We start from the raw sequence: 288,358 nt of genomic DNA on the forward strand, positions 1-288,358 counted from the left end.
TGGGGCTCCTCAGGGCCCATTGGGCCCCAATTCTGCACTGGGGTCCTGCCCACCTGGCTTCCTGCACCTACTCCCACCGGCTTCTTTTCACCCCAGGCCGTGCTCTGGAGCCTTCAAAGGCTCTGTGTCTCTGCTCACGCTGTTCCTTCAACTTGGCCACCACGTTCTTCTTGCTTTCTCTGCCTGTTGATTCCTAGCATCCTTCTGGGTTTGGGTCAGTGTTATTTTTTCAGAAAGATTTCCCAGACCTTCCTTGCCAAAGTCAGAAATGACTGACCATAGCCTGCTACTCAGATTAGGACTTTCCAGAAGGAAAGCAGCATATCTGATGAGTCTCTGCCCACAAGTCAAGAACAATGCCTTCCAACCAGGAGACTCTATAAATATTTGTTCCCTGATTGAATTATTATTTATGACAAATGTGTACAAAATGAGTTCCAGCTGGTTTGTGATGAGCAGCCCTGAGGAGCAAGGAGCTGCACTGTGATTCTCTTTCTCTTGCACTGAAAATGGACCTGCTGCCCCCACTTCATCCCTGGCCCCCTTTCCTTCCTGACCTGTGAGCGCATCCTCACTTTTTGCCATGGCGCCACCCAGAGGCTGACATCTGCTCACACAGACACACGTGGCAGGAAGGAATGCAGTGATTCACCTACAGGAAAAAGCTTTATTCTCTCTGGTTGCTGTCGTCATTGCATAGTAAGCCAAGTTTCTTCGAATTCTTTTTCTTTTATTCTTAAAGGTCATCTAAACCTCTAGGTTTAAATTCAGGCCTCTTCCTTCATCTTTATCCACTTGCCTTGGGAAAGAAAATAGTCATAAGACTAGAGCTACCCCCAACAGCTGCTCTTCCAGCCTCCGCCTAGAGACTGGAATGCTCTTAGTTAGAATCTTGTGGTAAAATTTGGATAAAGACACAACTATAATAAGGTGTTGACACAAATATCATGATAATCAGTAAGACAGGTTCCTCATCCGTCTCCTCTTTGTGCCTGTCTTCCCACACCCTTAGGTAACAATTTACTTCACAGAATGGCAGAAGTTGCTGAAAAGATGCTATTTTAAATATATATATATATATATATATATTCATATATATATATATATATATGAATATATATATATATATATATATATATGAAAAAAGTAGATAAAGAAAAAGAAAAGCTCACTACTTCCCAAAGTCGGTTGTTGGAAAACCTCAGGAGCACATCATGTCAGGCACTCAGGCTATGATGGGCAGAGATATGCCCAAGTTATTTCAGGTTGTGAGTTGGGGGTTGTTGCCATTGGGCTGGGGAGGTCCAGGGCCCAGGACAGGCCGGGATTGGAGCTACAGATGGGACCATCTCAAGCCAGCATTTGCACATCTGTGTGAAGGAGTGACTGAGGTACTACCCAGTGGGGAGTTTGCCCGGGTGTGCCTGCACAGTGTTTGGAAGCACTCAGCCCAGTCCCCGGCTGGATGCAGCTGGCCATGGAGGTGATTCGATTGTTTCCAGTATGCCTGAGGCCTCTCTGCTAATTTTACATAAATTTTTTACTACTTAGCTTCTCCCTCTGCTGGGTTCTGCCTTTCACAGCTGGGCTTATGCAGAACCAGGGGTGGCATGGCTTCTTCTCATCCTTGGAGCTTCCCTTCCTTTTCTTACCGTCCTTATCATCTGGGAATTTCACAGAGAAATTCCTGAGAGGAGGGATTTCATTAGCAAGACTACTTTTCAAGGCACTGATTACATGGGGAACCATCCCGTCAGTGGGTTGACTATTCTAGCTTAGATGCTGTTACTCCAGTAAGGACCACAGAGCAAGGAGCAGGGAAGTTTCTCCTGGGGATGGTGGTGGTGGTGGTGGTTGGGTAAGGTGTGGAGGCATTGGACAGGCTTTCTAAGTCTTGGCCTCACAAAGCATTGTGACTTAAGCAAACCAAAGAAATTTAAATACAATCAACTAAATAAACAAATTGGGTGAGTACTTTCCAAGTTAGCACCCCATTTTTAAATTAATACCTTGTACACTCAGGGTAATAGAACTAAACTTCTATTCTGGCACAAGTTCCCAGCAAAAGTGATGACCAGAGAGGGAAGTACAAACTAAAAAAAAGAAAGACAACAAGGAATTTTTAATCAGATCATTAGTGCTTGTGAAGAAATAAACAGTTCATAAAAATGACTTGAGTAGGGACTTTGATTTTTATAATGCTGAACTCCAAGAACCTAGCAAAGTCTCTAAAATCTGTCACTCAATAAAATATTTAAATGAATTTTTCATGTAAGTAATTCGTGAGTAAGGGATAGCATAAACAAACTGATGTACCCCTGACCTTTTGCAATTTACTGTTAGAAGTCAAAATCTGTCACATGTTAAAATACTAAGCCATTTTAAATGGATGCTGGTGTGGGCTTTTTAATCTTATTTACATGGGGAAATGGAAAGAAAGAAAATGACATATATTACTAACAGAGAAAGCCCCAAGATTTAGAAATACCCAGTAAGTGCATTTTTAGTCTATGGATCTTTGAGGACTAATTCCAAATAATTTTACAGTTTCCACTTCACCTGGCAACTAAAAGAGATCTCTCTTTTCACTTAATAAACTTTAAATGAACTTTTCCTGTATTAATCATGGAGTAGGATGCACCTATGTGTTCTCTAGATCCACAGGGTTTCGAAGAGGACCCTTGTCCTTAGGTGAATTTTTAAAATATCTTATTTCATGCATGGTTCATACAACTACAAACCCAATTGAAGATGGAGTGAATGCGGATCTGGACAACAAAAGGCCCAGAGGGGCTGGATGAACTCTTAGTGGGCACATTTGGTAGCTTGGCTCTTCAGACCTGAGTTCTCCAGATCCTCCATTTAAAACAAGATGGCCTTGTTCAAGTGACTTAATTCTCCAAGACTCATTTATAAAATGAGGGTGCCAACAATGTCAGCCTCATAGGGCCGGTGGGATGACAAAATGAGATCACTCATGTGTAGTCACAACAGAGTGCCAGGCACACGCAGGCTCTCAAGTAAACGTTGGCTACTCTTATTCATTATCACCATGGAAGGACTCATTACTGAAACGGATGCTTTGGAGAAAGAAACTCTATCTCTATGAATAAAAAGTGAGTTAAACTTCAACACAGCTTTGGAAGAGACCAAGAGAGGGAGAAGCTGAGACCAAGGAGAGAGATACACCTGGAGAGGTCAGAGGTCTTCTGCCAGCATCTCAATCCCTTAGTGACATCTGCACTTTCAACAGATGTTAAGCCCATGTTCACGCCTATACTCACAATCTTTGAAGACCTTGTCCCGCCAAATGAACTAGTCACTCACAAAATCTAATTAAAAGGCAACTGATGTATTTGCGGCTTTTCATATTGTATTAGAACACTGATCAGTACACAAGCTAAATTGTTGACTACAGTTTGCATTAAAGTTTCTCCCATTTGGGGGGCATGGGACTAATTATTGTAATCATCCTCTGTTGATACGCATGCCTGGCCTTTTGTGTCATGCAAATGTGTTATCCAGATAACATGAGGAAGTATCCAGGAAATCACTGACAGACGAAAGAATAGCGATTGTGACCATGTTTTATTTTGTGCATAAAAGACCCTCAATTTTTGATACCATTCCGTGTTTTGGCCCTGATATCTGCTGTGCTGTTTTTCTCCTAGGAAGGTTCCAAAATGGTTGTTCCTGAACGTGTTCAATGAATAAGAGCTTTGGCCAGATAAAGAGTGCAGCCAGCAGTGGGCAGTTTTTCCATCTTTCCAACAGACATCCCACTGTAAAAATATATGTTTGTTTTCATTTCCTTCATAGAGAGTCTTTTTCTTGTCTTAAGGAGCTAGTTTAGTCTGGTTATTTTTTTATTTATTATTTTTTTTTTTTGTATTTTTCTGAAGCTAGAAACGGGGAGAGACAGTCAGACAGACTCCCGCATGCGCCCGACCGGGATCCACCCGGCACGCCCACCAGGGGCGACGCTCTGCCCACCAGGGGGCGATGCTCTGCCCCCCCCCCCCGGGGCGTCGCTCTGCTGCGACCAGAGCCACTCTAGCGCCTGGGGCAGAGGCCAAGGAGCCATCCCCAGCGCCCGGGCCATCTTTGCTCCAATGGAGCCTTGGCTGCGGGAGGGGAAGAGAGAGACAGAGAGGAAGGGGGGGTGGAGAAGCAAATGGGCGCTTCTCCTATGTGCCCTGGCCGGGAATTGAACCCGGGTCCCCCGCACGCCAGGCCAACGCTCTACCGCTGAGCCAACCTGCCAGGCCCTTAGTCTGTTTTTTTGTGTGTGTGTGGACACATTTCATAATAAAAACTATCATTCATTTTACTGCGTGAAGTTCTGCACTGGCATTTTCTGAGATATTCCCTGGACTGAAAACATTATTTCATGCCCATTTTACAGATAATAAAACTGTGGATTAGTAAACACACAGAGAGAACAGGAAAATACCAAGATTTTAATGTAGTCTACATCTTTAGTCTCATCATTTCTCTTCCTCCTTGTAAAGCCAGTGGCCAGGGCCACCATCACAGCAGCCTGGCCCATGCAGGTTCGCATTGGATTCGGACAGTTGGTAAAGAAACAATGGAGCCAAAAACTGGTGGGCCATCATCTTTCATCCTAGCTTGCACCCAGTGGGCAAGTAAAAACACACACTGGGCTCCAAAACCCACTCACATTCAGTGCTCACAAAGCTACTGACTTATCCGAGTTTCCTAGAATCAAATGTTTCTAGCTCACCAGACTTATTCACCTCTGTTCCCCATCTCCTTCCTTCTCCCAGATACAAATTCTGCACAAACTGGCCTCTGACTCAACACTCCACCATCTTGGCTGCTTCTCCTGGCCTCTTCCACGTGGCCTTTCTCTGCTCTCCCCTCTAATATTAATCTCAGGAACCGAGAGAGCAAGCTCCTGTTCTGCCCCCATTTTATACTGTAGATTCATAACCTTTAATTCAATATACAAAATAGGGAAGTTTCTAATACAAAGTCATTTATCTGAGGCATAATTGGATTGTACCACTCCACAGCAAAAAGGGTGGGAAAGGCTTAGTCCTAAAACCAAGCCCCAGGCTACAAGGATCCTGCCTGCCCACAGCCCGCCCCAACACACATTAATATCACCTGGGCGATGGCTTCCACGTGGGCAGCGCCATCTTTAACAAAGTGAGCATAATATATATATTTTATCTTCCCAACACTCCTCCTCCTCCTCCTTCTTATTCTTTCTTCATTTTTTCCCCATAACTCTGTCTAAAATTTGAAAGAGATTTTTCCAGGATTGAGAAGAGAAAAGGGCACATCGTCTCCCTATCTGGCCTGGGTTTAATTGGCTTGTGTTTGATGTTGAAACCTCTGACTTGTGTTTAGAAACCTAAAAGTCATAGGAGGCAAACCACCACACTCAGTGACCAGGGATGCTTCTAGGTTCGCTTTCGATGAGGAGGGTAAAGGGACTGCTTTGGTTTCCTAAGGCTCCTGCCCTATATTCTGAAGATATCTTTCCACAATTTGAGGACAGAGGCTCTTGTTTTGCTTTAGTCAAAAGCAATGCCCAGAGTAGAGCAGGATGGCCTATTCTACACTTACCAGTAGGTCCTTGAAAAGCCAGTTCAGAACTTAGAAAAGCAAGAATTTAGCAAAGTGACAGTGGCTTTGAAAAATAAATGTATCATCCCAAGACAACTTATATCTCCCAGGATGTGGTTTGTGTTTACAATTCATCACCAGTCAGATGTAATTTTAAAAATAATTTTATAATAAAAATATTTAGCATCAGCCCTGGCCAGTTGGCTCAACGGTAGAGCGTCGGCCTGGCGTGCAGGAGTCCCAGGTTCGATTCCCGGCCAGGGCACACTGGAGAAGCGCCCATCTGCTTCTCCACCCCTCCCCCTCTCCTTCCTCTCTGTCTCTCTCTTCCCCTCCCGCAGCCGAGGCTCCATTGGAGCAAAGATGGCCCGGGCGCTGGGGATGGCTCTGTGGCCTCTGCCTCAGGCGCTAGAATGGCTCTGGATGCAACAGAACCATGCCCCAGAGGGGCAGAACATCGCCCCCTGGTGGGCGTGCCAGGTGGATCCCGGTCGGGTGCATGCAGGAGTCTGTCTGACTGCCTCCCCGTTTCCAGCTTCGGAAAAATGAAAAAAAAAAAAATTAGCATCTCATGTTTCTTTTTTTTCATTTATTTAAAAAATTTTTTATTAAGTAAAAGGCAGAGAGGCAGAGACAGACTCCCACATGTGCTCTGACTGGGATCCACCCGGCAGGCCCCTACCAGGTGATGCTTTGCCCAGCTGGGCCGCAGGTCAGTTGCTCGGCAATCAAGATATTTTTAGCACTTGTGGTTGGTCAAGGCCATGGAGCCATCCTCAGCACCTGGAGCCAACTTTGCTCAAATCATTTGAGCCATGGCTGTGGGAGAAGAAGAGAGAGAGAGAGAGAGAGAGAGAGAGAGAGAGAGAGAGAGAGAGAGAGAAGGGGGGAGATGGAGAAGCAGATGGTCACTTTTCCTCTGTGCCTTGACCAGGAATTGAACCTGGGACTTCCACATGCCGGGCCGACACTCTACCACTGAGCCAACTAGCCAGGGCCTCAAGTTTCTTTTCTTTTCTTTTCTTTTTTTGTATTTTTCCGAAGCTGGAAACGGGGAGGCAGTCAGACAGACTCCTGCATGTACCTGACCAGGATCCACCGTCATGCCCACCAGGGGGCAATGCTCCGCCCATCTGGGGCATCTCTCTGTTTGCGACCAGAGCCATTCTAGCGCCTGAGGCAGAGGCCATGGAGCCATCCTCAGTGCCTGGGCCAATTTTGCTCCAATGGAGCCTCGGCTGCGGGAGGGGAAGAGAGAGACAGAGAGGAAGGGAGGAGGAGGGGTGGAGAAGCAGATGGGCGCTTCTCCTATGTGCCCTGGCCAAGAATCGAACCCGGGACTCCTGCACGCCAGGCCAACGCTCTACCACTGAGCCAACTGGCCAGGGCCGGCCTCAAGTTTCTTAATAAGTCAAAACCACACACTTTTGATCTGTTGTTACACAGTAAGCTGCTTTCTTTTTAAAAAAAATGTTCATTTATTGATTTTTAGAGAGAGAGGAAGGGATGGAGAGAGGGAGACAGAGTTCAATTTGTTGTTCTACTTATTTATGCATTCATTGGTTGATTTCTTGTATGTACCCTGAAAGGTGAACCTGCAACCTTGGTGTATGGGGACGATATTCTAACCAACTGAACTACTTGGCCATTGCCAGGTTACTTTCTTCCTGGTACAATGTAAGTTTCATAGCACTTACATCATTCGGCACAAGTATAATGCTTTCCTCCCTTGAGAATTTCCATATAGAATCTTGAGGATTTCCTAAGAGTTCATAAGCTAGAAAAGATCCTTTCCCCTCCTAAATAGTCAATCCCTGCTAGTGTGCAGAGAAATAGTCCCACGTAGCGTTCTAACTGTGAAGTGTTTTCATCCTGGTTTGATTTGACATGTCATACTGCCTGAGCTATATATATTTCCATTGGCCGGGTTCAGTCCCTCCTGTTGGACTGGCCAGAACTTTTGGCAGCTCTCTGTCATCTGTCATGAGTGGCATGGGTAAGGTCAGACCCTCAGCATCCCTGACTACAGGATCCCAACCCCATCCGGGCAGGTGACCCTTATAATCAAGTTTTATGCAGCCATGAGTCCACATGATGGAGAAGCCAACTGAGCTAAACATCATCATTTACGTCTTTGTTCATCCTTTTATAAATAGGAGAGACTGCAATTCAAGAAATAATATGTTTCAGATTTGTTTTATAGTGTGATAATCAGAAACAGTGAGGGGAAATCTTTTAGAGGTCAACTCTTAAAATTTAGCTGTGTGGTCATTCTTGTAATCACAATCCAAGTTTTGTTGCTATAATCAGTCTTTAAAGAGCTAGCTCATGAAGGTGTTCTCAGAATCCTTCATTGTAACCCTTAGGGTGTTCCTTTGCTCTGCCCTTCAGTAAGATCTTTGCTAACAGGTATTATTCGGCTGATGCACTCTTGGAAGCAAAGTTTCTGCCAATACAAATGAGCCAAGATGGCAAGGGCTCAGGTAATGGGTAAGGAAAACACCATTAGTCTCACTCAGCCTTAAATCAGCAGTTGTGATTTAAGTTTTAGCAAAATAATAATAAGGGGTGGGGTGAGGAGGAGGAGAAAAAGGAGGAAGAACGCCTCCCAGCATGGGTTAGGGAAAAGGAGGCAGGAAATGGGCTTCTAGTTCTAATTCTGCTCCTATCACCATGACCTTGGGTAAGTCACTTAACTTCTCTGAGCCTTAGTATTTTCATCTGTGAAAAAGGAAAGGTTTTGGATTACGTGAACGTAACATTCGTAGTTCTAAAACTTCATGATTTAAACTTCTAAATAGTACCACTGGTTAAAGAAAATGTCTGTGTATTTCTCAAGTGCTTCCCTGTATAATATCCTAAAAAGATTTTTTCCCTATATGGTACAAAAGTTTTATAAACTCCCATTGCCTCAGCTGAAATGACTCCTTCTTTTTTTTTTTTTTAACTTGACTGAGTTTGAGTTGACACATGGTCTGGGTGTTTATAGACACAATCTGCATTTTCTTAATTAAATCCCATTCCTGACTGTCAGGTTGCTGGAACCTCATCTTTGTTCAGAACCTGGGTCCCTGCTTCCTAGAGCAGATGATCCTTTGGATGATATCACCTTTAGAACGAACAGCTAAGGAGGGGCCAGAGCAATCATTTTCAAACATCTTAGAGAAATAAACTTTCATTTACCCCTGAAAATCTTCCAGTCTTGAAAATAACAGTTTAAACTGGCTGCTGCTAACCTGAGGAACAAATTAGGGAAGAGAGCCCAACTTGGACCACAGCCAATGGGTTCCCTACTTGGTCTGAGATCCGAAAGCAACATAATCCTTTAACTTAATAGTGTGGTATTTCCTTATCCATCTCCTGTCCACCCATCTTTTGTTGCAAATAATTCAACATCTCATTTGCTCTAATTTTCTTTCTTTATATCTTTGTATTTGAGCTTTTTTCCCCCTCCATTCATGTTCCTTACTAATTAGAAGTTCTTTCAAAGAAAGTTCTCTTTGACATTTGCTCTCCCAGTTATTTTGCTTTCCTGTTTTTTTTTAAAAAAAATAGAGAAGTTTTAGATTCAGATAAGAGTTAAACTTTTCTCAAAAAAGAAAAATCCTAAATGTATTGACATACAAAACAGACTATTATAAGATAATATTTTTTGTTATGAAAAGAATGGTTTTTGGAACAAATAACAACACGACTATTCAGTATTAAGTGGAAACACCTTATAGTATAAATGCAAAACTCTTCCAAATCCTTTTTTGGGGAAAAAATCATGACAGTCTTAAATTAGCAAATGAAAACATAGCGTCCAGTGATATTGTTTCCTAAATATGCCTGAAATCTGTCATAATCTGTTTTCCTGGAACAATCAAGAAGTGGTTTCAAGCCCCACATCACTATCATTTTCCAGACAAAGGTTATCTGTGCATTATATTCAATATAGAATTTTCAAATTTTGAAACATTTTATTATTACAGTAATGGCTATTGCTGTTTCTAACAGACGCCCTGTCAGAAGGTTTAAAAAATGTATGCCTCGGTTCATGCAAAAAAACACAAAGGTCAAAACTTTTAAAATGTCACTTCTTCTGCAGTTTTGCATAGAAAATACATTGGATCAGTGGGAGGGCTCCCTGCCCATAGAAACAGGCTGCAAGGGAAGAATGTAACCCCGCTGCTGAATTTCCACTTTCGCTGCAGCTGCGGGCTGAGCAGAAAGGCACTGTGGGAGCCTATTGTTACCCCAGCTGGGTAATAGTTTTCTTATTTTACAGTCAGCAACCAAGGGGGGTTGGGGTGTCTCCGTAAAGTGCCTGAAAAAAAATATATAACTCCTACGAATAGATCACTTTCTCCCTCCTCGGTGAGAAACAGGAATCTATAAATTGTGTACTTCATTTGGCCCCACGGGTGTAATTAAATAGCACAAACAAAAGCAACGCCCAAAAGAATGGGACTTTCATATTCACATATTTCCCTAACCAACCGGGGCTTTAGGGAAACGCGGTGGCTGGGTGCCACGGTTGTTTTCTCCTTCTCCCATCAGCCAATTATTCTCTCCTTTTCACTGTATTTCAAAGTCGCCTGCCTGCCATAGAGTGGAAGGACGAAGGCGTAAAAGTAAAATGTTAATTTCAAGTGTTTTCAGCATGGCAGAATTGTAGGCATCCAGGTTGCATCCAGCTTCCAAATCCCACTGCTGTTTACTACACAGATTGCTAAATTTGTATAAACGATGATTTGGTTGTGGAGTAAATCTTCATGGTTGAAGTTTGGGCAGTGCCTCAACTTCAGGCTTGTTTTGTTTTGTTTTGTTTTTTAACTGCGAATTGCCCATTGCATTTTTGTTGCCATGGGAACTCAGTTTTTTAAAGGTGAAAAGTCACCGACCTCTTACCATTTTCACTGCAGGAATTAATATTCTGGCAACTTGGAAGGAAAGAGCATCTTGCATGCAGGTGAGGCAGTTTCTAGTGGTGGCCCCACAGTGAACTATCGAATGCCTAGCCCTGAAGTCACAAGGGGAGCACGCTTACACATCTCATAAAGCCGATGACCTTCAAATTGTATGTTTCAAAAGCAATGATACTGTTTTGTGCAGAGACTAAAATGAAACTACGATGGGCCAAAACTTCTCTGATTTTCCTCAGAGCAACCAAAAGTGTCAGCTTTCTTGTTTATTAGGAAGTTGCCATAACTGGTTTTGAAATGTTCATTCTGATTACTTAGATCTCTGAGAATCCATAAAATAATTTCTTAAAACTAGAAACAAATAGTGAACAGCCCTAGAGCGTGCTGGTAAATTATAGCCAGCCTTGTTCCTGCCTGGACATTCAGAAGGCTGAGGAGAAACTTGATGGATTTTTGTTTTGAAATTACTAAATAAATGAAAGCTTGTCTTTATTCTTTTCATTGATCTGAGGAAAATTTAAGTTTTAGGGACTGATCTCGGAAAGGAAGAGAAAGCCTCCTCTTTATGTCGCTGAGTGTAGAAACAGCTTGGAGCACAGAGTGACAAGAGGGTACGTAGTAAGTGCTCAATAAACACTTTTCCAATGTGCTGCACTGGCTGCACAGGGAAGTTTTTGCACGGTGTTCATTTTGGCAAGGCTGACAAATGAATCAACAAAGATGTGTATGTCACAATGCATGTGTTGTTCATTCCTAGGGGTTATTTTTATGATCGTGTGATGGTTTCAGTCTAAGAAAAGGATCTGAACATGTGAGCTCTTGCATATGAGCAAACAGCAGTAACATAAGGCAAAGATAAGAACGAGTGAGATTTTAGTGTTCTATTTGCCGTGTGTGTGGGTAAGAACAAACTGCCAGAAATCACCAGGTAAGCTACAGGCGTTAAAAGGCTTGGGGCATGTTAGAAGCTGATGGGTCCTTTTAGCAGGAGTTATCTCCAGGATGGGCAGTTTTCACCAGAGATGGGAGACATAAGGATGCAGAGACATGTGAAAACACAGTGCCTGCAATTCTCCTCACCTCCCGGGTATGACAGTGTGGATTAAGCCTAACATACTTCTCCATTAATCTTTGACCTGAATTTGCACACTCTGTTTGGGAACCTTTCTTTAAGAATGGTGTGAAAAACAAGCTCAGACAAAAAGAGCGAGGCAACCTGCTACAAGCTGGCATCTAGAGCCAGGAGAGCAGGCTGAGTTTGGGCCTCACTGGCCCAACACTGAGGGCAGAGCAAGGGACCTTGTCTTCGGCCTGGGGGAGCTGAGGGGCACGGAGGTCCTTTTGTCTGCAGAGTGCCAAGTCTGCAAGTGGCAGCTTTTTCGTATGTGTAGAAAGAGCACATACTACATTGTTTTGCGATTTTCAGTTTTCTCTTCTGTCTTAACTAAGAAGCTATGAGCTTCTCCACGGCAAGAATGAGCTCATTAGATTCCTACTTGTTGAATTCCTTCTAGCCCAGTTCAGAAATGTGTATTGAATGAATGAATAAAAGAAAGAAATCACAACACATTGCTACCTTTTGGGAACAAATGAAAGACTGAAGGAAAGGAACCCCAAGAGAACCTTTTACTATGCTTCCCCACCCCTCTTCGCTCCCCCATTCACCTCCCCACCCTGCCTCATTCCCCCCCATCCTATCCCATCCCACTCCACCTTATTCACTGTCTCGCAAGTACCAGTGTAAGAAACAAGATCTAGATAAAACAAGTCTCTGTGCTGAAGAGAAAATAAAAAGAACTGTGATGCAAGGAAATAAATGATTTTGAAGAAAATTAATGTCCTTTCTATTTTGTCTCTTTATATGTGTTTCACTAAAGTCAGTTTCTACTCTTCAATGATCCCATTGGGACAGTGACCTCTTTTACTTAAAATGCTTTTGTTGAGATCCTGGCATTTATTCTTAATATATTAACACCCTCAAAAATGGCTTTTGGCAAACAGAGAAACTCCTCTTGGCATCTTAGGGAAACAAAGCATTCAGGTGGGCTGGATCAACTGCATCAGACATGACTGTGCTTCAGTTTTCTCAGTGAAGCTGGGATGTTAATATCTACTATCCCTAGACCACCAAGTTATGAGGATGATAAATGGATAAGGCTAGTGAGTGCTTTGAGAAGATTCAAGTAGAGAGCTGAGTGGACTTTCAAAACAAAGTGAGTGTTCATCTTCCACCTGTGGCCAAATTTAAGAAAGAAGTAAGAGAAGAAATACTGGGTAACAATGAAATCTGCCACCTTTATGGTTAATTCCAAGTTAATAATAAAGATTGAAAATTTGTAATAAAGGAGTAGATCATGTTGTTTTAAGGGGGAAAAGCATGCTTCAAGAGAAAACCTAAAAATATCCTTGCACTAAAATTGCTAAACTATTATAGTCTAGCATTAACTATGCTAAGTAAAATGAGGAGGTAGAAAGAGGGAACAGAGAGGAGATTACAACTGTTTTATATTAATGGTTTTGTATGAAGGGAAGAGTCAGAAAATAAATCACTTCGGTTCTGGTTTTTATCTAATAGTTAAAAAATGTGGAAAACTACTAGAAACAATAGACCAGTACAGTAAAATCGCAGGATAAAAGTCCACTGCATTCTTATATGCCAATGATGAAACATTAGAAAATGAACTCAAAATAACAATTCCTTTTACAAACGCAACAAGAAAGTAAAATACCTAGGAGTAAACTTAACAAAGAATGTGAAGGACCTATATAATGAAAACTACAAACATTTATTAAAAGAAATTGAAAAAGACACAATGAAATGGGAAAAATATTCCATGCTCATGGATTGGAAGAATCAACATAGTTAAAATGGCCATACTACCCAAAGCAATATAAAAATTTAATGCAATCTCCATCAAAATCCCAATGTCATATTTTAAGGAAATAGAACAAAAAGTTACTAGGTTTGTATGGAACCATAAAACCCCCCGAACAACCAAAGCAATCCTGAGGAAAAAGAATGAAGCAGGAGGTTTCACACTACCTGACTTCAAATTATACTATAGGGCCATGATAATCAAAATGTCATGTTATTGGCAGAAAAACAGACACAGAGACCAATGGAATAGAATCGAGAGCCCAAAAATAAAACAAAATATATATGGACAAATCATCTTCGACAAAGGAGCCAAAAACATACAATGGAGAAAAAATGTCTCTTCAATAAATGGTGCTAGAAAAATTGGAAAGCCACATGCAAAAGAATAAAACTTGACTACAGTTTGTCGCTGGCACAAATATTAATTCAAAATGGATCAAAGACCTAAATATAAGATCTGAAACAATAAATTACATAAAAGAAAACATAGGTACTAAGCTCATGGACCTTGGCCATAGAGAATAATTTATGAATTTGACCCTAAAGGCAAGGAAAGTAAAGGCAAAAAAAAAAAAAAAAAAAAAAAATGAATGAGACTATATCAAACTAAATAGCTTATAGCTTCTGCACAGCAAAAGAAACTGACAACAAAACAAATAGGCAGTCATCTAAATGGGAAATAATATTTGCAAACAACATCTTTGATAAGAGGTTAATATCCAAAATATATAAAGCTCAACACCACACAAACAAACAATCCAATTAAAAAACAGAGAGAGGACCTGAACAGACACTTCTCCCAAGAGGACATACAAATGGCCACAGATATGTGAAAAGATGCTCATCTTCACTAGCTATTTTAGAAATGCAAATCAAAACTACAATGAGATACCACCTCATACCTGTTAGATTAGCTATTATCAACAAGACGAGTAATAACAAGTGTTGGAGAGGCTATGGAGAAAAGGAACCCTCATCCACTGCTGGTGGGAATATAAATTAATATAACCATTATGGAAAAAGTATGGTGGCTCCTCAAAAAATTAAGAATAGAATTACCATATGGCCCAGCAATCCCTCTACTGTCTATCTACCCAAAACACTCAAAAACATTGGTATGTAAAGACACATGCACCCCCATGTTCATCATAGCATTATTTAGGGTGACCAAAACACAGAAACAACCAAAATGTCCCTCGATAGGGGATTGGATAAAGAAGTGGTACATATATACAATGAAATACTATTTAGTCATAAGAAATGATAGTGAAATTTATGACAACATGGATGGACCTTGAGAAATAAGTAAATCAGAAAAAGCTAAGCACTGTAGGATTTCACACACAGGTGGTATATAAAATTGAGACTCATGGACACAGATAAAAGTGAAGTGGTTACCAGGGGAAAGGGGATGGGGGGAGGGGGATGGGAGTGGGGGGTGGAAAAAGAGGTGTAAAGAGGAACAAATACAAGGTGACAGAAAATGATTTTACTTTGGGTGATGAATATACAACATAATCAACAGTCCAAATGCTATAGAAATGTTTACATGAAACCTATGTACTCTTATTGAGCAATGTCACCATGTTAAAGTTAATTTTCTAAATAAAATTTAAAATTAAAAGGAAGAAAAATGTGAGTAGATAATCACTAGCTAAACAGAAAGGTACAAAAATAACAAATTAACAGAAGGAAAAATGGGAATGAATGTCAACTAAATCAAACTATCCAAAATGAGAAAAAGAAAAAAAAAACAGTAAAATATAACAAATAATGATTATATAGTAAGACACAAAAATAACATAAATATATCCATTATTACACTAAATGTGAATGAGATAAATTGCTGTATTAAAATCAGAGTCTGTCAAACTGTTTTAAAAAAACCCAAAAAACAAAACAAAACAAAAAAACAAGCCACATGTTGTTTCAAAAATTATCTAATAAAATAGTAAGGAAAAGCTGAATGTAAAAGAACTAGCAAACAGATCTTAGCACATACAAACAGAAAGAAGTGCTGGTATTAATATCAGACAATGGAGAATTTAAGACTAATGGCTCTAAAAGACAAAAGGAGTCATAATGTAATAATAAAATCCACAATTTGTTAAGCTATTAACCTAAATGTGCCAAACAATGTGATAACTATAGATAAACAACAACAAAAATAAATAAAGTAACCTGGCCACAGTTTCCATTGTAATGGAACTAAAACATCCCAAAACAAGTGAACATGATTTGTAAATGTTAATGAGAGCCTTCATAGGCATTCAATGGCCCATAAGTACTTAGAACTTTTAAAAATGCAAATCCCACCTGCATTCCTAATTTAGATCATAGCAATCAATACAATAATCAATCAACCTCAAGAATTATCTTGGGCTTCTTTGGTAACCAAGAAATTCCCTAATATTAAGTGGTGTCCAAAGTAACTAGGCAACCCATTCTCTTAGTGGTCAATTAATTGGCTGACCTGCTCAAGGTTAAAGAGTTGAGTAGTGCTATGTGGAAACCCTCTAGACATACTGTAAGGATGCTTAAAACTTCTAGAATCATTCTGCTTCTGTAGGAGAACTAGAACTATCTCCAACAATATTCTTAAATAAGTACATTTTTCCTTAATAAACATTACTGGGCTTCCTGCATAGACATGTTTATAAGAAGTTTTATGTAAATCAAATCCCATTTTCCAGTTGACTAACCAACCATTTCAAATTTGTTTTATTTCTTTCTTGATTGATTCTCAATTGACAATGGTGCTTACATTTTAGCTTCAAGATTTTCTTCCCTGATTCTTTCTACTGAAGCATTAATGATCATTAAACAAGTGATTAACTGCATTTGGAGACAACTACTTAAAGGAAACCATCAGTGAATCCTTCTGTAAAGTATGCTTTTGTTAAGTGAAGGCTTCTTTGTAATACTAATAGTAACCCCATAATTTATCTGTTTGAAAAGTACAGTGGATCTCTTTTTGTTCTGTAGTATTGTAGCCCTCTGGTAACTATACCTTTGGTGGTGAAAGCTCTGTGAAATTACCCATTTCCAGTCCATGTGGTCCCAACACAGGATCCCATTCTCAACTCCAATGATGGAGGTTACAGCCCAGTTCCAACTAGTGAGAACAACACACTCACCACACCCAGTGACCACCTTTCTCAACCACAACCAAAGAGAGGCAATGAAACATCTGACTGTGACTTCTATAAGAGAGAAACTTGTTTGCAATTGGAGCTGAAACCTATGAAGATGTTGGAAATGGAACGGTTGGTTCCATCTTATTAGCACGTAAAGATTAAGACTGAAGCCAAGTTAGCAGAGGTCAGAGCAAAACCATTCCAAATCCTGAAGATACTGTTTAACTTCAGAAATAATCTTGCCTGAAGCCAGTCCTCCTGAACTTTTTAGCTTAGTTGAGCCAATTAATTTGAGGTTCTATTTAGGAAGACTTAGGAAGGGTTTTCTCTCTCTTGCAACCCCTAACATGCCTTCAGACATGGAAAGTTTGAATTTTTGTGGATTGAATTTTCTAATTTAAAAAAGAGCATTCACTTATCTACCAAAAGTAATTGTTGACATTTCTTTAAACACGTGTTCTAATGTTTATGCACAGAATAGCAGCTCTTAGAAGTGAGGTTTTGGAATTCTTTTCACAGTCTTTCCCAGAACACAGTGATTCCCAGAGGTCTCAAGCCTATGTCTGGGTGTTTTCTTTGCCAAAGCTGAAGAGTTTTGTAGTGGTACAGTTGAGATTTCTAAAAAGTTAACTTTGAGTTTTCATGAGTACTAAATCATGTATCCAGTGATTGAAAGTATTTGAAAGAACCCACATCTGCATTGGAGTTTAGAAGCCAGGGTGTTCTATGAATGTCTGGACACTAAGAACCCTCATTTATAGTGGAGATACCTTAGCCAATTGCTTCATTTTATTTTCCATGATGGTAGCAGCCACTGCTCTCAAGCCACAATATTTAGAAACAGATCATGGTTATAGCCCAGACCAAAGAAATGGATTGATTCTTAGACAGTTTCTGATTCTTAGACAGACAGTGCCTTTGCATTCTGTTTGTTAAAACAAGAATGGCATAAGATCAAAAATGAAATCCTAAAAAGTATAGAATTCTGTTTCCTGTCAGCAGATTTATCATCAGTTAATTCTCCCTTATCTGTTTCTCAACGAAAAATTAAAATTTAGATGCTACAGGATGTCCTAGATCCCTTTAATGAAAGTGACCCTTGATTGTACATATTTGAAAGATGCTCATAAATTTTCTTCCTCTTCACATATTGCCAAATTCCATGAACTGGCACATTCAGCTCTTGATGAGGGCTCTCTTTCTGGCTTATACACAGCAGCCCTCCTGCTGTGTCTTCACAGGTGGTTTCCTTGGTGCATGAGTGTCTGTGTGTGTGTGTGTGTGTGTGTGGGAGGGGGCTCTCTTGTCTCTTCCTCTTCTTATAAGTGTTCTAATTCCATGAGGGGGCCCACTCTCATGATTTTATTTAAATCTGATTATCTCCCAAAGGCCCCAACCTCCTAATATCATCACATTAGTGGTTTGGGGTTTCAATATATCATATATGTTCAATGAGGGAACACAAACATTCAGTCCATTGCAGTTTCTATTGGTATTTTGTCCTAGTCTCCATGCTTCTGCTCAATGTTTCTCTTCGCTACTTGGTCTTTAGAATTTAAGAAGTCAGAAGTGCTGTCTGTCTCCGTCTGTGTTCCTAGCAGATGAAACCTGTACATACTAAGTCCTTATTAAGTGTTTATGAAATCAATAAATGCATCACTGAGTTTAACTCCGTAGAACAATTAGTTCATCACCAAATGTCTAGTCTCCAGAGAAAGAGATTGGAAAGAGGTATCCTGGGACAAAGGGGACATGCAACACACTGTGTTCCTGATTTGGGGATGGAGAGTTCTTGACTACTGACTTTGGAAAGAGCTTTTGGAGCCCGGGCACTTGGGACTTCTGATATGTATCCCCAAGGGTCCAGGATGAGGTGCTCAGAGGAGGAACTTGGGAGTTTGCACAGAGTTGGGCTCGGCTCCAGAGAAAAGCATAAGCAGGCTGTATGTTTCCTTCATTGTTCTAACTCAGCTAAAGAGACCAAAACTGAGTGTAAATGCTTGATCCAGGAGTGTGCATTTGAATGAAACTTCCCCAGATTCCATCTTCCAGGAATCTAAACACTTTGGGTAGGATACAGGAAAATGAGAAACTTTAACAACCCAATTTCTAAAATTCCTGTCATTCTTTGGATTTCATTTTTCCTCTTCGTGATTTTATCACTCAACATGCAACTGCATATATATATTAGCATTTACCTATAGCATTCATTCAACAATTAATTATAGTTATCTCTAGAAGAAGATTTTAGGGAACTTCTAAATTCTGCAATCTACAATTATGAAATTCTTGACATTTTCGATATATTTGTATAGTAGAAAATAATCAATAAGATATTTAAATTATTTTATATTTATTGATTTTAGAGGAAGAGAAAGGAGGAAAGAGACAAGAACATAGATCTGTTGCTGTATGTGGCCCTGAACAGGAATTGAACCGGCAACCTCTGTGCTTTGGACGATGCTCTAACCAACTGAGCTACCCAACCAGGACAGTAAGATATTTAAAATAAAGTCCAAACAAGCTGGGAGGAAGTGGGGCAGGCTTTAGAAAATGGCATATGATCCCACACCCCAGATTGGCCGAGTTCATCAGAGACTGTTTTTTCATCAAGCTTGGTACCCCAGTGCCGCCCAGTCCTGATGTGCTTTGTGTCTAAGAGACTCTGGGAGTATGATGGGAAGGAGGGCTGAAACTGAGGGAAGAAAATCCTGCCAGGTATGTAACACTAGCCTAGACTGGCTCTGGCTGCAAGTTCTGCAAACAACCTTACTCTGCGTCACTCAAAGCAAGACGGTTTCTGCTTGTGTGCTGGCTTCTGAATCATCAGCCTCAGAGAGTAGCCTTTGAAGCCCACCTTCCCATCAACCACATGATGCTGAAAATCTGAGATTGGGTGAAAAGAACACTTTCTGTTATTTTACTCTTGTCTTTAAGACTTACATACCATGTCATGTGTACCAAGTTAATTTGCAGCACTGCATTCTTTTGAACATTATGTCTCTCATTTATACAAGGGTACACTAGATAATAATCTCAGAACCTTGTACCTCAAATTACTAAAGCCCAGTGTGTTAGTTTCCTTTGGCTAGAACAACTGGGTGGCTTAATACACAGAAATGTATTCTTTCAGTTTTAGAGGTGAGAAGTTCGAGATTAAGGTGTCAGCAGAGCAGTGGTCCCCCCAAAAGCACTAAGGGAGGATCCTTCCTGCTTCTCCCAGCTCCTGGTGTTTGCCAGCAATCCTTGGAGGTCCAGCTGCTGCATTTCAACTTCTTCCTTACGTGTCTCTCTTCTTTTCTTATAAAAACACTAGTCATATTGGGCTTAAGTCCCATCCAGCATAACCTCATCTCAATAAATTACATCTGCAGTGACCCTATTTCCAAATAAGGTTGCCTTCTGAGCTACTATGGTTTGGGACTTCAACCTAGCTTTTTGAGAGACACAACTGAACCCAAGAAGTTCAAGGTTTCACTGTTAGTAGTAGTATAACTTACCACTGAAGTCTCATGATGGAGTTTATTTCATTTGTTTTAAATTTTTTTTTTTTTTTTTTTTTGGTATCTTTCTGAAGCTGGAAACGGGGAGAGACAGTCAGACAGACTCCAGCATGCGCCCGACTGGGATCCACCCAGCACGCCCACCAGGGGCGACGCTCTGCCCACCAGGGGGCAATGCTCTGCCCCTCTGGGGCATCGCTCCGCTCCATTGCGACCAGAGCCACTCTAGCGCCTGGGGCAGAGGCCAAGGAGCCATCCCCAGCGCCCGGGCCATCTTTGCTCCAATGGAGCCCTGGCTGCGGGAGGGGGGGGAGGGGGGGTGGAGAAGCAAATGGGCACTTCTCCTATGTGCCCTGGCCAGGAATCGAACTCGAGTCCCCTGCACGCCAGGCCGACGCTCTACCGCTGAGCCAACCAGCCAGGGCCTAAATATTTTTTGTTTTCTAGTCATCTTGACCAAAAAGATCATTCTGAGCATAAAACAATGGGTGGATTATTTCAACTGTTCCACATCTGGCCACCATCTTCTGTAAACGAGGTTATACTACCTCCACTGGCAGTGCACTGGAGGGGAACTGAGATTCCACGGCACCTGGCCCCACCCCACCCTCTCCCTGTTCCTCGGAATATGGATGGAGCCCTTGCCCAGAAGAGAAGAGAACATTTGGAAATTGTGCCAATGAATTTTAGAACCAGGAGCACTTACAGCAAAATGCTGGAGCTGAAGGACTTAACTTTTTGTTCTCTGAGTGCCATCGAGCCGCCTCTCAGAAGACAGGATGGACAAGGCAGTGCTTGTGAGAGGGAGGCAGATACTTGAGTTCTATTTCGAGCTTTCCATTACCTTGATGCCTGACCTTGCAAAAGCGTCTTCTTCTTTTTTTTAAATCTCTGTAGCTGAGTTCTTCGTCCTTAGAGTGCAGGTGGTTGTCATGAATATTTGTTTCCTGCAGGGTTGGTTTTGTAAACCTCTTCTCAGATAAAAAGTACCATGCAGCTGTGAGGTATTGTTCTTATTAATAACCTCATTTTGGCACAAACTCACTGACTTCTCATACTTCATATTAATATTCTACTGCAGAAAATATGCTGCAGTAATAACCTGCATGATTTTCCTCTGTCTTCTCACTTTGAAACTGATCTATGCACAAAATGGTTAAATTGGGTTTTTTTGTTGTTTTTGTTTTGTTTTGTTTTGTTTTGTTTTTATTTTTTTTATTTTAGAAAGGAGAAAGAGAGGGAGAGAGACAGAGAGAGAAAGGAGAGAAAGACTGAGAGAGAGAGAAGGGGGTAGGAGCAGGAAGCATCAACTCCCATATGTGCCTTGACCAGGCTAGCCCAGGGTTTCGAACCGGCGACCTCAGCATTTCCAGGTCGACGCTTTATCCACTGCACCACCACAGGTCAGGCCGGTTAAATTGTTTTAAAGCTGAATTTTTTTCCCTCTTTCCATGTCATGTCTAACTATGGCTCTGTCTTCTATATAGAAGCTCTGATCTGATCTCTCTTGGTCTCTCTGGGCAGTTACTCATTGCCAGTTGTATCAGTCATCTTGGGCAGCTATAACAAAATACCATAGACTGGGTGGCTTAAATAGCAGAATTTTATTTCTTACAGTTCTGGATGCTAAGAAGTCCAAGATCAAGTTTCTGGTCAGTTTTGAGTCCTGGGGAAAGCCTACTTCCTTATTTGTAGATAGCTGTGTCCTCACATAGTGGGAGGAAAAGTGAGGGGATCACGAGAACCCCACCATGTGAGGTTCTCATGACCATGATATCACCATGATATCATTTAACCTTAATTTACTGCCCAAGGGTCCCATCTCCAAATCTCGTCACACTGGGAATTAGAACTTTTACATATGAATTTGGAGCAGCAGGGACACAAGTCAGTCTGTGGTACCAGTGATCATGAACAGGATTAATTTGCGCCAATCTGCTCAAGATTGTGGTTCAATTCAGGTCTTTTAAACTGATCTAGAGACATCAAGATAATTGGTTCATGATGCTACCGTACCAAATTCACCACTTCGGTTGTCTCCCATTCCAGGGACTGGGCCACAGTCAGAGCTGACCCCGAGGCACCTCTGCGTAGGTACAAGTAAAGCGTTCCCAGTCCTTCAGGGCAGGCACGGAGGGAATCCTACCCTGTGTGAAACAAGAAATTGAAATCTTCAGCCTCGTCTAGGTCCAGGCGGTAAGACTCACTGAGTAGCAAAGTTCTGAGCTCTTTGAACAGTACCAGGCACGCTGGCTGGGTCTACGGAAAGCTGTGAGCCTCTGGCTGTGCACTCCTCTCGTTAGAGGGCGTCTCACTCTCCCTCGGCTGCTAAGAAACCCAGATGTGGAGCGAATATTCAGAAGACAGAGAGGACAACACAGAGCTATGTCTGCCCACCAGCACCCTTCTCTCACTTATGGCCTTTGAATAGCATCCTTTCAGGTTTGGGATAAAGTGAAAATAATTTTGAATCAAATCCAAGATCATTTGCAACATCCTTGAGCCTGGTCAGAAGCCTCTGTGTTCTGCGATGAGCACAGAAACTCAGACCTGGTGCCCAGCTGCAATTCCTTCTCACCCCACCGTGGTGCTCCTACTGGAAGCATCCTAGGCGTTCCGGTTAGACACGGTCCTAGCCTCAAATATGGCAACATGGAAACCAGAGTTCCTCAGATACCCAGGGCTGCCACATACTTCCCAGTTTTTTCAGTAAATTGAAAATATAAGAAATGTAGATGCATGCATGCACACTGGAACTCCTCCAAAATATGTATAAAGGAGCAAAATATTCTAAGTGTTAAATGTCTATGGCTGTCAAGTTTTATAGACCTATGTACTCTTATTGATCAATGTCACCTCAATAAATTTAATTTCTAAAAAAATAAAAAAAATTCTATAGACCTCTCTCTATGCTTGTTTTTCCAGGGACTTTTCCCACACATTAAAAGCTGTGGTCAGTCTCTCTAAGCTTTTGTCTTTCAATTGGTGAAGTCTGACAACATTTCGTTTTTAAAGTCAACCCTTTTCTGGGCAAGATTGACCCATCTTTTTGGGCAGGATGACAGAGCTGCCTGGAAAACCACAAAAACCACGCATCTCAGGAAATCTTTTTTGCCTGATGAGTCACTTTGCTAATAGATGTGTTTTTCCATAAAGTGCAATTAATAATTCATCCAGCCTTTGTCAAATGCAACTCTATTGTCTTTGAACAGAATGTGAAATATCCACAAGTGTCTGGTGCCCTCATCTTCCAGATTAGGACAGCAACCAAAATAGAAGGACCCTTCTAAGAAGCTGGCTCTTGATGCCATCCTTTGCGTTGGTGAAAAGGCACAAAACAACCCTAAAAAAGCTGGACACCGAGGGAGAGAGCCAGGAAGCCTGCTTACAAGCTCCCTCTCTATCACCACGCTGACAATGATTGAAAAGTAAATTGCTTTTTAATAAGTGTGGGAGTCTTGGGGGGATGGGGCTAAAGGGTTAATTTAATGCTTGACCCATTAAAACATTTGGCTGCAGTGAGAAGCTTGCAGGCTGATCGGATGATTATTTCTGCAGGAGAAGTGGTTGAAAACTGAGCCTCGCAGGACCAGGTAATCAAGAGAAATCGGCATAGGGGAGGAGACGTGGCCAGGGAATGCCAGAATGGCTACCTGAGATTCTATTACTTGCCGTCTTTCAAGCATAATAATGAGATTATAGTAACCCTAAACTGGCTGAAAACAGAAATCTGGCTGTCTGTCAAGTTCATTGTGTCGAGTTTTACAACAACCCAGGTCTGGTTCCCCTGAACATGCAATGATTACACTGGGAAGAGGCCTTAATGGAATCCTGGTTCACCTTCAGGCTTGCTCAGATTTTGGCTTCTGACCAAGGCCCAATGTTTAGTGCATGAAAAACTTGTTAATGTGTTGTTGTTGTTGTTGTTTTCCCACGGTGTGATTCAAAAACTAATAATAAGGCGATATTGCCACAAGCCTTTGCTTCCCAATATGAGCCAGGGGTTATCTGTCAGTCCTGAAAGGGTGCTCTAGGATCCGTGAGCCCCTGGCTACAGCCACACCTGCACGCTCTGAGTTCCACCCGCCCCCATCACACACCCTGGAATTACCCTGTGTCACATTAACCCCGCCTGCACAGAGAGGGAGTGAGGGGAAATTAGGGCCTGAAATAAAGAGGCAGGAACCTCCCTCATTCTTGAGGAAAATGATTTGTCTTATTGGGACGTTGTCTTGTGTCTGTTCAATTGAAAACCAGTGGGGTCACCGTTTGGATGTCCAGTACACGCAGTTGAAATGCTGGGAGCTGCCCACTCCCTCACAATGACAGCTAGCTAGCATTTCCCGAGCACTGGCTCATTTGAAGGTACTGTCCCAGGCGTTTTGCATATCCCATCCCACTCAGTCCACACCGGCCCTTATGCTGGAGATGCTACCTTCAGTGTCATTTTCTGGATTGAGGCACAAGGGATTAAATGACTTTCCTGAGTTTCTGTAACCAGCAGAGACACCGGGTTTTGACACTGGCCGAGGCTCCCAGCTCCCGGGGCACTGCTTCTGCCGTAGCACTGCAGCTTGACCCTGAAGACTGAGGCTTCCAAGACTGCCTTGGAGATGCCATGTGTTCTTTTAGGCAACACAATAATTTAGAACAGCAAACAGAAACGCTTCGCAAATGGCTAGTCTTGCAAACACCTTGTTTTATAAGAACTGGCCCCATGTGACACATCTATTTTCAGAGGTTGCTTCTGTAATGCTCAGTGCCTGCAAATTTATCCCTTCAGAAACTATTTATTAATTAATATTCATAATGAACATCAGATGACTCCAAAACAGATGAAAGGAAAGGAAAATCTGGATGAACTAAAATTCAGCCTAAGTCCCCAGAAGAGTAGAAGAAATAACATAAGTGCATTAATAGTCTCTTATGTGGAAAAGGGATTTGATGCTTCAGAAAACCAAGCACCAGCATCATTTGTGATGCAGTGGACTGAGACAGGCTTGAGATTCTGCATACTTCTTTTCTAGAATTTTCCCTCGGCCATGGAGTTGCCTAGTAGTTAACTCTGTAGCTTTGCATTTTCTTTCCCATCTGTAAAATGGGAAGAGTAGTGGTCTCCTGTGCTTCAAATGAGACAATTTGGGTGGAAAAGCTCTTGGGAGCCTGAGACCTGACAAACAGGAGCCCCTGTGTCTGTGTTTGCAGTGCCTGGTGACAGCTGGGTGTGTGGGTCACACAGCAGGACTCAGATGCTGCTGGCCACACTGGGAGGGGGTTGACTGATGGAGGCCTGAGAGCCCAGAAGAAAGCGTCTTCACTGATCCCTCTGTATCTGGCTGACTCTACACAGACTGTGTGCAGTCAGTACAGCAGTTAAGAATAGAATAGACACATATAACAGATGACAAGGACAAGTGGTCCAGCAGCTTTACCACAGTATGATTCAGGTACTGTTAGATAAATGTCCCTGTTTCTGACCCAATTTTCTCCACGGTCCATGTTCAGATCTGCTTCACACACCTCTAGTCCCTCATCAGCTGTAATGGCAAGTGTGTGGAGCCTCAGGCATGCCCCTCAGGGAGAACCCCTCAGTCTGCAGGGCTAGGCTTCCTTCCTTTGCCACCAGCAACCTCGAGTGACCAAAGAACTTGTGGTTCTGCTGGGCCAGCCAGGGCTCTGGTCGGTTCTCCTCTCCCTACGTAAGGACGCAGACATGTGAAGAGTGGTCTCAGAACACCAGCCCTGAAGCTGGCAGACTTGTCTGCCCCTTTAGTAATAGCCTATACATGGCCCTGTCATTACTAACAATGACAACAACTGTAGTAGCCTGTTTTCTGTGCTTCTCATGTCTAGTAAGAATTAGAGAACAAAGTGGTTCCTTGGTATCCTACCATAAGAGGCACAAAACAGATTATGTATACACCATCGTAATATCGTAATAGGCCAATGTTAGTGAGATCCCAGACACGAAGCGTGCCTTCACTTTTATCTAATTTGATTCTAAGGGCAAGTCTGAGGTTTGTTGCCCAGGGCTTTTTACTCCCACTGTATGGACTTCTAGTTGCTCAAGGCAAATGTCATCAATTATACTGAACTAAAATACAGGGTTCTTTGCCATCCCGTATGGCCAGGAGAACCCTGAGAAGACCTCTGTCACCGCTGGTGACAGTTCTGTCCTCTCCATAGCTGTCCCCAAACCCAGTCCCCTTGCCAGAACCTCAGGCAGAGGGACTTTCTCAATTCTCCCAGCACCTGAATTGGGATATCCTGCTTGGGGCGGCCATGCCCTGTGGTGGATAAAATGATGATCCGTGAACTGGAAACATCTGCAGGCCAGAAGCAGAAACTGGACGCCAGCAAATACCCATTATGGGAATTAGAAGGCACAACGGGAAATGAGCCAGGAGAACTGGGAGGGGGAGTGATCGCTACTGGATTTGTAGGGAGGGCCTCATTCGGGAAAAGACGGTGGAGAGGATACAGAGAGATGTAGATGGGGAAAGTACGTTCCAGATGGAGGGGAGGAGTGCGGACAGGGCCAGGAGGCTGCAGTTGGCTCAGGATGAGAAGAGAGCTCCATTTGCCTGAAGAACCGAGTAGAACCCTGTGGGAGCAAGCTGAAAGGGAGGTAAGACCTTTGCTGGAAGAGCACTCAGTATCTAAGTGAAGATGTCGGGTTGCATCCAACACCTACGGGTAGCACTGGAGTGCTCCCCGCACTGAACACGGCACCAGAGCGTGCTCAGGGAGGACAGAACAGGAGAGCCTGTGCAGGCGCTCGAGAGGTTGGGAGTCTCAGTTGGCAGTTGCGCAGCTTGACTGTGCTTCTCACTTTCTCTTCTTCTCATCCCTCCGTCCACTTGGACTGACTCAGAGATTTGCAGTCATCCAGTCAGAAGCAGCATCTACCTACAGCTCATGAATCAGATGTGGAACAATGCAGCCCCTTCCCTTCTTGTGGAGGGAGGGCTTGGCCACCCTACTGTGCTTTTCCTTCAGAAGAACTCTGTTCACCCTGGTGTGAAAATGTCTGCTCCTCTGACCAAGTGGTTATTTGTGATATAACAGAATCTGGTGTGTTTAGGAAAGAAAAAAAAAAGTGGAATTCATGAAATTCTGCATAATGAATGTTTTGAAAAAGGGTTTGGGAGACCTAAGATTATGACTCAACTTTTGTACTTGGCATTTCAGTTCTTATAACCCTGTGGCCATATCTTAAAATAAAAATGCCTTTGATACATTGTAGAGTATTTTAATGACACGATGTCCCAATCCAATTGATCATAACATCTATGTCATGGATTGTGGATAAATAAACTATTTATTTATTTGTTTGTTTGTTTGTTTATTTTAAAGAGACAGGAACAGACAGACAGGAAAGAAGAGAGATGAAAAGCATCAATTCTTTCTTGTAGCACCTTAGTTTTTCATTGATTGCTTTCTCATATGTGCCTTGATCGGGGGCTACAGCTGAGCCAGTGACCCTTGCTCAAGCCAGCAATGCTGGCCTGAAGCCAGTGACCATGGGGTCATGTCTATGATCCCACACTCAAGCTGGTGACCCTGCTCTCTAGCTGGCAACCTTGGGGTTTTGGATCTGGGTCCTTAGTGTCCCAGGCCAATGCTCTATCCACTGCGCCACCACCCAGTCAGGTGAAATGAGCTACTGTATTTAAAAACTGGAATAAATCTTAATGTGGTGGATTTGGTGATGATTTTAGGATATTTCCTCTGATTGTTTTCCATTAAAGATTTACATGATAAATATTGGCGGAGGTCCAGATATAACAAAGTAACTTACGTATTCACACATATGTATGTATGTAAATCCAAGTGCCAACATTGTAGGCTTGAAATAATCTTGTAATCTTAAAAAGAATCAGAGTTTCTTCAGAAAAAAAGCTGCTCTGGACTTGGAAAAATACAAGATGAGTCTGGGGTAGTTTGTCATTATCATGTGGAGACAATATAAGGGGTCTTTTAATAATCAAAGGTGGGAAATTTTGAGCATCAAAGTATAATAACTGCAATGGATTGAAGCATACCACATATGTTTAAATCCATGAGATTTTAATGAAACTAAAATAAATAAATAAATATATAATTGGTGCCAGTGGAGGATGCTAATGAATAATTCATTATTTTGAAAACTATTAAACAAAAGGAGGGTATCAAATATTTATCCCACCTTTCCAATATAAACCACACAACCGGGCAACCTGATATAATATGGGGAGATTTTTCACTTTGTAGACGTGTTCCGGCTTATTAATAGGGGGAGGAGAAGTGACAGAATTCTAACTGGACCACGTTCCAACCCTAAATGTGTTAGTATATCTCGACACGGCAGCAGCAGCCACTAACATTACAAAGAAGGAGACAGTCAGACATTACCCCCCCAATGAGATGCAGAACCATGGTGGCAATGGACTTGCCCTCTCTGCCCCATGAAACCAGAATCTGATCCAATGCCCCAGATTGAATTACAATTTATAGGATAAATTGTATGCAAGAAAAAGAAGGAGGAGAAGAAGAAGGAGGAGAAGGAGGAGAGGGAGCAGAAGGAGAGGAAGAAGGAGAAGAAATGTCAGTGAGACCTATCAATTGAAAAAGACTTAAGTAACATTTCAACCAAGCACAATGTAGGATCCTGCTTCAAGCAAAAACTTTTTAACTGAAAAATTATATTTATGACATATTTAATTCAGATGATGACATTCAATGAGACAGTTGGAAAATTTAAACACTAACTAGGTATTTTATCATTTTAAAAAAACTGTTCGTTTTTTAGGTGTGATTATGTAAGTAGTAATGACTTTTTAAGAATGATTTCTTATTTTTTAAAGATCCACACCTAAATATGTACACATGAAAAAATGTGACATTCGGGATTTGCTTGAGGGAGGAGGGAAGCAGGAAGATGGGATGAATAAAGATGGGATGAAGCAGGAAGATGGGAATTCATACAAGATCCGTATGAATTGCCAATTGTTGAAACTGGGCGATGGGTACGTGAGGGTTCATTATATTGTTCTCTCCAGTTTTACGTGCTTGACATAATTCTTAAAATCAAGCATGCATACATATACTTATAGTCTCTAATTCTTAAAAAATAAAATCATTACAATTGCTGAAGAACTAAAGCTTTCCTGCTCCTACTGGCAGAGTTACCATGTGCACTCACGCACACACACATAAACATATATGTAAATATATATTCCTGCTAATGTCCTTGAGTATATGCATTCACAGATAACCATACATCGAGTCTAATTGTTTTCCCTGGGGAATAAGATAATGCACTCCGGAGCCATTGATTAAAAACATGAACTGTAAAATTATGCTGCAAAGTTTAGAAAACTTTCAGAGGTTACATTTTGACATACCAGGAGCTTGCCTTTAACAATGACAGAAAGCCCCACAAAAATACTGCGCTTCGTCTGGTGTGGGTCTTTATCTTATCTTGACAGATTATTGGTGGTTAAATTGTAGTGCTGACTTAAAGGCAGGACTCTTCAAGGAAGTCAGAAATTAAGGCTTCACCAAATGGTAATAAAGCTATTAAAAATGCAAACAGCAAACAGCTACCCTGTACAGGTTAGACAGCTAATCCAAACTAGCAGTTTAAAAAGCAGAGCAATTACACTTTTATTTAAATGCAAGGAATATGAGCAAGAATAGAATGAGGAGCCTTGTTTAAATGCATTCTTTTGAATATTTATTAGAAATAATACATGTAGTTAAGCCACTTATCTGATTTCAGTGAATAAGTAAAATGCAAAAGATCAATTTTCATAATTATACCAAAGAAGTCTGTCTTTCATAAAAATCTCATTAATAACACCATTATTACTGAAAAAAATATCTTGGTATTATTATTGTTATTCTAATTATCAGCAAAATGCTACTGATAATGTTGTCATAAAATTCCCTTTTAGTATCCTATTAAGAGAGAGAGACTAAGTAGTGGTTTAAGTTAAATCTAGACCCTAAGTGGCATTATAAAAATCTTCTTTGTGTATTTGGTTAAGATACATTATGTGTATAATTACATAAATTACTATGAGGTTGGGAAACAGAACTCTATGTGCACATACGTCTGTATATTGCATATTGTCATTAACCATGCACAGATCTACATGTCCACGGGCAGGTCACCTGTGTGCTTCAGAATGACAGGACATTCTTGGAAACCATGCCCTTGGTCATCTTAAAGTGAAATATTCTTGCTTAGTAACCAAGGTTGGCTACTGCTTTTAAGAGTTTATACAGGGAGGGGTAAAACTAGGTTTACAGTTGTTCGGATGGAAAAACAATACAATGATTAATAAATAATAATACAAGAATAAACCCTGTGTTTCGTGTACTCGCAACTGTAAACCTGCTTTCCCTCCACCCTGTATATGTTTATTTATTTGTACTGATAATCATTTACCTGTACTTACTGAAGTTGTTACTTTTCTAAGTGTGATAATCCGCTGCAACTTCTGCCTGGATGTGGAGGAAATGACTTCACTTCCTTGGGTCTCAGTTTCCATCTCAGAAAAAAATGTGCCCAGATGAGGAGGGCCTCAACGATCATTTGATTCCTGGTTGTTTAGCTCAAAGGGGAACAATGGGCTGCCTGCATCTTTGGCAAATATTGCTGCAATGAGACAAAACAGAGAGCATTTTGAGACTTCTCTTTGTGTAATGACCTCTATTAGGAGAAAAAGGATTTGAAGCGAAATTAACTATGCAGTTATTGTTGGGACTTTGTTTCTAGTTCCAATAATAATAATAACAATAAAAATTCGGCAAATTTAAGTATTTTTGTTTAAGTAGTATATTTTTCCTCCAAACCTAGTCAACCCAACAATAGCCCCACAAAGTCACAGAACTGCCTTGTGTTATGGAAGTTAAATTTCCCCTCTTGTGAGATCTACAGACAAGTGAGCAGGACTTCTCTTACTCTGCATTTGAAAATGATACAGATGAATAAACAAACAAAAATAAATAAACACACTTATTTTAATACCTGTTTGTGAGTGTATCTGAATACCACTGAGCTGGTATGAGTAAAAACTTATGAATACTTAAAGCATTTAAATGGTAAGCCTCGTTTACTGAATTAGTGATAAAATAGCTCTTTGAATTGGAAGAAGGAATCATCTTTAATAATGTAAATGAGTGGAAGAAGCCACAATAAAGTAAAAGGTTGATTTTTACTTTCGGGGCACAGCTGAAAACAAAGAAATGTTGGAACATGACAGGACAAGGCCAACGCTGGCGGCCGCCTGCCGTCTATGATTATCCCAGGGAACAAACCCGGGAGGACTGCCCTTCAGGAGGGAGTGCAAACCCGGGAGGACTGCCCTTCAGGAGGGAGTGCTCTCTCAGCCGACGGCTGCAAACTGCTGCTCTCACCGCCTCCAGCTCTCCTCTTTGAAGAAGCTCCCGGTCAAACTACCAGATGGACCCCAGGACATCCTTGGGGCATAAGAAATTTCAGGAGATGAGGCAAAGAATTATTTTAGTTTCAGATGGACTTCCAGACCGTGGAGATCAACCTTCCACCCAGATAGTACCTCCCTCTACAACATCACTGAAAAAAGATCTGGCCTGAACACCCCACGAACAGACTTGCTGCATCCACACCACTGCTGGACAATTGGGGTAGAATGTTCTGTCTTAAACCAAGTGAAATTGCATAACTTATTCCTAGGAATCCTAGCTCAGCCTGTCGGAAATATGAAAACCAACCTTTGTTTCTATTTGAGGGATCTCATGATCTCTGAAGATGGTTATTATAATGCTCTAATCACTGTTTCCTGTGCTAACTGCCCCCAGTTGGATCTCCCATCTTTGATGGGACGTGGTCTCATGCATGCCCCATATTCATCACCTTGCTCTGGCAAAGATTCAGCTCTTCTGAGTTTCTTTCTATTTGATTTTATTCAACAGAGCATCAGTTCTGTTACTATGTATGGAGAGAGAGAGAGAGAGAGAAGAGAGAAACACATTCCCTGGTGACAAGTAGATGCCACAGAATGGGTCCTATGACTGGGGAAGTTCAGGATAGAAAAAAGATTTTACCTGGAGGAGGGTTCAGGGCTAAGGAAAATCTACCTGTGGAAAATTCTTTTTAGCCAAGACCTGGAGGATGGGTAGGTGTGGCCAGGTAAAGGGAAGAGGAGCCTGATGACCCAGAGAGGGGAGAGAGAGCAGAAGGTCCACAGTGGGGACACTCCTTCTTTCTCTGGTCAATGGAAGGCAGACAAAGTTGTCAGCCAAGGCATGACAAGTGACCCAGCCAGGTGACACAGCCAGACTGAAGGTCAGCTCCTAGGGAGCCCATGAAGGTTGTGAGGCAGAAAGGCCATGGAGAGTTATTTCAGAAGCATCTCTCTAACTACAGCATGAAGAATAACCTGGTGTGAGCAAGTTAGAGGCAGAGATTAGTGAGAAGGTTGAGACAGAGGGACAGAGAGATGTTGCCGAGCTTAAGACATATTTAGAATAACTCTCTTAAACTATTTCTTTAAAACTTTAGCTACAGTATGGATTAAATAAGCTTTATTATACTTATATAAGAATCTAGTTTCAATTTTTAACATTATTTCCACAAAGAAGTGTTTTAAGTTCCTAACAACTAACGTATAATTGAACTTGGGGTAGAATCTTTTTGTAACCTGAACATTGCTTGTATTGTCACTCCGGCAATGCTCAGAGACAGGAGTGCACAGTTTCCTGGTGGCCCTTGGCACAAACTGGGTCTTTCCTGGACCCTGTCCAGGAGGAGATCATTTCCTCCACTGGCTGAGAGCCTGTGGGCAGTTCCCAGCGGGGAGTCTCAGGACAGAGTTCAGGAAGGCTGCGCAGGGGCCGTTTGTGAAAAGACCCAAGCTGGTTTCCATGACTCTCTCAGTTTACCAAACAAAAAGAACAGAAAAGCTAATGCCTGGAGATGGTTCAAAATAAAAAGTTTAAAAAGTAAGCCATACAACTAATCCCTCTAGGAAGGTAGGTCTTGGTTAGGCATTGTGGTCATTCTCTCCTGTGGCTTCTGTCTGTATAACTGAGACCACCAACCCCATAGCGAAGAACTAATATTTAATTTAAATTTTTGACCATTCACGGAATGACACTTTTGTCAAACGTAATAAAGACGAATTACTAAAAAAGCGAAATAAAAATAACCGACAAAATGCAAGCCAATATTTTTCAATTATGAGATTCAATAGACATTACAAAAGTTTCTACATTTTTACTCTGCAAGTCTTTGCTTTCTCCTCCCAGATGTCGTCATCAATTTGTGGTCAGAGGCGTGGCCAGACTGCAGTTAGCAGCGGTGTGGGTCCCAATCTGCCCGTGTGACTAACTGGTCCAACAACTGATGAGCGCTCAATGCAGTTGGGGCATTGCTCATTTTTGTTTCCTTTTTGACATGGCTTCCTAAAATGAATGTGTGTCGTTTCAGATCCCAAAACCAAGGCTCTAGTGTCCCCCTGACCCCGCCTTTTTTAGGGAGGATATTGTTATTCATATCAAATAAAAAGTTACCAGAACATTCAAGAAAAAGGGAAAAAATGGTTTTTCTTAAACTGAAGCGTAGTATCCTAAGGTGATGAAATCAGAAACGAAGTATGATGACAATTCTGATCTCCCATCCCTTGGCGGGTAAATGTGAACCCCTGGAGATGAAACTGTGAGTTCATCAGTCATGGACGTGTCATACTGTTGTCACATCACACCAGTAAATTTCAATCTTATGTTTTAAGATTCTGACGAAACAGCCATCGGGCGGCAGGTCCATCCCTGTTTAATTGGGCTTTGTAGTGTCTGTCCCCTCGGTATCTGTCCACAGACACCTACCAAGCCACTCCTGCATCTCAGCAGAATCCTGAGAACAAGTTCATTGACGAAATCATGAACAAATAATAGATTTTGAAAATCAAGAGGTAATCGGGGGTTCCCGTGGAGTCCTTCTGTTGGTGTGCGGAACAGAGCTGAGCGCAGACCTCTCAGCCTGACGTCACCTCCACCTCGCGCTAAGGAAGTTCGGCTGATGTTGAGAGCCGTGGTCTCCTGACTCACAGCCGCACCCTGCTCTTTTCTATATGGCCTTATTTGTTTGTGAAGGTATGTGCATAATCAACTGGATTTTATTTTCAAAGAAAGGACCTCAAAGAAAAAAAGGAACCCTAGTGAATGTCACTAAGGGGGAAGTGCTGCCTTCTTCCTGGCTACTGCGTTGGCCCTGCGTGGACAGGAGAAGCCCCATGCTGTAAACAGTCCAGTGTGGCCATGGTAACAAGCAGTTCCACATTTAACTTTTCAGTAAGTATATAAAGGAGGTAATTACTTTCTTCTTTACATTTGTATAGTTTATAATAGCAGTAATGTGGCCCCCACCTCCCAGGTTGGACAACTCCTGGTGATTAATGACCGGCTGGACATTTTCGTTTGCTTTTTTTTCCTCTTAAGGGCCTTTGAGTTCCCTCCAGGTTTCTAAACTCCTCTGGCCACTCTCTAACTGCCAGGAAATGTCCTTCTCATGGGTCATGCTAGCCCTTCCCACACCCTCTGGGTTTTAAAACAAAAGCAAATCTACTCGCATCTCTCGCTGTGTGGCCTCCCGCTCCTCGGTTAGCAGGAGCTAGCAGCACTGCTTTACTCCCACTCTGTGTGTGCTTATGCAAACAGTTGTGCATTTGAAGAATTGTGCAGGATACTTGTGATCCAGCAAGTAACATACTGGACAACGGATGTGCTTGTACAGACTTCTTCCGTCCAGTGCCCCAGACCAAAGCATTGTAACTGAACACAATTCTCTGTGTTTTACAAATGAAGACAGTGGAGCCTTCTGAGGCTTCATCCATTCTTCCACATGTACAGGCAACTCAGCTTTATTTATAACACAAAAACATTTATCAATCACCGGCAGGCGTGTGTGTACCAAATGATGTAAGATTATAGGTGTCTTTCTCTCCTTAATCAGAAATAGATTGAACCTTTGCTGTGTACAAACTTCTTTGCTAGACTTGGACTGTGCACCTGATATCCTTATAATCTGTTGAAAGAGACAGGTGTAGAGAGTAAGCAATAGCACAACACACATAGACTAAGCATCAGTAAGGCACAGTCATCCTGAGAGTATCGAAATACGCTTGTGTCATTGTCATCTACAACCACAGCATGGGCAGCAAGAAGACAGCACTGCTTACCAGACATCTGACTGCGTAGGATACTTCTGCAAATACTCATTAAACATTTAAATTGCCAGGGGCGTTTGTCTGCTCACAGGGCAAACCTCATGGTGGTTCAAATAAACAACACCTGGAATAGGTATTGAGGACACTAAACAGGTACAAGAAAACATCATAGTTCTCTATTGTGTGTGGTCATAGAGTTCAGTGCAGCTGGTAGTGTAGAAAATAAATTTCTAACCCTGGAATGATATCTATTGTGGCTTTTGAGATAAAAGGCTTCCTCGATGACCAGGCCCTGTGTCTGAGCATGTTTGGTGACCTGTGTTTTGGGTAGGTTTCATGTAGCCATTGTTTAATGTTGGAGGTTCTCAGGTGACTGACTTCTGCCAGTAATTGGTGCTTAGAGAACTGTAACTCGCTCTATATAATTCTTTCTTTGGTTGTAATACTCCTGAGAATCCAATAGAGCTATATACAACCAGAGGTAAGAGCCAAATCATTAGGTTTGTTGCTTTTAGCTTTTAATTTACTTAGTACGTATTATGTACTCTATGTAAGCTTTTTAAATGGCAACCTTTAAAATAGATATCTAAATGAAAAACACCAGCCTACTTGGCACGCTGCTCAGGCAGTGTGTTGATGGCGATCATTCTGAAAGATGTGACTCATAACCTCCATGTGAACACAAGACCAACAGGAAGAGAAAGGCCTGGTCTGAGCAGGACTTGCTGTGTGGTGAGCTGACTGCTTTGGCCCATTAATTCATCAAGTGTCATGACTCAGAAAGAAGAAGAAGAACAAGAAGGAGAAAGCAAAGGAGGAGAGGATGAGGAAGAAGAAGAAGAAGAAGAAGAAGAAGAAGAAGAAGAAGAAGAAGAAGAAGAAGAAAGAGGAGGTGGAGGAGGAGGAGGAGGAGGAGGAGGAGGAGAAGAAGAAGAAGAAGAAGAAGAAGAAGAAGAAGAAGAAGAAGAAGAAGAAGAAGAAGAGGAGGAGGAGGAAGAGGAAGAAGGAGAAGAAGAAGAAGAAGAAGAAGAAGAAGAAGAAGAAGAAGAAGAAGAAGAAGAAGAAGAAGAAGAGGAGGAGGAGGAGGAGGAAGAGGAAGAAGGAGAAGAAGAAGAAGAAGAAGAAGAAGAAGAAGAAGAAGAAGAAGAAGAAGAAGAAGAAGAAGAGGAGGAGGAGGAGGAAGAGGAAGAGGAAGAAGGAGAAGAAGAAGAAGAAGAAGAAGAAGAAGAAGAAGAAGAAGAAGAAGAAGAAGAAGAAGAGGAAGAGGAAGAGGAAGAGGAAGAAGGAGAAGAAGAAGAAGAAGAAGAAGAAGAAGAAGAAGAAGAAGAAGAAGAAGAAGAAGAAGAAGAAGAAGAAGAAGAAGAAGAAGAAAGAGAAAACCACCCTCGCTTTCAAATTTATTCCGAAGCTGATGTTATTCCTTTTGGGGAACTAAAACCGAGCACACTCTTCCCGTAAACCGAGCACTCTTCCCATACGGCCCGTGCTCTGAAGGTGTTGCTCTCCATCTACCCTCAACAACCCTTCCAGCTCTCACTGCTTTGCTTTACCATTTGTTTTCAGTCACGCTCTTTGCTTGAGGTTCAGTGCTGGTGACTCTTAATGTCTCTTTTCCCCTCTCCGCGGTGATGACCACCAAGCACTTCTCCACAAAGCAGCTGCTCCATGTCTGTCTGTCTGTTGTCCAGCCTCTCTAAACATGTGACCACCTTCAAGAGCTGATCTATCACGTAAACAGTAAACACTAAAAACAGTTTACCAAACCCTCATTGTCTCTACTGGTCAAAGGATTGGCTCATCTGCTTCACAGCCAGTCGTGTTTTGCTTTATCAACTGACACACATTTTCAAGCACCTGTCACACATCAGGCGTGGTGCCAGGCATTCGACTCCTGTGGTGAGGGCTCACACGAGAGCTCACACTCCAGTGGGTAGGCCACAGCAAATGACGCCAAAGTGGCCTGACAGAACAGTAAGGCCATGTTACCCACTAGGTGGCTTCTGCAGAGGTGACATTTAAGCAGAGTCCAAGTCATGGGAAGAGCACCCTGGGCCAAGGGGACAGCAAATGAAGAAACCCTGAGGGGAACACAACTCTGCATGCAGAGACCCCATGAGGGAGCCTGGACTAATTGGGGTTGAGGGTGAGATGGGATAGGACCCTGGAGATCATGATCTGGGATTTGATATCCTTATATTCATGAAGGGAAGCCACAAAATGGTTTCAAACAAGAAAGTCTTGTGATCTGACTTATCATCTTAAAGATCTTCTCCCATGGTCTGTGGGGAACAGACCAGAAGAGGAGGGGGAGACCAGCCCCGAGACTGCTGGATAAGCAGGTAAGAGACAATGGCTGTCTGGCCGAGAGTGGTGGAAATAGGTGAGGTGAAGCAGATGGATGTTGATATGTTGGGAACGTGGTGATGAGGGAAAAGGAGGCATCAAGTGTGACTTCCAACCTCAGCAACAAGCCGATGATGATGTATAGGGTGAGTAGCGAGGTTCAAGACAGCTTGGCACTAAGTTGAGTATCTAGGCAGGTTGAGATTACCAACTCTCAAAGAAATAGGCTGAACTGTGCTTACAATAAAAGAATATTGAGCTTTATTTGATTTTGGATGGTTTAAAAGACACCTCATCCCATGGCTGGGTAGCTCAGTTGGTTAGTGCATCATCCTGATATGCTAAGGTTGCGGGTTTGATCCCTGGTCAGGGCACATGCAAGAATCAACCAATGAATGCATAAATGGGTGGAACAAAACAATTGATGTTTCTCTCTTGCTCCCTTCTTCTCTTAAAAAAAAAAAGACTCCTCATGATTTTGCATTGTTTAGGTTCATTATTTTCAACATTTGTATCATTCTCCTGTAGAGATAACACAGGTGGCAGTTAAAATTCAATCTGTTACAGTGACTCATAACCTGGTTTTTACCCCAATATCAACTTAACTGTCAATATAGACTTTGGGAATGCATATTTAGGAAATTATGGTCAGATTGGGGTCATTATAATTTGGGCTAAGAAGCATCACACCCTTGCCACTTCCAAATCCTCTTTCATTTGCATTTTTAAGTTAATTTTTAGAGAGAGGGGGGGGGGAGAGAAAGACATCAATTTATTGTTTTATTTATTTATGCATTCATTGGTTGATTCTTGCATATGTCCTAACCAGGGATTGAACCTGCAACCTTGGTATGTCAGGACAACACTCTGAGTTACTGGGTTAGGGCTTCCTCTTCCTTTCACACTGGGGGATCCTTTTCAGTTAAATGCTTCAGAAATCACTTTTCAATCCTCTCTTGCCATAGTACAAGGTGTCCTTGTAAATTCCTAGCAGCCTAAATTCCAGGAACTTTTTAAATTTAGTTCCCTCTGACAGAGAATAAACCAAGTGAAGGGAATGGCTTTTATCTTAGCCCAAACTGTAGGTGAACAATTTAACTGAAACAGATTATTTTAGTTGATGACATCCAGGAATTTCTGGTGACTTTTTGTATTATTTGTGTGTCATTAGGATCACAGTGATATTTTTTACTCGGTTTCTAAACAGTACTCACCTTTATTGACTCTCTTATTTGCATGTTATCCACCGCAGGTTCTCAACATGATGTTCCTGCCATGCCAACGCCTCTCTGCATGTAATTTTCTGTTGACTCATTGCTGCCATTAACATAACATTACTCTCCAAAGCTTATACCTACAGCTTGACTCCCTGTTCCCTCCCACAGATAAAAGAAGTGAATTTATGACCTTTATATCTATTCAAAGCATTGTTTATTTTGATTTTTGAAGTCTGTTTTTAGAATTGGATAGCATGTTTTGTTATTTAAAAGGAAAAGTTTGAGAATAACTAAACAGAAATAATCTGCATTAAGCAGCTTTGTGGCAGAGCAATGGGGAAAAGGAATGGATTTAGAAAAAGGAAAAGAGGAGAGAGAAAGAATAAAGGAGGGAAGTCAGAAAAGGAAGAGAAGAGAAGCAGAGAAGTAGAAGCTGGCGGAGGAAGGAAGTATAAAGCCTCAGCTTCTGCAAATGCTCAGTTACCTGTTGAGGTGACCAAGAACTAGGATAGGAGAGCACTTCTCTGTCCAGATTCCAGAGGAAGACCCTGGGTTCTGGCTTAGTGTAAACAATTAACTAAAGACCACAGGAGCAATAGAGCACTTACTGTTAAAACAACTGGAGAGAGAATAGAGGGAGTGAAAGTGGACAGCAAAGACTCCAGGTGCTCAAAGGGCTCTGCGCTCTGTCCTATCACCCAAGGCAAGCTGGAGATGAAGAGGTCTCTGCATCCAGGACTCTACTTGGGGTTCAGAGATCAAGGGAGCCCTCTGGTCGGACTGGGCCCTCATCAGGAACCCAGGAATGCTTTCATTGCACCAGTCCTTTGGCAACACACACCACCAACACTCATCATGTTCGAGTTTCCCTAGTGCATTTCAGGGGCCACACCTACCATGAGCACTTGACAATACTTTCCCATAGGCTGGGGGAGACATCGACATGGTCTATTCAGGGGGGCTTACAATGAGAAAACAGGAAAATATATACAGATATGGCACAAGTCTTACTGTATTTCTTCTGAAACAATTCAATAAAAGAAATTAATAAGATGAAGAGAGAGGGGCTAACCAGTGAACAGAGGAGGGCCAATGATTACCCCTGGATTTTTGTAATTTTCTGCCCACGAGATAGAGAGGTGAGAAGAAGCCAAAGACTCCAATTGGGAAAAGGAGGAAATAGAAGGGTGCTGTTGACTGGTGGTTTTCCATCACATTGGATGAGGAGTTGCAGTTCTCTAGTCCAGTGGTCCCCAACCCCCAGGCCACAGATCAGTACTGGTCCATGGGCCATTTGTTACCGGTCCACAGAGAAAGAATAAATAACTTACATTATTTCCGTTTTATTTATATTTAAGTCTGAACAATGTTTTATTTTTAAAAAATGACCAGATTCCCTCTGTTACATCCGTCTAAGACTCACTCTTGACTCTTGTCTCGGTCACATGATACATTTATCCATTTCACCCTAAAGGCCAGTCCGTGAAAATACTTTCTGACATTAAACCGGTCCATGGCCCAAAAAAGGTTGGGGACCACAGCTCTAGTCAGTCAAGCTGCCAGGATGGTACACAGAGCCAGTCGAGGTTGTCCAGGTCTAGGTGCAACCTGGCATCTTAGAGCATCACATGGACCATGTCCTGAATGAACTTTCAGCCTCTGGGACCTGGCATGGAATAACTTCTAGGGCATGCTGCTAAGTGCAAAAACGTGGTACAAAAGAGTACACATAGTATGTTATTCTTTCTATAAGAAATAAGTAAAAATAACACACAAAAACACACACACATATTTTGTGAAGAGAAACCCAGGCTGGATAAACCCAAAACAAACAAAAAAATATGCCTATAGGGATCAGTAGAAATCTAATAGAAAGAAGGAAAATGTGAGTGAGACTTCTCTGAGGACCTTTGTGTATATACACTGCTCACAGAAATGAGGGCATTTTCACCAGTGAAATAAAAGTTGGTTTTGCATCTCATTTGCATAATCGAACAAGTTTTTTTGACTTGTTTACTTTTCTGATGTTCTTGTTTAATAAAAAAAATCAAGACAATTAAAAACTGGAGGCAGACAACACCACGCCTAGACTCAACCAGCTCTACAAACAAAACACTCAAACACACAGACATAATAAGAAGACAGAGAAGTGCAATTTAAATGAAACCACAAGAGAAACATCCAGAAAATAAACTGAGTGATATGGAAATAACCAAACTTCTAGATGCAAAGTTCAAAATAATGATTGTAAGGATGCTTAGGAATCTTAGAACAATAATGGATGGTCATTATGAACACCTAAATAAAGAAATAGCAAGTATAAAAAGGATATTGAAATATTAAAAAAGAATCAGTCATAGATGACAAATACAATATCAGAAATGAAGACCACAATGGAAGAAATTAAAAACAGGATGGATGGAGCTAAGGATCGAATCAGCAAGTAGGAGGACAAGTGGAATGAAGGCATGAAAGCAGAGAAGAAAAAAGAAAAGAGACTCAAAAAGTCTGAGGAAACTCTTAGAGAGCTCTGTGACAACATGAAGAGAAATAACATCCACATCATAGGGGTTCCTGAAGAAGAAGAGAAAGAACAAGGAATAAAGACTTTGTTTAATCATATCATAGCTGAAAACTTCCCTAAATTAATGCAAGAGAAACTCTCACAAGATCAAGAAGCACAGAGAACTCCATTAAAAGAAACCCAAATAAATCTACACCAAGACACATCATAATTAAAATACCAAAGCTAAGTCATAAAGAGAAAATATTAAAAGCTGCTAGAAAAAAAAAGGCTATCACCTACAAAGGAGCCCCCAAAAGGATGACATCAGAATTCTCAACAGAAACACTTGAGTCCAGAAGGGAATGGCAAGAAATATTCAAAGTAATGCAGAACAAGAACCTACAACCAAGACTACTTTATCAAGCAAGGCTATCATTTAAAATTGAAGAAGAAATAAAAAGCATCCCAGACGAAAAAAAAAAAAAACTCAAGGAATTCATTACAACCAAACCAATGCTGCAGGAAATGTTAAGGGGCCTGTTGTAAACAGATCAAAGAGGGAAAAGAATATAGCAAAAGAGGAATACAGCTTTAAAGAATAAAATGGCAATAAACAACTACATATCAATAATAACCTTAAATGTAAATGAATTAAATGATCCAATCAAAAGATAGGGTAGTTGTGTGGATAAAAAAACAAGACCCATACATATGCTGTCTACAAGAGACACACCTTAAAACAAAAGATGCACATAGACTGAAGATAAAAGGATGGAAAAAAATATTTCATGCAAATGGAAATGAAAAAAAAGCTGGGGTAGCAATACTTATATCAGACAAAATGGACTTTAAAACAAAGGCTATAGTAAGAGATAAAGAAGGTCATTACATAATGATAAAGGGAGCAATTCAACAGGAAGATATAACTGTTATAAATATCTATGCACCTAATATAGAAGCACCTAAATATATAAAGCAGACTTTGATGGATTTAAAGGGCGAGATCAACAGCAATAATATAATAGTAGGGGATTTCAATACCCCAGTAACATCACTAAATAGATCCTCAAGAAAGAAAATTAACAAAGAAACAGCAGACTTAAAGGACACACTAGATCAACTCAATTTAATAGATATCTTTAGAACCTTTCACCTTAAAACAGCAGAATATACATTCTTTTCAAGTGCTCATGGTACATTCTCTAGGATAGACCACATGTTATGGCACAAAAGTGGTCTCAACAAATTTAAGAAGATTGAAATCAAATTGAGCACTTTCTCTAATCATAATGGCATGAAACTAGAAATCAACCACAAAAGAAAAACTCAAAAATTCTCAAACACATGGAAACTAAATAGCAGGTTGTTAAATAACAAATGGATTAAGAATGAGATCAAAGAAGAAATAAAAAAAATACCTAGAAATGAATGATAATGAGCATACAACAACTCAAAATTTATGGGACACAGCAAAAGCAGTACTGAGAGGAAAGTTCATAGCACTACAGGCACATTTTAAGAAGCTAGAAAAAGCTCAAATAAACAACTTAACCCTGCATCTAAAAGAACTAGAAAAAGAACAGCAAGTAAAGCCCAAATGTAGTAGAAGGAAGGAAATAATAAAGATCAGAGCAGAAATAAATGACATAGAGGCTAAAGAAACAATACAGAGAATCAATGAAACTAGGAGCTGGTTCTTTGAAAAGGTAAACAAGATCGATAAAGCTTTAACTAGACTCACCAAGAAAAAAAGAGAGAGGACTCAAATAAATAAAATTAGAAATGATAGTGGAGAAATAACAACTGACACAACAGAAATACAAAATATTATAAGAAAATACTATGAAGAACTGTATGCCACAAAACTAGACAACCTAGATGAAATGGACAAATTCCTTGAAACATACAATCTTCCAAAAATCAATCTGGAAGAATCAGAAAACCTAAACAGACCGATTACACCAAATGAGATCAAAACAGTTATCACAAAACTCCCAACAAAGAAATGATGGCTTCACAAGTGAATTCTACAAATATTCAAAGAAGAACTAACTCCTACCCTTCTCAAACTATTTCAAAAAATTCAAGAGGAAGGAAGACTTCCAAGCTCCTTTTATGAGGCGAGCATAATTCTGATTCCAAAACCAGGCAAAGACAACACAAAGAAAGAAAATTACAGGCCAATAACCCTGATGAATATAGATGCTAAAATTCTCAACAAAATATTAGCAAACTGGATCCAGCAATATATGGAAAAAATTATACACCATGATCAAGTGGGATTTTTTCTGGGGAAGCAAGGCTGGTACAATATTCCCAAATCAATCAATGTGATTCATCACATAAACAAAATGAAGGAGAAAAACCACATGATAATTTCAATAGATGCAGAAAAAGCATTTGATAAAATCCAGCACCCATTCATGATCAAAACTCTCAACAAAATGGGAATACATGGAACATACTCCAACATGATAAAAGCCATCTATGACAAACCCACAGCCAACGTCATACTCAATGGGCAAAAATTAAAAGCAATCCCCTTAAGATCAGGAACAAGGCAGGGGTGCTCCCTTTCACCACTCTTATTCAACATAGTCCTAGAAGTCCTTGCCACAGCAATCAGACAAGAAGAAGAAATAAAAGGCATTCAAATTGGAAAAGAAGAAGTAAAACTATCATTATTTGCAGATGATATGATATTGTATATAGAAAACCCTAAAGTCTCACTCAAAAAATGACTGGACCTGATAAATGAATTCAGCAAAGTGGCAGGATGTAAAATTAATACTCAGAAATCAGAGGCATTTTTATACACCAACAATGAACAGTCAGAAAGAGAAATTAAGGAAACAATCCCCTTCACTATTGCAACAAAAAAAATAAAGTACTTAGGAGTAAATTTAACCATGGAGACTAAAGACTTGTACTTGGAAAATTATAAAACATTGATAAAAGAAATCAAGGAAGATACAAACAAGTGAAAGCATATACCGTGCTCAGGGTTAGGAAGAATAAACATCATTAAAATGTCTATATTACCCAAAGCAATTTATAAATTCAATGCAATACCAATTAAAATACCAATGACATACTAAAGATATAGATCACATATTCCAAAAATTTATATGGAACCAGAAAAGAACACGAATAGCCTCAGAAACCTTAAAAAAGAAGAATAAAGTGGGAGGTATCACAAATCTTGATATCAATTTATACTACAAGGCCATTGTACTCAAAACAGCCTGGTACTGGCATAAGAACAGGCACATAGATCAATGGAACAGAACAGAAAACCCAGAAATAAACCCACAGCTCTATGGACAACTGATATTTGATGAAGGAGGTAAGGGCATACAATGGAGTAAAGACAGCCTCTTTAATAAATGGTGTTGGGAAAATTGGACAGGTACCTGCAAAAAAATGAAATTAGACCACCAACTTACACCATTCACAAAAATAAACTCAAAATGGATAAAAGACTTAAATGTAAGCCGTGAAACCATAAGCATCATAGAAGAAAACATAGGCAGTAAGCTCTCCGACATCTCTCGCAGAGATATATTTGCTCATTTATCTCCATGGGCAAGTGAAATAAAAGACAGGATAAATACATGGGACTATATCAAACTAAAAAGCTTTTGCACAGCCAAAGATAACAAGAGCAGAATAAAAAGACAAACTACACAATGGGAGAACAATATTTGACAATATGTCTGATAAGGGGTTAATAACCAAAATTTATAAAGAACTTGTAAATCTCAACACCAGGAAGACAAACAATCCAATCAAAAATGGGCAAAAGAAATGAATAGACACTTCTCCAAAGAGGACATACAGATGGCCAATAGGCATATGAGAAAATGGTCAACATCACCCCCATGTTTATGGCAGCATTGTTCACAACAGTGAAGATCTGGAAACAGCCCAAGTGTCTGTCAATGGACGAGTGGATTAAAAAGCTATGGTACCTATATACTATAGAATACTACTCAGCCATAAGAAATGATGACATTGGATCATTTACAATAACATGAATGGACCTTGATAACATTATATGGAGTGAAATAAGTAAATCAGAAGAAACTAAGAACTATATGAATCCATACATAGATGGGACATAAAAATGAGACTCAGAGACATGGACAAGAATGTGATGGTAATGGGGGATGGGGTGCGGGGTGGGGAGGGGGCGAGGAAGGAGAGAGACGGGTGAGTGGAGGGGAGGGGAGGGGCGCAGAGAAAACCAGATGGAAGGTGATGGGGGACGGTTTGGCTTTGGGTGGGGGGTGGGGATGTGCAACGTGGTTGGATGTCAGGATGACCTGGAGGTGTTTTCTCTGAGCGTGTGTGCCCTGATTTATCAGTGTCACTGCATTGAAATTGATAAAAATAAGATAAAAATAAATAAATATTTGACTCAGCAAAAAAATAAATAATTTAAAAAATGAATGAATGAATGTGAATCATTAAAATAGTTTATTGTAAGAAAGAGAAGAAATTCTTTCTCCCAAAAGAATACTATGAATATAAAATATACCTTTTTCTAACTGTTTAGGTAGTACGGGAAAAAAAATCAAATGTTTCTCTTTTTTATTGCTTCATAATCATTTTGAAATATCTCCTAATTTTTGTGAGCAGCATATTTTGTGGGTTTGTATTGATGTACCAATTCTGAATCTATGTTGCGTATGTTGGAGATAAGAGCACATGAGTAAAAATTTTGAAATCCTTGCCTGGCCTGTGGTGGTGCAGTGAACAGAGCGTCAATCTGGAATGCTGAGGTCACTGGTTAAAAATCCTGGGTTGCCCAGTCAGGGCACATACAGCAAGCAACCAATGAACAACCAAAGTGAAGCAGCTATGCGTTGATACTTCTAGCTCTCCACCCCCTCGCTCTGTAAAATCAATAAGTAAAATCTTAAAAAATATATTTTGAAATTCTGGGGAACCAGGGGTATGGCTGTAAGAAAAGGAGAAACAAGTATAGAATGGGAGAAGGTCAGAAAGAACTCTGCGGAGTTGGGTTTGAATTGGAGGTATCCATATAAACCCACAACTTTAATCCCTAGCTCTTCTCACTATAGGAACCTAGAAGTATTGCATACCACTAAGATCAGCATTTTTAAATTCTTCAATCAAAGGAAGCAAGACTCCTTGAAGACAAGCTGATTTTCAGTCTTGAAAAGGTGAACTTGGAATGGCTTGTGTCAGAAAGCAAGATTAAGCTAAAAATGAATGGGGCTTCTGGTGTTGGCCAACAGAGTGTAAGCCCACTACTGCCTATGGTAGTGGGCTCCCATTGATTAAACTAATATCTCTGAACAAAATGCAAAAAGCAACAAATTGTCTTGATGCCACTGCAAGTAAACAAGAGAAGCAACATTGGGGGTAGAGTGAATGTCAAAACTGGAAGGGCAACCAATATGTCCCTGGTGAGTTTTCCAGTGCAGTATTTTCTTTCCTCTTTGCATCTGCCAGCTTGGACCCAAGAGTATGTTCATCTGGGACCTCCTGGCCCACCAGGAATGTGCATATAGCCTTAAATGAAATTTTATCTTGTTTCCTTGGTTCGAGCACAGTACCCATGGAGAAGATAGCGCAGTCTGTTTTGCTGGAGAAATAGCCACATACATTGGAGCAGGGCTTCTCTTGATTACTTTGGGATCTCCAGAGGCAGAGCCCCATTCTTCTTCCCAGAGATGGCGAGAGTTTGAAGACCTCTTGGCTCCTGTAAGTGCCACTTATGGAGCATACAATCTTAGAACATGTTTCTTTCTCTCCTTCCTTCTCCCATATAATGCTGCTTTCTGAGATAAAAAAATATTAGAGAAAAATATTCTTGATTTCAACACACACACACGCGCGCGCGCGCCTCTGTAGAAAAGAACTTGTATTTTGCAATCTGCACCCCCCAAAAAGCAGTCATTCATTATATTAGTCATTTCTTCCCGCTATTTCCCAAAATAGCTGCAAAATTAGTTTGGTATTTCTTAATTCAAATAACCAAAACCCCGCAGTAATTATACTGTATTTCCATGTACCTTGATAACTTGAGAATGATCACAAAGCAGTTTTGTGGTAGTTTTAAACAACTGTTTTCATGAAATCTAAAAATTACTATAATTAATCTTTGTATTTGGGAATTTCTGGGACATCCCTAAGTAATTGTCTCCAACACCACTTCTCCAAGAACAGAATGATGGCTCAGTTTCTAAACACAAGCTGATCTTGAAGAAGAAGCTAATACTGCTTAACTCCCAGAAAAGTAACATGTCACCTGAGAGTCTCCAGGATCACTGGTCCTGTTTACGTCACATGTATTTATCCTATGAACACCCCACACTGCCCACCACGCAGAGATTTGTAAAGTCAGAATAGTCCATCGCTGGGTCTATGATCTTTATCCAGAGTCTAAGATCACATTTCCTTGGTGCTCTTTGCACCCGAATTTAGAGCTTTCTAGTTCAAGACTTAAAATTGGAGTTGTTATAGCTCTAGGTATCAGATTGTTCAACCACAGGCTAGCTGCTGACAAGTTTATATAAACAGAAAGGCAAAGATCCATGTACTTTGTATTAAAGTCAAAGCGAAGGTCTTCATCTTTCTGAAAGCATTGACAAGTCCTAAGACAACTTGTAATGTTTCCAAGTTTCCCTGGAAGTGCTTCTCATGCTGGTGTCATGCAGCCCGTGTCCGTCTGTGCCTTACAGTCATCTTTATGTTTAAAAGACTGATCCAGGCCTCCGAGAGGATTTGGGCCATCCCATACCATCAGGAGAACCGCTTTATACAGTTACCAGTTACTTACTTATGGCCAGTCCTCAACCAATCATAAAAGAATGTCTTTTTTTTTTCCTTAGAGAATGAAATTAAAAATAATAATAATAAATAAAACTTTTCACGAATCTTGCCAGCCAATCCCTGGAATAACTCCAGACTATTCAAGGGGGAAATCTGGTCCTGCCTGTGTCCAGGTGGAAGCCGAGGCATAGGACAGAGGTGAGTAAGAGGGAGGCCGACCCGTGAGCATCCTGTCGGCTCCCGCCTGCCTGACTGCCGACTGCTCTGTCCCAGAAAGAGCCGGGGCTCTCTCACCATTGCCAAAGAGGGAAGCTGAGGACGGTCTTGTAGATGGTGGTTTTTCCCCTTTCCTGCTTCACTCCTTCCAAGTCCGGGCACATGCCAGTGCTGAAGGGACAAGGCAAACAAGGCAGGGCTCCTGTCCCAAAGAAATAAGGGGGACAGAAAAATAAACCCATGCTTACAGGGTAGTGTTACAAGTTCTAGCTAAGAAAAATTCGCAAAGTGCTTAGAGAGCCTCTAAATAGCTTGAGGCTGGCGGGGAGGGAAGCTGCCCGCAGAAGGGCTCCGTGCTCCAGTGGAAGGGTGCTCAGGTCAGCAGGAGAGGGGACCAAGTTTCAAGGATGTCGGTGAGGGCTTGTTCTCAGCCCTCTGAACATGCTGGCACTGCTCTCCAAAGCCACAGATGGCATTTGGGGTTTTTTGTTTGTTTGTTTTGTATTTTTCTAAAGTTAGAAGCGGGGAGGCAGTCAGACAGACTCCCGCATGCGCCCGACCGGGATCCACCTGGCATGCCCACCAGGGAGTGATGCTCTGCCCATCTGGGACATCGCTCTGTTGCAGTCGGAGCCATTCTAGCACCTGAGGCAGAGGCCTTGGAGCCATCCTCAGCGCTCGGGCCAACTTTGCTCCAATGGAGCGTTGGCTGCAGGAGGGGAAGAGAGAGACAGAGAGAAAGTAGACTGGGAAGGGTGGAGAAGCAAATGGACACTTCTGTGTGCCCTGGCCGGGAATTGAACCCTGGACTTCCACACGCTGGGCCAATGCTCTAATGCTGAGCTAGCCGGCCAGGGCCTGATAGCATTTGGGTTTTAATATCCAAATTGTCCGTTTTGAAATGTGTCTACGTGAATCTATTTAAAGTCCTGTCTCCCTCGCAGTGGTGCCTTTGATATATGAGGCGTTTTGATTTCATTCCTCATCTGTTATTCCTCATATTCAAATTCAAAATGTGTGATTTCACCCAGAGAGTTCTGAGGAGGACCGGAGTGAAACGTGGACAGTCTCTCACCTCCTAGAAGAGCTGTTACCTGAATTGGCACAGCTGGCCTGACTTTTCAGCTCACTCTGGGGCCAGGCCACATGGCTCTGCTGCTGCTGGTCACACAGCTGGTGACTGCATGAAGGAATGAACCTCCTGTCACTTCAGCTGTGTGCCCGCCTACTCCTGGGGTCTGCAGTGGAAGCCCCCGGCTGCTGAGCTCATTAGGGGCCCTGAGGTTGTCCTGGTTTCCTGAGCAATCTCCTGAAGGGGCAGCATCAGGATCCCCCCTGACAGCCCCCTGATTGGGGCTCAATGGCCCAGCAGGGCTCCGGGAGCAGGGCTGAAAACATGCCCAGCCTCTCTGCAGTCTCAGGGGGATCACAGGCTCTAGGACCTGAGTGGCAGGCACCAGAGCTGCCTTAGTTTAGAATAATTCCAAGGTGGGACCCAGCCTCATGAATGCAGCTTTGAATCTAATCTCTCCTGAACTGATTGGCAATTATGTTGCCATGCGAGGTGCAATCAGATCTGAAATCATCTCTGCCCCAACTCTTGCGAGCACCAAGGCCTCTCCTCCGCAGCGGATGCAGCATCCCGCTGCACTGAGGAAGTCAGGGTGTGAACAAGGCTACACACTCAGGCCAGCTCATTGCAAAGGCCCCTGGGCTGGGCACAGGTTTAAGACGACCAGAGGCCTTTGAGCAAGGAGCTGACATAGGAAAGGAGCTAAAGTGTCTCTAGGGACAGGAAATGGCCACACTAAGGCCTGAAGCCAGAGTAGGAAGAAGGCCACTGGGGCCCAAGTGGACTGACCAGAGGAGACTGTTCATTAAAGATGTGACCAGAGGGGAACATAGGCCATGCTGTGGGCTGTGCATACCCAGAGAGGGACAGCCTCTCTTTCCAAGAGCCCAGAGGTCACCCATTCACCACCTGCAATGACCTCTCTCTCTCTCCCTCAGTTCAGTTGCTTTCAGATTCTTGTCAAGGAGAATTCTCAGGGACAAAGGAGCAGGCAAAGCCATTGACATCAACCCTAGCAGTGAGGTGTCCCCACCCACAGACACTCATCCAAGATGTAGCAAACCTTACCTTTCTTTCCTGCTCAAAATCACCGGGTCTTGGTTGCCCAGAAGTCAGGTCTCCATTCATTACCTGCCATACAGGCCCTCTGCTCTCCCTCCCCAGGGCCCTCACCCTCTCTCCACTGCCCAGTCTTCTCCTCTGCCAGCCTCAAGGACGCCCCAGCCCAAGGTCACGACAAACACCCACCTCATTTTGCTCCTCCTGATGAGAGATGTTTTCAATTCAGATTTTCCAAGTGCACTCTGTGTTAAGGCCCTAAGCAACTTCCCCCTCCCTCTCAGAGGCTTGCCCTGAGTGTCCAGACCCAAATTGCTCCTTTTCCCACAGAATTATTAAATTCTTCATTCCTGAAAATGTGTCCCCTTGGCACAAGCAGCTTGCATTTTCTTGATAGCAACTTCCTCTTCCATACCTCTGCACCTTTGTAAATGCTGTTCCCTGATTACTACTCTTTTCCCATCCCCTCTGTCTCCAAGACTGAGATCTGTGGATGCTGGCTGTGATCTCACTGGGCACAGATGCCCACTGCTCTCCTAGTGGTCCCGTGAATAGCCTGCTGCTGCATTGCCAAACTGTGTGCCATTCAAGCATTTCCTCTCTTTCTCCCCCACAAGGCTGAGAATTTCTTGAGAGCATGAATCATAATCAATACTTTGTATCCTGCACTTTGCAAAGTACCAGGAATATAATAGATATTTATCTATTAAATCAAACTCTTACCCTCCCATCTTCTCTATTCTTATCAAAAGGAATATGTTACTGCTGCAGCTTAAGAATCAACCCCGGTGAAGGTATCTGTTAATTTTTGCAGACCTGAAATAAAAGACCCTGCTACAGATCTTCAGAAACAGCCTCTCATGGAATGAGCTTTGAGAGTCCTTCCCTCCCTTTGTTCCTTCTTTCCTCCTTGAGAGAGAAGCACATGAAATACAAGTTTTTAAAAGCCATAAACCCTTGGGCCTACTCAGATCAAGGAGGAAGGAGGTGTGAATGGGAGTTTAGCTCATGAATGAAAAGGATGCTCCTCCACCCCCACCCCTCACAAAATGTGCATTCTCTGGTGCAGCAGGCAAGACAACAGATTTGTTTCCTCCCTGAGCAGACAGGGGCTTCACTAAAGAGCTGATGGGCACCGAGAGAGGCTCGGGGCGCTGTTCCTCCTTCTCAGACATGACCCCGCTGTTGGAGCGCATCAGGGTATACAGTTGGATAGAGCCAGAAAGCCTGTGAAAGGCCAAACCAAACAAAGCGCCAAAGGGACAGCAAGTGCTTCCACCCGAAGTGTACCTGTGGTTTGAACAGGCGTACTGTGAATCAGTCCCTCACGCTCTGCGCTCACATCTTGTTGGTGCAATGCAAGTTTCTGAGACTCGTGTAAGGAGGGATTGACTGCTGACTTCCACTTTCCTAGGGATGCCAGTGGCTCTAGCACCTGCCCTAGGAGGACACAGAAGCAGGAGGGCCCTAGTGGCTAAAACTTCCTAAAAAGACCCTAAGGATCAGAACGCATCTTGGAGTCAGTGTGTGTGTGGGGGGGGGGGCATCAGTTCACCCCTGATAGTCCACAGCTTACTTGAGAGCACAGCGACGTGGCTTTCTACCTTCATTTCACATGAAATTTAGTATTTTAAATTAAAAAAAAGAAATTCTCCATTCCAGACCTCAACCTTTGATTTATTTTGCTTTTCTATTTTTGTTCTGGCAAGCTGGGTTTTTTTTCCCCCCAGAGTATATATCTCTGAGCAGCTGTTGCTCCCTGTCATATTGAACTAATGCAATATTCTTCTGCTAAGTGCTCCCTTTCCAATCGGAATGCAATCAGGAATGTTACGTTTCGGGCTGTTGCATTTTCAGGTTGTTGTGGTACATCGCATGCCTGAGCCAGAACGTCTACATGAGAAATGCAATTCAAACCTGAAGAAAAAGTGGCTGCCCCTCAAAAATATGTTTTAAATCTACTAATTTTTAAATGGGATGGCATCCATCAGTTGCTGAACTAGTCTTGTCTATTTTTGAAATATATTTCCTAGCAGCCATTCTGTTCATGATATCAGATTGTCAACTGATTAGATATTTTTTGCCATAGTAAGTAGCTCACAATGGTAATGGGAAACAGTTCAATGAACTTTGATAAGAGAATGATCACAAGGATCTGACGAATGGAGCGTTTATTTGCTCATTTATGAAGTGGCTATGGAAGCTAGCCAGTGAAAATAAATCGAGTTATGCTACTAACTTCAGTAAATATATAAATGTGTCAAGAGCCTCCTTTTTGGGCCCCTGATATTTTGGTCCTGTTATAAGAAATTCCATTAGTATTAATAGCAGTTTTCAGGAAGAAAGAAACAATCATGAATTTAGATATAAACAGTAAATGATTAAGCAGGAAGGTGTCCTCACAGGCTGATATTCAAGCATTAGTTTGTTGATGTCTATCCATCCTAGAATGTGTTAAACAGTCCAGACGAGGTCCCCTGAATGTGATACTATTTCAGCCATTCTATGAAATGTATCTGGAGGAAAAGCACAAAAACTCCCAACATCAATTGATGGATATATAAACTAAAGTGACTGGCTTAGAATTCTAGAAACTTTAGCAATGTCTGCTTTCCCATACAAGATGTCTAACTTGCAAAAACATTTACAAATTTGCTTACAGTCATATTAAAATCTAGATAAGGTCCCTTATTTACCAGAGGATTTCTTTGCCTTCTTATCTGCTTTTGAGAAACCTTGTAATAAGATTTTTTTTTTCGGTCTATAGTGCTTTTCAATCAGTGTAGCTGACACCAGATCATTTTACCACAAGAGACATATCACACTTGCCCTGTATGAAAGTTGACCTAATTTAGTTAATCTTAGATTATTTATCCAGAATATCTTGTCTGTGAATATTTGAAAGTGTATGACCATATAGCCTTTCAGGAAAAAAAAGAAAAACAGAGAGCTGATGAGTGTCTCTCTAATTTTATAACATGATGAAGCAAATGAAGCCAAGAATAAGTTAACTGGGAACTTTGCTGACGTGTAGAATTTCCATACTGTTAGTCTGGGTGCCACATGCCTGGGTTTCCTCTTCTTTATGCCTTTTTTCCATGGGGGGGGGGGGGTGTCTTTTGCTCCAAGATGATTCTAAAAATGTAGAAGAGTAGAGTTGACAGTAAGTGGCTACATTCTGGCTGTTTTTTTGTTTGTTTGTTTTTTTCATTTTCTCAGTAAGTGCAATGATAGTACACATGAGTTATCAAAAAATAAATAAATAAACAACCTCATCGCATTAGTAAATATGCTATTTTATGAACCCAAAATGGGATTACTTTGGTTTCTAATGGGATATTGATGGTTCTTCAGCAAGATGCATGTTAAATTTTATTTTATTTTTATTAATAGATTTTAGAGAGAGAGGAAGGAAGGGAGAAAGAGGGAGAGAGAAAGAGGGAGAGAGAAAGAGAGAGAGAGATATCAATCTGCCCCTGCAAGTGCATCCTTGCATCTCAAGACAACACTAACCACCAGAGCTATCAGGCCAAAGAAATATATGCTAACTTTTAGTTATTTCCTTGGAAACACTTTAAAAAACAAAAACAAAAACAGGCAGTTTGATTAAAGTATAAAATATTTCTGTTATTCATTCATTCATTCATTTATTTTACTAACTAAACAGAAGCCTTGAATGACAACAGTGATATTTTCTAAGGAGTTAATATAAAAAATAAAACATTTCAATTAGCTTACCCACAAAACCTTGATCATTTCTCTTATTCTACAATATTTTCTTTTTCTTTTAAATTGAATTTAGCCAAAACTTGAACAGTAAATGGATATAATAGTAATGAGTTACAGGGAAGTTCCTTTAATGATAGAAAAAAATAACTTTATCAAAAGTTATGTATGAAATACTTCTAATTTATTGGCAAAATAAACTTTCCTCATAATTTTAGTGAATTTTTTTCATTAATTATATAACCCTCAACATAAATATATTAAAATAGAATGTGTGTATGTCAAATATATATGCATGCAAAATTTCTGTGTAGCAGTTATAGTGAATTTATTAAAAACAATATTCTTAGAGCAATCTCTCCTTGCCATCATCAAAAGATGAAATATAATTTCTAAGTTTTATACTTTTACTGCTAGAAATCTTATTTGTAAAATGTTATTGTATACTACTTTTAAATGTCTTTAAAACATAAAAGATTTACAAATATGTTTTATTGCAATCTCCTAGATCAAGGTACGACTTCATAGATTTCTAAAATTATGAGTCAATCATAGGGGAACTATATGAAAAAAGATCTATTCTTGCTTAGTAGAAAGCATTTTCCTGGGGTGTAAGTGCTTCCTCAAGCTTTTGTTTTGTTTTGTTTAGGGTTGTAGTGGTGGTGGGTGGTGCTGGTAACACCTTAGAGGAGATAAAATAAAGCAGAAATTACCAAAATGCTGGCCTGATATTTGACAATAACAGGAAAGGGGTTGTTTCAGCCCTCTGGAGACATTGTAGAGTGGGCTGTAGGAATTTACATATCACCATTAGCCAACATTTGTAGCAAGGGCCTTCAAAAGTTACTTGGGAGTTCATTTGAGATTGCTGACTGAGATCACAATTCCATAATTAGACAGAATTAAAGTTAAAATGGAAAGAAAATGAATCAAGAAATAAAATACAATGTGTAATGCCACCCTCCCACCACCATCACTACCACCATCCACACTCTTGCAAGAAAAGAAGCTTTGATAATATATATATTGTTACAAAAGCAACTTTAACACTGGGATGGGTCTGCATCCCCCCCCTGCTACACCACAGACTCAGCCTTTCCCACCATTTTTGCATTTCCTCTGCCATTTTTTGAAGGATCAGTGGGATAGTTTAAGGCTGCCCTGCTGAAAGACAAAGCAAGCCACAACTAGGAGCCACGTGGGTCCATTTAAATTTCCAGTAGCTGCATTTTTAAAACATAAAAAGAAGCAAGTGAAATTCATTTTGAGAATGTATTTTATTTTATCCAATACATCAAAAATATAATCATTTCAAACTGAAATCAATATTTTAAATGATCAAACAGATAACGTTATGTGCCTTCTTTCATTTCACACCGCATCTTGAATCCAGTGTGTGTTTTGTGCTCACAGCACTTCCCCATTCAGACTGGCCAGAGTTTAAGTGCTCAGTAGTCATATAGGGCTGGTGGCCACCATACCGGATAACAGAAGTCTACGTGGCAACCAAGGAAATATACTGGGAGAAACGACAAGCCTGAAAGTGTTGGATACAACATGATCACGCAGTTCATTGGCAAGCTCAACAGGAAGCTCTGAGAGCTCAGAAAAAAAGGATTCAGAAATAAACTGCCCTTGTCCTTTATCAACACCACTCTTTTGCTGTATTTGTTGAATTCCTGTCAGGATTTGTGCACAAATCCCTGTGTACGAAACAAGAGTATTCTTCCTAGTCTTTTGATGTCTTCTCCCATGAGGATCAGGTGCCCAGACACAAGCCAGCCCCAGTACTCAGCCAGTTTGTGACTTCAGGACCCCAGTGTGTGTGTGTGTGTGTGTGTGTGTGTGTGTGTGTGTGTGTGTGAATCATGCGTGGAAGTGAACTTGTGTGGCTCTGTGTAGAAGGCATCTGTGTGTGAGAGATTCCGGGAATTTGTGTGAATGTCTGCATAGTGCACGTGTCTGTAAGAGTGCATAAGGATGTGTGTGGCATGTGTGAGGATGAATGTGTGTGAGGAGAGGCACGGGCAAGACCAGGCTCACCAGGGCCCTGGCCCAACCCGCGTGGGCACTCTGGGGCTGCGGCTGAGAGGGAGACGCCCGCCTCGGCCTTTGAAACTTTCCCACAGCCCTCAGCTCCAGCCTCGGGAGGGCCTCCTCGGTGTTTCCGCACGTTTTGAAAACCCACAATGAAGTATTTGCTGGGAGAGTCCTTGGTGATCTAACCCCGGGAAACCTCCGTCTCTCGAGAACCGGTATCCTCCTTGGAGCCTCCGCACAGCCAGCACCTCCAGAAAGCCCACGTCTGTCTTCGGACCCAGCTCCAGCCAGTACTGGCTTTGCCCGCACAGGGGTGGGGGGCGCTGGAGAAGCTTTGCGGCCCAGACCCAGGCTGGAGGGTCGCAGACACGCAGACTTCGAGCAGCAACCGCAGAGTGGGACCTGTCACTCCCCAGAGCCTCGGGGCCCAAATCATACAATTCTCCAGGGCGTGTTCTGGTTCGATTCCTCCAAAGACGCCCGTACTGACGAAGAGCTTTCCCTTGCAGGGCGGTGATATTGGACTCCACCTTCACCCTTGCCCCGAGCCGAACAAGACACTCCCAGTGGGGCCTTTTACCCAGTTATTTACCTGCTCTCCTTGTTGTGTTTATAAAAACATTATCCGGCAGCAGTCCCCTTACAAACCCCACTCCCCCGCGCGATGAGGAACAGGAAGGGGCCTACGGGGCCGCGGGGCTCGCAGGGGGAGAACCGGGCCCTGCGCTGCTTGCAACTTCGACGCTAATTTTTCAGCTCCAGGCTAGGAATGAACTTGGTGGCTTTTTTCGTGTTGACTGCCTTTTCCTGGGAAAAAAAAATTCCAGCCCAGGGACGAGGTAGGGAGAGAATAGAGAACAGGGGAACTTGTAAAGAAGCAGAGGAAGGACACGTTAACACAGATCGGTGGGTCTGGGGGAGAACACGGGCTTGATGGGAGAGGAAAACCGCCTGCTCTGGAGCCCTGGGGCCTCCCGGGAGTCAGGACCGCGCAGCGCCGCCGGGTCTCGGCGGCCCGCGCGCCCAGCGGTTCGGGCGCCCGCAGGTGCGGTCCCGCAGGACCCAACTCCTCCCCCGCCCGCGCTCACCGCCCACCTCGCCCGCAGCGGCCGTGAGCTCCCGCCGCAATCCTCCTGTCTTCTTGTTTCTAGAAAAAACGAGATCACCCTGGAAGGTGTGTGTGGGGGGGGGGGGGGGGGGCGGTGGAGAAGAAGATTCCTCATCTCAGCAATCGGGAGGCCGATGACAGAAACCTCTAAGACACGTGTCACCACGGGCAGTTTAAGTTGGTGAGCTGTTTGCAACCGCGCTGCTGAGGAACGTTGTTGCCTGGTGTAAACTAACTTGGTTGCTTTGGGCGCACAATTGCTCTAACATGTATTGTTTTGAGTTCAGCTTAAACAAAAATTCAAAATCTCTCACTGGCGTTATTATGAAAGCAAAAGGTAGTGTGTTTGTTAAATTCACTCCACTTGTTAGCTGCCCTCAGTGAATTTAAACTTGCAAGCAACACAGAAGAGAAAACGAGAAAACCTCACATTTCAGAGTTGCTTGAGTCAGAGGTCCAAGCTCAGAACCCCAAGGACGGGTTTTTAAGTTTTCAAATCCGCCAGAAAGGAAATTAGGTATCAGCAGCGGTTGTCACTAGCAAAAATCCCGCCCCCTCCCCTTCCCTCCCAACAGAAGGGGATCAGGAGTTTGAAACTTGTCATGAAGAAGAGAAACCTTTGCCCAGAGGCTGCTAATGAATTCGGAGTGTATAGTTTTCAAAATCTGATGTTTTGCAATGATGACATTAGTGTGGCAACCGAGGGTCCGAGGCGACAAGTCTGCGCAGCTGCTCTGCGCTTTGAAATGCCCAAGACAATGGGCGCCAGTGTCCCCGGGCGCTTCGCCTCTCCACTCCATTTGCATAGTCTGTTCTGCCTGATTGACCAGCGGGTCTGTCGCAAGGATCAGCATTGTTCACAGATCACTTCAAGATGGCCGAGATGACAAGATTCAGGTGAGAGATGAAGTGGGATGATTCCAGAATGCCACAACAAAAAGCAGCTCTGGGAAACTCGGCAAGAGCTGGGGCAAAGCTGACTTCGGAGGGTGGATTTACTTGTTTGCTTTTAAAGACCCCATCAAATTGTTGGAGGGGAATACTGAAGACTTAAAGATTTTAACAGGAATTTACAATGCCCTATTTGGGGGGTAATTTGGGGTCCTTCTTTATCTAAAAATCCAGTAATTTTATGGCATTTATTTCGCTGTGTTCTTTCACTCATAGAAGTTTAAGTTATGGTGCCAAAAGGAAACAAATAGCTCCATTCTGTGGGGCCGAGTACAGTCACGAATCGAGACCGAGTTTGCTGTTTTTCAGAAACACTACTTTGCAAAGTTGCGGTGGTGATTCCCTTGGCTGGCGAATCTGAGCTGTGAAGTAAACGGAATCTAATAGTTTGGCTCTAAGTGACCGGCCACACACAGCACCAGGCTTCAGCAGTCAATCGCTTTATACCTCATTGCGCACAACGAAGTCACACGCGCAGAGAACCTCCACCGCACGGATTTCCACTTGACACTCATGTTTTGACTTCAGCTCAGAAAGACAGAATCTTTGCCATACAAGTGCCTTTTCCCCAGAGGCCTCAATTTCATCTGCCATCGTGTTTTACCCCTAAACACAGGAGCACCGTGGGGGATTGTGGCACGGGGACGAGTCTGCACCCCCAAGGTTTTTTCTCTTGGGGATTTCAATCACCGGGAGAGTAAATAGTGCCAATGATTTGCAAAGATGGGTTCCATGAGATAGGGATCTTGGGGGAGGGACCTAAGGCGGGAACAGGAGGGTGGGGTAGGGTTTGAAGCTCGAGGAAATCAGCCACGGGGAGGAAGCACCTTTCCTGTAGAGGAGGGGGGGGGGGAACTGTGGGGGTGTGCGGGGGGGAAGGGAATAGGAGCTTCCTCTCTCTCGGATCAAGAAACGGTCTGAAACTGGCAGGTCCTCAGCAGGCGTACCCGGAGGTGGCGTCACCATGTGCCGAGGGCCTGCTCGGGCCCAGCTAGACCCAGGATGCAACCGGCCCTCCTCCTCCTTCGGGCTCCTTCTTCTTTTCCCTCCGCCTCCTCTTCCCCTCCTCCTTTACCTCTCTCCGCCTTCGGCACCCCCGCACCACCCACCGGAGGAAAGCCAGTCTTGGGAAAGGCGCCCTGCAGCTTCACCGCTGGCACCAAACCCCGGGAACACCGGGTCCCGGGAAATAACCGGGCTGGCCCGAACCCGGCCCCTCAAGCGCGGGAGAAGCGTTTTCATGTCCCCACCCTTGTTCGCTATGAATTGCAGCGACGCTCATCTCGGGAATATAACGATTAATCCAACCGCAGGTTTCCAGATAAGTGATTGTGATGGAGATTGTTGGCGAGAAAATAGACAATTATCCGCTGTTAGCTTTACATAAAGATCGCATTAACTCAAATTAGTTATCAGACAAAAGAGCGTCGGCGTGAGCGCCGGGCCCGCCCGCGCCCTGCCCGCAAGGACCCCCAGGAGCAGCGGGGCTCAGCGCGCGGCTGGCAGGGCCAGAGGCGAGGGGGCGCGCGAGAGCGAGACCCAGGCCCGGCCCCACGCAGAGTCTCGAGTGCTGCGCTCGCCCGGAGGCGGTGCGGGGCTCCCAGGCAGACACCGGGTGCCCAAGGGGACCCCCCCGCCCCGCGCCAGCTCCGCCCCCACCCCGCCTCGCGTCCCTCCTACGCCCACCCCCTCCATCCCGCCGGGCAACCGTCCTTTCCCGCGCGCTCCCCGCAGCGCTGCCCTTCTGTTTTCGCCGCCCTCAGCGCCTGGTTTGCGTTCTTTGAGCCCGATCCCGAGACATCATTCATTTACTGCGAGCGGATCGGCCCTCCTCCCCCGCCACGGAATTAGACGGGCAGCGACAGTCCCCCGCCACGCCCAGCGCACTTCCAGAGGGCAGTCCTGTGACCTGCCGCCCCCGATCTCTGCGTCGGGTCGCCCTCCGTGGGAACTCACTGCCAGAAGGACGGATGGGAAAGGCGGGATGGAAGAGAGAAAAGGCACAGAGAGACACTCCGAGTGGACTGTCCGTGGCCGTGGGACCGGCGTGGACCTGGAGCCCCAGGATGGGGCGGGGTGGGCAGGGTAGTGCAGCCTGAACTTGGGGCGACCAAGTATTGCGCACTGTCCGCGCACCGGGTTGCCTTCCGCACTCTTTTTTCCCCCTGTGTCTCTACTGGTGTTGATACGGCCCATCAGAGCCCCGATTTCACTGACGCTCTCGGTGCAAATGCACAAACCTCCGTCCAGCGCCCCAGCCCGGCCGCAGGGCCGGTCCAGGTCTCCACTCCCACAGGCGCGCCCTGACTCTCCCGCGCGGGCCAGCCGCCCCAGCCCCGCTGAATAGGGCGGATAATGACCCCCGGTTCCCAAGGCAGGCTTTCTGCTGCCTGGTGAGCTTGGATTTGTGTGGTCCAAGCCTTTCCCAGCTTGTCCCATTCTGTCACCGGGATAAGGGGCTCCCTCGGCTCGTTTGCACCTGCGTCGCTTTTGGCTCCTTCAGGAATGCGCTGAAGCTTGTAATCAGCTTTGTGAAGCCATTGAGTGCACGGCTGAGTGAAACTTCCAAAGCTCGAGGAAAACTGGCCCGCTGAATAGGAGCCAGCATGGGGCTGCTCTCCAAGCCTCCGCGCTGCCAAATTCCAGCAGAGCCCCTCACAATCGCTCCGCGCGGGCTCCACCGTTTCCCCACACTGAGAAAAGTGAGAAAAGAAAAGCAAAAATACCAGTCACCGAGGTTAGTCGTTTGTTCCCAGATTAATGGCAAACGGCTCCTTGGCTCCTTCTCACTGCCCCCTCCCCCCCCAAAAAAACTTAGCTCACTAATTTAGAAAATAAGACATAGGGGAGAGGAGGGCTCACTCATTTAGGAAATAAGACATAGGGGAGAGGAGGCCTTTCCATCTCTGGTAGCTGGTTTCCCAGTCCAAGTCGCCAGCAAGACTCTTGCCTGGAGACTTCTTGTCCATCTCTAGGTGTGCACCCTGCCTGCGTGGAGGAGTCAGATGAAACCAAACCTGAAAATATGCCACATCGGCACTAGAGTAGGCCCTCGAAACCTTTCCTAGGAAACACAACAATAAACCAGTCCTATCCATTCTCTAGGTCACCCTCATCCCGTTCAGCAGGCCCCGTGTCCCCAGTTAACAGGTGACTTGGATTTCAGTGGATTTGGAGGAGGAGGATGCAGGGAAAGTAGAACTTCTACAAAAGTATAAGATGGTTTTGGTTTTTTCCTGGACAGATGACTTTAGAACTTGAGGTTCAGGAAGTTTGGAGCCGTGGCTGCCCCCTTATGGCAGGTGTACCTGGCAGGAATTCTAGGAAGATGGATGTTCTCTGAGCTACTACTTGCCTATGCAGAATCTAGGACCCTCAGACAAGCCCCTCCCAGGGCTTCTTACAGGCCCCTTTGTCCCTCTTACCCTATCAAGGTAAATGGAGGGAAGCAGGTTCTAGGCTGGCTTTCTCTTCACATAAAGAAATTCCTGGCGGCCAATAGAGCAGCCAGTTTGCAAAAGGCAAACTCATGCTCGTCAACATTAGACAAGACATACCAGCATCTTGTAATTGTCAGTTTGTCCAGGGCAGGGTTCTTTCTGGATGTGGGTACAGTTCACCATCTCAAGACAGTGCCTGGCCCATGGAAGACATGGAACACAGATTTGTTGAATGAATGGTATCCAATTTTTTTCTCTGAACCTGGAAGCTGGTCTGAAATAGAAAATCCTTTCTCCAGATTGTGCACAGGGCTCTCTTCTGAGAATCCTAATAGACATGACTTGGGGAAGAGAAAGTGACGGCAACATCATGATTGATGCATAAAAACTCTTTACAATCCTTCCTATCACGAATTTGAAGCCTTTCCTCTTCTGAGAGCACCACTACATCATTTTAAAGATTGGATCTGGATTTCCATTCCTTCTAGTAAACATCACTTCAGTTCTGCAGGGTTTTCTCTGGCCCTAGCACATTGCTTTTGTGGGTGCAACATAATGTCTGACTGCGGCTCTGTGCTAAAAGTAGTCTCCTGGTGGATGGAAAGGCTTAATAGGACTCTTTGAACACCTAATTTATTACAAAGCTCTGGGGAGAATAATATTAACAGGCAGAGGAAGGAGAGGAGAGCGCCCCCTGTGGATGCCGTGCAACAACAGTGTTTCATGAAACCAAGAGCGGGCAAAAATCATATTGATAGAAGAAGCTGTAACATCTGAAATGGCCTGTTTGAGTGAGGAAGAGATTGTACTCAAAAAGGTCAAGTGATAAGCCCAGAACCACTCAGGGGCATCATGACTGTTGTCAGTAATAATAATAATTTTTAAAAATGAGTGAATAGTTTATCCTGTTTTAAAACATCTCAAATAGTTCTGTTTAAGAGCAAAGGAGTTTTACTGTTCATACACTTCTGACCCAAAAGTGGCACATTGAGAGAATTTGGTGCTCAAAGAGAAGTTAAATCTCTCTCTGTGCCAGGGTTTTGTGTATTTATTCATAGGTGCTAAAATACTTTAAACATCCCAATATACTACCCAGTTTGATGTTTAAAGTTTAATTTTTTATTATAAAGTTTAATACTGTATGTTGTTTTCAGCAGTGTTTCTCCTTCCAACTACTCTCGGTAACAAGTCAGGAGAATATGCAGTAATTCAGAAATTAGTGAAATTTTCTTCTTGGTGGGGGCATTGGATTAAGAGGCTGGGAGAGTGTGAAACAAATCAACGTGTAATTGTATGATAAGGCTCTCACGAGGAATTTATTGGCCAAGTTGCTATTTCTATTCCTTCCTAATCTCGTTTAGCACATTCATTCTCTGCAATCTGTCTCCATAATCTTCTGTGGCAGAATGGCAGCCAATAGAAGCATGCATGTTTGGAGAGAAGAGAAAATATGCAGAAGCGTGATAAACTGATGCTAATTATCCATATTTAGGACACCGAGTGCAGAAGATCAAGGTTTACAAATAACAAACCAGAGCCAATGATGATGGCTTCCTCGTGTGGAATATGTTGGAGGGGACCAGATAAGGGTTTCACGGCAGGAGAGATTTACTGGTCAAAGGGTTCACCTTCCACTTTTCCACTTTTATATAGCAGTAAATTATTTAGGCTAAATGCACCAGAACATTACTCTTTTATTTGGCTATGTGCCATGACTTGCTCTTTCTTTGTGTCTTTTCAATGCAAATCCGTGTAGTGTAACATCAGTTGATAAGGGACAAATAATTGAAGTAATAGGTAATTCCCTTTAAATCGCACATATGGGATGGTGAAGTAATGCTCCCAAAAAACATGAGATGAGGTAAAGAGTAGAGGGCTGAAAGTGAAGGAATACCAGCCTCAGCTGTTCAATGACTTCTCTGCCAGATAACAAATGAATATACATATTCTATATGTATGTATGCATATGACTCTGTGGATTCCACAAACCACCAAGCTTGTGGTAAGAGGCAGGTGTGCATTTGAACATTAAGCCAATATGTCTGTTTTTCCTGTCTGGAATTCTTGTCATTAAAAAAATTTAAATCTTAAGATATTTTTTTTCTTCTGTCTACTGTCCCCACATCACCTCAAACTGACCTAATATTTAAAATTGGCTTTCAATCCTCTCCAAGACTTCTGGCTATGAGAATAGACATAAAGAGAATTCAGGCTGAGCTATCGTGTGGCATGGTTGAGGGGTCTGTGGCGGAGATTCTTTTGCATTATAACAATTGCCTTGTAGAGTTTCCAGAAAACAAGCATAAAGGTAATTCAGTATTTTGTTGCACATTTGTAAGTTCAACTTGAAATTTAAAATATTAACTAAATCCCATTTAATGGTACTTTTTCTTGTGACTCATCACCAGCTTTGGTATGAATTAGAAAACTGGTCTCCTTGCATCATCCTTTGAGAGGCTTCTCGAGTTTTCATTGGTAACTTTTTCAGTTGGTGATGGACAAGGCAATGGGAACCCTCTGTCAGATACACATTGCAATCTAGTATGAACTACTCATTGTTAGTATTTATTATAAGTACATAGCGTTTTAGAATAAAAAGAGCCATGCTGAAGTTTTAGGATATAACTTATAATTCCTACATAAAGAAGTATTAGGGAAGAACAGGTGATCCTTGGCACAGTTTTCTTCACCCTACAGTGGTCGGCGAACTCATCAGTCAACAGAGCCAAATATCAACAGTACAATGCCTGAAATTTCTTTTGAGAGCCAAATTTTTTAAACTTAAACTATATAGATAGGTACATTGTTATTAACTTAATTAGGTTACTCCTAAACTGGCCAAAGAGCCACATGTGGCTCGCAAGCCGCAGTTTGCCGACCACTGCCCTAGACTATATGGACAAGAAATTATCTACAGGTTACTACCACACACATGGACATTTTCTTTTCAACAAGGCTTAAGATGTCATTATTGTAAAATATATTTTTTATTTTACATGGCACTATAAAAGACAAGAGCCTGCCAATTATAATTGTAAGTTGTCACTAATGATAATGGTGTATTTAGATTCCAAAGATGATAAAACTAAAAATGTGTGTCTTAGAATCAAGGTAACACAATATGCTAGTTGTGTTATTGAATAATGAATCCATACCATTTTCCCAAAAGTGTTTTCAAAATATCCATTACTCCATAGAAAACAACTTTGCTTAAAATGAACAGATGTAAAATATAATCATGCTCATCATGAGTATGTTTCATTCACGACAGACTGCATATATGACTGTGATCCTATAAAATTATAATGCAGCTGAAAATTTCCTATTGCCTAGTGACTTTGTAGCTGTATTAGTCAATGCACACTCACGTTTGTGGTGACGCTGGTGTAAACAAACCTACTGCACTGCCAGTTGTATAAAAGTAACGCACATACAATTACAGTAGTAGACTAGAGCATCTAGGTTTATGTAAGTGCACTCTATGATGTTCATACAATGACAAAATCACCTAACAACTCATCTCTCAGAATGTATCCTCATCATTAAGAATTACAGGACTTGGCCTGACCTGTGGTGGCGCAGTGGGATAAAGCATCGACCTGGAATGCTGAGGTCGCCGGTTCGAAACCCTGGGCTTGCCTGGTCAAGGCACATATGGGAGTTGATGCTTCCTGCTCCTCCCCTTTCTCTCTCTCTCTCTCTCTTTCTCTCTCTCTCCTCTCTGAAAATTGAATAAATAAAATCTTAAAAAAAATAAAGTCATGGTGCACTTAAAAAAGAATTACAGGACTGCAATATATAGTCAACACATACAATACAAGCTCTACACAGATACATAGCTTAAAAACATAGAATTGACACCATTATTCATTCAATTCATTTAAAAATGAAAAAGAAAAAAAGACAAATATTTTTTCATCAGTAATAATCTAGCAATTGAGGGTAAAGATGTAGGTTGCTCACATTTCTAGCAATTAGCTAGTGTAGAGAAAGAACTCCAATTCTTTAATTTATTTGGTACATGCGAATTCCAAAAAAATAAATAAATACTCAACATGTAACACATACATGTTTGGCATCGGCAAAAGTGAAATGAATAATATAGGCTTGTTTAAGTGTGGTTTGGTTTTGATACCCCAGACTGGAGGTTGTTGATTTAGATAATTTGGTTCTCAGAATCAGCTTTTCTTTCTGAAGCACAGAATAATTTTTATCTAAGCAGGTAGTGATGTGATGGCAAACCTTTTTATAAAAACTGCCCACTTTTGCAGTGCTGGTCAACCTGGTCCTTCCTGCCCACTAATGGGTGTTCCAGCTTTCATGGTGGGCCAATCGTGGTGCCTTTTGGGTGCTCTGCTACGCCCACCATGAAAGCTGGAACGCCTACTAGTGGGCGGGAGGGACCAGGTTGACAAGCACTGCAAAAGTGGGCGGTTTTTATATATAAAAAGGTTCACCATCAAGGGAAAGTAGTGCCTAAATTCTTTACCTATATATGCTCTTTTCAATAAACCCCTCTTTCCTAATTGACAGTCATAACCAAACAACAGAAACTAGGCAGCATTATGAAGACATGATTAAATTCAGAGAAAGATCAACAATTATTTTTTTAAATTAAGTGTAAGGACCCAGTTACTACTTTCCAGTTGAAGCTAATTTTTAAATATTAACTTCTTTTTAAGATTAAAGTTAGGTCTAAACTGTGATGGCGCAGTGGATAAAGTGTCAATCTGGTAGGCTGAGGTTGCCGGTTCAAGACCCTGGGCTTGCCTGGTCAAGGCACCTGTGGGAGTTGATGCTTCCTGCTCCTTCCCTCTTTTGTCCCCACTCTAACTCTCTCTCCTCTTTAAAAATCAGTAAATAAATAATTAAAAAATAAGATTAAAGTCAGTGCTTTCTTTGAAAATTAGTTCATGTACTTGGACAGAGGTAGATTTTCACCCCACTAGAATATACCCTGGCAGAACGTGGAAAAGCAAATAGGCAGGACAAGTTACCCAACCAACAGACCTAGATTCTAGACACGGCTGCTGTCATGGCCAGGCCATGCTAAGTTGTGCTGTATGTTACATGTGAGTGCATGTGTGAATGTACGTGTGTGCCCAAACCTACACCCACACTCAAGTGGTGTCCACACTGTAGCAAGTCACAGCAGCCTGGCACTTTTTTCCTGGCAGAGCTAAGTACTGACTGAGCTGGGTTGGGGAGAAAACATGGAAGTATAGAGATGCCAGGGTAAGATGAAAGGAAGGTGGATAGAGTGCAACTCTTACTGTCTTTCTGGAGGCCAACTTTGTCTTTCCACATTGTAGCTGATGACACAATTTCCCTTCTTGGGGCTTTTTCTCTCTATAAAGTGAGTGATTACTTTGGTGTATGGCTCTGTTCTTTGCTCTTGTTTCTTCTCTTCAGATCGCCCGCCCCCCCCCCATACCAATGAACATCAAATATTTATTCAGTGCATGTAAACTTCTTTAAGCATTTCTGTCATAAATACCTAGTTCCCACTGAATCTTCAAATAACGCAGATAGATGTCTTTGTGTGCTCATCTCTCTGAGTCGCACCTCTGGAACACCTTCATGGAGGCATTTCAGCCTCTCTCAAACTGTCTCTGAGCTGGATTTCTTATCAGTGGGCAGTATATATTGAGGTATCTGGAATAAACACAGAACTCCAATTATTGTTTGCCTGTGAACTGGTTAGCAAGATGATTACAAGATACGGTAAATACGCTTGGCATGTTGCAACGTACTTTCAGCTCCAATGACTTCAAATAGCTTCTAAGTAAAACAAATAAACAGAATAATGGTGGGATTTATTTGGAACTATTCATTATGAGCCTACCTCAGACATGACATTTCCAATTATGTCTTAATTTTCTTTTTAGGAGCAGAAAGGGTTTTCATATCTTGACGTATTCATCACCTGGGCCCAAAGCAGTTATCTCTTCTGCTCATTCTAAGGCTCTGAGAGCTGATGGGATGCTCTGGGGTCTTTTGTGGATCCTGCATGGCTTGCCCTGGCTTCTACACATTAAAAATGAAATAAATACCCAGGCTGACTGTCCTTGATTATGATCTATGAGTTGATTTGTTAAATGAGCCCATTGCTTTAAAGGTTATAAATGACAAGATTTTTACCATTACAAGTAATTTATAGCTATTTCCTGTTTGACGTGACAGATCCTCATGAGAAGTCCAAATTTGACTGCTTGACATACATTTATTTTAACATTTCCCCCTTCTCCAAATTCTAGCAGGTATTAACTACTGTTTTCCTAGGTGTCAGTTTGCACCTGTGGGGCTTACCTCATGAGGCTTTAGTGAGGTCCCCTGGCCTCTACTCCAGATGGCTGCCTGCATTTCAGCAGCTAATGTGGGTGATTACTGGCATATTTACTGTAATTTATAAAAATCATAGAAAATGACATTTTTATTAGTCACTGACTCCACCATCACTAACTGCAATGAATGTTATGCATACAAATTCATTTTAAAAAAATGGTTCTTTCGAATCAGGAGCTTTTTCCAGTCTCTAATTCTGTAAAACGATCATGTTTCACTTTTGCTTACCATGAATGGAATTACAAAGGAGCTCAGATCTCAGCTGATTTCTTAAAGCCGGGACTTTTCTCATGGGCATTGGAATAAGTGTCGTGGAAATGCCCTGACAAGGCTGAGAGAAAAGTCTGGAAATATCCAGACCTCGGTTTCTGGGGGCAGGGTTGAGGGCTGTTAAGAGCGTGAGCCCCGGACTCAGGCTGCAGACCACAGAATCACTTCTGGCCCAAAGTGAGGGATGTATACGTGTTTGCTGTCATTCTCACGGAGTGTGTGCCAGTACCTGTACCCCTGTTTAGTGACAGACTCTGGAACTGTCAGCCAGAGCTGCTTTCATGCAGGAGAGAAAAGAGCAGCAGGAAGGAGAAGGAGGGAAGGGAAGGGAGAGGGAAAGAAAAAAACAAGAGGAAGAGAGAAAAGGAAAAATGAAGAGAGAGAGAGAAAGAGAGGTGAGGGGGTGGGCATGTGTTGTGACTTAGGGCCCTAAATCATGGGTATCTCACAGTATAATAAGTATTTTCTTCTTTCTTTCTTTCTTTCTTTCTTTCTTTCTTTCTTTCTTTCTTTCTTTCTTTCTTTCTTTCTTTCTCTCTCTCTCTCTTTCCTTCCTTCCTTCCTTCCTTCCTTCCTTCCTTCCTTCCTTCCTTCCTTCCTTCCTTCCTTCCTTCCTTCTCTCTCTCTCTTTCTTTTTCCCTCCTCCCCTTCTTCTTCTTCTTCTTCTTCTTCTTCTTCTTCTTCTTCTTCATCTTCCTTCTTCTCCTCCTCCTCCTCCTTCTCTTTTTCTTCCTTTTCCTCTTCTTCTTCCTCCTCCTCCTCCTCCTCCTCTTCCTCCTCTTCTTCTCCTTCTTCTTCTTCTTCTTCTTCTTCTTCTTCTTCTTCTTCTTCTTCTTCTTCTTCTTCTCCTCCTCCTCCTCCTCCTCCTCCTCCTCCTCCTCCTCCTCCTCCTCCTCCTCCTCCTCCTTCTTCTTCTTCTTCTTCTTCTTCTTCTTCTTCTTCTTCTTCTTCTTCTTCTTCTTCTTCTCCTTCTAACTATGGCCGTTACCAAAGATCTAATTAACAAGTCATCTGCTTTTAGGGAAAGGACCAACAATGTCTCAATCTTTCAAGAATGTTTCCCTCTTTAGTTCTTTAAACAATTATTCCACCTGACCTGTGGTGGCGCAGTGGATAAAGTGTAGACCTGGGAGGCTGACGTCCCTGGTTCAAAACCCTTGGCATACCTGGTCAAGGCACATATGGGAGTTGATGCTCCCTGTTCCCCCCTTCTCTCTCTGTCTCTCTTCTCTCTAAAATGAATAAATAAAATATTTTTAAAAATTAGTTAAGATAGGTATTGTTTTCCCTATGAAGAAACTGAGGCTCAAAGAAGTAAAGAATTTGCCTTTATTTACACAACTAGTAAGTAGCATCTGACTTCAAACTAGTGCTCTTTTTACACTATAGCTAGTACTATGGGATTTACATGCATATATCTTTCACAATACAACATAAGGTGGAATTTCACCAAGCTCCAGAAAGCACGAGAGAAAGATTAAGTGCTGTGGGAGATGAGGAAATTGGCTACTGCAATGGTTGGGGAGACTCTAGAGCAGGGGTCAGGAAACTTTTTGGCTGAGAGAGCCATGAACGCCACATATTTTAAAATGTAATTCCATGAGAGCCATACCACAACCCATGTACCTTATGCATTATCCAATAAAAATTTGGTGTTGTCCCGGAGTACAGCTGTGATTGGCTCCAGCCACCCGCAACCATGAACATTAGCAGTAGGAAATGAATGGATTGTAATACATGAGAATGTTTTATATTTTTAACGTTATTATTTTTTTTATTAAAGATTTGTCTGCAAGCCAGATGCAGCTATCAAAAGAGCCACATCTGGCTCATGAGCCATAGGTTCCCAACCCCTGCTCTAGAGGGTAGCTCAAATTAACTTCTGTATCTTCTGGAATTGTCTAAGTAGGAGTTCTTAACTGTTTTATGACATCAACCCATTTGACAGTCTGGTGAAGCCCATGAACTCCTTCTCAGGATAATGTTTCTAAATATCTAAAATAAAATGCATAAAAGGAACCAATGTATTATTTGGAAAATTAGCAAACACAGGGAAAGCACCAAGCACATGCATTCTGACTTTCTACAATAATTTTACCCCTGGGTAAGCACATTGTTATGAGGCATATTTTTTTTCTTGTAGAAATAATACTGATGACAGATTATAAGGAATGATAGAATTCAAATAAACTCTTTTGTAACCCCTAATTAACTAATGCAGGTGTCCCCAAACTATGGCCCGCGGGCCACAATGCGGCCCCCTGAGGCCATTTATCCAGCCCCCACTGCACTTCTGGAAGGGGCACCTCTTTCATTAGTGGTCAGTGAGAGGACCACTGTATTTGGCAGCCCTCCAATGGTCTGAGGGACAGTGAACTGGCCCCCTGTGTAAAAAGTTTGGAGACCCCTGATGGGTCTCAACACTGAAAATCAATAACTGCTAACCACTGACAACCAGAATTAATCTCAGCCCCTCTTTTGTCCCCAAATTCTTATGGCATCAACCCTCTAGATCCCACTCTCATTTTATAGGAGACACAGAGGGAAGAGAGCATGGTAAACTACACCACAGGGATGCAATTCACAACCTAGACTACGGGAAACTCGACGGGATTTCCCTGCCCCCAAATTTTAAGAGATAAATTCAAGAAAAGAGAGAGAGAGAGAGAGAGAAGAGAATCTATAAATTAAGAGACTTATAGACATATCAACCAACTGAAAGTGTGAATCAATCTAAATTTTTATTTTTAAGAAAGCTAAAAAATTTATAATACTTACAGATACTTTAAGATTTAAACACTGTTGGGATATTTGATGATATTTAAGAAATTAATAATTTTTAAAGGGTAGGAATGGTATTATGGTTGTATTTCAAGAAAAAATCATCTTATACTTTAGAGGTACATACTGAAATATTTACAGATGAAATCGGTATATAATGTCTAAAGTTTACTACAAGATAATGCAGTATTGAGAAGAATGTGGGGGTATATTGGGTGATGGACATGTGAGACTCTGTGTATCACTGAGTCTACTTTTATGTATGTTCCAAGTTCTCCACGATGTCAAAACTAATATTTAAGATTATCAAGGAAACAACACATTAAAATGTAGATATCAAAGTATTATAAAATATTTTGTGATATAGTAATAATTTCCCTCAATAATGTACTAGGTAACAAGATGTGTAGCAGGTCTAAACTCTGATATGATTTCAAAGTGGTTGGGAAGATAGAAGTTATTTTGAAATATTTGCAAAAACTGTACTGTGATACAAAAATACCAATTATTTCAATTAGTGACAAAGTCCCAGGTAATGCTAACACTTGTGTGGTATGTTGATTTCATTCATAGCTGAAGAAAATCCTAAGTTTCAGCTCACAGTTAATAAAAATAAATATTGTTATGTCCAAGGTCAGTGGACATTCTGAATTCTATACATGGAGTTCTTCCATCCCAGGTTTTCATGGTGGATCCCAGGTTAATAGCCCCTTTTCTAAAGGTATTGGAGAGTTCTGGGTGAATACAGTGTTATTTTATGCTAGATTCATTCATGTTGATATGGGTATTTGAACTGATTATAAAATCATGGTTCTTATCCAATTGAAACATTCATAGATCTATCTTCAGTTCTTTTTTTCCCCTTTGGAGTCCTAGGAACTCTTGCTTCAGAGACAAATTGGGAATTCTAGCATTTCTTCTAAGCTCTCTCTGATTTCAGAAGTGACACAATTAACATACTACATTTATTATATCACTTAGGAACCACTTATAGTGATATAGAATCACAGATTCTTAAAACATTAGAATAGAAAGATACCTTAAAGACAATTTAATGCAATGCCTGCATTTTGCAGGTGGAAATAGTGATGTTCGGACCAATTAACACTCTAGAGCAGAAGTTCCTAAACTTTCTCAGTTCATAGCATCCTTAGTGTCTCAGTAATTTTTTAACAGAACCCTCAACCAAACAACAACAACAAACAAACAAATACCTACTAGTTTTGTTTATTAAGTAGTTATTTAAAACATCCTTATATACTAATAACTTTGTAGCCATTTGGAAAATAATACATGTTGGCCCTGGTCCATTGGCTCACTGGATAGAGTATCAGCCCAGCATGTGGACGTTCAGGGTTTGATTCCCGTCACAACACACATGAGAAGTGACCATCTTCTTCTCTTCCCTTCCCTCACCCTCTTCTCTCTCTCTCTTCTCCTCCCACAGCCAGTGGCTTGATTAGTTCGAGCATGGTTCGAGCATTGGCTCCTAGTGGAGGTTGCCAGTGGATCCCCATCGAAGTGCATGTGAAAGTTTGTCTCACTATCTCCCCTTCTCTCAGTTAAAAAAATGAATAATGCATGTAAATTGAAGGGGGAAAGTATTATTTTAATTACATTCTTAAATAATCATGATTTCTTACTAATGGCATGTGTGCCTGCTATTGGAATCAGATTTGGTTATCACTACTTTCATTTCACATTCTCCATTGATTTTTGTGTGGTACTTGCTTTTTATTTCAGCAACTTCCCCAAACTCAGCTTCACAAAAATAATGATGTTGTTGTAAGAATGTGGCACAATCTAGTGTAAAATTGCAAACTACGTCAGGCTGGTGGTTTATGCAGTGTCCACAATATAACAAATATCACCGTGTCTCCCTTAAAAGTTGAAATATCCTGAGGCACCTCTAGGAGTGTGCCGTGATGTCCCAGGTTACCCTGCAAACAGTTAGGGAACCAAGGTTAGACAAGCAAGTGCCATGGATCCAGAAGAACCAAAGTCTTGTGCTTCCTAGTCCAAACAGAACTTCATGAAATTATGTGACAGATTCCTAGTCTGTTAAATCCTAAAAAATATCTAAGTAATCTAACTTATCTGTATTTTATTCTTTGGGGAAATTTACTTGATTGGTGGAAAGTCCACTATTTAAGTTTTTAAAAAGTTCTGGCAGTTCTTCCAACCGTGTTTGACAGTTAATTTTAATCTGCCCTTGTATGCCTGGCCATAATGGAAAATTAACCTAGATGTTCTACTATTAAGGCACTATAAAAGTGGGTGAAATATATGACATAACTGTTCTTAAATGCTGGACAACAAGCAGTGCAGGATTGTGGTCCCTATGAACAGAAAAAAATGAGGTGGACCCCATGATTGCCCAGCTTTCTGCCTTGAGGCACTCCCCACACCATCAGGCAATGGTGGAGTGTCCAGGCAAAATAAGGCAGTCCTTCTGAGTTGAGGAGTCAGAGATTGGAGAGTAGGACCAAAGAGAGACCTGTAGGGAAGATATAAAAAACACACAGAGATGGAGTTACAGATATCTGCATAAGTATCCCCTTGAGTCTCTGACTGAGTGGTTGGCTCTGCATGCTAAAGGTAAAGTTCTGGGCCCTGGCTGGTTGGCTCAGTGGTAGAGTGTCAGCCTGGCATATGGACATCTTGGGTTTGATTCCCGGTCAGGGCATAGAGGAGAAATGACCATCTGCTTCTCCACCCTTCCCTCTCTTCTTTCACTCTTTATCTCTCTCTTCCCCTCCCACAGCCATGGCTCAGTTGGAGCAAGTTGGCCCCGGGCACTGAGGATGGTTCCATGGCCTTGCCTCAGGTGCTAAAATAGCTTGGTTGCTGAGCAATGGAGCAATGGCCTCAGCTGGGCAGAGCATTGCCCAGTAGGGGGCTTGACAGGTGGATTCTGGCCAGGTCACATGCAGGAGTCTGTCACTCTTCCTCCCCACTTTTTACTTAAGGAAAAAAAAAAAGTCAAGGCTCTGACATGGCAGGCAAAGATCAACTACCAAGGAGAAGTAAAAGTCCTGAATGGAAATCCCAGAACCTACATGGGACTGGGAAACAACCAAGTACCAATGACCCAAGCACTCAATTGATACCTCAGAAGGGGTAAGCCTTAAAAAATAGATCTATTCTAGCCCTAGAGTGAAGATGATTCCAAATGTGTTCCAACAAAGCTTAAAAACAAGGCTCAAAATATCAGGTTGATCTGCAAATATATTAACTGCCTCAGAATTAAACTTGATATTCTTTAAATGAAGACAATAACATTTGGACATATAACAATGTGGCATCCACTGTGCCCAGCATACAATAAAAAAAAAGTCACTGACCATATAAAGATACAGGCAAATGTGAAAAAAATCATTTAAAAGAAACAGACCAATGACAGAAACAATAAACTTGAATACAACCATTATAAATAGGTTGAAATATTTAAATAAAAATATGACCATATTGTACAGACAAATGAGGAGTATCAATAGAGAAGTAAAAATGATTTTAAAAAAAACATGGATATTCTAGAACTAAAACACAATTAAAAGAAAATATTTTTATTCATCTGTAAACTTTCCCATCACAATTTGTCTTACCCATAAATATAAGGCAATATACAAAATGCATTGTCTCCATGCCTAAAATGCATTACACGACTAGTAATACTCTTTTTACTCTAGTAGCTTTCCCGCAAGGAAGCCAAAGAACTTCATGAACATATCCAGTTACTCTCAAAGTCAGTTGAGTACCACTGGACCCAATTTACTTACTCAAGAGGACAATTTAATTGAACTTCCTATGATTATGGAAATGGTCAACATCTGCATTGTTCAGTATGGTAGTCACTGGCCATGTGTAGCTATTTAAATTTATTTTAATTAAAAAATGCGGTTCCTCGGTCATAGTAGCCAAAGTCCAAGTGATCATAGTGCATTTTGAAGGTCTTAAGAGGCTATTTATGGCCTTAAAGTCAATTTTGTTAAAACCTAATTTTTTAATATTAAAAGAATTAATTCAACTTCAACTGCCAAAGGTTAGAATAACTCAGTGACTCCATATGTAGTAGTTTTTGCACTAGAAAAATCCAAGTGGAATTTTTTTTTCTCATTTTATTGGTCACATTGAGAACATAATGTTTCATGGGCAAAACAGAGAGTTAGTAGAAATGAAGATTTCTAAGACACACCCACCCGCAAATTAAGGTGTATCAAATCTGGATATCTATTCCTCAGTGGGGATCCATATATCTAGAAAACATCCCAGGTGATTCTGGCATATGATTACTCAAGAAATGCTAGAGAAAAATACTAGTATCCAAACTAAATATTAACACTTCAGTCAATATAATTTTACAGGCATAATGTAGACATATTTAATATTCTTTTTGTCTCTTCTGTTAGCATCCATCAGCTATGCTCCTCTTAAATGTAGAAGAACATTATTTTTCCATATTTACTTGTTTCTATTGAAAACAAACTACAACTTTGAGATGATTCCAAATGGCAAGTTTCTGTATGCTAGAACCTTGCATACACTAGGTGCTATCTGTTGAGTGGCTGACTCTAGATGATAGGTGTCTATGGATGCCATCTCTGAAAGACCTTGCTCCACAAACACTGATAAATTAATGGTAAGAACAAAGACACTTAATCTCAGCTGACTGCATTCCCCTTTTATATTGGCAGAATGCATTTTACAAGTGAACTAATATTAGCATTCTGGATCATTAGTCCCTTTTTTCCTTATAAGTAATATATGGTAACAGTTGCACTCACTGACTCTATAAAATGTCTTCTCCTTTGGAGATGATTTTATGAAAATCAAGGTTGCAGGCCTTCAAGAAGGAAATCAAAAAGGAGTGTTCAACTTTAGAAACTTTGTTTAATGAACTTCTTCAGCACTAAATAAGAAAACTGACTCTTAATTATGAGAAGGCTAATGCTTTCAGCTAGCGACTTACTCATTAAACTACCGAGTTTCTTGTAAATCAAACTAAAAGTCTCTTTGCAGGAGATTATGCCTAGTGAGTTTGATTTTAGAATAATTTCTCTGATGCTGTCACTGATGATGGTGGTGGGTGTGGTGGTTGTCATGCGTAGTTCCAATTTTGTAAGAACTCAAACAGGTCCTCTTTGCAGGAATACTTCCATTTCCAGGTTCTGACTTAGTTCTCAGGTGCAGTTAGTTCCCTCTTCCGTGTGCTCAGATGTGTGAAGGGCCCTTTCATCTCTATGGAGGGTTCCCTCACTTTCTTTTCCCCACGTCACATAGATAAAGTCTTTTCAAATGGAAAAGGGAAATGGTAGGGTCATAGGTAACTTTAAACCATAATAGCAAATTAAAATCGATCACAACTGGCACTGGGACATTTCATCTTTTGAAATAAGAACCTTACCAATCAGGAACTTTTCAATGAGCATTCATACATATCTGAAACTGTGAATTCAGAGGTAGAGATGAGAAAAAGCTGGAAATCAGTAGATCCAAACCTATCTTCTATGCCTGAAAGTCCAACTTCTAATGTACATCATAGTTAAGTTTTTCCTTAAAAGCTCAGCAAAATGTATTTTATATAATGTATTTTGAATTTTTAGAATTTCACTTTTACCTTTTATTTCTCCTTATATGTGTTCATTTGACTGTGCTCAAAGCCCAGTGTTTTATAAAATAGTGTCACTTAATGTTAAGACAAGAAGGAAGTTGAAGAACTAAAGCTAACTTTACTTTCCTATAAGGAATCAGTGTGAGAAGCAAAGCAAAAAGCATTTTGTGAGACAAAACAGAAAATGTTCAAGACCTGAAGAAAGAGAAAACTCCAATATGATTAGCAATGCAGAACTTTAAAATGGATTATATAAGCCAATGAAGGAAAGCCACTGAGATAGTCTCAGGATTTCTAATAAGGGAGAACCATCACCCATCAGAAACCTTTTTGTATAATGGTAAGAGCAGGGGGCAATTCTGATTATATTTGGTGATTATGGCAAATGCATTTTTTTTCCTTCTGGTAACCCTATTAACATGAGAATTAAATGATAAGAAAGGAGAGGATATAGCAATAGCTTATGAACAACACTAAACTTTTGGAAAAGAAAAATAAAAAGGAGGTGTAAATAGACTTAAGAAGCCTAAAACCAGTGCTTAAACTGTGTGGTGTCCTAAGAAACAAGCTAATAATTCTTACTATAGAACCCTCAAACGGCTCAGAAACTGAAATTCCAGGTTCTTTGAAAGGCTGGTGAAGTAATGGGACTAAAAATGGATTGGTTGGTGTCCATATAGAGAGCTGTTGGGAGAGAAAGTTCCCTCCCTTATACAGACCACCCAGTAGCTATCTGTCCTCCACCATACAGATATATCTGCAGAAAGCTGAAACAAAGGGGCACCAGAATGTGGGACACCAAGCATAGCAGAGAGCAAGGGAGAAGAACTGTACTGAAAATAGAATGAGTAAGTGAAAGTTTACACCTTGAATAGTGAGTCTCTCAGTCCCCTTCTGTTCCAGGTATGCTTGTAGGCAATGGCAAAATTCTTCTCTAGAGAATTGCTGAAAAAATAATCAATAGAAGAAATGAAAGACGCATAAAAAAAACTCTCCAAGAAAAGAGGATCAAAAGAGAGGGTTTAGGTAGAAGACTAGAAAAGAAAAATGAAAATCAGAGAATGAAAGAGATCATATGGCCTCTAATGGTAAGAATTCCAGAAAAAGAGAAAAGAGAAAAATATAGAGAAGAAAAATATGAAGAAATAACTCATGAAATGTTACAGATTTGAAGGAGATGACTTTCAAGATTGAAAGACTACAAACAGATTCCCAGTATAATAAATGAAAAATGACTCATATCAATGCAAATTACTAGTCAATTAAAAATAATAATCAGGAGTAAAAATAGGGGATAAAAGCAAACAAAAGACAAAACTAATTACATAGAAAGACTATAGAACAAGTTATTTTTGTTTGTTTGTTTTTGTTTTTAAGCAAACAAAAATAGATCAAATATAAAGAATCAGCAATTAAAGAGTATGGACTACCTACAGCTAATCTCATATTTATTTAATGGTGAAATATTGAAACTTTTTCCTAAGATCAATAATAGAACAGGAATGTCTGCTGTCACTACATCTCTTTCTTATTGTACTGGAAGCTCTAGCTAGAACAATAAGATGGAAAAAAAAAAGGGAAGAAATAAAAATGTCTTTATTTGCTGATGACAGGACTGTCTTTGTCAAAATCCTACAGAAGTTAACAACAACAATAACAACAACAAAAACTCAAACCTACCAGAACTTATAAAGAAGTTTGCAAGATTACAAGATAAAAGATCAAAATTCAAAAATCAATGTAATTTTATATATTTGCAAAGATCAGAAACCAAAATTCGAAAACCAGCATCACTTACAGTAGCATAACTAAACAATAAATAGTTTGAAATAAATATGACAAAAGATGTACAACAGGGGTCCCCAAACTTTTTACACAGGGGGCCAGTTCACTGTCCCTCAGACCATTGGAGGGCCGGACTATAAAAAAAACTATGAACAAATCCCTATGCACACTGCACATATCTTATTCTAAAGTAAAAAAACAAAATGGGAACAAATACAATATTTAAAATAAAGAACAAGTAAATTTAAATCAACAAACTGACCAGTATTTCAATGGGAACTATGCTCCTCTCACTGACCACCAATGAAAGAGGTGCCTCTTCCAGAAGTGTGGCAGGGGCCGGATAAATGGCCTCAGGGAGCCACATGCAGTCCGCAGGCCATAGTTTGGGGACCTCTGATGTACAAGATCCGTACAATGAAGACCATAAAACATTGCTAAGAGAAATTAAAGGAGATTTAAATAAATGGAGAAATATAGCATGCCAATGAACTAGAGGACTTAATATTGTTAAACTATCAATTAGCCCAAAGATCATCTACATATTCCATTAAATCCTACTTAAAACTGTGGAAGGTATTTTTTTTTTACAAATGTATTCTAAAATTCATATGGATGTGCAAAGGGCATAAATAAGCCAAAACAATTTTGAAATAAGAAATGAAAAAAGTTGGAGAATTTACACCACCTGTTTTCAAGGGTGATTGTAAAAATACATGGTATTGGCATGAAGATAGACCTAATAGAACAATGTAGCAGAATAATGAGTCCAAAAGTAGACCCACACATATATGGTTAATTGATTTTTGACAATGTTGCCAAAACAATCAAATGGGAAAAGAATAATATTTTCAAAATATGATACTAGAACAACTGAGTATCTGTATGCAATATATATTAATACTTGCCTCAAATCACATATAAAAGTTAATTCAAATGCATCATAGACCTAAATGTGAGAGCTAAAACTGGAATTTTAGAGCGCTGTTCAACAGAACTTTCTGTGATGATGGAAATATTCTTTGAACTGTCCAAAATAATACCCATTAGCCACACATAATAATTAAGTGCTTGAAATGTGGGTAGTGTGATTGAGGAACAAATTTTTTTAACATTTAACTCAATGAGATATTACTATACACCCTGTAGTATGGCTAAAATTAAAGGTATTATTGTAGATGTGGAGTAACTGGAACTCTAATACACTGCTGGTGGAAATGTTATATAGTACACACATATTGAAAACAGTTTTGCAATTTCTGAAAAATGTAGACATATACCTACCACATGACACAGCCATTCTACTCCTAGGTATTTACCCAGGAAAAAGAAAGCATGTGTTCATACAAAGACTTGTACACAAGTTTCTAACAACCCAAAACTAGAAACAAATGTTCATCAAGAGGTGAATAAATGAACTGTAGTACATTCATACAGTGGAATACTACACAGCAATAAAAGAAATGACCTGATTGATACATGCTATAATATGGATAAATCTCAAAATAATTATGCTGAAAGAAAGAAGCTAGATAAAAGAGTATATATTGTACATTTTCATTTATATAAAATTCTTAAAAATGTAAATAAAATTATTAACAAAGAACAGATTGGTAGTTACCTATGGGCAGAGAGGGCAGGAGGAAGGGTTTGCAAAGAGGATAAGAAAACTTTTGGGAGTGATGGATATGTTTATTACCAAAACCATGGTGGTGGTTTCATGGGTATATACATTTATCAAATTGTGCACTTTACATATGTATAGTTTATTGCATATCAAGTATCCCTCTGTAAACTGTTAAAAAAGTAATACCACTCAAAAACAACATAAGTTAGAAGACAAAGATCTCAAAGGTAGTTTATTTTTTTTAACTAGAATTCTATACCTAGCTAAACTATAACTCTAGTGTTGTACAGCCTGCTAGAAGATATAGCTTACCAAAACAAGGAAGCAAATCAAGTAAGAGAGGAAATACGAGATTCAGAAAATGGAAGAAATGCATGGAAGAAAGGGAAAATTAAAAGTGATCACAACATATATGTGGAAATCTTCAGAAAAGCCCATCCAGTTTGGAGCACATGGACAGAGGTATTCAGTAGGAATGGCCCCAAGATAATATTGAACTCACAAATTATTGATGTGTTTAATTTTGCAGAAAATAATATTATAGATGTTTAGAATACTGACATAAACTGTGGAAGTATTTGTTATAGGAGAAGAAAAACCTGAGCAAATGAACCACAATTCTCACTAAATAAGACCATTCATATCTTCAGGGAAAACAAAGTTTTGCAAGAAAGTGTATATATTCATAGTTACCATTGGGCCCAGCCATGAACAGTCCTGCTATATTCAGACTAAGGTGTATACTGAATACTGACTTAACAAAGAACAATGATATACTGTACTTTGGGAAAAGGGGGAGTTGGGAATAATGTAAAATAATAAAAATAAATAATGTGGATACTAGCCAAAGGGTTATAATAAGTTGCTAATGGGAAATGGGACTGAGAGATAAGAATGAGTGAAACAAGGTGGATATTTGCTTTATTAACCTTAAATACTGTTTGTCTTTTTTTTTTTTTAAAGAGATGGAAAGAGAGTCAGAGAGAGGGATAGAGAGGGACAGACAGACAGGAACAGAGAGAGAAGAGAAGCATCAATCATTAGTTTTTCGTTGCAACACCTTAGTTGTTCATTGATTGCTTTCTCATATGTGCCTTTACCATGAGGCTACAGCAGACTGAGTGACCCCTTACTCGAGCCAGCGACCTTGGGTTCAAGCTGGCAAGCTTTGATCAAACCAGATGAGCCCGCGCTCAAGCTGGCAACCTCGGGGTCTCGAACCTGGGTCCTCCGCATCCTAGTCCAACGCTCTATCCACTGAGCCACCACCTGGTCAGGCAATACTGTTTGTCTTAAGAAAATATTCAGCAAAACTGTAGAGACAGTAAACAGATCAGTGGTTTCTATGTGGTAGGGAGAGAGAGAGAATAAATAGGTGGAACACAAAGTATTTTAGGGCAATGAAACTACTTTGTATGATACCATAATGGTGGATACATGTCATTATGCATTTGTCCAAACTCGTAGAATGTATAACACCAAGAATGAATAAACCCTGATATAAACTATGGACTCCGGGTGAAAATAATGTGTCAATGCCGGCTCATCAATTGTTACAAATGTTTCACTCTGGAGGGGATGTTAATAGTGAGAGAGTTTGTGGAAGACAGATGGGGGCAATAGGTTTATGGGAAATCCCTGTACTTTCTACTCAGTGGTGCTGTGAACATAAACTTGATCTAAAAATAAAGTCTCTTAAAAATATTCATATGTATTACACTAATTATAAATATTAGAATCTGTCAGTTCTAGAATTTAATCCTGAATTTTATACTTTTTAATGATATGGCCCTTGCTGGATTATTAACTTCTCTGTTTTTTTATCTATAAAAAGGGGAAGACCTGGATGGTTGGCTCAGAGATAGAGTATCAGCCCAGTGTGTGGAAGTCTCAGGTTCGATTGTTGGCCAGGGCACACAGGAGAAGCTCCCACCTGTTTCTCCATCCTTCCCCCTCTCTTTTCTCTCTATCTCTCTCTTCCCCTCCCACAGCCAAGGGTCCATTAGAGCAAAGTTGGTCTGGGCACTGAGGATGGCTCCATGGCCTCCACTTCAGGTGCTAGAATGGCTCCAGTTGCAATGGAGCAATGCCCCAGATGGCCCCCTCATGGGCTTTCTGGGTGGATCCCAGTCGGGCGCATGTAGGAGTCTGTCTCTCTGTCACCCCGCACTTCAGAAAAAAATACAAAAAAAAGAGGGGGGGAGAATAATTATAACTTGGATGTGTAGTGAGGATTAAATGAGATTATACCTATAAACTGTAATAGTGATCAATCTCTTTATATATCTTTTCAAAGAGATAAAGGTGAATTACAAAGATGCACTAAAAATAGCAAAATAAATTGAATTAAAAATAAATGAGAAAAATAAGGCCAAGTTTGGCACCTAGGAGTGTTCAGTTTTCTTTCTCCTATGATCGAAGCAAGACATTCAGGATACATGTCATGAGTCATGTGCTGTGTGCTGCCTTACTCTTGTTACAGTGGGTCTTCTCTGTTTTCCTGCAGCTTCTGCTGTGCTGATATAGAGATGGTTAGTTCAAGGTAGAGTCCAAGCCAGTCTGAACATCCTGAATAATTTTATTAGAAAGTCCTGTTTACAAATTGGCTTAGGGCATAATTGCACATAGAATATTTGAGAGCCCACAAAAACCTAAACTATTAATTTTCTACTAGGGTCCTTAGAATGTACAGTGTTTATTACCAGGCAAGAAAATTTATTAATGTCATAGTAAAAAAAAGCGAGTGGTATGCCTTAAATGATGTTCCCCTAGAAGATGTTGAAGTTTAACCCCATTATGTCATTTTATTTGGAAATAGAGTCTTTGCAGATAATCAAGTTAAGTTGAGGGCAGTGGAGTGGACCCTAATGCAATATGACTGGTGTCCATACAAAAGGGTAAATTTGGAAATAGACACACACAGGGAGAGCACCATGTCAAGATGAAGTCAGAGATCCAGGTGATGCTTCTACAAGCCAAAGAACAGTGATTGCTCACAAACCATCAAAACCTGGGGAAGAGCCTGGAACAGATTCTCCCTGACAACTTCAGAGGGAACCAGCCCTGCCAACACTTTGATCTCAGACTTTGAGGATCCAGAACTGTTAGAGACAATAAATTTCTCTTGTTTTAAGCCATTGAGTCTGTGGCATTTTGCTATGGCAACCCCAGGAAACTACTACAATAAGGGACTATTTAGTATACATAAGCAGGTTGAAAAGTTTCCTTACTTAAAAGAATCCCATAAAAGCAAAGGTGGAGGATGTGATCCTTAACATTTGTTCCCAATCTTTGACCCACGTCCTTCACTTTGCAACAATATATAATATATAGCACCTCTCTGAAACAGGGTGGCCTCCCTGCCAAATTCCTTTTGTCTTTCTAATATTTTGGTCCTCCCAGTGTGACCCATTTCTGATCCCCTCTGCTTTGATTCCACTTCTAGCTTCTGTGTAACCCCTCATTCCTAATCATTTTCTTAATGGTCCATGTATTTCTTGGCCTGAATTGTTCTCTACTTGTTCCTATGTTCTTTCTAGTCATTTTAGTGAAGATATCCAACCAAAATACTTCAGTCATATTTAGTTCAAACACAATTATATATTTATAACAGAGTCCTGGCTTCAATAGGCAAGAGGATATTTAAGAGTATTTTTATACTGAACATCAACATCAAAACCATCTCATGTGATTTCCCTGGAGCTGGGTGAAAACAGGCAACGAAGCCTGAGGTCTTCCACTTGTGTGCTCAAACTGGGGCCCAACAAACTGCTGGTCAAAGTGTAGACAACCTTCCTGCTCCTGCTTCTTCCTTCTCTCATTGTTGTCCTGAATTTTCTTTGGTCTTCCTCAACTTTAGTCAGAATAAAAAAGGAGGAGGTGGAGGAGAAAAATGAATTTTAACATAACAAAAAGCTTTTGAAGAAAGTAGCTTAGAGATACATAATTGAGAGTTATCTCTTTCAAAAGGAGCATGTTCTCTATTTGTATACATTTGATATGCCTATATAATAAAAATAATTATTTGAAAAATAGAAACGTTAATTAAATGTTTTGGTTTTAGAGTAACATTAGTAACTAACACTGACCACTTGCACTATTTGAGCTGCCACCTTCACTATCACTATCACTATCACTATTACATATTATAAACACCGTTGCTGCTATTACCATTGCCACATACATGTTCCTTGTATATTGCCCACAACATCCAGAACTAAAGATATTTGTCACCACATGGTTTACAGAGAGAAAAGAAAACCCTGTCCTTAGAAACAAAGAAAGAATGTACTGAAACAGAGTTATGTATAGTGGAGTTCATGGAATGAAATAGAGAAGTAAAATGTAGAGTGATTCTTAAAGCTGTCTCACTCACAGTCAAGACCAATATAAATAAAGCATCTTTTTAGAAAACTGGTAAAAGTCCTAATGCTGGGAGCATTTATAACCAAAATAGGTAAAAAGCTAATGAATGCATTTTAGAAATTCCTTGGCATATAGGTTTACATGTTACTATTTTACCATCTCTAGTTCTTTCTGAGCTGCATGCATTTATATTTCATTATGTTAGTCTGACTACGATACTAATGTAAAAACTTTCTTCTTATTGAAAAACAAGGCATTTATAGTAGTCTTTCAAAGTGAGAATACTACTTAAAGTATGGTCTCAGTTTTAAAGAATTGTGAAATTTGAATAACAAATTAAATTACCCACTTACTAAAATAAATTGTTTAAAACTCATAAAATAATTAAACCAATACTCTATCATCCAAAATGAATTCATCACCTGTAGTAACTATTTGCAGAAAAATAACATTTTATTTAAAGTCACAGCTTAAATTAAATGATGCCATTGTATTGATATAATATAAGCAAAACCAGATAAATTTAAATCAATTTATAAACTACAAATTCAATATCAATTTTAACTCTATACATTTTACCATACCTTTAGTGTCCCAGTAAATTTTTTACAGTGCTCCAAGTCAAAAGAAATATCTAACATTTCTGTTTAAGTAGCTAAATCTAAACAACTCAATATATATTTATGTCCTAATAAATTAGCAGCAACTCAGAAAAATTATATAAATTAAATTTAAAAAAATAATTCTTTCACTTCATTCCTTGACCAACCCAATTTACTAATGAATGGCTTGTGTGTGCCCAGTATTGAGCCCTGAACAGCTTTTCCAGCCTTGCAGTCAGATGGGACCCCAACACATTTCCTGGTCCACATCACTCTTCCTACAGGAATTAATTTTGACATAGCAACTGCCAAAAACACAGTTTCACAAAGCTATGATGTCAGCAAGAGGGATTTAGCTACAAGTTAATGTTGAGATTTCAAACTACCTTCAGCTTTAGCTCACATGGCATCTGACCAAATGTTCAGCATTGTGTTTCCCTCAAAATTTAAAAATATCTTGTGGCACATATACACCATGGTATACTACTCAGCCATTAGAAATGATGACATCGGATCACTTACAACAAAATGGTGGGATCTTGATAACATTATACGGAGTGAAATAAGTGAATCAGAAAAAAACAAGAACTGCAGGATTCCATACATTGGTGGGACATAAAAACGAGACTAAGAGACATGGACAAGAGTGTGGTGGTTATGGGGGGGGGGGGGAGGGAAGGAGGGAGAGGGGGAGGGGCACAAAGAAACCTAGATAGAAGGTGATGGAGGACAATCTGACTTTGCAACAGAACTGAATGACAAGATAACCTGGACATGTTTTCTTTGAATATATGTACCCTGATTTACTGATGTCACCCCATTAAAATAAAAATTTATTTATAAAAAAATTAAAAATATCTTAAACTATTCCTCTGTGTTCTTTGGGGCCCCTGGGTGCCTCAGCTCACAGTTTGGGAAACTATAAGAATAAGGGACAGAATTGGGACAGGTCATTTTGCACTGTCCTGCCACTCAAAGTAGGTGCCTATTTGCTTTTCTTTGTGAAGTTCTGACACCCATCATTCTAATTATAAGAAATAAATTTCCAATTTTGTACATTTTAAACATACAAGCAAGTTACACAGTCAGATTTATACACAATAAGGAGTATTACAAAGAAGGACAATAAAGTAGACATCTGAAGACAGAGCTGGTTGGGACTAGTTGTTCACCTATTTCTACATCAAAGTCACTGTCTTAAGATTTATCTCCCACAAGTTCCCTCCTAGACTTCTTGACAGTTCCATGATCAAAGTCTTAAGTGATAAATTCCCACCGTGAGGCTCCTCATATACCCACCCCACAGTTATTTTCCCTCTAAGAGGGTGACTGCCTTTTCCCTGCCTTGCCTCCTCTTTTCCATGAGGCTTGAACCAGATGTGTCTTTCCTTTTATGGTCTTAAGAGGAAAACCTTCTCGTGATATGACAGAAACCATGCACACAGCTTGCTTGATAATATACTGCAATATAATACAACACAACACAATACAATGATTGTAACACTTTGATAAACAAATAAACAGGCCTTGCACCGGACTACATGCCAAATTACATAGTAGGTCTCAGGGAATTCAGAGTTGAAAGACAAGCTGCCTGGCCTCAACAGTCACTCAGTCTAGTATTTATGTAATACAAACTTGCGAATTCTTTACTCTTAAAGAACCTCTGTTATCCAAGCGCCAAGCCACAGGAGAAAGGAGTCCTGTGTCCACTCTCAGGACTGGATTTTGCTTTCCGTATTTCCTAAATAACCACAAGGACAAGAGCCACAAAAGCGCTACTGCTCCCCGTGTTCTGTGCTGTGCCAGGCACTGTGCTAAGCCCTTCAGGTGCCTTCTCTTCTTCATACCATTAGTCACTGTAGACCGGAAAGGGAGGGAGGGGCTACTGGGCAGCTGGAAGTGTAGGTGGGTCCTCCTGGGGCGAGACAGGCAGCCCTGTTCTGTACTGGGTCCTTGAGCTTCAGCTTTTTACCAGCAGGTTATGCTCCGGGTATCTGCCCTGCTGTACCGGTAGAATCCAATAGGTAGTTGTTGTCCCTCTACAAGGTGCCTAAAACTGTGCTGATGCTTGAGACTAGACTTAAACAAACAAACAAAAACATCAAGCCAGAGTGAGGTTTGATTGAGTGTGTTAGTCCTCATGTGGTCTCTGCCCGGAAGCACATCTGCTGCCTCAGGATATTATTTTAGCATGGAAAAGTCTTCACCTACATGAAGCTGAGAGTGGGCAAGGTTCTCCACAGGCACTGCAAGAGGAAGCATGAAGGTGGACCTCTTTTTGTTCTTTATTTTTAATCCTAACTTGAAGACTTCATCTTAAATGTTCTCGTAAATATTATATTTTCCTTAAACTTAATTTAACAGAATCGTAACTGCTTCACATTCAGTTAACACTCAAGCTGTTCAAATTAGATTGAACTTGTAGCTTATAGACTGATTTAAAATGACCTATTTTTAATGCAAATGCGTGATTAAATTTGAACTGTGACTTTAAATACAATTTTAGTTTTCTGCAAATAGTTACTACAGGTGATGTATTCATTTTGGATAATAAAGTATGGTTTAATTATTTTAATCCCTTTATGTAATTTCTCTTACTAAGTGCATAATTTGGTTTGCTATCCATATTTTATCGTCAGTATTTTAAAATTTAGAATACATTTCTAGTAGTATTCTCAATTTAAAAGACTAATATAAATGATTTGGGTTTTTTTTTTTTTAATGAACAAGAAAGGTTTTACATTAACATCTTACTCAGATTAACATAATCAGATTTAAATCCATGCAAGTCAGAGAGAATCAGAGATGGTAAAATACCAACATGTTCACTCGTATGCCAACATATTGCTAAAATAGGTTCGTTAGCTTTTTGTGTATTTTGGTTGTAAACGCTCCCAACACCAGGATTTCTACCAACTTTCTAAAAAGATGCTTTATCTATTGGTTTTGACCATGAGTGAGACAGCTTTAAGAATCACCCTACATTTTACTTCTCTATTTTATTCCATTGACTCTACTATAAACAACTACTGTTTTAGTACATTCATTCTTTGTTTCTGAGGACCAGGTTTTATTTTCTCTATGTAAACAATGTGTTGACAAATGTCGATAGTTCTGGATGTTGTCGGCAATATACAAGGAACATGTATGTGGTCATGGTAATAGCAGCAATGGTATTCATAAGATGAGATAATCAAAATGAGAGTTAAAAAAACTCTGCCTTCCCCATTATTCATGGCACCTGATTATCTGGATTGATATTCTTATGCATTAAAATTATGAATGTTTTAGTCAACAAAGACAATATCATTTTAACCAAAACCTTTAGTTAAAGTGCATAGGTTATCAGGTTTCTTGAATGATGCCTTATGTCCTGAAATTAATTAAAAGTCATTGGAATTCATATTGGAATTTTTATAGTATCAGCATAGTTTTGATTCTTTATATAGAACATTTTCTCTCACTATATCCTATTTAAAACTTACCTTCTCACATGCAACTCAAATAGATACTGACTTCTTCCATGATCATACCTTAACCTAGATTTGAATTTACATATAGAATGAATATTGTCTTTATTAAGCTCAGCAGGCAAAGTAATATGCATTATGTGGAATTGTGTGCTTTCTAGCTGCTGATGCATATTGGTTTATTCTGTTTAAAATGGTAGCCCCTTCTATTTGCACAACCCCTTCTTCTCAAAGACATTTAAAATACTTAATACATCAAGGGGGAGGTTGTTTTTTTTTTACAAGATGCTCCCATTTTACAGACTATAATATTGAGAAACTTGATAGCTAATTAATACAGTATTGTGATTATAATTATAATCAAGCTGACTAAACCAATTTATTTCATTTCATATGCACTATTAATGCCCTTCTAACTTTTCCAATGCCATTAAAATAAGTCTCCACTAATAGATGTGAATACTTTGGCCTACATTGCATTCACAAGGACTGTATAGACCTAGTCTATGTAAATACAAATTAGTTTGGTAAAATTGGAAATTGATAAGGCACAACATGGGATTTTGTTTAGTCTCTTTTATTGTTCATTCTTTAAAGCAAAGATGTGTATGTGGCCTATGGTCCTTGTGTTTCACCTTGCCTGCATTTTAGGTGAGGCAAAACACATTTATAGGTAGTCAGAAAAACTACTAGGAAAATGGAAAATAAAATCAATAAATCAGTCAGTTCTTACTATTTACAAGATTCTAATAACCCAACTGAAAAAAATTTTCTTCTCTAATTTATTTTCCCCCCAAAATCATCTAGTAAATAATTAAATGTGAGCATTTTATAAATACTAAGTTTTTTGATTTAGGCTAAGTTGTTCAAATATAAATTAAATGATCTAGACAGAGTCTTATGGTTATTAGGGCTATCTCCTAACATGAGCTTTCCAAGTGTCAGGCAGAACCTGCCGCAGCATCTTCTGAGAACCTGTCTAAGGAGGTACAGATTCTTGAGTCCCACTGGAACCCTGAGTCAGCATATCAGGGGCACTGGGTCTGAGAAGTGGCTTTGTAACAAGCTCTGCTAGTGTCCTATGTACCTTGAAGGTGAGAGACCACTGCCCTCTGAATGAATCTCTGAGTCTAAAACTTTGATAACTCAAGTTAATTTGGCACAGTCATTTGTTGAAAGAAAAAACCCAACCCAGCAGTTATCATATGTACTGTGCTCAAATTCACATTACAGTCTTCATTGATGCATAAAAATATACAGTGTGCGTGTCTCATGAGAAGCTATGCCATAGGGCGTGTTAGAACAGTGCTGGATGTCTCAGCTTCCAGCCTAGCTCTCACTGTCTCTAAGAAGCCCTCCCTGACTCTCCCCAAATTGGGCACGAATGATCAAGTACTATCCGGCATGTACTTCTGCCCCCAAACTGTAACCCTCAATATCACACCTGCCTATGTGACAATCAGTGTCACTCCTTGGGCTGGGAGCCCCATCGGGTTGATCTTTGCATTCTCAGCATCTGGTAACAGTTCACACACTTAACACATGCTCATATAATAAATAACCTGAAGATACAATGTACTCATAATAAATGTTTATTGAACAGATGAACGAATGAATCTGATGATTATCAGGTAACTAGAAAGAGAAATTGTTATTAGTATGGATGAATAGAGATATTGGTATTGGTTTGTATAATTACCATTGTTTCCCACCTACATCAAATTTGGCACTTAATGCCACAATTCTCTTCTTTACCCCTGCCTGAGCTGACACAGTCAAATGGTCATTTACTGAAGGCCTACTATTTGCTAGACACAGCACACACCTTAGATCATTAATCCTGACTATATTCTTATGAAGTTGGTTTTATTTCTGTTTTGCCTATGAAAAAAAGAACTCTGAGTTAAGGATATTTGACAAGGACAGAAACCAATCTGTGACAAGCCATGATTTTATTGCAGTTCTGTCTTAATCCAATTCTTAAATTCTTTCCCATGTTGCTATACTACCACTCAACAAAGATTCAAAACAAAATAAATACTATACCGGCTAACTTTTCATATTGATTCTTTTTTTTCTTTGAGCACAGTTATGTCATTTCTCTGTGAGGAAAAAATGCAAATTGTCAAATTTTTTTCTCAAGGATAAACTTCACTCTTCAATTCAATTTCTAACAAAGAAGAAAGTTCTTGCTTCTCCATGTGTGTGGTTGTTCATGTTAAATTTACTGTTGAAGTTTGGTCTTTTTCCAGTTACTGAAATTTCTCCCTCAGAGCTTGGATTATTTAAAAGCACGAGATTTCTAAATCCTTTTCCAGGCTAAAATATGCTCATCTGGATTTTCACCTATTTTGTTGCTTAGAAATAAAAAGATTAATTGGTCCTTTCTCTGAATTTCTTTGGGTAGATCCTGTCACTGCTACTAGACTGTTTATAGATTTTATATACCTGTAAGGTACTTTGCCCTATAAATTCTGCTGTTCGTCCTGTGAAATCCTGGGTCAGTTCTTTAGATGTCTGAGACTCTTGTTTTCATATCTTATAAGTGTGTAAGACAAACATAGAGTGGTATCGCTGCCACTAGATATCATCTCTACTTAGCATTTCGGGGGTGCTCAGAGAGAAAACAATGTCTGGGTGATAACTCTTGTCAGTTACCCCATTGTCAAACCCAATCTTACATTCCTCCACACTCACAATATTTCCCCATTGGGAACATGCCTGACATTGCAATTTCTCAAAACTGCAGCTCTGCAGTGAATGCCTAATTCCTGAAACTGCAAAATCTAACAAAGCTGATTTTTTCCACTGATTTGACTGGCTGACTATTTCGAGGCTTTGCATGTGATGACCTGCTGTTCTTCACAAACAACATCTTTAATGTACCCACACGGTTGTTCTGAAGTGGCTGGGGCAATTAAATCCTTGGGAGCTGCCTGTGGGCCATTCAGAATTACTCACAATGTCCAGAGTTTCTGCTACAGACCAATTTTCCCCGTAGGTGACATTTATCAACTTACCAAGTAGCAATCTCTTCCTTGCTTTGGAACCCAGAGCCCATTGCACCCTAGTGTCACCGGAGTAGGCTGTGGGTGTGTGTCAGTTCACTTGGACTTAGTTGTTTTGTGTTGCTTTAAAAATTTCTTTCTCTTGTCTCTTCTTGGTGTTTATGTATTTAAACATGAAAAGCCAATTTAGAGGAAAACATGGCAATCCTGTTTTTTTCTTATTATCAAAATAGATTATCATTTTCTATCTTTAGATATATCACTTGTTTGGGTTCTTTTATATCTGTTAATATTCTTGATTGTGTTATTTCAGCACAAATTCCCAACCTGACTGCTAAGGAAGATACTTGTATCTACTTTCCCTCGCCCCTGACACCCCGTCCTTCACAACAAACTCGTTTTCCTTACTTTGGAGATGAGCCCCATGGATTTCACTCCCTGATGAACCACACCATACTTTAAAACCCAACTTAACGTAGAGCTTCAATCTTCCACCTTGATGGAGAATGAGGTCGAGACAGCCTTAATATATGTACTTAACACCCCCCATTCTCTCTCTCTCTCTCTCTCTCTCTCTCTCTCTCTCTCTCTCACACACACACACACACACACACACACACACACACTTTGCAAAAACCTAGTATGGCAACGATTCCTGGAGAGCTGGTAAGAACTCAAAAGGCAGAGCGACCAAGAACCTGGTCTCTCAGTTTTGGTTTCTCGTGGAAATGAGATTGCTCGTACAAGACAGAGAGCTTCAGGGCAGAAAGCCCAGCGGGCGTTCCCCCTAGGCTCCATCGGAGGCGCAGCCAGAAGACGGCCCAGGAAATGGAGGCTGCAAGCGCTCGAGTTAAAAGAACTCTGATGGATGACTCTGCCCGCCTTGCAGAGCTCCGAGCCCGCACCGCTCACTCGCCCCGCCCGCGCGCCCTCGGCGCCGGCCCAGACGGTGCAGGATTCCCGGGCAGCGGGTCTGGCCCGCTCCTCTCCGTCCTCCGCTTGCTCAGCTCCGGGGCGCGGGTCGTCTCCTCTCCCCGAAGCCCTCCCTCTCTGCAGACCGGGGCTGCGGGTCTCCCCTTCTCCCGGGAGCCCCCACCCCGCTTCTCCGCGGGCGCTGCAGCCTGGGCCGCCCTGCCTCCCCTCCCCCCTCTTTCTCCCACTTGTTGCTGCCCGACCCGGAGACGCGCTTGTTCCGCCGGCTGATTGTAAAAGGGTTTGACTTGCAGCTGACCCCGGGTCAGGACTTTCTCTCTACTAATCCTCCCCTCTTTAAACACAAAAACCACTTTGCCCTCTTCCCTCGCATCAGTCATCTTAGTACCCACCCCTCCCAGGGCCTGACACCCGGCTGGCCTCCGGGTCAGGCTGCACCCTAGCGAGCTGGGGGCGGACGCCTCGGCCGCAGGTTCCAAGAAGGCGCCCGGTGACTCCCAAACACGTCCCGCTCCGAACCCTCGGGGACGCAGCCGAGGGGAGGTTGGTGGCCGGTCGCTCCCGGGCACCTACCGACCCTGACCCGAGACTCAGAGGGAGCGTCCCGGGGCTTTCGCCGGGACCGCTAGGGGCCAGGTCTTAAGCCTGGGGCGTGTGTTCCGGGGGGAGGAGACAGGAGGCGGCGAGTGGAGACAAAGGCGAGGCCGGGGCGGCAGAGAATGGGAAGCGTAGACGCTGGAGTCATTGAGGGGAGGAAGGGAGAAGAGAAGAGGAAATAAGGAAGTGAATGGATTACGCGACAGAAAGGGGTGCCAGGAAGGTGGAGAGGAACAGGATTGAGAGGGATGAGACGAGGAAGACTTGGGAGTCGTCCTCTGCTCGGGGCTTCACTGTGAACAGGGCGAGATGAAGGTGACGTGGAGAAGCCGGAGGCCCTCGCTTCTCCTGCGGGGAGAGGACCCAGGACCCGGATCCTGGGCGCAGGGGGCCGCCCTCCACCGAGTCTGTGGGGTTCCCGGAGGAGGGCGAAGCCGGGGCCGAGCGGGCGCGCAGCTGGAGAGGAAGGGCCTGCAGAGCGGAGGGAGGGAGAGAGGGAGGAGGAGGAGCAAGAAATGAACTTAGGAAAGGAGAGGGGGAGGAAGCGCTCTGCGCCCCCCATCGGGCTGGATAACAGAGGCCGGGGACCCGGAGCGGCGGGCGAAGGTGAAGGTGCCTGTTTGCCCGTCCCCCGGCCGGCCTCCCTTTGCGCGCACCCGTCTGGACTCGCTGGGTCCTCGCGTTCCCCGACCCGGGGGTGGGGGGCTCATTATCTTGGGCTCCTCGCCCCAGGGAGCTCGCGTCCCCTTCACCCCTCCCTTTCTGGCCGGGCCTTTCAATCCCGCCAAATAGCCACTCTGGAAAAAGCTGCGCCAAGGCCAAGTCTGCTTTTTCACTTGAAGTTTCGAAGGAATCAAACCTATTATTATATTCTGCTGCGGATCTGTCCGGAGCCTCTGCCCCTCAGGCCAGGCTGCGGACGCGGAGGTGGGAGCGTGGGGGCCGCGGGTGGCGGGTGCAGAAGCCCGTGCCGCCCCAAAACGCGTCTTACAGGGGCCCGCCGCCCGTGCAGGGTTTCTCGAGTTAACCAGAATTTTCCGGAGACAGGAATCTGCATTGCCCAGTCTTTGTTGGGAAAATGAAATGCGTGAATATGCGTGCTATTCTTCTCCCACAAGCATGATTTTAATAGACCTATCAGTCACGCTACCCGACACACATCTGCAGAGCAGTGCGCAGTACCCGCCACTGGTTTTAAAATTCATTTCACCTGGCCACTGGTGTGTTCCACCCGGCCCTGGCGGGGGTAGGTGGTGGTGGTGGTGGTGGTGGTGGGCTTCAAAGTCTTAATACAACAACAAAATGGGCCGAAGAGTTGCCTTTCTGTTTCTTTTCTTTCTTTCAAGGCGAGGTGGGGGCGGGGTGGGGAAGAGACACGGGAAAAATCCTTCAAGCAAATCCTGCTAACCTCAGCTGAGCGAGCCCGGCCGCGCGAACGGCCTGCTCATGAAGAATTCCCGCAGTTGTTCCCGAAGAAAGTACGCAAACTTTGTACAAACTGCTCCCCAACTAGTCCTGTCCGCGCGCTTTCTCCACACAGGTTTCCAACAAAACTGAAATAAACGATAGAAACACCATCCCGTGATTTGGAAAGTAACCGAAGCCATCACATAGTATTTCATTTTTGTGAATACGATGTGGTGTACCTTGGCAAGAATCGAATTCATTGTTTGGTTGTCTAGTGGGATAAATCTACGAGATGACATTGGAGAAACACTGCTGGTGTGATAGAATCTCATCTGGACAAAGGAATCCTAGCAAATCTCTTCTTCCCCTACCTCATATTGTTTTCAAATGGAGTCATTAAAGAATTTGTTTTCCTCCATGTCCTTCTAATTAACAAAAACAAATTCGCTGAATTCCAGAAATTCTCCTTTTAAGATCTTCCTGGGTTTTTTAATAAAGTGAATATTTCAGCTGATGCTGTATGATGAAATGTCAAACTCTAAGTCCACCTTCTGGGAAAACAAGGGACAGCTCTTCCTGGAGTTCCCAGCATACTGCTAAACTTTTTATAGTCTAAAACATTTCAAGTGTGACCCACATTACTAATATGTTTGATGAGCTGAGACTTAGATGCCAATCAATAGCTGAAAATAGATACAAAGTCGGGCATACATTTCTGTGAGCATGACCACATATCTGTCTGCCACTTTGGTAAGTGCAGAGAGAGATGGAGATTGGGGGTTAGCAACAGAACCAGAGTGTTCATTTAACTCTGCATATTTCAGAGTAAATGTGGTCTGGCCCTTAAACAGGCTGGTGAGTTAACAGAGCATTACAGAATTTCCCAAAGCGTCTCTCCCAGAGGGGACTGACTGTGTGTGGCATTTATTCCCAGGCTATCTCTGATGCTGTTCCGTTTAGCAAACCATATCTATCCAAACACTTTTAGGAACGTTTCACAAAGGATCAGATTGCTAAAGCAGGGGGAAAAGGGAGGGGGGGGGGGTTATCTTGTTTGGAAGAAGCAGTCGACATCTTTTTTGAAAAATTTGCAATCACTTTAAGGAATGTGTGGTTTAAGCAAAATTATTAAAATGACTCCAAAAATTACACATGTCAATTGTCAGGTTAGCATTTTATATACTTAAAGCTATTCTCAAATGAGGGCTAAATCTGGTTCTCATTAACCCACCACCATAAAGCCCATTTTTGGACGGATAGTCTAACTCATTCCAAGACAAGAAAAGATGTGGAGAAAATGAAATCAACATATTTTGATCTGGGCTCAAGGTTTCTTTTTTCCAAAAATATAATTTCACTTTTATGTTGTGACTAATTCCAAAACGTATTTGCTACAGCATAACTTTTAAATGCAATATTTAATGCTGTCAGATTTACTTAAAGACAAAGTTTTACAGAAAACTTTAAATTCCAGAAAAAGAACTGCAATGTACCAATAAACACCTAGAAAAAATATTATTAAAAAATGTAAAGCATCAAACAACCTCAGATCTCATCAGGAATAATAAACACCGTATTTTGCATTCATATCCGTTAGCAACTTGCATCCCAGTTCACGCGGGGCTGGGGGGCTGGCCAATTTTGTGTGTGCGTGTAAAAAATCCAACAAAATTCTTTTACTCTTTCCCAAGGAGAAATAAGCCAGAGAGAGGGGCTGAGAAAGGGCAGAGGGCACTCAGTTACAGTACATTTTGGTTCAGAGATTGTGTCTCCTCGAGTCGAATCTAAATAAATTCCACCAGCAAGCTGCCCGGGAATAGGTAACACCCGTGCCCCTGCCGTGGTCTTTTGTCATCCAACCTTGGCCTGGTCCCGCCATTGGGGTCTTCTCCCCTGGCGACAGAAATCCGGGAACCGAGGATGCAAAGCCCACAGCAAGGAGCTGAAAAATCCCGCGGTGTCAGCCCAAGATAAAAACACACCAAAGGGCCAGAGTATAAAACGATATATATATATTTTTTTGGTAATTATTTCCCATTCTGTATCAACACTGTAAACTCTACAAAATAATCTATAGATTTTTAACTTCCTTTCCACTGGATGAAGCTCCATGAAAACCGTACTCTCCCCTGGGGTTCCCCCTCACTTTTAGTCCATGCGACAATTTCTCCTTCGGTCAGATTTACTAATTGTATTTTGAGCTCATAAAACATGCATAAAATTAGCACGTTTCAAATTTATGGGGGGGGGGATGATTTTTTTTTTCTCTTAAATTTATTGACTCAAAACTCGATGCATTTTTAAAGGGGGCTATCTTTTTAGTTTTTAGGAGAAAGGCTTTTTTAGGAAACTATGTACATAATCTGAATACCCCTCCCCATGCCGCAACGCCTAAAATAAATTTGCACAATGCATTTACAAGAAATAATTACAAAACAAAAAAAAATTGGAGAAGCTCAGATACAGAAAAGTTTTACAAAACCCAGAATATAACGCTGCCTTCTGAAAGGGGTGTAGGGGCTTATCTCTTTGTATAAATTAACAAACCAACCCAGAAAAGCGGTAACAACTACAAAAAACTTTTAAGTGTTTGGATCTGCCTTACTACTTCAATAACAAATGAGAACAGCTCCGAGCACTGGGTCCCGGGCAACCAAACGCCACCTGGAAGCGATGCAGGATGAGAGTGAGCGCGCCGGCGGGATAGAAAAGTTGGAGTCAACTCTTGCTTAATTTGGTCTTTGTGTCCCCTAGAGCAAAGAAATGCTTTTGCCTCCGTGTATGATAAATACTGTACAAAAAGTCTCAAGAAAACTGCGAAGTTCAGTCTAAAATGCACGATTGTGTCCGCGCCATGCGGTCCCCAGAAGCTCCCGGAAAGGCGAGTGGGGGATCAGGGGGGATGTGTCACCTAGTGTTCGTAGCCAGTGTTTTCCTTTTTACAAGAACTTAGAAAGGTCTGTACAAAAGCAAGGCCGCGCTAGGCCAGGCCGGGAACCCGAGGCCGGCCGCACGCTTCTCTCTGCGCGTCGCCAGCGCGGGCCGCAATTTCCCCCGCGTCCCTAGATGTGCGTCAGGGGCACTGTGCCGTTGACGCCCGCGCCCGCGCCCTGGTAGTGCTGGGGCAGCGAGTGCAGCCGGCTCTGTGCCGCCGCGGCTGCTGCTGCCGCCGGGTCACCGCCTTCACCCGCCGGCAAGTACATGCTGATCATCTCGCGTAGGTCCCCGGGGCAGGGCGCCCGTGAGTGTGCCGGGGCCGGCGGGCTGCCGCTGGGCTCCGACTTGACCAGAGAGCCGAGCGCGCCCAGGGCGCCCGACGACGCGGCTGCCGCCGCCGCAGCAGCAGCCACGGCCGAGTTCTGGTGCGCGCCGCCCGCAGCAGCGGCTGCCGCCGCCGCAGCGCCGTAGGGGAGGCCGCCGTAACCCGAGGGCGAAGCGCTCATGTAGCCCTGCGAGTTGGAGATGGGGCTGTACTGAAGCGCGCCCATGTCGTAGCGGTGCATAGGCTGCGGGTTGTGCGGATGCGCGTGCGGGTGGTGCGGGTGGGGGTGCGCGGGGTGCGCGTGTGGGTGCGCGCCCCCTGCGCCGGGGTGCTGCCCGTAGGCCAGCTGCGCTTCCTGCATCATGGCCGCGGCCGCGGCCGCCGCCGCAACCGAGCCGGGGTAGGCACCGTTGGCCCAGCCGTTGACGTGCGCGTAGCCGCCTCCCGCCGCGCCACCCGGGCTCTCGAGGCGCTGGCCCACGGCCGCGGCTCCCACGCCCACACCCATGGCCACGGCCGCGGTACTACCGCCTGCTCCGGCCGCCAGCAACCCTCCGGCCAGAGAGTACTTGTCCTTCTTGAGCAGCGTCTTGGTCTTGCGGCGCGGCCGGTACTTGTAATCCGGATGCTCCTTCATGTGCAACGCGCGCAGCCGCTTGGCCTCGTCGATGAATGGCCTTTTCTCGGCCTCGGACATGACCTTCCACTCGGCGCCCAGGCGCTTGCTGATTTCCGAGTTGTGCATCTTAGGGTTCTCCTGGGCCATCTTGCGCCGCTGTCCGCGGGACCACACCATGAAGGCGTTCATGGGCCGCTTGACCCGGTCCTGGTTGGCCTTGGTGCCCCCACCGCCGCCGCCGCCGCCACCGCCGCCCACCCCGGCTGGGCCTGACAAGTTCGTGGGGGCCTGGGCGCCACCAGGCGAATGCAGATCGGTTTCCATCATCATGCTGTACATTGGGGCGGCTCACGGGTTCACCGGCACCGCGCAGAGAGGGACTGGAGCATAGACAGCCGAGGTCAGGGAGATGGAGAGAGGCTCAAACAGAGAGAGCCTTGGGGGTGGGTGTGTAGGGAGAGGTCTTAGAGAGAAGTGGGGAGGTGGAGGCAAAAACAACAAAAAAGAGGCAGAAACACACGCAACTCAGCGCTGGTCCGGCTCACAGCTGGAAAGTTTCTCTTTCTGCCCAAACCACTTGCCAAAGAGGGTGATGACCGGCGTGCCGTCCTCGCTGCCGCCGCAGCTGGGTCGCCCTCGGCAGAGCGGTGCAAACAGGTGTAATCGTGGCCAAGTTGCACCTCCACTTTTCGGAACAAGAGCGATGCGCGGGGCCGGGGCCGGAGCCAGGACTCGCCGCCTCTTCGTCGCGGGTCGCCGCCGTCACGCACTGCCTCCTTTCTGCTCTCGGTCCTCAGTGGCTTCCAACTCCGGGTCTGCAACTTCTAGCAGGGCGGCGCGCTGCGTGCGCTGGGCATGTGCGGGTCCCAGGTGCCTAGTGGGGAGCGAGGCGCCGAGGGGGGAGTGGAGGGGGGGCCGAGGGGGATTACGGTGCAGCTGGGGAGGGGGGCCGGGGGCAGCCGAGGGAGCGCAGGCGCGCAGAGATGGCCGGGAAGCCGGGGCCGCCGAGCCCAGGCTGCCCGCTGCCTGCCCGGGGCCGTGCGCTGGGAGCGGAGGCGCACACGGGGCCGACGGCGCGAGGGGCCCAGCAGCCATACGCCGGGCCCGGGCTGCCATTAAATGAGCGCGCCGCGGCCAATGGGAGCTGGCGGCGGCGGTGATTTGCATGGCGCGCTGGCGAGTGACGTGGGGAGGGAGTAGATACACTGGGCGCGGGCGGCGGAGCGGGGAGGAGGGGAGAAAGGAGGGGTGAGCCAGGGCAGGAAGGAAGGGGGGGGGGGAGGCCTGGGAGGGGGTCACAGCCACGCTGCTTCCTGAGCGCGCGAGGCGGCGGCGGCGGCGGCGGCGGCGACGAATTCCGAGCTTGGAGCTCACCCTCTCCTCTCCGCCCGCGCGCTCCGCAAGATTAACGATTGGATTTAAAAGCAAGACGAAGACGGAATCATTCAGGGAGGGGGGAGGGGTAAGGAATCCAGCCCCTAACCAAGTTTTAAAGGAGCGCATCCAAGACCCAGCAACTCCTCGAGCCCATCCGCCAAGTCTGTGCTAGCTGGGAAAGGGAAAGTTGGGGACCGAGGCAGGAACCTTGCCTTCAGTTCGGCCCCAGGGCTGGACGGAAGGGGTGCGACTCTCGGAGCAGGAAAGACTGCCCCAGGTACACAACTCAAAAGGCCCGCACGTGATCTCTTGCGCGGCTTAGGCAACTCAGTCCCCTAAGCCTGCCCGTGGATGCGTGCTTCATCGTCGCGTGTGCTGAAGTTCTCCAGTGCCCCCTCTCGTGAGCAAGGCCTTCACGGCCCGGGGACCGATAATTCCCGTAATGGGGGAGAATTTGTGTTGAACTTGACTTCATAGTTTATTTTAGCATCAGCCCTGAAGTTGTTGTTTGAGAGAAATCTTTTAAAAAGCCTGGCTGTTATAGTCACACACTCTTCTCAGTTTAGCTTTTCCTTCTACAAAGGAATTTCTGGGAAGGTCAAAAACAAAATCTATGTGGAATCTAGTTACTTAACAGTTGAAAAGTTTAAAATCACACAAGAATGGGATAGGCCACGCTCTTCTGGAGCGCATCTTCCACAAACTATTTGCCTAAGAACTTTGAAAACTGCGTGAATGGAGCGAGGCCCCCTGAAACTGAATCGGAAAAGTGAGGCCTGGGGACCAAGCGACAGATGCTGTTTTCCTGAATTATGCAAGCGAAAGGCCTGGTTCCTGGAGTGATTGAGGTATCTGCCTGAGGTTATAATTCATAAACCTCAAAGTATCATTGATAACACCATTGCTCTCAGGCTACCTTCTGGTAGAAAATCCGTTGAGACCATGCACCTCTCCATTGAGTCAAGGGACGTCTCCGTGAGCACAGGAGAAGGGAGGTGCTTAGGAGATGGCTGATGGGTGAACTGGAGCCTAACCAAAGCCGGTGACTGACATTCTTGTAATAGAAAAAAACATACGATAATGATCATAAGGATAGTAATAAGCATGTTTAAGTATGTTGGCTAGTGAATACGGGAGATCTCTCCCCCACCCCCGATTAAAAAAAAATTATGAGGTTGTGAATTTTCTGACCCTATTGCTTGTCCAAGATACAGCAATAATGCTTTTTTCTCTTTCCTGTCAATTACTATGATTATTACTGTAGTTTTATTTTTTTTTTAATATTGCAAGGTTGCTACAGTATGCAATGCAATAGCAAATTGGTCTCTGCAGATTAAACTGCTTTCATTTCAGGCTATTCAGCATTTAATAGGGAACTTGTTGAATAATATATAATTATATTAGAAAGGAAACGCCATTTCATATTTTTCACTAAATGTCTAGGTTATAAATTTGGTTTTCAACTACCTTCTTATTTCACCAATTGAGTTTGTTAAATCTTTTTATTTGATTCATGGACTTCTTTCAAATATCAGTTACATTGTGAATGAACAACAACAACAAAAAGAACAAGAATATTGTTTAAGAATGCTATAGTCCTGTTTTTCCTTTGATAATTTAGGAGGCGATGGGTGTGCAGTAAGATCGTGTGTGTGTGTGTGTGTGTGTGTGTGTGTGTGTGTTATGGAAAGTCAGCAAGACTGAAATAAAGGAAATGGCTTACAAATTATGAACTATATTACCCACTTAGCAATTGAAAGATTTCTTTCCTCTGCTTTTCAATTTAAATTTTAAACCAAATAGCCTAAGACCCCCTGAAAATACTTTGTATGAACAAGGCTTGGCACATTATTTTCCATATCAATGAAGCAATTTACTTTATATATACCCTGCGCTCCAGTGTGCATTGCAGGAATGCTTTATGTTTTTGGGAACTTGGGTAGCTGACTTTGAAACGTCTAGTTTTCTTTCTACATAGTCTTCAAAATTGTTTCCAAATACGACATTACCCTTGTTTTCCAGAGCACCTAAATAGGAAGTAAATTGTTTAGGCTTTTATGAGATCACGCTAGTGCTTAGCATTTGGGGCACTCTCTATAAGTCCTTTATAGTGAGATGTTCCCTGGGCCCAAGGGGGCAAAGACTGTGGGGACCCAAGTGCGTAAGTATTAAACTGGAGCTGCAGGTGTAACTTGTTGCCAAGTGGTAGATGATTGGCAGTTGCTGCCCGTGCCAATTAGGCAGAGGCAGGGCACTGCATGCCAGACCTCTCAGTGTCTTTCGTCCTGGCACAAAGATGGAAGAGAATCAGATCAACTCCTGCCAGTAATGGCATTTGGGAGCCTCAGTATCTTGCTCTTTCTGACTCCTCTCCCGAGTAGCTCTTTAAAAATAAAGAAAACAGTCCAAAATCACTTTGAAAAACATCTCTTCTCCCTATTCTGTTTCTCCCTTTTATGCCCTACCAGGTTGGCAGGGACCTCCTTCAATCTGAGGACTTTCTCAAAGGCCTGGAGCTGGAGGATTTGGAAATAGACTACACTATTTCCAAGAAAGGCCAGTCTAGAACCCCTAGCAAAGGATTACTTCACTGTTGAGCGACCAAATTTGCTTTGCTCAAAAGACCAAAGGGAAGATCAACTTAGAAATATAGATAAGTAAAGATGTTCTTTTCACTTGTGGGCATGATCCTTAAAGAAAATCTAGATCCAAGCAATCATTAGAGAAAATTATATACATGCATGCATATGTATATATATAATTATACATGTGTATACACAATATTTTATACACACACATACATGTGTAGCCTCAGAATATATGCACACATATACTTGTGTATATACAAAGAATATATGCATACATATATACACACAGAGGATACATAAGTATACATACGTATACATGTAATACAGAATATGTAAATATGTACATATACATGTGTATATACATATATACATATACACACCGGTACATAAAATATATGTATTTGTTTACATACATGTGCACAATACATATGCATACATATGTATGAAATCTATTTAGGAAATATACACAAGCCGTTCACTTTCAAATACATTGAATTCTGGACTTTAAATCTAACACCATTAGCTTAAACTGCCTCCACAGAGTAAAACTTTTGGGTTTTGCTCCCCCTCCCATGTTGTGTTCAGGAGAAACCTGTGAAGTAGAGAGGTCGCTGGACAGAATCCTCTTCCTGTCTCTACCAGTCTTTTAAGTGAAAGCTAGCTTTCAGACACCTAGAGGTGACTTTCTGTACTGGCGGTCAGTCTCAAGCTCCCAGCAAGCACAGATGGACAGGTTAGGAGTTCTGGAGAGACAAAGGTCACCATAGGGAAGCAATGAAACTAAAAACTCTGTCTTCCTCCACCTTGGCCTGTCCAGTTAATACCCTCCGGGGAGAGGTATCCACCTATGTCCTCTCCCCTCCCACAGTTCAGCTCCGGGGATTTCCGAAGCCCCTTGAGGATTCAGCCACTTATCGGCCCGCTGTGGACCACCTCGGGCGCAGCCTTCCCAGTTATGGTGTCTCCCCAAAGGGCTGAAACCCGAGTTCTAGGGAGGCTAATCACGAGGCAGCCGCCAATTCCTTGGCAGGACTGTTGGGAGATAAAAGACTGATCTGAGCGAGGAAGAGGAGAAGGGAAAAATTAATAATAATAATAATAATAATAATAATAAAAAACAAATAAATAAATGGTTAAGAGAGAGAAAAAGAAGACAGTTCAATTGGAAGAGGCTCTCGAGGTCATCTCGGCCAACAGGAGGGCCTCCAACAGGAGGCGCAAACCAAGAAGAGGCCCGGGGACTGCGCGCGTTAGAGGAGACCAGGGCGCCCGGCACTGTGCGCGCTGGGGCGGGGGTGGGGGGTGGGGGGAGTGGACACCGAGGAGAGAGGCGGCAGGGCGGAGGTTGGGTGCCCCGCTCCTCCGTTCCCGGAGCCACGGGAGGTTCGGGTGAGCCCGAAAGGTTGCGGAGCCGCGGCCCCCAGGCCCCGCGCGCGTCTGCCCTGACTCAGCCACCAGGCGGGCCGCGATCGCCGTCTGCTGGCCACCGCGGAGCTACAGGACTGGAGGCTCTCGCCGGCCACGCGGAGCTACAGGACTGGAGGCTCTCGCTCTCCGCGGCAGAGCCCCTCTCCAGCTCCTGCGGCCACACGCCGGGTCGCGGCGGTCCGAGCACGCGTTCGAATGTTTGCGCGCCAGGGCGCGCCGGGGACGGACCTGAAGTTGTGGGAGGTGCTCCTCTCTCCCGGCCCCCTGGCGCGCTTCATTACTCCCTCCCCTACTGAGCCCTAATCCAGCTAACTTGGCCCGGCTGTTCTCAAACAATGACGGAGTCAAAGTAACGCAAAAGTTTGTTTTGTTTTAGAGGAAAAAAAAAAACAGTGATAGAAAAGACGGAAGAGGAAGGAGGACTAGAGAATCGTTGCCAGTATGGAACTTTGAGTGACGTCTTTGCCATTAGGAACAGCAACAGAGCAGAAGGTAGCCTCTCAAGAGTGTACAAATCCACCGTCTCTCTCTCGATTAAAAACGTCCTGTATGAGAGGGCTGTTCCAGGAACGTCTGTGGGAAAAGAAAATAAAGCCCTTCCCCTCGAAAGCGAGCAGGGCTTTCTTTCCAGTGATCAGTGTGGAGTTCGTAAATTCACAGTGAGGAGCAAACAGCCCTATGTGTGCGTGCGTGCGTGTTGTTTTGTGCTTCCTAGCTCTCTGGGTGAAAGCATTTGGAGAATCTCTGGGAGCTTTCGAGTAGGGGCTCACCCTGTGAGCAGTACTCACACATATAATTCAAATTTCACAGCTGACCTGCTCTGAAAACCTCAATCAGCTTCTAATTGAAGGGAAAACAAAATATTGCTTCCCTACAGCCGAGCTAACGATTTAATCATTATATCAGACATTATAGCTTTTAATTAGGCTAATGCTGATACTGTATGGAAAGAGATAATTCAACACAGTTCTTGATGAATTCTGTAATTGGGTTAACGGCGGTGCAGTTGGGGGAGAGACGTCAATATTCAAGCTGCGTCTGTAGCCACCAGGTTTATGAATGAAAGAAACCAGACAAGGGGAGGAAAACGCTGGGGCCCGAGGGGAGCATCGCGCCCTCCGCCCAGGCGGAGCTGCGGTGGCCCCGGAGGGAGGGCGGCTGGGGTGGGAACGACACTGGGCGGTCTGCTGCCCAGGCCTCGCGGCCGGCTCCAGCTCCTCCGGACCCTCCACCCGAAGGGCCTGCTTCTGCGGAAAAATTTCCAAGAAGAATCCCAGCCAAGCTACCTGCCCCTTAAACCTGGGCGCTGGGGTCTCCTCCAGGGGCGTCTCCTCCAGGGTGCCCCACAAGCCCAAACGATGGGGGCAGACGTCTGAGCGGAGCGCAGCGTGAGCGCAGTTTCTGTCCGGTGAGCTTTAAAGACACGAACTCTCTCTAGGCTCCCAACCCGGGCCCGCGTGCCAGCCCGGACGTCCCGGCGCCTCCGCCCCAGCCGAGAGCAGTCCCAGCCGGTCCCTAACTGGGGATGCGGTGGGCGCGCAGAGCGCGAGGCGCCTGTGGCCATCGCAAGTTACCCTCCTTCTTGTGTCCACACCGAGGGACTCAGGCTTTGGAAGGGAAATGGCACGAGCGGGGACTGTGGCTAATTCCCAGTAGCCTTGGCCAAGCCACTGCCCGACGTTGGCACGGCAGACCAAAATTGGCAGGCGAAGAAGGGCCTTCCTCCACCAGTCACTAAAAGTCCTGTGAAGGAGCCTGTAATGAAAACAGTCGTCAGATTCATCTGCAAAAAGTGAATTTGGCAAGGGGGCGTCTGTGGACCCACGCTACGTACTCCTTATCCAGCTCATGGTTTGGCCTGGCGGTTTCCGAGTGCTCTGGGGTCCCTCTCGGCATGGGGCGACCGATAGGTCCCTTCTCGCCGGGGGAACGTGGCGGCACAGAGAAGAAGCAGGATTGGAATAGAGTTCGTCGCCCTCTTCTGCCCCCCAGATTTCTAGAACCCGCAAAAGTTGGGTTTAAGTCAGCGAATCAGTGCAGCTCTGTCACTTGACCATGACAGAGGAGATGATTCGAGAGCCTTAAATTTTGGGTAGAAAATCCCGGGGCTTCCCAGATTTGGATGGGATTTTTAGAAAGCCACCTGAGCCGCGCCCAATTTGGGTTTAACCCAAAATGGTTTCAGTGTAATTTTTATGTATATTTTATACCTTCGCAGTCCACCTCCCCCATTTTTTTTTTTTTTTTTGTTACTCTTTGGCTTAACTACAGAAGTGCAATATTCTCCTTCAAGATAAATATAATGTATTGTGATTCATCCTTGTCTTATTTTGTCAGTAATTACCACAAAATTAAATGGGTCACTGCTAAAGTTTCATTTACCCACACCTCTGTAATTAACAGTTTGAATACACCTTTTTACGTTGTATAAAAGTTGTAATTTTCTAACGCGTGTGGCTTTTTTATTGGTGAAGAATGCTTGTGTTCGACGTGATAATAAGAATACAAAATACCTCAGCTGAGCAGGATGTGTGTTTGGTTTCTGAGATTCTGTAGAGACTGAGCACAGATCAAACTTTCTGGAATGGGGGGAAGCTTCCTAACTATTCACATTAAAATTTGCAGAATATTAAGGTCTGCGAATATAGGGCATCTGATTATGTTCACTTCTAAAGCTAAAATCCTTGGGAGAAACTGAACCAGAACCAGAGCTCGGCAGGCCCATTACCCCAGTGCAGGGAGAAGGTGGGATTTGATAGAGGAGGTTGTGGTGATGTTCATCTCAAAGAAATAATACAAAAAATGTTCCAGATGTAGGCAGTGTCCCAATCAAGTCCAGGTGAGCTGATGACCAGCTAGTGTATGCTGGAAAGAGCTTTGGTTACAAGTAAACACTGCCTTTTCTCATATTCTCTCTCATTAGCCCCCAAATAGAAAAGGCATCACTCACAAGAGGAGACAAGCCATAAGGAATTTCTATATGAAAAGAAATAAAGTGAAATCAGAGATGCTGTTGCTTACAGGCCATCCCTGTTATTGCAAATTAGATTTAGCTACACAAGCTTCAATATAAACATGACACAAGGTTCACAGGAGTGAAAGGACCATCTACTCCAATCTCTCCTTTCATCGAAGCATCTCACATAAATTACATCTTGTCCTTTAATACACTTTTCAATGAGATTAAAACATCACTTTGACACGATTTCAAGCCTTTTCAGTTGCATGTGTTGCTTACTTCAGAAAACAGCAAACAGGGAAGTGGGTCCCTTGAAATCTTCAGGCAATGGGATTGGACCACTGCCCTGTGCTCTAAGCTAAGATAGGACCCCTTGGCTCCATTTTAATGCCATGTATCTTACCTCACAGAGGCAGAAGCCATCTGTCCTGCCAGGGGAAATCAGATCATTCATCAATATTTGGGGTGGCAGTCTTTGGATAGCAAGGATGAGGAAGAACCTGCAGCCCAAGCCAAAGGGTCCCCATGGACCCCCATATACACATTAACCATCTTAGGGGAGCTGGCACAATGAATATGAGAGGTTGAGTGGATCAGAGAAAGTCAAGCTTTAGATAGCCTTTGAAACCTAAATCTTAACTTAGGGGCAGTGAGGAAAATGTGGGTTAACAGTAGAGATTTCCTACAAAACTGTCTCAAGGGAGATTGCCAGCTCTCCAGCTGGCTGCTGGGTGCCCAGCTCTCCTGTTATGGACTGACTACTCCTGTACTGGCACCCAGTGGGGAGAGGCCCTAAGAGGACAAACATTCCCACCAGGCATCAGGGGAAGAGTATTTGGGTCTCAGGGTAGTAACTAACCATTTTCATTAGCCATCTGAAATTGTGTGCGACCTGCAGGACACACAGGTGAATTTGCTCCTGGAGGAGAGGCTGGGTACCAGCCTTCTTTGCAGGTGATTGCACAGGTAGGCCAGCCATCTGGAGCACAGCACCTCGTTGGGGTCCCAGTGGCCTCCTCCTACTTGTGGACAGAGAGACCAGGTGCAGCTAGTCTAGCAGCCCACAGTTCCGGAAGGTTCCTTGGAGGAATAACCCTTCCTTTTGATTCCAATCCTGTGCACCCCCACAAGACCTGCTGCTGAAACCCACCCGGCTCGGCCTTTTGCGCCGTTCTTTTCCGTGCTAATGAGGACCCGAGTACGAGGTCACCTGGAAGCTCTCTGTCATCCTCAGGGCGCACACATAGTTTTCTATGCGCGCGCAGTTCTCAGACCGAGCCACCCAGTCTGGGACGCTGCCGGGTGAAGGAAACCTGGCAGCACCCAGGGGAAGTGCGGTAGGGACGCCATTCCGCTTTGCGTGAATCGTGGCCTTAACTGTTTGCATCCACGGTGGAGCGCGTTGAGGAACGGACACTGGCCCGGGCATTTCTTCTTCTGCCGTGAGTGTCACGGACCTATCAGGCCTGAGCTGGGAAAGAGGCGTGGGGAAACAATATCATGGTTTTGGTTTTGGGGGAGAACAGAGCAGGATCCCTCCCTCCCTCTCTAAGTCCAGCTGAGACAAAAGTCCCCGATCTGGTCAACTGGGCAGACATACTGTGGTGAACAGGCTTCTAGGGGGTCCTCTCCGTCAACCAGGGAGCCAACAGGGCAGGCACCAGCTCCCCCTCGTTTCACAAAGGAGCTTCCAGAATCCCGGTCCCACCGCACTCCTGGAAATCGATGCAGTAAAGCGGGCTTTTAATGGGTTAATTGACTAGCGGCCGCTATCGTATTCAAACACCTGTTTCTTGCCAGGAGGCAGCCAAGCCCGGTCCTATTCCCAGTCGCTGGCTGCCGGCTCCGCCCGGCTCGTCGACTTCAGCACCGGCCACCGCGGAAAATCCATTTCACCTTGGAAACTTTGTGACCTTTCTTCTCCGTAGGCAGATCAAACCCAGGAAATGGGGGGGGGGGGGGGGAGGGGCAGAAGCGGGCGACAGGCTTGAGCGTGTGAGTGGACTCTCGCTGCACGCGCTAAGGAACGAGGCACGCGTGATGTGGTGGGTACCGTATACTAAGCGGGTGCAATTTCGCAGGAGAAGGGAGGACGCACTGGGGACGCCTGGTGGGGGTCATTTCCCCCTTCCCATTCTAGGCCGTTCACTGAGCAGGCAGGGAATTGGGGCACCCGGGACCCCATCCTGCAGCGCCCTGCCCTAGCCAGCAAGATTGAGGCGTTGGCCGCGCGGGTGGGGCTCCTGCCCGGGCGCCGGGTCCAAAGCCACTTGCTGCGTGTCAAAGGCTCGCTGCTCATTGCCCGTGTGTGTGTGTGTGTGTGTGTGTGTGTGTGTGTGTGTGTGTGTGTGTGTGACAGTATTAACACTGTCCAGACCGTCGGTCAGTCAAAGTTAAATGGATTCTTTGCCCAAAACACCTCTCATTAAATGGCACACGCTCAACATGTTAATTTTTAAAACGTAATTTCAACCCGCGGATTTAGTTCTCAGCGCTGCGTAGCGCGCACTGCTGAGCTCAGGCGCCCGCACCGCCCAGGGCAGGGGCGCAGAGAGCGAGCCTGGCCCTCGCGGGGGCGCGCGGCGCGTCGGCCGCTTGAAAACCCAAGCCGCGGCGGACCTGAACCTGTCCCCCAAATCGACTGGCTCGACCTCCCTTCCCCTCCCCCCAAAAGATGACCCTGAGAGAAAGAGTCTCGGTCCCCTGGGCGGCGGCCAATCTCAAAAGCCTAGGAAGAGGGGAGGAGTGAACCTCCAGATAAGAAAATGACAAATAGACCGGGTACGCGAGTACGCCTGCGGCAGTTTCCACAGCTACCCACCTGTTCTCTGTGGAAGACCCAAGCTGCGGGGACAGCCTACCCTCCTTCACAGAAAGTCACCGTCGAGACACCGCGCCCCCTCCCAGAGCCGTTCCGGCCCCCCTCCTCAGCTCCCGTCAAGCTGAAGCCCTTGCGCAAGTTTGAGACACACTTACAGTTAGTTCCTCCTTCGGCTCCAGCGGGTCTCCAGAGCCGGTCCGGCGCGGCTGCGCCCCCCGCGCACTGCCCGCGGGCACCTCCCTAGCCCCGGCTCCTCCGGACTGGGGCACCAGCCCGTTCTATACGCGGAACGCGCCGCTGACCTGGGACCCCAGTTCGGTCGGCTCCCGGCGGCGCCTGCACCGCAGACGCGGGCGCCGGCGCCACGCTCACGCACACTCACACGCGCACCCCCGCTCGCACACTCACTACACACGCACATGCTCCTCTCGCGCGCGCACCCTCCCAGACACACACGCTGTAGGCGAGAGAGACAAGAAAATGAAATTTATTATTGATAGAAAAGACTTTAAAGACAATTTCAAGTTATTGTTTCTCTCTGGAAAAAGGGGGATCCCTCCACATAATGAAACGCCTTTTGTGTGGCGCCGAACAATACCAAACAAGTATTCTAATAAATAGCCACTTTTTTGTTCCTACTCGACAGTGAATAGAATTGAGCAGTTGGTTCTCGAGCAGCTGCGACGCCGTTTTGAGCTGGGAGGTGGAGCCGCGTCTCCCGTGCGCCCGGCGCCGCGCCCCAGCCCCTCACCCCTCGCGCCCCCAACTCGCTCCCCTCTCCCTTCCGGCCGCCCAGCCACCCGCGCACGCCCCGCTTTTCCTGGGCCCTGGTTCCTGGTCGCCCCCAACCCCAGCCCGTCGTGGCCTGGCCTCAGAGATTCGGGCCCAATAGAACGTCTGTGTCCTGAAAATCCCCCAGCTCTCCTCTACCTCCTCCCCGAGTGGGCTCGGACGTCTTTCCCCCCGTTCCCCATAAAATAGTTGTTCCTCCTGTCATCACACAGGCTACCGACATTCGCCTTGAACCGCTCCTCGGGTCCTTTCCCAGCCTCTCGCCGGGAGAACAGCGGCCGCCCACCCTGAGTCCGGAGTCACTCTGGTTCCTCGGGCGTTTCCCGGGGCCGTCGGCAGCCTCCTCCCCGCCCTTCCCCCCACCAAATCCTCGCTCGAGGCTCCTTCCTCCCGGGGGTATAGCTTCAGCTTTGTTCTCCCGCTCGGGGGACACCTTGGCCTAGCTCCCCCCCCCCCCGCTAGCGCTTTAAACAGCGCCCTCTACCCCTCCCCCCGGCTCCCCCCATTCCCGTCCCCTGTGTCTGAGCAGCTAACGGTAGCAGCTGCTGAACGAAACACAGCGTCTAACTAAGGATTACTGTTGTGAACACAAAACTACAGGTAAAAAGTCGCCCCGGCCAGGCAGCCTCAAGTTACCAGCACGCACGGTTGGTGCGGAGTCCAGCAGTGCCTTGCTGCCTCCCCACCTCGGGGCGCCGACCCTCTCTGCGCCCTGACTCCCCCTGCAGGCAAAGTCCCCGGCCACCCCTTGAGAGGACAGTGCCGCCAGCGGGGAAGAAGAGGAGAACATCTTAAGAGAATAGAAAGAGGCTGGAGCGAAGTCTCTGTCTCTCTCTCTCTCTCTCTCTCTTTTCTTACCTTCTTCCCTCTGTCTCCTCTCTCTGTCTGTCTCTCTCTTCAATTGTCAGCACTGGTACTTAACATTAGCACTCTCTGATCCTCTCAGAAAATTCATCAAAAGCAATGCCTTTCTGAAAATGATGACCCCATGTTTTGCCCAAAGGACTTATGTTCTCCTTCCACCAGAAGGAGAGATATTTACCGACCTTTCAAAAATAAAGAAGAGCAAGTACAGTACATTTGAACATCTTAAGTGCTTGTCAGCCCCTTAGTGTTTCAGGGTGTAGGTATGTACTCAGCTATGTATCTTTAACAACCCTATGATCCCACCCCACCCCCATCGCTGGCAGCTGCAGTTTTCAGGAGATTCTTGTCTGTCTGGCTCTAATTGTGGAGACAAAACCCTCACATAACTTTTACTCAATGGACCTTAATCTGGAGAAACTCTATGTCATTTGCAAATTATTTCTCAATCGGACTAAGGATCTAGGAGTGCAGGGAGCGGAGGTAGTGTTTTGGAAATCGCCAGAGAACTCAGATATTAACTAAGATACTCTTCCTAGCAGCTCACTTCCCCCAGAACGCATGTGGTGTAACTGTCCAATGCCAAATAAAACAGGTAGTTGCTTTACTTGTGAATTATTATTTTTTTGAAATGTACTTTTGAGCAACAGTTTTCTCCTGGAGTTTAAGGTAATTTAGTTCTGTCATCTGAGATTGGGGGGTGGAGGTGGGGAACGGTCCTTGACATTTTTTTTTTTAAAAAAAATTGGATTTGTGCAGGAATCTCACGGTGGGAAACAACGGAGCACGTTGGAACTGGACCGATTCCAGCAGACACACTGAACGCTTTTCCCCTTTGTATGGAAAATGGAAACATTTTGGAATCCAGATTTAAAACTTTGACTTACATTTTACATGTGAAGTCACTGAAAGATTGGGTACAACACTGCCTGACGCTTCACAACCTGCAAATATTTGAATGGTTTCTGTACGCGGAGCAGCTGCCAGTCAGCTGGCTTTGACAGGCTGCCACAATTTTGTCACTTAATAGTGGGTGTTAGGCTAAGTGCAAAACACTCTGGCAAACAGATGTCAAACTCGTATCTCGTATCAGTGGGGGTTGCGAGGGGGAGTTCTAACCCACATCTCGGCCTGGCACGCGGGAGCCCCCGTGCACACGGGTGTGCAGGGGCCCAGCCCTGGGAGACAGAAACACGACCTTGGAATTCTGGAGAACCCAGTGTGCGCTTCTCTCCTGCTCACGCAGAGAAGGAGCGGGCGAGTGCGCGGGCCCAGGCCTGGGAGAGACTGTTGTAAGCGCCCCTTCTCCCCAGTGCGCCTTCCTCCCTCCTACCCCCTTCCCTGCCCGGACTGTGGCAGTTTGCAGATGCTCGGGCACAGGGGCGGGCAGAGAGCAGAGCTACCACTTCCTCCTTCTGGTTTCGCTTTGGGCATTGCCCCAGTCTCCCAGGCCTCTGCCCAGCGAATTCGGCCCCGACAGCTAGCCTTTCCCGCGGCCTCAGCAGTGACACTGGTGGTGGCGATCGCTGAAAAGACCCGCGTATTGCAGCGGAGGCGTCAGGTCCCGCCACAGTCAGCCCCGAAGTCGGCAGCCACGCCAGACTGCAGCGAGGCCCAGAGACGCCCGCAGAGCGCGCAGGGCCTCGGCCGCTCTATTCCCACTGCGCTGGTTTGGGGCGTCTGGGTCGGAACCGGCGTTTCCTCTTTGTTGGTACAGGGGAATGAGGCCAAAAGCCGCTTCGAGGAGCTGAGAGCGGAGACTCGCGAAAGAACACCTCCTTTGTTCAGGCGCTCCAGGGGTGGGCCTGGGACCCTCGCTTCTCTACAGCAGGCTCTCCTCCACGGTCCGAATTGCCCCTTTAGTCCAAGGGACCCTAGCTCCTAAAGAAACGCGCCCCCTTTGGGGCAGCTAAACCCTCTGTATTTCTGGTCCCTGAACGCTATGAACACTTGGCATGGTTGTGGGCACGGTGTCTTGTATTGATACATCCTGTTCTCCCCGCAAATCAGAGGTAAGAGTATTCACCTCTACTCACTCAGAGCTTTAGTCCTTCAGGAAATGTCCCCCTCAGATTTCGACCTCTTGGTGACGCCTGACTCTTACACAAAATGCAGATATTGACAGGATCACATCCATAACCTAAGGTTACACGGTAATGCCTGTGTCACAACAGATTATTAATTGTTGTTATATTTTTATAATATAAATTGCATTTGACTTCCTGCTTAACCACATTTTTTTTCTTTCTTTTGTATAACTATCCTGCCAACTCTTTATTTTTAGAACTTACTCGTGAAGCTGGAAGGTCAAAATAGGAAATTTTGATGACACTACAAAATATGATGAAAGGCAATGTGTCAGTGTGAAGATTAAAATAAAATCCTTGGGTCTTTCCCTTGGAAGAAAGCTGTGTCACTCTGCTTTGCATATTTCCTTGTGACAGACATTGAAAAAATGACTAAGAATCTTGAGGCTACTATCTAATTTATAATAAACTGAGATCAAAACACTAATTTTAATTTGCTTTACTATAAAATCAGCCCGAGGCCTGTTCTTATTTTCCATGAATGCATATACATGAATAAGTGCTTGAAATAAGACCTTAAGTTGTTTTTCATATTCTCATTGATGAAATTGAATCAAAACACAATTTAATTCCTCTCCCTCAAACCCTCTTAAAATACACAGAATAGATACTCGACTGAGGTAGAACTTTTAGGATAATCAAAGCTTCTCTGTGTCCATCGATTTAAACTGTATTTTTTTTTTAATTTTTTTTTTTTTTTTTTTTTAATTTTTTTTTTTTTTTTTTTTTTTTTTACAGAGGCAGAGATAGACAGGGACAGACAGACAGGAACGGAGAGAGATGAGAAGCATCAATTATCAGTTTCTCGTTGCGCGTTGCGACTTCTTAGTTGTTCATTGATTGCTTTCTCACATGTGCCTTGACCGTGGGCCTTCAGCAGACCGAGTAAACCCCTGCTGGAGCCAGCGACCTTGGGTCCAAGCTGGTGAGCTCTTTGCTCAAGCCAGATGAGCCTGCGCTCAAGCTGGCGACCTCGGGGTCTCGAACCTGGGTCCTTCCACATCCCAGTCCGACGCTCTATCCACTGCACCACCACCTGGTCAGGCTTAAACTGTATTTTAACAAAAAACTAGATGTGCTAACTTATTAAAATTCGTTTTCACAGGACTATGAGATTAATTCTAAATGTACAAAAATAAAAATGTGAGCATTTTCACTTTTGACTAGAGTTCATTCTTTTCCCATGTAAAAGTATCTGACCTATGTGGGTAAACAATATGGATAGTTTACATTGGAACCACCTGAATGAAGCCTTTTAGAACATTTCAATGTTCAGGCCCCATCCCGCATCAGCTGACTCAAACTCTTAAAAAAACTTAAAGGTTTTCAAAAAGCGCCAAAGTGATTCTGTTTGGAATTTTTGAGTTGAAAATCCCTGCCTTTTTTTTTTTTTTTTAAATATTTTATTTATTGATTTTTAGGGGGGGGGGGAGAGAGAGAGAGAGAGAAGAGGGAGGAGCAGGAAGCATCAACTCCCATATGTGCCTTGACCAGCCAAGCCCAAGGTTTCGAACTGGCAACCTCAGTGTTCCAGGTTGACGCTTTATCCCACTGCGCCACCATAGGTCAGGCGAAAATCCCTGCCTTAAAATAGTATTTCTAAGAAATTATTTGAAAATCCCAAAGAAACCACAGTGTCTTATAATAAATTGTTTTCCAATTTTATGAAAGAATGACAAAGTACAAACATTTACTATAGCCCATGTGAACATGGTTGTTTAATTCCAACACATCCCCATTTATATCCGATGTGCCATGATTGAGACTCTCATAGTAATTAACAGAGTCCTGGTTGGTCCTCTGAAATGCACACGCTTGCTGGGAAGACGGGCGTGGTGGGGGAGGTGCTAGTGGACAGGTGTCACCTCCAGCAGCAGCCCCACTTCAGCACACTGGACATCTGACTTTGAGCTGTAAAGTAGGACTGGGCAAGAAGCAGGTCTTATTAAGATATAAGAGACTTGCATCTTTTAAGAGAAGGGCAAGTTATCTTGCTAAATGCAATAGATGTATAATAGGTATGTGGTGAAAGAACCACATAGCTTCAGTGTTACATTGTGTGGTGCCGCTGATACTCATTAGAAAAGGTTCAACATTAGGGAGGGGACCTGAAGGATGGAGATGATTCAGGTAGAAGGCTAGACAAGGAGGCTTCATTCAGAAGGATGAGAGGTGGGATTCCTGGAGGTGAGACAACTTTCCAAAATTATAGTTAGCAGTGGGTTTTTTTTTTTAATTTTTTAAAATTATTTTTATTTTTATTTTTTGCATTTTTCCGAAGCTGGAAACGGGGAGGCAGTCAGACAGACTCCCGCATGTGCCTGACCAGGATCCACCTGGCATGCCCACCAGGGGGCGATGCTCTGCCCATCCGGGGGCGTCGCTCTGTTGCATCCAGAGCCATTCTAGCGCCTGAGGCAGAGGCCACAGAGCCATCCTCAGCGCCCGGGCCATCTTTGCTCCAATGGAGCCTCGGCTGTGGGAGGGGAAGAGAGGGACAGAGAGGAAGGAGAGGGGGAGGGGTAGAGAAGCAGATGGGCGCTTCTCCTGTGTGCCTTGGCTGGGAATCAAACCTGGAACTCCTGCACGCCAGGCTGACGCTCTACCACTGAGCCAACCGGCCAGGGCTTAGCAGTGGTTTTGATGTTGTTAGAATTCATCCCATGAAAAAAAAAATTCTTTACATTTAAGTTCTACCTATCCATTTTTAAGATAATAATTTCAGCCCTGGCTGGGTAGCTCAGTTGGTTGGAGTGTCATTCGGATACACCCAGTCAGGATACATACAAGAATCAACCAGTGAATGCATGAGTAGGTGAACAACAAATCAATATTTCTCTTTCTATCTCCCTTCCTCTCTAAAATCAATGAATTAAGAAAAAGTAAATAAATAAAGATAATAATTTCATTCTCATGGTAGTATGTTTCTATGCCGTGTATTCAAGGGTTTAAATTGAACTAACTGTGAGCCATAATATAACAAATTTTGCTGATTTGTTGTATTTCTGAATTCATGGTTAACTGGAAATAAGCTTCCCCTGGCCCATTCTTTCCCAATAGTCAACTCTCACAGTCAACCAGATACAATCGGAACTGAATCCACATGTTGTTAAATAGAAAGACAATGAAAATATAAAAATATTTTCTGAATCAGAGCTGAAAAGGGCCTGTTTTATTTTATTCCAGCTCTCTAATGTTGAAGCCCAGTTGTAATTATTACACTACCTCACCAAAGGATTAAATATTGTCAGTGGCGAAATGGAATAATTGTTAAAAGGAGTATGTATATACACACACATGTGAATAAAGAGCTTTCTATGAGTTAATGTGCATATATATGAGTTAAGAAACTTCTCAGTTATTAATTCATAAATGTGAAGCCAGTTGCTGCGGCCACCATCACAGCCGCCTGGCCCATGCAGGTTCGCATTGGATTCGGACAGACGGTAATGAAACAATGGAGCCAAGAACTGGTGGGCCATCATCTTTAATCCTAGCTTACACCCGGCAGGCAAGTAAAAACACACACTGGGCTCCAAAACCCACTCACATTCAGTGCTCACAAAGCTACTGATTTATCCGAGTTTCCTAGAATCAAAGGTTTCTAGCTCACCAGACTTATTCACCTCTGTTCCCCATCTTCTTCCTTCTCCCTGCACAAACTCTGCACAAACTGGCTTCTCACTCAGCACTCCACCATCTTGGCTGCTTCTCCTGGCCTCCTCCATGTGGCCTTTCTCTGCTCTCTCCTCTAATGCTAATCTCAGGAACCAAGAGAGAGCAAGCTCCCAGTCTGCCCCACTTTATAGTGCAGAAATCAAAACCTTTAATCCAATATACAAAATTGGGAAGTCTCTGATACAAAGTCCACCCCACTTCAAAAAGGGTGGGAAAGGCTTAGTCCTAAAACCAAGCCCCAGGCTACAAGGATCCTGCCTGCCCACAGCCCGCCCCCAAAACACATTAATACAATCACGCCCATCCCAAGCAATTACCTGGGCAACAGGCTTCCATGTGGGCAGCACCATCTTTAACAAAGTGAGCATAATATATTTTATCTGCCCAACAATAATCAAAATAGATTTCCTTTGAAGTTAAAATATCTTCCTAAAGTTTCTAATACTTAAGGTCTATGCCTGCTTCATAGGTAATGTGCCCATAAGCAGGCTAGTGGAGGCTTTTCAGCCTTTGTGTAGTGGTTGCTGTTCAGAGACAGAGATGAGGTTACAGCTCTGTGGGGGCAGCTCTCAGGAAAAGTGGTGGTGGGAGGGTCCATAGTAGGTGTGGTGATGGTTGTCCTGGCTGGCTAGCTCTATTGGCTGGAGCATTGTCCTGATACACAAAGGTGCAGGTTTGATCCTCAGTCAGGGCACATACAGGAACAGATCAATGTTTCTCTCTCTCTATCAAATAAACATAAATAAATGAAGTATTTGTTCATATGGGCAGCACCTCAAGACTGCCTATACTGGAGCCTGGCTTTGTTCTGTTATTTTATGCTGTGCGACCTTGAGCAAGTTTGCTTAACTTCTCCAATCTTTTCCTAATCTGTAGAGTGGAGATATTAACTCCTACATTATAGGATTATTATGACAACTAAATGATATAGTCAATGTAAAAGTGCTTGAGACCTACCTCTCAAAAAAAAAAAAAAAAATCACCATACTATCTAAAGTCCTCACCTTTGGTTTTCCCAGTAGACTTACATGGACTTCCCTACATAGGGCAAGTGGTGGATAGAGTGAAATCAGGCCAAGCAACACCTTATTTCTCCAGGGAAAACTGCACCAGTCTGACCAATGAAGCCCACTCTAAGTGCTGCTCCTTGTCTCCTTTTCAGGAACCTGGGACTCTGTCCACCTTGACATTTCAGTGTTTTCATTTGAAAACCTAAGGTGAACTTTTTTTTCTTGGAACGTTAATACCTGCAGTCTGCTCCAACAATTTGGTACTGGGTCACAGCTGTCTTGTTAATCATATTGGCATTTTTGGGAAACAGTGACTGTTGGTCAAATAGGTTTGTAAATATGATTGTAAAGCCAGTAATCAGGGCCAGGGCCACTATCAGAGCAGCCCAGCCCATGCAGGTTCGCATTGGATTCGGACAGTCGGTAAAGAAACAGCGGAGCCAAAAACTGATGGGCCATAGCCTTTAATCCTACCTTGCACCCGGCGGGCAAGTAAAAACATACACTGGGCTCCAAAACCCAGTCACACTCAGTGCTCACAAAGCCACTGACTTATCCGAGTTTCCTAGAATCAAAGGTTTCTAGCTCACCAGCCTTCTTCTCCTCAGTTCCCCATCTTCTTCCTTATCCCAGATACAAACTCTACACAAACTGGCATCTCACTCAGCACTCCACCATCTTGGCTGCTTCTCCTGGCCTCCTCCACGTGGCCTCCTTCCGCTGCTGGCTCTACTCTCTCCTCTCTCTCATGCTAACCTCAGGAACCAAGAGCGCAAACTCTCGTTCCGTCCCCATTTTATAGTGTAGAAATCCAAACCCTTAATCCAATATACATAATAGGGAAGTCTCTAATACAAAGTCACTTCTCTGAGGCATGATAGGATTGTACCACCTCACACCAAAAAGGGTGGGACAGGCTTAATCCCAAAACCAAGGCTCAGGCTACAAGGATTCTGCCTGCCTTTAGCCCACCCCCAACACACATTAATATCACCTGGGCAACGGCCTCTTTAACAAAGTGAGCATAATACATTTTATCTGCCCAACAATGATATATATGTTTGCTTGCTTATATAGTTTGCATTGGGTGTGGAGGACAGGCTGTAAGCAGGCAGGGTCATTATAGCCTAAGGCTTAGTTTTAAGACTAAGCCTTTCCTGCCCTTTTAATACTAAGATCTTTTTAAAACTAAGCTTTTCCCCACACCCTTGACTGTTGCATGATGTGGGGTGGTGCACTCTCATGAGGAATCCCATTATATCTCAGATAAGTGACTTTGTATCAGAGACTTCCTTGTTTGTATATTGGATTAAAGGTTTTGATTTCTACACTATAAAATGGGGCAGAGGAGCCCATGCTGGAGAGCAGAGAAAGGCCACGTGGAAGAGAGGAGAGGCAGCCAAGATGGTGGAGTGCTGAAGGAGAAGCCAGTTTGAGCAGAGTTTGTGCAGAGAGAAGGAGATGGGGAGCAGAGGTAAATAAGGCTGTTGAGGTAGATACCTTTTTTTTTTTAAATTTATTTATTTATTTATTTTTTATTTTTCTGAAGCTGGAAACTGGGAGAGACAGACAGACTCCCGCATGCGCCCAACCGGGATCCACCTGGCACGCCCACCAGGGGGCGACGCTCTGCCCACCAGGGGGCGATGCTCTGCCCCTCCCGGGCGTCGCTCTTCCGCGACCAGAGCCACTCTAGCGCCTGAGACAGAGGCCAAGGAGCCATCCCCAGTGCCCGGGCCATCTCCGCTCCAATGGAGCCTGGCTGCTGGAGGGGAAGAGAGAGACAGAGAGGAAGGAGAGGGGGAGGGGTGGAGAGGCAGATGGGCGCCTATTCTGTGTGCCCTGGCCGGGAATCGAACCCGGGACCTCTGCACGCCAGGCTGATGCTCTACCACTGAGCCAACCGGCCGGGGCGAGGTAGATACCTTTGATTTTAGGAAACTCAAGAAGTCAGTAGCTTTGGGAGCCCTGAATGGAAAGGGAAGTGTTTTTTACTGTGTGCATTTCTTGCCCGCTGGGTTCAAGCTAGGATTAAAGGTAATGGCCACCAGTTCTTGGCTCTGTTGTTTCATTACCGTCTCTTTGAATCAAATGCGAACCTGCATGGGCCAGGTGGTTGTGATGGTGGCCGTGCCAACTGGCTTTACAGTGACCAAATCTTCAAATCTTATTACTTCTACTGAGAAAGGCTTATTTATCAACTTGACTTAAAATTTAGTTGACACACTCAGGGAGACCCCGATTTCACAATGTATAGGTGTAAAGCCAGCAGGCAGGGCCAAGGCCACCATCACGGCAGCCGCCTGGCCCATGCAGGTTCGCATTGGATTCGGACAGTCGGTAAAGAAACCATGGAGCCAAAAACTGGTGGGCCATAACCTTTAATCCTACCTTGCACCCGGCGGGCAAGTAAAAATACACACTGGGCTCCAAAACCCAGTCACACTCAGTGCTCACAAAGCCACTGACTTATCCGAGTTTCCTAGAATCAAAGGTTTCTAGCTCACCAACCTTATTCTCCTCAGTTCCCCATTTTCTTCCTTATCCCAGATACAAACTCTACACAGACTGGCATCTCACTCAGCACTCCGCCATCTTGGCTGCTTCTCCTGGCCTCCTCCACGTGGCCGCCTTCCGCTGCTGGCTCTACTTTCTCTGCTCTCTCATGCTAATCTCAGGAACCAAGAGCCGAGTCCCGTTCTGCCTCCCTTTTATAGTGTAGAAATCCAAACCCTTAATCCAATATACATAATAGGGAAGTCTCTAATACAAAGTCACTTCTCTGAGGCATGATAGGATTGTACCACCTCACACCAAAAAGGGTGGGACAGGCTTAATCCCAAAACCAAGCCTCAGTCTACAACAATTCTCAACACACATTAATATCACCTGGGCAATGGCCTCACGTGGACAGCGCCTATTTTTAACAAAGTGAGCATAATACATTTTATCTGCCCAACAATAGGCTTTGGAGATTTTACTTCTTCTTTGGAGAGTTTTATTTGTTTCCAAACTTCATTCGCTTATTTCACAAACATTTACTGATCTCCTACTATGTGTCGGGCATCATGCTGGCCCTACAGATGCAAGGGCAAACTGAAGCAGGCTGGGTCAGTGTCCTTATGGACTGTGCAATCCTCCTGCGGAGAGCAGGCTTGCAATAGATTTGGGGACACTCGGACATTCTCCAGAAGAGCCCCTCTCAGTCCTACTCTAATGCTTCCCCTTTTACTTGCTATATACTTCTTAAAGCTCTTCTTTTTGCTCTTGTTTTAGTCTTTGTTTCTGGTGATGTGTTTCTTTTCCTCTTTCCTTTTGGATTCTTGGAAGAAAAAGTTGATAGGACTTTTCTCTGGTTTTGTATCTACATAATTCTGAAGCCTCTAAACAATTCCATCTAAATTTCAGCTAGATTGTTGCTTGTGAGCTTGATGCAGTTAAATGGCTGACTATGATGTGGGGCAATTACATCACCTCTTGGGGACCTCAATTTTCTATGCTTAAGAGTAAGGCAGCAGGACTCTGTCATGTTTGAATCGCTTTTCTAGAGCTAATGCTTTATGATTCTTGAGTTAAATAATGTAATTTTTTTGTCATGATTTAGGCTTCTAGGGCTTAATTTCTTGATCTGAAAAGTGGGTACAAAGTTGTACTAGCCTCTCAGGACCGTTTGTATTCAAAGAGGAATTCAAAAGCTTCTAAAGATGTCAACTTGTCAACTGCTTATTATTACAGAGAATTTCCTCTCTTACCCTGTGTTGGTGGGGCAGCATGGTGGGCAGATGAGGAGGGAGCAGTGATAGCCTCTCGCCCCCCAAGATAAGTGCTTCCTGCTATTTGAATCTTGCAGCTCTGGCAGAGTACTGAGTATTAGGAACTCAAAGAGTGATTTCATAAAGGAAGAAAAAAGTGTAGTTTATACCAAAATGGAATAAACCCCCTTTTGAGTAACAACAATCTGCATAAATGCTTTAAGAAAGCCTATAATTATGATAAAAATGTTGCTCAAAGTTAAAATTATGAAGCAATCAAGATTTATAAACAGTCTCTCATCGACTTTTAATCATTCTTTCTTTTTTATATACAAACTGTACACAATATATGGTTGCAATATATCATACTATACATTTTATTTTCAGTAATTTAGCTGAGTAAAATATATATGAGGTGACATTGAGAAATTCGGTTATATATGCACATGATTATGGGCACAGAGCCGCCTGCAGTGCACACACACGCACACACATACACGCACTGAGATAGTTATGCATCTTTTTGGTTAGTATCTTACACAGACAAGAGAAATGCTTTATTTTATTAGAGTAACTTAAAATTTTTAATGAACAGAGCTCCTTTTGCACGTGTTTGAAAAAGTATGACATACATCTGAGTATTCCCGTTTGCCAAAAACAATATTTTAATCTCAAGATGATTGAGGCAAAAAATGACCAGATTGACCCATTTTTATCTATATTGGTAAAAAAAAATGGCTAATTTGAGTGGATAAAAATAACAAGCAATTTGTGACCATGTGAAGGGCTGACCTACAAGATGAGTTTATAGGTACTATGTTTGAAACTTTCTCTTTAATGATTTAAAAATATTTAAGCTTAAATTGAAGAGGGAACCATAAGTATAACCTTGTTAGCAATAGATATTTATTCATCACTCATCAAAGAGTCATTCTCCCCAATCTAAATTAAGATACTCTGTCGTATTTTAAACACATAATACCTACCACAGTTTAAACCAGGGGTCCCCAAACTTTTTACACAGGGGGCCAGTTCACTGTCCCTCAGACCATTGGAGGGCCAGACTATAAAAAAAACTATGAACAAATCCCTATGCACACTGCACCTATCTTATTTTAAAGTAAAAAAACAAAATGAGAACAAATACAATATTTAAAATAAAGAACAAGTAAATTTAAATCAACAAACTGACCAGTATTTCAATGGGAACTATGCTCCTCTCACTGACCACCAATGAAAGAGGTGCCCCTTCCGGAAGTGCAGTGGGGGCCGGATAAATGGCCTCAGGGGGCCGCATGCGGCCCGCGGGCCGTAGTTTGGGGACCCCTGGTTTAAACTATGATTGTTTGTTTAATCCCCTCCACAAAGATTGTAAACTTAATGAGGGCAAGATTCTTGTTATTTGTACAACACTGTAATTCTAATACTTACCACACTCAATAAATATTTGTTGGGTAGGTAAATATAAAGCTGTATATATTTATATTTATGCAGACTGGTACTGGATTGCCCTCCAGCAGACAAATAACTGTAAATTCTGACAAAATATATCAGGCAGACAACAAGCTGAACAAGAGCATGCTCTTTAACCATAGGAAACTCATTAAGTGGATCCCCTACCATGGCTGTTTGCCTGGGGGCAATTTCTTGGCCATGATGTAGAAGGCTGGACCCCAAGAAAAGCATGGTGGTCCTTCCTAGTGGAGAAAGCAGAAATCAGAGTTCTGGCTACCCAAAGCAGCTAGAATCTTGGGGTGGAACTTCAGAGAGGTGAGAGCCATGCAAGGAAACGGCCCCTAAAATCTTTGTAGGGGTCTCCCATCAGCATGTGGCTGAAGGCCAGGCTGTCCATTGACACGGCAAGATTAACCAAGGCTTCGCAGATAAAAGCTGGTAGAAGTCTGAGAGTGCCGTGAAACACTGGAGGTGAGCAGTACAGATACTGTCAGAGCTCCATCCTTGTCTGATGGGAGAGATCTTGTTAATACCACTTTGGGACCTGAGGCATCCAGATGAGACACCAGAAAGATGGCCTTAGGAGTTAGGATCACTTGCTTGTGCAAGATTTGCTTAAGTCTAGCCTTAACTTAAATTGATTCCAAGCCCTGTAATGATCCACAAGGGAAATAAAATCAGGTTGGAGGTTAAGGTTAACTCTGGCCAAGTTAGACAGGCTTGGTATGCATTTTGGTACTTTGAACTTCCACAGATATGCACTAACAAAGCATGAAACTAAGTTCATGATGATCATCCAATAATTAGACTGCCTGCTGTCATAAGAGTCAATACTGAAAGAAGGAAACTAGCAGAATCCAGTCTCTACAATATATAGTATTATCTACAACCAATATAGATTCACATTCTATATCTGAGATGATTTAGCCATAAACAACTACCACTGAAGTTTTTGTCATGAGGACGGATAGGGACTGCAAGGTGGCTAGGTCCAGACCACTAGTCTTTAACTCCAACAGTCTTTCAACTCATAGGACTGGCTTTTGTGATCCAGTTTATATTTTAATTAATCATAATTACTCCTTTGAAAATGCTCTCAATATCTTGGCTTCATTCTTGTTTCACTAATACTACTATAACCAACACATAACCTTACTTAAAATACAGTCTCCATACTCTACACCTCCAACTGAACAGCTGAATGTGGTTGGAGAAAAAATAATAAAAACTATGGAAAAAATTACTAGACATATTGGGAAACAGAAAACTGAGATCCATTGTCAAGAGAAAAAGTAATCAATACAAACCAATCTTGAGGTGGCACAGATGTTGCCCTTAGCAAAGATTTAAAAGGCATAGTTATAAGCATGTTTAAAAAATTAAGAAAAATATAGTCTGAATAAGTGCACAGATTTGAAATCTCAGCAAAGAATTGGAAATTACAAAGAAGACTCAAATGGAAATTATGAGACTTAAAAGTATAGTAACAGTAGTGAAAAGTTCAATGGATAGTCTTCACAGTAGGTAGAAAATATCAGAAGAAGGAGTAATTAATTTGAAGACATCAACAGAAATAATCCAATCTGAAGAACAGAGATAAAAAATTTGAAGAAAAATAAACAGCCTTTGGGACCTATGGACAATATCTATGGTGTAACATACATGTGATTGGAGGAGAGTAAAGAAGCAAGTGATATTGAGGTATAAACATTTTTGAGGAAATAATGGCCAAATACCAGCTTAATTTGATGAAAAAAACATGACTTATAGACCTCAGAAGCTCATCAAACTGCAAGCAAGATAAATATAAAAACAACCATACCTAGGCACTCAGTGTGAAAACCAGTGCGAAAGGGAAAATCTTGAAATTAGCTGGAGAAAACAGACACATGTACAGGGATATAAGCGGATCCCTCATTAAATAGAATAGATACCAGAAAACACAGTAAGGATAGCTTCAAAATGATAAAATAACCCCCCCCCCCCCCCGCAAAACAAGCAATCTATAGCAATTTCATATGAAGTAAAAATATTTTTCAAAGGAAGTGAGAAAGATATTTCCATGTCAGTGAAAGCTGATTATATTTACAGGTGGTGGGCCTGCACTACAACAAAGGTTAAAGGATGCCCTTTAGAATGAAAGGACATGGGCCTGACCTGTGGTGGCGCAGTGGATAAAGCGTCAACCTGGAAACACTGAGGTTGCCGGTTCAAAACCCTGGGCTTGCCCGGTCAAGGCACATACAGGAGTTGATGCTTCCTGCTCCTCCCCCCTTCTCTCTCTCTCTCTCTTTCTCTCCTCTCTATAATGAATAAATAAAATCTTAAAAAAAAAAAAAGAAATCGAACAAATAGAATGAAAGGACATGATACCAGGTGGAAATTGGCATCTACACGAAGAAATAAAGAGCAACAGATATGTAAAGTAAGACTGTATTTTCTTTCTTTTTTTTTTTTTTAATTTTTTAATTTAATTTTATTTTTTTACAGAGACAGAGAGTGAGTCAGAGAGAGGGATAGACAGGGACAGACAGACAGGAACGGAGAGAGATGAGAAGCATCAATCATTAGTTTTTCATTGCGTATTGCAACACCTTAGTTGTTCATTGATTGCTTTCTCATATGTGCCTTGACCACGGGCCTTCAGCAGACCGAGTAGCCCCTTGCTGGAGCCAGCGACCTTGGGTTCAAGTTGGTGAGCTTTTTTTGCTCAAACCAGATGAGCCTGCGCTCAAGCTGGCGACCTCGGGGTCTCAAACCTGGGTCCTCTGCATCCCAGTCCGACGCTCTATCCACTGCGCCACTGCCTGGTCAGGCAAGACTATTTTCTATCTTCTCATAACTTACTTAAACGATAAACCTATGTTTAAAAAGTAAGCCTGCAACTTTGGAATTAATATAGAGTTAATAAATCCTTATAGAGATCGAACCTATATCCTTCGCTCCATTAATTCCAACAATTTAATGTTTACTTATATACAAAGCAAAAATGAAAAAGAGAAAACAAAAAAAACCCCACAATGTTGAGAGTAATGTTTGATCACAAAGTGAACTTGATGTATTGGGAGGAGTGGATTTTCAGAATATTTTGCAATAGGGATTTTTGAACTCAGTCTCACTTAGTTTCTTTTTTTTTCTTTTCTTTTTTTTTTTTTTTTTTTTTTACAGGGACAGAGAGAGAGTCAGAGGGATAGATAGGGACAGACAGACAGGAACGAAGAGAGACGATAAGCATCAATCATCAGTTTTTCGTTGTGACACCTTAGTTGTTCATTGATTGCTTTCTCATATGTACCTTGACCGTGGGCCTTCAGCAGACCAAGTAACCCCTTGCTTGAGCCAGCAACCTTGGGTACAAACTGGTGAGTTTTTTGCTCATACCAGATGAGCCCTTGCTCAAGCTGGCAACCTCGGGGTCTCGAACCTGGGTCCTTCGCATCCCAGTCCGACACTCTCTCCACTGCGCCACTACCTGGTCAGGATCATCCAGTTTCTTGAAGATGAAATAGTATGTGTTATCCTCCAGTCAGAAACTCGGCCATATTGAGAAATTTTTGTGTTCTTTTAATTCTATTGTATTATTAGCTTGTTTTTCTACATGTTTCCTGATCTCCTAAGGAGTCCTTGTTTCATTAAAGATGGGGGACAGAAATGCTGAGTGAAAAATCTGGCCCATTTTTACAAGCTGAGATTTATTTGCAACATAATTGTACAATGAGTATCAGTTTTCATATTGCTGCCCAAGGGTCCTTGGAATAATTTCTCCTCATAAGAGGTCTATGGGGAGATATTAGAACTGAATAGTTACTTGATTTTTAGATCTCTATATATAATGATAAAATTAACATGCAATTTTTTGGGGGAATAAAAAAGTAATAGCCAAACACCCACTGTGAGGCTTGTTATTTTGTCTTTCCTTCCTTCTCACACTCCCCCTTTCCTCTTTCTGTCTCTCTTGCCCTCCTTTTTCTTCCCCCCTTCTCACTTTCTCTGTCACTGGATATTGGCCACGCATTTTTTTTTCTGTAATAGTAGTGGATGATTTTCTATTTTTGGTTATGAGTCTTCTATTTTAAGTGAATTACAATCAGAAATAATGAAAGCATGCTGTATCATATTGAACTTAATACTTGGAAAGAAGAAATACTCCCATTCATTAGGATAAATGTAGTATTGCCTGTGAAGACATCTAATTTATATTTTTTTCTCCATTGTTTTTTCTTTGCAACTTGACATAAAAGCACAATGTTGTTTTATTGTCTTCATAGGTTTGAATGTACAACACACACACTACATGGCCCTCTCCCCCTATCCAGATGACATAGACATTTACCAAGGTCTCTTCTTTAAGGATGTATTCTCTATTCTTCTTCCAGCCCTCCACAGGATGCTATCTCAGAAACTGCGAAGTTCTGTGTATCAATAAAAAAACCTAAGGAAATGTGTTTCATATGCCAGCTTGACAGTCATTTGTAGTGGTAAAAAATAATATGCAAAGAGCAGTGCTAAGCTTAAAGTCTTATCCAAATTATATTTAAACATAATTACAATGTGATTGAACCTGTCTTATGGGCATAATTACTGGATTTTTCTTACCTCTCCTACGTGCTATTCAAGGACTACATTTCTCAGTTTTGTATCCTGACCAGCAGCATGAGCATCACCTGAAAGCTTATTAGAAATGCAGAATCTCAGGTCCACCCCAGACAAACTGCCTCAAGATCTGCATTTTAAAAGGGTCCCACAAAATGTCTCTCTGCAGCATGGGTTTCAGATTTGTCTATTAGATGATGACTAGAATAGTTCTAGAAAAAAACATGTTGTTGTACATCCTGGAGGTAGCCTCATGCAATAAATTCCAAAACAGAAGTTAATAAGAATTGTAAGCCTGACCTGTGGTGGCGCAGTGGATAAAGCATTGACCTGGAATGATGAGGTCGCTGGTTCGAAACCCCAGGCTTGCCGGGTCAGGGCACATGTGAGGAGCAACAAGTTGCTGCTTCCTGCTCCTCCCCACCTTACCTCTCTTTTTCTCTCCCCCCTCTCTAAAATCAATAAATAAAATCATAAAAATTGTTTTAAAATTTATTGATTTTGATGCTTTCCCAGAATTTGTGTTTATACTCAATGTTTACACAGAACAATGACTTGTTTTATATTTTAAAACAATAATAATGCATTATTAATTATACTGCATTATAATATTCCTTTAAGACAACTCACAAGTTATTCTGGAGTTAGGTCACTATAAATCTTAGTTTAGCACCTAAGTACTTAATGATCTAATAATGTTCAATTACTTATCACCCATGCTGCTTTGTTCTTGCTAAAATACAAATTAGTTTCGATGATTTAAAAATTGTAAACTTGTTTTTAGCCTATAGACTTCCTAAGATATATGTACATTTGTGTTACAACTTCTCCATCATTTAGACACTGAGAGAGGATGAAGGAGAATTGCAGTGAAGTAAATACCCGTGAAATGTTTTGGGCTGGGAAGCAGAGAACTGGGGGTTACAGCTAAAGACTAGGGACAATCTGCCTCTAAATTAATTTTACCTCTCTTCTTTCTGGATTTCTTAAGCCATTATTTACAAGCTGTCAAATTTTATGGTTGAAGTAATTTGTATAAAATATGCAGTGAAAGCATATTTTACCCATTGAGTTCTTGGCTATTTGTGGTTGCCACTCATCTCCTGAAGAACTCTTTTCTGCTTGCATGAAACATAGATGAATATATCAGTCTTCAATCCTGTCTCTAATGCAAAGATAAAGAGAATGGGCGATGAAGTTAGCCAGGTCTGGGTTTAAATCATAGGGTTGCCTGTTACTAATTGTGTATAATTTGGTCAAGTTATTCCATGTCTCTAGCCCACATTTTCTTCACTTTAAAATGTGGATAATAATAGTATAGAATTTGAGAGAGTTTCAGTGAGCACTAAATGAGTTAATACATGTAAATCTCTATCACTTGGAAAAATTTTAAAGGGCTTTAAGAGGATTTTTTTTTTTTGATGAACATTTTTATAAGTGCAGCTTTATCTATACTTAAGTTTTTTTATGGAGAGTACAGCCACTCCCAGTAACAGCCGATTAGGTAATTTGCTATAGCTCTTCCACAGAGGATAACCCCAAAAGCCAGGCAAAATGTAATATAAATAAATCATTTTTTTTTTTACAAATGAAAGAATTAATAAGCTTGTAAAGAATGTGGGAGAAGACTGGAACCCACAGACAGAGCCCAGCACATAGGGCCCTTTTGGGTCTTAGAGTCATTGACTGAACAGAAAGAGAGAATAAAACCTGGACTGTGCTTCTGGTAGCCTCATAAAGCCAAGGGGAAACAGAATTTGAGGCCCGCCACACTGGAGACATTGGTAAAGTTACCCCACTTTGGCTGGCATCCCTGAAGGACTTCACCCCGGGAGCGAGGATGAACTAGTACAAATAGCCTTCTCCCAGTTTGCAGCCCTCAAGAAAACCTCAGCACTTGAGCTTGGTTTGAGGCAGTCCTAGACTGCTCCTCCTCACTGTGAGCACTAGAGGTAAATAAAAATATTTCCTAAAGGAAGGTAACGTCATCTTAGGCCTAAAATAGTTTTATTACATACTCAAAAAAAGTAACGTGTCTGGTGCACGATCAATGATAACCAGGTACAAGATAATAACTCGTCACGAGTGAGAATGAGCAGAAATAAGAGACACCAAAATCAGAAGGTCAGGAACCGCAGACACTAAAATTATTAAATATGGTATATTATTGTAAGAGACGAAGCCAGGCTTTAAAACTGCAGGGGGAAGGATTGGAAAATGTGAAGTAGAAATTTAAAAAAATTCAGAACAAAAGATGCAATAACTCAACTAAGAACTCATTGGGTAGCGTCAAGACCAAATTAGAAAGCGCTTAAGAGAGAATTAGTGAAATGGGAGATTAGAAGTATATCCAAAAATCTCCATGGACAGATAAAAAAATGAAAACTATAGAAGTAAAGGGGAAAGGCACAGAGCAACAGTGTGAAAGTTTAATATGTCTGCAATCGGAGCCCTAAAAAGAGAGGAATGAGACAGTGAAGACAAAACAGTTGAAAAGAAAGTGGCTAATAATTTTCCATAATTAACAAATGACATCCAACCATAGATTCAGGAAACTCCATATAGTCCAAGCAAGATAAATAAAAGGAAATTCATCGCTAAGCACACTGTAGTGAAACTGCAGAAAACCAAAGACAGACACAACCAAAAAATACCAGTAAAAGAAGACAGACACACATGTCAATCTACTTTCTCACAACTACAGATGCGACAAGGTTGTGAAATAATGTCCTCAGTCAGGGCTAGGCTCAGGGTGACAGGGATGAGGCACTCACTCCAGCACAGAATTTAAGTTATCAAAAAGTTATCAGAATAAATAATAGCTCTTGATGGGACTGAGGGATCCAACAGATTTGACCTTCACCGGCAATGTCAGTGGAAGTGGGCGTTTCCAGAGTGTTCAGGCAATAACATTGTAAATCAAAACTGAAAACTCACTAACTTAACCTCGGAATTTTTTTTTTATTAGCCTTAACAAAATTTTAAGTGATGTAGCAACCTTATATAAAATTGGAGAATTAGAGAAAAGGAACTAAACTCTTAATTTCATCATAAGAAATAACAATCACCTTCATATGCTCCCTTCTAATCCTTGTTCATATGTACGTGCTTTTAAACGATTGGGAGAACAGGTCTTGAAATCACAATTCATGTGTACATAGTAATCTGCGCGGTTGGGGGGCTTCTTCCCTCTCCACCCGCGCTCACTGGGAGGACCAAGATAGGAAGGACAGTGTATCAGTGTCCTGTGGAGGCCTGAACCAAATACCACAAATCAAGGGGCTTAAATAATAGAGATTTATTCTCTCATAGTTCTGGAGGCCAGAAGTGTGAAATCAAGGTGTGAACAGTGTTAAGCTCCCTCTGAGACTCTGGGAGAATCTTTTCCTTGCCTCTTCTAGCTGCTGGTGGTGGCTGGCAGTCCTTGGCCTTCCTTAGCTTGCAGCTGCATCTCTGTTACCTCTTCCCCCATCGACGCATGGTGTTCCCCTCTGTGTCTTTGTACCTTGTCCTTTTCTAAAAAGGACAGCGGTCACATTGGAGTAGGTCCCTTTCTACTTTAGCGTGGCCTCATCTTCACTAATTATAGCTTCAAAGGCCCTATTTTCAAGTAAGGTCACAATCTGAGGCACTGGGGGTTAGACTTAACCATGCCTTTTGGGGGGGCATGATTCAACTAATAACAGAGGCAAAATCAAAAAAGGCAGCAATGAAGGAGACAGGGAGGTGATAGCACAGGCGTGACAAGCCACTGGGATAGGGGTGAGGACAGCTGCCCCTCGGTCTTCTTCTCTGGCCTTCCTTTACAAACTTCAAGTGTGACCACTTTTAGGAAATCTTTCTCTACTTACTTAAAACCTTTTGTTGGGCTAGAGAATTTTTTACTGTTAAGCTGGACTTTAATGAGTCAACTTTCAGGAAATAAAAAAAAGTACTTATTTAACATATTTTTGTCCAGTCTCATTGTTTTTCCAGCAGACAATATCCTCCCACCCCGGCATCAGCCTAAATTAACCACATCATTTTGTATTAATAGTTCTAAGGAGCCAGTGGGACTTTGGTTGGCATTTAATACACACCCAGTTGAATCCCACACATTGTTCTGCAAATGCAAACGGAAGATCAGTAGCTGAACTGGTCTTAAAAAGACAATGATTTATTCCTTCTTAAAAAGGTAAAGGTATTAACACAGCAAAAGATGAAATAGCTTTGCAACAAATAGTTGTGCATATTAGCTAAAGGAAGCATGCTGTATGTTTCCATGCATATTCTATAGTTTGAGACTTACATTTTCTTTTGCATGCAAAAGTGAGCCCTTGTCAATTACCCACTGAGGGGGTGCTGTGATAGAGAGGTTATTTCTCAATAAGCGCCTGAATAAAAACCACTTATGCAAAATGCCATTTCTGATGCATGTGTACAAAGCAGGTAGCACACTTGGCAAGGAGCACTCACCGGAGGCAGCCCTCTCTTATTCTCATGCTCTTAGCCTTCGGCTTAATGGGATTAGGTCTGCATCGGGCTAATTTCAGTTGCATAGCAAAGTCATTGAGGTGCAATTGATGAAGTTTCTTTCCAGGGAGCATAAAGCCTTTGGAATTAATGAACCCAGCCAATTTTCTGGAAGACAAACCAGGATTGAGGGATCCAAACCTAAAAAGTACCCTGTTCCAGGTTCTAAAAAACAGTGCTCACGGGGCAATGCAGAGGGGACCAGGTGTCTTCATTTCGCACTGTCCCAATGCTGTGCTGGCTAAAGCATTATCTTGTAGGGGTGGCACATTTCCTCTTTTTAAAATGAAATCTGAATAAAAGCTAGTGCTAGTTTGAACTCATTTTGGAAAGAGAGATGTGATGGCTACAAGCATTTTACTACAAAGTTCTAGAACCCCTGGTTTTCAGTAAAGCTTTTAATAGATATTAGTATTACTCAATAACCATTCAACAAGAGTAGTGAAGGCCCTGTATATGTTCAATACTGAGTATCTTTATACAGTGGCATATGGCAAAAAGATGGAGTGAACTGCTTTTATGCATGTGAACGTGAATGAATTTCTCATATATCATTTTTGGTCAAAGTAAGCCAATATAGTCAGCTAGCTCAGCGGTAGAGCATTGGCCTGGCATGTGGAAGTCCGGGGTTTAATTCCCGGCCAGGGCACACAGGAGAAGTGCCCATTTGCTTTTCCATCTTCCCCCCCTACTTTCTCTCTGTCTCTTTCTTCCCATCCCACAGCCAAGGCTCCATTGGAACAAAGTTGGCCCAGGCACTAGAATGGCTCCAGTTGCAATGGAGCAATGTCCCAGATGGGCAGAGCATCTCCTCCTGGTGGGCATGCTGGGTGGATCCCAGTTGGGCACATGTGGGAGTCTGTCTCTCTGCCTCCCTGCTTCTCACTTGGGGGGGAATCTCTCTCTATATATATATCTATATATCTATATGATATGTATATATCTATATCTATATCTATATCTATATCTATATCTATATCTATCTATATCTATATCTATATATATATATCACAGAACCCACTTTCAGAAAGCTAGGTAGGAATCAGGCAAATTTAATCCATGGCATCTCAAGTCAGCCTAGCTGGGGGCAGTGGAGATTGGAGCACTTCTAGGGCACAGGCAATGCTTTGGTTCTTAGACAAGGTGCTGGTTATATGGGGGGTTGACTTTGTTAAAATCCATCAAGCTATATACCCTGTGACCCTGGCACTCTTCTGCACGTATGTTGGTCTTCCATAGAAAGCTCCTTATAAAAACTGTGAAGAGTGTTGAAGGAGAGATACAACTAGGTGCAAATATTATAAAGAGTTAGCTTGTGCTGTGAAAAGTAGATTAGAGGAAGGGAGGGAGAGAGCAGAGGAACCAGCAAGGGGCTATTGCATTTGTCCCAGTGAGAGATAGGGTGATGCGGTCTAGGGTGGTGAGAGTTGAGACAAAGAGGATAGATATGTTGAAATGTAATTAGGAAGAAGAAATGCCAGGCTCTGCTGAGGGACGGGATGAGGGCAGGAAGAGGAAGAAATCTCAATCTGGTGAACAGTAGTGACATTCACCAAGAGGGGGAAATTGGAAGTGGAATTGATATACTTTTTTATTATTTCATACCTGAAGTCTCATAGAGTCAAAAGCAGATAATATCACATTCATCTTAGAGACTGTGAGGCTATGAAACAATTTTTAACTTGAGCATTTCTCCCCAAGTGTATTCAAATCCATGCCTATTTTCATTGTTTTAGCAGGGGTTATAGGTTTGGTCAGGAATTACCAGCTTTATTTTTGTAGTTGAAGAGACGCAGGACTGAGAAGTGATTAGGATAAGGCTACAGGCTCAAGTTCCCAACTTGTGGTCCCATGGCGACCATGGAATAAGAAGGAATCCAATGGCTAGCATATTTTTCAAGTCTAGAGATCCTTTTTCCAAGATATGAGAATCAGAGAATCAAAGGTTCCCACACATTTTTAGATAAAACAAAATATGGAAAGGAAACAACACACATGCCAAAAATTACTTTTGTCAGCTCTGTCCCATACCACCATTTTGTGGTTACGGGGGCATCCAGACGAAGTCATGGCTGTGTCTTGGCACCAGCAGTGGTGTATTTGCTGGTGTTAAATACTATTACAGTTTCACACCATAGCTCATAGTGGAAAAACAGAGCCTTAGCAGAATTACACTGCTCACAAAAATTAGGGGATCAGGGAACATGCAGATACTCCAGTATTTTCAGCCTTTTGTATAGTGCATTTTCACCAATGAAATGAAAGTTGGTTTTGCATCTCATTTGTATAATCGAACAACTTTCTTTGACTTGTCATTTGCTTTTCTGATGTTCTTGTTTAATTAAAAAAATAAAATGTTTCTTTTTTTTATTGCTTCATATTCATATTGAAATATCCCCTAATTTTTGTGAGCAGTATATTACTGTTTCCTCCAAACGTTGGTGTCCAGATTCATCTTATACAGTTTTATTACTGTTTCTTTTTTCCATGTACTTGTCCAGGTAGCAAGATAGTTTATTAAAATAGTTTTTATGAATCTGCTAATTGTTGCTACCACAGTATGATATTGAACAGGATAAGTTATTTTCTTTCTCTCCACATTAAATAACCTCAATCTATCCCTTCCCCCAAATTGGAGACAGAATAATTTTCAGTAACCCAGGGCTTAGACCTGTGCTTTCAGATGAGCTTTCTGTGGTGATGGCAATGTCCTTATCTGTCAATTGCTGTAGCCAGTAAGCATACTTGGCTATTGAGCACTTGGCATGTGGTGAATGCAATTGAGCCACTAAGTTTTAATTTTATTCTATTTAAATTTTGGGAACCACATAGAGCTGTCATATTGAACTTCACAAGTGTAAGCACACCTAGGCTAGTATAATCCATCATCTTTATAAGAGAACTCCTTAGCAGAGAAAAGATGCATTTTACATTTCCTCCAAAGCAATGCTTGGGACACTTCTAATAATTCTGATGAAGGAAAAACATGCATTTGCTGTATTGCTCTTACTTTACAGCAGAAATAAGTGAACCAAGAAGTTAAGAGATTGGCTTAGGGTCCAGGAGAATTAATAGATTTATTTTTCTCAGTTGATGGTTTTAAGAGAAAAGTAGCTCAGTTTATCATTAATTCAACATGTATTTAAGAGCCATCTGTTGTCAGTAATCTAGGTCCTAGAGATTTAGCTCTGAACTAATTGAAGTTTCACCCTCATGGAGCCTGCACTGTAGTTGGGGAAACAGACAATAAACTAACAGATACAGGCATCATATGCTGATGTTAAATGGTGATCCATGCTTTGGAGAACAATAAAACAAGGTTGGGGGGAGATGGAATATAGGTGTCAGGGAAGACATCCAAGCAGAGCTGTTTAGATAGGGTGAGAATCGTGAACAGAAGCTGAGTGTGGGAAAGAACTTGAAGTATTTAAGAAACCCCATGGAGGCCTGACCTGTGGTGGCGCAGTGGATAAAGCGTCGACCTGGAAACACTGAGGTCACCAGTTTGAAACCCTGGACCTGCCTGTCAAGGCACATATGGGAGTTGATGCTTCCTGCTCCTCTCCCCCCTCTCCTCTCCAAAATGAATGAATGAATAAATAAATAAAATATTTTAAAAAAAAAACAAACAACTCCATGGAAGCAGTTTTCTGGAGCAGAATGAGAGAAGTGGAACGTGGTCAGGTCAGCGAGGTGAGGTGGAGGGGGAGATCTTGAAGGACTCTCCAGAAGCTTTCGCTTGAATTTTGAGACAGTCAAAAGGCAATTGGAGGATTCTGAGCAGGAAAGTGATGAAACTGAGGTATATTTTCAAAGACCATGTTAGCTACTGGGTATAGGGTTTCTGCGGGAGCCAGGGTGGCAGCAGGGGTCCAAGGAGGAGGCCAGCCGGCATCCAGCAGGGGGCCACTGTGGTGACCCAGTGGGGAGAGTGGGTGTGGGGAGCGGTGGAATGATGAGACGGGCATAGGTTGGTATACATTTGCTGATAGGCTGGGTATGAGCTATGAGAGAAGAGAGTCAAGGACACCAAGATTGGCTGAGAACACCTGGAATTCACCGAGATTAAGTTTTCAGTTATAGGGTGGACTGGAAGATTGAGATAAAATAGAGTTCAGTCATAGAAAAGTAGAGAAAGACATGCTTCTGCATTCTCATGGTTTGTGACTTTTTGACTCTTGTACTCTGCACATAGAGACAATACCCTCCACCTTGGCAATTCCTGTTCAGCAGCAGTTAGGGGTGGGGGTAGGGCGGAGAGGGAACCAGCAGATGGCACCTTGGGCTCTCACGATCTTTTCTAAAGAAGATTTGGTTTGGTTAAGAACAAGAGCTGAGAAAGTTTAAGGAAGCGAAAATGGCCCATGCATGGCCTGTGCCTGTAGCTGATTTCACAAGGTAGGGGTGAAGGCGTTTGTGTAGCATTGGTGATATGAGCTTTTCAGCTTTAGAGGGGGCAAGAGCTCTTGGAAAGTGAGTACTATAAGTGAAGGTCCTGAAAGCTCTGTTAGGATATAGGCATACTATGGAATAATAAAATTATCATCCAAGTTTTACACCACCTCCTGTATTAGTTTCCTAGGGATGTCATAATGAAGTCCACAGACGGGGCAGCTTAAACAACAGAAATGTATTCTCTCACATTCAGAAGGTTGGAAGTTCAGGTTCAGGGTGTCAGCAGGGTTGGTTCTTCATGACGCTGTGAAGGAGGATCTATTCCAGGCCTCCCCTTGGCTTGTAGATCTGTTTTCATCATCACATGGCTTTCTCTCCATTTGAGTGTTGGTCTCTTTGCCTCTTCTACCATCTTATAAGGACAATGTAATGCCGTGTTAGGACCAACCAAATGATTGATCACCTCTGTTAAGATTTTTCTCCAAATAGGGTCATACTTTGAGGTACCCTGAGTAAAACTTAAAAAAAAATTGCTGAAGTGTGTATTTTGATATTGAGCAGAGCCCAGGATGTCCTGAGGATTCCTCTGTTCCCTTTCCTGATCTTCAGCTCTCATTTGCCGAAGTTAGGAAACTCCTCCTCCTGTGTCTGCAGTGGTATGCATTCCCAGGGCCAGAGAGGCAGGGTGACCGCTGGGACAGCCTCCGAAGGAATGTTCATCACTATGTGAGGGGTTGATTTTCAGCAAGGACTCTGGGCCTCTCAATGCACCACTGTAAAGTCTTTACCACTCAGAATTGGGTGACCTGGGGCAAGTTACTTTTTAGATTCATTTTTTTTCTCAACTGAATAAATAAGCAATACTCTTATTGTGAGACTTTGTACAGGCTCTGATACATACTATGCATCAATAAATAGCACTAATTTTGTTATCATTTTAATAGAAGCAAGTTTTTTCTCCAAGAATAAATGCAAAGATTAAAGTGATTGATGATGATGAACCTGGCCTTGCTGATCTGATAGTAGTTAGAATTTTGGCCTTGGGAAACTCTGGTTCTCAGGATTTTGGTCAGTGGAATAAGGTACCTAGACAAGACCTGAAAAACTGGGTCAGAGAACACGGGAGCATGTCATCTTTAGGTCCCTTGGAGACAAGTGAGGACCATCCACACATGAAGGAGATGGGAGATATAATGGAAAAGATGAGTCCCAAATAGGAAGACATTGAAATGGGGCCTGGAAGGGGGATTTGCACGCCTAGTAGTTTGATAAGAACTGGTTCCCAGTTCTGGCTGTGGTGCCAGGAGCAGATCTTTTCCCTTTATGTGAATATGGCTTTCCACAAAACTCAGATGCCAACATATGGGTGAACATGGGCACGCTTCAATGCTGCTTCTGTTCTCCTTGGGACCCAAGGGGGACGAAAGCGCCGTATCCCTAATTAAAATGGGGCAGTGTCTGCTTTCTGCCTCTCCAGACAGTGTCTCTCAGGGTAAGTGGTGTCATTCTGAGGGTCTGTGGGTTCCCAGGAAACCAAGTTTCCCTCCACAGGAGGACACTTCCATCCGTGGGAGGTGGAGGGCCACAATGGCATCACAGACTCTGGGGCCTTTCTGTGGCCCTGGGCTGTCTGGACAGATCCTCCTGCTTTATCACCAGTGACCAGCTCATCAGAGACCAGGAGCCAACGTAAAAATAACTCACTGATCCCTAAAAATGGACACAGCTGAAAGACAGTCACTGCTTAGATGTCAAATACAACATTAAGGCCTGGACCGAAAGAGCTCCTTCAAGCTGCACTCAGTCAGGTTTCTAAGGCCAACAGACTTCTTTAGAGGGCTGATTTAAAAAAAAAAATGTAAAAAAGCAAAACATATTGTTCAGAGCCTTGGGCCCCACAAAGAAATTGTCCAGGGAACTCCTTGGAAGTTAACTGGAGAAATTAATGAGTTTGGGTTTGGGTGAGTTGGGAATGGTGAAACTCCTACTACAGGTCAGATTTTGTGCTAGAGGCTGCTCTCAGGCAGGATCTAAAGTTGTGATAAGTTGTGATGTTGAACTATGTTTGTTCATATGTGCGTGGGATTCCCATGGACTTTAGAGAGAAAGCAGGCATGAGGTAGGGGCGGAGGTAAGTTCTCCACACCAAGTTGGTTTCCTTCGGGTGGGCAACATTGTGTACACGCTGGCCATCTCCTTTCGGAACTGGAATATCCAAAATGATGCTTGGCTTTGCTTTTTCTTTCAATGGGTCATGAGGAGATTTCAGAAAAGAGAATACAATAGGAGTGTTTGAGGGGAGAGGGAACTGTTACATGAGATTCTGGCTGTTTCACTAATAAATCATGGAGTGAGAGGGAGACCCAAGTGTAATCCAGAGCTATGGGGGGGGGGTGTTTATATCTAAGTAATGTTAGGTAGTTTTTGAGATTCTTATTGTTGCCTCAACAAGAACTAGTACCCACAGGAATTTGTGCCTTGTTTACTTGCTAATGTTGGTAAAGAATTCGGATGGAGTGTCAGGAAGCTCTAAGTCTCGTTGTTTGCAAGGTTTCAGATCCAGTGATACAAAGACTCTCTCTGCTCACTAGGCCATGACCCACACCAGTCTGTATACATACTGGGTTGGATATGGTCCTTTACGTGCAGCATGCATTTCTTCCTTTTCTTCTACTACGGAGGCTGGAGAGATCCCAGAGCACATTCCCGACTCCTTTGCAGCTAGAATTCTAAACGTCAGCCGCATTTCCCCACTTAGGATTTTCTTCCTGAGGAAGATTTCAAGGTGAGAGTGAATACCATCCTGTGTGTTATCATTTCCTGCTTCCTAGAAAGGTGGAACAGGTGAGACTTACCACAGCAGGGCTCCTGTGTTTACAGCTCTGTGGAGTGGCTTTTGTGATGGAGGCCACAGCGGGAACATTCAGTTTTATGTTGAGTCACCAGCTTTGCAGGGTTGAGAGGCCGTCTCAGGGTGTGGGGGCAGGCAGTGATCCTGGCAGTTTGTCTTTGAACTCAGTGGTTTCAGTGGCACCTGATCCCCCATTTTTGTGATTGTGACAAAGATTGCCAATGGGTCACTTCTTCAGGGGTTAAGGGGTCCTTCCTGGAGGTCAAGCCTAGAGCCTTTCTGTCAGTCCTGCTACTGAAGATTCTCAGTTCTCAAGTGGGGCCTCTACAGGAGTCTCTATTTCTTTTGCTGACCTATCACTGTTGTATCTCATTGCTCCCTGGGAAAGTTAGCATTGTTTTGCACATTCATTCATTCATTCATTCATCTTTTCATTTTCTCTTTTACTGAATAAACACATTCAATACCAATGACTTGTAGACACTTTCTAAATTTCTGGGGATATAAAATCAATAAGACTTGAAATGTAAGGAGATGACAATTCAGGGGAGACAAATGGAGAGGCAGACAATGTAATAAAGCAGGTCATGGACAATGATAGACGTGTGCAGGGCAGAGTTTCTAATCGTCCTAAGAACGTGGGCTGCCAGGCAAAGGCTTCTAGAGCCATCACAGGAGAAAAATCAGAAAAACATCATTCCCGACTTCAGGAGTTTATAAACTAAAATGCTCCTGGAAAAGAATGCCTAGTTCTCTACTGACTGTCTTGTGTGTCCTGATTCTGTACCTTGATGCAGGACCTGCCTTTTCCATCACAATTTTATCAGAATCCTGTGTGGCACGCAATGTCCACAGCATGTAGGAATGACCAAGTGCAGTAATGACTCAGCATGGGCCACTTGGCTACTCAGTCACACCATAGACACTTACTAAGGAGCTGCCACCATGGACAGAGAGGTTAAATTGAGTGCAATAAGCAAGGTTTCTGTCTGCAGACCTAGGAAACCCAGCAATTCACACCGGAAACAATTGCATAAAAATAAATGAGAACTTTTCTCACTTATGAAGGTAACAGTCTAGTACAGTGAGCAGAAAGGTAAAGTGAAAATGAAACTCAAGGTGGACAGGGCTGGCATAGGGGTATCTACCAATGTGATAAGAGACAGACGAGGGGCATCTAACTCCAAGAGCAGGGGGAGTAGGAGCTAGTATGAAGGAAGCTGACATTAACGTTATGTGGGCTTTATCCCAGCTGACGCTCACAGTAGGCAGTTCTCATTGCATCTCAGACACGAAATAGGAACGCAGAGTGCGGGCTCTTCTGCAGGGACTTGCTCATTTCCTATCCACTTTTCTCCCAGGGGGTGCTGGCAGTAACCCACCCGAGGACGCGCAGACAAGCCCTGCAATGAGCTGAGAGCCACCCCTGCCGGACAGGACTGCAGCAGAGCCAGCCGGCGCCCACGGGGCAAGCTGCCACAGCGTTGGGTGCAGTTTTAGACAAACGCCTCTCACATGATCTATTTTAGTCTTGGTACTTTACGTCTTTCTCAGAAGTGACAATGCTATTTGTCACTGACTATCAGAATTGTCATGCATCTCAAATGGCTTTTAGTGATGCAACAGAACAACAAAATTGACCAATCCATGATTTTCTTCTTCCCCTACTGATCACCTGCCTTTGGGGGGGGACTCTGAGGAATTGAAGAGATGAGAGTTTCCTGTTGCCTATGCCCTGTAAACTCTGACTTAATGTGAACACACAAGAACTTCCTGCAAATACACAGGCAGGGCTGTATCAACACAAAAAGATAGAAAGAAATGTTCTCCATCCCTTAAGAATGCCCAAGAATCGCTTCTCGGCCTTTTGGCTAAGATCAAGTGAAGAATGCCCAGGACTCTGGGCCTAAACGCATCTCCATTGAGCTGGAGGACTCTTCCAGATTGCTCATCAGATGTATTTGTTGCTTTTCTTTTTGCCACATTAGGAAGAAGCCTTCCCTTTTCTTGTATTGATCCTGTGTACTGACTGGCAGGTCTGCAGTTAGAGGAGTGACAACTGGGATATGCCAGATAACATTCCTCTTGGAGAGCCAATAACCCAGCATGACCGTTGGGGACATTTAACACTTAACCTCCCATGTGCTGTAAAAACAAAGCCTGCCAAGTGTGGGGCCGTTCGACTGGGCCCGCAAAACTGGTGCGGAGCCGCTCATTGATTTTCCCTTGTGTGCATTGGCAACTGTGGCATTTTGCTTGGACTTCGACTTCATTTGAAACTCTGTGGGTGTGAAAATATGTCAATTGGGTTGTCTTTTTTGAGAATGAGGCCTTTGCTGACAGGCATAGAAATCTAAGCTTCATGAAAAAATAAAATATTTTCCAATAGACAGGTGGGGCGAACTGTGAATCCTTAGAAACTCCGGGGAAATTCCAGCAGCACTGGCCTGTGAGAACGTAGCTCTGGCAGCCAGAAGACAGAAAGCAGTTGAAAATTAACTCCATCCTTTCTTTCCACCTGCTCCAGTTTGTGGGCCCAGAGGTCTCTCCTGTGACAGAGTGGGGAGGCGTCCAGAACGTGGAGTCTTCTCCTGCTCCTGATTGGCTCTCTGTGGCCCCTGGAGCAGTGGCCCCTGGAACACTCCCTGAGCTGAGGGCTGGCATCTGGTCACCAGGACCTATTCTAAAGGTGCCTGTCCTCCCAGGTGGGAATCCTCAAGAGTCAGATTCTCAGAATTCATCTGCTCTTTTAAACAATATCCAATTAACAGAAGTTTGAGCAGAGTCCTTGTTATTGTAAAGGAGGCCTTGGGCAGGCCTCCCGCTGTGACCTCACGTCCCGGGGGCTCTCATCAGGACGGCATCTTGAGCTCTTGTGTTTCAGGGATAGGGCGCAGTGAAGAAAGAAGTTGAGTTGGGGGGAGGAAGGAACTGCAGATGCTCCTCTCCACGTGAAGACGCCCTGGGGTCTATTAGGGGAAATGCTGCAGAATGAAGGTTTCTAATATCAGGATGTTACTGGTCACATCTACCCCTCCCTGAGATTATGCCGGCAGGCAGATCCATTGAGGTGCAGAAGCAATCTGGATCTGAAGCAGTTTATGTAATTTGGTGTCTTGTATTTTTCTCCTAAATTGTTTCATCTCTTTAAAAAAGCCATGAAACTCTTCTTGTTTATCTGATAAAGTCCCATTTAAAAAGAATCTGTTTCTTCATGCGTGTTTGAGAGAGATGAGCCACCAGCGGTCTGGGTTAAGTGACAGGTAAGATCATGCCAAAGTATGTGTGGGTGGTCATTTCTTAGGGATCGACGGTTGATTTTTGAGTCAGTGTGAGACTTTCTGGATGAAATTTGTGTAAGGCCAGGAGCCGCCATCGTGGCCATTCACATGCAGGTTCGCATTGGATTCGGACAGTCGGTAAAGAAACAACGGAGCCACAAACTGGTGGGCCATAGTCTTTAATCCTAGCTTGCACCCGGCAGGCAAGTAAAAAATACACACTGGGCTCCAAAACCCAATCACATTCAGTGCTCACAAAGCTACTGACTTATCAGAGTTTCTTAGAATCAAAGGTTTCTAGCTCACCGGCCTTATTCTCCTCAGTTCCCCATCAACTTTGTTGGGCAGATAAAATGTATTATGCTCACTTTGTTAAAGATAACACGAGGAGGCCGTTGCCCAGGTGATATTAATGTGTGTTGGGGTGGGCTAAAGGCAGGCAGAATCCTTGTAGCCTGGGGCTTGGTTTTGGGATTAAGCCTTTCCTACCCTTTTTGATGTGAGGTGGTACAATCCTATCATGCCTCAGAGAAGTGACTTTGTATTAGAGACTTCCCTATTATGTATATTGGATTAAGGGTTTGGATTTCTACACTATAAAATGGGGACGGAGCAGGAGCTTGGGCTCTTGGTTCCTGGGATCATTAGAGGAGAGAACAGAGCAGAGAACAGAAGGAGGCCACGTGGAGGAGGCCAGGAGAAGCAGCTAAGATGTCGGAGTGCTGAGTGAGATGCCAGTTTGTGTAGAGTTTGTATCTGGGATAAGGAAGGAGATGGGGAACTGAGGAGAATAAGGCTGGTGAGCTAGAAACCTTTGATTCTAGGAAACTCGGATAAATCAGTAGCTTTGTGAGCACTGAATGTGATTGGGTTTTGGAGCCCAGTGTGTATTTTTTACTTGCCCGCCGGGTGCAAACTAGGATTAAAGATGACAGCCCATCAGTTCTTAGCTCCGTTGTTTCTTTACCGACTGTCCGAATCCAATGTGAACCTGCATGGGCTGGGCGGCTGTGATGGCAGCCCTGATAGCCCTGGCTTTACAAACTTCCTTATCCCAGATTCAAACTCCGTACAAACTGGCATCTCACTCAACACTCCGCAACATCTTGGCTGCTTCTCCTGGCCTACTCCACGTGGCCTTTCTCTGCTCTCTGCTCTGCTCTCTCCTCTAATGATAATCTCAGGAACCAAGCGCCCAAGCTCCTGTTCCACCCCTATTTTATAGTGTAGCTTCACAATCTCTAATCCAATATACAAAATAGGGAAGTCTCTAATACAAAGTCACTTCTCTGAGGCATGATTGGATTGTACCGCCCCACATCAAAAAGGGTGGGAAAGGCTTAATCCCAAAACCAAGCCCCAGGCTACAAGGATTCTCAACACACATTAATATCACCTGGGTGACGGCCTCCACGTGGGCGGCGTAATCTTTAACAAAGTGAGCATAATACATTTTATCTGCCCAACAAATTTGTTTGGGTGTTTGGCCATCTTTACCCTGCAAGAAGCAGCACTCACTGGTGTTCGCAGGTCCTGAGGGCAGGGCCTTTGTCTATCTATCCTCTGGGTTGAGCTCCTCACTGCATCCTAAATTTCGACCACGCTGACCTGCACTTTCCTCTGCAATGATGCTGGTTGTTTGGACGCTGCTCAGAAACTCTACGCGTCTTTCTTTACTGCATTGACTCAACTTCCAGGCTTCCTCCCAGCACCTGCTCCAATCCTGGCCTTCATCCCATGCTGTGAGTGGCCTGGTAGATTCCGACTGCAGGACCGACAGAGGAGAGCGCTGGGCTCCTGTCCAGCAGAGCGGAGTTGTGCTTACACGAGACTGAAACATCTGGCCATTAATCAGTTAGTGAAAATAATGTAGATACCTCCCTGGAGACGGAAAGAATAAATCTGCCCATGAAACTAATTAATTTTACCATATAAGTGATGCTGTAAGTTTTAGAGGGTAATGAATCTTACATTCAGGATAACTTCCAAGGTCTGTGTCTTTCTTCATGTCATTTTTCTCTCCTGATATGCCCCCTCCTTTTCAAGAACCTAACTGACCCTTCCAAATCCTCTTGAGTTGTCCTCCTCCCCCTGCAACCATTCGGCTGGACTGAGACGTCCGTGGAGGCAGAGGCAGGAGCTCCAAGCTCATGGCAGGGGCAGAAGCATGGGGCATCTCTCACGATGAAGGCTGTGATGACTTACACTACAACAGCCTTTGATAAAACTTAGGTCTCTTGCGCCTTTGTAAACACCTACCATTGCCTTTCCTAAATGTGGGTCTGGTACCAGGTTCAGTCTCTCAATGCTTTCTTCCTATCTAGAGTTCTCTGTGAAAGCATTACCCTCTGCAATAGCTTCTTGTTGGGCAGATAAAATGTATTATGCTCACTTTGTTAAAGATAGTGCTGCCCCACATGGAGGCCGTCACCCAGGTGATATTAATGTGTGTTGAGAATCCTTGTAGCCTGGGGCTTGGTTTTGGGATTAAGCCTTTCCTACCCTTTTTGATGTAGGGCTGTACAATCCAATCATGCCTCAGAGAAGTGACTTTGTATTAGAGACTTCCCTATTTTGTATATTGGATTAAAGGTTTGGATTTCTACACTATAAAATAGGGGCAGAATAGGAGCTTGCGCTCTTGGTTCCTGAGATTATCATTAGAGGAGAGAGCAGAGAGGAGAGCAGAGAAAGGCCATGTGGAGGAGGCCAGGAAAAGCAGCCAAGATGGCGGAGTGCTGAGTGAGATGCCAGTTTGTGTAGAGTTTGTATCTGGGATAAGGAAGGAGATGAGGAACTGAGGAGAATAAGGCTGGTGAGCTAGAAACCTTTGATTCTAGGAAACTCGGATAAGTCAGTAGCTTTGTGAGCACTGAATGTGAGTGGGTTTTGGAGCCCAGTGTGTGTTTTTACTTGCCTGCCGGGTGCAAGCTAGAATTAAAGACTATGGCCTATCAGTTTGTGGCTCCGTTGTTTCTTTACTGACTGTCTGAATCCAATGCGAACCTGCATGGGCTGGGCTGCTGTGATAGTGGCCCTGGCTGCTGGCTTTACACTTCTCCTGTCTCTGCAGCATGGGACCATGCCAGTTTGTTTTGTTTTCACTTCTGCAATTTCCACAATCTCATCATGGTTCCTAAGCCATCCTTCTTCCCAAGTGTCCAGCATGGCTTCTCCCAGTGCCTCCAGGAGATGCTCTGTGGCATTGCCACACCTGACACTTATCCACATTACATTCACTTTGTACCCACCACCCCTTCCCACTTGGCATTCAGTTGGGTGTCCTCCTCTTTTGGGTCTGTTGGTCAAATAAGTTTGCAAATATGATGTATATGTTTGCTCGCTTATAGTTTGCATTGAGTGTGAGGGACAGGCTGTAAGCAGGCAGGGTCCTATAGCCTAAGGCTTAGTTTTAAGACTAAGCCTTTCCCAACCTTTTAATACTAAGATCTTCTCAACACTAAGCTTTTCCCCACACCCTTGACTGTTGCATGATGTGGGGTGGTGCACTCTTATGAGGAATCCCATTATGCCTCAGATAAGTGGCTTTGTATCAGAGACTTCCTTATTTTCTACACTATAAAATAAGGGAGACCAGGTGCTCTCTTTCTCGGTTCCTGAAATTAGCACTGCAGAGGAGAAGCAGCCAAGATGGTGGAGTGCTGAAGGAGAAGCCAGTTTGTGCAGAGAGAAGGAGATGGGGAACAGAGGTGAATAAGGTTGGTGAGGTAGAAACCTTTGATTCTAGGAAACTTGAATAAGTCAGTGGCTTTGGGAGCCCTGAATGGAAAGGGAAGTGTTTTCCCACTGTGTGTATTTCTCGCCTGCTGGGTGCAAGCTAGGATTAAAGGTAATGGCCCACCAGATCTTGGCTCCGTTGTTTCATTACCATCTGTCTGAATCAAATGTGAACCTGCATGGGCCAGGCGGCTGTGATGGTGCCCGTGGCTACTGGCTTTACAGGTCTGATGCTTTTATAACATATATTCCTCACATTTTGGGTAGAAAATGGTCCCACTGGTATTTTGTGAAGACAGAGCCTGAGTCCAGGATGGTGTTGGAGCTTCTTCTGGACCAGGGACCTTCCCGGGGCTACTGGCCATTGGTTGACCTATCAGTGCCTGACAGCTTCTAAACCCACTCCTTTTCTGCACCTTCTACTCCTTCTCTTTCTCTCTCTCACCTGGTCTGTGAGCTTGAAAAGTGTTTGCAGAGAAGACAGAGTAAAGGCATGTGCTTCCTGGTGCCCATTCACTGCCTCGTCCTCCGTTTCCTTGTCTGCCTCTCTAAGCGGCACTCTGCCTCGGTGGGAACCTCCAGGTCAGTGGTCTCCGTCCCTCTGTCCCTTAGTCGTGGTCCAGACTGCAGCCTCCTTGACCAACCTCCCCCCTCTCCGCTGCCCGGACTCTTCCTTCATCGCTCGGCTAAATCCTGCTTGCCCAGGGCCACAGTCATGTCCTCCTCCACTCCAGATCGTTTCCAGAATGATCTTTGTAAAGTGCAGATATAATCAGAGCGGGTCCCAGCTGAAAGCTTTCCAGTGGCTCCCTGTTTCTCCTGGATACAACTCAGGTAGCACAGCTTCCCGGGTCCCCTTCTGTCTAGCCTCACCTACTTCCACTTTTTTTTTTCTGTGATTAAACTGCCCTTTTGTCAGTGATGAGCAGCAGCTGAATGAGTGGGTCCACCCTCTGCTCACATCTCTGCTCCCTCTGCCCTTTGTCCATCCTTCCTTCCATCCGGCAAACACCTCAGAGTTATGACTCACCTTCAACATCAGCTTTCAGGCGGCATCCTGATTTCCTGGCGACACAAACCTGCCCCCTCTCTCTGTCAGACCCTCCAGCATGGCTGTAACTTCTCTCTTCACAGATTGTGAGTTTCTTGGGGACACATGCTATGCCTTATTTTTAGCCCCCTCACATCAAATTAAGGCCTAGGGGCTCTCTAGGAACAGCCAGAGGCCTGGCCATGTCACCTTGCAGACTGCGGATCCTACTTTGATGGTAGAGCCCGAAAGGGGGCTGCACTGGCCTGAATTGTTCTCCTGAGTGTGGGGCGAAGCACATGTGGACATTGGCCTGCTCAGCTGGAGGAGCTAGGAGGCCACAACAGGAAGAGCTGGAGGCTTTCTGTTCACTGCCCAGGAGCAGAGGGAGGTCCCTGGAGACGGAGGATGAGAGAGAATCCCCCAGGTGCCAGGGAACCGGAAGGCTTCCGAGGACCCACTGCAGATGCCTGCCCTGCCAGAGGAAATGAGCGCCCCTCGCCTCATGTGGGCCGGGGCAGATCTGCGTGCCTCACAACCTCGCCCTGCAGGAGCCCAGGAGGGATGGAAGACAAAGGGCGAGACCAGCGGCACCCCAGCTACTGGTCTAGTGAGCTTCAGGCTGCTGCAGACCCAGGCTGAGGGTGTGGCAGGAAGAGAATCTTTATTAATAAATGCATTTTGGAAGGTAGTGGATTAAGCATTTTAAGTACAGAAATCAAGCAATTTTTGTGGCTGGGGATGCTTAGAGGACTGCGCACCATCCGCGGGGGCTGGGATAAGCCTTGAGGCCGTCCTTATCCAGGAACCTGAGGGAGAACAGGGTGGGAGACAGAACGGGGTGGGAGACGTCCATGCCCATAGACGTTTAAACCCTTTGTCTCCTACTTAGAACTCTGGTCCTTTCCAGGATTTGAATGAACAAAATAATCATTATTACAGACATACTACATGTGAAGCATTTTACATAGATTCTTTCCTTTTGCCTTAACTTTTTATTTAAAAATAAATCTAACTTACAGAAAAGCTGAAAGAATAATGCAATGAACACTCTATATTCGCCAATTGCTATCATTTCCCCAAGTTTGCATCTCTCTCTATGTATGTGTATGAGTTGTACGTGTGAGTGTGCAGTTTGGCCTGTTCTTATTTGATGCTGAACCATTTGGAAGTAAATTGTAGATTGGCAATCCTATACCCAATACTCTAGTTAAGAACAAGGACATTCTCCTACCAAACTATAACACCCAGCCCAACAACTTACCCTTGATTTAGTACTGACTTCTAGTTATATAGTCCATAGGCAAATTTCCTCAATTATCCCCCCCCCCAAATTTTTTTAGGTTTTTAAAAATACAGATCGAAGTAAGATTCACACATTGCATATACTCATCATGTTACCTCAGTCACTTTTTAATTTGAATGGTCTTTTTACCTATTCTGTTTTTGTCTTTTTAAATTTTTTTTAGCTTTAGTAATATTGCTATTTTTGAAGAGTTCAGACCAGTTGTCGTTTTATATATATATATATAATGTATATTAAAGTAAATATAAATTATAGATACAAACAACAAATCAGAATGTAAAATACAAGAAAGACCCCCATTTAGCACCACAAAAAGAATGACAGCATCACCATTCCCAAAAACAAAAACTAGGTGTGAACTCAAGAAACCGAAATCATGTCTGTTAGAAAAGCTGTCAAGCAGTTAAAGTACACAAAGACTTGAGTAATTTAATGCCAGAAAGATAGACATTTAAAAAAATTATCCTATAAATGTAATATTATCCCAATAAAATTATGCTGTTGCTGATGGGTACTATGTAGTTAGGCCTATGATGATTGCATCTGTATTGAACATGTACCGACTTCTTTTTCTTGTCATTATTCCCTAAATGACACAATGGAATGACTATTTACATAGCATCTACATGGTTTTAGGTATTATAAGTAATCTACAGATGATCTAAAGTATACTGGAGCATGTGTGTAGGTTATATGTAAATATTACACCATTTTATATAAGGAACTTCAGCATCCAGGATTTTGGTATCTGAGGAGTCCTGGAACCAACCCCTTGCAGATACCAAGGGACAAATGTACTTGATATAGATAATATCTCAAGTCAAGGAAAAAAGTATTTTTCAATAAACAGTGTTAGCATAATTGCCTAGCCAACTTGAAAAAATAAATTTTGGTTTACATATCACACCATACACTAGAACGGATCCCAAACAGATAAAGAAATTAAATACAAACAAAAGAAACCACACAAATACTAGAATCAGTCATGGACAAAGTTCTTTATAATCTAGATTGGGTGAGAGTAATTAAGACTTATAACTTCAACTGTAGTTAAAAGAAATGCAGCCTGACCAGGTGGTGGTGCAGTGGATAGAGTGTTAAACTGGGATGCAGAGGACCCAGGTTCGAAACCCTGAGGTTGCTGGCATGAGCACGAGCTCATCAGGCTTGAGTATGGGTTCACCAGCTTGGGTATGGGGTCACTGGCTTGAGCATGGGATCATAGACACTACCCTGTGGTTGCTGGCTTGAGCCCAAGGAAGGTTGTTGGCTTGAGTAAGAGGTCACTCTTTCTTTATGTAAACAGGAAAAAGTATAAATATTTATTCTTATTTTCTACACAGAATATAGAATACTATACACACCCTTTTGTACATGCTCTGCTGTAGCCCCCTAGTCAAAGCACATATGAGAAAGCAATCAATGATCAACTAAGGTGCCACAATGAAGAATTGATTCTTCTCATTTCCCTCCCATTCTGTCTGTCTGTCTTTCTCTGTCCTTTTCTCTGTCTCTCTCACTGTCTCTGTCATACACACAAAAAACAAACACAATGTATTCCCCAGAAGATGAATTTCCTTACTATGTAAAGGGTCTTGTAAACCAATAAGAAAAAGACCAAAGACCCACAAGAAGAATGCGCAAAACAAACAACAACAAAACAAACAAAAACAAAAACAAAAACAAAAAGAACAAGTTGGTCCACAGAAAAAGGAATGCTAAATAACCTCTAAATGCCTAAGGAAATGCTCAACTTGCTGAGATACTATTTTTCACTTATGAGCCTGACAAAAATTTAAAATTAGGACAATATACTCTGTGGGTTGGGAAAATAGTACACACATTATTGGTGGGAGTAGATGGTAAAGTGTGATTCTGCAATAATTATTAAAATTACAGATATAATTCTACTTCTGGGAATGTATTCTAAAGACAAACCTTCAAGTGTATAAAATGTATGCAAAAAGTTATTTATCCAGCCTTATGCAAATTAGCAAATAATTGGAAATAATCCAAGTGTTCATCAATAAGAGATAGATTAAAGATATGTCTTACAATAAATAAAATATGGAGTTGTAAAAATGAATGAGAAAGCTCTCTACTAGAAATAAGGAAATATCTCCAGAATATAATGTTTAGTGGGAAAGCATGGTACAAAAGGGTGTGTATAATATTCTTTGTTCTGTGTAGAAAAGGGGGAGAAAATAAGAATAAATACTTATACTTTTTCCTGTTTACATAAAGAACCCAGGACAAATAAACACATAGGAAGCTCATAAAAGTATGAATCTGAGGGAAAGGGTAAAAATAGGGCCAGGAAGGGTGTGTGGGTTAAAACACCTTTTACTTTTTTAACATTGTTTTGCTGTTGAACCATATAAACACATTCCTTATTTGGAAATACACACACACTCACACACACATGTTAATTCTTGGTGTGAATTGGGACAATCATCTCAAAAACCTTTAGGCAGTATTTCTTAAAGCTAAAGATAAGCCTCCTCCAATCTCCAACATTTCCACTTCTAGGTATGCATTCAAGACCAATGAGTGCAAAGTGCTGGGATAACCCAAAGGCATGCTGACAGAAAAGTGGCTAAATACACTGTGGTGTGTTTTTACAATGAAATTCAATTTAGGAAGAGACAAGCACAAATGGTTAATATAGGTAACCACGTGGACAAATCTCAGATATGCTGAATAGAAGTCAAGCAAATAGACATGTCCAGGCTCTGTGATTCTGCTCCAGTCAGAGTGGAGCTCCTTTGAGGGGCCCTATAATAAAAGGGAGGGTTGGGGAGAATGTTCTAAGGTTTTAAGGTGATTACATGTGTGTAGAAATTCAGAGAAAGACACCTGCAATTCATATACTTTAAGATGTATGCTTTACAGTGAGATCAAGGAACAAATCAAAAGATACCTTGAAACAGATGAAAATGAGAACACAAAGACCCCAAATTTATGGGACACAATGAAAGCAGTCCAAAGAGGGAAATTCATAATATTATAGGCCTACCTGAAGAAAAAGAAAAATCTCAAACAATCTAACTTTACTCTTAAAAGAACTTTTAAAAGAACAACAAATAAAGCCCAAAATGAGTAGAAGGAAAGAAATAATAAAGACTTGAGAAGAAATAAATAAAATATAGTCTAAAAAAACTCAAAATATCAATGAAATCAAGAGCTGGTTCTTTGAAAAGATAAACAAGATTGACAAACCTTTGACAAGACTCATCAATAAAAAAAGAGAGAGGACCCAAATAAATAAAATCAGAGATGAAAAAGGAGAAGTAACAACTTATAACAAAGAAATAAAAAGAATTTTAAGAAAGTATTATGAACAATAGTATATGCCAACAAATTGGACAATCTGGATGAAATGGATAAATTACTAGGGACATACAATCTTTTAGAACTGAATCAGAAGAATCAAAGAATCTGAATAGACAGATTACAGCTAGTGAAATTGAAGCAGTATTCAAAAAATTTCCAACAAACAACAGTCCTGGACCAGATGGCTTCACCAGTGAATTTTATTAAACATTCAAAGAAGAATTATCACCTATTCTTCTCAAACTATTCCAAAAAATTCAAGAGGAGGGAAGACTTCCAAACTCATTTTATGAGGCCAGCATCATCTTAATTCCAAAACCAGATAAAGAAAGACAAAAAAAGAAAATTATAGGCCAATATCCCTGATGAACATAGATGCTAAAATCCTCAACAAAATATGAACAAACTGGATCTAGCAATACATTAAAAACGTTATACAACACTATTAAGTAGGATTTATTTCAGGGATGCAAGGTTGTTACAACATTTGAAATTAATAAAAGTGATACACCATATAAACAAAATGAAGAATAAAAATCACATGATCATATCAATAGAGGCAGAAAAAGCATTTGATAATATTCAGCATCCATTTATGATAAAAACTCTCAGCAAAGTGGAAATAGAGGAAACATCTTAATGTAATAAAAACCATACATGACAAACCTACACCCAACATCATATTCAAAGGACAAAACTACAAGCATTTCCCTTAAAGCTGGAAATAAGACGAAGATGTCTGCTATCACCATTCTTATTCAATATAGTACTGGACGTCCTAGTCACAGCAATCAAGCAAGAGGAAGAAATAAGAGTCATCCACATTGAAAAGCAGAAAGTAAAACTGTAATTATTTGCAGATGACATGATACTGTACATAGAAAACCCTAAAGATTCCACTAAAAAACTACTAGAACTGATAAATGTGAATTCAGGAATGTAGCAGGATACAAAATAAATATCTAGAAATCAGTTGCATTTTTATACAACAAAAATGAACTATTATAAAGAGAAACTAAGAAAATAATACTATTCACAATTGCTTCTGAATAAAAGACCTTTATTCAGAAAATTATAAGATACTAAAGAAAGAAATTGAAGAAGACACAAATATGTGGAAGCATATACTGTATTCATTGATAGGAAGAATTAACATCATTAAGATGTACATATTACCCAAAGCAGTGTATAGATTCAATGCAATTTCTATCAATATACCAATGGTGTATTTCACAGAACTAGAACAAATATTCCAAAAATTCATATGGAACCAGAAAAGACCTGAATAGCCACAATAATCTTGAAAAAGAAGAACAAAGTTGGAGGAATTACATAACCTGATATCAAATTATATTACAAGTCCAAAGTAATCAAAACAGCATGGTACTGGCATTAAAACAGACATTTAGATCAATGGAACAGAATAAAGAGCCCAGAAATAAACTCATGCTTACATGGTCAATTTTATTTGGCAAAGGAGGCAAGAATATACAGTGGAGTGAAGATAGTCTGTTCAATAAATGATGTTGAGAGAATTGGACAGATATGTGGAAAGAAAGAAAGAAAGAAAGAAAGAAAGAAAGAAAGAAAGAAAGAAAGAAAGAAAGAAAGAAAGAAAGAAAAAGAAAAGAAAGGAAGAAAAGAAACTAGACCACCTTTCTTTACCAAAAACTCAAAATAGATTAAAGACTTAAATATTAGACTCAAAATTATTAAAACCCATAGAAGAAAACATAGGCAGTAAAATCTTGGATATTTCTCATAATATTTTTTCCTGATACATCTTCTCAAGCAAGGGAAAGACATACACACAAAAATTACAAATGGGACTACAGCAAACTAAAAAGTGTTTGCACAGCCAAAGAGACCATCAACAAAATGAAAGGACAACCCACTGAATGGGAGAACATATTTTCCAAGACATCTGATAAGGGATTACTATTCAAAATTTATAAAGAACTTATAAAACTCAACGTTAAAGAAATAAACAATCCAACTTAAAAATGGGCAAAGTACCTGAGTAGACACTTCTTTAAAGAGGACATACAGATGGCCAGGGGACATCTGAAAAGATGCTCAACTTTACTAATCATCAGAGAAATGCAAATTAAAACCACAATAAAATATCACCTTACACCTGTCAGAATGGCTATCATCAATAAATCAACAAACAAGTGTTGGTAAGAGTGTGGAGAAAAGGGAACCATTGTGCATTGTTGGTGGGAATGCAGACTTGTGCAGCCAGTGTGAAAAGAAGTATGGAGTTACCTCAAAAAAATAAAATAAAACTGCCTTTTGACACAGTGATCCCACTTCTGGGAATATATCCTAAGAATCCTGAAACACTAATTTAAATGAATATATGCACCCTTATGTTCATTGCAGCATTATTTACAATAGCCGAGATCTGGAAGCAGCCCAAGTGCCCATCAGTAGGTGAGTGGATAAAGAAGCTGTGGTTGATTTACACAGTGGACAAAAACAAAGAGAATGAAATCAGGCAACATATGCCCACATGGGCGGGGTTTTGTGTTGGCTGGTTTTCTTGGCTACATATATTCTAATTAGATTTAACACAGTTATAAAAGAACAACTCTTATAGATAAAATGTAAAAACACCATACATACAATTTACCATGCATCAATGACATTAAAAAACACATGGTAGATACATTATAATTATTGGTTAAGCTAAAGCAGAGACAGTTCTAAGTGCTCATTTCATTGTATAAGGTTTAATAAACCTTAAAAATAAATATTGCAGTTAGGTAGTCTGTTTAATGGCTTATTAAACAGTGATAAAGTGATCATCAAATGATCCAAACAAGACTTAAAAACACCTTGCAAATACTTTATAGTGTGTTTTCTGTGTAAACTAGTTATGAAATACCAATATTCTTAAAATATCAATGTACATTAGCAATGCATTTACTTTCTGTTTTTAGATCTATCCTATTCTGTTCCCCCAAAAAGCTTATTAAAGACACTTAAAATCAGATGCACAACCTTTAAAACAAATGAGCTGAGAGTTGCTTGGCATCAGCCTGAAAGTCTCATAATATGGTACATTTTCAGCCTTGTTTTGCTTTTGCCTGAATCGAAGCCAAAAAGCTTTCAGAATCCTGCGTTCACCAAAAACAGAGTAAACTGCCAAGGCATAAATTGAATTCTAAAGATTATCTGCAGCGCTAGCCATTGTTAGCTTTCATTGCCTTTGTTTGCTTAAAGAAATGGATTTCTGGTCTGAAATGTGGATTGCCTGCATGCTAACATTTTACACATTTTACTCACTATACCAAAATGACACTTTTCTTAACTTTCTAAGATTTTTAAAATTAAATGATGTAGTTGTTTTTAGGATGCCAGCCACATTACTATTTTTAAAAAAATGAATATTGGCTTTCATTAAAATTATCAACAAATCTCATTTTACTGAAATTCACGTCCTGTTCCCTCCCTCATCCTCAGTGGGCCAAGAAATGAAAGCCAGAGGTGAGAGTTCAGCCCCTTCTTAGAAATGCACAGCCAGCCCATTGCTTCACCTGAACCAGCAGCACAGTGATGGTTAGACTCTGAATTCCTATTCATTCTTTACTTGCAGTTTGGTAGATAGAGTTTCTCAAACAGCAGATGCTTCTTAGCCTTTTATTAGTTAATATATCAATTCTTTCTAGGCAAAATCTTTAAGGCACATCACATATTTTGGCTACTTTGACAGTTAGAGATACCCCCACCCCCAACTAGAGACTATGCTTGAGTTACTTTTGTGGGTTCCTGGAGTTCCCATAGATTTCTAATAAAACAACTGCCTTTTTTTTTCTTTCAAAATGCGGAACACAGGCACCTGAGGAATCCCAAAACCTTTATGAAGGATCCCAAGATCCAAATTATTTTCATGATAATGCCAAGATGTTATTTGCCCTTTTTGCTGTGTTGACATTTGTTGATGGTGCAGAACCAATGATGAGTAAGCTGCTGGGGCCTGAGCCCCAATCAAGGCTGGGGTGTACAGCTGTGCTAGCGCTCCTGGTGTGTTTCTCCGCCCTGTGTTCACAGGAAATACAGCACTTACTGTATTCGTCATAGTTGTGTGTTCATGAGAAATGATAATAGCAATAAGGCCAGTTGTACTTCATAATTACCTTGATAATGCTGTAAAAAGGACTGATTTTATTAATTCTGGGCCTATGAGAATTTGTCTTTTTGATGTTCTGTATGGTGAAGTGGGAAGTATTTACACTGAAGTGCAATGGTTGTCTTGGCAAGGACACTGTGAGATTGAGTTGCAAGCTAAACTAGCAAGTTTTTTTCTTGATAGAATGTCATATTTACTTGAAAGAACACCGGAGAAACTATAGATATTGAGACTTAAGTAATTGGTGAAAGTGAAAGAAAAAGCCTGTCAACTCAAGGAAAATAATTAAAAATATTTGTTTCCAGTGGTAACTTCTGATTTTTGAAATGAAAAGTCGTGATTTGAAGACTTGCATCTGCCACTATGAGCTTAATATCATCTCAATTTTTAAAGGTTTTTCTGATGAAATTGGTAGTAATATTGATATGTGCAATTTTTGGATAAAGTATAATGCAATGTGTCAACTGTATGACTCAGTGACCAGTATTTTCCAAATGACCAATGCATGATGTCACAAAATCATGAATTGGTAAAATATTCATTCCAAATACAAAATAAACTAATGGGTTTAAATGTAAAATACTACAAAATGTTCACTGACATATTTTTAGATTCTATAGTGAAATTAACCTATAGCAATGATTTTCAATTCTTTTCTTCTGATGGCACATATAAACTAATTACCAAAATTCTGTAGCACACCAAAAAAATATATATTTTGCTGATCTGACACAAAATTAGTATAATTTTGATTCATTCACACTGGATGACTATTGTTCTGGTTGTTGTCATTTTTACTTGACAGTCTAAGGGAAAACAGGTTGGTGTCTCTCACTAAATAGTCAGATATTGCATGTTTTAAAAATTCTTGTGGTACACTAGTCTGCCTCCTGCAGCACACTGGTTGAAAATCACTGACCTATAGATACTAATATGTCACGTTTTTGTGCAGTGACAAAGCACATCCACAATTATTTAAAGGGACTATTAAAACATTCTTCTCATTTCTGACTACATATCTGTGGAAGGTCCAATATTTTTCATGTACTTCAACCAAAATAACATAGCACTAAATTGAATACTGAAGTCTATATGAGAATCCAGCTATCTATAGTAAGCCGGATTTAAAATTATGCGCATTCTCACTAAATGGTTTTCCTTTTCTTGAAAATATAGTCATTTTTTTTTAGTAGAAATAAGCTATAAAGTAATGCTGATTTACTTATTATTGTTATTTTGTATTATTGTCATTATAAAATAAGTAATAAATACTCTCAAATTCAGCAGTACTACTTTTTAATATGGTAAATATTTATAGGTATAAGTCACATAGACAAAAGCCCTTTAGCTCTTCTATATTTTCTAAGCATATGCTGTGATCTAGACACTAAAATGTTTAAGAATTGCTTCTTAGAAACTATGGACTATGGCCAAGCAAACCTAATGTGGTTGCCAGTGCATTTTACTTTCTTGATATTGAGGTTGGTGAATAAATTAAATTAATTGGGAGCCAGCTTCAATTTTCTTATTTCCAGCTCCAAAAAGAATGTTTAAGATACACTATATTTTGTCATATCATAAAATAATCATTGGAGTGATGGCAGCTTAATTTTAATCTTAGGTTGGCAACCAAGAACATCAGCTAGAGTGCTAGGGTGTTCTCATTGGATAAAATTAAAACTGACCTTAATAAAAGAGTATAATATTTTATTAAAATTAGTTGGGAGAGTGGGAACTGTATAAAAAATCAAGTTCAGAAGTCAGTTGTTGGCAGTCTGTGGAGAAGTGGTACCCCTGTGGGATTCCTGTCTCCTTGAGTTATAAGCAAGTAAAAGAGAAATGACCTTAGGGGAAAGGGAATTCTTTTCCTCCCCTTTCTTTGTAGAGGTGTCGGCTTTCTAGGACTGGCTCACGGCCCTTGGACGTCTCCTTATGTCAGCTAAGCAGACTACCTATGAGTTTGAATTATGCACATCCTTGTCTTGACTTCATTTACTGAAAAAGCTAAAAGTTGCCTCTGTGAACACTGACTCATTGAAACAACGAGATCCTTGAAACTCTCAAATCTTAACAACAACATACAGCAACCAGAAACTATTTATTATGGCTGAAGGCACGGTTCCTGAAATTAAATTATTATTCCATTGTGCACACAGGTATACACATATTAGACATACATATTTATAAACAGATACAATTGAAATCACACAGGAAATATAAGAGTGTTAAAGAAGTATACAATTCTGTAAGATTTTAGTTTTGTCACAGTAAATTTTGAAACCAATACTTATTAGCAAAAAGGAAAGAAGACTATCAAAAAAGGTAAAAAAATATATATATTTTTTCTGAAGCCGGAAACGGGGAGAGACAGTCAGACAGACTCCCGCATGCGTCTGACCGGGATCCACCTGGCACGCCCACCAGGGGGCGACGCTCTGCCCCTCCGGGGGCTCGCTCTGTTGCGACCAGAGCCACTCTAGCGCCTGGGGCAGAGGAGCCATCCCCAGCGCCCGGGCCATCTTTGCTCCAGTGGAGCCTCGGCTGCGGGAGGGGAAGAGAGAGACAGAGAGGAAGGAGAGGGGGAGGGGTGGAGAAGCAGATGGGCGCTTCTCCTGTGTGCCCTGGCCGGGAATCGAACCCGGGACTTCTGCATGCCAGGCTGACGCTCTACCACTGAGCCAACCGGCCAGGGCCGGTAAAAAAATCTTTTGAGGCCATAAATGCCTTCATTCAATTTGAATTCTGTTCACTGTATGGGTTTCCAGTTCTGCACGTGTTTTGCATGCGTTTCTGATAGAATGCTCTTCAACATGAAAATGTTTTAGAGCTCCTGCTGAGTTCATAACTTTCAAATGTTAATAATATTGCTCATTTCAGCTAAAGAATTCTTTACACTTCATAGGATTTCCTTTTTTGCCAAGGTCTTCCCGCGTGTTCCAAGTTAATTCTCTGATGTCCTATAGTCATTAAAAATGACTCAATAATTTTATACAGAGACATCTAAAGTGAATAGAGGTTAAGATTGATCAGAAAGCATATTGTCAATTGACTTCTAATTCTGAGATATGCAAAATCGAAGCTTTTTAGCTCTAAGCAGCAACGGCCTTGATAAAGTGAAAAACATTGAGAAAACTGCCCTGTTCTTTGAAACACAGACATGACAGGCCACCCTGAGACTTACAGTGAGGGATAGGGATGGGTCCTTACTTGGGCATCCCGGTGCCCACAAAGAAAGACATATGCAAATGTATTTATACAGTTGCATCTTTGATAATAAAGAACTGCTGACTATCATAATTCTTTTTTTTTTCATGTGCAAAATCATGGACACTGCCAAAGAAAGGCATGGAAATATCACCACATGTTGAAGACAAAGGATGGACATGTATAGAGTTAATTTGCACATTTCATTAGATTAGTTAGGTGCTGGTGGGTGGGGGCAGTGATCTTTATATTTTGTTTCCCAAAGGAAAGCCCTATGGTCTTCCACTGTGTGTGCATGCTTGCATGTGTGTATACGTGTGTTTGTGTGTCATAATGAATGCTTTCTCACTGAGATCAGTGTCACTCTTGGAAAAATATCTGAGTGTGGGTGCACATAATCTATCTAGACTAAAAATTGGGAGAAATTTTCATTTTAATTTATTCACTCACATCTATATATTGATATTTTGGTGACAGCAAATTTCAACCTCCAAACTAGCAGGGGTTCATATTTTACAAAATTGTAATATGTGTTAAAAAAATTGGACAAATGCATAAGGGAAGATAACATCTAAAAATTAAATCAAAATTAAATTAACTGCGTGTAACCCTGGACAAATTACTTAAGGACTCAGCATCTGTAAATTGGGATTAACAACACCTACTTTAAGATTGATTTGAAAATTAAATGAAACAATATAATAAAGGGCCAGCTATATAGTAAGTGGCATTCATTAATATATGCATTTAACATTGACTGTGTGTCTATGATGTGCTGGGGGTTTATTAGTTGCTGGGGATATAACTCTATGTGGCAAGGATGTTAATTTCTTTTGTGTTAAATTCCATAGCCAATCATTGGGACAGAATGATTTTTCTGGAACGGTGGCTCCATGCTGATATGTTACTGGTACAAATTTAAGGAATGTGGAAAGAAGAGACTTGAATCAGTAGAAGATTTTTTGCTAGAGGATTGGTGCTGGTTCTTAAACAGTATGAGATGCACCTGAAGGAAAGATGACTTCTGGAGGTCAAGGGGAACCCGTGACATTAGGCCTGGTATGTAATTATGTTAAGACAGAAGTTATTTTTGAACTCTGAGAAGCTCTTTCAAGATAAAGTATTTGTGGTAAGAATCTCCAAATTTCTCTAATGTCTCTAGAGCATTCTTCATCCACTCATTCCTCCTTTGCTTATCATTATTAGTGACTGGCTCCCCTGGAGACTCTAGAAGCGCTAGGAGGGAGCCAGATTGACTGGTTCTGCAGCAGAGTTAGCAATCCTACTCTCGTTTGTTTTCTTGAACAGATTACTGTTGTGCTCCTGTCTCTGTTTTTAACCATCAGCTGTATAATAAGAAACAAACTGTAATGGGATGCTTTGGCTGTGAGTAGCAGTAAACTCCAATTTAGTCATTTTCAATGATAAGAAAAAAAAATTTTTTTTTTTATCTCAAGTAAAAAAGGCCCCAAGGAAGTTTGGTCCCTGGGTTTTCATCGGATGACCGAGGGCCCAGTTTCTCTCCCTCCTTCCTTCTTGCCATTTTCAGGGTATCAGTTGGTCCTCAGGCCAGTTTTTTTCATGGTTGTTTCTACCCAGGTGTTACAGTCAAACGTGACCAGGTTTTCTCATGAGAATGTCCAAGGGGAGAAGAGTACACATTTTTTTCCATGTGTCCCATTTTATCAGCAAAGAAATCACAATCAAATGCCCCTGAGCAGACTTCCCTTTACTTTTCATTGGCTAGAATGACATCACAGGCCATGCCTAACCTTCTCTGTCAGCAACAGAAACCTGTCACAGTTTGACTGTTCCTTGGATTGGGGCTGGGACCCTTTCCCTTGAAGCACAGGGAATGGGCTGGAGACTCGAGGAAAATCAGGATTTCATTAAGAAGGAAAAAGAAAGCATCTGGGTAGACCAGTATGTAACAGTGTTCACTAGAACGAGAGAAAGCGGGCAGAACCCATATCAGCTTTCCCACTTATTCACATTTGGGAGGAAATCAAGAGACCCTGGGGAATTTCCCACTTGGAATACAGGGGACACATTTAGTTGGTTTTTGCGCATCATCAGTCCTTTGAACACCACCGCTACCTGGCTTAAAAGGACATTCATTTCTATCCTCGCTCTCTGGTTCTTATTTCCACGGACTTCTACCTGTGCTCTGGACTTCAGTTATCAGTAAAGAAAGTGACTTTAGTAAGCAAGGATAGGGTCCCACATTTATCATTTCTCCAGCATGAATTATAACAAGATGCCCAAAGTGGGTTCAACGTGCCTTTCTTACATCTCTTCACAGAGCCTCGCGGAGCTGATGTTGGCAACTTGAACACATTTATCCAGCATCACCTGCCCGAGTGAACAGAGAACCTGTGAGTGCGTAAGTAGAGATGAAAAGAGGACTCAAAAGAGGAGTGGGAGGTGCCCCTAATATAGTTTCTCCGTCTACAAATATAAGTGGAGGGAAGAGAAGAAGGCTCTCTGAATGCTCACTTAACTCCTCCATACTGGATATGAGAGGAATAAACAAATAGCTAGAGTCGGACAGAGAAGGATATGAGAGGGCGTTATTGATTCTAAGAAGAAACAGAAATTGTAACGTTAACGTTAAGGCAGTGTGAATGGCCTAGACTGAGTATAATGAAGGCACTGTCATATTCAACAATCATACATTACATGTGTCTAATGATTTAGTAGAAGATTTTCAAATGAAAGATGACTCATAAAATAAAAAGCAAAGTTCTCAAGAAAGGAGACTTGAAATACTGTATTTTCTGGAAGCCTAATTTTTAAAAACCATCTCATTTTGATCAAATATAACTTATGATAAATAAGCAAATCTTACCAGATCTGAAATAAAAAGGAATTTGGATTTCATAATAAATTGTTGTAGAAAAAAAACAAGATATAATGATATGTGCAAAATAAAATTTATTATTTGGGTCCTAGAAGAAAGAAATTAATAGTATATTAATTATTTAAAGATTTTCTTTATAAATTCATGTCATCAAAACAAATTGATCCTGTAGTGAGTAAAAAGGCATATCTTCAATTGTTTATATACACCAAAAAATATAATCTGTATTTTACATAGAAATGAAAGGTACCTTGGTTTATCTTTAACCAGGTTTAGATGGATACACTATAAATATAAAGAAACATGTTAAATAGGAAAAGGAAAGAACAAAAATATCAAGGTCATGATTTTTTTTTTTTAGCTACATACTACATACAGTTAAGTGGAAAAGAACAAAATGACATTGCTGCAGCCAGTTCCTGTGAAAATAGTACTTACAAGTGTTACCCATAGTCAGTATACATTAATCCCCTCTCCCATCAGTTAATTACATCACCTTTTAAGATAGACGTATAATGTAATTAGAGATTTGAACAGTTCACAGCCAGATCACTTAAAGTAACATTGTTAATGGGCTCTGGAAGTTCTCCCTTTAATATTGCCAGTGTTATAACTTCTAATTACCTTAATAATTAGGGCTCTGTCACTCGTGATTGAGGTAACAGCTCCTAACACTAATGGGTATTGGAGGTCTGGAACAAGGCATGTTTTGATGTTCTCATCTAGTTGCTTAGGGTCGGGAGGAGCTATTTGCCCTTGGAAACCCAGCGGTTGCTATGAGGTGGCCTGGGCATCCTTACCAACCACTTTAACGCCGCCTGTGCCACTGCTGTTTTCATTCAAGAAGGAATGTATAAACTCTATTCACTAGAGACTACTCAGGAAATGCAAATGTGGCACCTATGGATGAAATTTCTTGAATTTCAATGGCTCCTGTTGCTAGAACTACAAAATAACAGTATAAACTTGGATGTCAAATCAACTGGGAAGGAAATTAAAAGGCACCAAAATTTCTTTTATGTGTGGTTAGGGTCTGCTGTTAGTAGACAAAGGTGAGACTTGAGAGTAAATGGGGAAAATGAGAAGAATCTTGCTGTCCTGCTGAGGGTTGTATGGGAGCATGTGGGTGGGGGGGGGCTGTGCCTGGTAATTTTATAAAAGTCTATTCAAAGAACAGAAAGAAAAAGTTGAGAAAGACAATTTTGGGGACAAAAATTATATTTACAATACTGATTCAGAAAGTATGGTTCTCAATACTATGAGAAGATAGGCCCCCGTCACTCATGCCTGGGATGTACATGAAGGGTTGAGGCCCTCTCAAAGGCCATCTCAGCCACGAGTCCTTGACCCCTCAGCCACGGGTGGGTTCCCCTTCCCACAGGCATTTCTTTCTGTCTGGTGAAGGCACTAACACTCTGTCATCTTGTATGATTGTCATTTGCATATTTACATTTTCTCTTCTGATTATGAGTCCTCTGTACATAAGTTGCAGAACTTACTCATCTGTGTTTACCTGTTGCCTTTCACAGAAACAGACACCATTTATAGCACCTGGACCAGTTAGGATGACACTTATGAGAGGATAGTGATGGTTGAGTCATGTTACGTGTGAAAGGGGGTCCTTCATGAGGAAATAACCTGTGCCTCACTGGAAATGTAGTTATAGAATTTAGAATGTAGGTGGTATTATGGGCTGAATTGTGCTTCCTAAAATTCATATGTCCAAGTCTTGACCCCCAGTGCCTCAGAGTGTGACCTTAGTTAAGTAAGACTAGGGTTATTGCATATGTAATTAGTTAAGATGAGATCATTCGGATGGGCTGATATGACTAGTATCCTTATAAAAAGGGAAAATTCAGACACAGAGACAGACATGTACAGAGAAAAGACAATGTGAAGTTGTCCAACTACAAGCCAAGGAGAAAGGCCTGGGACAGATGCTCCCTTGCAGCTGGAGAAAGAAACAACCTTGCTAAGACCTTGATTTCAGACTTCCAGCCTCCAGAGCTAAGACAGTCCATTTCTGCTATTTAAGCTACCTTTTCTGTGGCATTTTGTTATGACAGCCCCAGGAAACTACTGCAGGTGAAAAGTAAACCCAACCTCAAGAAGCCCCTCCTTCCACGTTTATAGGACCGGCGAAAGGAGAGTCAGTCATGGAGGATGATTTAGAAAGGAAGGCTGCTGAGGACCCAGGACAAGCAAGGGGAGAAAAGCTGGCACACGGGAGACCTCAGTAACAGTTATTTAGGGGCCCAAGGAGCGTGCTTCCTAAGAAGGTGGCCCAGGTTGTGCCAGGGTGTAAAAGAAGTTTGGATGCTATTCCATTGGCAACGTGGGACCCATGAGGTTTGGTGACTAAGGGGCTGACACAATAAAAGCAGGAATTTAGGAAAATCGATTTGCCAGGGGTGTATAGGATAGACCGGAGCAGAGAGAGCTGGGGGCAGGCTGGAAGGTGATGAATGAGACAGAGACGTTGTAGGTTTACAACCTGGATGGTGGGGGAATGGTGTTTAATTAGTTAAGATGAGATCATTAGGTTAGGCTAATGATCCCTAATAATCTAATATGACTGGATCCCATGACGGCCTGGATCCCTTCTGTGAGAATAGTATGACCCAGATAATGAGATCAGTGGAAACTGTGCCGGCTTCTCTTGCAGACAGATTGTGGGCTGTCTTCACCGTGTAAGGGGGTCTCAGAGCATCAGCATGGATGGGAATGATGATGAGAGAAAGAACTCTAGTATGGACCACTGTTTTCATAAAGTGACTTTCTGGAGAGAATACCTTATTTCCTTGTTGGTGAACAAAAAAATAAGGAATACATTTTCTATGGGCAAAAAGGCCTGCGGGATCCTGAATTTCTCCTAACAAATTTCTAGAGGATTTGCTAATAACAAAAGATAGAGCCTATCAGCACAGATTGCTGGGTGGGGGTGAGAATTCTCCTCCCCGAATCAATAGTGCCTGGCCTTCGACCTGCCCAGCTTTACCCTGACCTCCCAGGTTGGGAAGGGTGGCTGGGTGGGTGTTAGGAGTCAACTGAGTTTTACCCTTGTTCTCATTACCACAAACTTTAATGAAGTTTGAATACCTGATAAATTCAGCTATTTGCATTTTTTTAAAAGTATGCTTTTTAACCAAAAAGTCCTTGAAATTGATAGAATATGCTGAGGAGGGTTTCACTCTAAGTGTTCTTTAGTTATTCTGGGGCAACCTTAGCAGCTCCCGGAAAACCGAGGGCAAACTGCTAGAACCACACTGAAAGGCAGCCTGCACCCAGAGTAAGAGAAACCTCATCATGTCTAGCCAGTTGACGGTGACATAGGAAATGTAATCAGTGTCTACCATCTACATGTTTCACTCTAAAGATTCCTTGCAGTTCGCAGCTTCAGTTAGTTAAACAGATCATGGGACTGCTTTATGCAGTGAATTTAAAATTCTGTTAAACTTCTTATTTGGGAAGTGGTGTGACTGACCTTACTACAGCAACATCGTATTGACAAAGGGCATGTATTGACCATTAATCTATTTCCATCATTTTTTTTTTTTCATGATCTTCCCAAAATGGTCTAAGGACCCATTAACTCAGATGCAACCGATTGTTTAATCCAGACTTCGTCCATGTGGGGCAGCCAGAATTCTGGTTTGTTAATGATTTTACATGCTTTTGTAGGTTCAGTGAATTCAGGGCACTGGATAAAAACACACGCGTGGTTTTCTTGTGGTTCGGATGGGAAGGAAAGGAAACGTCTGCTGCCCCGAGAGCTGCTAGGTAAGCCTGATTGTCAGTCTTGCTTGTCTTTGAGATAATTCAGTGCTCGTTAAGTTATGCAATCTGAACTTCTCTTTCATTTGAAAGATTCACCTTGAGAATACCTAGAACAGGTGTATAAGCTGTCATCATTTTTGAATATTTGATTGGAGAACAGCCGGGAAACCTAAGGCATGTTCTCTGATACTTGCTTTGATGATACTTACTGATTGTTTTAAAACTGCTTGACAATAAGCCTCAGTGACTATCCATGTGTGAACCTCCGTCTGTGACCAACAATTTTGTCTTAGATGACTGTTTCTGACCACGCGACTCCTTTTGGGATCCAAAGATGTCCGAAGAGGGAGCACAAGGAAGCCCAGGGTGCACGCTGAGACGTGTGCTTTCTCTCCAGGGCTGGGGCCAGCTGTTCCACGGAGCAAGCACTGTTGTGAAGACTAGTTCTGGGCAGCTGGATATATACATGGGAGGTTACTGGCCAGGAAGGTGGGCTGAACTGCCACCATAGGTAACATTCCTGCAACCAATAGTTGGAAAAATGATAGAGTCCTTTTAAACTTTTTCTTAGTTCAATTTCTGGAGACTCTCCTTTGAAGAGAAAAAGAGAATGACTCTTCTCCCAATCACTATGATTCACTTTTATCTGGAGCAGGAACTATTCCATCATTGGTATTAGGTGCTTCAATAACAGCCTTGACTATCATGTACTGAGTACTTGCTATGTACCAGGCTCTGTGCATACTTCATTATATGCATTATCTCATCTGTTCCTCACAATAACCTTGAGACACAGATAATAATTTCATCTCCATTTTACAGATGAGAAAAATGAGATGCAGAGTGTGTAAATAATTTGCGTGAGGTCATAGGACCAGGAAATGGCAGAACTGGACATCCAAGCTAGTAAGTAGAAGATAAATATTTGACTCTCTTGTACTGAGACAAACTAGTAAGTCAGGATGAGTGGAACAGGGAAACTGAGACAGATAGTTAAATTGCTAAGGAGTTTACAGCCATCCAGTAAATTTCAAAATCCTACCCAAGGACATTTAAGAATAAATGCGCCCTGGCCAGATAGCTCATCAGATAGAGCATCATCCTGATATGCCAAGGTTGGGGCTTAATCCCCAGTCAGGGCACATACAGGAACAGATCAATGTTTCTGTCTCTGTCTCTCTCGCTCACTTCTCTCTCTCTCAAGTCAATCAACAAAAAACTTTTTAAAATAGAGTAAATGATTTACATTTTTCCTCCCCAAACAGAGGGTAAATAGCTTAAATCACCCTACTTTGGGAAATAGATAACAAAAATCCAATTAGTGCTATTTGTGCCAACCACAACCAAGAATGGATGAAGCTAAGGGAATAAATCTCATTTTGGCATATCTGCATAAAGCTGATGAATATTCTATTAAGATCCTCCTCTAAGACCTCCCCTAAACTCCCACCCTTTAAGAATTCTCAAAACAAGGTCCTTCTAGGAACATGCCAGGCCTTTCTTCTCCCCCTTTTCTTCCCCACAGGTATGCAACTCCTACATTCCAAGGGATCCCATGAGACTCGGAAGCCAGGGAGCGAAGGGCAGCGGCAGCTCATCTCAGGCTAACTCCCTGAACCTGTCTCCAAGGCCCCTTTTCTCTGATTTTTCCATGAGCCTGGCTTGGCTCACTTCTTTCATTGTGACTTTCACTTCTCAGTGAGCCAAAGCAGTTCTGCCTAAGCTCTCTCCTATTGCTTCTTCTGTCCTAAGCCCTTTCTTGTTTCACTGCCCCCAGCTTTAATAAACGTACTCTCAAAATCACCTGGACGCGTGTCGTGAAATCTTTCCCGCACAAAGTCAAGAACCCCCCACTACAGGCCAACCCAATGCAGACCCACTCTGGCCCAGTCCTTGTCTCGTAACAGTATGCCACAACCTGTTTTGCCTTGGAAGATATATATTTTGTCATTTTTCTTCAATTATATTTTAGATCCTAGATATGTAGTCTTCACATACATATTATATAGATAAGTGTTTCAATTAATGAATTGGTTGAACTATCAAAAGACCAAGTTTGATCTCCTATTGAATCATTTTCTCTCCTATGTAAATAAGTATATAATTAAAGATAATAAATATAGCTTCATCACAGAATAGTAATATGAGCATAAGTAGAAATGTGAGAACTTATGAGTACACATAGCATACTTTAATATATACAGACCATTAAGAGGCAACCCTATCATCCTTTATGATCCAAGATGAATACCCTCTTTATTAAAGTCTAGGTTACAGAAAATTGTTAAAATTCAACAAGCTGAGAATAAACTGAAGCCAACTGTAACACTGGGTATTTTTTTCTACCAGCTATTTTCTAGGCAGGATCACCCAGATGTGAGCTTAGGCTCTAGAACAGGGGTCCCCAAACTACAGCCCGCGGGCCGCATGCGGCCCCCTGAGGCCATTTATCCGGCCCCCACCGCACTTCTGGAAGGGGCACCTCTTTCATTGGTGGTCAGTGAGAGGAGCATAGTTCCCATTGAAATACTGGTCAGTTTGTTGATTTAAATTTACTTGTTCTTTATTTTAAATATTGTATTTGTTCTCATTTTGTTTTTTTTTTACTTTAAAATAAGATATGTGCAGTGTGCATAGGGATTTGTTCATAGTTTTTTTTTATAGTCTGGCCCTCCAGCGGTCTGAGGGACAGTGAACTGGCCCCCTGTGTAAAAAGTTTGGGGACCCCTGCTCTAGAAGATAATTATAAAATTCCATCACAGTGGCTTCAAATCTAATTACTCCATCCTAAAGGACCTTTGGCTCTACCAGATCTGAAAGGAGAAACAGGCAAGAGTCTAGTCTCTTTCACTGAGAATGCTTTGCTTCCAGGCTTCTTGCTTTGGGATTTAATTCTGGAAAATACATGGTTATTATAAATTCCAAGACAGTTATTATGAATTTCAAGTGTCCATCAGTGGACGAGTGGATTAAAAAGCTTTGGTACATACATACTATGGAATACTACTCATCCATAAGAAATGATGACATCGGATCATTTACAACAACATGGATGGACCTTGATAACATTATACTGAGCGAAATAAGTAAATCAGAAATAACTAAGAACTATATGATTCCATACATAGGTGGGACATAAAAATGAGACTCAGAGACATGGACAAGAGTATGGTGGTTATGGGGTGGGGGGGGGGAGGGGAGGGAGGGGGTTGGGGGAGGGGAGGGGCACAAAGAAAACCAGTTGAAGGTGATGGAAGACAATTTGACTTTGGGTGATGGGAATGCAGCATAATCAAATGTCAAAATTACCTGGAGATGTTCTCTCTGAACATATGTATCCTGATTTATCAATGTCACCCCATTAAAATTAATAAAAAAAAGAAAGGATTAATACTTCCTCTTAATATTTTTAGCTTCCTTGGATGGTATCCTCCCGTAGGGAGCCAGGACCTAGAGGGGGAGATATTTTCTCAAACTAGTGTTCACCAGAGAACAGACTGGGGAGGATCCTGCAGGCAGTCCATATTTTTAATAGAGAATATATGAGGCTCAGATGAGTGAACAAATAATATTCCCTGGGGCTTTTGGATTAAGTGTAAACTTTAATAATTACTCTAATTGCTTCTGTTGTGATTCTACCTTTGAAGCTGCATCAAAGCAATATACAGCAATTATGATACTTTCATTTAATCCATTCATTCTAGGAAAATTGTCACTATTTCCTCTTAATACAACTTTACCTGTATAACAAAGGCAGAGATAAGAATTGTTTTAATTATTGGTAAGCATGTGTTTAGCACCTAGCGATACAATTTCCTTTCACACAAAATTTTAGTGCACTGACTATTTTGAAAGCCATTGGAATGCTGACTGCCTTGGAGTTAATAATACAAGTCATTGATCCTATAGGTAACGAGGATGAGAAGTTTCCCATAATGCAGCAGTGCCCACCCACCAAGCCATTAAAGCTGATATACCCATTGTGGTCTGGCATACTTGTAGAACTTTCTTTTGAAAAATAGCTTATTATGGTTATAAGCTGTTCACCAAGGTTGAAGAATGAGGAACATATGTGTGTAAGAGTGTAAATCAAGAGGTATCCAGAGACCCTAAATGCCCTCAACCTCCAAATCTCTCTTCTATTTACCCTGATACAGTGTCTAAAATGGATGCCACAGTGTCTAAAAGAGATGCCATGCTGTCTGCAATGGATACCTCGGTGTCTAAAATGGCCTCCGTAGCCTATTAGCTTTGTGACCATGGGCAAGTTACTCCTCTAAGCCAAGTGTCCTTATTAATAACTGAGAACAATAGTAGCACCTGCTTAAGTGAGTTGTATTGGGAATTAAGGAGAAGCTATAGTATTTCCCAATTTGCTAAATTATTACATCTAACAAAGATACTTTAAAAAATACGTATTCCCTGTCCTTCTAATATGGATGTTAATTTAGAAGGTCTTAGTGCAGGGAAGGTGAGAATCTGTATGTTCAATAAACACTGCAGAACAACTCTGTGATGGAGGACATAATAGAGAAATAAAGTTTTAGCCCAGTAAGTTCTCAGTAGATGCAGCCAGGAGTCTATTGAGTATACCTTTAGCCTTAGTTCTTGCCAGGCTCACAGGGGGAGCTGAGGGCTGGACTGTTCATCCCTGTGTAGGGAGCACACCCCTGGGAGATAGACCTTGACTAGGCTAGGTTCTGATGAGAGAAAGTTGCTAAGAAAAATTTAGACAATGGGGCTACCAATAAAGGAAGGTGACTCAGATGGAGGTTTGGAAGACATCAGAGTGCCAGATGGGCCCTAATCTATAGCTGCTGCCAGGGGGTGATAGTCCTTTCAGTGAGAGGCAGGAAATGCTGTGGGAACCTCTCTCACTGCTCCTGAATCCTACCTCCGGGAGCCAAATGTTGATAGTCACCAGACCCTTATACCTATTGCCATGGTTCTCTCCCTGGCTAGCCATTACCCTTTATGCATGCTGGGACCTTCCCCAGGCAGGGTCTGGTTTAGTGGGCCTGAGTCAGGGTCCACATCTGACATTGATTGAAAGCTGCTTTGGAGGTCCACAGGGTGGAGAATCCCAGCCCTGGAGTATACCTATACTAAATGGAAACTTCAAAGTCGCTAGCCTTGTTCTCAAGTTCTACCCATTCTCTGGGTGATCTGGGTTTTAGATGGCTACTGCTGTCTAGTCTTTGCCTCTGTCCATTGTCCATTTCTACTGATTTCCCCCACAAAGCAGACTTTCTTAGAAATAGACCAAGATTGCTGACTTATTTCAGGGGAAAAGTAACAAACCACCAAGAATTTTCATAATAAGGCAGAGGGCTGGGACAGCAGTCACTGTTGTCAAGTTTGTAGGAGCTTCAGGTCAGCTTTGTTGGGGCTGTTCAAAATGTACCAAAGAATTATAATATGTGGTGATTTTTTTCCTGTTAACATTTCTTTGTGACATTCATTATTTCAGAACAAAACATTTTCTGCTTTTTCATGAGTTGAATTGTGTCCCTCCAAAATTCACATGTGGTGTCCTAACTCCCAGTACTTTAGAATGTGACCTTATTTGGAGGAAGAGACATTGCAGATGCAATTACTTAAGATGAGATTTCACTGGAGTAGGATGAGCCCTAATCCAATATGACTGTGTCCTTATAAGAAGAGACATGGAGACACAGACCCAAAGAAGATGGCCATGCAATGACAGAGATAGATTGAGGGGGTGCTTCTACATGCTAAGCAATGCCAAAGACTGCTAACAAACGCCCAGAAGCTGAGGGAGAGCACAGAACAGACTCTCCCTCACAGCCTCAGGAGAAACCAACTCTACTGACACCTGGATCTTGGACTTCCAGCCTCCAGACTGTGAGAGAATAAATTTCCATTGTTTAAGCCATCAATGTGTGGTATTTGGTTGAGGTAGCACTCACAAATGAATAAGTGCTCTCAACCATTGCCTATCTTAATTTATATTTTTCTTTTTCAAAATCTCTCCTCTTTGGTGAACACAAATAAGTAAGAAGACTATGCTGTGGTTGTACAACAGATTAGCTTGACTGGATTCAGTTAAAGTAAAATGCTTCAATATGATGCCTTTTTTTTTTCTTCCACGTATCTGAATGTAAATAAGTAGTTTGAATACGTTTTCTTTGTAGTTTGTTATTCTGCATGAGTGTAGAAATAGCCAGGCTACAGCAGCCATGGCAGATGAAAGAGAGCTGATTGTGAGTGTAGCTCTGTGCTGGGATAGTGGTGTTAGAGTTATTGCCTGTGTGCGTGAATCTAGGTGCACACATGTGCACACTTGCGTCACATGTTACATAACTTATGCATTATATAAATCTGTGTCATCTATCTGCAGCATTCAGCACTACCGATAAACCCTAACATTACCCCTGCAACAGAGCTATTATTATGGCCTCATTTCCCAATTAGTGAAACATAGAGAGAAAACAGAGAAGTTTTGTAAGTTAGCCCAGGTATCACAGCAGAAGCTTTGTCAGTGCTGTAAGAAGTCAAAATAAATAAGAGACTTGATCATTTCTTTTCTGGCCCTGAGCTCTATGACAGTGGTCCCCAACCTTTTTTGGGCCACGGACTGGTTTAATGTCAGAAAATATTTTCATGGACCGGGCTTTAGGGTGGGATGGATAAATGTATCACGTGACCAAGACAAGCATCAAGAGTGAGTCTTAGACAGATGTAACAGAGAGAATTTGGTCATTTAAAAAAAATAAAACATCGTTCAGACTTAAATATAAATAAAACAGAAATAATGTAAGTTATTCATTCTTTCTCTGTGGACTGGTACCAAATGGCCCACGGACCAGTACTGGTCCGCAGCCCGGGGGTTGGGGACCACTGCTCTTTGAGACAACAGAATATGTGGCACTAGTGCAGGAAGGACGGTGCAGATGCAGAGATCAGATTCAGCCCTTGTTATTTGGGGCATATCTTGTCCTTTGCCGACAAGAACTGGATGGAGCTCAAGGACATTGACCCGGTGGCCAGCTTGGGTTAGGGACCCAGGCCAGCACTGCTCTAAGCTCTCTCGGTTGTGTGGGCTCCTCCATTTACCTGGAAAGTTCTCACTTTTGAGACTGATTAGGAAAGCAGAGGGAGAACATGGATCCAAGTGATGGTTAAATGAGTATTTTCTAGAAGAACAGCGAAGCTTTCCTTAGAAAGTGGCTGAGGGTCCTGAGCTGCTGCCTGTTGCTATTTCTCTCCCCCTTCACTCCAGTCCCTTCTTTGCCCCGTTCTAGGACCGCAGCTCCCTTCCACTTATGCTTCTGTCAGGCACTTCCTTGTGCATACCTGCTTATTCCACCCCCAAGTGGCAATCTCCGCCAACCTCCACAGGACACCAGAAAGTTCCTGGGCTCGGAACTCCGGTCTGGAGGGGAGGGCACAGCACAGCCAAGCCTTCCCGACTTCCCCCAGCGTAGAGGTCCTCAAGGATGACGTCTGGGACAGGAAATTGGTTGGTAATCAGAAACATGTATTAAAGTTAGGGAATCATAAAATATATATATATATATATATATATACACTTGGAGCACTTTAACATTAAGCATGTGGATATTTTGATTTGGGCCCAGGCTGCTGACTGCCTTTCAGAATCCTCTTTCTAGCATAAACAGTATCTATCTATAAAGCGCATCTTCTATGATTCTTTAAAGTAAAACAATTAAAACCACTTGTGAAGCAATCTGAATGTATATTAGGTTTCAGTGATTTTACCTAAAAACCGACATTGCTCTCATCTATAGGTAATTCTATATTTTTCAATGCAAACTTGTTTTCTTATCTAGTCTTTCCAAAGTGCTCAATTTAGTTTCATAGGAAAAAAAACCCAGTTCTTTTCTATTTTGCACTCATATTTCAATGGCTCACATCATAGTTAGCTAAATTACAGATTACAACAATTGCGTGTGGCATAAAAAAAGGTGTTAGAGCAAACACAAGTACATCTTGTACAAGTGTGTGCACATACTTCACTGAAGGACTGAAGAGGGTCTTTAAGGGTAAGTTGGTTAAGATGAGGGCTCGCTCTGGCTGCTGACGCCCTTGTGGGCTAAGCCTGTTCTACTTCTTCCCATGTCTACACTCTGAATTTCGAACCTGCCACCACTTCAGTTCATCCTGTTCAAAGATGAGACTGGGGGCAGAGGGAGAGACTGGTAAAAGGGTGCCAGTTTTCAGCTATAAGATGAATAAGGTCTGAAGATCTCATATAAAACATTGTGACTATAGTTGATAACAGTGTGTCCGTAAAGTCATGGTGCACTTTTGACCAGTCACAGGAAAGCAACAAAAGATGATAGAAATGTGAAATCTGCACCAAATAAAAGGAAAACCCTCCCAGTTTCTGTAGGATGATGTGGCAGCATGTGCGCATGCACAGATGATGACGTAACACCGTGTATACAGCGGAGCAGCCCATGGCCATGCCAGTAGAGATGTGAACGGTACAGAGGAAAGTTCAGTGTGTTCTGTGGCTCGCTAAATTCGAATCTGTGACCAAAGTGCAATGTGAATATCGGCGCATTTATACCGAAGCACCACCACATAGGAATAACATTACTTGGTGGGATAAGCAGTTGAAGGAAACCGGCAGTTTGGAGGAGAAACCCCGTTCTGGTAGGCCATCAGTCAGTGACGAGTCTGTAGAGGCTATACGGGATAGCTACCTAAGGAGCCCTAAAAACTCTGTGCGTGAGCCCACATCAAACTGCACTGAATAGGTATGAAACTGGGAGAGTTTTCCTTTTACTTGGTGCAGATTTCACATTTCTATCGTATTTTGTTGCTTTCCTGTGACCGGTCAAAGGTGCATCATGACTTTACGGATGCACTGTATAATTGAACTTTGCTAAGAAAGTAGAACTCAGATATTCTCAAACATACACATAAAGATAGATGTGTTAATCAATTAGATAGATGGCGGGAATCCTTTCATAAGACCCACATATATCAAGTCAGCACAATGTACACTTTAAATAACTTATTTGTAAAATTTATTTGTCAATTATACCTCAATAAAGCTGAAAAAAAACAAAACCCAAAACAAAAACCTAACAATAGTATATAGCACACTGTCAGCTGCTTTCTTGGTATGCTTAAAAACATAAAGTCACTGAAACATTTTGGATGTTTCTCCATATCTTATTTATTATTCTCTCACTGAATAGTAATCTTGGAACAGAGTCAAGGATCTTCCTTTAATTCTGGATACAAATTATGCTACCAAGAATTCTTTCCAAGGCCAAGCAGGATCTTTGTCAAGGATTGTTTTGGAGAAAGAACAAATGTTCACTGGAATTTCTTATGCTTTATTTGGCAAGAAATGCTCAGATGGAACTTGCAGGAATAAGTGTAAAGCTCACTAGGTTAGAATTTGAAATTCAGTGCCATTGGTAAATCCACCAGTGGAAGTAGGAAGTCACTAACCACAGGGTATTCCATAATCTGCAACTCTAGCTGATGGGGCTTACACTGGCCCTCTCTCTCTCTCTCTCTCTTCTTTTGTTATTCTAAAAAAACACCTAACATAAAATTTGACATTTTAACCATGCTTAAGTATTCAGTTCTGGCATTAATTACATTCCTAACATTGTAGGACCATCACCTCTATTTCCAAAATTTGACCATCACTCCAAAAAGAAACTCTGTATCCACTAAGCAATAACAACCCATTCTTCCTGTCCCCAAACTCCCACCTCCTTTTTGGCTTCCAGTTTCGGTTAGCCAGTATCAGTTTCCATTTTTATATATCTTGATTTGCCCACATATTTAACTTAGAAATGGATGTTCCTTGTTTTGTATAAGGTAACACCAAGCCTCACACATTGTATATTCTAGGTCTTGTCCAATAAATGAATTCATGAAAATAATTTACTTAGAATTATTTAAATCAAATAATGTTACCAATTATCTAGTAAAAATGAAGCAGAGTGGGGAATGAGAGTGATGTAGGAGATAAGTCATAGTTTAGTTACATATATTTTACAAAATTTGATATTAAAGGTTGAATTTTCCTGAAGCAAAATGTACCTATGATTCCAAAACTTTTATAACTAGGAAAAATCGTGATTCTTTTCCTTGGGTATAGAAATATTGTATTTTATAACCAAAAAGTATATTTAACCAATTTCAGCTCAGTTAAATATATTGCCATCCTACATTCTTTCTCTTTCAGTTGTTTCCTCAAATTATGCTAGCCTGTTCGTGGTAGCTCCACACTATTCAAAAGTGATTTATCCTGGTAGAAGAAATTTCTGGCATAAACTCTCCAGAAATAGAGGAAATTTGAGATTATCAAATAAATACCAATGAAAAAATATATAAATGTTTCTGGAATTGTACTAGCTGTTATCAAAAACAATAACAGCAGTGATAAATGTTTTAGAAATTGAGCACCAGGGATTTTTAAGACATTCATTATATGCCAATCTCTGTAAGCGACATGTAATACATGCAAACATCTTTAAGAGCGAATAAATACATTGAAAAGTATCATTTCTTTCAGGCAGTACGCGGATTTTTCAAAACATTTCTTAGAAAATAAAATCCCATTTCAAGCTGTATGTATTTCATCAGACTTTGAGAAGGAAGAGGGATATCCATGTCTTTTATCACGAGGAAGATACAAGGTGGCCATAATCCTAAATACAGTCTGACAACAGTGAAGTCTCGAAGGCGCTCAGAAATGCCTCGGATGCTGGGAGCAGAGTGTGTTCCCAGAGTATAATCCGACTGATACAGTGTTCTTTGCAAAAGGCTGTGAGGTCTTGGCCTAATAAGCATAATCTCATTACACTGCAAATAAAAGTTTCCTATTTATCTCCAGATTTCAAATGAATCTAATAAGGCTTATGATACAGTCACCCAATACCCTAATCATATTTCTGCCTATCTAAAAGCAATCAGTAATTGTGTTACAGCAGAACGTGCTGACAATACCTCTGACACAGAAAGGAGAATGAGAGCCCAGCTGTACTAATTAAATTAAATGCTAGGCTGATGGAATACATTTGCTGAAGCCGGGAGAGTATGGGTGCAGAATTAATAAGCATTACGGCTTAGAGCGGGAGATGATATCATAATGGATGCAAGGTTTTGATGTTGAAAGCCTCATTCAGATTCAATGTACCATAATGTACGGATCTGACAGCTGCTTAGAGAGGTGCAGAGCCTTGAACAAATTGCACAGGAACTTTCTCGTTTTTGTATTCCTCGCTGAGGGACACAACATCTTGCATTACCCCTGCAGCCTGAACACTGCCCAGGCCAGGCTACCAGGAGGCAGCCGAAGCATCGGCGATTTCTTCTCTCTTGGCCCGTTTTCCCTTTTTCCTCACCCATCTTCTCCTCTCTCCCGGCTCTGAAACTTTTGAGTCCATCCTTCTACACTAGCTTTTGGTTTCAAGATATCGAAGTCAGAAGAGGCTGGAGAGAGATCCTATTAGAATTCTATTTTCCTACGAGGCATGTTCCGATTCTCCTAAGAACAAACAGGGCTTGCAGGAAAGAGGAACAAATGGGTCACTTCAGAGCGGCTGGGCTGAGCAAGATCGGGGACAGCCAGAGCCGCCACTGGCGGTCGGGACCGCCCCTCGGCTGAGCTGGGCGGCCTGCTGGTGCCAGCACAGCACAATCTCTTGCTCATAAATTAGCTGCGCTATCTCGACGGCTGCAGTGCTCTAGCTGCTGTGCCAGCCGGCCGGGCGGGATTCATTATCATGAGAATTTTGACAGGATATTAAATTTACTAATCCTGAACTTTCCGGACTGACCCTAACTGGGAACAGACAATGCAGATGTCTGCGGGGAAAACACTTTCTCTGTTTTCTTTCTTCCTTCTGCCTTTTTTCTTTTCTCCAGCCATCCTGCCCGTGCCCCCCCCCCCCCCCCTACTCACCACCTAGGCTTCTTCAAGCAACACTAACATTCAGGCTCCTGCAGCCCCCCCCCCTCCCCCCCCCATGGAGAAACTCTCTCCTGCAGTTTATTCCTGAGAAGACAGCAAGTCCCCTGCCCTCTGTGGGTATGTGTGTAGAAATACCAAATTACACATGGCCCCCCCCTTTTTGAACAGGTTGGCAGGTACAGTGGGTAATTAATGGGTTTCTGGGGCTAACATGATGGGATGTTCACGATTTCACCCAGTTCAACCTTTACGCACATGACTATGGGCAAACCAGCGTGCTGCTCTGCAAAGTATGCTCCATCCTCCACGCATGTGCACATGTGAAGGCATGGATGTAGGCACACGCGCACACACACACAGGCACACACACTTCCCTGCTGTTACACCAAATTGTGCTGCTTTGGTCACCTGTAACTCACCACAGAAACACCTAGCTTTGCTCTGTTAAAATTTGGGGCAGACTGACACACACTCACTTTGTTTGGAGTTCCCTGTCTCTCTATCGGAGATCCTCAGCACCCTGAGCCATCAGGCACCGCACATACGTTGTGATAGCAACTGTTACTCTTTGTTTATTCTGCCTAATAAATAAATGACATCAGACCCCAGGCATATTTTTAGAAAGTGTCAGGTATCACAGCAGAACCCAGCACCTTGCCCATTCATAAGCTTTCCATGATTCAGAAAAACAAAACGCAGCCCAGCCTTCCACTGACATCCTGCCAGTGTGATCTCTAAATAATTCAGCATTAAAATCTGGTCAACTCTCCTACCTCCCGAAAAACTCCTGCAAACACAGTGCCAATTAAGTTGCTGAAAACAGCAGATTTCCACTAATACTCTACAGATAAAGCTGACCATTAAATCGCAATTTAACATCCCAGGCAGCAGGAGCTGCTGACAGCCTCTAAAGCTTGTAATCTCATTTAACCCCCTCCTGTCAGGAGCAGGCCCACCCCTTTAGCATAATGCGGCCAAATCAGACCTGACATGGCAACAAGAGAGAGAAAAACCTCTTTAGCTTAAAAGTCAGGCCACAGTGGGCAACCTTGACCTTCAGCATCCCCTGCTCGCCCACTCCGTTCTCCAGGGACCAGGGAGACATTTACCCTGAGAGAGGAGGAGAAAGAAGAACAGAGGAGGTGGGGCAGGGGCCCCAGGCACAAGGCACTTGGATTTCCCTGGGGGCAAATTACAGAGAATTTTCCTAGACAATGGAAGAAAATTTCACCTGGGTTTTTTCAAGTCTTTCTTTGGTAATAAAAGATGAACCCTGATGGTTCTGTTCAAACTCTTTGGCTCAATATTTCCCTTTGCCTGCAGTGGCCTCTGACTTCGAAGCCAGGGGATGCCTCTGTTGGAACAGAGTTTCCCACTCCGCACGGGAGCCACCATGCATTTTAAATGAGGTCATCTTAGCTGGTGGCTGGAGCCTTCAAAGCATCTCCTGGAACTGGCATTTACTGGAGCTCTGTTTTCATAAGGAAGTCGGGCTGCCTCTGAGATCCCTGACAACAAGCACTCTTGACACCGCCTTTTCCACCGATTCCACTTATTTTGCTAAGAGTGGTTGGGAGGAAGAGGGGTGCGGGGCTGTGGGGTCCCAGCACAGATACTGGAAGATGATTTCTACAACATTCATAGCAATTTTCCAAGTCAAACCAGAGCTACTTCTAGAGAAAGAGCGACACCACATTTTATACCTTCCTGATGATAATAAACCCAGGTTTTCCTCCACAACGACTCCAGTGTGCACTCTATTTGAAAGTAGATCTGTGCCTTTTTTTTCTTCAAAATAATCAGTCATTAAATTTAAAAGTGTTTTCTTCTCAAGGATAAAATCATTTTTTTTTCCTGAAAAAATGAAAATATTTTCAGCCCAAAAGTTAGAGGGGGCATCTTCCAAAGTTTACATTCCTGTCTCTAGTGCATCTTTGGATCTTAGAAAGACCCAAAATAATACCACACTCAAAAATCCTATCCTCTATTTCTCCTTTGCCCGAATTTCAAAAATAGATGTTAACCACACAAAACAAAAAACTTCTAAAAGTCAAGGTAATCTTTAAGAGAGAGAGAGAGAGAAGAAAATGAGAAAGAGAGACACGGAGAAGAGACAGAGAGAGGGAGGCTCTCCCTCTCTCTCTGCACCTGGGTGACTCACTCTCTTTAGGAAGCAGTTCAGCAAATGTATGAATAAATTATGCCTTACAAAAGGAGAGAAAAGCCAAGATGCTTGCAAGGAGGAAACTTCTGGACCTCTCAGAGCCGTCAGCTGCTCAGCTCTGAGGGTGCCCCCCAGCCGGCCCCCTCGCTACTGGGCTTCTGCTGCCCCAGCGCCTCCTGTAACTCACCTGCTCCCGCTTCCAGGGGCCCCTCAGCAGGAAGGAACTTTCAGCACAGCTAGGAAAGGCAGCCCTCGCCGCGGCGGTCCAGTACCTGGTGCAGAGGCCAGCTCTCAGGTGCTGCTGGCCAACTCAAATCCTCAAGTCCTCCACCCCCATTTTTTTTTTTTTTCTTTTTGCTCCTTGAGAAAAATTAGCTGAAATTGCTAGCAGAAACCGCCTCAATGTTTATTTCAACTTCCCGGGACTGCAGTGGAGGGAAGTCCTGCCTGCCCGAGCCTTTCTGCAATGGAGTGGTTTATTTAATTTGTCAGTATAATGGGAGCGGCTGAATGAGAGACAGAGAATGCAGTGTGGTATAAAAGAAACAAAGGCTAAAAGTACCACTATTTTGATTCCCTTTTTAAAATTACTTCCAAAGTGTGGTATCTATTGTGAAGAATAATGCTGAACAAAGCACAGTGTCTTGGCAATATTCACAGAGCTTATTCACCCACAGCCAGTTCTGTCTGTACATTCAGAGGTAGAATACACTTATAAATGATGTATTGGAAGGACTATAGCTTCTATTGTGTCCCCAGTGTAAACAAAAAGGCAGACAGGAGCTGAATGGCATATGGGCAGCGAGGCCACACTGGATGCAACCATTCCCCAGTTCTGGGGAGGGAAAACCGAAATCAGCCACAACCCCATCAGAGTTAATGTGACGAAGGCTCGGCCAAGGCGCCCCCCCCCCCCATGGTCTCCTTTTCATCTATCACCCCTGATTTGTACCTGGAGGAACTTCTGGGAGGTTACCTTGGGAAACAGTGGCCAGCCGATGTACGTTGCTGCCTACACTCCTAGGTAGAAGGTATACCCTAACCCTACTGACAGTTTCCAGAATCTTCCTTTTAGAGGCCACTAGTCTCCCCCATTGATAACAGTCTCCATAAGTTTCAGAAAAGTCCATTATGACCTCCATGTGCCCATGTAGGGGCTGGGAGGGTTTTCTCTGGTGGGCGGCGTGACTCTACATTCCACTTATTGGCGGGCACAGCTTTTTTGTTTAATCTTTAATGTTCAGCAGATAAGTATTTCTTCAGCAAAATGACTCCACTGCATTTGTGGAAAAAGAGCCCTGCTGATTATAAATTGTATGCCTCTTTACTTCCCCTGCACATTTCAGGAAAAAGCACTTTTTGCATATTGGTTTTTTTCGGGTAAAACATTTTTAGACACTCCTACCAAGAGGGAAAACAATTTCGCACTTTAACTGTGATTCTTGCCATTACAGGGAAAAACAGAGAGTAATTGTTCACCTTCTCATTTGGTCAAATGTCTGTTTAGGCCTCCTCTGTCCTGGCCATTGTTTTTGACACAGGTGGGACAAGATGTGCTAGGCCCTGTCTGTGATGTCACAGGGTGCATATGCTCCTGGTACTTATCTGAAATTTAAACACCGGCGATTTTTACAAAAATCACTGTATTCGTGTCTAAAAAGACTGGTTGATGGAATCCACAGCACTGGCTTTATTGGCAGCCAAAGGGCTCATGGGTCATTCAGTTTAATGACTTCATTTCACTCTAGAGTAAACTGAGTCCAGACGGTACAGGTCCAGAAGGGCATGAAACAATAGAACCTGGTAGAAATCTTTGAAATCAATCGGTCTAACATTTTCATTTTACAGAGAGAAAAAGTTGAGATCAAAAGAAATTTGACTTGCCCTAGCTGGTGGCACAGTGGATAGAGCATCATCCCAGAGCACCAAGGTTGCCCGATTGACTCCGAGGGCTCTGGTTGGACCTCGAGGTCACTGGTTTGAGCCCTGGTCAGGGCATATATGAGACGCAACCATTGGATGCACAACTATGTGGAAAAATGAGTTGATGCTTCTCTCTCTCTCTCTTCTCCTACCTTTTCTCTCTCTAAAAATATAAAAAAAGGGAGAATGAAAGAGAAATAAAAAGAAAGAGAAAAAGAAGGAAGAAAAAGAAGGAAGGAAGGAAGGAAAGAAGGAAGGAAGGAAGGAAGGAAGGAAGGAAGGAAGGAAGGAAGGAAGGAAGGAAGGGGAAAAAAGAAAAGAAGCTAATTTGCTCAAGGTTAGCTAGTGGACATATTGGGATTGTGTTGGATCTCTTAAGCCACCCAAGTACATTAAAACATTTTAAACATAATGGTCCATGAAAAACAGTAGTAAACAATATTTATATAATTATTTTTGATATATAGACAGTCCAGTAAACATCCATTTTTGTCTACAAGAGTTTTTAATTTTGTACACAGGATTCTCAGATCCTGAATGACTTAAGAAATTATCAAGTTGGCAGTGACTCTGAGACTCCATGGTTTGGGGAATTCTTCATTTTTGTGAATTTCTTTCTGTTTGATGATAAACTAATAGGTACCATTTGTAAGTAGCTTGTACTCCTGATAACATCCTACAGATGTCTCAACTTCCTTCCACTGATCCCTTCCAGGCAGGGGCCGCTGAGGATAGTAAAAGCAAGCAGGCTAACTCCCAGGTAGGAAAAAGGGGTTTGGATACTGAATTACTTCATCACCCTTAAAAAGAGATATCTCCCCCTAAGTCGTTGGAATATATCAGACCGCTGTGGTCTGTCCGTAAAATGCGCAGTTTCACATTTTTTTTGCTTAGTTGGCAAATAATGAGTGGGCCATTCCAAGATTCAGGGGATGTGGTGTTAGCTGCGGGTTAGGAGCTGCGTTTAGATCCCATTTCAGGTTTTGGGGACCTGATTGGATCTCCTAATATTCCAACTTTAAGATGGTCTTGGCAATTTTGTATGCCTACTTACATACCCTCAACTTCCACATGTTTCCTAGGGACATGAAATGTCCCTATAAGACATTTCATCAATAGTAACCTTGCTGAAGGTAAATTAGAGATACATACACATCTCAGGCTCCTAGGAAGAAAGGAACAGTATAAATTCCAGGTAACGTCAGTCTCCACCAAAGAGGCCATCAGCAAAGGTTGACGTGCTGTCATCACACACAGCCCCCTTCTCCCATTTACTCCATATTATCCTAAACATTTCAGAGCCTCTTTTCCGCCTGTTTTACATTATAGTTCCAGCTAGGCAGACAATTTTATAAGGTTATCCATTTCGTTCTGAGTTTTTCACATATAACGCACAAGAATCTGAATTTTTGCAATGAGCGTGTGGGAGGTAGAATTTAGCTATCGTCACTCAGACTTTGAAAGTCCCATCAAAAGCTTGAATAGCATGATGGCTTTATGATGCATTTCTTGAATTTTATTTCACATTACTGGGTTCTGGGATGTCTAGATTCTCAGACAAGGATTTCTGCTTCCCCAGGAAAAGTAAGGAAAGGAGAAATTCACATTATTCGCAGAGCACTACGTGCTTGCCTGGATTAAATAGCAAACCCATTAAAAAAAAATCAGTTCTCCAGTCTTTCTTTCCTTTTTTTTTTCCAGCTCTTCTTTCTCCCTTTTTTTCATATGCTTTAAAATTCTTTGCATTCTTCCTTCCTAACCGCACAATATCAAAAGCTCTCTGTTCTAATCCTCTCCCTGGCTGCCTCAATTAATCACTTCTTTATTACAGAACTTGGCGTCCTGCCCTCTCACTCGCCAACCAGCACTTCCCTTACTTTGCTTCCACGCAGCGGAGGCTTCTCTTGTTCCCCTTCGCCGTCCAGACCTTCTCATTCTCAGGCTCTCATTTTCTTGCTTCATCCCCCACGCCCACCCCCAATCCTCCACTTTCTATTTATTTATTTCTCAGCCTCCTAAAAATCAACTTGCTTTTCCATTTATCATTATTAAAATTATTGCAGGCTTGCCCCGGCCTTTTCTGACAATGTGGGGCCGAGCTGTGGCTAGGACAGCACGAGAACTGCGGTCCCTAGAGCTTGCTGAGTGGTCACGGTCCCTGTGCCAGGGCCTGTGTTCGTCTCCGTGAGCATTCTCCCTGAAGCCTCCGGAGCTCTAAGCAGAAAGGGTGCCACTCACCCATCTTACCTAGTTGGGGAAGTGGTGAACACAACCGAGTGAGGTTCAGAACCCCAGGCCGTGACCGCAGCCCTCATGGCTTCCCCAGAGCGGTGTCTCGCTCACTGGCCAATTCTGTGAAATCTGACCGTGTCCCGCCCTCGGCCTGCCGGTAAAAGAACCCTGCCTCTGAGGACCTCCACCCGGCTGGACCCTCTTGTGAGGTCTGCCTATCATTGGCACAGGGACAGCTTTACTTTCTTCATTGATTGTCATGGGGGTCACTGAGATGCCTGGGGAAGAAAGGACGTTATGGATGTAAGCGTTCTGATCATCATTGCTATTGCTCACGTCACCTCCAAAATGAGTGTTTTGGTACCAGATTTACTCATTAGTAGCAACCTTACTTTTCCACTGGGCAGTTTAGCTGATAGTCAAAAGCTCAATATAAGAATTCTAGATGTAAAGTAGTAAATAATCTATATTTTACATTTTTTTGGTAAAGGTCTATTTTATTTTTATTACAGTCTATTGTTATAATTGGTCTATTTTATTTTTAGATTGTTGTTAATATATTACTGTGCCTAATTTGTATTTTTTATTTTTAAAAAATTATTGAAGTATAGTTGGTATATAATATTATATTAGTTTTAGATGTATTTTAAAACTAACTTCCCACCTTACTCTAGAGCAAAGTAAGAAAATTTCTGGTACCTATTTATTTAATTGCCCTGAAACATTGGGCTTTTCTAAAATAACAGTGATCCACTGACTTGGGCAAGCACATACTGAACATCTGCAAGGCGCCGCTATTCCAGAGGGACTCCGTGAAATAAAACTGAGAACCCCCCGGAAATACCGTAGATGATGTGCTTTGAACTTCCAAGACCAGTGGCTTGCCCGTGGGTGTGTTTCAGAAAGAAAAGGTAAAAGCAGGAAAAGATGCTCACTTTACTTGTTTCTTTGTGCCTGACAGGGAGTTGAGTGTTTTAGGTTTTATGGCTCATTATCCCATGCTTTTATTTAGAGGCAGGATGAATTTGGCATGCAGAAGAAACACCACACCCAGGAGGTTGCTGTAATGATGACCACACAGTTTTCTAAGCCTTTAACCCCTGTTTTCTTTCCCTTTTGTTCCCCTGCTCTGGGCTCCAACCAGCGGTAATGGGCTGGGTGTCCACTCAAAGCAGGGCTAGGGCAGGGGGCGGGGGGGAGGGTGCAGGGGGCTGAGTGTCCACTCAGAGCAGGGCTGGGGCAGGGGGCTGGGGGGAGGGTGCAGGGCGCAGGGCTGGGGCAGGGGGCTGGGGGCTGGTGTCCACTCAGAGCAGGGCTGGGGCAGGGGGCTGGGTGTCCACTCAGAGCTGGGCTGGGGCAGGGGGCTGGGGGGAGGGTGCAGGGCGCAGGGCTGGGGCAGGGGGGTGGGGGGAGGGTGCAGGGCACAGGGCTGGGGCAGGGGGCTGGGGCAGGGTGTCCACTCAGAGCAGGGCTGGGGCAGGGGGCTGGGGGGAGGGTGCAGGGCGCAGGCTGGGGCAGGGGGCTGGGGGGAGGGTGCAGGGCGCAGGGCTGGGGCTGGGTGTCCACTCAGAGCAGGGCTGGGGCAGGGGGTGGGGGGAGGGTGCAGGGCGCAGGGCTGGGGCAGGGGGCTGGGGAGAGGGTGCAGGGCGCAGGGCTGGGTGTCCACTCAGAGCAGGGCTGGGGCAGGGTGCAGGGCTGAACCATCTAGGGAGGAAGCCACTCGTCCTGGGTGGATACTGAGACCTGAAATTCCACTGAACTGAGACTTTTGGTGAGTACAAAGTGCATGTCAGATATTAAAGACTTGTTAAGGCAAAAAAAAAAATGTGTTTTTAAAAACTTCAATGAAAAAACTTTTTTGGGGAGCAACCTTAGGTTCCCGGAAAAATTAAGGGGAAGGTAAAGATTTCCCATATACCCCACCCCTCACACATACACAGCCTTCCCCACTATCAGCATCCCCACCAGAGTGGGACATTTGTTAAAATGGACTCTTCCTCATCACTCCAAGTGCATAGTCTACATTAGGGTTCACTCTTGGTGGGGTACATTCTGTGGGCTTGGACAGATGTATAATGACATAGAGGCACCATTAATATCGTACAGAGTGGTTTCACTGTCCTAAACGTCCCCTGTGCTCAGCCTGTTTGTCCTGTCCTCCCCAAACCCTGGCGGCGCTGATCTTTTCACTGTGATCATCGTTTTGCCATTTCCAGAATGTCAAATAGTTAAAATCGCAGTTTGTAGCCTTTTCTGATTGGCTTCTTTCACTTAGTAATATGCATTTCAAGTTCCACTCTGTCTTTTCATGGCTTGATCAATCATTTTAAAAAAAACATTGAATAGGCCCTGGCCGGTTGGCTCAGCAGTAGAGCGTCGGCCTGGCATGCAAGAGTCCTGGGTCTGATTCCCGGCCAGGGCACACAGGACAAGCGCCCATCTGCTTCTCCACCCCTCCCCATCTCCTTCCTCTCTGTCTCTCTCTTCCTCTTCCGCAGCTGAGGCTCCATTGGAGCAAAGATGGCCCAGGCGCTGAGGATGGCTCTTTGGCCTCTGCCTCAGGCGCTAGAATGGCTCTGATTGTGGTGGAGAGATGCCCCAGATGGGCAGAGCATCGCCCCCTGGTGGGCATGCCCGGTGGATCCCGGTCGGGTGCATGCGGGTGTCTGTCTGACTGCCTCCCTGTTTCCAGCTTCGGAAAAATGCAAAAAAACCCCAACCAAAAACAAAACAAAACAAAAACCATTGAATAATATTCCATCATCTGATGTACCTCAGCTTATCCATTCACTTCCTGAAGGACATATTGGTTGCTTTTATGTTTTGGTGACTCTAAATAAAGCTGCTATAAATGTGCACTTATAGGTTTTTGTGTTAATATAAGTTTTTAAATCATATGGGTAAACACAAAGGAGCATGGTCTCAGATGGAAAAGAATGTATTTTTCATAGATTGGATTAAAAAAGTATTTAATTAAAATTACTTTTTCTTATTTCTTTTTTTCTTGTTTTAAAGTGTGCCTACTAGAAGACTTAAACTCATGCCTGTGCCTTGCTTACACCTCTACCTGAGAGCACTGGTTGGGAAGTACCAGGAACCCCTTAGATGGTGACAGAGACCCAGCACAGAGTCACAGGACCAACAGCAGGCAGAAAAACTGACCCCAATAGACCCAATCCCCACAAACCTCTTACAGGCCATTCTAGAACTGTGTACACATTCTGGAGACGAATCTCTGGAGATTCCAGAGAGGATTGAGCATTACGTTTTTCCCAGCTGGGAGTTGGGGGGCTGGATGTAAAAATGAACAAGGTCTTGATATTTCTTGGGTATCTGAGCTTGTTGATGAAGATTGACAGTAGGACACATTCAGGCCTGGGCAGTCCGTCAGGTTTTCCCTTTCCGCCACCCTCCAGGCTGGTTTCCTGTGCTGCCTCTCCTTTGTGACAGGAGCACGTTTACAGGAGTGTGTGAAGCATGATCCCGGCACCCACCGACATGAGTTTATGGTGGATGGGAATGCTGCAACTTTTACATCTCCAGCCATCAGAGCAGCGGCGCAATCCATGTCATTCAACTAGACATTCTGTGGTGCCTGTGGCCTTACCTGGAAGTGTCCTCACTGTGAGAGGCAGGGCTGTTTGGAGCTTCCTGCTGAGCTGCCCTCGAGGGGATGCCCGCAAGAAGTTTACAAAGGGTCCACAGGTGCAGCTCCATGCATTAAGTCCCAAAGTTTGTATAATTGCTGTGGATTTTCAGTTACTGTTTCAGTGGTGCCATATCCAATAGACGAGAGCCATCTGCCTAGACATTTCATTGGGGTGAAAGCGACTCAGAGAGGGCGACCTGCTGCTTGGCAGAGAAAGAAGAGGTGCACAGACAGGTCCCAGATGGATGGGGCACTTCATGTCTCTTCAGCCCAGCTGGCCAAGTCTTGCACCAGGTTCCCAATGTGACTAGACCTCTGCTGGCTGTATGTGTGTAGGCTGAGATGTGGGCCTCTGTGTGGGCTAGTTAATAACACGACATGGGGTTGGTTGTTTATTGTTGTGGCTACCAGTGTACAATCTCGGGACACACCCCCTGGGTTCAAACCTTCGCACTGCAATTTTTTTTTTTTTTTACAGAGACAGAGAGAAGGATAGACAGGGACAGACAGACAGGAACAGAGAGATAAGAAGCATCAATCATTAGTTTTTCGTTGCACATTGCAACACCTTAATTGTTCATTGATTGCCTTCTCATACATGCCTTGATCGCGGGCCTTCAGCAGACCGAGTAACCCCTTGCTCGAGCCAGCGACCTTCGGCTCAAGCTGGTGAGCTTTGCTCAAACCAGAAGAGCCCACGCTCAAGCTGGCGACCTTGGGGTCTCAAACCTGGGTCTTCTGCATCCCAGTCTGACGCTCTTTCCACTGCACCACCGCCCGGTTAGGCCGCACTGCAATTTAACACATGGATGGCCTTGGCCAAGTCACTTGACCTTTCTTGCCTTGGTTTGCTCTTCTATAATGGGAGTAATAATAATGTTCCCTACTATGTAGTGTTACAAGGCCTGAGTTAGCCTGTGGAGAGCAGTGAGCACAGTGCTGGCACGTGGTAGATGCTACGTAGGCATTAGCAAGGCTGGCCATGTTTTTATCTTGATAAAATCTGATTGGCTGGAGCCACTAAGACAGAGGCACACGTGTGGTTAAGGCCCAGGTGCCCAAGGGTGGCATTTTCATGGAGCAGCCACCAAACAAGGGCTGCATGATGTGGCCCACCCTGCACAATGTCATCTTTAGAAGCATTTTTCTCTGTGAGTCTCCCATTTCCAACAATCATTGACATCCCTAATAGGGTATCAAATAGGTTTTTGTTTGTTGGTTTGTTTTTGTTTTTATAGCTCTCTGACAGGGATTAGTAGGAATGTGTGCAAAATGACAGCAAAACCAAAACAAACCTTTTAAATTGACGTTATGTGTCCGAAACCTGTGAATATTACTGCACTTCTCGCTTTTCAGTAGATATGTTAAGATCGTGCAGGTGGGCAAAGCGAGGGTCCGTACTTTGCTTTGCTGGACTGTTGATGCAGGGCGGTAATCATCGGTGGGGCTGAGTCATGTGCTGACTTCTGTAGTAGGAGTCCAGTTTCATGTATGATCCCACGGCCCTGACTTGCTTTGCACGTCTGCCCCCCCCCCTTCTGTGGTGTCAGGCTCAGGGGCACATTTAAGGTGTAAAAATAGTGTCTCTGATATAATTACCAGGAGCAAAATGTGCAGTTCTTTAGCAATGAAGACCCAGACTTCAGAGAAGAGGATTTAGCATGCAGCCCTCGTTAGTGCTTTGGTTCCCAACCCAGCTGGCAAGAGCTTCATGTTCTGTGGGCACGAAAGTGCTTTTATGGTCCAACACACAACTCAGTGTGAATCTCCCCTCCTCGTGGCAATGTTGGGCTCCCCAACTAGCTTGCTGGACATCCCAGAAGCCTGAGGAACCTTACTTTGCTGTGAGCAACGGGCTTATACAGACGCTTGACCCAATCCCCCCCCCCCCTTTCCTCCATGGTTCAGTGAGTGTGGTTAAAACTTTAAGAAACCTTAGCAGAGATTACTGGGAAGAGCTTGATCTGGTGAAACGCACTGAGTGATCTGCTGCACTTTCAAATCAGTGAGTGTTGACATTTTGAGAGAAGAGTTCGGACCATGAACAAAATCAAAATGTACACAGTCCAAAGATATTCCTCTAAGCTGGGCCAGCGGGCGGAAATCTCACTTGGGGCTGTGGGAGGTGTGCGGATCCCCAAGTCTTGACCTGCATAGGTGCTGATGTAGCAAATGGGGGTGAGCGTAAGGATCTACCTGGTATCACATGTGTGATCACTGTCTTAAATGACTTGGACCCATGTGTGGTAGGAACCGACAGGACGAAGGCAGTTCCTCCACGTCATTTGTTGCAAACACTCAGATATCATTCACGGAGTCTTCTCTGGCTGCCAGCAGGATACCTGATGCTCTCCTTTTGGTATTGCACCTGATTGTCACAGTGAACATCTTACAGAAGAGGACAGACACCAGGCTCAGACAGGTAGGTGACTTCTGCAGTCACAAGACTCGGGCGCTCAGGTATAGAGTGTACCTGAGGGGACAGCCCTGGGCCAGATGCAGAGAAGCATCACTGTTCTCAGTTTGGGAGCTCCTGTTGCTTCAGACACTGAAAGACAGAAGCAGGAGAGGGAAAGCCTTCTCCCTGATTTTTGTTACTCCTCCACCCCCTCCAATCCAATGTCACTCCCCAAATCTCTCTCTAGAAGGGTGGCTTAACTTATTTTCTCAGCTGGGAAGTTAGAGCCATTCTCCCAGGGAAAATGGGAGTCTTTCTGAGGATGAGGCTAAGGTAAAGTTATGTCCCTTATTTAGGAAAAAAAGAGGAGCTGATGACAGAGCCCAGCCTCGGAGCCAGACCACCCCGGCCAGGGTGGCAGGTGGGCGGGAGGGAGAACATGCAGTTGCCCCAGATGGAGACTGATGCACTTCACCCTGAGGAGGTCAAAGTCTCCCCAAGTGCTTTGGAGTCCTTTTGCCTTTTGCTCCAAGTTCAGGTATTTACAGCAGTATTTCTGTGTCAATGGCATATTGTCTGGACACACACAGACTGGTTGTGCTATACCCATGGCCCACGTCTTAGCATCCACCTGGAAATGCCAGCATTCAGGAGCACCACACCCTACCACACCTCTGGCAGCAAACACCCTGAATTGAGGTGCATAATCTTAGCTGGTTAAGGACTCTATTACCCAGGCCACTTGGCCACAGGCTTGTTCAAACATCATGGGCCTCATGGTCCCAAGTGTGGTTATAATGAGAATTCTGAACCAGACAGAAAGCCATTGCCTCTGTCTGTCCACAGGGTGAGTCCGGCCACTCACCTCAAACTACAAAAACAGCTCCTATGACGAGTGTCCCTCTTGCCAGGGGAGGAGGGAGCTTTGGTTCAAGTTTGCCTCAGCAGAGACAGGAAATGGAATGATGGGAGAGGAGAAGTTATGTCGACATGTCCACTGGCCCATAAATGAGAGGCAGTGGGAATTCAGGAGATCTTTTGGTACCTGAAGGTCACTGAGCTTTGGGGAGTATCCTGAGCTGAGAATGCATGTCCCCAGGCATCCCAGGAGGGGCAGGAAGCAGAAAACACTGCCTTTGGCAGTTTTCCAGCCATACAATTTATGAGCAATGGAGAGAACCCAGAAATAATGGGGGATTTAAATAGGGCCAAAGATAGTAGTGGTGTGGAGTTGGAATATTGCTGTTAATGTTGCATTGTTAGGACCATGCATTCATGGTTGGTAAATGGTCCAGAAACATGGCATCAAACAGCTTTTGTTACAGATACCATTGGGTCATGCATACTATGTACAAAGGAAATGTAACATGGCCTTTTAAAGGGACTCTGAAGGTTGAAAGCTGCTTCACGATCCATATTGGAGGTGATAGCTACTTAAGGCTCCGTCGGTAAGAAGTGTCTTTCTGATAACGATTTAGTGGGAGAAAAAATTGTTTCAGTAAAGAAGAGGTCACTTCAAGCTCAGACAGCTCTAATCCATGAAGAGAAAGAAATAACTATTATTTGTTAAGCCTCACCCTTCCTTCCTTCATCGAACACTTTTTGGGTCCCTTCCCATGTCATGCTCTGTCCCTGGCCCTGCCTAGGTCGGGATTAACTGTACAGGACTGACTGCCATCCTTCATGCCGGCATTGGGAGGAGCCAAGCCCTGGGCAGGAATCCCAAAGGTGAACATGACATGACAAGTCTTCATCTATCTAATCATTCATCCTTCCAACCACCTGTCTATCATCTATTCATTCATCCATCCGTCCATCTGTCCATCTGTCCCTCATCTGTCCATGCCAAATTTAATGTTAATGAACAATCAAGAAGTCTTAAGGTTTCAAGATAAGGTCCATGGTCAGACGTTTAGAGTTGTTTTCATATAGTCCTTTCTTTTACCTGAATATTCCTGAGCTCTGATTTTACCAACGAGACCAAGTTTCAGTAGTAAACACACAGAGATCACCCCAACTCCCCTCCCTCACTATGTTTTCAGAAGAAGTTGTTGACAGAGACTGGGGTTATTCCTCAAGCAATCTTTAGTCTGAAGGTAGCTTTATAAAAAACCATAAGACCTTTTTGTTGGCAACCTATATTTGGGTGGAGTCCTCAGGTGCCAGGTAACAGGATGCTGCTGCTTCCTCGCCTGTGAAAGTTGTAGGTGAACCCAGGAGGTGACGTCAGGGTGGGCCTTGACTCTTTTGCTCAAAATCTTCTCAGGCTCCATGAGGCTAGGAATATTTTCACTGCAGGATAGTCACCCCTCTCCCCCCCACCCTACCCCCCGCCACACACACACACACACACTAGCTAAATGTGTAGGCAAACTGACTATTGTGACTATTGTGAGGAAGAGTGGGAGCCATTTTGAACAGACTTTTGTTCAGTAAAGTAAATTGATTAATAGCAACTAGGTTGAGACCCAGGTATAGACCCAGAGTTTGTGGGACCTAAGCTTTAGAATTTGGAGTGGCCTCTCTAATAAAGACCGAGAAAAGCAAACATAAACTTGTAAATACAAAATTAAATACAGAGCCCGAGAAGGGCCTGCGGAAGGGAGAGGCCCTGAAATCTCAGGTTTCCTTAGCTTTCTGATGTGTCAAACTCTGCTGAGTCCTGTGAATATGTTCACATCTGTGGGTTGTTGTCGTTTAAAGCAGGGCTTTTCAATTAGGGTCTTTGCCCTGGGAGACAGTTGCCAATGTCTAGAGAAAGTTTTGATTGTCCCAACGGGGGGGGGGGGGGGGCTGATGGGTACTACTGGCACCTGGCACCTAGTGGGTGGAGGCCAGGGATGCTGCTCAACATCTTATAATGCCAGACGGTTCCCCAGAACAAAGAATGAGCCGACCCAAAATGTCAATAGTGCCCAGAGTGAGAAGCCCTGAGAAATAGTTAGAGATGCGCTCTTACAGAGAGCCGAGCTGAGCATCAATCAGTCCGACCTATAGGGCTCACAATACAGTTTATGGGGTGCACTTACAAACTCAACACCATCAAGATAGGCATAACAACCAGCTGTGTCGTGTCGGAATGCACCCCCCACCCCCCCACCCCCGGTTCATGAACCCACTGGCTCATTTCACACCTAGAGCTCTTAGAGTCAGGCTCACTCAAACAGCACAATTGGCTAAGTGTGTTGTTTGTAGCTCAATACAATTGTGCCCGTCCTCTGTACTCAGCTACTAAGTAACATTTAAATCTGCTGCCTCCATACTAAATTAATATATTTTAAGGCTTATACCCATAAATCATTCATTTCAAAATTCTCATCTCTTATGAATAAGTTCATCATTCTCATTCACATTTTGTCACAAAAATTAGGAGTTTAGCTTTTCGAAAATTTCATTTCTCACTTGTCTTTTATGTGCGGCAAGATAGTAAACCAGCAGATTAGCTTTTCTTTCATCACAGCAGAGGAGGACGAGCTAGAACGTAACACAATCAAAACAAATTGCTTAGGAAAATAATTCCTTTATTTAAAGGAATTACCAATAAGCAGGCTGCTTTCATAAGAAACAGAAACCGTCATGGAGCTAGCCAGGGTCGGAGAATGTGGAGACTGAATTAGGCTCTCTTCTGCACAGCTACTGTTCCAAATCACAGCAGTCCTCACATCTCGTGAATGACTTCCGAAAGTAAGTTGAGCACCATGTAAAAACCGACTGCTCCTCACATCTTCTTACATGAGCGAACCCGAAAGAAGATCTTTGCTTTATGTCTGATAGACTTGGCATCTCCTTAGCTGATGTAGCACTACCTGGCTAAGGTTGGTCACATGCCACGTGTGCTCACTGGACACTACTTCTCAGCGATTTTCCCCTGACCCCCGGGCCAAGTGAGTGTACAATTATTTTCTGCAAAAATGGTCAGACTGCTGAGGGAGTTGTTAATATGATAAGTTTTCATCATATAAGCATGCTCAAATAAAATGTTCTCATCTCGATTATATACAACGGCTCAAGTTTAGTCTACTGCAAATAAAAGTCATCCAGAGGAGCCTTGGTAAATTTATAATATCTGAATTAAAATAAATATGTGATGCAAATTGAGATTTTATTTAATTATTTTCAAAAAGCCCATTTTAAAATAAATGAAAGCAAAAGCTGGAAACTAATTTATATGTTTGCTGTCTTCAGATCATTTTCACTGTATGAATAAAGGAAAGAGGTAAATTAAAGTTATCCCAGGATATTACTCGTAAGAGGTTAAAGTATGTTCTAATGGGCAGATTAATTCTGTGGGGAAATAACATTAAATCGTTCTGAAGCCTTGAAATTTCTCAAAAGCATTCTTGCTGCTTTCTTGCATTGCAACAAATGCAATCATCTGGCTAGATAATCTGGCATCTTAAATAACTTTGCACTTAAGCCCTGTCAATTTGATCTTCCAAGGTTAATTGATTATTTCAACAAGCATTCTTGCCAGAAAAGATCTGAGTGCTTACATCTTTTCATTAATTCATGCTGTTTGGTGAGGAGGTGAAAAATAAGAAGGGGCTGCTTGATTTAACTCTTTTATCCCCCAGAACACAGAGGAAAGGTATGGAGCACAACTTCGCTCAGTCAAACCGAAGCTCAATGTGCAGAAGCAGAAGGAATGAACACAACATCCTTACATAGCCAAGTGTAAAGGATAGATGTGGATGTCCATTTTGTAATAAAAACAGTTGATTTCATTTTGACTCTTTCCCCAAGCCTGACCCTCACCGCTTCTCTGCAACACCAGACCATTCATACTGGACAGAGCCTGTCTGGGGCTTTTCGGAATGGACTTGTTCTATCAGCAGTCACATATTCATCATTGACATCCTTCTGTTCAGAGTAACAGCCGAGACACTGGAAGGTCACCCTTCTCGCACACGGTGCCACAACTCATCAGCTGAACAGCAGAACCTGCCCAAAAGTCAGGACGTTTTTCTTTTTTTTTTTTTAATGGACATTACAATTGTGTAGACATTCCTGTGTTTCTTAAAAAGACAAATAGCAACCCCAGACACTCTTAGCATGAGAAAAACCTGTGTTTATCCGAACTTCCTATGTGGCACTACAATTCTATTTCTGCACATGACCATTTTCCTTCCCAAATGCTAGGAAACTAGAGATAACAGACTTCCTCTCCTGACCTGTTCATTTCCCAAATGGCCCCAAATACACATGCATTCACTAATTTCTCTCCATGTTTGCAACTTCTTTTCCCACTCAGGTTTGAAAGTGCACCCCATTTTGCTGAGAGCTCAGGGCCTGCAAGCCGTTCTCTGTCCCCTCCTCTTCCTCTTCCATTGCGCTTCATTGCGGGGGGCGGTTCCTACTTCCTTTTTTTTTATTTTTTAATTTTTTAATTTTTTTTTATTTATTCATTTTAGAGAGGAGAGGGAGAGACAGAGAGAGAGAAGGGGGGGAGGAGCTGGAAGCATCAACTCCCATATGTGCCTTAACAAGGCAAGCCCAGGGTTTTGAACCGGCGACCTCAGCATTTCCAGGTCGACGCTTTATCCACTGCGCCACCACAGGTCAGGCCGGTTCCTACTTCTCTACACACCTGAGCACAGCCTGAGCACGTGGGAGAGGAAGGAGGTGGGAGGGGTGGCTACAGGCTGCGATGGGACTCCGGAGCGGGCACTGTCACACAGAGGCTCGGGAGCGGGCACCGTCACACAGAGGCTCGGGAGCGGGCACCGTCACACAGAGGCTCGGAAGCGGGCACCGTCACACAGAGGCTCGGGAGCGGGCACCGTCACACAGAGGCTCGGGAGCGGGCACTGTCACAGAGAGGCTCGGGAGCGGGCACTGTCACACAGAGGCTCCGGAGCGGGCACTGTCACACAGAGGACTCCGGAGCGGGCACTGTCACACAGAGGACTCCGGAGCGGGCACTGTCACACAGAGGCTCGGGAGCGGGCACTGTCACAGAGAGGCTCGGGAGCGGGCACTGTCACACAGAGGCTCCGGAGCGGGCACTGTCACACAGAGGACTCCGGAGCGGGCACTGTCACACAGAGGACTCCGGAGCGGGCACTGTCACACAGAGGCTCGGGAGCGGGCACTGTCACACAGAGGCTCCGGAGCGGGCACTGTCACACAGAGGACTCCGGAGCGGGCACTGTCACACAGAGGCTCCGGAGCGGGCACTGTCACACAGAGAGGCTCCGGAGCGGGCACTGTCACACAGAGGCTCCGGAGCGGGCACTGTCACACAGAGGACTCCGGAGCGGGCACTGTCACACAGAGGACTCCGGAGCGGGCACTGTCACACAGAGGCTCGGGAGCGGGCACTGTCACAGAGAGGCTCGGGAGCGGGCACTGTCACACAGAGGCTCCGGAGCGGGCACTGTCACACAGAGGACTCCGGAGCGGGCACTGTCACACAGAGGACTCCGGAGCGGGCACTGTCACACAGAGGCTCGGGAGCGGGCACTGTCACACAGAGGCTCCGGAGCGGGCACTGTCACACAGAGGACTCCGGAGCGGGCACTGTCACACAGAGGCTCGGGAGCGGGCACCGTCACACAGAGGCTCCGGAGCGGGCACCGTCACACAGAGGCTCCGGAGCGGGCACTGTCACACAGAGGCTCCGGAGCGGGCACCGTCACACAGAGGCTCGGGAGCGGGCACCGTCACACAGAGGCTCCGGAGCGGGCACTGTCACACAGAGGCTCGGGAGCGGGCACTGTCACACAGAGGCTCCGGAGCGGGCACTGTCACACAGAGGCTCGGGAGCGGGCACTGTCACAGAGAGGCTCGGGAGCGGGCACTGTCACACAGAGGCTCGGGAGCGGGCACTGTCACACAGAGGCTCGGGAGCGGGCACTGTCACACAGAGGCTCGGGAGCGGGCACTGTCACACAGAGGCTCCGGAGCGGGCACTGTCACACAGAGGCTCGGGAGCGGGCACTGTCACACAGAGGCTCGGGAGCGGGCACTGTCACAGAGAGTGTGAGCGGGCACTGTCACACAGAGGCTCGGGAGCGGACACTGTCACACAGAGGCTCGGGAGCGGGCACTGTCACACAGAGGCTCGGGAGCGGGCACTGTCACACAGAGGCTCCGGAGCGGGCACTGTCACACAGAAGCTCCGGAGCGGGCACTGTCACACAGAGGCTCCGGAGCAGGCACTGTCACAGAGAGTGTGAGCGGGCACTGTCACACAGAGGCTCCGGAGCGGGCACTGTCACAGAGAGGCTCCGGAGCGGGCACTGTCACACAGAGGACTCTGGAGCGGCACTGTCACACAGAGGCTCGGGAGCGGGCACTGTCACACAGAGGCTCCGGAGCGGGCACTGTCACACAGAGGACTCCGGAGCGGGCACTGTCACACAGAGGCTCGAGAGCGGGCACTGTCACACAGAGGCTCGGGAGCGGGCACTGTCACAGAGAGGCTCGGGAGCGGGCACTGTCACACAGAGGCTCCGGAGCGGGCACTGTCACACAGAGGACTCTGGAGCGGGCACTGTCACACAGAGGCTCCGGAGCGGGCACTGTCACACAGAGGCTCCGGAGCGGGCACTGTCCCACAGAGGCTCGGGAGCGGGCACCGTCACACAGAGGCTCGGAAGCGGGCACCGTCACACAGAGGCTCCAGAGCGGGCACTGTCACACAGAGGCTCGGGAGCGGGCACTGTCACACAGAGGACTCTGGAGCGGGCACTGTCACACAGAGGCTCGGGAGCGGGCACTGTCACACAGAGGCTCCGGAGCGGGCACTGTCACACAGAGGCTCCGGAGCGGGCACTGTCACACAGAGGCTCGGGAGCGGGCACTGTCACAGAGAGTGTGAGCGGGCACTGTCACACAGAGGCTCGGGAGCGGACACTGTCACACAGAGGCTCGGGAGCGGGCACTGTCACACAGAGGCTCGGGAGCGGGCACTGTCACACAGAGGCTCCGGAGCGGGCACTGTCACACAGAAGCTCCGGAGCGGGCACTGTCACACAGAGGCTCCGGAGCAGGCACTGTCACAGAGAGTGTGAGCGGGCACTGTCACACAGAGGCTCCGGAGCGGGCACTGTCACAGAGAGGCTCCGGAGCGGGCACTGTCACACAGAGGACTCTGGAGCGGCACTGTCACACAGAGGCTCGGGAGCGGGCACTGTCACACAGAGGCTCCGGAGCGGGCACTGTCACAGAGAGGCTCCGGAGCGGGCACTGTCACACAGAGGCTCGGGAGCGGGCACTGTCACACAGAGGCTCCGGAGCGGGCACTGTCACACAGAGGACTCTGGAGCGGGCACTGTCACACAGAGGCTCCGGAGCGGGCACTGTCACACAGAGGCTCCGGAGCAGGCAATGTCACACAGAGGCTCGGGAGCGGGCACTGTCACACAGAGGCTCCGGAGCGGGCACTGTCACACAGAGGACTCTGGAGCGGGCATTGTCACACAGAGGCTGGGGAGCGGGCACTGTCACACAGAGGCTCCGGAGCGGGCACTGTCACACAGAGGACTCTGGAGCGGGCACTGTCACACAGAGGCTCGGGAGCGGGCACTGTCACACAGAGGCTCCGGAGCGGGCACTGTCACACAGAGGACTCTGGAGCGGGCACTGTCACACAGAGGCTCGGGAGCGGGCACTGTCACACAGAGGACTCCGGAGCGGGCACTGTCACACAGAGGACTCTGGAGCGGGCACTGTCACACAGAGGCTCCGGAGCGGGCACTGTCACACAGAGGACTCTGGAGCGGCACTGTCACACAGAGGCTCGGGAGCGGGCACTGTCACACAGAGGCTCGGGAGCGGGCACTGTCACACAGAGAGGCTCCGGAGCGGGCACTGTCACACAGAGGCTCGGGAGCGGGCACTGTCACACAGAGGCTCCGGAGCGGGCACTGTCACAGAGAGGCTCGAGAGCGGGCACTGTCACAGAGAGGCTCGGGAGCGGGCACTGTCACACAGAGGCTCGGGAGCGGGCACTGTCACACAGAGGCTCCGGAGCGGGCACTGTCACAGAGAGGCTCGGGAGCGGGCACTGTCACACAGAGGCTCGGGAACGGGCACTGTCACACAGAGGCTTGGGAGCGGGCACTGTCACAGAGAGTGTGAGCGGGCACTGTCACACAGAGGCTCGGGAGCGGGCACTGTCACACAGAGGCTCCGGAGCGGGCACTGTCACACAGAGGCTCGGGAGCGGACACTGTCACACAGAGGCTCGGGAGCGGGCACTGTCACACAGAGGACTCTGGAGCGGGCACTGTCACACAGAGGCTCGGGAGCGGGCACTGTCACACAGAGGCTCGAGAGCGGGCACTGTCAACAGAGGCTTGGGAGCGGGCACTGTCACACAGAGGCTCGGGAGCGGACACTGTCACACAGAGGCTCGAGAGCGGGCACTGTCACACAGAGGCTCGGGAGCGGGCACTGTCACACAGAGGCTCCGGAGCGGGCACTGTCACACAGAGGCTCGGGAGCGGGCACTGTCACACAGAGGCTCCGGAGCGGGCACTGTCACAGAGAGGCTCCGGAGCGGGCACTGTCACAGAGAGGCTCGGGAACGGGCACTGTCACACAGAGGCTGGGGAGCGGGCACTGTCACACAGAGGCTCGGGAACGGGCACTGTCACACAGAGGCTGGGGAGCGGGCACTGTCACACAGAGGCTCGGGAGCGGACACTGTCACACAGAAGCTCCGGAGTGGGCACTGTCACACAGAGGCTGGGGAGCGGGCACTGTCACACAGAGGCTCCGGAGTGGGCACTGTCACACAGAGGCTCCAGAGCGTCTGCATGCTAGGAGCACACCCGCAGGCTGGCAGGGCTCCCCCTGCCCTCCCCCTGCTTGCATCCAAATGAAAGCAGCCACACCACCCTGGAATTGGAAGGAGAAGGCCACAGCTTTATTTACATAACACAAGAGATATCACAATCAACAAGCATTAATCATGATCATTACCCCAAATCAAACAAAATGATGTTGCTGACCGCTTCTGCAGCTCATTGGTTGTATTTTGTTCCTTTTCTTTTCCACTTGTAAAAAATAAGGGGGGGGATGACAAGATCATTAGGAGCAATCTGGGGTCCCCCAAATAAAACATGTGTAAATTAAACACACGTGAAGTGCTCTATGTGTGGCAAATCAGTGTGGAAAATACCAAGTCCCGTGCATCTGAGAAGTCTGCCTGACTCTGAGATGTGACAGGTATTACTGCCCATAGAGTTATTTAAGCCTGGTAGGAATCCCAGTGTCCGGGAATGTCAGGGGACTGTTATTAGACAAGTTTAATTAGGATCTACCCTGCTGCTCCTAACAAGCATTTAATTAACTTCTAGGCAGGGTAATTAGCTTTAGATTGCAGCTGATTTTCTTCCTCACCTTCTGTTGACACTTGGCCTGCACTGAGGCATCCTGCATGGCTGACAGTGTAATGGATAGCATCATTGCAAAGCCTAATATCAAGGCTGACAAGTCTGAAAAAAAACCCAACAACCTCCCCCCCCCCCAGCCCAGCGATGGAGATAACAAGCGAAATTGCGATGGTGGGGTCCTGCTGCTCGGGTGACATCACAGACTGTGGAGCCCGAATGCAGACTCAAGAACCCTTGCTCCGAGGGGGAAGTTGCCCCCAATACAAAACCAGTCCCCTCTTTCATCCTTTGTGTGCCAGGGCTACCCATAGGGGAAGGCATCTCTGTTCCCCACTCCAAACAAGCTCCTTGTGACTTCTAGTCCCAAATGTAGGGGAGTGTCTGACCCAATGCCTGCTTTCCTGATGACACAAAGAACTTGGGGGCACGTGCCAGGCTGCTGGTCACTTCAGGAACCTTTGCCCTTTTCCCGAGGGTTGCATTTCCAAACCCACACTATCAGAGATGGATTTAATGGCGGGCCTGCGCCTTGGGCCCCGACTTCTCAAGGGCCCCACAAAACCCCAACTTTACACGTTTTTCTAATGATACCAAGTTCGGTTTCATATGTGCAATTTTAACATTAATAGTACATAATATTTTTTATTTATTTAAAAATATGGTTAACATGTATTTTTGTGTGTGACAGAGACAGAGAGAGACAGAAAGAGGGACAGATAGGGACAGACAGACAGGAAGAGAGAGAGATGAGAAGCTTCAACTCTTCGTTGCGGCACTTTAGTTGTTCATGGATTGCTTTCTCATATGTGCCTTGACTGAGGGGCTTCAGCTGAGCCAGTGACCCCCTGCTCAAGCCAGTGACCTTGGGGTTTTGAACTGGGTCCTCTGCGTCACAGTCCGATGCTCTATCCACTGTGCCATGGCCTGGTCAGGCTGGTTAACATGTATTTTTATTTTCCCTGTCTCTCTCTTTTTTTAAAGGGCCCAATATTTTCTTCTGTGCCCGGGGCCTCAACCGACCTTATTCCACCTCTGTATACACTATGGAGTGTGTGCTTCAATCTTCTCGACATCTCCATTAAAAAATAACGGAACTTCGTAATATGATTCTGTTAACCTAAAAATAAAAGACCTTTTTTTTTTTTTTCTTTTTTTTTTCTTTTTTTTTTTTCATTTTTCTGAAGCTGGAAACAGGGAGAGACAGTCAGACAGACTCCCGCATGCGCCCGACCGGGATCCACCCGGCACGCCCACCATGGGGCGACGCTCTGCCCACCAGGGGGCGATGCTCTGCCCCTCCGGGGCGTCGCCATGTTGCGACCAGAGCCACTCTAGCGCCTGAGGCAGAGGCCACAGAGCCATCCCCAGCGCCCGGGCCATCTTTGCTCCAATGGAGCCTTAGCTGCGGGAGGGGAAGAGAGAGACAGAGAGGAAAGCGCGGCGGAGGGGTGGAGAAGCAAATGGGCGCTTCTCCTGTGTGCCCTGGCCGGGAATCGAACCTGGGTCCTCCGCACGCTAGGCTGACGCTCTACCGCTGAGCCAACCGGCCAGGGCAATAAAAGACCTTTTAAGGTGAGAGGCAATAAGCATTTATTTGAGATCAGAAAGAATAACTCTTTTGGGAATCACTGATTCAGGCAGAAACCCAAATAGTGTTCTGATTAGGAGACAAAAGCAAGGAGTATTTATGAGAAAGGGAAGGGGAATGATTACAGCAATAGAATTTCTATTGGTGCAGAAAAGCTTATTTAATGATGCTGATTCTAAACAATGTTTTTAATTTTTAGTCCAGTAACCATCAGTAGCCATCAGTCTAGTAGTCATAATATCTGCCTTTCTATTATCCTTGCAAACAGTTCTTTGGGATACAATGGAGCTTTAGGCCCAGCCCAGAGGTTATTTTGCCTAGTTTTAACATTCCAAAGGTTTGAGGCCTAAACTGTGCAAAGCATCCTCTGGGATGGCAGCTCTGGCTCCATTTTAAAGCTGTTCTTTTATATTGTTTTCTAAAATGCAACTCTGAACACTTGGGGGCTGCAGGATGAGACATGCCTCCCCTGTAATTATGATGAAAGATTTAATAATTTATGCTCAGCTCCAAAAGTCACTGTGTTTAAAAGGAAAGTGGTTTATAGTTGTGTGCCCACGTTCATAGCAGCAGTATTCCCCACAGCCCTAAGGTGGAAGTGACCCGATTGTCCACCGATGAATAGATAGTCAAACTGTGGCGTATCCATGCAATGGAGTACTACTCAGGCTTAGAAGGGAAGGGAATTCTGACACATGCTACAACGCGGATGAAGCTTGACGATATTGTGCTAAGTAAAAGAAGCCAGTCACGAAAGGACAAATACTGTAAGGATTTCCCCGGTACGAGGTCCTTCGAGTAGTTGAATTCTTAGAGACAGAAAACAGAATGGTGAGCAGCCAGGTTGGAGGAGGGGCGTGGGGAGCTGGTGCTTAGTGGGTACAGGGTTCCAGTTTGGGAGGATGGAAGAGTTCTGGAGATGGTGGTGATGGCTGAGCAGCCATGTAAATGTCCTGGATGCCACTGCATTGCACACCTAAAAACGGTTAAACTGAAAAAGTTTACGTTATGTGTATTCTACCGCAATAAAAAAGAGGGCTGGTTCTTAATTTTTTTTGCAGTATGTACCCAGGCACCTGAGGGTTGTTTCCTGTTACTTTCCTTGGAAAAGCCTCGCTGTCCTGCAGACATCGACCCTACCTCACCATCTGAATTGTAGAACCTCTTACATAGGGAATTCTACTTTTCAATACTTGGCATATTCATTTGTAGAGGTAGTCATGGGATATGAGGCTTGTTTTGAGAGCTTGGGAATGTGTCTGGGCCATTCGTCCCTTCAGATGAGACACACATCAGCTCACCTAGACCGGTGGTGGGTCTCGGAGGAGGCTGCATCTTTGTTCTGCACGCCGAGGGCACGGAGCTTCAGTCCTCACCAGGAGCACGCAGGCAGCACTGTGCTCACCGGCCAGTGTTTGTGCTGTAACAGGTGGCAAACCTTGTCAGCACAGCCCCAGGATGTTTTAGTGAGCATCGCATTCCACTGGAGAGACAGTGTCTATACGAGCAAGTCAAGGTTGCAGCACATCAGCTAGTGAGAGGGGCTATATCGAAAAACCAGACAGAGAAGACTGTAGGTAGTTTCCAGCCTATCAGAGGGTCATCAGGGAGGGTCCCATTGAGACTCTATTGGGTCCAAGTGGGTGTTTACAAAAGAATCCTATGAGCGGAAGGATTGGAAGGCACAGAGGCCCTGAGTGAGGTAGGTCATTTGCCCACTGGAACTCCACCTCAGGTACCTCTGCTTTTAATATCATGACACCGGGCCCTCATGCCACACGGTAGTAAGCCACAAGATAATGCAGTTTCAGGGGTAACTGTAAATTTCCACTCTTTCCCTCCCCAACTCTCTTTATCCATGGACAGTTGGGAGATATTCTATCACTAGAACTTTCTTTGGAGCAAGATTTTGATTCTTAATAATATGCAGAACTACCTGAGGATGTATATGGTCCCATTGGCCATTTTCACCTCGGTGAGAAATACGCAGGATGGCAGAAGTCATAGCACAGACATTGAGCTTCAGGGAGTGAGATAAAATGTCTTGAATTGTCTGAATTTCCATCATGTGTTTCCATTAACAAATTATTTTAAAATCGTTTCTGCAATAGTATTATTATTGTTTTTTGAATCGGCCTGGAAGTAGAAACAATGAAGTTGGGAGTTCCTCCAGGGCTGTGGTTGACGCACAGTGACAGTGCTCGCCACGCAGAGTGGGCACCGGATGCCACTTCAGAGTGGAAGCTGCCTCGACACTTCTTCTGCGCAGCAGGGCCTGCCTTCTCCTTCAGGGACTCTCTTCAATCGCCAATGACTGGCCAGCTCAGGTGGCCACACAGGCTGCAGACTGTCACTCGACAGCTGTGGCCCAGCCACGTTGTCCCAATGGGAAGCCGGACACATGCTGCCAAGCCTCTAATGCTAGAGTTTGTACACTTGAAAATTTTAATTAAGTGGATGGTTTTCTCCTTGTGACTTTTGGAAGAGGAGTAAAAAACACTGAGAACCAAAATAAAGCATCGAAAGAACCCCATAAGTGGTTGCCATTGTCCTTGAATTCCTTCTACGGAAATGCCCTCACCTCCTCATTTCTTCCTGGTTCCTACTCGGATGCCATCTTACTGATCCCTTGCTCCCCACCCCTGCTCTGGCTTTCTTCACAGTGCCTGTCTCTATCCTACCTACTCCACATTTATTTTAAATTTGACTATTGTCTTTCTCTCCCTGTTGGAGGGTAAGTGGCTGCTTTATCTGCAGTTCCTAACATTGTCGACCACTCACTCAATCAATATCTATTAAATACAGAAGAATGAATAACTTCCCATAATAACATCAGGGATTTAGAAAAATGAACAAATCAAAAACAGGAACATACTTGTCTAGAAGTCTAATGCGCTATCCATTGCACAACAGAGCCAAGTAAAAATAGGAACATTCTAATATGTCCCAAGTATGATATTAATTCAGTCAGTCAGTATAGTCCTTGTCTGCTGTAATCTCCAATGGGAACATAACCAAAGGAATGATCTCGAGTACTGGAAGTAAATTAATTTACTTGGTTAATTGACTCCACACGTATTTACCGAGTGCCTACTACGCACCCGGTGCCCTGCAGGTGCTGGGATCCAGGGGTTGATCACAGGCTGTTAAGATTCCTTCTATCAAGGAGCTGAATAATGTAGGAAACTTGGTTATCCCCCCATTGTCAAAGTAAATATGTAATACCAAGCTGAAGGGAGGGCTGTGACGAAATGGAACCCTAACTCCTAAACCATCAGGTGATATTCTGTTTTTCAAGTTATTTTGAAATAAAAACTTACTATAATTACAGTTTCATTTTTGATATTATTATGTTTCTCCAGATTACTTACTCTTAAAATGCCGAGATTTCCAGGACCCTGAAGATTCCTGGGTTGAGGGAGAGGTGGGTAGGTAGGTGGTGGGCACCACTATGGTCGAAGGAGGTGGCCCAGTGGTGCTGCCTCTGTGGCATCACCAGAGGGTCACCACAAAGCCAGCTTCAGTGGAAACTCTTGGAGGAAACTTCTTGGTGAGATACGGCTGGATCGATTGGGATTTTGACAGAAAATAGCCCTGGAATTCAGCCACAAGCTGTCCCTAAAAGGTATGACTGGAGGACAGAGTTGCCATCTGCGGCAGGGTCCTGGGCACCAGGTAGATGAGAACAGCCAATCCACACAGAAGGTAACCATGGGCGACCGCTCACACATTGGCTTTAATTATATCAATAGTGAGGTTCATTTTCAGCCGCTCTTCTTTCGTCCTCTCTCATAGAAGAGCTGAGAGTCACAGATTGTCCTGAAGATGACCTGACCTTCCTGACACTTATCCAAACAGAGTAATGATAACACAACATTCATGTCCTATTTTGGTACTTGCTGAAGTCCAGCGGGAGTGAAGTTGGCTTGTGACCTGACTCATTCATGTGGTCTCCTTCTCTTCGCCCTGCCTTTTGAAATTCCAGCAATATTATCACATTTTTCCTCACATCAGATCATTAAAAAAAGTAAAAAGGTAAAATCTCATTTGATGTGAGCTGGATTAGAAGCAGAGGTTTGTGGCACTCCGGGGGGGGGGGGGGGGGAGTGTAGATGACAGTCTCTGTTAGAACAGGGAACTTTCAAAACAAAGAAAGAAACCCCCACAGAGTGAGGAAACACTTTTCAAAAAGACAAAAATATTCTGATTTTTGTGGGGACCTTAATTCTATATTTCCTGGCCAGAACTGGCCCCCTCCAAGACAGGACTCTGCTAGGTTGGTGAGCAAGGGGTAACAAGAGCTGCTCTAACCCGAGAGTTCTCATTCTCTACAACTTCCTCAGCTCGCAGCATGATCCTCTATGCCAAAACCAGCTTTAATTGTTTTTAAAAAGCAAATACAAACACACACACACACTATGGTATATGTCTTGCTCAGATACAGTGGGCGCATATGACACTTTTTATTCTGCAAGACACTGTGCTGCGTTGAGCACAATCGATAAAAGTGAACGGAACTATGAGCAGCGACTGTAAATTGCTTCAATCAGACTAGCAAACAGCCGTGCTCTTGGGGTGTGTAACAGATCATTTTAGAAAGTATCAGGCAGAATACATCGGAAGAGATGACCAGTCTAGGAGGCTGGAGACTGCGAAGGTGCAGGCAGGCTGGTCTTTTGTGGACTGTGTTTGCTCGCCAGCCTGGCCGCACACACGCTGCATTTCAATAAACTCCCTCCACACTGCGGTGACTCGCGGGTTGGTGGGTTGACTTGTAACAAACACTACAGAGTTGGGACTATCTGGGACTTATTTGATGAAGCAACCTGCTTTCCGTGTATTTTTGTGATAGGACAGTGCAAACCCTGCTGCTCCAGGGAGGTGGCTGAGAACAGAGTGGGAGGAGACTTCTTATTAAATACTCTTTCTTGCCCCTTGAATTTGTTTCATGTGCAAACATTACCTACTTAGAAATAAAGAAAATGAGAAACGACAGTGGAAACTGAATCACATGTGGCACGTCCCCGATGAAGCAGAGTGCTCACTCTCCACAGTTGATAAGAATCTGTGATTTCACTGGCTAGGCAATGGGTGTGAGTCTCTGTAGATCAAATGAGAGAGAGAGAGACAGACTGGCGTGGGAGGGTCTTTTCCAGCATTCATTATTGTGCCTTTGCTAGTGTAAAATGATGTCACTGTTTGGTTAAACTTCCCTTCTGGGGATACAGAAAGTGGCCATGGTTGACTGACCATCCAGTACAAGCCCCCCTCCCAACTCTGCAACCGTGGATAAGAACCCACAGCCAAACAGTCCTCGTCACAGGGACCAGGCACAGTGCCTGCTCATCCCTGAGTAGTGGCCTTCAGTTCCTTGCCAGCCCATGGAATTATTCAAAGTGGCCAACCACATCATTCCACTGGAACCGGGGCACCCCATCCTCTTGTTACTACAAAGCCCTTTCCACAGTGCTTGCTTGCTCACTCAGTCTGTGTGTGCCCTGTATTGCTCTGTGTGGCACATGGTGTCCCCTCCCCCAGGTTGTGAGTATGTGTGCCTATAACCTGCTCTTTTTCTCATCTGCCTATTGTAAGGAGTCGGGTGTTTGTAACCCTATAGCAGGAATCCTTATCTTCAGCGGAGTGAAGAGGAGGTGAACAACACATCTGAATGCAGTCCTTTAATCGTGAAATCAGAAACAAAGGGATTATTTGGAATAACCAAGTCACGCCATGGGGCACATTTATAATGGAATCTGATCATGTGTCTAATATTCCAGTGAAGGACTAAGTGTTACTGCCTTTATGAAATGCTTTCCTGGGCTCTGGGTCCCTGCCTGCTCTTTTCTGTTCCCATCTCCTCTCAGATCTTCTATCAGTTGCTTCGGCTGACTTCTCTTTAGATTGTCTCCTAAATGTTGGTGTTTCTTTTCTATTTATGATATTTAGACAGAGAGAGGAAGGGAGAAAGAGGGGGGAGGGAGAGAGAGAGAGAGAGAGAGACATCAATTTGTTGTTCCACTTATGCATTCATTGTTTGATTCGTGTATGTGTCCTGACCGGGGGTCAAATGCACAACCTTGGTGTATTGGGATGATGCTCTAACCAGAGAGCTACCTCGCCAGGGCTAAATGTTGGTTATACTTATTATGGGCCTGTCCCTGGCTCTTTACACTCAACCTGTCTTGTTGGGGACCGAAAGTCAACAGGGTCTTTGCAGTTTAGATTTTTGAGGGACAGAAGTGTGGGGAACTGGCAGTAAGCTGACAGTCTGCCCAACCCCCCACCTCACTTGTTCTGTGAAGTTGCTAAAGGCTATTTTTTTCCACACCTTTATGTTAGCTGTGGTGCTGGATTGTTTATACTCGTCCTACCCCCCATGTCCCTCAGAAAGACTTGAGGCAAGTTTCTTTTTATCCTTTGTTTTGTGAAGTTAACATGTTATGTATGGTGGGGGTTTTCTGCACTTGGGGAGAATTCTTGGGATGCCTTGGAAATGTGACTTTACTTTAATGATCTCTTTGATTTGCTAATGCCCTCAGTTTGCCCTATAAATAAAATAGGTTAGGGAATGGAGGGCTGCTTTTTGCAAGGTATCTCTTGCACTGCAAAGAGACCTCCCAGCCCATCCTTTATCTCTAATTCTATTTTCTTAATTTTGCTCCGTTCCCACTCAGGATCTGGAATTACTAGCTGCACTGGTTTGTGGCACTGTCTCATCTGGGCTTTCATTCATTGTTATGGTCAACTTCTTCCAACATTTATCGCTTCCTTTTAGGGTATATTCTATATGTAGAATAAATATATAACCATTAATATAAAACTGTTTCTTTAGGTACTAGCTGAGACACTCCCATAGTGGGAGCCATGCTGAAGCAATGGAAATGCATTTGAAGAAGGGGTGAGGGCCGGTGAGCAGAGAGATGATGGCCTGGCTGAGGCCGTGCAGGGGTCCCAGCACAGGCCAGGGCCCGCCACAGCCCAGCCAATCATGTTGAGGCCCCTCTAGGCTGAAAACCCTAATGAACAGAAATGCTCAGAAAAATGGGTAGTTGGGGTAGATGTAGATTTTTTTTTTTCTGATTAATACAGTTAACCCAGATATGTTTTTTTCTTTTTGATGAGTGCGATTAGTCTTTGTAACATACGTGAGAATATGTTTCTGCTTCTGTGAAAGAAAACACAATTTGGTCTTTCTTTTCTTGTTCTGAACTTTGCAGTTTTGTGAGTCATCATTCTGAATGTTAATTCTCAGTATAAAATGCTCAAGCTGTGTTATATACGTAGAAGGAACCAGCTTGTATTCAGTGCTGTATTTGCCGTTCTACTTACAAAAAAATACATGCCTGGTGCCTGAAATTTGTATGGTGGTCAGGTTTTTCTTTAAAATCTTGCAACTGCAAGTGTGGTTTGGCCCAGCAGCCTGGGTATCACCAGGGAGCTGCTGAGGAATGCAGAGTCCCAGGCCAGTCCCATACCTGCTGTGGCAGAACCTACTTCTTAGTGACATTCCTGAGTGTTGGGCGCACACATTAGAGTTTGAAGAACATATCTCTGAAGCACTCTAGAAAAAAGAAATTGAAGAGGGAAGGGGATAATAAAACACAGCAGTAAAATACTGAAAATTGTAGGGCTGGATGAAAGGTCCGTGAGTTTTATTATACTGTTCTATGACTGTGTGGTGAATTAAAAATAAATCCCTAACATTCTCTCATTAGGTTCTTATTGATCTATTACTGCTAAAAGTCAATTCTCTCATAAAAAAAGTCAATCCTTTCCTCATATAAAACCACAGTTTATTCAGGTCTGATATAATTCTGCTTAATCCAATTTTCATTGTACATTAAGCCCAATATACTTGTTAAATACTCATTGAACTGACTGGAGAGAAATAAAAACCCACATTACAAAATGAATATCAATAAGGTCTAGCATTTATAAATGGCAAAAAAATAAATGCAAAAAGGCTTTTGTCTTATTTATTTAGCAAATACTTCTATAGAGCTTACTCTGTACACCATACTTCCTCAGGAATTTACAGATATAATCCATTTAATATATTTTGTCCTCACAATGATTTGGCTGGCAGGATATCTTATAAAATACGGGATTCTGGCCCTGGCTGGTTGGCTTAGTGGATAGAGTGTCAGCCCAGCATGCAGATAACCATCTGCTTCTCTTCCCCTTCCTCTCCCCCTCCTCTCCTTCTTCCTCTGCCATAGGCAATAGCTTGATTAATTCGAGCATTGGCCTCAGACAGGGGGCTGATGGGTGGATCTTGATCAGCATGCATGCGGGAGTCTGTCTATCTCTCCTCTCACTTAAAAAACAAAAACCCAAATACGGGATTCTGAGGTGGGCATGGCACTCCTAGACTTGCTTCCAGAGGCGCTCTGCCTGACCTGCTCAGGGGCCTGGACTCTGGCAGCCCAGCAGCCTGGGAGGTGTTACACAGGCTGATGAGGTCCCTTCCTCACTTCCCAAAACCTGTTAGGAGCTAAGGATGGTGATTGCAGGCTCAACTGCTCAGCAGAACAAAATGCTGACTTGGTGACTTGGAACACCCAGTTAAATCCTTTAAATACACAGCTAAGGGAAATAGAGATGCAATTGATGGAATTCAGGAAAGCTTAGAATTTAGTTATCACTCTCTCTCCTCAATCTCCCCTGCAAAAAAGTAAAAATAAGCTACAGAGTCAGAGAACCCGGAACCACACTGCCTTGTACGCCATAAGAGAGTCAAAGCCGAAAGGAAATTACGTTGTGAAAAAGGACTCATTTTCAGGAAGCGTAGAGATTTTGACACTGCAGAACTTGCACACTATTTTTTCCCCCCAGAACTGTGAGTTGTAATAATTTCAACAGGCATGGTTTTTAGGTTAGGAAATCAAAAGGAACTTTAGTGGATGTGAGGTGCTCCTGGTCATGTTTTTAATACCGTAGAAAATGGAAATGCCTCTTTAAATGAGGGATGAAAAAATGGGGATGTGAATATACACCTGGTACAATTGAGCAATAAAATAACTTTAATGTTTGCACTGTAGGCATTCATTCACATTTCCACTCCTAGGAGTCTGTGCTACAGACTCACTCCCTCTCTGTGAATAATGCTCATGGTAGGGCTTTTTGTAAAAATTGAAAACGATTTATTGCAAAAAACATTGGAAAAAAACTCAAATGTCCTTCAGTAACAGATTGGTTAAAAAATAAACTACAAAGCCATTTGTGCAAGGAAACACGATGGATCAACTGAAAAGCTAGAGAATAAAGTGGGTCTATTCGTACTAGTGTAGAAAGACAGCCACAATTTATTGTTAAGTAAAGAATCCAGTTGTGAAACTGTATGAAGAATGTGATTCCATTTTTGTTTAAAAGTGATAAGATGGGATAATAAATAAACAGAAAAAAAAGGCATTGCATCAGGCTCTCAGCAGTGGTACTCTGAGGACACGAGCCAGCAGGGAACACTCCTGTGCACGGGGACAAAGATGCTTCCTAAATTTTTAATTTTATGGCTTATCTGAGGGAATCTTATAATCCACATTTTCTCTATTTGTAAAAAACATGACAGTGTTTGCTTCAGAGAGAGAAATCATGGTGTGCAAGAGACATGTGTGCCCCAAAGGGAAACAATATCTGAGAGGAAAAAGAGAAAGAAAAATCAACTTGATTTTTAGAGCTATCTGAACCACATAGGATTGAAATTCATAACAAAAGTTAATAATAGTGGTAAAATTGGAAGCACACCTGCTAGTATTTTAATTTATATGCATATTAAATGTGACCTTTCTTTTACTCTTCCTAATTTATTTCAATAACTAAACTAATTAATATGGCAGAATTTTTCTTTCCCTCCCTTCCTTCTTTCTTCCTTTCTCTCTTTTCTTTCTTTTTTTTTCCTCTGCCTCTCTCTTTCTTCTTTATTTCCTTCCAGGACAGAACCTTATGTATGGTGCCCCTGTCAAATCAAAACGGCAGTGAAGAGGAAATGGAAATGAACTCTACATTGAAGGATCCACTTCCTGTGACCGAGCCTGGGATCCATCGTTGCCCATGGAGCTGTGTGAACCAGTGCCTTTGAGATGAACCAGAGTGAGCTCCAGTTGCAGCTGAGCATCACATCAACTTGGACATATGCTGTAGTAGGGGTGGTCTGAATGCAGGCGCGGCTGAGACAGAGGGCAGAGAACCCTCATGGCTTTAAGGGCTGATACAGTATCTGGGCGATTGGAAAAGCTATACCTCCAGCTTTGTGCCAGGGTGGGGGAGTGTGTGTGTGTGTGTGTGGGGGGGTGACCCAGATCAGGTCAAGCCTTTCCTGAGATGGTTCCTCCTCCTTTTCTGCTGCAGTTCCAGGTGGACGGGGCACTCTTCCATACCTCCCACGAATGAGCAATCTCTTGGTGAGAGTTTGTCTTAACCATAGAAAAGAAAATCTTTGTTTGAGAATAGACTCAGAGGCTATGGTCACGGGGCAAGGGGAATGGGACAGGGTAGCTGTTGCATGATGAGGGCATTGGCAAGAAGGTTATGATGGAGGTGGCGGGAGGGACATGGGAGGGACATGGGCCAGAATGAATGACACTGGCATTTCTATGGGGGGCTACAATGCCAGAATCATTCTCTCCTCTGAGCCTGATGCTGCTTCTTGGGGGGTGGACTGAGTCTAAAGGACTGGTTTAAAATTGGAAAGAGATGAGAGCAGATGGTGTAATCTAGAAATATTTTCACTATTTTGTTTACATGGAAGTTTAGTTAAGCAGAAATCAATAAGAAAGAAAGTAAAAACACAAAAATTCATTCTGAAGAGTCTTAAGCAGCATATGGCAAGTAGGTTGAAGTTCCAGAAAAACAAAGACACCCCGTGAGTGTTGCTCTTGTGCTAGAAACAGGAGCAGAAATAGCAGTTCCTACAAAACATGTTTCTTGGGACACCATGTGATGATTCCAGAAAAAAATAAACCTGAACGTCGTAAGCTTGTCACCCTGGGTTGGGATTTGGATAGAGCAGCCTTGGAAAATTATACTACAATCAAATGTATCAAATTCTATAACCAGCAATTTCAAATTGTGCATTCCAAATTGATATATTCTACACAAATAAAAGGATCTGATTTTGGGCTTTGAAATCAGCCGCCTGCCTTCTGTTTGCTGTACAATGCCATCTGACTTCCTAAAAAGCGCGGTGCCTTTTTTTTTCCCTCCTGCACCTGCTTAGCTTCAAAAATGTCAGCAGCTCAGCTCAGACGGTGATGCTTGGGCTGCGATCACCTGACAACACCAGGGAAAAGCAAGGTGAGGGAGAAGGGAGGGCAGGACGGTGATGGGCTCTGGGGCGGGAAGGATAATGGGAACCCAACAGCCTGGGGCCTTATCAGGTTCGCCAAGGGAATCGCCCCTTTACCATCTCCTAACTCACCTGGGACGCAAGGGCTAAGAATGTTCTTTGTGAGGAGAAGCTTCAGGTGGAGCAACTGTCTCTGACTGATAAGAGGGCCTGGATCCCACTCAGGACTTTGACTTTCTCTTCTTTATGCAAATAGGATAAATTCCCATTTTAAGTCAGCATCACAGAGGGGTGCATACATTAACCGTACATCATCAGACAATAGTGGGAAAGTATCAGTCAGGTCTTTAGTTTGTGTGACCTTAAGAGAGTCAGTTAAGTTCTCTGACCCTCAATTTCCCCATCTGCAAAACGGGTTGTTCATGATGCCTCTTTCTTGGGGTTGCAGTGAGGATCAAACAATGAAATCTGTGTCAAGGGCTTAGAAGGGTGCCTGGCATAAATGTAGTATAGCTGTTGCTATGACAACTGTTGCCATTATTATTCATAGTCACCTTTCTTTAAGAGAGTATCTATTTTAGAGAAAAAACAATAGCCCAGATATTCTGCCAAAGGTCAAAGGCTCCCCAAAACTACGATTATCCTCAAAGGAGAAACAAGGAAATTTTCTTTAAAAGATATGAAGCTGCTCATAGTGTTGAGTGACAAACAATAAATCTACTAGAGGGTTAACTTATCTTTTTCATAAATACATATGGAAAAAGATTCAATCACTTACTTTAAAAGTGATTGATAAGGAGAAAAGCTGTATCTACTGAACATAAGAAATGATAATCATGCTACTTTGGTTTTATGGTACCTGTTTAACACAGAAAGTTTGGGAGGGCCGCCTGCGGCTTGGAGGAGGTCTGAGCAGGGGTAAGAGAAGCATGAGGAAGGCCAAGGGAGGGCTGGACGCTGAGCTGCCGCCCGGGGCAGGATGTGCACAGTGCAGAGGGACCGCAGCTCTGTCTGGCGGGCCGAGCAGAGGTCTGGGGACAGCTGCAGGGGGTCTGCGGGAAGCTATGGAGCTGTGGGCTTCGAACCAGCTCTCCCCTGACTCTCCATACCGAGAAGCCAGCCTGTTATTTCACCGGCGCTCTACGCCTGTCTGACTTCATGTTTAGGTTGTAAACTTATTCTGGAAATACTGGTTCATTTCTTCTTCTTATGAAACTTGGAAGATTTTGTTCAATTGCCTGGTTTTAGTTTGCTCCTGGTGAACCTCAGAGATGTCAATTAACTTTTCCTAACACCCCCACTCTCTGTGCCCGGGGCACAGCTGCCTGGGAGATGGAGACGCAGCCAGCCTCCTTTCCCAGGAAGCCCTTTCCTGCTGTCTGCTCTCACACTGAACTTTTCCCTACTCTGCGTCCCACCCCTTGTAGGATCCTGACTGCTTGTTAGACATCATTGAATACCCTGCCTTACTACTGGTTATTTTATATGGTTTACTTATGTGCATACTATCTCTTCCCTTAAAGCAGAGGACTTGGTGTATCCTCGGGGCCTCCCCTCTCCTTCTTTGAATAGCAGAGTGCAACATTCATTGACTGAAGAATTTATTGAAGTCTAGAGAAATAACTAAATTGGGAATCAAAATAAAGTTAGGCATATGAGATGAAGATGGAAAATATACATCCAGAGATATTTTCTAGGAAAGACTGGGAATACCCCTGACTGTTGGTTTGAGCATCGTTCCGATATGCTAAAGTTGCAGACTCAATCCCTGGTCAGGGCACAAACAAAAGTCAAACAATGAGTGCATAAATAAGTGGAACAACAAAGTCAGTGTTTCTCTCTCTCTCTCTCAAGTCAATAAATTAGAAAGAAAGAAAGAAAGGAGGGAAGGAAGGAAGGAGGGAAAGAAGGAAGGAAGGAAGGAAGGAAGGAAGGAAGGAAGGAAGGAAGGAAGGAAGGAAGGAAGGAAGGGAGGGAGGGAGGAAGAAAAGAAAGAAAGAAAGAAAAGAAAGAAAGAAAGAAAGAAAGAAAGAAAGAAAGAAAGAAAGAAAGAGGGAGGAAGGGAGGGAGGGAGGGAGGAAGGAAGGAGGAAGGAAGGAAGGAAAGAAAGAAAGAAAGAAAGAAAGAAAGAAAGAAAGAAAGAAAGAAAGAAAGAAAGAAAGAAAGAAAGAAAGAACTGGGAACATGGAAGTAAAGATTAGGTGAGCAGTCAGACAGAGGTGTTGGTTAAACCATGAGACTGAGTCAAGAGGGAAAGGCCCCCAATGAGAGCCGACCTCAACCTTAGCCAAAATCCTTCTGTATCTCCTATATTAGTGAAAGTCTATTTACTAAATATTTTAATTCACAGTGTCTAGTACATGATAGGTGCTTAATAAATATTTGCTAAATGCTGAATGAATGAATTAATGAATGTGCTTGCCTAAAAATAGAGTAAAAATAAAGCATTAGATAGACCTAGGGCAAGTTTGTTCAATTTAATGACTCAGGGAGGTTTTACCAACAGCTGTTTTGATGGAAAATGGTAACTCACTAGGGCCGCCCCATCACTCTGCGGTGGAGAACAGTCATGCTGAGCAAATTGCAGTAGATAGGACTGTAAGCACTGAGGGCAGGCTATCCGCACAGACTCTGTGTTGGAGGGAAAGTCCCCCTCACACATGAAAGTAGTGCCATACTCCTGTGGGAGTAATGCAGGACATGTGGGGCACCTACCTTTTGATGATAGTAAGCTAGTGGTTATTTGTGATCATACTACTATTATCGGAAAGCACTTGCTTTAAAAATATTATTTTTGCATGCTTTACTCTGCACCTCTTCCTAATCATGTGGAAAATATAAAATAGTACTTATGACTCCAAAAGAGAGATTACAGCTGCCTCCTGCCACCCCTCTGCTTCTAGAAATGTTGCTTATTTTAATAGTTACATGTTTTGCTTATTTCGAATACTAACAGAAAGCCTGATTTCAAGAGAACCTTGCCTATCTGAGCTACAGGACAGAGCAATGACTTCCATTTTTGGAGCAAAATGTGAGGAAAATATAATTACTCAGTCTCCTCCTATACCTGTGATAGACTTACATGAATAGATTTACATTTTAAAATATCTCTGATGTGTAAACCTGTCTCATGAAGGGCTGTTTCTGGACCTGGAGTGGGTCATGAAAATCTTTCCTGTATGTTTCTTAAGGAGAAGTTTCATTTGACTTTAAGAACCTTTTCTGTGGAATAGGTCCTGAACAAATATTCAGGCAGTTGGATCAATTGAACAGACCCTCAAGTCCAGTGATTTCTGGCAACTGTTTTATAAATTGCTTTCTGGAGCAGAAGGTAGCTCTGAAGAGATGCTTTTCCCCTTTTTCTCTCAGGTGAACGATGGGTCACGCTTTGTAATAAGGAACTGACAATTCAAGGGGGCGGGCTGAAAAGAGAAAGGGGTATCCCCCATCCCAGCATTGGTGGGCATGACCTAGGTGGAGAGTCCAGACCTAGATCCCAGTGCTGTGCCGGGGCCACCATATTGTCTCCATGACACTACTGAGAGGAGACACCAACCCGGCTACAGTCACAGTGACATCTGGGAGCTTATTGGAAATGCACCTTCTCAGGCACCACCCAGACACATTGAATGAGGAACTCTGGGGGCACAACCTGGCCATCTGGGATTTAGCAAGTCCTCTAGGTAAATCTCATGCATATTCAGGCGTGTGCATACTTCTTTGTCTCCCTTCAGGGAGGAAGGCTTGTGTTTTCTTTCATTTAGATAATATGCTGTGGAAGAGGCTCCCGTCACCCTGGGGAGTTACCATAGACCCTTCCTTAGGGAGTGCCTCCACGGTGGCCCACTCTGGGCTGTAAGGTGAGTCTGCTTGTCTTGTCTTAGAGCACATGCCTCTACCTGCATTCCTCGGTGGTTCACATCCAAGCCATAGGGAGTTTTGGTTTCTTCTGATCTTTCTTTTTTATGTTCTTATTTAGAAAATTAAATCTAACAGGGTGACATTGATCAATACAAGTACATAGGTTTCAGGGAAATATTTCTATAGCATTTGAACTGTTGATTGTGTTGTTTACTCATCATCCAAAATCAAATCTTTCTATGCTACCCACAGGGGAGAACTCCAACAAATCTTTAGTATCAAGATGTCAAGACCCACCAAGAAATCTTTCATTGCATATACTTGACTGCTGAAATATCCCACGAGGCTAAATGTTCACAAGAAGAAGATAAAATTAGTCATTCAAGGCCAAATTCAGGGCTCAGACTCCCCTCCTCGCTGATCTGATAATGTCCCCAGGCTTGCCATAGGATGTGGGTTGCTATGGTAATAGTAGATGAGATAGAATTTGGAAAAAGACTATAAAATGTTGTAAGTCAAGAAAAGATTCTTATGACTTAAAAATACTTGTTCTGAATAAAGGCAGGTGACTTCCATTGCCCACTTCCTAGCATTATAACACAGGTCAAATGTCCTGATTTTTAAGACAAAGCAGTTTCTTATTTTATTATGTATCCCAGACCCCAAAAGATCGAAGTCACAGAAACAGGGATCTGTGTTCTAACACCTCCCTCATTACAAGCTAACTCCATGACACATGGTTTCACTCTCTGCAGTTGTATTTGAGAAACTGGGACTTAATGAATGGGATTGACTAATTGCTCTTGCAGACAGCCCAGGTCCGGGCTGCACTTCCTTTCACACACTGTGCCGGAAAGTACGAAGCCGTGTTTTGGAAGGATTGTCACTCAATAAGCACAAAATTACATTTAATCACAAATTTAATGTAAATGAATGTAATCAGGTAATTAGAATGTGTAGTGGCGTGATATTTACAACATGTATCAATGCACTTATAATGTGTAAAATTATGTTAAAAATTCTTATTGAACTTTGTAAAATAAACGCACTGTTCAACGAAAGCAGATGATTTTAAAGTTCAACATCTTGATCACTTCAACATTTCATTTATGAAATGCTGTGTTTAGCCAATACTTTTAACAATTTGCTAAATATATTTTTGTAAAAATCAAACAATTTCATAGTTTGCCAAATGCTAAAAAAGCCCTGGGATCTATTCTCTTGGCTGCATATAGCTCAAACAGCTGAAACCATTTTAAAAATATGCTTCATTATAAATCATTGCAAATAGGGATTCAGAACAGAAATGCTGACACAATCTTTTATTCCAAATAAGGGCCTCAAGCACCACCAGATTCCTGAATGTGACCAAATGACAGCATCCGACGTGACTTCTCGGGCAGAAATGATGCAGGCTGCGCTGTCTGCCAGGGGGCCCAGCTCCATAGCGGCAATGGGCTAGCTTCAAAGTAAAGTGACCCCATGGAGGATACACCTGCTCTTCCAAATTTACCCGTGTAAACATCTTGATGTTGTGTGGAGGTTTCCAAAGGCGCTTCCAGGAACTCCTGGGATAGGTTCTCAGGGCCGCCTTGGGGCACTTTGTGGGGAACCCCTGGAGGCCTGGCTCTCCATCTTCCCCATCTTTCTCAGCCAGAGCACCTTTGCCCTTGTCTGCTTCATATTGTGATTCCTGAAAGATTTCATTTGAAAAAAAGAATACTAATGTGGAAAAGTTTGGAAATTGCTGGTACATGGAGGCAGCTTCATCACAGTACAGCAGTATTGGGGTAAGCCTTAGACTGACAAGAGCAGACCAGGTGGTCCCCTAGAGAGGACGGGGGTTGAGCATACTCCCAGAGTTAGGGAGGCCACAGGTCAACCCAGAGAGGTTAATAGTACAGACAGGAAGAAGCAGGTGCGACAGATCCAGGTGAGAAATGGCCTTCATGCTCCTTTGCGTGCACACAGGAGTCTGGGGTCCAGGGACACGGCTTGACATTAATGGAGTAAAGTTCTAGACATTCAGTTTCCCAGTCTGACTGGAAATGTGCTCGCTGTCTGCCATTTCATTGTTTCCCCTTCCTCCTCCTCCTCCTCCTTCTCTTTCTCTTCCTTCTCTCCATTCAAAAGAAAGGTAAATATTTCCCCCATCCTAACCTCGCCCTGTATCATCACAGGGTATTGAGGAAGTATGCGCAAACTCCAGCAAACCTCTGAGTTTTAGAAAGTCGAGGCTTTTCTTTCTGAGTAGAGTTTATATTGGATTGGTATCAGTGCAAATAAACAGATTCAGGTTCAGTATCCAGCGAGCAGGCCCTCCGAGGTGCTCAGACATGCTGGTGTTGGAAAGTGGTGGCCTCTATGTGACATCTGGGCTCATCAAAGGCCAGAGGCCATGGCATCACGACAGGGTTCATGCCACCGCTGAGGCATTCGGTGCTTACATCATTCTTCATCTTACAGAACTCTGCCAAAATTCTGGGGCCCGGACTTTTGTTTCCTAACGTCACAGCCTGGTGAGGGGGTGCGGGGGTGAAGGACTTAACTCAGACCCCAAGCCCACATTTTAGCTCCACACCACCCTGTCTCCCCACAGAGAGAGTGGAGAATGTGTGTTAGAAGGAGAACCCCATGAGGAATGGCAAGATGGACAGCACTGTGCCTGCCTGTCCCGGATGGGGCCCCCAGGGCGGAGGCCAACGACGGCGCTTGTCTCCCAGGCAGGGGGGCCGCTCGGGTTCTTGGCCTCGCAGGCGCATTCTGTGTCGATGCTTGTCCGCCAGCCTGGCTGAGTAGAGCTCTGATAGCAGACGGCTTTGTTCCTAACGTCTTTCTTTAGCTGCAGGACAGTGCCCTTTGCCCAGGTCTAGTTTCAACAGGTGCCAGGGACTCAGTGGGTTGAAACAGAAAGGCGCATTCATCCTTAAATCATTGCTGTCCCCCAGCACTGTTCATCAAAGTACGGCCATGCCTCCTCCCATCCATTTGGGCACAAGTCTCCTGTCGGGCACAATGATTTATTCATGTCTCCTCAAAGATGAGTATCATATGGGACTCATTATATGATGGATTTCAACTCATCTGAATGATTGCAGCGCTCGTGTGGGACCTGTCAGAGGCTCGGAGCCCTGGGAACTGGACACCTAACACCGGAGGCTTCGTGGGAACCCTGTCCCTGGATGAGCCCATCCTGGACGCTCAGGGGCATGTCAGCACAGCTCCAGGGCTTGGCTCTGCATGAAGGAGCTAGGGCAGAGGTGTCTGGCCTTGGGAAGAGCCAACTGTATAGTTTTCACATTGTACAGCTCTCTAGGAGCAAATAGAATCCTCGTGGGGTTTCCGGAAGCTGCGTGTCCCCTCGGTGTGCAGACCGGGCCTTGCAGAACCTGCTCTTGGTTCTTTTAGGCCTCAGCGCTTTGCTGATGTTGAGTTGGAAAGGTGTCATGATGAGATGCCCAGATTCCCTCCTATATATCTTGCATTCTGCCCTAGAACTCAGTGGGGAGCCACTGAATTTCTGAAGATGAGGTTGACCCAGGGAAATCTCAAATCAAGTGTAATTCAACATTCATCTTGATCATAAGAATACGTAGTAAGGCACAGTGGGGTTTCAAATGGGAATTGGGGACATGCTCTGGAGGAGTGTTTAGGGAAGTGATGAGGGGTCAGATCCTGATGGGATCTTTGGCAGGTCTTCGGCAATGGGAAGCCATTGAAAAGCTTCAAGCCAGATACTGAAATGATTAGACTGGCCTCTAACAAGTGGACTCTGATATCTGAGGAGCTTTGAGTACATGGAACTGTGAGCAGGGTAACTTGTTAGAAGACTGTTGTATAAAATTCAGGCAGGACATGATTCAGACAGAACTAAAGACCCAAATAACAGGTAAAGGCAGGTGTGGCAAGAATACAGTCTAGAGAACTAAGGATTTTTGGAAGAGAATGTTTAACTTCCAACTCCTTTCTCAATGCCAGAACTAAGCCAGGAAACACTACGGCTGGACACTGATGCACACAGAACCAAGGTCACTCAAAGGAAAGCTCTGCCCGCTGGGCTGCCATGCAAAGAAACTCATCGTTGGGAGGCCTCTCACAGCTGTGTGAAGGCTGCTGCTTTCAAGGTAGTTGGTCCTACAGGTTACTTGGATAATTTTGAAGAAATTATTTTAATAGCATCATGTTGACACTCTAGAGAGCATAGTGACTTGAGGCATATTTCATTGGCATATTAAAAAAAAGTCACCTTCGTGATAAGAGGCAAAGTGAGAGTTCTGTCCTGTCCTGTGCTGACATTCCAAGGCAATCAACCCACCTTTGTCAGTTGGCGGGCAGGATTAGCGCCCACAGGTAGGATTTGTAGCTGTTTCTTCCCAACAGCTCTGATTCCCACTGGATGAGACCTGTCCTTGGATACAGAACTGTCACCTCTGTCCATCAGGGCATCCAGGGTCCCAGGATGCTAGGTTCCTGGCTGGTTTCTGCAAGGTGACAGTGAGATCACATTTCTGAAGAGGGCTCTCCTAAAGTCCTTCCGCTGATTTGTCTGGATGCTTCTGAAGTCAAGGAGCCCGGTCCTCCAGGCTGGGAACCGGGCCAGGCTCTCCACGGGAGAAGCAGCTTAGCACCGAGCCTTCTCCATCTGGATACACTGCAGTGTCAGATGTGCAAGAATGTGAAGAGATGGGGGCAGAAGCCACATCACATTTTAGAATTTAACCTTGGTCCATTGGGGTTTTTGAGGAGGAAGGGCCCCAGGTGAATATCAGTTCAACACAGAGAATCAGGCAAATATCCCATGTCAGTCTTGTGGATGATCAGAATGGTTTATGGAGATTTTGAAGCAGAATCAGCCTCTCCTCAACTGGGCAGAGCACAGAAAGCCCAGGGCATGGCAATCAAACATGTTTCGTGGGAGCCTCTGGCTTTCTCCCACTGAAATTATAAATACGAAATAGTTCCGGGCTCCAGGGGGAGTGTGTGAAATGACAAATGCTATGAGACAATGGGAATCCTGCGACTGTAGCCCACTACCCGTCCTTTAATGTCCTGGTTCGGTTCAACATCGTAGTGAGATCTTGGAGACTGAGCGTGAATTTCAGAAAACTAGCAAATTGTGCCCACCTGGCCGGCTGGCTCCCCATTGTTTCCATGCCGAAAGCTCTTTCTCAATCAGCTCCAATTGTGAGCAGTCATTGATCTGGCTCACACACTCTTTTCCACCCCTGCTAATTTTGGCTACCAACATCCATTTACCTTCACTTGGCAAAGCTGTTTACATTATTGTCCTACTACAGGGTGTTCGAGTTTTCCAGTGTTGTATCTAACTCTGGCAAGGTAGAATAAAAACAGGTGGATGGCCGGACCTTAATTCATATGTTGAAATTTCTCCTACTGATGACATATTATGATATAGCTAAAGCTCTCTCTTCCTTTATTCATTTTTTTTTGTTGTTGAAAGAGGATGGGTCAGGGATGCTCTTAGACAATCGCCTTCTTTGAAGTCCAGTTATAGGAGAAACTAGGCAAGTGCTGTCACGACCAAAATTACCTTTGGCTCTGCAAGCCTATGTCATTAAAAAAGAGGCCAATTCCTCGACTGAGTATCTACTCAAAAAACTTAAAAACATTAATACGCAAAGACACATACATACCTGCCCATGTTCACTGCAGCATTATTCACAGTGGACAAGACATGGAAACAACCAAAGTGCCCTTTGATAGAGGATTGGATAAAGAAGATATGGTACATATATACACAATGGAATACTACTCAGCCATAAGAAATGAGGACATAGTGACATTTACAACAACACGGATGGACCTTGAGAATATTATTCTAAGTCAAATAAGTAAATCAGAAAAAGCAAAGAACTATATGATTTCATACATAGGTGGGATATAAAATTGCGACTCATGGACATAGATAAAAGTGAAGTGGTTCCCAGGGGGAGGGGGTTGAGAGGAGGGGTGTGGGGGGAGAGAGGAGTAAAGAGGGACAAATATACGGTGATAAAAAGTGATTTGACTTTGGGTGATGGGTACACAACATAATCAACAGTTCAAATGCTATAGAAATGTTTACCTAAAACTTGTGTACTGTTACTGATAAATGTCATCCCATTAAATTTAATTTTCTAAATAAAATTATATATATATATAAAAAAAGGAGGCCTGCCACCAATGAATTATCATGTTTGGATAATGGAGAGATAATATCTACCATGAAATGCCTTTCTCCTCAACAGATCATGAAAAGATATCAGAACACACATGGAATTGTAAAGAGGATCCTCTTGGTCTTTCACCCAGTTCAAGATACCTTCCTTCAGAGGTACCTGCAGTGCTACCTAGGATTTTCTCAGATTTCCCAGGGTTTCTGTTGAAATGCAAATTCTGATTCAATGGGCCTGGGGCAGGGCCTGAGATGCTTGTCCTGAGGACTTACGTCCTGGCAGGGAAAGCAATCCCAGTGTCCTGACAATACGGGGTATTAGTAAGTGTTCTGGGAAAATGCCAGAACCAGTGACTTGCTTGTCCAGGGTGGGGGTGGTTATGGGAAAGGAGGGAGAAGGTTGGGGAAACTCTTCACAAAGGCAGTAATATGGGAGCTAGGCTTCGAGAGTCCAGGAGGATTTTGTCCTAGGACCGGTATCCAAAACTGGAAGTCCCATAGCAGATTACAGTTCAGTTTTAAGGGACTTTCCTCCATATCAGTCAGCTATAACTGTCCCCAGAGAGATAATAAAGATACCAGAAATGTCAGGCTTTGGAAGTGAAGAGTGCTCAGGATGGTGATCCAAACACAGTGCAGTTGGGCCACAGATGCTTTATGATTGATTGAGCAGAAAGATTAGGTTTTGGAATCTTTAAAATTTAATTCTAAATCTTAAAAAACTCAGATCAGTGCTTCCCCCGATCCCTGAGCCCCAGCCCTTTTAGGTCATGCACAGCAGTGACCCACACTCCAGCCTCACCCATTCTCTGACCCTCGCCTGACCATGTGTCCAGCTTTCCTGCCCTCCAACTCTTCTCTCAATCCTGCAGTCTTGGGAGGTACTATGCTGCACCCATTACTAATGTCCTTGAAAGCATTATCTACATGCAGAACTTTCTGCTATTACCCTGCTATCACACTCTGCTATCATATTCTGGCCTCATCACTCAGCTAAGACTGTCCCTTCCATAGTCACTGGTGGCTTCTGAGCTCAATGGCTTGAACCCCCATCTCCAGGCTTATCCCCTGCCATGCAGTCCCCCACACTGCCAGCAGATCAGTGTCAGGGCAAGCTGAAGCCACATGCCCACCAGCCATCATCCTGGGGAAGAGGAGTGTGGAGGGAAGCAGAGGGGAGGCGGAGGAAAGAGAGGAGTGTGTAGGGAAGCAGAGGGGAGGTGGAGGGAAGAGAGGAGTGTGTAGGGAAGCAGAGGGGAGGTGGAGGGAAGAGAGGAGTGTGGAGGGAAGCAGAGGGGAGGTGGAGGAAAGAGAGGAGTGTGTAGGGAAGCAGAGGGGAGGTGGAGGGAAGAGAGGAGTGTGTAGGGAAGCAGAGGGGAGGTGGAGGGAAGAGAGGAGTGTGTAGGGATGCAGAGGGGAGGTGGAGGAAAGAGAGGAGTGTGTAGGGAGGCAGAGGGGAGGTGGAGGAAAGAGAGGAGTGTGTAGGGAGGCAGAGGGGAGGTGGAGGGAAGAGAGGAGTGTGTAGGGAGGCAGAGGGGAGGTGGAGGGAAGAGAGGAGTGTGTAGGGAGGCAGAGGGGAGGTGGAGGGAAGAGAGGAGTGTGTAGGGAGGCAGAGGGGAGGTGGAGGGAAGAGAGGAGTGTGTAGGGAGGCAGAGGGGAGGTGGAGGGAAGAGAGGAGTGTGTAGGGAGGCAGAGGGGAGGTGGAGGGAAGAGAGGAGTGTGTAGGGAGGCAGAGGGGAGGTGGAGGGAAGAGAGGAGTGTGTAGGGAAGCAGAGGGGAGGTGGAGGAAAGAGAGGAGTGTGTAGGGAGGCAGAGGGGAGGTGGAGGAAAGAGAGGAGTGTGGAGGGAGCAGAGGGGAGGTGGAGGGAAGAGAGGAGTGTGTAGGGAAGCAGAGGGGAGGTGGAGGAAAGAGAGGAGTGTGTAGGGAAGCAGAGGGGAGATGGAGGGAAGAGAGGAGTGTGTAGGGAGGCAGAGGGGAGATGGAGGGAAGAGAGGAGTGTGTAGGGAAGCAGAGGGGAGATGGAGGGAAGAGAGGAGTGTGTAGGGAAGCAGAGGGGAGATGGAGGGAAGAGAGGAGTGTGTAGGGAGGCAGAGGGGAGATGGAGGGAAGAGAGGAGTGTGTAGGGAAGCAGAGGGGAGATGGAGGGAAGAGAGGAGTGTGTAGGGAAGCAGAGGGGAGGTGGAGGAAAGAGAGGAGTGTGTAGGGAGGCAGAGGGGAGGCGGAGGAAAGAGAGAGGCAGGTGGAGGGAGCAGCTTCACGGAGGAACAGGGAGGAACCAGGCTGTATGGGGAAGGAGGGAGGCAAAGTGTCATCATCCCACTCTCCCCCTTTTCTCACCAGGGCCCAGCAGTACAAAGCAGGGAGGTCTTGGAGACCAGCAGAATCACGTTATAAAGATTGGATCAGGTTTCAAATGGAAGTCACGCCCACAAAAGAGTGGACATCCCCAACATATTATCAGAGGTGAGATGCTAACCTAGCATACGTTTTTGCTTCTCGAGCATTTTCACTATATTCAACAGCACAGTCCTGTTCCCGGGTCTACATAAGAGCAAAGGATATTAACAGCAGGATACTCAGACTGCTCCTACGGGCAAACTGATGCGATGGGGCTGTGAGTTGGCTTAGCAGGAAAAAAGCACTAAAATTACCCAGAGCGGAAAGGAGTTAAGTATGGACCCAGGGCTGCTGACTTGCTGAGAGCAGCAGTGGCCAATTAGCCTGGGGGTGGCAATCAAGGTGGGGCACAGAGAAGGGCAACCTGTGACAATGGGCGGCCTGCCGAGAGGCACTGCCCTGGGGGTGGGAGGCACTGCCCTGGGGGTGGGAGGCACTGCTCTGGGGGTGGGTTCCAGAGGCTTCCATGATAATGGGCGGCCTGCCGAGAGGCACTGCCCTGGGGGTGGGCTCCAGAGGCACTGCCCTGGGGGTGGGAGGCACTGCCCTGGGGGTGGGTTCCAGAGGCTTCCGGCAGAGAAAGGACTGAAGGTCACGGCCTGGATTTTGCTGTCCCACAGATGCATGTCGGGAGCAGCATTTCCAATTGCTGCAGAAAATCCAACTCTAGCAGAAATTAGGCGAAGTTTTGACAGAAGCATACAGAGATGGGGCTTGGAGGTGGGGCTTGGTGACCACGATTGCTGTGTACAAGATTCTCTAGCTTTCAAACAGTAACCACTTACAGATGATCTTTAATGGTGTCCTTATTGGTCCCTTACTGTATTTTTCCATGCAGTTCAGTTTACTGGAGTTTCTGTCATACTATTTTATCACTTTTTTTTTTAACTCGGCTAATTTTTTTTCTCATGTTTTCACCCAGATATCATGAGGAATGATACTGAAAACCACTTGTTTGCCATACAAATGCCTTGCTCTGCTCTGCTTTCTCCTTCCTTATCACAGGTCATCATCTGCACCCCTAGCCTTCAGCTTTCCTGCTCCCGGGACCAAGGCTGGTGTCCTGTGAGACATTTCCCTGTTCCTTCCGTGCCCTCCCCACTTAGGAGCCATCACATTCTACCATCTCAAAGACACTCCCTTGTGTTGCTGGGAGGACAAATGAGTGTGGAAATGGTTTGCCTGTGGTTTCATAGAGTGAACGAGTCCATTTTCCATAAAATACATCAGGATAGCAGAGAAATTCCAAGGTGAGAGATAAGGTAAATAAAATACAGTTTAAGGTTTTGGCAAGTAAAGTTTTTCTGAAAAGCAGTTAGATATTTAGGACTTGATAAAAGCCTGTGTTTAGTGCATGCAGAAATGACTATATAGCTAGATGTATTGAGGACTTGTCAAATAGGCCCTGTTATAGAGTTTGCTAGCACCTGAAGCTAGCACACTAGTGTGGGGTAAAAAATAAAAGGGACTTTGTTTAGGTACGATAGGGCTTAGCTTGGCCCTGGCTCACAAGGACTGTGATGATTAGAATGATGACGGTGATGACACCAGCTAAGATTTATTCAGTGCTTACTGTGTTAACTACAATCACGAACACGAACACTGCAACCTGAGCTTTATGCGTTTCCTCTTTTAATTGCCATAACGCTCCTATCAGAGCTTATTGCAATGACTATATAATAAGACATTTGTCTGCTCTTTGCCCTTGTTCCTGGGAGGTAACCTCTAAGCTTGTGGAATTTCCCAGAAGAAAGGAGTGTCTGTACCATTCATGGTGGGCCCCTGGGGGGCTTACGTGAAGGAGAAGACTCAGGATTGGGATGGCCATGCCAGCAAGACCAATCACGTGATCAATGGATAGGAACCTTGGACCATGGGATATCAGCCTATCCTCTGGCCTCTAGAAAAGGAGGGAGGCTGAGACTGAGTTCAGTCACGTGACCAGTGATTCAATCCACCATGCCTCTGTAATAAGCCCCCACAAAAGCTCTGGCCAACCCACGGATGGTCCAGGAGGGTGACGCCCCCTGGTTCCATGGGAGAGAGCGCAGAAGCACTGCAGCTGAGACCTTCCCAGACCTTGCCTCTTTCTTTGTCTGGTCCTAAATTTTGTCCTTTATAATAAAACTGTACTGCCAGTATAACACGTTCCTGAGTCCTGTGAATCATACAGTGAATTAGCACACGTGAAGAGGTCATACAATTTCCAGCCAATTGATTAGAAGTATAGATGGCCTGAGGATCCCAAACTTGAGGCTGATGTCTGGAGCGTGGGCATGGGGTTGGTGATTCTGCCTTCGACCTGTGGAGCGTGAGGCTGCCTCTGGGTGGTGGGCGCCAGGACTGCACTGCAGGACAGCGCTGAGTCCCTCAGACCTGTGAGGGAGGAAGCAGCCAGCACAAGCCTCCCACCGAATCTGTGACCGTGTGCCCATGTGCCCATGCTGCAGAAAAGCATGGTTGCTGTGAAAATGCCATTTCCTGCAGACCACATTCGTAAAAGCATGTTATCCAAAAGGATTAGAAAAGAGAAAAAGGGACATATACCTAGAAATGAAAGAAGAGAGCTCCATACTTGGTGATCAGGGACCTCTTATTTAACGCACAAGAGGGCACAAATTAAATCAGGTTTCCCAACTCATCCCCAAATAATCAAAACAGCAGAACCCTGTAGAGCCAGGAGTGTTCAAGAAAAAGACATAACATAACAAGCAAACATAAGCATCCACCTGGATGTACGGGGACAGCTTCCTTGGCGACAGCACAATGTAGGTTATGCTCCCCCCACCCTTTATGCTCCTACAAGTAGTGTGTTTTCCGGACCTACTTGGTAGCAGTATAGAGGTTTTATTGCGCTGCACTGAATGCAGGGGATTTGTTTATTTTCATTCGGTTCCCATGGATATAGGCAGATATATAAGATGAGCTTTAACTCAAAAAAAGAAGAGGCCACAGCTTCAATTGACGTGTTTAAACCTGAGGACTGTACAGAAATATTGCCGCGGCTGTATCTGCCCGATCTTGAACCGTTTATTACAGCTCCGGAGAACCTGATATTAAGCCGCTCTTTGAGTCTTATCCAGGCGTAATGTGCTGCTCGGCTGAAAGGCTGGCATTGGGAAGAAGATGCAGAGGGTGTAATCACAGCCATTACCGAGAGCCATCAACGCAGCAAAACCCACACTTTCCACAGTCAGCGGCAGGCAGCTCGCTGAAAAGGAACTGTTAGACACCAGACCTGGCCCTGGGTGCATAATAAACGGCAGAGAGAAAACCTGTTAGCGAACTGCTTCCACAGCAAAGGGGTGAGTGCTCAAGAGAAGACGCTCAGCGTTAGTTTTAAAAGGTCAGCATTTCAGGGTGCACCGATGAACGCAGGTATTGGAAAGCTGCCACCTGTTACCACGCACAGCCTTGCACTGGGGAGGCACCTGCAGGAAGGGGACACACCCTCTCATCCTTCTTCATAAGAGCGATTGTCGAGTCTGGCCGGGTCACCTGGGAAATGGGAGTCAAGGCACTTTGGCGGGGCCTTGGTGTCACTTCCCGCTTTTTCTCCCCAGGTGGCAGCTACATCTTTCCAGTGAGTTCTCTGAGCTTGTTTCCACAGAGAGCTGGCCAATAAATGGAGCAACACCCCCAACACCTCAGACACCTTGATCCTACAGCACAAGCCCCGATGAAGTTCATGACGTGACTCCAAAACTTGAGAAGTGGAAAGAAGAGGCTCCACTTCCGATAACAAAGGTGACACAGCAGAGGCCGATTTGCTCCACCTTCTTTATCTGAAAACACAGGAACCTTTGTGCATGGGTGTGTACAGCAGGACGACATCACCTCCGTCAAGCACCCAGCAGTTTGGACTTTAACTGAGTTTATACTCTTCCCAAAGGCACCAAGTGAAGTTGATCAAGAATGGCATGCAGGCCTTTTAGAGCAATGCTGCAAATCTCTATTGACTTTGAAGATGTCACCTGCGGCTTAAAGGAAAGTGTCGTGCTCTTCAAATATCTGCCTGCCATATGCTGTTCTGCATGTCGCTATTCAGGGGAGTTAGACATTTCTGAGTGCCAGGTGGGCATGGGGGTCAGAAAAGGTATGTTTTTAAATAAAGCATCAGTGAGGGGTGGCATTAAAAGCCAAGCCCTAATGGCAGCTCTGGATTTAACCAATTAAGAAAGAAAACCCTGTAATAATGAAGGCTGACCACTTGAATAGATCAATCACCAGGAAGAGAAGAGCCATGCCCTGGAATGCAGACCCTCACAGTGATTAGCGCAGACAGGGAGGGTGGTGAGGGGAGGCCCGAGGCACTAGGGGGGGATGTTAATGGATTTCATAATGTTTGTGATATTTGCTCACCTTGCAATTATCCTTGGCCCTGAACTGGATTTCACATATGCTATTTTCTATTCTTTATTTTTCCCCCTGTAGAATGGGGCATGAGCTTTTGGATGCTCCTGTCTGCATTCTGTCAGAGGATGCCAAAGCAGATGTTTATACAAATACACCGAGGAGGGATGGCAGCGTGGAGCCCGTTGGTTGGTGTGGCTCACGCCTGGGTTCTTAGGTTCATCCAGAGTTTTCGGGGTTTCTGTTTACAGTGGCAATCCCAGAACTCTCTCAAATCATCCAGTAGGATGGGGCGAGGAGCCCCAGCTGGGCCCCAGAGCCATCAGCAATCCTGTCTGAGCCCCAAACCGTGTGATCAGCGGGGATTTGTCCAACCCATGTTGCACAATGAAAGCCAGTTCTCTGCTACCTTAAACTGTCCAGATTCCAGTTTTAAATTGAGCAGCCTTATCTATGGACATTACTTTTCTTACATGACTGTTTATTTTTTTGCAATTTTTTTTAGGTCATTTAAAAATTAGGCTTAAGGAAGACAAATCTCACCATTTCAGAATTAGTTTTCTGGCATAAGCTGAACATGGTGCTCCTGCCTTCCACGCATTGAACTGTCCAGACCCCTCTGTCCACCTGGGTCCCCGCACGCTGACCTTCCTGCTGCCCGAGCCACTGAGGTTCTGAGAGGCTTGCGTTACCCAGCTGCCCTGCTTCAGTGCCTCAAAAGGAACCTTCCCAGGGAGGCTGGCTCCAAAACCAGGACTCTCAATCACTATGGTTTACTGCTCTCAAGCCAGATAATTTCTTCTCTGTCAGAACATGTGGGAGTACCTGTTTTAGGCTGTTTTTACCCCACATGAAACTCTTTCTTCTTTCAAAAAGTCTGGGGAACCTTATAGAGAAGGTGCACTCTCATTAGGACACCCACCAAGCCCCCTGCTGCCTTGACTTTTGTCTTCATAAGCCTCCCCAGGGGTGTTCTATAATGCCTTTCCCAGCTTCCAAGACCCACGAGCTCCCTCCACCCACCAGCCTTCCTTTCTCTCCTCCCTTTGCTCACCTTATGCTCACTCCTCCAACCACGCATGCCTGGTTTCCTCCCACCCCACTCCACAGCAGGTCTTGCCCGAAGCCAGTGGTGATTACCTGCATCAGGTCCCTCAGCGGTGTCCACTGTGGACAGCTCTCCCTCTCTCCGCATGTTCTGGGGCTCTGGTCTCCTGGCTTCTCCTGGGTAAGTCACATTTTCCTCCCATGTCCTAACTGTTGCGGGCCCCTAACCCTCTGGGTTGAGTACTACCCTGGACTCTTCTCCCTCCACAGACAGCCCCCCCCCCCGGGGCTGCCCTTCCATGCTCATGGCAGCAATGCACTACCAGTCTGCTGCCCCCCCACAGAGCAGTCACACCAGAGCAGTTTCCTGTCCTCCAGCCTCACTGAAGAGCCACCTGCCCTCCAGACATCCCACTCAGACGCCATGGAGTTACCTCTTCCAATCCCAATAGATGTCTCTGTCTCCGCCACGCCCTCCAAGGCTTTCTTACTCCTCTTTTCTCCTAACCTCCTACTTCTAATAATCACTGGCATATTCATTTCGTCTCTTAAATTCCTTTTGAAGTCAGCTTATCTGCATCTCCCCCTTCATCAGGAGACAGGAAATCACTGTCTCTCCCATTGATGCCTCCCAGAGTCTCAGTCAGTCCCTCTGTCATGGACTTGGCTATGGAAATTATAGGAGATTGTCAGTGCAAGAACCACACACGTGAACACAGATGCGGCTCCGACGATGACAACAACTGACATTTAGCACCAGCTTTCTATCTGACAAGTGGCAACAGGTACATCATTCCTATGAAGTGGGCAGAATTATTGTGCCTATTTTCCATTTGAGAGAACAAGCACAGAGGTACAAGAGTCTGCCTTGAGAGCTAGGAAGTACCTGTCTGAGACTGTAACTTGAGCTTCACACCACCAGGACATCCAGGACATTTAGGACACAGGACCATTTGGTATCACCATGCAGTGTTTTTTTATTTTGTGTGTGTGATGGAAACAGAGACAGAAAGAGGGACAGAGACAGACAGATAGGAAGGAAGAGAGATGAGAAGCATCAGTTCTTCGTTGTGGTTCCTTAGTTGTTCATTGATTGCTTTCTCATATGTGCCTTGACCAGGGAGCTACAGCAGACTGAGTGACCCCTTGCTCAAGCCAGCGACCTTGGGCTCAAGCTGGTGAGCCCTGCTCAAACCAGATGAGCCCGCACTCAAGCTGGTGAACCTCCGGGTTTCAAACCTGGGTCCTCCGCATCCCAGTCCGACACTGCGCCACTGCCTGGTCAGGTTCACCATGCAATGTTTTAAGTTTCTATTTGGGCTCTGAGTATGAGCCTCCAGCCCTTCTGTTTGTAACCATTAGCTGCCTAAAGCCCATGGGATTCTGGGTACCAGATGAGGGGGTCTGCTTCCTGCCCAGGTTGACTGCCCATTAATCAAGTTTTCCTTTGCCTCTTCCAGATTCCAAATGCTGAAAGGAGTGGATTTGTGGGAGAAACAGAGATGCAAGTAGGGAGAGTCCCGCCCTGCACAGAAGGGATGTTCTCTGGCTATATTGTGGGCTGTGTGCAAGCAAGTCCCTTCCTCAGGCAGCACACCCGGGCTGGAATCTGATCCCCTCGCTGACGCAGCTAAAAATAATGAGCCTCGTTAGCACATTCAAAACAGTGGCATGAAATTACATAGTACAAGCTGAAGACCACGCTGGCACCTCGGCAAGGGGTCCCTTTCCTCCCATGCACCTCCATGGGAATTCTAAAACACATTTTCTCCCAGAGGCGCAGGGCTGGCTCCTCTGGAGTGAGCAACATGTTCTTATTCTAATTGTGCTGGTAATTAGAGCTCAGGTCTTTGAACCTTAACCAACCATGTTCCCCGCCTCCAGGGAGTCACATGGAATAAGAATTGCTCCTGAAACTTCACTGGTTGCTTAAGACTGTTTTGGATCTTGGGAGAGTTTTATTTTTTAAACCTACCAGCTCTGGCCAGTTGACTCAGTGGCAGAGTGTTGACCCAGCATGTGGAAGTCTTGGGTTTGATTTTTGGTCAGGGAACACAGGAGAAGCAACCATCTGCTTCTCCATCCCTCCCCCCCCCCCCCCACAACTCTCTTCTTCTCTTGCAGCCATGGCTCGGCTGATTCCAGTGTGTTGGCCCCAGGTACAGAGGATAGCACTAGAAATAGCTCAGTTGTGAGCATGGCCCCAGATGGGCAGAGCATCAGCCCCAGACGGGGGTCGCCAGGTGGATCCCGGTCAGCAAGCTTACAGGAGTCTGTCTCTCAATCTCACCTCCTCTCACATAAATACATACATACATACAACCATACTATGTACTGGTGTGTTTGTTTCATCCTGCCTTTTCATAAACTGCTGGTGTCCAATTACTGTTTTGTGCTCTGTGTATGTCAAAGCAAAGGGCAAAGAGCCCTCCCCTCTTTCTCACTGATTTGAGTATGTGGTATACAAGAGTTGATATGTCTTTATTCCACTAATGTTTAGGAACAGAGGAATGAATGCTGCAAAGAAACTGAACACGTGGAGTACATTTGTTCTATTTTGTTTGGAGAGGTCTGCTTCCATGAATCCATTAGAATAAGGTATGTCTCAGATTTGGCAACAAATTCTTTTCTATCAAAATTTTAGAAAATAAACTGAGCCAAATAATCAGGCCAATTCACAAAGTGATAGAGTAAATTTTCTCAAACCTTGCATTTAGGATAAAAACAAAGCAGTCTATTTTGAGGCCTGGGTCTAAATAAATATTGCAGGCTGTGAAAAAAACAGAGAAAGACCTGGGCATAGAAATCCAATCTCCTACCATCACTGTCAACACATCTGCTGAGAGCATCTTACAAGCACAGTATTGTGCAAAGCACTTTGTGTCATTAAAATGACAAAGGCATCCACCATCCATGGGCCCATCCCCCAGTGAAGGTACATGTAGGCACCTGTCACCTGAACACTGGGACACCTGGGCCATCTGCTGTAACTGCCGTATAACCTGGGCTCCAGGAGTAACGAAGGAGAGAGTCCTGTTCCAGACTCAGGAAGAGCTCCTGTGGTTGCACATCTGTCTTATTCCATCTGACTTCCTCCTTTAATTTTAAGTCCTTATAACACTAAAAATTGTAACTTTTGTATAAGATTATGACATTATATACATTTTCTGTTCAACCTAAGCAATATGAAGTTCTCTGCCAAAACATTGTAAAAGAAAGAAAAGCTTCTAAAATGCTTCTTGAAGGTATGAACAGCAAACTCATAGTTGAGAAAATTAACCCCCAAATTAGAAATAATTCAGAACTTCAATGAGCGGCTGAATCTCTATTAGAACAGCAAGAATAGCTTGGCTTCTCACCAAAGACTGGGAGCATATTGGTTCCAGGTATTTAAAACATTTTTTGTCTAATTATTAGCTGTACATTAAGCTAACTGAGCAGAGACTTCAGTAGTCAACAAAAAACTCCCACAGACTTTACAGAATTAGTTCAGGGAATTACTAAAAAAATAGCAATAACAACAAAATATAAGTAGATAAGAGAATCTAATTTCTAGAGTTGATGTGCTCTGTTGTATAAAGTGTCCAATTTTTCAACAACAACAAAAAATTATGAGACATATATAATAAACTAGAAAGTCTGGCTAATATACAAGGAAAAAGAAAAAATCAATCAATAGAAACTGCCCCTGAGGAAATCCAGACCTTGTATTTTCTTAAAAATGGCTTTAAACCAGCTATTTAAATTATGTTCAAAGAACTATGAAAACTATGAGAACACTGTCTTGCAAAATGAAAAATAGCAAAAAAAGAGAGAAATTATTTTAAAAAAATAGAAATTATGGGTAGATCCAAGATGGTGGCAGAATAGGTGGAAGCTATACTTACCTCCTCCCAGAACCAAACTGGAATCACAAATAATTATACAACAATTGTCCTGAATAACCAACTGAAGACTATTTGAAGAGAAGTCTCATAACTAAGGATTTACCAAAGAAGCCACATTAAGACTGAGAAATGGTGGAGATGCAAAAAAGGCTGGCTCCACTCCCAGAGGTGGCGGCTGAGTTTCTGGAAAGATGGGGATATCTCAGCTGCAGTGTGGGGTTGCGGTTCCCTCTGAGAAGCATGGTTTCTCAACTCCAAGCCAGGCTCCCCGGCCCAGAGCACCAGAGCTGGGAAGAGGTGCTCATATAACATCTGGCTGAAAAGCAGCAGGGTTCATCAGGGAGAGACAGGAGTCTGCTAGAGACACAGGTGCTCCCTTACAGGGTCAACACACAAAGTTTGGTCCAGGCCACTCACTCTGGGCTCCAATGGAGGGAAGATGGAGTATGCTAGAGTTGCCAAGGAGACACTGGGGTTTGTGGCTCTGGGGAGAGAGCTGAAGGGACAGCTGTCAGGGTCCTTGTATTGAGTTACTCTCCCATACTGCAGAGGCCAGCCTTCTCGGCTGGGGGAAAGTAATAGCCCCACTTTCTAGACTCTCTCTTGCCCCACTCTGAAGAGCTTACACCCTGCTGATGAGTCAGCTGCCTAGGTCAGGGGTAGGTTTTGGCAGACTTAGAGCAGGTCAGTGGCTGAGTGGCTTTGGAGCAGGGACCATTCTCCCCTCTTTCCCGTGGACCTGATTGGCACTTAGCCCTCATGGGAGATTGGCTAGAACCACCCTCTGGCTTCTAGTGGCCCCACCTGCCCAACTCCTCGAGGCTCCACTGTGCTGAGCTGGAGGTAAAAATCTGGGACAGGCTTATTCTTCCTTTAGATTCTGAGGCTCCACTCTGCTGGTTCTCCCATGTGTCCATATTGCCTTCTACAGCCCCATCACCGTCCCTTTCCCACTCCATTCCCAGGAGTACTGGGACCAGTGAAATGACCATACCAATCCAATTATGTCTACGTTAGGGATACCTACTCTCTGTTTTCAAACTCTGACTCAGTTCTGTGCTTCAGACCCATGTGGACAGCTGCCTCCAGACATGAATAAACCCGTCACATCCAAACTGCAGCCTTCATCCTTTCCTCAGATCCTGTTTTTCCTCTGTTCCTAAGAGAGGTAATGACCCTACCCGCCACACAATCAACCAAGTTAGAGAAATGAGCCATCTTTGATTTTTCTTTCTCCTTAATCTCATACATTTAATTGATCAACTATCATATAAATTTGAACCCATAATTAACTTTCTAATCCAGAGATGGGACCCAGAACTCCTTGATACTGTAGTTTCACTAATTGTATGCTATGATACCAAAGGCTTTGAAAGTGTGTGCGTGTGTGTGCGTGTGCGTGTGTGTGTGTGTGTGTATGTGTGTGTGTACATGAGCATGCATGCATGTGGGTGTTTGTATGTACACATAAACATATTTTTCTGGAGAGAGGAACCATAGTAGGAGAAATAGAGGACATTTTAGAGTAGTTTTTTCTAGATTAGATGGATTCTCAAAGGATCCATAACCATGCTTCAATACTGGGACCATGTATCAGTTAAGCTGGGGTTGGTTATATTGAAATGATTACCATTTATTGCTGGTACCATTTTCTCTGGTTTTACATATGCTTTTCCCTCGGCCTGGAAATCCTTTATCAATGCTCATCCATCTTTGTTGGCCAAACTGAGTCCTCTCCTCCAGGCAGTTTTGTCATGTCTTCTCCAGTCCCCTCCCCTTGCAGACATAATTGTCACCTTTTCTGGGTAGGAGCATTAGACACTGTCCGAAAAGGTCATAAAATGATCAGAGAGGAGGGAGTTTGTAGCATTTAAAAGCCAAAAGTAAATCTATTTATTAGGATGGAAAATAAACTCTTAATTCATGTAAAGTTGCCAAAAAAGAAAAGCAGTCAGTAAGTGCAGCGAAAATGAGGTTTTAAAATGACAATTCGGTGCTTTTTTACAGTGCTGTCTGGCTGAGGTTTCTTTTTCATTCTTTTTCTTTAAAAAATGTTTCCCATTGAGAGAAAGAGAGAAGCATCAACTCATAGTTCTACTTAGTTGTTCCACTTAGTTGTGCCCTTATCGGTTGCTTATCATACGGGCCCTAACCAGCAGTTGAACCTGCGACCTTGGTGTGCCTCTACCCATGATGAAGTTTAATCCATGAGCCACCTGGCCAGGACCCCTGGTTGAGGTTCATAAAGAAGACGTTGCCTTTAAGGGAGCTTCTAGTACCATATTTCCTAACGTATAAGACACAACTTTTATCAAAAACTTTGAGGTCTAAAAACTGGGTGCATCTTATACAGTGCTTGTGACATTTCAAATGCCATAGATGGAACTGAAGATGAGGCAATATCTGAAGACATTGATTCGTCATCAGACACAGGTGAGGACAAGCTAATGTATGGAAGTTTTGACAGTAATGAGGAGTTGTATGAATTTTATGATGAATAAAACTTGAGTTTAATAACTTTCTGTAATAATTTTCTTTTTCAAATTTCAGGCCCCAAAATTAAGGTGCATCTTATACATGGGAGCATCTTATATATGGGGAAATATGGTAAGTCTTTGATCTGCTGATCCTGATTCTATCAGGTTCCAAGTGAGTGAGAGGGTGTATATGTTAGGAGTAAATGGAGCCTGTGTCTATTGGGGGGCCTTGGATCACCAGTTTTATCTGGCTCAGGAGAAGGGTGGAATGAATAATTGCTGGCAATTCTTGATCCTCCCTTTTATCCTTATTCTCTGCACATGACTTTGTCATTCTTCACCCTGGAAGGGAAGTGAACTTCCCTGCCCACAATGTGTGCTCCATCATCAAATTACATTGGCCAATGGGTGTTAGTAGATTTAAAGTGAGCAGGACTTGAAATATGCTAGCCCTTTCGCTTCTCTGCCATTGCTCAAGGAAAGCATGTTCTGGGTAGTCAAGAGACTCAAGGGTAGACGAAGCTGGCAAACTCAGCGGGAGTCAACATTGCATTCTTCTCTGGAAACCTCAGTCTTTGCTCTTATAGCCTTCAATTGATTGAATGAGGCTCACCCATATTATCAAGGATACTGTCCTTCATTGAAAGTCAACTGATTATAGATGTTAGCTCTAGCTACAAAATCTCTTCACAGTAGCACCTTAATTCATGTTTAACTAAATAACTGGGTATTAAAGCCTAGCTGAGGTGACACATAAAACTAACCATCACAGTGAGTGTAAATAATTGCTTCTTTAAGCCGCTGAGATTTGGGTTGGTTTGTTACTCAGCATTATAGGAGCAACAGCTAACCAATACAGAAGATAAAAACAAATTAGAACTGAAGACTATAGAATTGTGTCACTGCCACATAATACACTGGTGTTGGAATTTGATATTTGGTCTGTGCATTTTGGGTACCTGATCTCTCACACAAAGCCAGATAAAATAAGTGCCACGCCATGAAGCGGAACAGATAGCACGGGTCAGTCATTCACCAGCATGATGATAAACAGCCCTTCATAACAATTATCTAGTTAAAACACCATTAACAATTAATGACATACATCACAGAACTTATTGAACCCATTAAAGACTAATTTACTGGCTATAAAAATATGGCATTAAGAATTTATGGATCATTACCTTTTATTCTGGAATGAAATATTGCTGACTGAAAGTCAGAAACAGTTGAACACAATTACTCATTAAAGCGCATGAAATTAAATGATATTTTAAAAAGTAAGAAAGAAAGAAAAGAATCCAAGCAAAGTTTGAATTTTTTTTTTCTTGAGGAGAAGCACTAAGTTTGCATGATACTGAATGGATGAAGATTATATTTTCAAACAAGATTAAGATCTACAATTAAAGAATTCAAACAAAGTAATTTTAATGTGCAATAAAATCTTTTCAGAAAAAATGTATTAGATCATGACTGATAAAAATTCCAATCATGATTAATCATCGTTAGGTATTTCAGAACACTATTAAGGAGAGTATAACAATGTTAAAATTAATTAACTAATTCCTCTAAAAGGTTTTAAAATATAATATGATGTAACAGCTGTTGCAGCTTTAAATATGATTACTTCTTTTCCGCCCTGCAACCAAAATTTGTCAGTCGGAAATCAACCTAATTTCATTGCAATTTCCAATTTATTACTCTGTAATGAGATTGACTTAATAGTGATGAGTCTCTTGTTTTCTAAGAGACCATATGCACATTTGCAAATTCCAAAGTCTGTGACATATGGAATATGTCTTCCATTTGCACATAGAAATAATGCTCACAAGGAGATCTTGGGGGCTCTGGTCAGAGGGTCCTGTGAACATCACATTTTGTTGTCTCTAATGTTTAAATTCTGGTTCTAGAGAGTGGCTGGGAAAAATTAGCACAAGCTCATGTCAGAAAAGTATTAAGCTTATAGTAAATTTTTATATCAATGAAGCACACTATTATAAAACTTAAGAAGCTAGAAAAGGTCAAGTTCAAATCTATTGATTTATTAAAAACAAAACAAAACAAAAACACTGAGTCCCAGAGAGGTTAAGGAACTTCCCCAGGGTTATACAGCCCTGAGGAAGCAGAATGAAAACCCGCGTTTCCTGAGTCCCTGTCCAGGGTTTCTGCTAGAAGCACTTTTCCAGGTGAAGGAGCTGTCCCTTTTGCTTATGCAGAGAAGTTTATGCAATCATGCCCATGGTGGCCATACTGCCAGGCTTCTCCAGAGAAGTAGTAAGATACCTTTCAGATAGTTCAATTAGAGATCAGATTGGCAATGGAAGCCACCAGGCCCCTCTAGGGAGGGCCTTCGGACACCGTGTACTTACTGTGCTGGGCACTCCTTATGCCACTCAATTTTTAAGTTAAAAACAAAAATGGTCTTCTTACTGTGAAGTGACTGAATGGTTTACTGGCACAGAAGTGGCCAGAAGTCTCAGCTCACTGTGCAAACCTGATGATCCACCCCACACAGCTCTCTGGAGAGCACCACAAAGGCGGCTGAGTCCCAGGTCTGCTAGACCGGAGGACATCTCCAGGTTGACCTCCATTCTTTCCAGCAGGCAGAGGAGGTGGCTTAACCTCTTTGGGACTCAGTGTTTCATAACACTGACTTTCTTAGGGCTTCCAGACAAATTACTTCCAGATCATTTTATAATGTGTAAAAGTGACATTTGCCTGCCCTTGATGACACCCATGGAAATCTGCAAGACTAACGTTATTGATGGGATGATACCAAAGAAAGTCATAAGATGACAATGCATCAACTTTGGTTCCTTACATAGTGGCCTTCAACTACCATATTTCCCCCGTGTATAAGATGCACCTTCATTCTGGAGCCCAAAATTTGAAAAAAAAAGTATTACATAGTTATTGAACTCAAGTTTTATTCATCACAAAATTCATGCAACTCCTCATCACTGTCAAAACTCCCATCCAGTAGCTTGTCCTCATTGTGTCTGATAATGAATTACTGTCTTCAACAATGAGCATGCTTGACCAGGCTGTGGCAAGAGTGTTGAACTGGGACGTGGAGGACCCAGGTTAGAATCTCCGAGGTCACCAGCTTGAGCGTGGGCTCATCTGGTTTGAGCAAGGCTCACCAGCTTGAGCCCAAAGTCACTGTCTTGAGGGAGGGGTGACTTGGTCTGCTGTAGCCCCCTGGTCAAGGAACATATGAGAAAGCAGTCAATGAACAACTAAGGTGCCACAACAAAGAATTGATGCTTCTCATCTCTCTCCCTTCCTGTCTGTTTGTCTCTCTCTCTGTCTCTGTCACAAACAAACAAAAATGAGCACAAAAACAAGCGTGAAAAAGAAAATACAAGTAAAAAAATCTGCAACCACTGTATAAGACGCACCTGGATTTTAGACCCCAAATTTTTCGAAAAAGAGTGCGCCTTATACATGGGAAAATATGGTATCACTCCTTAACATTTTCAGATGTTAAGCATAAATAAAAACAAATGTTTAATCACCTTGTAGGTTTGTCGGGGGGAGCTCCCACTCATTCCCTTGTATATATTTCCTATTATACAAATAGACTGTGTAAAGGCACAAACAATCTATAACCTATAACGATTCTATGCTAACTTGACAACAAAGAAATAAATTTTCTTTTAAAGATATAGTCATTTGTTTTCACTTGGCTTTAATTTTTCCTAAACCTAATTATAATTATTAATAGATATTCTTGCCCTGAAGCTTTTGTTCTAATTGCTGAACTAAATAGGTGGCAAATAATAAAAACAACCCAGTAAAGAAAAGCCTGATAAATTCATAGCTATCTTGAGCAAAATTATTAGTGCACACATATTATGTATCACAATATGCTTACAAACCAATTTATACACAGAGGATTATTAACTTTATTTTTTTTTAAATGGAGATTCTGATTCTGTATCTAAAAATGTCCTCTAGTAACATGTGTTGTGTCATATCACTGGGGCTCCTATGAGCAAGTTCCTACTTGGAAACTGGTGGACATGATGACTTAGGTCTGGTCAAGGCTGAAAACAAATATCAGAAGTCCTTCTCCAGTTCTGAAGGAATGCTTATTCAGTTAACACGGTGGATTTAGGGAATATGGACATTATGGAAGCAAACTTTCATCCTCATACTGAGAGATAGACAAATAATTATTCTGGCTTGACCATAGACTATATTAAACCTACTATATAGATGGTACAACAACTTTCCAATTTGTTTTCCCTTAAAGAAAAATATAGCAGTAGATCTGAATATTTGTGATGGGTATATCTCGAGACTTTCCATTTTCTGTTTCCTACGCAACACTGTATTCCCAGTAGTAGCATGTGGTAAATTATATACATTAAAAATTGAGATAGCTCATTCAAACTGTAAATGTATGAGCATGTGACCAATATTATATATAAAACTATTATCTGGCTGAGAGTTATCACTTTTCTAGCTTTCTTCACCTTCATCACCAATACTCGAAAGGAGCATTCTCCATGGGACCATTTTTATGAATGAACATGGCATTAATCAGTTCATGTGCATTAGCTACTTTAGCAAGGATGGTTGAGGAACTGCTGAAGTGTGGGCAGCCGTTGGGCTCATTTATGAGTAAGGGCTTCACCTCTACTTTTCTTCTAGCCTTGTAGTGTTTGAGATTCAAATTCATGTCCAAATAAAATGCAAAATTGGATTCGGCAGTCATTGTCCATTATTTAGAATGATTTTGATTGTCTCTAAGAAGGACCTTCAAAATACAAACTTGCCATGTTAAGTTTGGGTCTTCCCTAGAGTCCCTAGAATTAAGTGAGTCCTAGAAATCTGTATCCATGAGCAAATCTTACCATTTGGGGGGGGTTTTAAAAAAGTTGACTTGTTTCTTTATCAGAGTTTTGCATCCTCTTCTCGTTTTTAATACATCACCTAACACACTGAGTTATTTAGTGTCTCGGGAACAGAAATGTTCTTAGAACCTTTCTTCCTCCATCTGTGAGTGAACTCACTTCCTGTCAACAGTGAATTCCAAAGAATAAGTAACAACAACAGTGAGATTAACATTGAAAAAATAAGAGTAGGCAAAATGTTAAAGAGATCAGTGTAACACACAGGATGTATTATGAATGGGAGTGTAGTGTTTTTAGAAACAAAACAAAACAAAACACTTCTATCTTAAGAACTTTTTCTTTTTTTCTTAACCCTGTCCCATTGTCCTGAAGTCTAGCAGAGTTTAATCAACTTTGATGCTTTTGCCCAGAAAGATATTTACAGGCATTCATCTTTGTCATTAGTGTTTGAATAATTAGTCATTGTATAATTAAGGTAATCGTATCTTGCTCTTTAAATCTCTACTCATAAACCATAAATCAAACAGTCCCACCAAGCCCCTTAATCATTACTCTCGCCTTTCTCTATGACTCCTCCCATTTCCCTGCATCTTTCTGACTCTGAGGTTTTTCTTAGGAATTTACAGACCTGGAGCCGAAGCTACCAGCACTCAATGGGCTTCCAAGGGGACCCTGTTGGGGAGGAAATATTTCTCATCAGGATGCTCTTGCTTTGGGCTCTTGATAGCTCAAAGTAGTCAGTGTCTTATTAGTAACATGATGATCCCATCTGCAAACTTAAACTTTCAACCTCATTTAGGGTTGCCGATAAAAATATAGGATGCCCAAGCACTATTTGGGATATATTCATACTAAAAAAGTATTTATTGCTTATCTGAAATTCAGATTTAACTGGGATTCTGTAATTTATCAGGCAGCACTGTGATCCTTCCATTCCGCGGTGCTTTTCATGAGCTCTGGAGCACTCTCTTGAGGCAGCCAGAGGAACACTCCTTCACGCAGTTCCCACTACTGCCCTCCATGCACAGAGAGACTGAAACACCTTCTACCTGATTAGAGCTGCTCACCCAAGAGGTCAATGCTATTCACAAAAAAGTACCTGCCATGTTAGCCTCTTTTACAGTTCCTCATTTCCAGGGATTTAATTATTGCACCCATCATCAACATCATCAGTTTTTCATATTATATGCTACATCCAAGATGCCTCATTGATGAGGTGACTGTCCACATGGGAAAGCTGGGTGAAAAAGCAGGGGATTTAATGCACTTTGATGAGCAGCTTCCATGTGTTAAGCACTGAGGTTTTGACATGGATAAAATGGCCATTCTGATGCTCATGGATTTTACCTCCTGGTATACATGGCCAGCACCCATATTCTTATCTTGCTTCTTCTCATTTGGAAGCAGGGTTTCTTGTGTTTGTAACCCTAATTTGCAGGCTTATGAGTTGCCCGACCTCCAAATCAGGCAGGCATTCTATCTCTGGTAACAGAAGGCTTAGTTGGTCTCTTGGTTGTTGTTACTTCCAAAATTTGGAGCTACTCTGCATCACTCAATTTGTATTTCATAATATTCTTACAATGGACTTTCAACTACTCATTCTCCCTTGTGTAAGACTAAACTGAGCAACTGGCTTTGGAATGTGCAAATTAACAAGAGAGAGTCTACAGGAGGAAGTGATTCAGTCATGCTGGATCTCCAGGGCCCTCCAGGACCAGGACTAGGGCCAGGCACTCCCATGGATGCAAAATGTAAGGGGCATCAAGTAATCAAGGTAAGGAATTCTTTACTACAATGTTAAAATAAATCAAAATCAATGTAAATATCCATGAAAAACAAATGATCAAAATTTAAAATAAAAAACAAGGTCTTATCACTGATTTATCCTTTTCCCTCAAGCTCCAGTATAGTTTGTCACAGTGCTGATTGGAAACCAGTATGGCCACCCCAAAAGAGCTTGTGGTCTGGCTAAAATTGGCCATGGAGAGAGGCTGGCCAGGCAATGGCCTCACAGACAAGCTCTTAGAGAGATGGTGCTGGGAGAAGACCTGTCGGGTGGGACTTGTTGGTGTCTGCTCTGCACATTCAGAAATCTGGTTTCATCCATTTAGTGTGAATGAACTCATCTCAGAGATGACAAAGCCTAAAGCCCAGTGCCATTTCAGTCATTTGTCACGAGTGTGGCATTCATGCTCAGTAACTCAAATATTTTTATCCATTCTCTTCATGGAGCTTATGGGATCTGTGTAACAGAAGTTGGCTGGTCTTGAGTGCTCTTCCATCTATTGTACAAAGGTCCAGGTTACAGTTATTATACTTTAAATAAACATTATAACTTGACTAATTTCACTAAATATATATAGACCTATTCCCAACTTTTTTCTAGCTGATGAAACTTTTTAGGGCTTTGGAGGTTTAAAGGAACAACGATCCCAACCCCATAATTTTGACCAACACAATTCTTTACTCTGCATGACAAGTAGACTCTGGACTATGACACTGCAGGCTCACAACTGTCATAGATACAATTTTGATATTTCAGATTCCCTGGGAAAATAGCAGTTAAACATGCAAATTCAAATCCGCAACATCTGGATGTCTTTTATACCAGTAGAACTCCTTAGCGTTCCACTCTCATGTCAACTTTAATGACTATATTACTCTATATGCATAGTAATGAAGCTCAACTATGAAATCATTCCACTTCAGTCACAAGAATATCAGTTTCAGAGCAGAACGGAACTCTAGAGAGCATCTCATCCAAACCACTCACTTCAGACAAGAAAGCTGAAGCTTTGAGGAGACAGCTACTTGGTGTCAGATCTGGGATCAGAGCCCCACCCACAGCCCTTTCAACACCACAATAGCTGTCCATGAGTTCATTCAGAATATTTAGTTCACATTTCCTACCATGTCTCTTTTCCTCTAATTCTTATTGCAAGATCACTGGCAATCAAGACTCTTCAGCCCTTAGAGGAACTTTGCTGCTGTAGCACTCTTGAGCTCAACAAGCAAAGCCTGGTGTCCTCTCTAGTGCCTTGATACTCAAAATCAGGTCCATGGGTTAGCAGCATTAGCATCACTGGGAAGCTTGTTAAAAATGCAGAAGCTTGGGGATCCTCCCATCCACTGACCCAGAATCTGCATATCAATAAGATGCCCAAGAATTTCACACGTATATTAAAGGTGAAGATGTACTGATCTAGACAATTTTTTTTCTTCTTTTTCTATCAGATTCTAAGAATTTTACCTGCTTTTCCAAGCCTCTTAATATCCAGAAAGTCAGAGGAGTCTTTGTAGCATATAAAATTCTCACAGTATCTCCATGCAAAAAACAGACTTGGCCAGGCATAAACCACTCCATGCGGGGTGTGTCTCACCTGGTCAGTTCAACCAGCACACAGCATCTTCTTCTCTCCCTTTGTAATGTTTGGAGATATTATCATCGGGAGGGATTTTTAAAACTATAGAAATGGACGAGCAAGATTGAAAGCTACTTAATCTTTGCTCTGGTATCAAGCACATTTCTTGCCAGAGGCACAACAGTGGTTAATAATTTGGTGTCTCAGGAACAATCTTCAGACATGCCCATCTTGTTAAAAGCACTCAGCAATGACCTGGTGTTGATTCTGCAGGTAGTTAGAGAGCAAGAATCTTAAACCCACAATATGCAAAGTCCATAAAATAAGACTATTTCAGTAATACCAGGCAGGTGCCAGGAGCACAGGTCAAGTGGAAGGTTAGAAAAGGACCATACCACTAGGGTAGATCATTGGGCAGAACCCTTTTCTCATCTGTTGGAGCTTGTGTTGTAATTGGATTGCTAAAGGGAAAAGCCCCAAATAGTTCCTCAGGTTTAGCCTTCAGCTCTCTCTATAATGGGGTCCCCTGTATAAGAAGAAATCCTGTTTAGGCTCCCTCAAGGTCTCTCATAGAAAGTTGATCTGGGGTAACCTTCAGTGTTTGCCATTCTTCCCCTCAGTGGGCTCTGAGCTCCAGCTTGTCTCCCAAACACTGAGACCACTAGCCTCTTAGAAGTTTCTGTCCGCACAGCTGCTGGATCTCTTGCCTTTATTGACTAGGATTCAGCAAGTGCCTCAAGAAAAAGGCTTGTAATCTTCCTTATAAACCAGGAAAGCCCTTGGAGTGGAGCAGTACAGAACGCAGAGCTCACATCTGTAAGACACCCATCTTCTGGGACCTTGGTCTCACTTCTAGGCTACCTTGGTGTCTCAAGTGTCTTTAAGCATATTTTAAAGCAGTTTTATTATGCTTTTCTAGATGTTTTTAATGGGAAGGTTGGTCTTCTGTATACCAACATTTCATAATAAATAAAAGTCCTGAAAACTCTACTAGCTAACAGTGCAGTGGGTATCCAATGCAAAAACAAACTTAATTTTTTAGGAAAAGAAAGGATACAGGATCAGAGAATATACGCAGAAACAATTTAGGTTAAATTATACTAAAAATCTCATAGACTGATGAACAGATTCTGAACTTCCATTTGGAACCATACTCTGATATAAATCAGGAATGTCAGAAGGTTCATGAACAAGTGTGGCCCCTTTGGAACAGAAAGTGAGATAGTGTTGGTGGGAGGAATTATTCTGTTTCTATTATTTCCAATGCACAAGGATCTTGATGAAAAACACAATAATTTCACTGGACCCAAGAGATGGGAACATTAATAAAGAACCAAGAATAGCTAATTCTGTACATAGAGTGGAGGCTGGGCAACCACGAAACTAGAGTGTAAAGAAAGGACCACTGGTGTACAGCTTTCCTCCCCTCCCCAACTCCTCCCCCTTGTCACAACTGGTAGATTACCAAACAAGTAATATAACTTTCAGCAAACAGTTTACCAGCATAGGAGCAGATAAAAGGCTTTACAAGCATGCAGATGAGCAGTAAAGACATTGAGGGATAAGCACAAGGTAATACCAGGCAGATGAAAACCTTTCCTTATGCAAAGGCAAATACGCAGGAAACAACAGAATCTTTATGTGGCATCTCTGGGCATACTTTCTGTACGTTTTGTGTACAGAAACTATTGGGGATAAACCTAACGCATGAGGGAGGAGACCAACAGGGTTTTTGAACAAGATTTACTTAAAAAAGCTTTTATTTTTATTAAAATAGAAAAGAAGCAGATTTTATACACTTGCTTTGAACTTTTCCATGAAATATAGGGACAAGGTGAAGTCTATGAACTTGAGCTAAAGGATGAGATGATAAGATAGCCAGCTAGATTAAGTTGTATCTGGTGCACATATGGAAAGAATGAAACAAAAGAAATAATACCATGGCAAATTTTCAAACAATGTTGGAAAGAAAAAGCAGAGAGCAAGTAGTGGAAAACTGGATCAGCAACATGGCGGATGAAAGGAGAGAAGCTCTGAACACACATACAATAGAGGTTAAACATACAAATAACTGACATTTTTGAAAAATAGGGTAAGTAAAAGAGATACAAGAGTCAAAGCTATAATTTAAGAAAACATCTCTGAATCTGTAGTTTAAAAATGATATATCCTGCTCCAAGTAAAATACACAAAAGGAAGATTTACAACTAGATATATCACAGTATATGATTTCCAAACACAAAATTTCTATATGCAGCCAAGTAGATGCTTATAAATTATTTTTAATAAAGGTCACATCAGGTTAGTTTTAATCAGAGAAAGCAATAATCAACCATTTTGAGATTCTGATATTAGAAAGTTGGAAATCAAGGATTTGTTGTCCAGCTGGGTTATTGTGCATGAGCGAAAGGCAACAGAAAGATATTACTACTTATCTAAGAAATGAGGACATATACCACAACATATTATTCCTAAAAAATGATTCAGATATTCAGACTAACTAACTAAAAGGAGAATATAAGAATGACTCAAGAAAAGGGATAGCTTAATATACAAGAAATGAGAATAAATATTGGTTTTATTTACACATAGGATTAAATACCAGCAAATTATGTAGTTCTTCTGAAAGTAATGAATTAAATGCAATACTAATCTTAATTTGTTTTTGAGGAAAAGAAAATGCTTCTGGGTCAAAAGAGGTTTTGTAAAATAGAATTACATTTCTTCTAATAGAGACTGACTACATCAAATCCATAGCAAACCTGTAGTTAATGGTGACAATAGCAAAGAATTCACGGTAAAGTCAAAGAGGAGAAAAGAATGCCTGCATTTCCCAATACATTTTAAAGCAGAATACAATGTGATCCTTATTTGCAAAAGAATATAATTATCTACTTAGAAACCTAGAAGAATCAACTGAAACACATTAGACTAAATACATTGATTATAAAGTGGGTACAAATATGAGTATTTCATTCATAAAAAATGTAAATCACTTATCCATTGTGGTAAAAATGCATAACATATAATTTACTATTTTAACCATTTTCAAGCTTATAGTTCAGTGTGCAAATAGCTGTATGTAAAAAGAAGGTCAACTGCACTATAAAAAAAAGAAAACCATATTAAGATGACACAGAAGCCATTTTTCACTTCCAAGACAGGCATAGATCAAAAGTGTGATAACGGGGCATTGATGAAAGCTGGCACCATCAGGAACTCCTTAAGTTCTATAGATGGCAACATGGCGATAAATATGAACATTACAAATGTGTCTTCTCTTTGATCTAGCAATTCCACTTTCAGGCATTTACTCAGAGACATGTCTAAGTAGGAAAAATAATGTTATTTTTTACAGAGGTGTTTGAAATAGCAAAGGATTGAGAGAAAAAAAGGTCTATCAGTGGGGACGGAATAAACTCACTATAACAAGAAGTTGCTAGAACTTGAGCAGCAAAATTTAGAAGGGGTGTTGCTCTTACACTAAGAACAAGAAAAGCCAATAATCTACAAATGTGTCCTTTTTTTAATCTATCAGAGTGCTAAGATTGCAGGTCAACCAACTAGTCTGAACTCTAAGGAAAGACAGGTGCCTCTAGGCAGAGGTCTTATGCTCATGTGGGTTAGAGCACAGAAAGAAGATGGGGCTACACAGAGTTTAAACAGGAGAGAAGAATTCAGCTAAAAGCTTTAACACATTGTCTACAGCTGAATGTAGGTTAAGTCAAGAGTGTGAAACCCACAGGAATCACGGAAAAAGGGGAGTTTGCACCCACTTGTGGACAAAACTCCTCTCGTGGGGTAGGTTGGAAGAGGGAAATGCCTGCCGCTGCAGGCCGAGCAGAGAGCCCCACCTGACTCCTTCCCCACTACAGGATAAAAGCCTTAGTGCATGGGGAGAAAGACAGCACACCCTGTCACTCCCAGGGCACAAAAGATAACACACTGCGGGTGGAGAAAGGAAAAGAAAGAGGCTTTTCCCCCTGGGTGAGGGGCAGGAGCCCTCCTGGGTCTGCATCGTTAGAGATTTTTCACTGCCCAAAGAGAAAAAATTATTGAGAAAGCTCTCCAACCAAGACCTAGGGAGGCATTGCCTGCCAAGACTGAGTTTCTACCTGAACAACAGAGAAGGCCCTCACCCCTAGGCCAGCAGGTGCCACAAGGCAAGCATGGCAGTCTGCTATTAGGGAGAGGCAAATGGGTGAAGATGAGGGGCCTAAAACTAAAAATGAAGTGAAGGACAAGAAGAGTTATTTGACAAAGTAACCCCCTCTCTCCCCAGTAAAGTTAAAGGAACTTGAAGCTGATGCTGCACTGAAGGTAACCATAGAAACAGCAAATCACAAACTCAACTCTTGACTAGACTGATTCAACGCTCAGATTAAAAACAAAGTGGAATAGGTGTGTCTTTTTCCTGACTTAAATATACATATTGTCTCATTCTCAACCAAAAATTTTAAAACTTACAAAGGAAGGAAGGAAGTTAGGAAGGAAGGAAGGAAGAAAGGAAGGAAGGAAGGAAGGAAGGAAGGAAGGAAGGAAGGAAGGAAGGAAGGAAGGAAGGAAGGAAAGGAGGGAGGGAGGGAGGGAGGGAGGGAGGAAAGAAGAAAGGATACTATTAAGAAATAAAGCAATCAGCAGAAGCAAATACAGGCAAGATAGGACTATCTGACACAGAGAACTTATGATTAATACTTTAAAGGTACTAGTGGACAAGGTAAACATGCATAAACAGATGGGGAATTTCAGCAGAGAGATGAAAATGTTAAGAGAATCAAACAAAAAATATGACAAGAGTTGGAGGAGATGTAGAAATTATTAGACTCAGAAAATAAAGTACTTTTAATTTGTTTAAATAACTAAAGATAGAAAAAGTGAGTAAAAAAGAGGTGTCACGAAGATTGGGAAACAACCAAAGAGAACTTTTAAAAGAGATTATAATAGTTAAAATGAAAATTTAACTGACAGGTTTAAAAGCAGTTAGGTTCAGCTGAAGAAAGAATCAGTGAACTGGACCATACATTGAAAAAAATATTCAGAATGCAGCACAGGGAAACAAAAAGATAGAAACCTGGAAAGAGGAATTAAAAGCCAGAGAGGCTATCCTTTAGGTATGACGTATATCTAATCCAGAGTCTCTGAAGAACAACAAAATAGTAAGACTGGCTCAGAGATAACATTTGAAGATATAATAGATGAGATTTCCCCAAAATTGATGTATGATACTATACCACAGATTGAAGAACTTCTTCATTAAAAATACAATAACTAAAAGAATTCATACCTTCATACCGTGTAACAAACCAATGGAACATCAATAACAAGAAGATGTCTGAAAAGCCACCAGTGAGAAAGGACAGGCCACCTTCAAAGGGATAACTGACAGCTAAGTCATCAGCAACAATAGAAGCCAGGAAACTGGAATTTTACCTCCAATGAAAGCAAATAACCATCAACCTCAAATGCTACACCCAGTAAAATCATCTTTTGAGTGAAGAGAGAGTAAAAGGGAACAGAATTTGATATTATACAGAAGGACGGTCTGAAAGACATGGTCTGAAATAAAAGGATAAGACAGGGAACACAATATGGCAAATATTAGGGAAATCCAAATGAACACTGATAATAGAAAGCAATAATAATTTTGTCTAATAAGTTTAGAAGAAATATTCAAGGTAGGATTCAAATAAATGCCTGCAATAGTATATAAGTCAAGATAAAGGAAAGGCAGTTAACATGTTCTAAGTTCTAAAGGCATCAACAGAGGGTAAGGTATTTTAAGTTCACATTTTGATGCTCATTATTCTTGTGTTAGAAACTATGATAACTACTAAAATAATAAAACCAGAATTGGTAACTACCAAATTAGTAGAGGGAGGAATATAAAATCAGAATAAAATATATAATATATCTAAAATAATCCAAGTAAGAAAGTAAAAAGATACATAAAACAGGTGTGTATTATTATTGTAATATTGCACACAACAAATTTCCATGAACTTGGCACGGTAGAACACATCCATTTATCATCTCACAGTTTCTGTGGGTCAGGAGCCTGAGCGTGGTCAAGCTTGGGGTTTGAGCAGGTTAAAATCATGGCATTGGCTGGGGCTGAGATTGCATGCGAGGCTGGGGTCTTTTTCTAAGTTTGGGGTTGTTGGGAGAACTGAGTTCCTTGAGGTTCTAGGACTGAAGTCCTGTTTTTCCTTCTGCCTGTGGGCTGGGATCTGCCCTTAGCTCCTGGAGGCTACCCTTAAGTCCCAGCTCTGGGGCCTCCACAACACGACAGCCCCCTTTTCTAGGCCAGAGGAGCATCTTGGCTAAGATGGGATCTTGAATAACATAACCTAATCTATTCATGGTTGTACGGATGTGTTCACCACAGGGAGGGATTCTTAGGGCGTTGCCTAACTCAAGGTGGAATAAATACAAAGTCTAAAATAAGAAGCCAAATACAAATTCAAATAGATCAGAAATTACACTAAAAATTAATACATCTAATTATAAAATGACAAAAGAGAGGATTTATTCCTTTTCAGTTTTTTTCTTTTTTTGCAGAAATTACTTTTGCTTATAGATGTAGCCCAAGTGTATAATCCATACTCATATCTTGCAGTGGTCATTTTACATGATCATTAATAATTTCCGTAAGGTCAAACAGATTCAAAAAATTTCAACACATTTTACATCGTAATTTATAAAATGATTGCCAATGATTCCCCTAATTTCTTCTTACCAAATTTTATCTATTATTAAATAAATTATCACATATGTTTTCATGTTATTTAGCATTTTTCCTTAGGAAAATGATTTCCAAGGGTGAAGTAAGTGGGTCAAAGGTTGTTTTGCTGAGGGTCATTTGGTGACTGCAAACACAGGGTGAAATTCCTTTCTAAAAGTATTCATGCCATTAACAATGTTGAAAGTACCAGTTTTGCTACAACCTTGAGTGTACTGGGAATTATCGCTATTATCAGAAAGTAACTGCCGCACACACAGCATTGTAAAATATCTTATCAACTGAACAGAAATACATAGAACTGGAAAATAATAACCAGTTCACAAGACATAGGAGGTTTTACACTCATTTTAACTTTGGGCAAGTCTGCCATGCTGAGAACTTCCAGACAAGGGTGTGTGTGTGTGTGTGTGTGTGTGTGTGTGTGGCCTGCATCTTCATGCCCTTCACAACCAGACGACACTGCAACATTCATCTTTGTCAGGTAAACCCCATCAGTTGGTTGAACCTGTATCTTTTCCTCTCATTTCAGGCGATCTGACATGTTAACCGAGGCTGTATTGGCCATACCAGGATTTCAGCCTTCTCAGGCACAGTTTTTCTTATCCGTGTCATTATGCTTTCCCAGATTAAAAAAAAGAAAAGAAAAGAAAAAACACCCTAAACTGATTAACTGAAGCTTTTCACTCTGTATTGGAATATTTTTTAAAACTGGATTTTTTTTTTTTTTTTTAAAATACTAACTGGATTTAATGTATCTTTTCTTTTTTATGACCCAATTTTCCTAATTCCTATGGTTCTTTTATTCATTTATTTCCAGCTCCCCCCCCCCTTTTCTCATAAAACAAAAAGGAAGGCTGTTATTCTCTTCTAGCAATCAGATCGCGTAAACCTGAGAATACCCATTGTGGATCTAGGTCTCCTTGCAAGAAAAATTCTGAGATTTACGAGAATAGAAAATGGCAGCAACATTCTCTGCATACTAGAAATGAAATTCCTCATCTACCCCGAGGACACCATGATTGTCCTTCTGGAAGCAAACCTCTTACAGAACGTTTCCAAGTCGCAGACACCTGCTGAACCTGCCTTTCTCAGTAGAGCGAGGAAGCGTGTGTTTGTACTTACATGTCTGAGGACACATCACGCAGGCAAGGCTGTGGTTGCCTGTTAACGCTCAGCTGCAGAGTAAAGGTCTTCTGAAACAGACTCCATCGCCTCATCTCTCCAATGATTGCAATTTGTAATCCAAATCCAAATCGAATTTATTGATATGTTGATCCTGAGTTAATCATTCCAGATTTGAGAGGATGATAAGGAAACCAGCAAAATTCAGCTGCATATAGTCCCTGGGACATTAAGGACATTCCCTTTTCCTCGTCTGGATTTTAGCAGGAGAGATAATCTTCTGGATTTGCTCCCTAAGGATTAAAAGTCTAAGGACCAGTGATAAGACCAGGCTTTCTTCAGTGAGTACACACCAGTGTGTTCCCAACCTCAAATCTGAAGAAACTAGTTTAGATAACAGAAGAAGAAATGGGTCGGAAAATATGGCCCCTCCCATTCCAGAATAGGTTCTCGGTGGGCAGGCACCTGCAATATTTAGGTGTTTCTTCATCACGTCCTCCACGATTCCATCCTTTCCTCATACCTACGGCCACCTCAGAAATTTCACATTGAGCAATGGTCAGCATATTTTGATGACATTTGTTCCTTCAAATAACTGTCTGTTCATTTTGTGCAAACAGGCCTTTGATCTGTGTTACATAGCCAGTTCCAATTTGGTGTATCCTAATTTCCTCCTGTGACCCACTCTGGGCAATCCATACCCTGAAATGTCAGAATGTTCCAGGCAAGGTCTTGTCTTCCAAAACTCTTGTGCGCACAGCTGTCGCTGGAAGCTCCCTTGCCACTGCTGAAGGTGCTTTGCCCTGAGATGGCCATGCATCATGGCCACTCTTCTCTCTTTAGAAGCGCTCTGCCCCCAGGCAGGTGAAATGCTCCACAGCTGTGCTCACACTTCTCCTTCCCAAAGAACTTCTCTTGTCCTAACAACATGTAGATCAAGTTTCTTTCCTCAATCTCTGTTCTCATGTCTGTTACATGTTTTGCTCTTCTGGAGAATGGAAATCATACTGGTGAGAGAACCACTTCTTACCAAAAAATGCCTTCAATTACCCAATTATTTGTAAACATATCATTTTGTCCTAAAAAATAACAGGCATTTGTAGACATGATTTTAAGTCTGGCATTCATCCCGAGGAGGAGAGGATGCTTCAGTAAACTGCACAGTTAGATGCTGAGCTGATTCCTTGCTTGGCCTCATATTTGCCATCATATAAACAATGATCATGGCTCAGAGGTGCCTTCAGATGGATGCGTGTGTCTGAAGAAACGTGTGGCTATGTGGTGCTCTGAGCTCTCCAGGGAGGTGGATAAGGCAAGTCCCCTTCGTAGACTGGGTGATGTTCTACTCACAGCTGCCACCCCGCTGCCTGCAAAGTGCTTAAAAACATTGACTGGATGAGCCCTTTGATTTGGTGTTGCTCTTTACCTTTAATGCCTTTCAAGGCTCTGTCTGATCAGTCTTCTTTGTCTGTGCATTTCTAAATAAACAAATAAGGAGAAAAGAAAAACACACCAGACACTGAAGGGTGGAAATGACCAGCCAGCAGGTTTGCACTTGCTGTCTGTGTGGAGCCTGGTACAATGAGAGGCCTTTCTGGGGCACATGATTCAATCTGGTGAAGTTGGTGTGGAAAATGAAAGAAGGCAGGTTTCTTGCGGGGCATGGGGCCCATTCAGACACAAACAACCTCATACTAAACTAGTGTGCATTGGTTGTGAAGCACTGGAAAAATCACGTGAGCTTCCATGATGAAATTATAGGGGAGGACATGGTGTCCCAGGATATCGCTTGTAGCACCTGCGTCATGCGTGCACTGATGACGACCAAAGGGATCCGGAGGAAACGCTTTCACTTCTTGATGGCGTAGCCCTGACAGGTGGTGCCTGGCCCCTCACGCCGCCAAGACAGCAGTTTTGTGTTGATGGCTGAGAGGGTGGTTGGCTGCCACCAGCCCAGGTCCTCTGTGATGGGCAGCACTGTGTCAGGTGGCAGGGCCTGCAGAGCAAAGGGCAAAGATGCAGTAAGTGTCAGGAGGTCATTTCTGGTAGGAAAATTAATGTTTCTTCTTTAAAAGGAAATCAAGTTGGTAGTAATATCACACAGACACACACACACCCAATATAGAAGAGGCCTTATAGAACAAGAGTAACTACCTGAATATCATTTGTTTGGGCCTAATGACGCAGAAATGAGTAGAAGTCATTAAAGCTTTCAGAGCAACCACATAGTTTTATCTGTGACAAAGATAAAAACATTTCGGGCAGGACTGCAGAAATCCACAACCAGGGAGGGAAGGATTCTGCTCATGTGACTGCAGGATGTCTCCCAAACTGCAAAGAGCTCAGGAAATGCAAAAAAAAATAAAAGATGGCATAATTATCATTGTTTAAAAAGATCTGGAATGACTATCCACCAACTACACCACAAGGCAGTGACTTGGAGTAGAACATAGAAACAGGTATTGGAAGAAATGCCAAACAAGAGGCCCCATTTAATGGAGCAACAAGAATGACAAAGTATGTGGAAAAAATTGACAAGAAAACTTTCAATGTACCTGAAGGCAGAAAGGAAGCTTGAACAAAGAAAAAGTAAAGTACATTGCTTTAAACAGGATGATGAATAAATCACAGAGATGCACATTCTTTTTGTTAATCTATAAATTTAATATGATTCCAATAAAAACTAAAGGAATCTTGTGTGTAGGGGGGACAAGATAAGCTGATTCATAAAAAAATAAAAGAATAAGAATAGCTTAGAATGCTTTTCTAAAAAGATTGCCCTGGCCTGACCAGCAGTGGTGCAGTGGATAGAGCGTCAGACTGGGATGTGGAGGACCCAGGTTCGAGACCCCGAGGTCTCCAGCTTGAGTGCGAGCTCATCTGGTTTGAGCAAGGCTCACCAGCTTGAGGTTGCTGGCTCAAGCAAGGGGTCACTCGGTCTGCTGTAGCCCCCCCGCCAGTCAAGGCACATATGAGAAAGCAATCAATGAACAATGAAAGAACCGCAACGAAGAATTGATGTTTCTCATCTCTCCCTTCCTGTCTGTCTATCTGTCCCTATCTGTCCCTCTCTCTGACTCTCTCACAAAAAAATAAAATAGAAAGATTGCCCTGGCTGGTTGGTTCAGTAGTAGAGTCGGCCTGGTGTGTGGATGTCCTGAGTTCGATTCCTGGTCAGGGCACACAGGAGAAGTGCCCATCTTCTTTTCCCTCCCTCCCCCCTCGTGCTTCACTCTCTCTTTCTCTTCCTCTCCTGTAGCCATGGCTCGATTGGAGCGAGTTGGCCCTGGACACTGAGGATGGCTCCATGGCCTCCACCTCAGGTGCTAAAAACTGGCTCCAGTTGAAATGGAGCAAGGGCCCCAGATGGGCAGAGCATCGCCCCCTAGTGGGCTTTCCAGGCAGATCCCAGTCAGGGCACATGCAGGAATCTGTCTCTGCCTCCCCATCCTCTCACTAACAAAAGAAAAAAAAAAAAGGAATAAGATTAATCAGTCCTAGTAGATAGTCAAACATATCATAAAGATATAACTAAATACTGTAGCATTAGTACCTACATAGACAGATCTGTGACAGTTTTGAGAGTCTAGAAATAGGACTAACTACATGTTGAAATTGAGTATATGATAAAGGTGACATTTCAAGTCAGTGTGGGAAAGATGAATTATTTAACAAGTAGTGTTGAAACAATGGGGTAACCGGTGATTCTTTCACCAGGTTAAATTTCACATAACCAAAATTTTAAACATAATAAATGAAATTATAAAACTAATAGAATGAATTATAGTACATATATTTTAAAGGAGGTAATATCCGAGTAAGAAGATATTTGTAACCAACAAAAATCAAGTAAAAAAAAAGGTTGGTCAACCTGGCTTTCCAAATGTATAATATTCATGAGTAAAGTTGCCCTCTATTAAAAAAGAAAGAAAGAAAGAAAGAAAGAAAGAAAGAAAGAAAGAAAGAAAGAAAGAAAGAAAGAAAGAAAGAAAGAAAGAAAGAAAGAGCCCTGGCCGGTTGGCTCAGTGGTAGAGCGTCAGCCTAGCATGTGGAGGACCCGGGTTCGATTCCCGGCCAGGGCACACAGGAGAAGCGCCCATTTGCTTCTCCACCCCTCCACCACGCCTTCCTCTCTGTCTCTCTCCTCCCCTCCCGCAGCCAAGGCTCCATTGGAGCAAAGATGACCCAGGCGCTGGGGATGGCTCTGTGGCCTCTGCCTCAGGCGCTAGAGTGGCTCTGGTCACAACATGGCGATGCCCAGGATGGGCAGAGCATCGCCCCCTGGTGGGCAGAGCGTCACCCCATGGTGGGCGTGCTGGGTGGATCCCGGTCAGGCGCATGCGGGAGTCTGTCTGACTGTCTCTCCCTGTTTCCAGCTTCAGAAAAATGCAGAAAGAAAGAAAGAAAGAGAGAAAGAAAGAAAGAAAGAAAGAAAGAAAGAAAGAAAGAAAGAAAGAAAGAAAGAAAGAAAGAAAGAAAGAAAGAAAGGAGACCGTTTGTGAAAAACATTTGCAACTTACGGTATATCACAAAAACAGTTAATTTTCTTAAGCTGTAAAGTGCTCTTACAAATCAATAGAAATTTTCAACTCGATAGGAAATGTTCAGTTACGAGATGGTTAAGTCACAAAAAGGAAATATAAATGGGTCTTTAACATTTCGAAAGATGCTCAGCATTTCTAAGACATTCGGAGAAATGCTAATTACAGCTAAAATGATGAATCATCTTCACCCCTTGGACTGGAAATGTACTGACCAGAGTGCAAAGAAACAAAAATGATCATGCAGTCTGGTGAGAGTGTAAGTCCAGACAACCTCTTTGGAGAACACTTTGGCAATGCATATTAAAATGTAAAATGCTTGCAAGCTTCCAAACTCAATGTCATTTTTAGAAAGTTGTCCTTCGGGTACCCTTGTACATATTACTTACATTTTGTTATTTTAAAATATTAAAAAATGAATTCAACAATTGAGAATTGGTTAAATAAATTGTAGTTCATTCATCCAAGGTAATTAATCTGTGTCATCATGAAAAAAAATGAAGAGTCTATTTATGGATCCTGATATGGCTAGACTTGGAAATGAAAACTCAGGCAAGACATATATATTATGTATAATATGCTACCACTTATATATAAAAATGGAGCAAAGAATAAAAATGTATTTATTTGCTTGTACTGTATATGTTGTACTTTCATAAATATTTCTGAAGGTGTAACATTGGATGCATCCAGGGAGAAGAAGTGGTGGCTAGAACAGAGATGAGAGAGACTTGTTTTTATCATCTGTCATTAAAAAAATAAGATTTCAAAGTAATAAAAGTGGTACTTAATATAGAATTGATGTTTACTTTGGACCTTGAAACTAGGTACTTCCATACTCAGCTCCCACCCCTTGAAGATCTCTGTCTTCTCTTTCCATTTTTGTGTACTTGTTGAGTATTTCTCATTACACAAAACTATGTATTTTGAGAGTTGGAAATAAGTTTTATTGATCTTTGTGCCATTCCCATTTCTACAACGCTCAGAATGCAGACTGGCAAATAGTTGGCTGGCACCTAGTGAAATATGATTGGAGACAGGATTTAACTCTTTTTCCATTTTACTGTTTTAAGTGGCTTTTTCACTCAAATTAATAGTACACGTGCATAAAGGAGATGCCCTTGGTCAAGGTTAGTAATTGACCGTTTACCCTGTGGTCTGCACAGGCACAGGGACTCACTAGGCACTGAAAGAGATAATCAGTTTATATTCGTTCTCCTAAATTAAATTTTGCCTGAAGATGAAAAAAGTTGGCAAAGTTTGCTCAGCATGTCTGAGACCTTAGCCTTAAGTCAACAGCTGAGAGGTCCCATGCCCTAAGCTGTCCTCTCCTGGGAACCATCACTCAACATGCGTTAACTGGATAGAAAAGAATAGGATGGCCACTCCCTCTCCAGGACCTTTCATGACCAATGATACACACAGCACTAAGACAATTCCATGGTTCGGGGCAGAGTCGGTAGCTACAGTGGGAAATATTTCTTTAGAAGTGACTTTCATCTACAAACTTTTTACCTCTGACCTTGGTCTTATGCCCTAGCTAAGTAAGCAGCCCAGACTTAGCACTTTGCAGTGTTCGGTGATGCTGTTGGTCATATCCCCCCTGGGTCTTCATCTTGTGAAAGTCAGGTGCGTCCACAAGACCGATGTGGCCAGGGAAGTGAGATGAAGTCACAGGTGCCATTTCTGGTGTGTGGAGCTGCTGTGAATCACCCCGTTCTCCTCATCTGTGAGCCAGCTATGGTCATTGGGGACATTTCAGGGAAGGTTCTGCTGACCAGGTCCCTGAGGGAAGATGATGAGGAGCTGGGTTCCCCAACCCAGATGGACAAGTAACATGAATAAAATACAAACCCCACTGGAGGTGGTTGTTCTGACAGAATTGTGTGTCCTACTGCACACAGATGCAAAGCTAGCACATTGAAGTGAGAATTGCTATTACAGTAACCTAAAACCTATGTGGCATTGTGTGGTGCTATGGCAGTCATTGGTAAAGAATCTCTCATTAGAGGCCTGAAAGAGGGAGACTCACATAAGGCAGTGGCAAAATATTGGGTAGTAACTTGGGAGGCAAATGATGTATCACATCAACTTGTAGCTTTGAGAGCAATGATCAGAAAGAATATAAGGTGACTGGGGGCTGCTCTTGGCTGCCTTGGGGAAGACCTGACAAAATCAGAGAAGGGCTGATGAAAATCAGGAGAGAAGATGCACCCCGCACTATACAGCTCTACCAACTCCAAGTTCAGGGACATCTGTTAGCAGCATAAAACCCACCACTGTGGGAGTACTAACACCATGGCAACTGACACACACTACAAAACAGCGATCCCAGTCCTGGCTGGATTTTAAACATGTCCCAGCACAGCACTGGGTTTAAACCTAACTAGGAGGACAGTGAGGCCAGAGGACGGTGACAGCGGGAGTAAACCCAGGGGTCAGGGGCTGAAGGTCTGCACACTATGTTTTCACTGGTTCTGCTCTTTGTTTGACTGGCTCTGCGTTTATTTGAGTGGCACACCCTCCTAGCCTTTCCTCGTTTCCATGGTTCTTCTCACCGGCTTTGAACACAGCCCTCCTTGCTGACTCTGGAATTCTATCTGGATTGTGCTTTCTATGGCGATCTGCGCATCTTCCTCCTGGGTTGTCTGTAAAGGAGATGGACAAAACCGCACAGGGGGTTTGTCAGATGCCATGCCGCGTGACTCCGCCATGAGAGCAGCACAGCTCTGTGAGGGCAGGCTGTACTTAAGGGCTTAGAAGGCCCACATTCAGAACATGTGTGGGATGGCCTCTCTTGAAAACAGCCTCTCTGGGCAGCACACTAATTACTCCTGGCGCGCAATCTTCCTGTGCCCAATTTTATAAAAGGCCAGTCTCTTCCCTGTGCCTTTTCATTAGCCAGTATTATATGAATTTAATGTCTCATTAGTATGGCCAATCACCTCTCCACGATGCTATGCCATTTTGATCCATGACTTGCCTCAATAATGTCACTGCAGAGATCTTCCTGACAGCCACATTCTTCACTCCACTGTCACCCCCAGGGACACTCACCTTCAGCGACGCTCAAGCTGCTGACACATCCCCAGTGGAGAGTCACGAAGTACAACAGTCACCTGGCTCGGGGTTTGTTCTGTGGAAGAGCCTGAGACTTACTTCCCAATTATCCACTTCCTTCTTTTTATAATTAATTGAGCCACAATTTTTGGCTGGGCACAACGCTGCCATGTTTCCTGGTCTCCCTTGCAATGGTGTGTGGCCTGTGACCAAGTTGTTTCCCAGTGAAATGTAATCAGAAGTTATGTGTTGCATGAAACTTCCAAGTAGTCTCTCTGAAAGGGAAGGAGTATGGCTTTTCCCCCTCCCCACTTCATGCTGCTGCTTGGAACATGGATTTGGTGGCTGGAGCAGCAACAGCCACTTTGGACCATGAGAGCAAGGTGTTATTCCCAGGGATGGTAAAGAAGATGTCTGTAGACCATGCCCCATTATATTAGTCTGTATGCGATAAAACCAGCTCTGCACCCTTTCTTTTCTTTCTTTTTAAGTTTTTTATATTTGGCCTATCTCTATTATTTGGCCCTGAATGTAGTCATTACAGATAAGTACTTCTCCTAATGACTGTATTATTAGTTGCCTCCCCAAGGCTAATAGTTTATCCCTTGCTGTTTATTAAATTAATCCCAATTTTCATTTTTACCAGCATAAATCAAGGAGTTTTCCTAGCCCACGTTGTCTTCTTATCAAATACACATGGCTGTTTTTCATTCCTTGATTTGTTTTGTTTTTTTTCCTCTCTGTGGTTCACATGATTTTTTTGTCTAGAAGAAATCAGGCAGACTAAACTACCAGGTACAATGCCCCTCCCTGTCCCCTTCAGCACTCTTTCCCTCTCTTCTTCACAGATGGTCCCCAGGCCTTTTTCTTTCCCCTCCTGCTCCTCCACTCCAAGCCCTGAGAGAGGGCCATTTATTGCAGCTCACATCAAAAGGTCTGCATCATTAAGTCTCAGTGGGGAGCGGGGGTTGGTGACAGTGAAAAGACCCAGAATTGAATAGAGAGCTCCAGCCTACTAAATTTAGACACAGGCTGTCTATATTTAGTTTGGATCTTAAGTAGGAAAATTTTCAGCCTGAAAATCTGTAGATTAAATAAGAAGTAGAACTGTTCGCTTTGCCCTTGTACTGAATTCTGGCTCCATCAACAGTATTCCGTATATCATCTTCAGTAAAAGCCTACTTAGTCCTGGGGCACCATCGTTCCCAGTCCCATGCCTTACATGGGCTTAATGTTACAGTGGGTGGCCATAATAATAAACTATCAACAACAATAACAGCAACTAATGTTGACTGAAGTAAGTGTGTGTCAGGCCTTACCCAATCTCACAAAACTGCTGTAGAACTATATAAACTCTCATTTTACAGAGGACAACACCAGAGCACAGAGAGGTCATTTAACTTTCCTAAGGTCATACAGCGCGGCAATGGGGCCAGGTTTGGATTCAGAGCCTCATCTCTTCAATGCTCTGCTTAACTGCCTGCCTGTGCAAGGACCTCTACCTGAACTCCCGGAAATCATATACAGTGGATCCTTAGTATTCATGGATTTTGCATTTAAAATTTCTCTACTTGTTAATCTTTGTTTGTAATCCATGGATCATTCACCACCATGTGTTGCAGTCATTCACTGACATGCGCAGAGTGGTGAAAATCTGGGTCACCTGATGTGCCTGTTCCCAGCTGGGGTCTAACAGGGCCACACTCTGTCTTCCTGTTTCAGCTCTCGTTTGGTAAACGAGTGTCTATTTGTCCCCATTTTCCCCCCACAATTTTGTGCTGTTTGTTAGTGATTTGACTGATTTTCTATTTTAACTTATTTTTTAATTACAGCTGACATACAATATTATATTAGTTTTAGCGGTACAACATAGTGATTAGACATTTGTTTACCTTGTGAAATGATCTCACTGTTTCAGTTTTTTTAAATTTTAATAGAATTTATTGGGGTGACATGGGTTAATAAAATTATACAGGTTTCTGGCGCACACTTCTCCAATATATTATCTGCATATTGCATTGTGTGTTCACCACTCCAAGTCAAGTTTCCCCCCATCACCATCTATACCCCCTCAACCCAACCATGGTGCTGAAGTGCTGTCGACTCTTCCTAAGTTCAAGAAGGCTGTAATATGCCTTATGAAGAAAGTACATGCGCTAGATGAGCAACCTTCAGGCACAGGGTACATGGTGCTGTTGGCTGTGAGTTCCATGTTAATGAATCAACAACATACATTAAATAAGTTTCTTTAAACAGAAACACACATAAAGTAATTCAGGGTTGGCAGTGACTTTATAGAATATAACTACTGCAAATAATGAGCATTTCAGGGACTTTGCAGCATGTGTGTAGGGAAGCTGATAACATTTCTTCTAGTTTTAAGTTCTGTTTGCTTTCTCATCTCCTCTGCCTACAGCATGTAGGAGTCCATGGAGAAAGCTCTGCTGTCCCTTATAGAGGGAGTTATGAGATGACAAGGACTCTGTCTTCACCTTCCATCCTGGTCTGACCAGCACCAGCTGGCTGGTGAGCTATGACTCAGGACCCACGGTTGTCCCTATTTGCCCCTTTAAGGAGAAGAAAATAAAGGGGTCTCAAGCCAAAGAATAGAGTGAGAATGCCAATAACCATAGTTCTCTGGTGTCCTTGTGACTTCCCTTTATATTTTGGGATTTCTCGGGGTAAAAAGGTGTTATACATTTGACTCTAAACCAGGAAAAAATGTCCAAGCCAATAAACAGCAAACCATCCTGTCTAGAGCAAGACAAAGAAAGGAGGCATGCAGGTAAACCACATATTATATAAATGAGGGTTACTCTGGGTGCCATGCACAAACAATTCATTTCTGAAGATGCAGGATACAGGGGGAGTGGAGGGAACACTGAGTTGATAGGAAACGGATGCAGCTGAATATTCCATTGCTAGGTTCAGGAATTCACCTATCTAAATGCAGACTCAATACATGTAGTAGTTACAGGTTTCCAGAGTATCTTCTGACACTAGGTCCTAATAGGCAGGGCCAAGTTTGCTCTATGAAGGGTTCAGCTTTTGTACCCTCTTTCCTTGCTCTATCGTCATACCATCGCACACGAGAAAACGCATATAAATCACCGAACCATTGCATTGGGATGGTTCTAGCTAAAATGAAGACTTTCTAGGGTAAATATTAGTCACCATTGTTGTTTTTTCAAGGGAAATCTGTGTAAGTGAGTGACACTGCCAAGAACTGTATGTAGAGTTAAAGAATGACAGCAGCAGGCCTAGATAGAACCCAGCATCAGGACCACGGCCAGCGCCCTGAGGTGTGTAATGACATCAGCCTTCACTGGGATCTTCTGTGATGCAATATGTTTGGAAGATTATAGCAAGTGGTTAAATAGGTTATTAAAACTTTTTCTCTTACAAGTATGGATATATCCTCTTCTGAGCAATCTAATTTATCCCTTAAAATGCATCATTCTTTTAGTAAACTCTTTCTCATGTAAACCCAACTTTATTTTTCTATCAAATAAGGTTTGTTATCTCTTGAGGTCAACTGGCACAAATTTATCTCATTTTTTAACAAAGTCCATGAAAAACTAAAACAAACAAACAAAACCCCATTGTAGCATAAAGTAATGAGCGTCTCATCCAGGAGCCAAGGGAACTAACCCTGTTGGGGCCATCGGAGGAAGTTCCCCAGAGGAAGTGATGCCGGGTCAGGCCTGTGTGGATGATGGGAAGGCTCTCATAGACTGGGCTTGAGAGCTGTGCTGAGAGCCGGCTTGGGCACATGGGAAAAAGGTCTATACATCACTCAGTCATTACAGTGGGATGGTTCAAATTTGCCAAGACTTTGCCATGGCTCTCTTAGCAAATAAGACAAGATAAAGTTTTATTCAAAATGAGGGTTTTTAAAATATAAAGACAATAAATAAATGTGACACAAGCCAAACATGGCTTAGATGGGGAGGATAAATCTGATAAAGGATTCAGTTTATAACAGGCTGTTGGGACTAGAGCTTCAGTTCCCGGGCTGCTCCTAGCTCCCTGCCACACAAGCCTCTCTGCAAAACAGCTCACAGCATGGCGGCTCCATTCACCAGAGTGAACAAGAGAGTAAGCGAGAGATGAAAGATACAGTGATTTGTGACCCATTGTGTGTCAAGAACTCCAAAGGACATTTTAAGCAATGCCTGCTGCCCTCGGGCCCTGGACTGTATTTCTAACTGACCACTTGATATATCTACTTGAATTTCCAATAAACATCTTCAATTTAACACAACCAAAGCAGAACTCCAAATGCCGAGGAGACTTCTGAATTAACCTGGGAAACCCTGTTTCCTATCCACTTTCTTATGTATATGAATAGAAATGCATGTATATCTATGTAACATGTAAGAATAGTCAATTTTTACAACAAAATATTGAGGCAGATGAAGCTTCTTCAATGCTGCTTCCCTCTTGGTGAAAGGAACAGGTGTTTTGGAGTCAGACAAGATGGGTTCAGGTCCACACCCTGTCCTTAGTTGTGTGATATTATGCAATTTATTAACTCTCCTAGCCTTGGTTTCCCACAATTAACATGGGGTTAGTGCAGACCCACCTAGTAAGGGGGAAGTTGGGTCCTGTGTGGGCTCAGGATCTGCATGACAGGGCACCCAGACAACATTAGTCCCCGCTCCTTTCTGTCTGAGTTCTCTTTTGCCTTCCTTTGCTCTCTGAAGCTGCTTCTGGAAACAATTTGGGAGTCTTTGACTTCCTCCCCTTCTCATGTGTAAGGACAGACCCTGTATCGCAGGTCCTGGAGCATCCTTGCATCACCCAACCACATAACAGGGGTATCCTTAGACCACCCCCTAGTTCCAAGTGCCCCCTAGAGAGACAGGGCCACCAAGGCTGGGAACCTTCAACCTAAATGGCCTTTTGGGACCCTTTCAGCTTCCACATTGGAATCAAAATTACGCTACCCCCACGCCTACCATGAGGGATGCCAAATGTCTACTGGAGGGGCTGAAGAAGGACCGCTATGACACAGACACCACATCTCTAAAAGACCATGTGAAGCTTATAGTTGTAGTCACAAACCCCTGGAGTCGGCTGGTGGTTTTATTTCCATATGACAGATAAGAAGCCTAAAGCTTTGGTATAATTTACCCAAACGCGCAGTTATTGACAGGCTGATGTTTTTTTGTTTTTTTTCCCCCAAACATTTATATATATGCTTGCAGTGTTCTCATTTATTACATCCCTGGCTAGAGGCAGCTATTCCTCTTATAAATAGTAGCCCCTGATCCTCTGGAACTTCCTTCACTATCCAGAAGCTGTGCTGTTCACAAGGCTCCCCCAAGAGGAAGAATGAGCCCATTTCAATAACCCAGGTAATTAAGTTTGCTTATAATTTCATAAGGAGGAGGCGGGAGGACCCTTTTATCCTATGAGTAAGTTATAGTCTCTGGGCACTCTGCATGAAGTGAGCCCCAAATGTAAATAGAAGATACAGCACCTTACTAATTCCCAGAAATTCTCCCACTTCACAGCCTCCCTGGGCCAAGTTCAACACCCCCATGTCTGGGCTCCATCTGTTCTCTGCTAATGGAAATTGGAGTGTGGGAAGTGAAGATGTTTTTGAAAACACGTTTTCAGGTGGGGTTGCCATTGATTAACCCTGCTTTATGTCTCAGCCTCTCTCCCTGGGCCCAGGTTGTGTGACTCATACCTGGCTGCATTGTGCATGTTATCTGTGAGGGCTCAAGTGCTGTTTGGGATAGGGCCCTACACTGTGCACTGTTGCCGGGAATACAGGAGGCTGAGTGTCGCCGGGCTATTTATAAAGATAATTGTCGCCTGCGAGGGTTCTAGACGTCCACTTGTCTACACCCCAGGAGGAGAGGGGCTCTTTGTCATGTCTGGACTTAATAAAGGATAAATAATGTGTGCTATATAGCTGGCTACAATGTGTCTCCTCCAGTAATCCTCTGTTTCAATTTTCTGCTTTGTATTGTGTACACAGAAAACAACCTCACGAAACAGCCTCACAAAACGCTGCTCCAGTTTCTCCTTCGTGAGGACACGGGGGAAGGTTCACAAAGACACCTTTGGCTTTAATAGGGTGCAAAATAGTGCGATGTTGCACCTTCGTCATGGCCTTAGGGCTCAATATGTGTTTGTGAAAATTTTTAATTTTATTAACATGCAAAAGATGTTTCAAATGGTTTTCCTTCCAGTGTTCAGATGGCAACATGCCGCACGCAGCAAGCAATAGAAAAACTGTCTCTGGGAGACTGCAAAGGGCTGCACGTTCTGGGAGGTGAAGCAGACGTGGAAGCATCTCGGAATACTGCAGGAGGAACTGAGGCAAGGTGACCATGGCAACAATGTGTTCTTGCTCCGCAGAAGGCAGGGCCCTCACATGTCCATACTCAATGCGGTCTTCTCTCTGGATGCTGACAGAATCAGGGTCCCCACCACACAGGGTGATTTGGGGACATTTATAGTCTACATGGTCCAGAACCATCACACATCTGAATAAAAGCACAGCTTTAAGTCCAAAAGTTGCCTTCCCCTCCCCCCAGGCAACTTTATATTTTAAACATTCAAGGAGGTAGAGAAACTATCTAGTTTCTGAGGTCCCTCAGACACCTCAGACCGTCCAAATTCACTGGATCTGGCACTACTTTCCTATTCTGGGACCTCTTCTGTGTCATGGTGGGGATTTCTTTCCACATCCCCAGTTGCCCTGCTCCATCCTGAGCTTCCAGGGAGAGGAAGCACTATTCCTGCCCCCACAGGAACCTGTCTCTCTCAATTCACCAAATCCATTAACTCATCATCTTCCCGGCCTGGCCCTGGCATTGAAGTACCACAGTCTTTTTTCTGTAAGGACACAGCCTGTCTGCATAGAAAAGCCCCAAGGCTGGTGTTGGGTGTAGCAATATAGTAAAGCCACTCAGTACAATTGCATGTGCCCTATTCACTGGGACTCAGCCAGCTCCAGGAAGTTTTCCCTCCGGGAAGTACAATAAACTCTGGGTCCTGGGGGCCATTTGGATTGTAGCAATGCCAAAGAAAGCATGAGCTAACTCCAGTTGGCAATGGGTTGGGGTCAGTGGAGACAGAATGGTGTATAGGATGGAATCACTGAGAAATGTGAGCCCAGCACTGGGGTGGGGGTTGAGGCAGGCCATTGTTCAGTATCCTAATCTCGATCAAACAGCAAAGAAAGAGACAAGGTTCCAACTGGTCAATACGAAGAATAATGTCTACTCCACAGAGCTAAGAGTTAAGAGCTTATTTAAATGTCTAGCAGAGAATAGGAAATGTTAGTTCTTTCTCTACTGGTGCTGTAATGAAATGAGAGACTTTCCAAGAAGACCTCATGACAAGATCCAGGTTCTATGATTGATGTTATCATCATAAAACCCGCGCACCAAGTTAAACATATTTGTACAAGAAGCCAGGCTCGAAGAGTAGATTACATAAATGTAAGCCTGTTAGTTAGCAATTTGTAAAACATGCCATTGATACTGGTGTGCAAAATGCACCCAGGGAAAAAACCAAAAACAAAGAACAAAACTGTACTAAGTAATCCATAATTAAATACTGGCTATTCATTGGGGGAGGGAATGGACGGGACTTCGGTGCATGGAAGAGAGAAGAGGCTCCTGGGCAACCTTTATAAAGTTATCCAGAAAATAAAGAGCAGAACGGAGCTCGCTGCTCATTTAATAACATTTCCCAAGATACCAGAAATATAAAGATCACTGTTAAAGAAATTAGACAATTGTGATAGAGCCAAAGACCTTAGCGGACGTCCACCCTTTCTCAGTCCCTCCTGAAGTTAGTACATGGTTCTTGCTGTCCTTGGGGGCAGCTGGCCCGACCAGCCTCGTGGATGGCCAGGGGAGGCAGCCCATTTCACCCCCTACAGAATCAGGCACTTAGGATCTGATTTTCAAATTGCCCTCCCTTTTGCATCTGCCTTGATGTTTTGCATTTGTTTGAGGCTTGCATCTGCTTCCAAACAATGAGCAGTAATTTTAAACCTGTTTAGCACGCATTTAACCCAGATACTTCTTTTGTGACCATTTCACTTGCATCTGGGGTTCAGTGCAAAGAGGTTGTGAGGAACAAAGCAAGAGCAAAATGGTATCAGCCAGCAGCTGCACGGGAGGGCGAGCAGCACACCCCCGGCAGACCCACGCACAGGGTACACTCTCTGGTTTCAAAGGCACCCCTATCGAGGAGCATATTCCTGCTCTGCAGGGTGAGGGCTGCTTCCTATGACTGGTTTTCATGATTTGAGGTTGCATGTGGGCCGTGAATTCCCCCTACCTGGGGCTTGCTATGGCAGGAAGGAAATTGTCTCCATGAAGAAGTGAAGGAAACCCTCTTCCCTGTCAACTGCCCCATGGCGAGAGTGGGCACTTCTCACCAATGTTAATGAATAGCTTCCCTGGAAGGACAGAAAAATACCTTCTAGGGCTGCCAACCAATGGTTCAGAGGCCTGCAGATTAAATAAGAAACTTGGAGATCCAAGAGGGAGCTGGCTATCTGTTGGCTGGAACAATTCTTCATTTCTCACGCACTATTCTTAAAAACACACACATCTTTTTAAATCAGTTATCTATTGATGAACGCCTAGGTTATTTATATCTCTTGGCTTTTGTAAATAATGCAATGAACATAGGAGTGCAGACACCTTTTCAATATCCTGTTTTTGTTTCCTCTTGATATACACCCAGAAGTGAAACATTATTCAGTCACAAGAAAGGAAATCCTGCCATTATGACACCATGGATGGGCCCTGAGGGCATCATGTTAAATGTAATAAATCAGGCAAGAGAAAGATGAACACTGTATGATCTCACCTATATATATGGAATCTATAAAAGCCAAACTCATAAAAACAGAGTAGAATGGTGGTTACAGAGACTGGGGTGGGGGAATTGAGAAGACATTGGTTAAAGAGTATAGATTTGCAACTAAGAAATGAATAAGTCTTGAAGATCTATTGTACAACATATGATTATAGTCAACAATACTGTATTATAAACTTCAAAGTTGCTAAGAGACTAGATCCTAGATGTGCTTACCACAAAATGAAATAATAATTATGTGACCTCATAGAGGTGTTAGCTCAAGCTACGGTAGTTATCATATTGTAGTATGTAAATAAATGTATCCAATCAAGGCATGGTATACCTTAAATTTACACAATTTTTTACATTAATTATTTCAATTAAAAAAAAAAAAAGGAACGTGACCTGTGGTGGCGCAGTGGGTAAAGAGTCGACCTGGAATGCTGCGGTCACTGGTTCGAAACCCTGGGCTTGCCTGGTCAAGGCATATATGGGAGTTGATTATTTCTGCTCCTCCCCCCTTCTCTCTCTCTCTCTCCTCTCTAAAATAAATTAGGTCTTTTTAAAAAAATAAAAAGAAATAAAAGAAAAAATAGGTCAATTACTACTTAATTGAAAAAAGAAACAAAAAAAACACACACACACACAATTCCAAGTCAACTTGTTGGTTTGTTTTAATCTTGGTGTTTCCTAAAAGAAGAGAACAGAAGGAAAACCTTATAACTGAAGGAAAGTTGATTTCTTGCTTTTGATTCTGTGTGCCATTCTAATGAGATCACACCATAATAACCTAAGACTGGGGATAGAGGGAGCAGACTCTAGATGGACAACTGGGTTTTGACTCACTTGAATGACAAAGGTTTCTGGTTCTAAGCCTGTTGTCATGTCAGAGTTGAAGGAGCTGAACTTCTTATTAAGATCCCTCCTACCATGGGGTTTGTCCAGCTCTGTGTGCATGTCCTTATCCCATAGACACCACTTGGGAACTCCTTTTCATTTCAGAAAGGGATCCTCTAAACAGTTCATGGGCTTCTCAAAGTCAGAGTACCTTTTAAAGCCAGATTTGAAACTATATCTAGATAAAGTCTGATTGTTCTCTCTCAAGGCATCAAAAACGAAAAACTTTTTACAATCACAAAAATCATGTTACATTGTTTGGCATGGCAGCGTGCTCCTTAGTCACAAAGGCTGGCGAAATGAAGAGTTAGAGATTTATAATAAACCCTTATTTTGTTGCTGGATGACAATTAGAAATATGGGGATTTGTCATGATGCTGTCAACAAAACTTTGTGTGATGATGAAACTGTCCAGCTGCCCTGTGCTACACTACAGCAGGATGGTCACTAACCAGGCATGGTTGTTGAGTGCATGAAATGTGGTGAGTGCAAATGAACCAAATCTTTAAATTTTTTTTTGATAACTAATTTATATCCAAATTTTATATTTAAAAGTCACACAAACCCAGTGGCTACCATATTGGGTAGCATTGATTAGCTTCTTTTTTATGTCATTTATTGTTCCATACATACTACCCTACCACATACATAAAAACATGTCAAAATAGCATGAAAACTATCCCTAGAAACTTGGATTAAAAGAAAAAATATCTGTCATAATCAATTTATTATTTTTGCTGATGTATTTTTTTCTGATAGTCTAAATTTTGATGCTAATTAATTTAGATGTTGGTTTTTTAAAATGCTATCTTTTGAGACCAGTATACATGCCTTTTTATTTTTCCTCAGAAGAAGCCACAGGTCAATATAAAGACATTTAACATTATTTTTATCCTCTAAAAATGAAAAAAAAAAAAATCAGGTTTTGAAAAAATAATTTTTGAAAAGTAAACATTAAACCTAAAATAGAATTTATTTCCATTTTTGCATATAATGTTAAAATAACCAATTGCTCTTATAAATTATGTTTATTATTAAAAAAAATCAGTGTTTTTGTTTACCATTTTATTCAGAGCCCTTGGTTTGAAAAGAACCCAGCACATATTTACTGTGATTCTACAGCATTCTTTGCATATTGATGTTGGCATTTTCATCTATTTTAATTGTTTGCTAATGTACCAATTTCTGCATCTATGAAATGAAAGTTATCATAGTACTTTCTTATTAGGTTGTTGTAAGATTAGAGAAGTTAACAGATACAAAGTAAATTGATGTTGATATTGTCAGTACCACCTCCTTGTCTAGAACATGGGATTCTCCAGGTCTGGGGTCATGTCTTATTTCTTGTTGTATTGTCATATAGTATATGTTTATGTCTGTAAATGACTAAATGGAAGCAGGAATAAATAAATCAGGAATGGGCAGCTGAAGAGAGAGGTCATGAATGGGATGTTACAGGTTTTGTTGGGGGCCTTTGGAGAGTGAGTGGTTAGGACTCGATATTTTTTGTTAGCACTGTTGACAATTTGGATGCTGATATGCTGGATAAGGCTTTGCTGTGGGGCTGTTCTGTGCATTGTGGGTGTCAGCAGCACCTCCGGCCTCCATTCAGTCAATGCCACCAGCATCTCCAGTCCTGACAACCAAAGTATCTCCAGGTATTGCTAAGGGTTCCCTGCAGAAATATTTGGATGATATCATTTCTGTTAGGGCTCTACTCAATGTCTATGAGTCTGCCTAATCCAATTTCATTTTTGTTTTAAAATTTTTGCAGAACTGAGAATGTTTAGAAGCCTATGATGTCTGTGGTAAAAACGCCTCATCTGATGTACCACACCCATTAACAAAGATTTTCCTCTGGGAATGAGATTAAGAATAATTTTATTTTTTTCTTGGGGTTTTATATATATTCCAAATGTGCTACCTCCTCCCCCCCCCAAAAAAAAACTCCATAAAATTTTATTTACTATCATAAAATGCATATAAAATGAGTTTAATTTATTGAACAAATTACATTGAGAAAGAATTCTCTCCTTCCTGTTGCAATCCTTTAAATATAATCCAGTCAGACCTAGTTCATGGGGTCATAAGGATGTCGCTATAAAGTGATAATAATTATGCTATAAATATAAATTTGAAAAACGGAACCAAATGCCACCTGCCCATCTGAAATGATGAAGCCTCTTCATCTTGCAGGAAATGGTTCTCCCACTAGACTCTGCTTCTGCTGCGGTTGAAGGGCACTTTGGTGTGGATGTCTCATTCCCCTGCCACAGGGTGTTTTAATGTGGTTGTTGAACTGATGCATCATTTTGCCTGGTACTAGAGCGCAGAAAGATGGGGCTGGTTTCAGCGCTGGATTGCTCTGTGCTCATTTGAATATCAGTAGATATTTATTAGTGTGAGATGAAGGCCGGGCTCTTTCCCACGCCTTCAGTTCGGAAACGAAGTGCAGTGCCACAGACTCCATGGAGATGAGCAAATGCTCCACGCAGTGTTGTGACGATGTTTGGGAGCCTGAGGATGCTCTCAGATTTCGACCCTTCTTTCTGAGGTTTGTCAGTGAGGATTATATTAAAAGGCACAAGGTTCGAAGCCACCAAATATCAGGTTCTCACCATGTCATAGAAACATAAGGATAGAGTGCACTGGAAAGTCAAATAGGGCAAAATGGAAGCAGCTTTTAGCAAACCACATTCAGATCAACCATTTTAACATCCACAATTTATTTCTTTTTCCCTCTTGCTCTTAGACAGTTATTCCTCAAAACTGAAAAATAGGTTTCTTAAGAACAGCATGCATGCAAGACAAAGGTTCTTCTTGGAAACACAGCTCAATAAGAAGATAATAAAATGTTTCAATGCTGGTGTCATCTAAGGTTGATAATAACACATCTCGCACTTCTCTTATTTTATTTTCTTATAGGTCAGGTAAATTAAATTAAACTAGCTCTTTGCTCAACAACTTGAGATGCGTTGTTAATAACAGCTTTGCTCTCTTTCAATAGAAGAACTGGCTCAAGGGTGAATGTGGGTGCTTTCTCTTCAGGAGTTGGGTGTGCACTGCTGGTAAAAGCTAAGTAGAGGTGGCGTGAGGAAAAGAGGAAAAGCTGTTCATGTTGGACTAACGTTGGGAATGTTGGTGATGCTTAAACAGCAAATAGCGACTGAGCCTGAGCAAATAGCGACTAAGGGTTCATGTGGTCCAGGACATTCCCTGAGCCAGCTGGGTCTGAGTAGTGGAGGCAAGAACTCACAGCCCTGTGGATACCTCTGTCCACAAATTTAACACCACGCTATACAGCATTTACGTGCAGCCCGGCCAAGACTTCAAGTTAACAAACTGTTTAAAAACATCTTCACTTCTCATTGGTAAACACCATGACTACTAATATATATTGAGAAAATTAGTGTTTTCATGCAGTGTTTTCTGGTACATTACCTAATCTCAATACACAACTCACACTTGGCGTTTCATTGCTGGCTAGCATCGGATCGCAATGTTTCACCACCAACTACAGGCATCACAGCAATAATTTGACAGGCGATAAAAAAAGAATAAGCTCTTCGGTGCAATTTTTATAGTCTATTCTCCACAGTCTCGGTCACTGGAGTGGAAGAAATGAAGATGTACAATTTAACCAGTATGTTTACATGCATCCAATAGATATTTTTCTTTGAAGATTAATTGAATTACACCTATAATATACTTATATTGGATGCTTATCAGTCCCGAGATGGTTTTGAACAATTAGGGAAATATGTTTTCATTAGTAATAAAAAGAACTACAGCCCTGGCCGGTTGGCTCAGTGGTAGAGCGTTGGCCTGACGTGCAGAAGTCCCAGGTTCGATTCCCGGCCAGGGCACACAGGAGAAGTGCCCATCTGCTTCTTCACCCCTCCCCCTCTCCTTCCTCTCTGTCTCTCTCTTCCCCTCCCGCAGCCGAGGCTCCATTGGAGCAAAGATGGCCCGGGCGCTGGGGATGGCTCCTTGGCCTCTGCCCCAGGCGCTAGAGTGGCTCTGGTCGCAACAAAGCGACCCCCCGGAGGGGCAGAGCATCGCCCCCCTGGTGGGCAGAGCATCGCCCCCTGGTGGGTGTGCCGGGTGGATCCCGGTAGGGCGCATGCGGGAGTCTGTCTGACTGTCTCTCCCCATTTCTAGCTTCAGAAAAAAATACAAAAAAAAAAAAAAAAAAAAGAACTACACAACTGAGCAACATCGAATGATATCCTATCAACAGAATGCTCTCCAATAATTTTTGCAGTGTACTCTTTTGTGATACTCTGTCTATAGCATAACTTTCCTGGGGTACTTAGCTCTAAAATATGAAATTCTAACTGTAAAGAAATCATGTCTTATAAGCTGATACAGTATGTACTACCACAGTTGAATATAAATATAGTAGAAAAAGCAATGAATTTTGTGAGGTGAAATTGGCCCTTTTTTTTTTTTTTCAGTTTTGCTGTTAATAAGTTGTGTTACATTAGGCCAGTCCCAAGTCTTTCTCGGTATTAGTTTCTCCATCTGTCACCTGTGTGCTAGGGTCAGGCAGGGACTGGAACTGTGCAGGGAATCCCCATAGAAAACAATATGTGGGTGTAAATTTTGTTTAAGGGCGATGCAGGTAGAGGTATGCTGGTGTTTAACAACTGACTCTCAAAAAGGAAAGGGAGAGGGACAGAGAGAGGAACGGAAAGGAATGGAAGAGGAAAGACAAGAAAAAAAGAAGCCGACTTACAGTGTTTGCCAGTTTCTCTAGTGTAAATATTCCCACTGTGGCTGATTTCAAGAAACCAATGTGACATCCTTGACCATGGAGCTGGGGAAAACTCACAGGGCTGGATCTCCGAGCTAACACAAGCCACTCCAGTGCCCCGCTGAAGAGGGAACGGTCTCAGGCTCTGCCCCACCATTAACAATGCTCCAGCAGCTAGTGCAGTTGGTGTGTTTTTCATGTTCCAGTCAAATCAGATATATTAATTGCACATAATATTGTGGCTTTCCTTTGATTTATGTTTTACAGTATCATAGTAGTAATGCATTAATATTTATAGCTATTATTGCAATCGTTACTTTGGTGTTTAAATTCATAAGTATTAAAGTTATTTTCAATAGCACTGTTTACACCTCTTACAACATTTTTGGTAAAAAGTGGGCTTTCTGCTTTTATTGTGGTGGGTCCATGATTATACTGTCATTGGGATGTAATCTCAAGGAGTTGAGGAGCTCAGTATCAGAGATTCCTAAGTTTCCTTCCATGACAACTGTGCATAGGTTAAATTACATGAATAATACTGATATACGATGTCTATAACTGGGCACATGCTATTGTATTTTCCCAATAATACCTAGCCCCCTCCTCACAATGGCTGGAAGGGACAGTTGTGACTCAGGGTACACCCAGTGCCTGCCCTTCCCCTACCTTTTTCCACTCTTCCAGACACATGTTCTAGGAATTAGCTGACTTGGTTTCAGGTTCTGGTGTTGGTCTCACCAACACTCAGTTGACACCAGGGCAAACAGCGTTTCCTACCTGTTCATACCACACAACACTCCATTGTGTCAAGATTGCCAATAGCACTAACAGCCAGCTCATAGTAGATGGTTAATAAATGTTATAGAAGTACATATATTAATATGTGGCTTACATATGGATAATAAGTGCTGAGTTTAAACAAGCGTCTAAGTGGTGAATTAGTATTTGAGACTTGAAGCACTGTATTGGAGAGGCAATTTGTGAAGTATCTACTCTGTGTCAGAGTGGAAAGATAAATTCATCCACTGAGCAGGTCTCTAGAGACCCAACTATATGTTGCCATTTTTCAGGTCGTTGGTTTACAGTACAGACACCACACACGCCAGTGAGAGTGTACAGACAGTCCCCTCAGGTCTATGCACAGTGCATCAAAAGGTGACAAGCACTCCATAGAACCACCTAATGCCCTAATGCTCCTTCATTTATTTATTCACCCCACCAATGTTAGTAAGCCTTCACACATCAAAGGGGCAGGTAGGACAGTGAGCAAAGCCAGACAGTTCCTGCCTCTGGGTTGCTCCCAAATTAGTGGCCTAGCCTAGTGATCCCTCTGCCTGGGAGAGCAGGTGCCAGCCCATACTGGCTACAACTCCGGGCGAGATGGAGACTTGGGGACCTAGCACCTTCTCTGGAGAAGCGACACAAGGTGGAGCCTGAAGGGCTAGGAGGCCGTGCTAGGAGTAGCCTGTCTGGAGACCGGATGCCCAGAGTCAGAGCTGGGCTGGGAAAGGGTGCTGTTCCCTGGAAGCATGGTTCAGCTGCGAACAGGGAGTGCTCTGCCACTTGGAGAACATCCCCACCCTCAGGGTGGACATAGGTGGTAGGCAGGCCCCGACGAGTGCCGGCCAGCACGGGGCAGGAAGCCGGAGTCAGCCCAGCCTCAGCTTCCGGCAGCTCTCGGCTATCTCCAGAGAAAAGGGAGGAAGTGAAGGACAGCCTGCGCATTCCTGACAGGTTATCCTGAAACGCAGCATTTGTTAACGCATCGACTGAACACCTGTGGTAAGCCAGGTGCTGTTATAGGCCTTGGGAATACAATCATGAATAAAATACAAATGCCAGGTAAATGTCCCTAAATAACGAACAGAAGCCCCTGATCTGGCACTGACCCACCACTGGCATTCTTTGAGAAAAGTTGGGGTGGCCGAGGCCAGGCAGGTTCACACTGGATTCGGGCAGCCAGTAGAGCAGTGGTCCCCAGCCCCTGGGCCGTGGACCAGTACCGGTCCGTGAGCCATTTGGTATCGGTCCGCAGAGAAAGAATAAATAACTTACATTATTTCCGTTTTATTTATATTTAAGTCTGAACAATGTTTTATTTCTAAAAACTGACCAGATTCCCTCTGTTACATCCATCTAAGACTCAGTCTTGATGCTTGTCTCGGTCACGTGATACATTTATCCGTCCCACCCTAAAGGCCCTCTGTGAAAATATTTTCTGACATTAAACCGGTCCGTGGCCCAAAAAAGGTTGGGGACCACTGAGGTAGAGGAACTGCAGAACCGGAAAGTACTGGGCCATTACCCGGTTATTGGAGGCTCGCAGAGATAGGTAAGTGAATAAACAAAGGAAAACCACTTTTTGCAGTGGAGGGAAAGGAGTCAGAAAAACTGCCTCTCACGGTGGCGGCTGAGGAATCAGGGAACCATACCTTGCGGTGGCAGGAGAGGGATCTGGGAAAAACATTCCCGAGGGAAAGTACCCGTAGCTTTTCACAGAGACACACACATGACTTTCTGCCACATGTTCACGCACTAATCTTGAAAAGTGCAAGTGAGCATGCCTAACTAACACAGCTATCTCCCCAACAGGGGCCTTCAACAGCATGGTCTGATGGGGTTAGCTCTGGGCAGCCTGAGGGGACACACCCTTGGGGACAGGTGGGCACAGGCCAGCACAGCACAGTCACATTTGGGGGATTGCTCCCACTGCCTGTGATCATCTTCCAGACCGATTCCCATGCTGATCTGATTTCAACAGCCTGTGGCCTGCCAGAGGGCAGGAAGAGGCAAATTCCTCACTGGGGGCACCCCGGACCTGCACCAGCTGTCTTTGGGGTTCTGGCTCATGTGCCCCTCACCTAAGCATGGCCCAGAATGGCGGCCACACAGGACTTTGCAGAGAGAGCTAAGAAGTCAAGATTTCCTTCCATGCTCAGGGGTCCAGGCACAGGCGTTTGCCAAGAAGGTGGTTCTATATAGTAATTGCATGGACACAGTCTGCACAGACAAAGTCTAAATGCCTTTTTAGTACCTTTTTCATTCCGAAGTGCCCTTCGTAGATCCCCGAAATAGGTGAACTAGGAAGATGTTAGAAGGATGGCGAGTCGAGCAATTTATTAGAACTCCAGCCAAAACCTCCAAAAGCAAGACATAAACACAAGTCTCGAGGCAGCTAGTCCTTGACCTCCCTCTCGGTGCTGAGGCCGTCCCTTTGAGCAGGGAGAGTGATGTTCCTTAGCAAAGAAGTGTGACTCTGCTTATTGAGAACATTCTCTACGACACAAGGAGGCTTTTATAAAAAATCTACAGTAAGCTGGCCCGACAATGAATTCCCCGATAGAGAGTCCTGACAAAGGAGCAAATTCATATACATGTGGGGCGTGGGCTCAGACTCTGATGGGCAAGGGAGGGTGGTGAGGGCTTCACCTATAGCCACGAGCATGGGACTCTCAGAGGGCTAGAGCCTGGGTTTTAAAGGGCTCTGAGGACTGCAAGGGACCCTGGGCACCCAGCAGGACAGGCCCAACAGTGGCTTCCTTGAAAGAGAAAGAGCCACTGTGGGACCCACCAAGCTGCGGCAGTGCAGAACAACAGACTGCGGTGTCGGTCTGGTTGTGTCTGCGGTAAAGCTTCCAGGGTCTGTGGGGTGAGAGTTCAGAGCTAGGGGTTCAGGCGGCATGGTGGGTCTGGCAGGTGGGGGCCTCACTCACATATAAACTCAGGCAGCACAGTCCCAGGGAAGCCCAGGAAGCAGTGCCCCCTTCCCTTAGGCCTCCTCCCAAAGTGGACAGATAGGAGTCTGAAGGCAGGCAGGCGGAAGGAGCCACAGAAGTGCATGCTCACACCACCTCTTTCTCCAGACAGCTCAGATCCCCAGTGTGGACAAAGGGGTATGCTCAGGGAAATAGAACCATTTAATTTACAATTTCCTCTTCACCTCAGCTGTATGGAAATGTTGTTTTTCCATACAGTATCTTTAAGGGGGAAAAAAAAAGACGCATGTGTTTCTTTGGTAAACTGGGACTACGAGGGGCATACTGTGAGCCCAGAGAGTGAAGGTGTCTTCTGGGCATTTTCTTTCAAGGTCAGGCCACGGAAACCACCCCATGTTCTTACAGGAAACCCATCACGCCCGGCCCAGGGGTGGGCGTGGGGCCTTTGCCTTGTGGCTATGGAACAGCGACAGAGTGAGTCTGGGGCAGGTGGTGCAGCAAGCAGTGTGATCTCCCATCGCCACTGGTCCGGTGCTGTTTTTCCTTCAGGTTGCCACTAAAGTGTCATTTGTTCAGGGAAACTTTCCCGGTTCCCCTAACAGTGCACCCTGTGGCAGCTTTCATCGTGCTACTCATTGTAAGTCATCATTTGTGTCAAGATTTGTGTGACGTGTGAACCACTGAACTGGAAATGCCATGAGGACAGAGGGACACCTTCCTTATTAGCCGCTGCCTCTCTAGTGCTCACCATAGTTGGCGCTCATAGCAGTGCGCAAGGAATAATCACTGAGGGGCTGCACGTGGGACCGGCTGGAGTGGAAAAACAAAACCGACTGGCCGGGAAGGTTCGGCTCGTGGGGCTGTGAGCTATGGCCACAGCTGTGACAACATGTGGTGTCTGGAGTGAGTGGTCACCAGCTCGCATGAGTATCCTACGTAGGCTCCGGCCGTGGCTCAGGTTCAGAGTTATTCCCACAATGACACATATCACTACCGATGGACACGCCACTGCAGAGGCAGGCGATGCTGACATCTGGGTCCCCCACAACCGCCTGGAGACAGGCCTCTCCTGCGGCCGCCTGTGTGATGGTCCCCTGCATAGACAACCTGGCTCTAATTAGAAATCACATTCTTCACAAAGGTCCAGATGACCCCAGATTCCACAGCATTGAGGCTGCACGTTCTGAGGACGGTCCATGGGAGGGTCAGGCAGGGGCAAAGATTCGACTTTCTGACCACGTGGATTGGGCAGCGCGGGGTTGGGGGGGGGGGTCGGGGCGGGGGGGGGGCGCAGAGCAGAGGTTCTAACTCTGTTGATGCGAGGAGAGAAAATCAGAGCTAAAATGCTGGCTGTATAGGAGGCCGTTCACGAACACGCATGTGTCCCTCATCCTCCCATCACCATCCCTATCTGAGCATAGACAGTGGTTCTCCAAGCACCTGGGAACGGGTGAGGGAAGCAGGCTCTCAGTCCTGCCTGAGACGTGCAGGATCAGAACCAGTGGCTGGTTCAGCATGTCGGGCCGGTGATTCTGACAATGCTCAGTGTGAGGACGCAGCGCTGTGGTGAGGACGCCACAGTTTCTGAGAAGACAGGGGTGATGGTCTAACAGGAGGACTCTGTTCACACCACAGCAGTCTGGGCAGCAGGGCAGAAAGGGAGCTCTTCCTAGGAGACCCGGAGGAGCTGCAGCCCTGGCTTATGTGTATTTCCTGTGGTGATGGTTTTGATAAGGGTCATTGCTTCTTATTTTTTTCTTTTTTCTTTTTAGTGTCTGAGAACTAAACTAGGACAGGCTGCTCAAGGAACCAAAACTCTCACTCAAATCCCACTGAAGATGGGGAGAGAGGTCAGTAGCTGGGCTCAGCCTGGGGCTGCGTTGGGAGCCAATGACTCCCTCCAGAGAACATCCCAGCAGCTCATACCCACCCAGAATGCTTCTAGGACACACCTGGAACAGGCCTGCCTTGCCGCGCTTGCTTCCTCATCAGTGAACTCAAGGTGGACGAGACACGGTGTTCCTAACAGTGCTCCAGGGCTCTAGGGGCGGGTGGCCCTGTAGAGAGGAGGCTAAGCAAGGGCTTCCAGCCCTGCTCATGTTTTCAGCACAGTAGCAGCTTTATCAGTTAACACATCAGGTGTCTAAAGACTTGGTTTAAACAGAGATGCCACCCTATAAAAAGGTGATGTGATTTCCAGGGTTCCTTTCACCTGTGACATCCATGAGCCCTCACTGTCCCCAGCAGGGCTCTATGATCTGTCAACCCCGAGAATGTCTGGGGCCACATGATACCAGGGAAGCAAGGAAGGCTCAGGACAAGCCAGTTGAGACTGCCTAGGAAGAAAGCCTAGGTGTCCTGGGGCCCTGGTGACCCAGCTGGGACCCCTGGGGGGCAAAACCTCCATATGGAGTTGGCTGGACCCCAGTGCCTCCCTGCTCCAGTCACTAGAGGCTTGTTTATGTTTGCTCAATGTTGGGTCCAGGCAGACAGTGGGAACAGAGAAGGTGCGCCCTTACAAACGAGACTGACTCAAATCCTGGTCAGGCTAAAGGATGCAATGCAACCCTGCCTATTTTCCCTCAACAGAACAGCATCGTGGGCTCAGTCACTCTGTCACAGGAGAGAACGGAGCACCCTCTCAGGTGTAAACGACCTTGGACAATGAAACACACTCTGGTTCCTCGCTTTCAGCCAGCCTCGCTCACGGCACCTGCTCTATCATTCCCACCCTTCCTTCTTCCTAAGAAGTTCTCTGCGGAGACCTCCTGTGGGATTGTGTCCCACAGACACGGCAAATTCCAGCCACACAGAGCACAGATATGTCTTCACATTAAAAAAACAAACTCTGGAGATGACGTCAGAGTAATGGCGTAGTAGGAAGCGATACCAATAAATCTCCCCCAAAACTCAACAAGATCTTCAACCAGAAACAGAAAAACCTATCCTTGGAGCCTCCAGATGTTTCGCAATACACCCGAAGGAATGGTCAAGTGAAAAATTGGCTAAATATATAATCAAACCCCGAAGGAAATAGGGAGTAAGAAATACTCCGCCTTCCTCACTAACCTAAACAGGGCGGCTTTCACTGGGAACTGAGAATATAGAAACTAAGGCAGGCAAAGGGGGTGAATAGATCCAGGCCGTGGCACAAACGGCCGAACCAGGCTGTGGCACTGAGATCCAGGCCGAGGAACAACTAACTGTTCCTGTCGCAACCCAGGCAATACAAGCTAACACTTACGCTAAACCCAGACAAAGAAAGACAAGTGGGGCAGCCATTTTCCCCGATCTCCGGGTTGGCGCGCGCAGATAGTGGGCAAGAGATTCCTTCCAAAGCCCTGGGAGTGGGCGCCCATGTTATCCCACAGAGAGGCAGAGTCAGAGGCCTTTGTGTGGGCTGAAAGCAGAATCTCCGGGCTGCCCCAGCGCCCTGAGAAAGCCGCGCATGGGGAAGGAGCGAGAGCCAATTCCAATGCTGGAACTTTTCCATGCGGGAGGGGGATTCACTCAGAGGGTGAGGCGGCTGGCCTGATATCCTGGTCTGCGCGCATGGAGAGTGAGCGAGAGATTCCTCCGAGTGCCTCAGGAGTGGGCGCCCGTGTTACCCCACAGAGTGGCAGAGCCAGAGGTTTTTGAGTGGGCAGAAGCCCCGCCTGATTATGCTAGCAACTCTGACTGACTGAGCCTCACCCAGAGCCCTGTGATGAGTGGGAATAGAGTGGGGAGTTGCCAGCTCTTTGAGCCTCTTACTATCCAGGCAGAGGCAGCAGCAACACCATAGCTGGATTATCAGGCTACTAATTGAGGAAGGAAAGACTAGGAGAAAGGCTCCAGGAACACAGACTCTCTCACTGGCAGAGCCTATAAATGCTAATGAGCCTCGACTGCCAACGAGACTGAAGCACAATACACGACATCGCCATAGAGACTTATCAACTGCAAACCTCTACCTGAGTGTGCCAAAGGGGCAGAACCCGGGGTACAGAGTCACCGACCAGGAAGAGGGAGAGAAAAGAAAAAGCAAGAAGATAACCTCTCAAAATCAACAATAATCTGCAGACTTTATAACCTATCCCATTTTATTATATTTGTTCATTTGTTTCTCTTATCTTCATTCTTGATTTTTTTTTCCTCCTCCAATTTGGTCGTTTAACTCTCTGCCAGTCTTACTCTCTCCTCTCCTTGAACTACACTACCCATAAGTGTTACATCCCCCATTATCTTTTCTTTCCTCTTCCTTTCTCTCTATGAGGGTTGCACTCCAAAACCCTTAACTCTCTCTCTTTCTCTCTCTTTTTTTTCTTCTTTTAGTGGTTCCCTCTTTTTTTTCTCTCTCTCTCTTTCTTTCCTCCCTCTATATTAGTTTCTTCCTTTCTCCTTTACGTCTCCTCTCATTCAAACCTCAATAACAAACAATATCTTATCTGGGACTCAAACTTATATTTGTGGCTTTTGGGGGGTTTTTACTTCACCTTTTTAACACACTAGCAGTGCTCACATCCCTGGCTATCCATTTTATCCAGTTCTTGTTCCACTAAATACAATAGTAATTTTTTCATTTGTCCCCCCATTTTCCTGTTTCCCTCTTATTCCTCTCATCATAACTCTTAGTCAACCAACACCTAAAAGCAAATCATTTTATTCTTGACCCAAATTTTTTTCTTATTTGCTTTTTGTGGGTCCATACACCCTTTTATTTTTCTTTATTTTTTTTTTGCCCCTTTATTACTTCTCCCCAATTCAGGCCCTCCATTATAGGCATTGTTTGTTCTATTTAGTACAATATAATTCACAGTTCACCACAAGATTTTCTCAAGAAAGAGGGGAGAGGAGAGGAGAGGAAAAAAGGAGGGGGGGGGAATAATTTCCTTTTTTTTTTTTAATTTTAATTTAATTTTATTTTTTTATTTCATTATTAATTTTTAAAAAAACAACTCTTCAATTTTTTATTTTTTTAACTTTTTATTCTTTATTAAATCTCATTAATACTATCAACAAAACCACCCTCAGATGCCATTAAGGAAGAGAAAATCGAATATCCTGGATACAAAAGAAAGAGAGGTAACACAGCTAGATGAGGAAAAATCTATGGAGAAAAAATTTAATATATTGGAAACCTTGGAGCTAAATGACAGAGAATTTAAGATAGAAATCCTAAAAATCCTCCGAGATATACAAGAAAACACAGAAAGGCAATTTAGGGAGCTCAGAAAACAACTCAATGAACACAAAGAATATATTTCCAAGGAAATTGAAACTATAAAAACAAATCAAACAGAGATGAAAAACTCAATTCACGAGCTGAAAAACGAGGTAACAAGCTTAGCTAATAGAACAGGCCAGATAGAAGAGAGGATTAGTGAAATAGAAGATAAGCAACTTGAGGCACAACAGAGAGAAGAAGAAAGAGACTCAAAAATCAAAAAAAAAAAGAGATAGCCCTACAAGAATTATCTGACTCCATCAAAAAGAATAACATAAGAATAATAGGTATATCAGAGGGAGAAGAGAGAGAAAATGGAATGGAGAACATAAACAAATAATAGATGAGAACTTCCCAAGCCTGTGGAAAGAACTAAAGCCTCAAATTCAAGAAGCAAACAGAACTCCGAGTTTTCTTAACCGCAACAAACCTACTCCAAGGCATATCATAATGAAATTGGCACAAACCAACGGCGAAGAAAAAATTCTCAGGGCAGCCAGGGAAAAGAAGAATACAACATATAAAGGAAAACCCATTAGATTATCATCAGATTTCTCAGCAGAAACTCTACAAGCTAGAAGAGAGTGGACCCCAATATTTAAAGTCCTGAAAGAGAGGAACTTTCAGCCACGAATACTATGCCCATCAAAGCTATCCTTCAAATATGAAGGAGAAATAAAAACATTCACAGATACAGAAAAGATGAGGGAATTTATCATCAGAAAACTCCCACTCCCGGAATTACTAAAGGGGGTTCTCCAATCAGATACAAAGAACAAAAAACAAACAAACAAACAAAGCCACAAGTAAAAGCTCCAAGTAGAACACAATAAAACCAAATTTAAACTATGACAACAACAAAAAGAAAGGGGGGGGGAGAGGATGGAGATTGACAGTAGCAAAGGACAATGGAGTGAAAAAGTACTCACAAAATAGTGCTCTACAATGAACAGGGTAGGAACCCTTTCCATTACTCAAAGGTAACCACCATTGAAAAAACCACCACAGAAGCACATGAGATAAAAAAGATAGCAACAGAGGAAAGATGTATGGAATACAACTAAATAAAAACAAAAGATAGAAAAACGAAAGAGAAGGATCAAACAAGACACAAAACTAACAGAAAGCAATCTATAAAATGGCAATAGGGAACTCACAAGTGTCAATAATTACACTAAATGTAAACGGATTAAACTCACCAATAAAAAGGCATAGAGTAGCAGAATGGATTAAAAAAGAAAATCCAACTGTATGCTGCCTACAGGAAACTCATCTAAGTAACAAGGATAAAAACAAATTCAAAGTGAAAGGCTGGAAAACAATACTCCAAGCAAATAACATCCAAAAAAAAGCAGGCGTAGCAATACTCATATCTGATAATGCTGACTACAAGACAGCAAAAGTACTCAGAGACAAAAATGGCCATTTCATAATGGCTAAGGGGACACTGAATCAAGAAGACATAACAATTCTTAATATATATGCACCAAACCAAGGAGCACCAAAATATATAAGACAGCTACTTATTGACCTTAAAACAAAAACTGACAAAAATACAATCATACTTGGAGACCTCAATACACCGCTGACGGCTCTAGATCGGTCATCCAAACAGAGAATCAACAAAGATATAGTGGCCTTAAACAAAACACTAGAGCACTTGGATAAGATAGACATCTACAGGACATTTCATCCCAAAGTGACTGAGTATACATTTTTCTCCAGTGTACATGGATCATTCTCAAGAATTGACCATATGTTGGGCCACAAAAACAACATCAGCAAATTCAGAAAAATCGAAGTTGTACCAAGCATATTTTCTGATCATAAAGCCTTGAAACTAGAATTCAACTGCAAAAAGGAGGAAAAAAATCCCACAAAAATGTGGAAACTAAACAACATACTTCTAAAAAATGAATGGGTCAAAGAAGAAATAAGTGCAGAGATCAAAAGATATATACAGACAAATGAAAATGACAATACGACATATCAGAATCTATGGGATGCAGCAAAAGCAGTGATAAGAGGGAAGTTCATATCACTTCAGGCATATATGAACAAACAAGAGAGAGCCCAATTGAACCACTTAACTTCACACCTTAAGGAACTAAAAAAAGAAGAACAAAGACAACCCAAAACCAGCCAAAGAAAGGAGATAATAAAAATCAGAGCAGAAATAAACAAAATAGAGAACAGAAAAACTATAGAAAAAATTAAGAAACATTGATATGTAAAGACACATGCAGCCTCATGTTCATTGCAGCATTGTTCACAGTGGCCAGGACATGGAAACAACCAAAAAGCCCGTCAATAGATGACTGGATAAAGAAGATTTGGCACATATACACTATGCGATACTACTCAGCCATAAGAAATGATGAAATCGGTTCATTTACAGCAAAATGGTGGGATCTTGATAACATTATACGAAGTGAAATAAGTAAATCAGAAAAAACCAGGAACTGCATTATTCCATACGTAGGTGGGACATAAAAGTGAAACTAAGAGACATTGATAAGAGTGTGGTGGTTACAGGGGGAGGGGGGAGAGGGAGAAGGAAAGGGGGAGGGGGAGGGGCACAAAGAAAACTAGATAGAAGGTGACAGAGGACAATCTGACTTTGGGTGATGGGTATGCAACATAAGTGAACGACAAGATAACCTGGAGTTGTTATCTTTGAATATATGTATCCTGATTTATTGATGTCGCCCCATTAAAAATAAAATTATTAAAAAAAAAAAACTCTGAGGAAAAGCAGGTAGTTTAACAATAACACCAGCAATAATAAAAACACAAGGAGGGACTTATTGTTCCCTTTTGTGCCCGGCTGTTCTCAGGGCTGCACAGGACTGTTTCACTGAATCCTCACAGCAAACTAGCATGGTTGCCCCTTGGAGCACTCGAGGGGCAGGGTGAGCTACAGCCTGACTTATAGGATGGCAGCATAGCCAAGATGGACAAGGGAGCACAGACATACCTCGGTCACTGGGCACTGAGTTCCAACCCCCACTTGCCCATGCAGTCGCCTCGTAGCCTTGGGCAACTTCCTGAACCGCTCTATCCTCATCTGTACAGTGACAGGGTTGTGTGACGACTGGTTCCGAATCCCAGTAGAGGCTGATACAAGGTTGGCCCTACACCTTCCTCCCCCAACTCACTGTGTGCCCTGGCTGGCCACTAGCAAGAAGACAAAGCAGAAAGGGTCAAGCACATAGCACAATCTGCAGACTCAGCCCCGGATCACTTCTGTGGAGCTCCCACAGGTCCCTAGGTGGCAACTCTAGAATGTAGGACTTAAACACCATCACCGCCTTTTCAGGTGAGAAGAAGAGGTA

General features: G+C 43.3%; 1 protein-coding gene and 1 long non-coding RNA gene across 3 annotated transcripts; both read right to left on the minus strand.

The window, feature by feature from the left end:
- Positions 1–59,975: 59,975 nt before the first annotated feature.
- On the minus strand, positions 59,976–180,734 carry LOC136404092 (uncharacterized). 2 transcript variants are annotated; one of them, XR_010751228.1, is made up of 4 exons: positions 180,491–180,734; positions 69,478–69,543; positions 67,194–67,351; positions 59,976–60,949 (listed from the first exon to the last, which is right to left on the minus strand). It is a non-coding gene; the product is annotated as an uncharacterized lncRNA (long non-coding RNA). The 2 variants fall into 2 exon arrangements; XR_010751229.1 differs by lacking the exon at positions 180,491–180,734 and adding an exon at positions 109,710–109,846.
- SOX1 (SRY-box transcription factor 1) lies at positions 95,900–99,459 on the minus strand. The gene has a single exon (XM_066380546.1). The coding sequence runs from the start codon at positions 98,718–98,720 to the stop codon at positions 97,563–97,565; it is 1,158 nt and encodes a 385-aa protein (XP_066236643.1). The 5' UTR covers positions 98,721–99,459; the 3' UTR covers positions 95,900–97,562.
- Positions 180,735–288,358: the final 107,624 nt, after the last annotated feature.

The sequence above is a fragment of the Saccopteryx leptura genome, chromosome 4 (genome assembly GCF_036850995.1).
Source record: "Saccopteryx leptura isolate mSacLep1 chromosome 4, mSacLep1_pri_phased_curated, whole genome shotgun sequence".
Taxonomy (NCBI): domain Eukaryota; kingdom Metazoa; phylum Chordata; class Mammalia; order Chiroptera; family Emballonuridae; genus Saccopteryx; species Saccopteryx leptura.

Bases quoted from the DNA above. Each gene is read 5' to 3' on its own strand.
- SOX1 (XM_066380546.1), bottom strand. From the start codon at position 98,720: ATGTACAGCATGATGATGGAAACCGATCTGCATTCGCCTGGTGGCGCC.